The sequence below is a fragment of the Loxodonta africana genome, chromosome X (assembly GCF_030014295.1).
Source record: "Loxodonta africana isolate mLoxAfr1 chromosome X, mLoxAfr1.hap2, whole genome shotgun sequence".
In the NCBI taxonomy this organism is placed as follows: Eukaryota; Metazoa; Chordata; class Mammalia; order Proboscidea; family Elephantidae; genus Loxodonta; species Loxodonta africana.
Genome location: NC_087369.1, coordinates 165,366,536 through 165,654,893, shown reverse-complemented (window position 1 = coordinate 165,654,893; position 288,358 = coordinate 165,366,536).

The following is a 288,358-nucleotide window of genomic DNA, read 5'->3' as shown; positions in this document are numbered from 1 at the left end:
TCTTTGACAAAAATTCAGGTAAATATGTTGTTAATATTTTCCCCATAGTAAAACCCAAGGTTAATTGAGCTTCTGAAAAAATAAAACTCGTATTGTCTATTAATGTCTTCAAGCAGGTCACATTCCCAGAGAACATAAGATCACAGGACTCCAGTTTTTGAAACTTATAAACATCCAATACTTTATCCCTAACACCCCCCTCAACATACATGCACAAACACCAATTTGGGGCTATGGCTTCCACTACCATGCAAAAGGGAAGAATAAGACTGCTTTAGAAATGGTATAAAAGAACTTTACTTGAGATACTAAGATTCATAACCAGTGTCTACTCAATTTGCCGAGAGGTCAACTCTATTTATTGTATGACCTTGAATAAATCTCTTAAATTCTTTGAACTTCAGTTCCCTCATTTAAAAATGAGGATCCTGCTTTCTTTACAGGGGGTTACGAGGGTTAAATGAGATAATGTACATGTGAATAGAAAATTGTAAATACATGTATGAATGCAAAGTATTCTAATTATTAGCCAATAGTTGTCTGCATGTGACATCTTTTTTTTAAGATCTGTGGTCAGTAGTAGTTTCAGTACTGACTCTGATGCAATCGCCAAGTCATATAATGAACTACTTCATTTTGTTCACTGGAATTTGCACAAATCAGCCTAAAATTTGAAATATCCAAAACAACCAAGTAAATTTATCATGAAACAAAGAAACTGGATACTGTGGCGGATACGTGTACAGGTTCTAAATTCAGAATAAAACCAAAACCGAACCCGTTGTCATTGAGTCAATTCTAACTCATAGTGACCTCATAGGACAGAGTAGAACCGCCCCATAGGGTTTCCAAGGCTGTAGTCCTTTACAGAAGCAGACTGCCGCATCTTTCTCCCACAGAGTAGCTTGTGAATTCCAACCGTCCACCTTTTGATTAGCAGCCAAGCTCTTAACTGCTGTGCCCCAGGTCTCCATCAATTCAGAATATCTTGGTTTAAATTCCAGCATCAACAATTACTAGCTGTATGATCTTCAACAAGTTACTTAATCTCTATGTCAAGTGAATATAATAGTCCTCATATCATAGGGTTGCTGTGAGGATTAAATTAGTTGAAATATGTGAAATGCTTAGGACTTAGTCTTTGTTGTTGTTCTTAGGTGCCGTCGAGTCGGTTCCAACTCACAGCGACCCTATGCACAACAGAATGAAACACTGCCCAGTCCTGAGCCATCCTTAAAATCATTGTTATGCATGAGCTCATTGCTGCAGCCACTGTGTCAATCCACCTGGTTGACGGTCTTCCTCTTTTCTGCTGACCCTGTACTCTGCCAAGCATGATGTCCTTCTCCAGGGACTGATCCCTCCTGACAAAATGTCCAAAGGATGTAAGATACAGTCTCGCCATCCTGCTTCTAAGGAGCATTCTGGTTGTACTTCTAAGACAGCTTTGTTCTTTCTTCTGGCAGTCCATGGTATATTCAATATTCTTTGCCAACACCACAATTCAAAGGCGTCAATTCTTCTTCGGTCTTCCTTATTCATTGTCCAGCTTTCACATGCATATGATGTGATTGAAAATACCATGGCTTGGGTCAGGCGCATCTTAGTCTTCAGGGTGACATCTTTGCTTTCAACCCTTTAAAGAGGTCCTTTGAGGCAGATTTGCCCAATGCAACGCATCTTGTGATTTCTCAACTACTGTTTCCATGGCTGTTGATTGTGGATCCAAGTAAAATGAAATCCTTGACAACTTCAATCTTTTCTGTTTATCACGATGTTGCTCACTGGTCCAGTTGTGAGAATTTTTGTTTTCTTTATGTTGAGGTGCAATCCATACTGAAGGCTGTGGTCTTTGATCTTCATTAGTAAGTGCTTCAAGTCCTCTTCACTTTCAGCAATCAAGGTTGTGTCATTTGCATAATGCAGGTTGTTAATGAGTCTTCCTCCAGTCCTAATGCCCCGATCTTCTTCATGTAGTCCAGCTTCTCGAATTATTTGCTCAGCATACAGATTGAATAGGTACAGTGAAAGAATACAACCCTGACGCACACCTTTCCTGACTTTAAACCAATCAGTATCCCCTTGTTCTGTATGAACAACTGCCTCTTGATCTACATAAAGGTTCCTCATGAGCACAATTAAGTGTTCTGGAATTCCCATTCTTTGCAATGTTATCCATAGTTTGTTATGATCCACAGAGTCGAATGCCTTTGTATAGTCAATAAAACACAGGTAAACATCCTTCTGGTATTCTCTGCTTTCAGCCAGAAGCCATCTGACATCAGCAATGATATCCCTGGTTTCCACATCCTCTCCTGAAACCGGCCTGAGTTTCTGGCAGTTCCTTGTCCAAATACTGCTGCAGCTGTTTTTGAATGATCTTCAGCAAAATTTTGCTTGCGTGTGATATTAACGATATTGTTCTATAATTTCTACATTCGGTTGGATCACCTGTCTTGGGAATAGGCGTAAATATGGGTCTCTTCCAGTCAGTTGGCCAGGAAGCTGTCTTCCATATTTCTTGGCATAGACGAGTGAGCACCTCCAGCGCTGCATCTGTTTGTTGAAACATCTCAATTGATATTTCATCAATTCCTGGAGCCTCGTTTTTCTCCAATGCCTTCAGACTAGCTTGGACTTCTTCCTTCAGTACCGACGGTTCCTGATCTTATGCCACCTCCTGAAATGGTTGAACATCAACTAATTCTTTTTGGTATAATAACTTTGTGTATTCCTTCCATTTTCTTTTGATGCTTCCTGCGTCATTAACATTTTCCCCATAGAATCCTTCACTATTGCAACCTGAGGCTTGAATTCTTACTTCAGTTCCTTCAGCTTGAGAAACGCAGAGCATGTTCTTCCCTTTTGGTTTTCCATCTCCAGCTCTTTGCACATGTCATTATAATACTTTTCTTTGTCTTCTCAAACCACCCTTTGAAATCTTCTGTTCAGTTCTTTTACTTCATCAATTCTTCCTTTTGCTTCAGCTCCTCGAAGTTCAAGAACAAGTTTCAGAGTCTCCTCTGACATCCATCTTGGTCGTTTCTCTCTTTCCTATCTTTTCAATGACCCCTTGCTTTCTTCATGTATGATGTCCTTGATGTCATTCCACAACTCATCTGGTCTTCAGTCACTAGTGTTCAGTGTGCCAAATCTATTTTTCAGATGATCTCTAAATTCAGTGGGATATACTCAAGGTCATATTTTGGCTCTTGTGGACTTGCTCTGATTTCCTTCAGTTTCAGCTTGGACTTGCATATGAGCAATTGATGGTCTGTTCCACAGTCGGCCCCTGGCCTTGTTCTGACTGATGATGTTGAGCTTTTCCATCGTCTCTTTTCACAGATGTAGTCAATTTGATTTCTGTGTGTTCCATCTGGTGAAGTACATGTGTATAGCCACCGTTTATGTTGGTGAAAGAAGGTATTTGCAATGAAGAAGCCATTGGTCTTTCAAAATTCTATCATTTGATCTCTGGCATTGTTTCTATCACCAAGGCCTTATTTTCCAACTACTGATCCTTCTTCTTTGTTTCCAACTTTCACATTCCAATCACCAGTAATTATCAATGCGTCTTGATTGCATGTTCGATCAATTTCAGACTGCAGCAGCTGATAAATATCTTCTAATTCTTCATGTTTGGCCCTGGAAGCTCAGCTGAAACCTGTCCTCCCTGGGTGACCCTGCTGGTATCTGAATGCTTGTGGCATAGGTTCCAGCATCACAGCAACACGGAAGCCCCCACAGTACGACGAACTGACAGATGCATTGGGGGGCGGACTTAGTCTAGTATGCATTAAATACACACACACACACACACATTTGTTCTAGGCTCTGAATCGCGGAAACTTTATATGGAGGAATTTCCTTTCTATTCCAGTCTTTAGGGTTTTCATGAAGACAGGGTTTTGGATTTTATCAAATGTTTTTTTCTGCATCCATAGAGATGATCATGTGGTTCTTTTCCTTTGTTCTACTGTGTGGTGTATTATGGCAACTGATTTTCTAAGGTTGAACCATCCCTACATTTCTGCAATAAATCCTACTTGGTCATGGTATATGACTTTTTTAATATGCTGTTGGATTCTGTTCTCTAGTATTTTGTTGAGGATTTTTCATCTATATTCAAAGAACCAACTTCTGGCTTTGTTGATTCTCTCTATTGTTTTTCTGTTTACAATTTTATTTATTTCTGCTCTGATCTTTGTCATTTTCTTTATTCTGGTAGGTTTAGACTTAGTTTACTCTTCTCTTTCTAGTTCCTGGAGTTGTTGAGTTAGGCTGTTATTTTGAGTTCTTTCTTCTTTTTTTTATGTAGGCATGTATTGATATAAGTTTCCCTCTGAGTTCTGCCTTCGCTGCATCCTGTAAGTTTTGGTATGTTCTGCTTTCATTTCCATTTGACTCTAGGAAATTTGTGATTTTTGTTTTGATTTCTTCTTTGACCCATTGGTGGTTTAATAGTGTGTTGTTTAATTGCCATATTTTATGTATTTTTAAGTTTTTTTTTTCTGTTATTGATTTCTATCTTCACTCCGTTGTGGAAAGAGAAAATACTTTGTATGAATCAATCTTTTCAACTTATTAAGACTTGTTTTGTGACCTAAAATATGGTCTGTCCTGGAGAATGATCCATGTGCACTGGAGTAGAATGTATATTGTGCTGTTTTTTGGGTAGAGTGTTCTATATATATCTTTTAAATCTAGTTGGTTTATAGTGTCATTTAGGTCCTCTGTTTCCTTATTGGTCTTCTTTCTAGATGTTCTGTTCAATATTGAAAATGGTGTATTGAAGTCTCCTATTACTGAAGTACTACCTATTTACCCCTTCAGTTCTATCAGTGTTTGCTTTATATATTTAGGTGCCCCGATGTTGGGCTTATGTATATTTATGATTGTTAAATCTTCTTGATTAATTGAGCCTTTTATCACTATATGTCCATCTTTATCTCTTCTGACGGATTTTGTCTGACATTAAGATTGCCACCTTAACTCTCTTTTGATTATTATTTGCATAGAATATTTTTTCCATCCTTTTACTTTCAATTTGTGTCTTTGGGTTTAAGGCGTGTCTCTGGTAAACAGCATCTAATTGGATCTTTTTTTTTTTTAAATCCATTCTGCCACTCTCTCTGCCTTTTGATTGGAGCATTTAGTCCATTTATATTCACTGCAATTTCTGATAAGAAGTGACTTACTTCTGCCATTTTGTTATTTGTTTTTTGTACATCTTAAGCCTTCTTTGTCTTAGTCCTTTAGTACGGCTTGCTTTTGTGTTTTGTTGGCTTATTGTGGTGAGCCTTTTTGGTTCCCTTCTCCTTTCCTTTTGTGTACATTTTTTAATATATTTTCTTAGTGGTTACTGTGAACATTACATTTAAGAGTTTGTCTTTATAACATTCTAGGGTAAGTTGGTACCAACTTAACTGCAGTAACATATAAGAAATTCCGTATCTATACCATCCTCTCCTCTTTTTGTTATCATTAATTATGTCTTTATATTTCAGGTGCCCTGTAACATAATTTTATCCTTGGTTTTTATATATTTGTTATTAAAAAACATGAAGGATAAAACATTTAGAATTACCAAGCATGAGCCTTGTGAGCGTAATGGTTAAGAGTTCAGTGGCTAACCAAAAGGTCAGCAGTTCAAATCCACCAGGCACTCCTTGGAAACTTTGTGGGACAGTTCTACTCTGTCCTATAGGGTCACTATGAGTCAGAATCGACTTGACAGCCATGGGTTTCAATGGGAATACTCGTCCAACCATTTACCTTTATTAAGGATCTTTCTTTTTAAGTATAGCATCAAATTACTTTCTAGTATCTTTTCCCCTACATCTAGAGAACTCCCTTCAGTATTTTTTGGTAGGGCTGGTCTGGTTGATATGAACTCTCTCAGCATATGTTTGTCTTGGAATGTTTTAATTTCACCCTCATTCTTGAAGGACAGTTTTGCTGGGTTTAGTATTCTTGGTTGACACTTTTTTTTTCTTTTCAGCACTTCAAATATATCATTCCATTACCTTCTGGCCTCCAGTGTTTTTCAGGAAAAATCAGTACTTAATGTTATTAGTGGATCCTTTGTATGTGACTGCTTCCCTCTCACTGTTTTCAGGATTCTCTCTTTATCTTTACTTTTCTGAGAGCCTAACTATGATGGAAGAAGGGTCCAGCAGTCTACTTCTAAAAAGAAGTAGCCAGTGAAAACCTTAAGAATAGCAGCAGAACATTGTCTTGATATAGCACTGAAAGATGAGCCCCCCAGGTTGGAAGACACTCAGAAGACAACTGGGGAAGAGCTGCCTCCTCAAAGTAGAGTCAATCTTAATGGTGTGGGTGCAGTAAAGCTTTCAGAACCTTCATTTGCTGATGTGGTACCGTTCAAAATGAGAATAAACAGTGGAAAATATTCATTAATAATTGGAACTTAGAGCGTAGGAAGCATGAATCCAGGAAAATTGGAAATTGTAAAAAACGAAATGGAATGCATAAACATTAATATCCTAGGCATTAGTGAGCTGAAATGGGCTGGTATTTACCATTTTGAATCAGACAATCATATAGTCTGCTACGCAGGGAATGACAACTTGAAGGGGAATGGTGTTACATTCATCATTAAAAAGAACAATTTCAATACCTATCCTGAAGTACAATGCTGTCAGTGATAGGATGATATCCATACGCCTACAAGGAAGACCAGTTAATATGACTATTATTCAAATTTACGCACCAACCACTAAGGCCAAAGATGAAGAAATTGAAGATTTTTATCAGCTTCTGCAATCTGAAATTGATTGAACATGCAATCAGGATCCATTCATAATTATTGATAATTACTGGAATGCGCAAGTTGGAAACAAAGAAGAAGGATCGATAGTTGGAAATACGGCCTTGGTGATAGAAATGATGCTGGAGATCGAATGGTACTTTTATAAGACCAATGACTTCTTGATTGCAAATTCTTTTTTTCACCAACATAAACGGTGACTATACACATGGACCACCCCAGATGGAATACACAGAAATCAAATCGACTACATCTATGGAAAGAGATGATGGAAAAGCTCGGTATCATCAGTCAGAACAAGGCCAGGGGCCGACTGTGAAATAGACCATCAATTGCTCATATGCAAGTTCAAGTTGAAACTGAAGGAAATCAGAGCAAGCCCACAAGAGCCAAAGTATGACCTTGAGTATATCCCACTTGAATTTAGAGACCATCTAAAGAATAGATTTGATGCGTTGAACGCTCATGACTGAAGACCAGATGAGTTGTGGAATGACATCAAGGACATCATACATGAAGAAAACAAGAGGTCATTGAAAAGACAGGAAAAAAAAGACCAAGATGGATGTCGGAGGAGACTCTGATACTTGCTTTCGAATTTTGAGCAGCTAAAGCAAAAGGAAGAAATGATGAAGTAAAAGAACTTAACAGAAGATTTCAAAGAGCAGCTCGAGAAGACAAAGTAGAGTGTTATAATGCCATGTGCAAAGAGCTCGAGATAGAAAACCAAAGGGGAAGAGTATGTTTGGTGCTTCTCAAGCTGAAAAAACTGAAGTAAAAAATTCAAGCCTTGAGTTGCAATAGTGAAGGATTCTATGGGGAAAATATTAAATGATGCAGGAAGCATCAAAAGAAGATGGAAGGAATATGCAGACTCATTATACCAAAAAGAATTAGTCCATGTTCATCCATTTCAAGAGGCAGTACATGATCAGGAACTGATGGTATTAAAGGAAGAAGTCCAGGGTGCACCAAAGGCATTGGAGAAAAACAAGGCTTCAGGAACTGACAGAATATCAGTTGAGATGTTTCAACCAAGAGATGCAGCCCTGGAATTACTCATCTATGCCAAGAAATTTGCAACACAGCTACCTGGCCAATTGACTGAAAGAGATCTATATTTATACCTATTCCCAAGAAAGGTGATCCAACTGAATGAGGAAATTATTGAGCAATATCATTAATATCACATGCAAGGAAAATTGGGCTGAAGATCATTCAAAAATGGCTGCAGCAGTATATTGACAGGGAACTGCCAGAAACTCAGGCCGGATTCAGAAGAGGGTGTGGAACCAGGGATATTACTCCTGATATCAGATGGATTCTGGCTGAAAGCAGAGAATACCAGAAGGATGTTTACCTGTGTTTTATTGACTATACAAAGGCATTCGACTCTGTGGATCATAACAAAGTATGGATAACATTGCAAAGAATGGGAATTCCAGAACACTTAATTGTGCTTATGAAGAACCTTTACATAGATCAAGAGGCAGTTGTTCATACAGAACAAGGGGATACTGATTGGTTTAAAGTCAGGAAAGGTGTGCGTCAGGGTTGTATTCTTTCAGCATACCCTACGGCTGCTAACCAAAGGGTCGGCAGTTCGAATCCGCCAGGTGCTCCTTGGAAACTCTATGTGGCAGTTCTACTCTGTCCTGTAGGGTCGCTATGAGTCGGAATCGACTTGACGGCACTGGGTTTTATTCAATCTGTATGCTGAACAAATAATACAAGAAGCTGGACTATGTGAAGAAGAACAGGGCATCAGGATTGGAGAAAGATTCATTAACAACCTGCGTTATGCAGATGGCACAACCTTGCTTGCTGAAAGCGAAGGGGACTTGAAGCACTTACTGATGAAGATAAAAGACCACAGCCTTCGGTATGGATTGCGCCTCAACGTAAGGAGAACAAAAATCCTCACAACTGGACCAATGATCAAATCATGATAAACGGAGAAAAGATTGAAGTTGTCAAGGATTTCATTTTACTTGGATCCACAATCAACAGCCATGGAAGCAGCAGTCAAGAAATTAAAAGATGTACTGCATTGGGCAAATCTGCTGCAAAGGACCTCTTTAAAATACTGAAAAGCAAAGATGTCACCTTGAAGACTAAGGTGCACCTGACCCAAGCCATGGTATTTTCAATCACATCATATGCATGTGAAAGCTGGACAGTGAATAAGGAAGACTGAAGCAGAATTGACAGCTTTGAATTGTGGTGTTTGGAAGAATGTTGAATATACTATGGCGTGCCAAAAGAAGAAACAAATCTGTCTTGGAAGAAGTAGTACCAGAATGCTCCTTGGAAGCAAGGATGGCAAGAGTGCACCTCACATACTTTGGACATGTTGTTCATAAGGGATCAGTCCCTGGAGAAGAACATCATGCTCGGTAAAGTAGAGGGTCAGTGAAAAAGAGGACGACCCTCAATGAGATGGATTGACACAGTGACTGCAACAATGGGCTTAAGCATAGCAACAATTGTGAGGATGGTGCAGGACAAGGCAATGTGTTGTTCTGTTGTATATAGGTTTGCTATGAGTTGGAATCATCTTGATGGCACCTAAAAACATTTTGTTCTTGCATTGTTTTCCTTATTTCTTTTAGCTCTTTATCTGATTTCCCTTAGTTCTTTAATTATGTTTGAAGTTGTTGTATTATATGCTTCTGTTTTTTTTTTTTTCTTTTTCTTTATTTGGTCATTGTTAGATATGCTTTCACTGCCTTTGTCATGTTCATTTGGAAGGGACCAATGTTGCTGTGTTCTTTGTGTGTTGTTGGGTCATTGGAATTTTCAAGGGTGTTAACTTTATCAGTTTTCCCCAGTATTTGGTGTTCTTACCTGCACTACATTCTGCAAGAAACTCTCAGGTAGACAGAGCCTTTAGTCTTTGTTTCCTGTTTCCTCTCACTCTCTGTGATAGCTTCTTCTCCCTCCCTGGTTTAATTGGGATTTGAAAGTTTCAGATCTCATTTTTCAACTTTCAGTCTCTTCTAACCACACCAGAGAACACACTGTGGTCAGTCTGTCCACCAGTGGACATAGCTACTCAGGCGAGATATCATGTACTGATTAATCTGCCCACCAGAAGGCACAGTCCCCTCTCTTTGGTTATTACTCCCCTCCCTTCTCTGTTTCTGTGATCATGTTTTTAGTGAGAAAATCCACACGCAGTAAGTCCCCTTCAGGGCTGGGTGTTGCCCCCTGGTTTTGCCTGAATTTTTCTACCCTGCTCTGTGAGGGTGCTTATATCTGAGCTGGCATTCAGGCGAAGGACACGCAGAATTTCAGGAGGAGGAGGGGTTGGCACTACGCAGAAGGACCTCTGAGAGATCTATCTTGGTTTTAGAGCCCCAGTGGCCCTGTGGTGTTTGGGGGAGCAGTCTCCACTTAGGTGACCCACCTCCTGAGCCCACTGTAGGGAACCTTCTGTGGGAGTTTGTATCAGTCCAGCAGCCCACAGTTACCAGTAGGGAGCAAGGTTGTAGTCCCTCCAAACAAAACCCTATGGAAGTCTGCCTTGTTGCTATCAGAACCCACCCTGTAGTATGCTGGCTGTGAGAGTATACTCCACTTATGCTTGTTTCTCAACACACAGCAGCCTCAGTCAGCACCAAGTGTAAGGGGGAGCAGATAGACCTAAGCTGATCCCCAGGGAGGTCTGTCCTGTTGGTTTCAGAGGCTTGAGCTATGGGGTGCACAGGAAGGCTGGTATAGTGCTGACTGTGGGAACAGATTCCACTGCAGGAGCCTTTTGTAGCAGTTTGAAACAGCCTGGCAACCAACAGTTACCAGTTGGGGGAGGGAGTGTCATCCTCTCATCAGATCCCCATGGAGGTCTGTCCTGTTGCTATCAAAGTCCCCCTAGTAGATTGTTGACTGTGAGTACAGCCTCCACTCAAGACTCCTGCTTCCTAACACACAGCCACCTCAGTCAGCAGTACTCAGTGCCAACTGGAAGTGGGGGCAGAATAATTCTAATTGACCCCGCAGGGAGGTTTGTCCTGTTGGTTTCAGAGGCCAAAGCTATGGGGTGCACTGGGAGGCAGGTAGATTGCTGACTATTGGAGAAGACTCCACTGCAGGGCCCTTCTGTAGCAACTCACAGCAGGCTTGCAGGTGGCAGTGTCCAAGTAGGGGAGGGGCTCTTATGCTCTAAATGGACCTCCAGGGAAGTCTACCTTGCTACTCTCAGAGCCTTCCCTGTATTATGTTTGCTGTGAGCATAGCCTCCACTAAAGGTACCTGTTTCTTAGAACACAGCAATCAGCAGTCCTCAGCACTGACCAAAAGGGGGAGCAGACAAACCTGAACTGACTCCCCAGGTGGTCTGTCCTGTTGGTTTCAGAGGCCTGAGCTATGGGGTGCACAGAGAGTCAGGTAGAGCGTTAGCTATGAGAGCCAACTCCACTGCAGGTGCCTTCTGTAGCAACTTGCAACAAGCTTGCAACTGATGATGTATGGGTGGGAGAGGTGCTGGCACACTCCAAATGAACCCTCTGCAAGGTCTGCCTTGTTAATTTTGGGGCAGAAGCTTGGGGGTATTGTCTCTTTGTATAGGCAGGGGCTGTGGTGGTTACAGAAGCAGGCTCTTTTTCTGGGGCCACTACCCCAGTTCACAGCAGCTGGCAGCCCGCATGAATGGGGGAAGGGCAGGCATAGTGGGAGAAGTGACTTTCCTACTGTATGGAACTCATTGTTCATTTGTTGATTCTTGCCTGTCTGCAGTTCCCTGCTGTTTCCTTCTGTTCCCCAATTCAAAGTCCCTCAAAGCCGAGCACTATTTCCTTGTTGTATTTGTGAGGGATGGTCAGAATGATGGTTTGTTTATGCTGTCGTCTTCCCAGAATTCTCCCTCATGGCAACTTTATAAGTTTATGTAAAACAGAATGAAACGTTGCCCAGTCCTGTGTCATCTTTATGATCATTGGTATGTTTGAGTCATATATGCATATTCATATCATGCTATATTATGTTATATTTGGGTTGAGTTTACTGTTCCCCATTTATCCTCCAAATTCTAGACCAAAATAGTATTATTGTTGCCGTTGTTATTGTGTGCCATTGAGTTGATTCTGACTCATAATGACCCTATAGGAGAGAGTAGAGCTGCCCAGTAGAGTTTCCTAGGCTGTAATCTTCACAGGAGCAGATTGCCAGGTCTTTTCTCCCACTAAGAAGCTAATGGGTTCAAACTGCTGACCTTTCGGTTGGCAGCTGAGCACTTAACTATTGCACCACCAGGGTCCTTAAAATAGCCTGACATATTACTAAATGCAAAATTTGCTGTACCCTGGTGGTATAGTGGTTAATGCTACGGCTGCTAACCAAAAGGTTAACAGTTCAAATCCACCAGGCATTCCTTGGAAACTCTATGGGGCAGTTCTACTCTGTCCTATAGGGTTGCTATGAGTCAAAATCGACTCAACGGCAACAGGTTTGGTTTGTTTTTTAAATCATAATGTAAGGAGCTCAACCTTACCTTACTATTTAATTTTCAGAATTCAATACAGTCCTTCAAACCATGCCATAATTCTCATTGACCTCCAGAATGCATCCTAATAAATTGAGTTGCCTTCACATTGTGAATGGCTTCTGAAGGATGGCTGCAGTACCCTGTAATATTGCCATTATTAGCATTGACCTCAAGCGCATTTCGGGAAAGTGCTGCTTTCCAGTGTTAACACCTGCTGTCACCTGCAGAGCATTCATGTTTGAGTGAAACAAAACATGTGCTACTGCTGCCTTTGCACCTGGCACACACTGAGCTACTTCCTCTCTCTTTTCAGATGTGTACGTTCAGGTATGTAAGACTACACGGTAGCAAAGGTGGTATAAATACACACATACACATCACTGCATGTTCTTCTTTTAAACACTCTGGAACAATGATCTCTTTCTGCTCTTATAATATAGAAAAATTGACAACATAGAGGTGATTATATTTCTAGCAAGAGGAAAGTAACTAGAGAAATAGGTAGATATTTGAAAAATCATACAGTACACAGACAAAATTTCAAAGAAGGCCATTTTCAATCTGCATTTAGAGGTCTCTTGTAAAATTGATAGGTGTAGTAGACTGAATAACGTCACATACACCCCAAGATGCCCACGTCCTAATCTCTAGAACCTGCTAATGTTACCTTATGTGGCAAAAGAGACTTTGCAGGTGTGAATAAGATAAGAATCTTAAAATTGGGAGATTATCCCAGATTATCTAGGTGGACCCAATGTAATCACAAGGGTCCTTCGCAGAGGGACAAAGGAAAGTTAGACAGAGGAGAAAGCAATGTGATAGAGGAAGCAGAGATTGGAGTGAGGCAGCCACAAGCTAAGGAATGCCACCAGCCTCTAGAAGCTAGAAGAGACAGGGAATGGATTCTCCCCTGGAGCCTCCAGAAGAAACACAGCACTGCCAACACCTTAGTTCTAACCTCCAGAACTGTAAGAGAATAAATATGCATTGTTTTAAGTCACTAAATTTGTGGTAATTTGCTACAACAGCAACAGGAAACTGATACAATATGTGACATCTAAATGAAAGTGTGGTGGGTTGAATTGTGGCTCCTGAAGAGGTATTCCCAAATTCTAACCCCTGGAACCAGTGAATGTGAAGTTATTTGGAAAAAGAGTCTTTGAAGATATAACTAAGAATCTGAAGACAAGATCATCCTGGATTTAGGTTGGGGCCCTAAATACATTGACTGATCCTTATAAGAGAAAGGCAGAGGGACATTTGAGACAGATACAAGGAAGACCATACAAAGATGGAGGCAGAGATAGGAGTTATGCTGTCACCAGCCAAGAAACACCTGAAGCCACCAGAAACTTAAAGAGACAAGGAATGGATTCTCTCCTAGAGCCTTTGGAGGGTGAGTGGCCCTGCCAACATCTCGCTTTCAGACTTTGGCTTCTAGAACTGTGAGAGAATAAATTACTGTTGTTTTAAACTACCAAGTGTGAGGTAATTTGTTGTGGCAGCCACAGAAATCGCATACAGAAAGGAATATACAATGCAAACTTAAAGGAAATTCCAAGATGTGTCTACCTGAAATATTTGTCTTTATTCTTCATTTCTAACTTCTTTGTTGAATCACGCCAGTCAGACTTTACATCCCAACACTCCACCAAACCAGCTCTTATCAAGGTGAGCGATAATTTCCTCCTTTCCTATACCAATGGTCATTGCTTCAGTCTAATCTTATTTGGCTAATTAGCAGTATTTTATATGGTTAATCGCTCCTGCTCAAAACCGTTTGCTTGGTTTCCCAGGACATCACACTCTCTTTGTGTTCCTTCTTTCTCACTCTTGGCTTCTCATTCTTGCTGCTTTCGCCTTATCTCCTGACCTCTATATGTTGGAGTACACCAAGACTCAGTAGTTAGACTTGCTCTTTCTTATGCATACTAATTTTCTAGATTATTTTAATTAATCCCATTTACTTAAATATATATTTGTTTAAGAATTCCTATTTTATATATCTGACCATGCCTCTACTCTTAACTCCAGACTCACGTAGTCAACTACTTATTCAACATCCCTGCTTGAATGTTGTGACTAATTATAGTTCCCCAAAATAGTAACAACAATGTTTCCAAAACCACATACTCTCCTAGAACCTTCCTACACCCCCATCCAGAAGTGGTATCTATTTCCCCTCCCCTTGAACCCAAATAAACCCTAGGCCTTGGTTATTCCTTCCACAATAGAATGTGGCCTTATTGACACTGGAAGACTTCCAAGGTAGGTTATCAGAATCAATGCATGATTTTCCCACCTTTCTCTTGTTATGTTTGCCCATAAAACCAGGCCACCATATTGTGAGAAAACCCAATCCATGTGAAGAGTCCATGTGCAAGCGTTCTGGCCAACAGCCCCAGGTAAGGTCCAGACTGATAGTATAAACTACCAGATGTGTGAGTAAGTGAAACTTCAGATCATTCTACCCCACACATTTTAACAAGTGGAACAGAGATAGGCTGTCCCCACTAAGCAATACCAAATAGCAGACTTGCGAACAAATAAATACTGGTATTGTTTTAAGCCATTGAATTTTGGGGCAATTTTTGCCCACAAGTCGATAACTGGAACAAATGGGTAATAAACCAAAAAAAACCAAACCTGTTGCCATCAAGTCGATTCCGACTCATAGCGACCCTATAGGACAGAGTAGAACTGCCCCATATGGTTTCCAAGGAGTGCCTGGTGGATTTGAACTGCTGACCTTTTGGTTAGCAGCCATGGCTCTTAATCACTATGCTGCCAGGGTTTCCAAATGGGTAACAGGCATCTCAAAATTAACTGGTATCAAACTGAACTCTTGTTTTGTCTTTCATCCCACACACCAAGCCTTCCATAATCTCCCCATTTTAGTGGTAACTCCAACCATACAGTTCCTCAGGCCAAAATCATTGGGGTCAACCTTGACTCCATGTTCTCTCATATCCCATATCCAAGCCGTAAGAAAAACCTATCACCACTCCCTTCTGAGTGTATCCACTAGTCAACCCTTTCTTATCATCTCCACTGACACCACCTTGTCAGAACCACCATCATCTCTCATCTCATCTCGGCTTCCCAGCTGATTTCACCTTTGTCCCTCTATAGTCTCTTCTCAAAATAGCAGACAGAGTGATCATTTAAAAAGTTGAGTTAGATCCTGCCACTGCTCTGCTCAAAACCCACCAATAGCTTCCCACTTCAATAACAATAAAAGTCACAGTCCTTCCTGTAACTGACAAGGCCCAGCCTCATCTACTAGCCCCTCACTCTCATCTCTTTCCCTGATCTGGTATCCCACTACTCTCCCACTTGATCCCTGAGCATCACCACAAAGACCTGGATGATATCTTCAGACACCCTAAGAATGTTCCCTGCTCAGGGCTTTTGCATATGGTCTTTCTCTTGCCTGGAGAACTCTTCACTTACTTCAGATCTCTGGTCAATTATCATTGTATCTGTGACAACCATATCAAAAATAACAATTCTTCATCCCCACCCTATTGTTCGTTGTTGCTGTTGGGTGCCATCGATTTCCAAGTCATAGCCATCCCATGTAACAGAATAGAACTTCCCTATGTAGGGTTTTCTAGTTGTAGTCTTTGCAGGAGCAGATTGCCAGGCCTTCATCCCACAAAGCCACAGGGTGTGTTCAAACTGTCAACCTTTCTGTTAGCAGCCAAGCACTTAACCATTGTGTCACCAGGTCCCCACCCTAGTATTCTCTATATTCACCTTACCCTATCACATTTTTTTCTGGAGTACTTCAGATCAAAATGTAATATGATTTACTTGTTGATTTATTTTGCATCTCCCCTTTCCTACTAGAATATAAAAGCCATATAGCAAGGACTGTAGTATTTAGAACTGAAACACTGTTGTTATTATTATGTGCTGTGGAGTCCATTCCAACTCATCATAACCCTATGTACAACAGAATGAAACACTGCCCGGTCCTGCACCATCCTCAGAATTGTTGCTAAGTTTGAGTTCATTGTTGCAGCCACTGTGTCAACCCATCTTGCTGAGAGTCTTATTCTTTTTCACTACCCCTCTACCTTACCAAGCATGATGTCCTTCTCCAGGGATTGATCCCTCCTGATAACATGTCTAAAGTAAGTGAGACAAAGTCTCGCCATCCTTAGTTTCCAAGGAGCATTCTGGCTGTACTTCTTCCAGGACAGACTCGTTCATTCTTCTGGCAGTCTTTCATATATTCAATATTCTTCACCAGCACCATAATTCAAAGGCATCAATTCTTCTTCAGTCTTCCTTATTCATTGTCCAGCATTCACATGTATATGAGGTGATTAAAAATACCATGGCTTGGGTCAGGTGCACCTTAGTCCTCAAAGTGACATCTTTGCTTTTTAACATTTTAAACAGGCTTTTTAAAAATTGTTTTATTGTGGTAAAAATACATATAACAAAACATTTTCCAATTCAACATTTTTTTTTTACTGTGGTTTAGGTGAGAGTTTACGGCTCAAGTTAATTTTTCATACAAAAATTTATACACATATTGTTTTGTTACATTAGTTACAATCTCTATAATGCGACAGCACGCTTCCCCCTTTCCACCCCAGGTTTCTTATGTCCATTCAACCAGTTCCTGTCCCTTCCTGTCTTCTCACCCTTCCTCCAGACAGAAGGCACCCATTTGGTCTCATGTCTCTGACTGAACTAAGAAGCACAGTCTACAAGTGTATTATTTTTTGTTTTATAATCCTTTCTAATCTTTGTCTGAAGAGTGGGCTTCCGGAATGGTTTCAGTTCTTGGTTAACAGAGCATCTGGGGGCCATAGTTCCGGGAGTTCCTCTAGTCTCTGTCAGACCATTAAGTCTGGTCTTTTTACCTGAATTGGGGTTCTGCTCCACACTTTTCTACCGCTCCATTCGGGACTCTCCGTTGTGTTCACTGCCAGGGTGGTCATTGGTGATAGCGGGGGACCATCTAGTTTTTCTGGTCTCAGGCTGGTAGAGTCTCTGGTTTATGTGGTCCTTTACCCTCTTTGGCTAATATTTGCCTTCTGTCTTTGCTTTTCTTCATTCTCCTTTGCTCCAAGTGGGGTGGGACCAATTGATGCATCTTAGTTGGCCTCTCACAAGCTTTTAAGACACCGGACCCCACTGGCCAAAGTGGGAGGCAGAACATTTTCTTAATAAACTTTATTATGTCAGTTGACTTTGATGTCCCCCCAAAACTGTGGTTCCCAGGCCTCAGCCCCAGCTACTCTGTCCCTCAAAGTGTTGGGTTGTGTCCAGGAAATGTCAGAGCTTTTGCTTTTGTCCAGTTGTGCTGAATTCCCCTGTAATGTGTGTTGTCCTTCCCTTCACTGAAGTTGATCCTTGTCTATACCTAGTTGGTGATTTCCGTCTCCCTCCCTCCCCACCCTTGTAACCATCAAAGAATGCTTTTTTTCTGTGTTTAAACCTTTTCTTGAGTTCTTATGATAGTGGTCTCTTACAATATTTGTCCTTTTGTGACTGACTAATTTCACTCAGCATAATGCTCTCCAGATTTATCCATGTTGTGAGATGTTTCACAGATCCATCATTGTTCTTTATCATTGCATTAAACCAAAACCAAACCAAATCCAGTGCCGTTGAGTCGATTCCGACTCATAGCAACCCTATAGGACAGAATAGAACTGCCCCATAGAATTTCCAAGGAGAGCCTGGCGGATTTGAACTGCTGACCCTTTGGTTAGCAGCCCTAGCACTTAACCACTATACCACCAGGGTTTCCTATCATTGCATAGTATTCCATTAAACAGGTTTTTTGCAGCAGATTTGCCCAATGCATTATGTCGTTTGATGTTTTGAATTCTGTTTCCATGGGTATTAATTGCGAATCCAAGTAAAACAAAATTCTTGAACACTTTAGTATTTTCTCCTCTTATCATGATGTTACTTATTGGTCTAGTTGTGAGGATTTTTCTTTTCTTTATGTTGAGGTGTAATCCATACTGAAGTCTGTATTCTTTGATCTTCATCAGTAAGTGCTTCAAGTTTTTCAGCAAGCAAGGTTGTATCATCTGCATAACAGGGGTTGTTTATGAGTCTTCCCTCAATCCTGATGCCCCCTTCTTCTTCATATAGCCCAGCTTCTGGGATTATTTGTTCAGCATACAAATTGAGTAAGTATGGTGAAAGAATACAACCCCAACACACAACTTTCTTGACTTTGAACCACACAGTATCCCCTTGTTCTGTTCAGACGACTGCCTCTTGATCTCTGTACAGGTTCCTTATGAGCACAATTAAGTGTTCTGGAACTCCCATTCTTCACAATGTTGTTCATAATTTGTTATGATCCACACAGTTGAATACTTTAGCATACTCAGTAAAACACAGGGAAACATCTTTTCTGATATTCTCTGCTTTCAGCCAGAATCCATCTGACATCAGCAATGGCATCCCTCATTCCATATCCACTCCTGAATTCAGCTTCAATTTCAGGCACTTTCTTCTTGATGTACTTACTACTGCAACCATTTCTGAACTATCTTCAGCAAAATTTTACTCATGTGTATGTTAATGTTATTGTTTGATAATTTCCACATTCTTTTATATCACCTTTCTTTGGAGTGAACACAAATATAGATCTCTTCCAGTCGGTTGGTCATGCAGCTTCCTTCCAAATTTCTTGGCATAGACGAGTGAGCACCTCCGGCACTGCATTAGTTTGTTGAAACATCTCAGTTGATATTCCATCAATTCCTGGAGCCTTGTTTTTTGCCAATGCCTTCAGTGCAGCTTGGACTTCTTTCTTTAGTATCATCAGTTCTTGATCATATGCTACCTCCTGAAATGGTTGAATGTCCACCAATTCTTTTTGGTACATTGACTCTGTGTATTCTTTCCATCTTCTTTTGTTGCTTCCTGCATTGTTCAATGTTTTTTTTTTCCATAAAAACCCAAACCCAGTGCCGTCGAGTCTATTCCAACTCATAGCAACCCTATAGGGGTCTTTTCCCATAGAATCCTTCAATATTGCAACTTGAGGCTTGAATTTCTTCTTCAGTTCTTTCAGCTTGAGAAATGCTGAGTGAGTTCTTCCCTTTTGATTTTCTACCTCCTTCTTTGCACATTTCGCTATAATTCTTTGCTTTGTCTTCTCAAGCAGCCCTTTAAAATCCAAATCACTAGTGCTTAAGGACAGTGTTCGGCACTTCTGTAGGTACTCAACAAACAGTTGTGAAATGAAGAAAAAGAAAAATATACTACACGTTTTTGTGTGTGAATCATTTATTTAAGTCTAATAATAACTGTGAAGTAGGTTATTTTATTGCCATTTTAGAGGTGAATACTCAAAAGGGAAAAAATTTAAAAAATTAAAAAAAAAAACAAATGAAGAAAGTGATAGAGTGGAATGAACCTGGAAAAAGCAGTCAGATGACATGAGTGCTAGTCTCCCTCAATCAATCACACCTATGTGAGGTTTGTCAACCTTTTCAAGTCTGTAACCTCTCTAGTAATCCGACCATAAAAGCTTTTCAGAGTACATAGTGTTTCTGAGGAGCAAATGAAATCAAAGATGTCATAACATTTTTCCAATTTGAATTAAAAAAAAAAAGTTGCCATTAAGTGGCCTCTGACTCATGTTGGCTCCGTGTGTGTCAGAGTACAACCGTGCTCCATTATTGTTTTCAAGGGCCGATTTTTCAGAAGTAGATCCCCAAGCGTTGCTTCTGAGGCACCTCTGGGTGGGTTTGAACCACCAACTTTTCAGTTAGCAGCCAAACTCTTAACCCTTTGCATCACCCAGGGATTTGCCAATTTGAATTGTTGTTATTGTGTGCCATCGAGTTGATTCTGACTCACAGTGACCCTATATGACAGAGTAGAACTGCCACATAGGGTTTCCTAGGAGGTAATCTTTATGGAAGCTGATACCCATTGCCAGTGAGTTGGTTCTGACTCATAGAGACCCTATAGGACAGAGTAGAATGGCCCCGCAGAGTTTCCAAGGAGCGCCTGGCGGATTCGAACTGCTGACATTTTAGTTAGCAGCCGTAGCACTTAACCATTATGTCATCAAGTTTTCCATGGAAACAGATAGGTCTTTTCTCCCATAGAGCCGCTGGTGGTTTTAAATCACCAACGTTTTGCTTAGTAGCCAAGCTTAACCATTGTGGTACCAGGGCTCCTTCTAATTTGATATTATTATTCTCAATAGAAAAATTTATCTCCAAGGAAATTAACCCTCTCTTTACCATTTTTTGGGGGACTTCTCCCTCTCCTTTTTTTCCTTTTCTTCCAAGCTGCTCCCATATATGGTACTCACTATCCTTCCCTGCCTACTTGTTTTCTTATCACCAAAGTGCAAAGTCCTCCTCCAAGCACAATTTTTAATGGCGTCCTCCCTGACCATCAATTTGTCCATCCTCTGAATAAAGAGCCAGGGCTCTGCAGGACAAGGGCAATTAAAATAACACCAGGTGCAAAATATATCTCCTCAGTGTCAGTCACCCATCATCTTCTGGTGATTTATATTTTAATTACCATATCTTAGATTGGCAGCCCAATGGGGAGGCATTTTTTGAACTCCTTTCTCTAGGAAAATTCCTAAAAACACTTTGTGTAATTGAGTAAATATTAAATCAGAATGAAGTTAATGGTAGATGAAGGAACCTCCATATACTGATTTGAAAAACACAGAGAAGTATATTATCTCTGCCTTGACAAACTAGCAGGAATACTGTGAAGCTCAAAGGAGCTTATGTAGTTGAAATTAATTTGGAAACATCGTAACCAGTTGTGGTTGAGTTGATTCCAACTCATGATGTGTTGCAGAGTAGAATTGCACTCCACTGGGTTTTCAAGGCTGTGATCTTTTAGAAGTCGATTGACAGGCATTTATTCTAAGGCACCTCCGAGCGGGTTTGTACTGCCAACCTTTCAGTTAGTAGTCAAATGTTTAACTCTTTGCACCACCCAGTCACTACTGAAAATTTCATGGGTTATGTAATAAAAAAGGAGATAATTAATAATAGTAATAATAAGAATACCGAAACATGTTCATCACTATTTCATATTCATGTCTAACCAGGCAAGGATAAGTTATTGTTAAAAAACCAAAACAATTTTGTTTCCTCTTTAGAAAAATGGTTCTTTTGATGTGTCCTGAGACACATCCATGTTTCGGCTGCTAAACCTAAACCCATGAGGACTCTCTTAGAAGCCTCTGTTAGAAGATTATTCATTTTTTTTTTAACTGAGATAGCCAGAGGGATATTATGATGTGTTAATAGGTACACTTTTTTCATTTTTAATGGAATAAAGAGTCGTCTTAATATAAAACTTGAATCACAAAACCTTTAGGCTGGAATGGCCCTCTAGAGACAATTCAGCCCATTACCCCACTTCTCCAGAGAACTTCAGTTCAGGTTGTGACTAAATGAAGAAAAATCAGATGGTCTGGGTCATCAGGAAAACATATTTGAATAATTGTGTGATTAATCCAAATATGTCAATGCAATGGTGGGGAAATGTTCTGGAAAAGTTCACTCAATGCTTAAGTATCAACAGAGCTTAAGCCATCTTGACTGTCTTCGGAATTATCTCACTAATCTCTTTTGAACTGTCACTCTTAGGGAGCTGTCTTTAAAGCTTGGACTCTGAGGCTAGACTTCCTGGGTTAGAATTACAGCTCCTCCACTTAATAGCCTTGACTTTGGGTCGGTTATTTATTTTCTCTGTGCTTCAGTTTCTCCACCTGTGAAATGGGCATATTTATAGTATCGCATAGATGGAAACCCTGGTGGCATAGTGGTTAAGAGCATAGATGCACAGATGTGAGAGTTGAATGAGCTAATACTTTAACGTGCTTGGCGGATATGTAGTAGGCACTCAATAATCATTTGCTGAATAAATGAAAAAAATAATATCTTTTTTTTAACAGCGAATTTTTGTTTGTTGTTGATTTTTATGTTACAAACCATCTGTTATAAGTATTCTTATACTTGCTTCCTGGTATAAGTGTTTCTCTAGGGCATACACGTAGAAGTGGAATTATCGATTCATGTTTTATATTTATCTCTTCCTTTACCAGATAATGCCAAAATATTTTCCAGAGTTTCTGTATCAGTCTAGACCCCTACAAGCAGTGTGTAATTTTGCTTTATTCCACATTCTTGCTAATCCTTGTTCTTGTCATTGATTTTTTATTTTATTTTTACAATTTTATAGGTGTGCAAAGTGTCTTATTGTAATTCAATTTGTGTTTTTTGATGGTTAATATCGCTCTACACAAATAAATCTATAAAATATCTGAGTCTTTTACACCTTTTTATTTACAAAGGAGGAATTTCATTCTTATTTAATATTTATTGAATTTCAAAAGTAGGCTTCTTTTTCTGGTTGATACAGCAGTGAACAAAACAGAAAAAAATTGCCTTATGGAGCTTATTTTAATGTGAAGGAGAAAGACAATAAGCAATATAAGTAAGCAAAAAATAGTTACCTAGTGCTAGATAAATAAATAGCAGCACGTTCACACAATAGGATATCATAGAGCAGTGAAGATACGGCTATATACATCAGTATGAATCTTAAGAATAATATTTAGTGAAAAAATAAATTCCAGGAGCATGTGTACAATTCTATTTCATTTAAATAGCTATAAAAAAATCAGGCAAAATGAATCAGTATATATTTTTGGGAGTAGGTAATAAACGTGTGCTCAAACTGTAAAGAAAGCAAGGGATGCTGAATACAAACTTTAGAGCAGGATTATTTCTGGAAGGAAGAGGATACAATTGAGAAGGGACACCCGGGAGTTTCAAATGCGCTGTTAAGTCTCTATGGCTTAAGTGGGGTCATGGGTACATAGATATCCATGTATTTAGGTTATTTTAGAACTGCATATATGATATAAAAAAAATATATATACCTTTTATTTCTTTGATATACTTCATAAAGCAACCAATTTTAAAAAATCTCCAAAATGTAATGAAGGATGCATCACCAAACTGTGGAAAATACATGATTTGTTTTTAAAAAGTGGTGTTTGGATATTGACTAAATATTAAAACAAAATCAATACGCACTTTTATCTTGTACAATTCATCAAAATAAGTGTCAGATGGGCTAAAAATCAAATCATACAAAGGTTATGACTTTGAAGTTCTTAGATTTAGACTTTTTATTCTCCCAAGGCCCAAATAGTCCAAGAAGGAATCAACAGCTATTGATGCATTTAAGGCCTAGATAAGCAAGCTTGCTATTCTAAAAGATACCATGGTGGATGTTTCAAAGAGCAGACTGGCCAGTTATTTTGTAGAGACAGGAAGTCATGCTTCGTGAAGAGGAAATGTATTAGTACCTAAAGCAGTTCGGTTATATATGCTCACATCAAATGCGTGATATATTTTAAACTTACAAGCATTCTGCTACACTGGAGCCCTCCTTATCACCTAAATAGAGGTAACAAATGAAAGATGGCTATACTGACTGCCTACTGAGATTCACTCACTCTTTACCAGACAAAAATAATAAATAAAACCTCTTTCTGGTTGTTATTAAAATGCTTATCCTTAAGGAATTTTGAGTTTTCATGTAACTGGATGGGATAACCTGTCAATTTAAAGTACCAGAAGGAAGTGTAGATAAGTCTGGATGTAATTATCCCAGCTGGAATATGCAGATGTATTATCCTTTAGATGTAACTTGGAATTATATGTTTTTTTTTTTTTTTTTTTACTGAAACCAATGTATAATTCTACAATTCTATAGCTCTTTTCTATGAGAGGACTATATTATATATTTATACCCTTGCATGACTCAACTTAAAGGCAATATTTTCCTAAACTTAAAGCAAGATGCAGTGCCTAAAAAAAAAAAAAAAAGTGCCTAAGGCAATAGGAAATGTGAGCTCAAGAAAATACAGGTTGATATGACATGTCAAACTGCTCATAACCTTTAAGTTCTATTAAAACAACTATTCTCCAGTCATTCTTACATTTTCTGAAAGCCTTCTGATTAACCTGGAAATGTTAGAATTCTTTTGCAAAGTCAGTATTGGCCTTTATTTATCACACGCAATACAAGTTTGAAATGTTCCCTCATGGGCTCATTAAATTCATCTGCAACTGCTTTCTGAGTCTTTTTGTTGAAATATGTACAACATTTCAAAGTAAAATAGAACTAGCAGAAATAGGAAAGCATAGAGTAGTAGTGAAGTCCAGTTTTCTATCATTCCGTGAAGGTCAAGAAACCTTAGTTTCTTTCAAGAAAGCTTCATGATTTGTAAATGTGGTGACATAATGAAAGAAAAACAATTGTTGCAACATGTCCAGTAGCAAGATTTCCCAGGAATGTACTGGGCAGTTTCCTCAGTAAAATTTCTAGAAAATGGAGCTGCAGGAGATTGCCAACATCAAATGTTGTGCCATTTTGGGCATTGACCACTTGAAGTGGTAAGAACAGTACTCAGTAGTAAGAATGGAGGAAGACTAAGGAAAGTGTTTTATTACTTCCATTTCACACAAGATTATATTCTTTGAAAGTATATGAGAAGTAGTATGGATTAAACTAGAGGTTAAATTTCTTATTTTTCTGGAGAAATCTAGATAGTAAATATGGCTTTGTGAACTATGGGGTTTCTGTTACAATTATTTAACTTTGCCATTGTAGCACAAAAGCAGCCATAGACAATGGACAATATATAAATGGGTAGGTGTGACTGTATTCTAATTAAACTTTATTAAAAAAAAAAGAAAGAAACAGGTGTTGGGCCAGATTTGGCTCATGGGCTATAGTGTGCCAACCCCTGGACTAAACCATAAAAGTGGAAGAAATCCAAACCCAGAGCGTTTAGAGTCACGAGATGGTAGATTGCAATAGAAACGCTAGTCAGCAATAAAATCATTAAGGATAGTGGTCATGTATCATGGTTGGGAAAGAAATGTCTTTACAAATCTACACAGTTCCCACTCTTACAATGCAATTCAAATACCCAGCTCAGTACAATGTTTGAAAATTTATAGTCTATTATTTAGGCTGCACAAGAAAAGAAAAACAGGTTCTAATATCCTGGGTCAAAGATTGGCAGCCATATGAATATGTAGTGTTTTATTACTAAGTGTTCATAATAAAAAGCTGCAGAGATTGAGAGGGCATCCTCCAAAACAAAGAACTGCAAAAGGCTGAGGCTAATTAAATCATAAAGAAAAGTAAAAATTATGCAGACTCATTATGTCCTGGTAAATGTGTCCCACTAAAATTTAGAAAAAGAGTTCCAACAAATGGATGGCTCATACTTTATAATAGGCTCTATTTAGAGAGATAAACCATGATACGTATAATACCCTTTGTTTTTCTGAAAAGATCACATTTCAAAGCATAGAAGGAGACCACAAAAGGTTGTATCATTCAGCCTTTTGTCTCCAGGCAGAATTAATTAAGGTAAGCATGTATAGAGTGTTTACTGTGTGCCAGGCATTTTCTTCATAATATCATCAATTCTTACATTCTTTGAATCACAAATCTGCTACTTACTACCTTTGTAACTCTGGACAATGAACTTAATCTCTCTGGAACACAGTTTCTAATGGGGGTCCTCTTGAGTCAGCCAGTTCCCACACCATGGGAGCCTGGATAAAAAGGTTGGGTAAAAAAAAAAAAAAAAAAGTCATCTCCTTCTGAAAGGTGATTATCAGGGACTTAGAAGCCACACTAACCATCTAAGAATAAAACATGCAGGGAACTATGTTGAAGCTATAAAGCCTGTCAAAGTGCTGAACAAATTTGGATCTCAAATATATGCATTCCTTGGAATATCACTTAATTTAGTTTGGAGAGTTGATTCCTTTTGCCTATAATGAGTTCCTGGGGGTATGGGGAGAAAGAGGAGGAAAAAAAGATTGCATTTTCTTCCTCCTCTGCTTGGCATAACAGGCTGTAGAGTGCAGTGGCCACATCATCTTGCTTAACTTTTAAAATCTTTTCACCATCAGGATGCGCTAATGATACCATCCAAGGACTCAACTGCTTCGATATCTCTTCTCTAAACACCACATGTGTCAACTTTGCTTTGTATTCTTCTCACCCCTCACCTATAATGAGAAGTATGTGAACTGCACCACAGTATCGGGCATGTAATTTTTACAACTAGAGATATTGGCTTCAGCTTCATGCATCGCTAGTTAGGTGTCCCCAATATTATAAGTTCCCACAAGGCAGGGGCCATGACCTCTGCTTCCTATAAGTTCCAGGCACCTAGCTCTTTACTTGGCAAACAGTTGGCAGTGAAGTGAAGATTAATTACATCCTTTGTCTATGGGGCAGTTCTACTCTGCCCTATAGGGTCACTATGAGTCGGAATCGACTCGACGGCAATGGGTTTGTCTACTTTATGCCAGATACTGTATCAGGCACTAGGAATACCAAACCACTGTTGTTGAGTCAATTCCGACTCATAGCAACCCTATAGGACAGAGTAGAACTGCCCCATAGAGTTTCCAAGGAGCGCCTGGTGGATTTGAACTGCAGACTTTTAGTTAGCAGCAGTAGCTCTTGACCACTATGCCATCAGGGTTTCTACTAGGAATACAGTGGGGCAAAAAATAAATGTAATTCTTCCCATTACCGTCCTTACATTCTAGTAGGGAGATGGACATCAACCAAATAATCACACAAATGCATTTGAAATTGCAATTTGATATGTAGTGTGAGGCAGAAGTGTTGAGGATGGCAAATAAATAAGATGTGTTCCCTGGCCTTCATGAGCTTGTTGTCTAAGGCAAGTCAACGTACAAACATGAGGCATAATGCTAAGCATAGGGTTGAAGAAAGCACAAGGCACTGTAGCACCTCAGAGGAAAGATACTAAACTTTCTGGTGGTCAAGAAAGGCTGTCAGAGGAAGTGATGCTTCAGCTGACTTGTGAAAAGATAAGTAGGAACAAACTAGGTGGAGTTGGAGAAAGGCAGTTCAGGCAGAACGGAGAGCATGGGCAAGTGTGGAGGTCAGAAATTCCACAGTAGGTGTGAGGAATTACAACCATTTCAGAGTTGCCAATGAACAATATGAGGATGAAGCTCACAGAAAATGCTTCTGGAGAGGAAGTCAGACACCACATCAGGAAGGGATCACTCGATGCATACGGTCAGCTTTGAAATTTGAGATAAATTGTGATGTCAGTTCTAAGAAAGTTGGATGGAAAGTAAGATATGTTGAAAGTAGAATGATCTGTGAAGGAGCTTCAGTATCCCAGACAAGAAAAGATGATGAAGGATGCCGAAGTGGCAGCTGTAATAGAGATATGGAGGATGGGCAATATGACAATAAGAAATATTACAAGAGGTCAAATTTACGGAATTTGGTGATTGTTGCTTGGTTAGTAGAGACAGATATAACAATGGAGGTGAAAATGGAGAGAGAGAGTGAGAGGGAGGAGAGATAAAGAATGATAGCATGGCTTATGGTGTCCCTGAGAAGGAGATATAGAGTACCAAACAAAAGCTTAGATCTTGGAAAGATGCTGCCTTAGTTCACAAACCAGCTGTGCCAAATACTTTCTGTGTGAACCTGGGTAAGTCATTTAATGCTCTTTTGCCTCAATTTTTTCATCTGTAAGAGGTAGATAAAAATAGTACCTACCTCATAGGTTTACTATTGATATTAAATAGGTTAACATATAAAGTCCTCAGAACTGTGGCCCTCGGTAAGTACTCTATAGATGTTAACTGTTATTATTCTTTTAGTGGAGAAAATGCACTTGTTTAGACTTGGAAATCCTGAGATTTAGATGCCTGTGGAATATACATGTGACATCTGTTTCTGCTCACCACTATATCCCTTCATGTTTAGAAAAAGTACCAGGTTCATAATAGGTACTTAAGATAAGTATTTGTTAGACAAATAGACGAATGAATGAATGAATGAATATGCATCTGAAACCCATGGAGAAGCTAGGGATAGAGGTGATAGATGTGAGGATGTGGGTCATGGGACTGGCTGAGGTTGCCCAGGAAATTCTTGTCAGATGAAGAGAACAAAATACAACAGATAGAACCTTAGGAGACAGTAAACATTTAAGGGTCTGGGTTAGCTGGGAGGAAAGGAGAATGTAAAGAGGACCAACGGAGATCAGATGAGAGCCAGGTGAATGTGAAATTCAGAAACTAAAGGAGAGTTTCTATGATAGAGTTATCCACGATGTCAAGTGCTGCAAAGTCATTCAGTAAGTTAAAAGATTATAAAGGTTCAAGCTGTGCTTTGCCCCCTCCCACAGAGGATTGGATGGCATCCCCCACTGTGCGACCCCTGCACTTCACCCATATGCTCCCTGCTTCCCCTTAAACTGCACTACGTGTCTCACGTGCCCCACTAGATTGCAAATCACTTTAGAGATGGACTCTTGTCTTCTGTGTCTTTCTGGTTTCAAGCACAGTACTTGGGATAGAATAGCAGGCTGCCTGAATGCATCTGAAATGAACTATGTTGATTTTTGTATCAATAGGCTGACACCTCAGGGGCATGAATTTTTAAAGGAAAAATAAATGGCAATGTTACCCATGCATACCCCAACTCCCATAAAACTGAATGGGAAAGGGAGAGTCCAAAACTAAGGCACACATGTCAGGAACCATATTAACTTTTTGTTCTCACTTGCTCATCCCACTGGGCTTTGGGGGAAGCACCATCCAGTTATAATTAGCTTCAGAAGAGTTCAATTTAAAAATCATGAACCTGTCGAAATCTAGTATGCGAACAACTTACTTGAATTTGACAGACATTCTATCAAGAAACATTTAATAAGTACACTCATCAGTGACCTTTCAGACTCAAAGAAGGTAATATTTCCTCCCTTTGTGACAAAAATTATGCCCCCAGAACAGCTTACTCACAGGTGGTTCTGTTCAAATCGCTATTTTTTTCCCCTGCCCACTGTTAAACTGTGCTATTTCTATAATCAGGAGCCACGTCATGTTCATCTTTATATTCCCTTCACCTAACACAGTAACTGACAGCTAGTAAGTTCTCAGTAAATGTGCATTGAATTAATTGCTAGTGTTAATCCACTTATTATATATGTGGCTTCAATGCAAAAGTAAGAAATAGTAGAATTTTTTAAATATCAGCCTCGGTTTAGAATACCCCCCTCTAGGTGTTATAGAAGAGAACAAAACTATGAGATTGTTCACTTCAATTTTATGAAAAAGACATGTTCATTCAACTGCTTGTGTGGGCTCTTAGCAAGATGGAGGGAACAAAAGAACTTTGTAAAGATGTTTTTTTTAAATGTATGTGGTGAAATACCTATGTAACAGCTTTAGAGGGGAATCTATAACTAATCCTTGCTGACCAAAAGGAAGTAGGGCTTCAACTGCATGGTGGAGGTGCGGGGGTTGTTAAAATGACTCAGATGATTTCAAAATGAAGTTTAAACAATTAGTTAATTGTATCAAAAAAATACATCAGAATGAATATATTTGATAAAAATTTCTTTATCCTAGATGAGTTTGACTAATTTTAGCTGAGTTTATAAAAAAATCAAGTCATTCCCATAATAATTGATGTTTATATATATATGACACTAACTGAAGAAGATCACTAACTCACTTTTAACATTTTTTAAATTAGCATACAGTGAAACATTTTTTTTGGTATAAAAAAATGGTATACAGCTCTATTAATTTGAACACATGTATAGAGGTATGCAACCACCACCACAATCAGGATACAGAGAGCAGTTCCCTCATCTCCAAAACTCCCTCCTGCCACTCCTTTGTAGTCATACCCTCCTATCACCCTTAATCCCTGACAAACACTGATCTGTTCTCCACCACTATAGCTTTGACTATTCAAGAATGTTATAAAATTAGTAGTATACCTATGTAACTTTTTGAGACTGTTTTCTTTTACTCAGCATAATTCTTTTGAGATTCATTCACATTGATATGTGTATGAATAGTTCATCATTTTTTTTTTTGCTGCTGTATAGTATTCCATTGTATGGGTGCACTGCAGATTGTATATCCATTCACCTACTGAGAACTTTTGGGATATTTCCAGTATTCATGTACAGGAATTTAAGTGGATGTAACTTTTATTTCTTTAGGTTAAAAACCTTTCAGTGGGTTTTCTGGGTCATATGATAAGTGTAGGTTCAACTTTATATAAGTGTATGTTGTCCTAAATGGCTGTACCATTTTTCATCCCACCAGAAATGAATAAACATTACAGTTTCTCCATATTCTCACTAGCATTTAGTGTTATTACTATTTTTAATTATAGCCATTCTAATAGATGTGTATATCATCATGGTTTTATTTAAATTTCCCTAATGATTAATGCAACCAATTGTCTGTCAGTTTGGCATACTCTGGTGGCTTACATGTTGTTGTGATACTGGAAGCTATGCCACCAGTATTTCAAATACCAGCAGGGTCGTCCATGACGGATAAGTTTCAGTGGAGTTTCCAGACTAAAACAAACTTGGAAAAAGGACATACTTGTGAAAAAATTGGCCAGTAAAAACTCTATGGATAGCAGCAGAACAACGTCTGATATAGTGCAGGAAGATGAGCCACACAGGTTGGAAGGCACTCAAAATAAGACTGGAGAAGAGCTGCTTTCTCAGTGCACAGTCAACCTTATTGACAGATGGAGTAAAGCTTTAGGGACCTTCATTTGCTGATGTGGCACGACTCAAAATGAGAAGAAATAGCTGCAAAAATCCATTAATAATCAGAACATGGAATGTATGAGGTATGAATCAAGGAAAATTGGAAGTTGTCAAAAATGGGATGGAACACTTCAAGGTCCATATCCTAGGCATTAGTGAACTCAAATGAACTGATATTGGCCATTTTGAATCCAACAAGTATATGGTCTACTATGCTGAGAATGACAAATTAAAGAGGAACAGCATCATATTCATCATCAAAAAGAACATTTCAAGATCTATCCTGAGACACAACAGTCAGTGATAGGATAATATCCATACGCCTAAAAGGAAGACAAGTTTATATGACTGTTATTCAAATTTACCCACCAACCACTAATGCCAAAGATGAAGAAACTAAACATTTTTTACCAACTTCTGCAGGCTGAAGTTGATCAAACATGCAATCAACATGCATTTATAACTACTAGTGATTGGAATGAGCAAGTTGGAAACAAAGAAGAAGGCTCTATACTTGGAAAATATGGTCTTGGTGATAGAAACAACACTGGAGATCACATAATACAATTTTGCAAGACCAATTACTTCTGCATTGCAAATACCTTTCTTCAACAACATAAAAGGCAACCATACTCTTGGATCTCGACAGATGGAATACACAGGAACCAAAGCAACTACATCTTGTGGGAAGAGAAAATGGAGAAGCTCAATATCATTAGTCAGAACAAGGCCAGGCCAAGGGATGATGGTGGAACAGGCTGTCAATGGCTCATATGCAAGTTCAAGTTGAAGCTGAAGAAAATTAAAACAAGTCCACGAGTGCCAAAGTACGACCTTGAGCATAGCCCATTTGGATTTAGAGACCATCTCTAGAATAGATTTAATGCATTGAACACTAATAACCAAAGACCAGATGAACTGTGGGATAGCATCAGGAAGAAAGCAAAAGGTCATTGAAAAGAAAGAAAAGACCAAAATGGATGTCAGAAGACTCTGAAACTTGTTCTTGTACCTAGAGTACCTAAAGTGAAAGGAAGAAATGATGAAGTAAAAGACCTGAACAGAAGATTAAAAATGGTGGCTATAGAAGAGAGAGTAAAGTACTATAATGAAATATGCAAAGACCTGAAGTTGGAAAGCTAAAACAGAAGAACACGCTTGGCATTTCTCAACCTGAAAGAACTGAAGAAAAAATTCAAACCTCCCATTGCAATGCTGAATGATTCTATGGGCAAAAAATTGAACGATGCAGGAAGCATAAAGAGAAGATGGAAGGAATACGCAGAATCAATGTACCAAAAATGGCCAACATTCAACCATTTCAGGACGCAGCATATGAGCAAGAACCAGTGGTTCTTATGGAAGAAGTCCAAGCTGTACTGAAGGCATTGGTGAAAAACAAAACTCCAGGAATTGACAGAACACCAATTGAGAAGTTTCATAAATGGATGCAATGCTGAAAGCAATCACTTGTCTACGCCAAGAAATTTGGAAGACAGCTACCTGGCCAACCAACTGGAAAAGATCCATATTCGTGCCCATTCCAAAGACATGGTGATCCAAAGGAATATAGAAATTAACAAACAATATCATTAATATAACATGCAAGTAAAATAATGCTCAAGATAATTAAAAAACGGTTGCAGCAGTACATCAACAGAGAACTGCCAGAAATTCAAGCCAGATTCAGAAGAGGACTTGGAATGAGGGATATTATTGCTGATGTCAGATGGATCTTGGCTGAAAGTGGAGAATACCAGAAAGATGTTTACCTGTATTTTATTGACTATCCAAAGGCATTCGACTGTGTGAATCATAATTAATTATGGATAACATTGCAAAGAATGGGAGTTCCAGAACACTTAATTGTGCTCATGGGGAACCTGTGGTAGACCAAGAGGCAGTCTTTGTTACAGAACAAGGGGATTCTGCCTGATTTATGATCAGGAAAAGTGTGCATCAATGTTGTATACTTTCACCATACTTAATCAATCTGTATGCTGAGTAAATAATCTGAGAAGCTGGGCTAGATGAAGAAGAGTGCGGCATCTGGATTGGCAGAAGACTCGTTAACAACCTGCAATATGCAGATAATGAAACTTGTGCTTGCTGAAAGTGAAGAGGACTTGAAGCTCTTACTGATACAGATCAAAGGCTACAGCTTTCAGTATGGATTACACTTTAACTTAAAACCAAAACCAAACCAAACCCAGTGCCATCGAGTCAATTCCGACTCATAGCGACCCTATAGGACAGAGCAGAACTGCTCCATAGAGTTTCCAAGGAGCACCTGGCAGATTTGAACTCCCAACCCTTTGGTTAGCAGCCGTAGCACTTAACCACTACGCCACCATAACGTAAAGAAGACAAAAATCCTCACAACTGGACCAATAGGCAACATCATTATAAACAGAGAAGGTATTGAAGTTGTCAAGGATTTCGTTTTACTTGGATCCACAATCAACAGCCATGGAAGCAGCAGTCAAGAAATCAAAGGTCATATTGCATTGTGCAAATCTGCTGCAAAAGACCTCTTTAAAGTGTTAAAAAAGCAAAGACGTAACTTTGAGGACTAAGGTGTGCCTGACCCAAGCCATTACATTTTAAATTGCCTCAGATGCATGCAAAAGCTGGACAATGAATAAGGAAGACTGAAGAAAAATTGATGCATTAGAATTAGGTCGTTGGTGAAGAATATTGAATATACCATGGACTGCCAGAACGAATATGTCTGTCTTGGAAGAAGCACAGCCAGAGTGCTCCTTAGAAGCAAGGGTGGAGAGACTTTGCCTGAAATACTTTGGACATGTTGTCAGGAGGGACCAGTCCCTGGAGAAGGACATAATGCTTGGTAAAGTTGAGGGTCAGTGAAAAAGAGGAAGACCCTCAATGAGATGGATTGACACAGTGGCTGCAACAATGGGCTCAAACATAGCAATGATTGTGAGGATGCTGCAGGACCAGGCAGTGTTTTTTCCCATTGTACATAGCATCGCTATGAGTCGAAACCAACTCAACAGCACCTAACAACAACAATTAATGATGTTGAACAAATTTGCATGTACTTATATGCCAGCCATATTTCCTCTTTGGTGAATTGTACTTCACATCCTTTGTTCATTTGCTTGTTTTCTTACTGTTAAGTTTTGAGTTCTTTATATATGCTAGATACAAGTCCTTTTTCAGATACATGATTTGCAAATATTTTCTGTAGATTGCCTTTTCATTTTCTTAACAATGTCTTTTATCAGAGCATTAGTTTTTTTTGTTTGTTTGTTTTTTGTTTTTTTTTTGGTAATGTCCAACTTAGCTGTTTTTTGTTTTTTCCTTTTAAGGAGTGTGTTTGTTGTGTCAGGTGTAAGAGCCACAAGTCATGAGGGTTTTCTCTTATGTTTTCTTCTAATTAATCTTATAGTTTTATGTATTATATTTAGACCTATGAGTTAATATTTATGTAAGGTGTGAGGTTTATTATTTGGATATGCATTTTCAATTTTTCCATGACCATGTGTAAAAACTCTCTCCATTTAACGTTTTTTCAACTTTATAGAAAATTAATTGGCCATATTTCTGGGCACTTTAAACACTGCATTCTATTCTTTTGATCTATGTGTCTTTCCCTTCACTAATACTATACTGTCTGGTTCCTGGATCTTTCTAGTAAGTTTTACAATATGGTAGTGGGCATCCTTCAGCATCATTCATTTTTTAAATTAATTAATTTATTCATTGTGCTTTAAGTGAAAGTTTACAAATCAAGTCAATCTCTCATACAAAAACTTTATACGCTTATATACTATGTACTCCTAGTTGCTCTCCCCCTAATGAGACACCACATTCCTCCTCCCAACCCTGCATTCCCTGTGTCCATTCAACCAGCTCCTGTCCCTCCCTTCATTCTCATTTCACATCCAGACAGGAGTCGCCCACATAGTCTCGTGTCTACTTGAGCCAAGAAGGTCACTCCTCACCAGTATTATTATCTATCTTATAGTCCAATCCAATCCCTGTCTGAACAGTTGGCTTTGGGAATGGTTCCAATCTTGGGTTAAAAAAGGGTCTGGTGACCATGACCTTGGTCAAACAACTAAGCCTAGTCTTTTTATGAGAATTTGAGGTTTGCATCTCACTGTTCTCCTGCTCCATCAGGGATTCTCTGTTGTGTTCCCTGTCAGGGCAGTCATCAGTTGTAGCCAGGCTCCATCTAGTTCTTCTGGTCTCAGGCTGATGTAGTCTCTGGTTTATGTGTCCCTTTCTGTCTCTTGGGCTCATCTTTACCATATGTCTTTGGAGTTCTTGGTTCTCCTTTGCTCCAGGTGGGTTGAGACCAATTGATGCATTTTAGATGGCTGCTTGCTAAAATTTAAGACCCCAGACACCTCTCACCAAAGTGGGATGCAGAACGTTTTCTTAATACATTTTGTTATGCCAATTGTCTTAGTCATCTGGTACTGCTATAACAAATACCACAAGTGGATGGCTTTAACAAAGAGAAGCTTATTTCCTCATAGTAAAGTAGGCTAAAAGTCCAAATTCAGGGTGTTGGCTCCAGGGGAAGGCCTTCTCTCTCTGTTGGCTCTGGAGGAAGGTCTTTGTCCTCAATCTTCCCCTGGTCAAGTAGCTTCTCAGGAGCTGGGACCCTGGGTCCAAAGGACATGCTCTGCTCCCACTGATGCTTTCTTGGTGATATGAGATCCCTAACTCTCTGCTTACTTCTCTTTCATTTTATCTCTTGAGAGATAAAAGGTGGTGCAGGCCAAACCCCAGGGAAACTCCCTTTACATTGGATCAGGGATATGACCTGGGTAAGGGTGGTGTTACAATCCCACACTAATCCTTCTTAACGTAAAATTACAATCACAACATGGAGGACCACCACAGAATACTGGGAATCATGCTAACCAAGTTGATACACACATTTTGGGGGGAACACAATTCAATTCATGACACCAATTGACCTAGATGTCTCCTAAAGCTGTGGTCTCCAAACCCCCGTCCCTGCTACTCTGGCCTTAAAACTGTTCCATTGTATTCAGGAAACTTCTTTGCTTTTGGTTTATTCCCATTGTGCTGACCTCTCCTGTATTGTATATTGTCTTGCCCTTCACCTAAAATAGTTCTAGTCTACTATCTAATTAGTGAATACTCCTCTCCCTCCCTCCCCACCCTCATAACTATCAAAAAATATTTTCTTCTGGGTTTAAACTTTTTCTAGAGTTCTTATAATAGTGGTCTCATACAATATTTGTCCTTTTGCAACTGACTAATTTCACTTGGAAACCCTGATGGCATAGTGGTTAAGTGCTATAGCTGCTAACCAAGAGGACGGCAGTTTGAGTCCACCAAGCACTCCTTGGAAAGTCTATGGGGCAGTTCTACTCTGTCCAGGGTTGCTATGAGTCGGAATTGATGGCAGTGGGTTTGGTTTCCTTGGTAATTTCACTCAGCATAATGCCTTCCTGATTCCTACATGTTATGAAATGTTTCATGGATTCTTCATTGCTCTTTATTGATGCGTAGTATTCCATTGTGTGAATATACCATAATTTATTTATCCATTCATCTCTTGATGGGCACCTTTGTTGCTTCCCTCTTTTTGCTATTGTAAACAGTGCTGCATGAACATGGGTGCGCATATATCTGTTCGTGTGAAGGCTCTTATTTCTCTAGGATATATTCCAAGGAGTGGGATTGCTGGATCATATGGTAGTTCTATTTCTAGCTTTAAAAAAATATATATATATATATATTTATTTATTTTGAAGCACAAAATCAATTTCCAAAGTGGTTGTACCATTTTACATTCCCACCAGCAGTGCATAAGACTTCCAATCTCCCTGCACCCTCTCCAACATGTGTTATTTTCTGTTCTATTGATTTGTGCCAGTACTGCCAGGGTGAGATGGTATCTCACTGCAGTTTTGATTTGCATTTCTCTAATGGCTAATGACTGTGAGCATTTCCTCACGTATCTGTTAGCTACCTGAATGTCTTCTTTGGTGAAGTATCTGTTCATATCCTTCGCCCGTTTTTCAATGGGGTTAATTGTCTTTTTGTTGTTGAGTTTTTGCAGTATCATGTAGATTTTAGAGATCAGACGCTGATCAGAATCGTCATAGCCAAAAACTTTTTCCAAGTCTGTGGGTAATCTTTTTACTCTTTTGGCGAAGTCTTTGAGCATAAATGTTTGAGTTTTAGGAGCTCCCAGTTAAATAGTTTCTCTTCTGGTGTTTGTGCATTGTTAGTAATGTTTCCTATACTGTTTATGCCATATATTAGGGCTCCTAACGTTGTCCCTATTTTTTCTTCCATGATCTTTATCTTTTTAGATTTTATATTTAGGTCTTTTGTCCATTTTGAGTTAGTTTTTGTGCATGGTGTGAAGTATGGGTCTTGTTTCATTTTTTTGCAGATGGATATCCAGTTAAGCCAGCACTGTTTGTTAAAGAGACTGTCTTTTCCTCATTTAACTGACTTTGGGCCTTTGTCAAATATCAACTGCTCATATGTGGATTGATTTACACCTGGATTCTCAATTCTGGTCCATTGCTCTATGTATCTATTGTTGTACCAGTACCAGGCTGTTTTGACTACTGTGGCGGTATAATAGGTTCAAAAATCAGGTACTGTGAGGCCTCCCACTTTGTTCTTCTTTTTCAGTAGTGCTTTACTTCTCCGGGGCCTCTTTCCCTTCCATATGAAGTTGGTGATTTGTTTCTCCATCTCATTAAAAAACTTCATTGGTATTTGGTTTGGGATTGCATTGTATCTATAGATCATTTTGGGTGGAATAGATGTTTTTACAATGCTGAGTCTTTCTATCCACAAACAAGGCATATTTTTCCACTAATGTAGGTCTTTTTCGGTTTCTTGCAGTAGTGTCTTGTAGTTTTCTTTGTATAGGTCTTTTACATCTCTGGTTAAATTTATTCCTAAATATTTTATCTTCTTGGGGACTATTGTAAATGGTATTGATTTGGTGATTTCCTCTCCGAGGTTCTCTTTATTGGTGCAGAGGAATCCAACTGATTTTTGTATGTTTATCTTGTATCCCGATACTCTGATAAACTCTTCTATTAGTTTCAGTAGTGTTCTTGAGGATTCTTTAGGTTTTTCTGTGTATAAGATCATGTCATCTGCAAATAGAGATACTTTTACTTCTTTGTCAATCTGGATGCCCTTTATTTCTTTATCTAGCTTAATTGCTCTGGCTAGGACCTCCAACACAATGTTGTATAAGAGTGGTGATAGAGGGCATCCTTGTCTGGTTCCCATTCTCAAGGGGAATGCTTTCAGACTCTCTACATTTAGGATGGTGTGATTGGATCACAGTGATGGTTAAACGGGGTAGTGTGAGGTAGAATGACCCCAAAAATGCTTTATAAGCAGAGGCAACACAACTTTAAAATAAGTTGAATGCAGGTGGGTAGAGATATGGAGGGAAAGAAGAGAATCAAGACAAATGCTTTATGTGTGGCAAAAGCATCTGGGTGTTGTGTATACTTTAACACAATGAGGAAGACTAGATGAGGAACAGGTTCAGGGAAAACTGAGACCCCCCCCACCAAACATTTAATGTTTAAGATGCATATTAGAGAGCTGTTTGGAGATGCCAAGGAAGTGGTTGGACTTTGAGGCCTGGACATCCAGGGAAAATGTCAGGGACTGAGATACATTTTAGGAAGTCTTTGGTTCATAGAGAATATTTGCAGCTGAAGTTTGGGAAGCCATTGGCTAACATCCAGTATTTAAAGCTTTGGAACTTTAGAGGTCACCTAGGTAGAGGGTCTAGATAGAGACTAAAATGCCTAGGACAGAGCCCTGGGGTCCCCCAACATTTAGATTTCAGGAAAATGAGGAGGAGCCCACAAAGAAGACTGAGAAGAAGTAGCTAGTTAGGCAGGAGGGAAACCTTAACAATGTGGTTTCCCAGAATTCAAAAAGAAATCGTTTTTAAAGGATGATGAGATCAACTGTCAGATGATGCTGAGAAATTGAACATGCTAAGAACATAGATGTAACCATAAAATTTGGCAATATAAAAGCTGACTGCTGGTGACGTGACAAAAGCAGAATCAGTGGAGCAGAAGAAATATAAAACCACATGCAGAGAATCAAAGAAAGAATGAGGTGAAGAAGTGGAGACAAGAGATTACAGACAACTCTCAAAAAGGTTTACTGTGAATTGAAGCAGAAAAATGGGACAATGACTGAAAAGGTTTGTGAGCTCAAAGGAATGTTGTTTGTGTCGTTTTTTTGTAGTGGATGTGGTGATGGTGTTATTGGTGTTTTTAATCAAAGGATAAGAAATAGGGTAGGCATATTTTGCTGATGGTAATGTTTGTTATAAGGGCAAAAATCCATAATGCTGTATTATGAACGTATTAGGAGAGAGGGAGCTGGGAAAGAAAGAAAGAGAAGATCCTTGAGAAATCAAGAGAGGATGGACTCCATGTGTAAGTGGCAAGATTGGACCTTGATGGGAGGGAATAGGGACACCTCCTATGCTGTAACAGACAAGATGCATACAGAGGGCAGAGAGGTAGCTGGATATGTTTCCTGGTGGGATGATGAGATAATTCTCATCTATGGCCTTCTATTTTCTCAATAAAATATGAAGCCAAGTCATTAACTCAGCGAGGTGTTACAAGAGATTTGAGGAAAGGTGTGTCAAAAAGTTGGTTTGGAGAGTAAGAAAATGTATCCACAAAGGAACTACAGTAGGATGGTGAGCCAGTGTTAGGTACCAATTTGAGTTACGTGTATATACTGCTCAACATGTTATATACTTGAGGATATGTTCTTTAAACATACAAATGGGTTCATACTAAGCATACTCTTTTGCAATTTACATTTTTTAGTTAACACATTTTAGACATTTCTTTTCTAAGACATTACATGTAGGTTTACTACAATCTTTTAGTAGCCGCATAGTATTGTGCAGTGTGATATATTACCATTTATTTAACCAATCAGGAGTTTACAAAATTGAAGTTTAATCTTATAGCCGTTTTCTGGAGGTAGGTAAGGTAGAAAAGATTTGAGAATGAAGGTCATTACTCAGGGGATTTGGTTCATTTGGAGATAATAATAATAATTCATTTATTCAATATTTCAGACATTATTCCTTTCAAAAACTGTTTAATGAGTGCATGCTATATGCCACTTGGGCACCAACTAGCTCTTGAATATGAAATAATTGTTTTACATTAAAAAGAATCAGAAGTACATAACGTTTTTGTTGTTGTTAGGTGACGTCAAGTCAGTTCCAATTCATAGTGACCCTGTGTACAACAGAACGAAACACTGCTCGGTCCTGTGCCATCCTCAAAATCATTGCTATGTTTGAGCCCATTGTTGCAGCCACCTGTGTCAATTCACCTTGCCAAGGGTCTTCCCCTTTTTTGCTGATGCTTTACTTTACCAAGCGTGATGTCCTTCTCCAGGGATTGCTCCCTCCTGATAGCAAGTCTAAAGTACATGAGATGAAGTCTCGCCATACTAGCTTTCAAGGAGTATTCTGGCTGTACTTCTTCCAAGACAGACTTGTTCATTCTTCTGGCAGTCCATGGCATATTCAATATTCTTCACCAACGACATAATTCAAAGGCGTCATTTATTCTTCGGTCTTCCTTATTCATTGTCCAGCTTTCACATACATATGAGGTGATTGAAAACACCATGGTTTGGTTCAAGCGCACCTTTGTCCTCAAAGTGACATTTTGCTTTTTAACACTTTAAAGAGGTCTTTTGCAGCAGATTTGCCCAATGTAAAACATAATTCGATTTCTCACCTGCTGCTTCCATGGTCATTGACTGCGGATCCACGTAAAATGAAATCCTTATCAACTTCAATATTTTCTCCGTTTATCATGATGTTGCTTATTGATCCAGTTGTGAGGATTTTTATTTTTTTAATGTTGAGGTGCACATAATACCACCTTGAAATGAGCTCTTGAACTGAAGAGGATTACAATATTTTGTATTATGTAATTGTGTCCAGGTTTGTTCCCTACTGAATAGACCCTGAGATTCTTTTTCCTTTTCAAATGATGTTGCGTCTTTTGAATTTGCTTTTTCTTTTAAGTTCCTGGAGAGGCTCAAGGAACATGCCAGTGGTGATGAGCAAAAAGGCACTTGAGTCAAAGCTGAAATCTCTTATCGGTGCCTTGTTTTATACAGTCCTCCCTTTTTTGCTTAGCCTGATGAGAAACAGCACCTGTGGTATGAGGAGAATTCTGGACTGCTGGCTTGCTTGCTTATCTCCTGGCCTGTGCCTTCTTCTGTTTAGCTGGAGCTTTCCCTCCTTCTTAGTAATGCTTCCAGTTGCCCCTACAAGGAGTGTAACAGGTTGTTCCCTTTTCTGAATAGCTGTCTCTCTGTTATCTCTCACTCTCTCTCTTCCTCTGTCCTTGTCTCTCCTATATCTAATAAACACATCTTCCTCTGAGTGATAGGCAGAATCATACAGCTTACCATTGTTAATAGTACTGCCCTTCTTTCACCAGAAAAGTTTTTTAAAAGTCAGTTCTAAATATGAGTTTTAAATTACAAACCATGTTTTCCAATTCTTGACTCACTCCATCATTTGCTTGCTGTGGGGACCTCAGAGAACTGCTTGACCTCTTGGTTTCCTTTGGTTCAGTGAAGGCAATAATTCTTGCCTTGCCTTCCAGATGTAGGTGAGTAATTAATGATTGTGGAGTGCTGTGAAACTCAAAAAAGAAGCTGCAAAGGCTAACCACTGCAGTATTTACCTAAGTTTTTGAAGCAATTTAAGAGAATAAATATTTTGGGTGTGGAATAGGAGACCATGAAAGTTAACACAAATTCATCCACAAATTCACAGGAAGATTCTGAACTGGAGGCAGGAAACTATTTACTCCTGCCTTTTTACCATTTTCATCTCTTGGACTTTGGTTTGTGCATTCTTTTCTAGATTCCCTCTATGATGCCTTACCTAAGTTATTGATTAGTAATGTAGAGATGAAAAAGAGCAGGCAGGCTTTGGAGCCAGGGAGACTGAGTTACACGCTTGATTCCACCACTTCCTAGCTTTGAGAACTTGGACAAATTATTTGTTAAGATTTTCACCTTTATATGCCTCACTTTCCTTATTTTGTGCAATCAGAATAACCTTAAAACACACAGCTTCCAATTACATGCATGCATGTGTATAAGATGCTAGCATATCAACAAGTTTCAAGGGATATTCCCCCCCTTCCAAACTTTGAAAGGTGGGAGAAGGAGAGGCTATGTGACAAGGTTACAGTATCATCTGTTCTGGTGACTGATTACAGTCCCAATAAGACACTTCACAGCTAGGCATAGTAGGCATTGAAGACAGTCAGGATTCGTGCAGCCCTTGGATGAGTGTTCCCACATGAAAATAAGTATCTGAAACCAGACCAAATTCATTTATTCTACAACGAGAAAAAATGTCAGCTATTCCCTAAGCCAAGGAGGGAACTATGTATCTTCTAAAATGTAGATATGTCCTTTGTTGAGCTCCAGAAAAATAAGACAACAATTATGAGGATCCTTTGTGTGTAGAGCAGGAAGATCATCACAGAAGTACAAAGTTTCTAAGAAGGCAACCTTTTACAGGAAAGAAAAAACAATTTATATATACATACGAATATATATACCCACTCTTCACTTATCAACATGATTAGCTCATTATGCGAAAATCAACGTTATGCAGAAATGGAAGATGACCACATCAGATCACAAAATGGAAGATGACTACATCATTACACAACTGCCAAATTACATCCTTTCACAACTCTGAAATTACATCACTACATAACGTCAAACCACTGAGAATCATAAATCAGCCAAGCTGACACATAACCTTAACCATCACAGCCAGCGTTTCTCTTGCTTCATGCCTCAGTCTTCATTACTGCCAGTACATCATTAATTCACAAAGTAGTCAGATAGTAGATGTGTTACTATTGTCATAAATAGGAAATGTCAGATAATGAGATAGATGATAAATGAGGAATAAGCGTATATACAATGTAAACAATTTCCAAGATACCTGAGCCACAATGATGATGTGCACATCTGTGAGGACTTTTGAAGGTTTTTGTATGCAAGACTTCAGAGTAGTTCCTTAATTAGTAGTTCCTTAATATACAATCTGAATCTTCTCAGAAAAGCGAGTGATTGAACTGAGGCTCTGTAATGCTGTCCTGTGCACAGATTAGGGTTTCACTCAGGAAAGTATTATTGATAATACTACATGTAGCAGAGAAACATTTCATCTTCTAATCGTATTATAAAGAAGGCAAATGCATAGTAGCAACCAAAAAGAAGCACAAATTGGCCAGCCATTTGCAAGGGAACTAATAAATACTCAGCACCTTTTATACATACTTCTTTTATTAAATTCATTCATAGCCATTACACTTACTGTAACAACAATTTATACACTACAAAAAAATGTCCAAAAATGGCCAATCTTGGTTTCCAACGGTAATGCTTATTGCAGTGGGATGTTATAGGTATTTGTGAATGTGGCTTTTTTCTTCACTGTATTTTGGCATGATAACATGTATTATGTATTTCCCTATTCCTTCAGTACCTCTCATCTCTCATGGTGCTGAATATTAGAATGTCCCAAGTTTGAATACAAAATGATGATTTTTTGAGGATATATTTTAAAAATCATAATTAAAGAGGTTTTTAAGAATCACAGATATAAAACTGAATGGTTGATAAATCTTAGTATTTCTTTGAAGGGATACATAAATGACTAGAATAAAATATGGAGTGAGTAAAAATTGAAAAATAACACTCTATTAAATGAATTTTTAAAAGTAATTATCAAAGGACTCAGTAAGCTGGGATATGAACATTTAGGGTTACACTGAAACATTGTGGGGTCAATGTGTCAGACTCAGACAGAAACAAACTCAATGATTGTCCAAAACACTTAATATTTCTTTTTTGTTTATAAGAGTTATATATTATCTGTATAGAAATTATTTATAAATGTGTGTGTGTGGCAAGTTGCTATTGATTTGTTAAAAATTTAAACGATCTTTTGCATGGTATGAGTGCAATTTCTTTTTTTTTTTACTTTTTTTATTGAAACTTAGATGAAGGATTACAGAACAAACTAGTTTCTCATCAAACAATTAGTGCACACATTGTTGTATGACATTGGTTAAAAACCCCCACAATATGTCAACACTCTCCTTCTCAACCCTGGGTTCCCTATTAACAGCTTTCCTGTTCCCCTCTACCTTCCAGTCCCTGCCCCAGGACTGGTGCACCCCTTTAGTCATGTTTTGTTCCATGGGCCTGTTCAAACTTTGGCTGAAGGATGAACTTCAGGAGTGGCCTCATTACTAAACTGAAAGTGTTTCTGAGGGCCATACTGTCAGGGTTTCTTCAGTCTCTGTCAGGCCAGCAAGTCTGGCTTTCCTTTTTGAGTTCGAATTTTCTTCTACATTTTTTCTCCAGCTCTGTCCGGGACCCTCTATTGTGATTCGTGTCAGAGCAGTCAGTGATAATAGCCAGGCACCATGTAGTTGTACTGGACTCAGTCTGGCGGAGGCCGTGGTAGATGCGGTCCATTAGTCCTTTGGACTGATCTTTCCCTTGTGTCTTTAGTTTTCTTCATTCTCCCTTGCTCCCGAAGGGGTGAGACCAGTGGAGTATCCTAGATGGCTGCTCACATACTTTTAAGACCCTAGACGCTATTCACCAAAGTAGAATGTAGAACATTTTCTTTATAAATTCTGTTATGCCAATTGAACTAGATGTTCCCTGAGACCATGGTCCCCATAGCCCTCAGCCCAGCAATTCAGTCCCTCAAGGAGTTTGGATTTGTCTGTGGAGCTACCATGGCCCTGCCTTGTACAGGCTGTGCTGGCTTCCCCAGTATTGTGCACTGTCTTGCCCTTCACCAAAGTTACTGCTTATTTATTGTCTATTAAGTGTTTTTCCATCCCTACCCCTCCCCTCCTTCATAACCATCAAAGATTGTTTCTTTTTGTATGTAAATCTTTTCATGAGTTTTTACAGCAGTGGTCTCATACAATATTTGTCCTTTTGTGACTGACTTATTTCACTCAGAATAATGTCCTCCAGATGCATCCGTGTTATGAGATGCTTCACAGATTCATCCTTGTTCTTTAATGTTGCATAATACTCCATTGTGTGTATGTACCACAATTTGTTTATCCGTTCATCTCTTGATGCACAACTAGGTTGTTTCTGTTTTTTTTTCTATTGTGAACAATGCTGCAATGAACATGGGTGTACATATATCTATTCTTGTGACAACTCTTATTTCTCTAGGATATACTCCTAGGAGTGGGAATGCTGGATCATATGGTATTTCTACTAGCTTTCTAAGGAAGCGCCATATCATTTTCCAAAATTGTTGCATCATTTTGCATTCCCATCAGCAGTGCATAAGAGTTCCAATTTCCCTGCACCCTCTCCAACATTTGTTATTTTCTGTTCTATTGATTTGTGCCAGTAATGCCAGAGTGAGAAGGTATCATATTGTGGTTTTGATTTGCATTTCTCTGATGACTAGAGATAGTATTTCCTCATGCATCCATTGGCCACTTGAATGTCTTCTTCGGTGAAGTGTCTGTTCATTTCCTTTGCTCACTTTTTAATTGGATTGTCCTTTTGTTGTAGAGGTGTTGGATTTTCTTGGAGATTTTGGAGATTAGACCTTTGTCTGATTTGTCATAGCCAAAAATTTTTCCCAGTCTTCTAGGTTCTCTTTTACTCTTTTGGTGAAGTCTTTTGATGTGCACAAGGGTTTAGTTTTTAGAAGATCCCAGTTATCTAGCTTATCCTCTGGAGCTTGTGTGCCGTTGGTTGTGATTTATATCCTGTTAATGCCATGTATTAGGGCCTTTAGCACTGACCCTATTTTGTCTTCTATAAACTTCATAGTTTTTTTGCTTTATATTTAGGTCTTTGATCCATTTTGAGTTAGTTTTGGAATATGGTCTGAGGTATGGGTCCTGTTTCATTTTTTTTGCAGATGGACATCCAGTTTTGCCAGCACCATTTGTTAAAAAGACTGTATTTTCCCCATTTGATGGACTTGGGGCCCTTGTTGTAGATCAGGTGACTATAGGTGGATGGATTTACATCTGGGTTCTCAATTCTGTTTCATTGGCCAATGTATCTGTCGTTGTACCAGTACCAGGCTGTTTTGACTATTGTAGCTGTACAGCACGTTCTGAGGTCGTGTAGTTGGACTCTCCTTCTATTATTGTGGAACTGTCAACTTTTCTTTTCAGTGCTGCTAGAGTTTGTTTAATGTATTTTGGAGGCCTGTCTTTGGGTGCACAGATGTTTATTATGGTTGTCTTCATAATGGATCATCCCTTTAATCATTATGTAGTGACATTGTTTGTCTTTTATGGTGAATTTTGTTTTAAAGTTTATCTTATCTGAGATTAGTATTGCCACTCCTGCTTTTTTTTTTTGGTAGTTATTTGCTTGATAGATTTTTTCCATCTTTTGATTTTTAATTAATTTACATCTTTGTTTCTAAGATGTGTCTCTTGTAGTCAGCATATTGATGGATCCTTTTTTTTAAAAAAAAACCCATTCTGTCACTCTGTGTCTCTTTATGGGTGCATTTAGGCCATTTACATTCAGTGTAATTATTGATAGGTGTGAGTTTATTGCTGTCATTTTGTAGTGCTTTTTTTGTGGTGCTAACATTTTCTTTGTTCCTCTTACTCTCCTGTGCTGAATACCTTTTGTTTGTGGATTTTTCATTTCTTTTGTTTTTGTAGATTTTGTTTTTATTGAGACTTTTTTAATGTTTTTCTCCTTTATTCTGATGATTAGATTTGTTTACTTTGTGGTTACCTTGAAATTTACCCTTATCTTCCTAGGTTTGAACCAGTCCATTATTACTTGGTATTGCCTTGCCTTCCTCTCAATTAGAAAGTTCTATACCTATGCTGTTTATTCCCTCTTTTATTGTTCTGACATTGTTGTCATTTACAGATTAACCTCTCTAGTTCCCTGTTGCAATTATTTTGGTTTTGGATAGTCCTTGAGAGTTCATTTCCTGGTTTTGTGTCTGGCTGGTACAATCTTGCATCCTAGATTCAGGCTGTGGTCTGATGTTGTTTGTTCTCAGACCGAAGGACTCCCTGTAATAATTCTTTTAAGTCTGGTTTGGTTTTTACATATTCTCTTAATTTCTGTTTTTCTGGAAATGTCCTAACTTCACCACAGTATTTGAATGAAAGTTTTGCAGGATATATTATTCTTGGTTGGCATTTTTTTTCTTTCAAGGTTTTATATATGTCATCCCAATGTCTTCTTGACTGCATATTTTCTGCTGAATAATCAGAGCTTAGTCTTACTGTTTCTCCTCTGTACGTGACTTTTTGATTTTCTCTAGCTGCTCACAGGATTTTTTCTTTGTCTTTGGTTTTAGTGAGTGTGATTATGATATGCCTTGGTGTTTTTCTTTTGGGGTCTATCCTAAATGGGGTTTGTTGAGCTTCTTGGATGGTCATTTTTTCATCACTCATGATATCAGGGAATTTTTCTGTCAGCAATTATTCAATGATCTCTGTTTTCCATTTTCTCTCCCTGTTCTGAAACAGAGTTGCATCCAAGTGTTTGTCTTCAATTTCACTGTTTCTGAGTTCCACCATTTCAAACCTGCTCCTCAGCCCTTCTATGACACTGTCCATTTCTGAAATCTTATTGTCTTTTGGATTTCTAATTTTTGTTTTTGAATGATTTCTAGTTGTGAATTCATTTTGGCATTTTGTTCCTGCATTACTTTCCTGAATTGTTCCATTTTTTTGGTCTATGTTTTCCATAACTTTGTCTGCCTTTTCCATAAATGTCTATTTTTTCCTCATTTTTGCCTGCTTTTCGTTTCAACTCTTGGATTTCTCTGAGTATTAGAGATTTGAATTCCCTGTCAGGTAGTTCTAGTGCCTTTTCTTCTACTGGAAAGTCATCTGATGTTTTATTTTAGATGCCTACTGGAACCTTCCTGTCTTTTTTTTATGTTTTGATATTGTCTTCTGTCTTCTGGACATTCGGCAGTTATTTTTGTTTGTTTGTTTCTTGATTGTAGATTTGTTTGTTTCATCCTGATTTTTTGTTTTATTTGGTTATGTCTGAGCAGGCAGGCTGTGCATTCTTTGTTGTTTTCTCATCTGTTGTCATGATACTTCTCACCTACTTGTCCAATGGCTTTGGTGCAGCAGGGCAGGTCCAGTTGAAGGGGAGCAGCTGGGATGGGGTGTTTGTGGCATGTACTAGGGCTGACAGGGTGGCCCAAGAATCAGTGCTGGACAGGTTCTAGTAGGCCATGCCTGTGCTGCTTGGGGATGTGATGTTCAGTGCACAGTGCAGGTAGGCAGGAAGGAGGAGGGAGGTTTTGATGTGTGAAGCTAATAGGTGTATGGGAAAGAAGAAAGAGAGGAGCGAGAAATGGGAGCAAAAAACTAACAAGCAAAGAAGGAAAGAAAAAAAAAACTTTGCTAAGGGAACTTGCTGTTGGAGCGGATAGATGAGAAACTGAGAAATGGAGAAAAGCCAAAAGAAAAAAAAAGGGGGGGGGGAAGAAAGAGGAAAAAATAACTAGATAAAAATTTGGAAAAGAAAAGCCCCCAGGAGTCCTGGCGTCCACCAGTGGGGCTGCTAAGACCAGGGAAGTGGCTCCCAGGCTGCACCATATAGCCTGGCTAGAGGGGGTACAGATATCACACAGCACCAGGTATTTGGGAGACAAGAAAAGAAGATAAGTGTAGAGAGATGAGAACCGAGAAATGAAGACAGACAGAAAGGGAAAAAGAGAGAGAAAAGAAAGAAAAAAGAAATGGCCCCTGGTATCCCACCTATGGGGCTGCACAAATTGGGGGAGTGGTTCCTAAGCCCTGAAGTGCACCCTGGCTAGAAGGGGCTCCCAAGCTGTAAAAAGAAAAACAAACAAACAGAACAAAGCAAAACAAGGGGGAAAAAAAGCCCTAGGGATCCCACAAGCATGGTGTCTCAGGTCAGGGGAGTGGTTCCCAGTCAAGCGTGGCTTTACAGCCTTTCAAGAAGAAGCAAAGAGGCACACAGAGCCAGGTGTTCCAGGGAAAGGAGGGGGAAGTGGTAGGAGGCACAGAAGAAACCAAAAGAGATGGAAAGAACCCACACCAGCTCAGGAGCCAAGCCAGTGTGGGCAGGGTGAATCCAAGAAGCCTGAGGCCAAAGCAGTTGCCTCCCAGTCAAGAGACCATGGCTGGGGGGAAGCAGAAGAGGAAGAAGGGGGAAGGAAGAAGAGAGTTGTTAGGAAAGCATATATCGCTCATTACTGGGTGCTCCATCTCCTGCTGGGAACTTCATGAAGCTGCTTTCCCATACTCCCTGTGTGCCGATCTCCAACATGGGCGCTTCCTGGCTGGCTGAGCCACTGCACCCAGCCGGAAAGCTCAGAGGTAGAGCAGCGGGAAGAGAACGGGGGGTGGGAGAGCGTGTATTGCTGGTTACCGGATGCTCTGACTCTTGCTGGGAGTTCTGCAATGCTGCTTTCCCACGCTCCCTGTCTGCCGGTCCCCGACAGGAGCCCAAGATGGATCCGTGCTGCGTTAGCTGATGGGGGCCTGTGCACATATCTCTCCTTGCTCTTTATCCTCTGTCAAGTTTCTTATTCCATTCGGTGCTTGGTTGAGTTCTCTGTCTCTTCACCTGGCACTTCAGGTTCCAGGAATTATGTGTTTTACTCAGTTTTTTGGGTCTTTGCTGTGGAGGCACGGCGTGGTGCTTCTGTCTATGGCACCACGTTGTCTGGAAGTCACAGTATGAGTGCAATTTTAGCTTTACTTTTACTATTTGGCTTTCTATTTTAATAAGGAAAATGATGTACTTATGTAATTTGCACTTTATTACTATTAGCTTTAAGTATTTGAATATATATTAAACATTTGCATTTCATTTTATGTGAATTGGCTGTTGCTATTCTTCGTTCATTTCCTGTGTTCTCAGTTCTCATTTCTGTTTTTGTGTGTGTGTGTGCTTTAGTGTTTTTCTTAAACACTTGCATGTTTTGATCAATCAAGAATTTCAATGCTTGCAATACATTTGCAAAGATTTTCCCAGTCTCCTCTCTTTATATTGTTTTTATATCTTTATTTTATAAACTTTTCAAAATATTTAAATATATTGATATTCTTTGTCATTTTTATATGAAAAAGATACACATCTATGTATTTTATAACTTCATTTTGTGTATAGAATCTCTTTAAATCTGCTGGCATTTAGTGATGGTAAAAATTGCTGAGTAATATAATTTTTCTATTGTAATTTACTGGAGACGCTGGTGGCGTAGTGGTTAAGAGCTACAGCTGCTAACAAAAAGGCCGGCAGTTTGAATCCACCAGGCATTCCTTGGAAACCGTATGAGGTAGTTCTACTCTGTCCTATAGGGTGGCTATGAGTCAGAATTGACTCAACAGCAACAGGTTTGTTTTTTTGATATTATAATTTACTAATCCTTCCTCTATAAATTAGACCTTGCTACCTTTATCATGTCAAAAATTCAAATGTATACTGTGGTTATTTTTTTATCAATTTAGTATCATCGATCTAACGATTTAAGTATCATTTTGTTAATTTAATTTAATCACTTGATCTCTTCCTCATCATTACTCATTCTTCTCAAATTCGTATTTCCTGTGCGTGTTCATTTATTCTTTATTTTTAAAGTAAATTTTGATTGAATTTTGGTTCAATTGTAGAGTAATTTTACCCACTGGGAAAAATAAAGTGAAAATAGAGAAGAAAGCTATATTTTCAAAAGCAAGGGAATGGCCACATGTCTCCAATGTAAACTGTGGGGACAACCTGCCAAGTAAAGTGAAAGGGAGACCCCGATGAGGCTACATGCAGAGAACCAACCTATATTCAGGTGAAGTACAAAATCTTAAAAAGTAAGTGAGAAAATGCTGAAAGATCCATCCAATGATCCTTTGATTAAAAGGCCATGTTGTAGTGATGAGTGTGGGCTACAGAAAAGGTGAAGGATATCTCTGCAGGAAACATCCCAGAAAGAGAAGAGTATTTCTGAAAAAAAATTTTTTTTTCTGTGATATCAAATATTTTTGAACAATAGGTCAGGCTTCCGGCTTCTTGCAATGTGACACTCTCCCCTCTGGAATGGCAATCAAAATCAAAAGTACAAAATAAAATTAGAATGTACTGGAGAGTGATTATAATCAGGTAGAAACTGGACAAGGAATGACCCTCCAAATAAAGGAATCACACACCAAATGAGAACCACATTCAGTCAGGCTCAACCTAAAAGAACTTGTCAGTGAGGACAGCACATGAGGGGAATAGATCATGTGAAATAAGGCATTTTTATGCCTGCAGTGTAAGAAATCAGAGCTCTGCCAGAGTGGCTAGAAATTAAGGGGTGAAGTCACATAAAGAAAGGATCCACGTTTGAGGGGGCTACAAAATCTGTACATATAAAACCTTCCCTCAAATTCTTAGCTGAAGGATCCAGTTCTGGAATGCTGGCATGAGAGCTCAGCAAACCGGCTCCCCAGTGATAAAACCAGGTTGACATGAGTTGCTGTAGAGGTGGCCCTGACTCCTGGTAACTTTATGTGTAACAGAATGAAAAGTTGTCCAGTCCTGCACCATCCTCTTGATCAGTGGTACGTCTGAGTCCCCTGACTCCTGGTAACTTTATGTGTAACAGAATGAAAAGTTGTCCAGTCCTGCACCATCTTCTTGATCAGTGGTATGTCTGAGTCCATCGTTGCATTATTGAGTCAATCCATCACATTGAGGTTTTCCCTCATTTTTGTTGGCCCTCTATTTTACCAAACATGATGTCCTTTTCTAGCAATTGGTCTTTTCTGATGACATGTCCAAAGTAAGTGAACCAAAGTTTTGCTATCTTTACTTTTAAGGAGCATTATAAGTTGAATAACTTGATATATATTTTTATTCAAAAATTTAGCCAATTTTTCCTGCACCACTAATTAAATGTTCCATCCTTTTTCCCACTGACTTTGAATTCCATCTTTATCATATATCAAACATATATTACTATTTTCAAAATATTTTAATTACTGTCCATGTACAATGAATTTAAAATACTGATAGAGCAAGTACTCTTCAAATATTTATTGGCTATTCACCTTCATTATTTCTCCATGTGAATTTAAGATAATTATGTTGATAACAAAAGAAAGAATAATTCCAATAGGCTTTTAATTTGGATTATATTAACTTTATGAATCAATTCAGAAAGACTTGCTAGCCTTACAATATTGAGTTAAATCCATGAGAAAGCTATTCCCTCAGGTTTTGTGATGGCACTAAACGAAGTTGAAGGGGCAGCCAAGAACCAGAGTATTCAAGAAGTGTTAGGCCGTGATGGGTTTGGATTTTATTTAAAAAAATGTTATGAGAGGTTATTGAAGGGATTTGAGAAGATGAGTGACAATTTTATTTATATTTTAAGAATTTCAACCCAGCTTTTCTGTATATAATGGATTAGGAGTGTGGGTAGTGTTGTGGATTGGGAACAGAAAGACCAGTTAGGAGTCCAAATGGGAGATTATGAAGAAACTCATTCATGCCCATTCATTCAACAAGTATTTATTGAGTAGCTATCATGTGTTATTGTATTGGGCAAATCTGCTGCAAAAGATCTCTTTAAAATGTTAAAATGCAAAGATGTTACCTTGAGGACTAAGGTGTACCTGACCCAAGCCATGGTGTTTTCAATCACCTCATGTGTATGCGAAAGCTGGGCAATGAATAAGGCACACTGAAGAAGAGTTGACACCTTTGAATTATGATGTTGGCAAAGAATATTGAATATACCAAGGACTGCCAAAAGAATGAACAAATCTGTCTTGGAAGAAGCACAGTCGAAATGCTCCTTAGAGGCAAGGATGGTGAGACTTCATCTCACATACTTTGGACAAGTTATCAGGAGGGATCAGTCCCTGGAGAAGGACATCATGCTTGGTAAAGTAGAAGGTCAATGAAAAAGATGAAGACCCTCAACCAGATGGATTGACACAGTGGCTGCAACAATGGGCTCAAGTGTAACAACCATTTTTGTGAGGATGGTGCAGGATAGGGCAGTGTCTCATTCTGTTGCACATAGGGTCGCTATGAGTCTGAACTAATTCGACGGCACCTAACAAGAACGTCGTGTGTGCGTGACTATTTTAAGCACAAGGGAAACACAATCAATATAATATTCCTGATCTAAAGGAGCTTGCACTCTAGTAGGAACAATAGAAAATAAACAGATATCAAGTGACAAGAACTGATAAGAGCTATACAAAACCACCAACACTGAGTAAAAGTATAGAGTGATGTGAGGTGTCCTTTTTAATAGAGTGGTCAACGTAGATACGTCTAAGATGGAAATATTTTAGCAGAGACCTCTGTGAACCGAGGGAACAAATCACGTGACAATTTGGGGAGGACAGGAAACTTTTCAGTGTAAAGGCCTTGAGGTTGGGGATTTTTGCCTTACAGATAAATGACAAATTTGTTGTGGAGCCAGTAGGAAACCATTTGCCCTCAAATTCTGCAGATTCTATTTTAGTGAGTTCTGATAGTGTTGCCTAGGGAAACTTGCAAACCATTTGAAGTAACTTCTTTTTTTTTACCCTTGCTCGCTACCTATAGGATTTTTAAAATACCCTCATTCAAAGAATTTGTCAGTGTGTCTACTGTTAGGATTCTTTGAGTTATATTTACATGGAAAGCATTGAGTTGGTTCATTCTGCGTATTTATTTCTCTTACGAACTTCAGATTGTTTTATTCAGTTTTATTTTTATTAAGTAATTCTGTTACAGCTGCTGTGTTTTCCTTCTCAGGAACACCTATGTGTTGCTTGGATTGCCATTCTCTATCTTAAGTAATTATCAAATTCTCAGTCATAATTTTTATTTTTTCATACTTTGTGCATTTTGTAAAAGTCTTCTCATATCAACTCATTGATTTTTCTATTCTTCTTAACCTCCTCTAATGTGGATTAATCTGCTATTGCAGTTTCAGGTTTAGTGAGGTTTTTTGTAATGCCCATTTCTATTTGCATCTCAGCCATTGCCTTTTTATCTGACCCTTCCTTCTTTCCTCAACCTTTTCTCATCTTGTTAATGATGCCAACTTTACCTTAAGTAGTACTTAGTACTGAACAGGACCTCACTAAACATGGGTTTCATGAATCATTGTTCCAACTTTAGCCTTTTGACCATATCTCTGCTGCTGTATTTTCCATACAAGCTTTATCTCCCATCTAAAATTGTCTTTGTATTTGGATTATTTCTATGATTGCTTCTTACCTGGTATTTGTCCCTTTATACCCTCGTGAGTCCTACCTTGATACAACATTTATGAACAATTATAATTTATGTTGAATCTTTTTGTTATTCCATTAGTGGAGTACCACAGTGCCTGTGGTACTGGAGACAAGATACTTAAGAAAGTCTCTGTCTTCAAAGTGATATATACAAAAACACATAATTTCAGTTGTTAATAAGGGCCATCGTAGAGAAGTGTGTGGGTGAACCTAATTCCCTAGGGTAATCGTGAGTTAAACAGCAGAATAGGGCTCATTTCAAGCAAGTGGAACAGAATATGCAAAGACACTGTGGTATCCTCGGGGAGCAGTTTGAATCTCTGTGTAGGTGGTTTTTAGAGATTATGACAAAAATTAAAGGTAGTAAGTAGATTGGAGCCAGATGAGAAAATCTTTTTAGGCCAATACTGATGAATTTGGATTATACCATATGGGGAATGGAAACCCTGGTGGCATAGTGGTTAAATGCTATGGCTGCTAACCAAAGGGTCAGCAGTCTGAATCCGCCAGGTGCTCCTTGGAAACTCTATGGGGCAGTTCTCCTCTGTCCTATAGGGTCGCTATGAGTCAGAATCGACTCGACGGCACTGGGTATATGGGGAATGGTTTTGGTGATATTGTTGGAGCAGGAGGGAGGGGGTTCAGGTGTTAATTGGATAGTGACACAATCAGATCTGCTTTAGAAAAATGAATTAACAAATGAAAAATAAATGAATATTTTCCAAAAATGGGAAATCCAATCCTTATATCCCTACAGAATTTTCTATAGATTAGGGCATTATCTTCTTTGATTCCTCTTCATTCTTTCCCTACATGTTGCCCAAATCTTGGAATTATGTGGCCATTCAAGGCACTGACAGAGATTGCAGAGCTTAGGTGGAGAATTTCCACATGTGAGGATCCAGCACAAACTGCCAGATGTGACTATTTTGATGTAGAGAATGGGTATTTCACACAGTAAAAGACATTGGGAAAGCAAGTCATGGCAACTTTAAGAAGCTGAATTTCAAGGAAAGTGTCAGAGTCAGATGGTCCTCACTGTGAAGTTCTGTAGAGAAAGGGAAGGGTCTCTGGACTCTTAACAGAAAGATGCGACATATTATTACCAACAACTACTCAGACATTGGCTTGGATGGTCTCTGACTAATGATTCTTTTTAGAAGAAGCTAGGTGGAATCTGGGAATTATAGATTAAGCATCTGACTTTAATATCAGTAAGAGTAGATATTACCAACAACTACTCAGACATTGGCGTGGATGGTCTCTGACTAATGATCCTTTTTAAAAGAAGCTAGGTGGAATCTGGGAATTATAGATTAAGCATCTGACTTTGATATCAGTAAGAGTAGATAAGGAAAATCACTAAAGAACACCTTTACTGTAACTTTCAGGACCCCCATTACCTTTTCTGAGAAAGTAAATCATGTCTAAAGCAAAAGAGCTCTTGAGACAAAGCAAAAAAAAAAAAAGCTACTGTCCAAAGAAATAGTCAACAGTAAAATTTCTGTAAAGCATTATACACAACTTTTGAAAATGCGTTTTAAAAAAAGCTTTCAAAGAAATGTGGCAATTATAGTTTTTTCTTTTTTTTCCCTTGTTATTCACATGGCAAATCACTGTGAGATAAAGTACTGCACTCTATCTTGAAAGAAATAAAATTTAGAAAATGTCCCAAAGTAAGAATATTTTTGTGTTCTTAAAACAATTAATGCTTGCAGGGTTATAAAACCCTTATTTTATAGATAGAGTAATTAAGGCCCAAAGTGGAGAAATGATTTACATACACAATGTCAAATATCACCAGAGACAGTTCTTAATATTAGCTGCCATTTACAATATCCTGACTATTTTCCAGGCATGGGCTGGGATACTTTAAAGTATATTATCTCAGTATTAACCCTGTCGCACATAAGGAAGACTTGAAGGAGGCTTAACTTTCCCATGGTCATACCATTTTAATGATGTACACCTGGGATTCAAGCCTGGGTTTCTGGATATCAGGGCCTCTGTTTTTATCCAAAGGTAGTACAGCAGTTAAAGTGCTCAGCCTCTAACTGAAGGGTAGGTGGTTCCAACCCACCAGCTGCTCCGTGGGAGAAGTGGCAGTCTGCTTCTGTGAAGATTATAGCCTTGGAAACCCTATGGGACAGTTCTACTCTATCCTACAGGGTCTCTATGAGTTGGAATCGACTCGACAGCAAGGGGTTTAGGTTTTGGCTTTTTTCTTGAACAGGTCAGACTAGTATTATTCCCTCTGCCACACTGCCTTTCCATGTTACAATGACTGACTTCAGTCATTTTATATATATATATATATATATATATATATATATGTACATATATATGAGTTGGAATCAACTCGACGGCACTGGGTGTTGGGTTTATATATACACATATACATATACTTTTATCATGGTAAATATATATGTAACAAAACATTCAACATTTCAGTAATCTTCACATGTACAGTTCTATGACATTAATTATGTTTATCATGTTGTTCAACCATCATCCTCATCCATTCCCAAATGATGTCATCACCCTTAACAGAAGCTCAGGGTCCCCTAAGCATTGAATCCCCCTTTTCCCCCCCCCTTTCTTCAGAATAGGCAAAAATTTGGATCTCTTCCAGTCGATTGATCAGGTAGCTGCCTTCCAAATTTCTTGGCATAGACAAGTTAGTACTTTCAGTGGTGTATCCTTTTGTTGAAACATCTCTATTGGTATTCTGTCAATTCCTGGAGCCTTGTTATCGCCAATGCCCTCAGTGCAGCTCGGACTTTTTCCTTCAGTACCATCGGTTCCTGATCATATGCTACCTCTTGAAACGGTTGAACATCGACTAATTCTTTTTGGTATAATGACTCTGCATAGTTCTTCCATCTTCTTTTGATGCTTCCTGTGTTGTTTCATATTTTCCCCATAGAATCCTTCACTATTGCAACTCGAGGCTTGAATTTTTTCTTCAGTTCTTTCAGCTTGAGAAATGCCGAGTGTGTTCTTCACTTTTGGTTTTCCATCTCCAGCTCTTTGCACATGTCATTATAATATTTTACTTTGTCTTCTCAAGCTGCCCTTTGAAATCTTCTGTTCAGTTCTTTACGTCATCATTTCTTCCCTTCATCATTTCTTCCTTTTGTTTTAGCTACTCGACGTTCAAGAGCAAGTTTCCAAGTCTCTTCCGACATCCATTTTGGTCTTTTCTTTCTTTTCTGTCTTTTTAATGACCTCTTGCTTTCTTCATGTATGATGTCCTTGACGTCATTCCACAAATAGTCTGGTCTTCAGTCATTAGTCTTCAACGCGTCAAATCTATTATTGAGATGGTCTCTAAATTCAAGTGAGATACACTCGAGGTCATACTTTGGCTCTTGTGGACTTGTTCTAATTTTCTTTAGTTTCATCTTGAACTTGCATATGAGCAATTGATGGTCTGTTCCACAGTCGGCCCCTGGCCTTGTTCTGACTGATGATATTGAGCTTTTTCATCGTCTCTTTCCACAGATGTAGTCAATTTGATTCCTGTGCATTCCATCCGATGAGTTCCATGTGTATTGTCACCATTTATGTTGGTGAAAAAAGGTATTTGCAATAAACAAGTCATTGGCCTTGCAAAATTCTATCATGTGATCTCTGGCATCCTATCTATCACCAAGGCCATGTTTTCCAACTATAGATCCTTCTTTGTTTCCCACTTTTGCATTCCAGTCACCAGTAATTATCAGTGCATTCTGATTGCATGTTCGATTAATTTTAAACTACAGAAGTTGGTAAAAACCTTCAATTTGTTCATCTTTGGCCTTAGTGGTCGGTGCATAAATTTGAATAATAGTTATATTGACTGGTCTGCCTTGTAGGTGTATGGATAGTATCCTATCACTGACAGCATTGTGCTTCAGGATAGATCTTGAAAAGTTCTTTTTGATGATGAATGCAATGGCATTCCTCTTCAAGTTGTCATTCCAGGCATAGTAGACCATATGGTTGTCCGATTCAAAATGGCCAATACCAGTCCATTTCAGATCACTAATGCCTAGGATATTGATGTTTATATGTTCCGTTTCATTTTTGACGATTTTCAGTTTTCCTAGATTCATACATCATACATTCCAGGTTCTGATTATTAGTGGATGTTTGCAGCCGTTTCTTCTCATTTTGAGTCATGACACATCAGCAAGTGAAGGTCCCGAAAGCTTTACTCCATCCACGTCATTAAGGTCAACTCTCCTTTGAGGAGGCAGCTCTTCCCCAGTCATCTTTTGAGTTCCTTCCAACCTGGGGGGCTTATCTTCCAGCACTATATCAGACAATGTTCCACTGCTATTCATAAGGTTTTCACTGGCTAATGCTTTTCAGAAGTAGACTGCCGGGCCCTTCTTCCTAGTCTGTCTTAGTCTGGAAGCTCAGCTGAAACCTGTCCATCATGAGTGACCCTGCTGGTACCTGAATACTGGTGGCATAGCTTTCAGCATCACAGCAGCACACAAGCCCCCAAGCCATGACAAACTGACAGACAAATGGGAGATATAGTTACCTACGTGGCCTAAAGAGAGGAAAGATGCATCCAGTTTATTAAATGGGCTAAACATATTCCCTCCTACCTCTTGAAAAATTATGGACACATCTAATAATTTTACAGTTATTTGGGGTTATAACTACACGTTAGTCTTATGTAGTAGAATCAAAAGTAAATGATATCAGTAGCTCTACTTCAGGACCTTAATCTCCTGCATGAATTTGCTAATTTCTCTGCCTGATTTCCCCTACAACACTTTCTCTACATTATAACTAGAGTAGTCTTTAAAAAATACAGATTTTATCCTATCCCTCACCTTTTTAAAAACCTTTCAATGATTCCCTCATATTCTTTAGAATATTGTTCAGGCTCCATGTTTTAGTTATTGCCACATTGAAAACCACCCCCAAACTTAGTGATTAAAAAAAAAAAAGCACACACATACATGTTGTTACATCTTGTACCTGGGCGTTGTTTCTGATTGTCTCACCTGGGCTCACTCATGAGGCTGCATTCAAGTGGTAGATCAACTGGGCCTGGACTCAGCTGGAAGGCTGTAATCACTTGACCTTATTCCATGTGGCCTTTCATCCTTAAGAAAGCTAGACCTGCAATTGGTCAGCCTCAGTACCACTGAGACCCAGGGGCAGATTAACCAGTAAGCAAGGTATGAAAAGGCTTAATTGTGTTTACTTATTAATCTGTTATCAGGAGGGACCAGTCCCTGGAGAAGGACATCATGCTTGGTAAAGTAGAGGGTCAGTGAAAAAGAGGAAGACGCTTAAAGAGATGGACCGACACAGTGGCTGCAACAATGGACTCAATCATAACAATGATTGTGAGGATGGTACAGGACTGGGCAATGTTTCATTCTGTAGGGTTACTGTGAGTCAGAACTGACTTGATGGCACCTAACAACAACAACAACTAATCTGTAATGAATAATTTCAGTATTTCACATCAAAGATGTGGTGAAAAACAGGTGAAATTGTGCACTACAGATTAGTAAGCACTAGTAAGCCCATGTGTACCTCGCTTATTTGGTAATCCATCCCTGCACCTGTTGGTGCCCTGGGAAAGGATTGCGAATGAGAACTAAAAGAGATGAGCTGTAACCATTTGGACCCAGGCTATTAAATAAGGTAGTGATATAGTGATTCTCAAAAAAACTTGAGTATGTTTCAGAATCCCCAGGAGGGCTTGATTAAATACAGATTGTTGTACCCTACCTTCCGAGTTTCTTATTCAGTGAGTCTGGGGTGGGGCCAAATTCCCAGTTGAATCTGATGCTGCTGGTTTGGGGACAGCACTTTAAGAACCTCTGAACTAGGACCTGAAGGCCCCACGAGTGAGTGTAATGTTGGTGATTGCATTTTCCTGAAGAACTGCAGCAGAGTGCCTTACTTTGGCACCCATGGTAGCAGCTGGAACAGAGGATTTCAAATCTGATCCTTGGGACCTTTTCTGATATAACTTATTTCTGTGTCACCAACACCTATCCTGACACCTTGTAGTTGATCAGGAAATAATATGAGCTACATATTTTATCTATCCTAATGAGTATTCTAGGGACATTGGTAGTGCAGTTGTAGAATTCTCACCTTCCATGCAGGAGACCCAGGTTCATTCCCAACCAGTGCACTTCATGTCCAAACACCACCCGTCTATAAGTGGAGACTTTTGTGTTGCTAGAATGCTAGACATGTTTCAGCAGAACTTCCAGACTAACAGTAGGAAGGAAGGCCTAGCAATCTACTTCCAAAAATCAGCCAATGAAAACTATACATGGAACACAATGGTCCCACCCACAACAGATCATGGGGATGGCACAGGACCGGACAGCATTTAATTCTGTTGTTCATGGGGTCTTCATGAGTTGAGGGCCAACCCAATGGCAGCTATCAACAACAATGAGTATTCTATTATTACTTATAACTAATACTTTCCACAATAGAGTGAGAGGGCATTAGGAGGAAATAGTGAAAATATGTTAATTAGTGGTAGTAAGGGAAATAATGTGTGTGTGTGCGTGCATGCACGTGCAACATGCACACACACATGCACATGCATATGTGTTGGGTAATTCGGGAGGTTATTATAAGATAGGCACTTCAAGGCACATTGTTTGTTAACTCTAGACACCTTAAATGGAACCACTTTCCTAATACACATGGAAGCCAGGAACTTGCCTGAGAGTGTATCCATCATCTCTTGGAAGCTTCCTCCCTGAGCATGCCCAATGTATTTAAACAATTTATGCCACTACCGGGGTTGGTTAGGGTACATGTTTGCTTATCCCTTTGCCTAACCTCATTCCCTTAAAACGATGGAATGATGGAATCTGTCATTCCCCTGTTTACTTGTTGGACTCATTCTGTTATGAAAGGTCAGAAAGCAAACTAGTTTTGAATGTTTAAAGTGTTTAAAGTATTTCATCTCAGCAAGAATCCCCCCCCCCCTTTGATCTTAGCTATCAAATACTGATCTTTGGAAAAACTAAATTTTTGACTGTGTACCCAAGGCAGGACCACTCCCCTGGGCTCTTGTACTCTTATTGATCAGGGTTTGGTAGATTAAGCTATATAAGAATTAATTAAAAAACTAAGAACTTCTTGCAGGAACAACTGCACTTGACAGATGATACTGTAGGTGTGAATAGACGTTCTTATTGTTGGGTGCTGTCGAAACAATTTCAACCCATAATGACCCCATGTGACAGAGTAGAATTGCCACATAGGGTTTTTTAGGCTATAATCTTTATGGGAGCAGATCACCAGGTCTTTCTCCTGCAGAGCTCCTGGGATTTTTTTTAAAAATAGTTTTTATTGTGCTTTAAGTGAAAGTTTACAAATCAAGTCAGTCTCTCACATATAAACTTATATACACCTTACTACATACTCCCATTTAATCTCCCCCTTAATGAGTCAGCCCGCTCCCTCCTTCCAGTCTCTCCTTTCGTGACCATTTTGCCAGTTTCTAACCCCCTCTACCCTCCCATCTCCCCTCTAGACAGGAGATGCCAACATAGTCTCAAGTGTCCACTTGATACAAGTAGCTCACTCCTCATCAGCATCTCTCTCCAACCCATTGTCCAGTCCAATCCATATCTGATGAGTTGTCTTCTGGAATGGTTTCTGTCCTGGGCCAACAGAAGCTTTGGGGACCATGACCACCGGGATTCTTCTAGTCTTAGTCAGACCATTAAGTCTGGTCTTTTTATGAGAATTTGGGGTCTGCATCCCACTGTTCTCCTGCTCCCTCAAGGGTTTTCTGTTGTGCTCCCTGTCAGGGCAGTCATTGGTTGTGGCGGGGCATCATCTAGTTAGTCTGGTCTCAGGATGATGTAAGTCTCTAGTTCATGTGGCTCTTTCTGTCTCTTGCTCCTGGGATTTTGAACCATGAACCTTTCAGTTGGCAGCCCAGTACTTAACTGTTGCACCACCAGGGTTCCTTGAGCAGATAGGGTTTATTATAGTTCGATGTACAGTTCTGCCAATTATCAGGAGTTAAATACAAGTAGAGACTCTTTTCCCAAGATTCAGAGCCATACATTCCTATACCTTGTTCTTTAATATTCACACCCACACCAATGAATGATAGGTGAGAAAATACATAATGTTTGTCCTTTTTTACCTGCCAAGAACTGTTTCTTCTTTAGTTAAACTTTTTCCCTACAGTTTCACACACACGTGTGTGCACACACACACACCCCATACCCAGTTGAGTTGGAGATAATTATTAATTGGAAATCCTATTTTTGTCATTTGTAACTTAAAACATTTGATCTGAAGAAAAAGTTGAAAAACACGATGTTGTTTCAATTTTCTGTCACTGATTTACAATATACTAAAAAGTAAAGTCCTTTCAATATTTTTATTTTATTTATGACAGTTGATTTTTTTTTTCATTGTTAGTATTCTGGCTAGGTGGTTTCTTTCAGCTGTCTCTTTAAAAATTCATAAGGCTAAATTAAAAGTTATAAAGACTTCGGGGATGATAATTAGGTAATCATCTCTATGAGATGTGATTGAAAACCATAATCATATTTTCATCAGTGTTGTTGCTAGATATGCTATGAACAACATACTTGAATACTATAGTATGTGATATTCAATTTTACTATATTTTTGTCTACAAATAACATTTCACAAACAGATTATGTAGCTAGATGCTTTATACCAAAACTTAGCCCACTGCCATTGAGTCAATTCCGACTCATAACTACCCTGTAGGACAGAGTAGAACTGCCTCAAAGGGTTTCCTAGGCTGTAAATCTTCATGGAAGCAGACTGCCATATCTTTCTCTTACAGAGCAGCTGGTGAGTTTGAACCACCAACCTTTAGGTTAGCACTCAAGCGCTTAACCATTGTGCCACCAGAGCTCCCTGGATGGTATATATGGTGTATTAATTCCTGCTAAATATCAGTGAGTCTTTTTTTTTCCCAAGAATTGGTCCACTTCATATTTTCCAGAAGTCTTTTGGATGCCTGAGAGTTTGGAAGGTGAGTAGGGAGTTATTATAAGCTAAACCAGTTCTTTTAATCTTCTATCTCTCCCTGTCATTTGTTACTATGTTTCAAATAATATTGTGCTTCTTCATTGCTGCTAATGTTGTCATTACCGCTGGGTGATGGTACATTTCCTGACTCTCCACTAGGCTTCCTCTGACAACAACCAAATAAGGAATGGCAGGGTGCCTTGTTACTGCCAGATCGGGGAGTAAGTCCACACTCTCTACCTGGTCTCCACTGACAATACAGAGGCTAGGGCTCATCACCACCCAAAAGAAAGGAAAGTCCTGGATCCTTCTTCAGCTTTTTCTGACACCACCCCTTTTGGTGTGTTGCGGCACCTCTTACAGTCTGGTGAGGCTAGAGGCCTAAGGGATCCCAACTTGAGTAGTTCATTTATAAAAGCTTTCTCTCTTGTTAGGCTGCCGCTTTTCTGGTTCTTCAGCTAGAGAGAACAGGCTCTTTGTGTCTGCACACACTGGCGTTTCTGGGTTGCTGTTTTCTTCAGCTCCAAGTCTGGGATATATAATGCAAGGAACAAAGAAAACCAATGAATTCACCACTGTGTTGTTCTTTGGGTCCCAAGCTCCCTAGCTAGTCTGACTTCTGATCTCCACCTTTCAGAGTTTTCCTGTTTTGTATGTAATGTCTGGGGCTTTTAGTTGTACTTAGCAGGAGAAATGGAGAAACAGAAACAGAAGTCCACTTCCATATATCTTTATAAATTTCATACTTACAACTACTCAAGTTGTTTAGGTGAGAAAGCTGAGAGTCAGGGAGCGTAAATAACTTAATTTCCATAGTTGAACTACTGACCATTACTGTTAGACTTATGCCAAGGCATCTGTTATTTTTGTGTTTTACTGTTTTAACTTCTGCAAAATAATTTACTTTTCCTCAGTTTCATCCCCCCCGTGTCGGTCAGTTTGTCACACTGTGGGAGCTTGTGTGTTGCTGAGATGCTAGAAGCTCTGCCGCCAGTATTCAGACACCAGCAGGTTCACACTCATGGTGGACAGGTTTCAGCTGAGATTCCAGACTAAGACAGACTAGGGAGAAGGACCTGGTAGTCTACTTCTGAAAAGAATTAGCCAGTGAAAACCTTATGAATAACAGCGGAACATTGTCTGATACAGTGATGGAAGAAGAGCTCTTCAGGTTGGAAGGCACTGAAAATACAACTGGGGAAGAGTAGGCTCCTCAAAGTAGAGTCAACCTTAATGGCGTGGAAGGAGTCAAACTTCAGGACCTTCATTTGCTAATGTGGCATGACTCAAAGACAAGAAACAACTGCAAACATCCATTAATAATCAGAACGTGGAATGTACAAAGTATGAATCTAGGAAAATTGGAAGTTGTCAAAAATGAAATGGAACGCATAAACATCGATATCCTAGGCATTAGTGATTTTAAATGGACTGTTACTGGCCATTTTGAATCAGACAAACACATAGTCTACTATGATGGGAATGACAACTTCAAGAGGAATGGTGTTGCATTCATCGTCAAAAAGAACATTTCAAGATCTATCCTGAAGTTCAATGCTGTGATAGGATAATATCCATACTCTTACAAGGAAGACCAGTTAATAAGACTAGTATTCAAATTTATGCACCAACCAATAAGGCCAAAGATGAAGAAACTGAAGATTTTCACCAGCTTCTGCAGCCTGAAATTGATCAAACATGCAATAAGAATGCATTAATAACTACTGGTGATTAGAACGTAAAAATTGGAAACAAAGAAGAAGGATCGGTATTTGGAAAATATGGCCTTGGTGATAGAAATGATGCCGGAGATAGCATGATTGATTTTTGCAAGACCAATGACCTCTTCATTGCAAATACCTTTTTCACCAACATAAATGGCGATGATACACATGGACCTCACTGGATGGAATGCACAGGGATCAAATTGACTACATCTATGGAAAGAGACGATGGAAAAGCTCAATATCATCAGTCAGAACAAGGCCAAGGGCCAACTGCAGAACAGATCATCAATTGCTCATATGCAAGTTCAAGCTGAAACTGAAGAAAATCACAGCAAGTCCAAAACAGCCAAAATACGACCTTGAGTATATCTCACCTGAATTTAGAGACCAACTAAAGAATAGATTTGATGCATTGAACGCTAATGACTGAAGACCAGATGAGTTGTGGAATGACACCAAGGACATCATACATGAAGAAAGCAAGAGGTCATTGAAAAGACAGGAAAGAAAGAAAAGACCAAGATGGATGACAGAGGAGACTCTGAAACTTGCTCTCGAATGTCAAGTAGCTAAAGCAAAAGGAAGAAATGATAAAGTAAAAGAATTGAACAGAAGATTTCGAAGGGCTGCTCAAGAAGACAAAGTAAAGTACTATAAATGACACGGGCAAAGAGGTGGAGATAGAAAACCAAAAGGGAAGAACATACTCGGTGTTTCTCAAGCTGAAAGAACTGGAGAAAAAATTCAAGCCTCGAGTTGCAATAGTGAAGGATTCTATGAGGAAAACATTAAATGACGCAGGAAACATCAAAAGAAGATAGAAGGAATACACAGAGTCATTATATGAAAAAAAAATTCGTTGACATTAAACCCACTTCAAGAGGTAACATATGATAAAGAACCGATGGTACTGAAGGAAGGAGTCCAAGCTGCACTGAAGGCATTGGCAAAAAACAAGACTCCAGGAATTGACCGAATATCAACTGAGATGTTTCAACAAATGGATGTGTCCCTGGAAGTGCTCACTCGTCTATGCTAAGAATTTTGGAGGACAGCTTCTCGTCCAACAGACTGGAAGAGATCCAAATTTATGCCTATTCCCAAGAAAGGTGATCCAACTGAATGCGGAAATAACCAAACAATATTAATATCACATGAAAGCAATATTAACATCACATGAAAGCAAAATTTTGCTGAAGATCATTCAAAAGCTGCTGCAGTAGTATATTGACAGGGAACCACCAGATATTCAGGCTAGATTCAGAAAAGGACGTCGAACCTGGCATATTACTGCTGATGTCAGATGGATCCTAGCTGAAAGCAGAGAATACCAGAAGGATGTTTACCTGTGTTTTATAGACTATGCAAAGGCACTTGACTCTGTGAATCATAACAAATTATGAATGACATTTCAAAGAATGGGAATTCCAGAATGCTTAAAAGTGCTCATGAGGAACCTGTACACAGATGAAGAGGCAGTTGTTCAGAGATAACAAGAGGATACTGAGTGGTTTAAAGTCAGGAAAGGTGTGTGTCAAGGTAGTGTCCTTTCACCATACCTATTCAATCTGTATGCTGAGCAAATAATCTGAGAAGCTGGACTATATGAAGAAGAACAGGGCATCAGGATTGGATGAAGACTCATTAACAACCTGTGCTATGCAGATGACACAACCTTGCTTGCTGAAAGTGAAGAGGACTTGAAGCACTTACTAATAAAGATCAAAGACCACAGCCTTCAGTATGGATTACACCTCAACAAAAAGAATACAAAAATCCTCACAACTGGACCAGTAAACCACATCATGATTAAAGGAGAAAAGATTGAAGTTGTCAAGGATTTCATTTTCCTTGGATCCACAATCAACACCCACGGAAGCAGCAGTCAAGAAATCTAAAGATGCATTGCACTGGGCAAATCTGCTGCAAAGGACCTCTTTAAAGTGTTGAAAAGCAAAGATGTTACCCTGAAGACTAAGGTGCGCCTGACCCAATCCATGGTATTTTCAATCACATCATATGTATGTGAAAGCTGAACAATGAATAAGACCCAAGAATTGATGCCTTTGAATTGTGGTGTTGGTGGAGAATATTCAATGTACCACGGACTGCCAAAAGAATGAACAAATCTGTCCTGGAAGCAGTACAACCAGAATGCTCCTTAGAAGCAAGGATGGCAAGACGGGGTCTTACATACTTTGGAAATGTTGTCAGGAGGGCTCAGTTCCTGGAGAAGGACATTATTCTAGGTAAAGTAAAGGGTCAGCGAAAAAGAAGAAGAACCTCACTGAGATGGATTGACACAGTGGCTGCAACGATGGGCTCAAGCGCAACAGGGATTGTAAGGATGGCGCAGAACTAGGCAGTGTTTCATTATGTGGTACATAGGGTAGCTATGAGTCGGAACCAACTCAAAGGCACCTAACAACAAAAACAACAACAGTTTCTTCAGGGAAAGACCACGCATCGGGGTTCTTGCTATCTCTCATGCATTGCTTACTGGGTCTATCCATGAATCAAGTGTTTAATAAATGCCTGCTAAATAAATACAAGGATAAATGAAATCTTATAGTCTTATTTTTTGCTATTTTTATTAATCATTTTATAGGGATTATTGGTAAGTCTTTACTTTGTATAGTTTGTACATAGCCTGGTACTAACACTTTGTTCAGGAAGCTACATCAAAGCACCCATGGGGCCCCACTGGGGGAAGAACAGATTATTAAAAAACTGGCTGTCTATGCAATTCAGGGTTCCTTTGAAATTTTCTGAATCTGAAAATCAGGGCTGCCCTGAATTTTTTTTTTAAACTAAAGTTTTGTGAGCCTGTTCTCGGTTCAAAGAAACTAGATTCAGCTTCACCCATCACCTTGAAGTCAGCCCTCCAAAAATCACAGGCACTAATAGCATTTTCTTCCTTTCATTGATTTTTCAGACTAAATGCACAGCCTTTCTGTGACTGGCACATGCTATTGTGCCATGCTGAGGTTCTTCCTAGCCCCTTCTATTACCCTGTGTTATTCCGCTCAAATCCCTAATTACCCTGCTGGATAGTGCCATGGCAGCTAATAAAAGGATTTCGCAGCCTTAGGCTGCCACAGTTCTTCAGCAGCTACATATTCTTCCACTGTTATGTCAGTTTCTACATATGTTCACGGCTCCACTTGTTTTCAGCACCAGTACCTTTCGCTTTTCTCTGTTATGCTTTACCAGTGTTTTAGTCGAACTTATTTCAGGATGGGAATTCAATCAATGTGACACATTAACGTGCCTTAAGCTTGAAAACATTTTGATCTTATAGTTAAAAGTGCAACTCAGTTCAGATTGAACAAGTATACTGTATTTTTTTTTAAACTACAGCAAACAGGTTCATTAGGGTTTTTTTTTGTGAGTTTCCACAAACAAACTCTATATAACCATACAATTATGCTGACTGTGGCGGAGGAGGAGACTGTGGGACTTTGACTCATCATGACAGGTGGTCAATATGGCCTAATATTGACATCTTGGATACTCTGCTATTTTGGTTTGGAGGACAAGTTAACCAATTCCCAAAGGCACTCTCTTCTACCACACTGGAATTTTAACCACAATCTTGAGCAATGTTAATTTAGCAGTCAATGTATACAATGGAAAAAAAGTGCAGACTTTGAGGTTAAACAGACTTCTATTCAGTGCTCGATCCCTCATTTATTTGCTACGTGTCTTCAGGTAAGCCACCTAAAATATCTGAGCATAAGGTTTCTTATCTGTGAAACAAAGACAATAATACAAATTAAAAATAATACATATTCAGAGCCTAATAATTGATGTTTAATGCATTGTGTTGTTATTATTGTTAGGTGCCATTGAGTTGCTTCCAACTCAGAGTGACCCTATATACAACAGAACAAAACACTGTCCAGTACTGTGCCATCCTCACAATCATTCTTGTGCTTGAGCCCATTGTTGCAGCCACTTGTGTCAATCCATCTTGTTAAGGGTCTTCCTCTTTTTCACTGACCCTCACTTTGCCAAGCATGATGTCATTCTCCAGGGTCTGGTCCCTCCTGATAGTATGTCCAATTACGTGAGATGAAGTCTTGCCATCCTTACTTCTAAGGAATATTATGGCTGTACTTCTTCTAAGACAGATTTGTTCCTTCTTCTGGCAGTCCATGGTATATTCAATATTCTTCACCAACGTCATAATTCAATTCCTCTTCAGGCTTCCACATTCATTGCTCAACTTTGTCAGGCATATGAGGCGGTTGAAAATACTATGACTTGGGTCAGGTGCACCTTAGTCTTCAAGGTGACATCTTTGCATTTTAACACTTTAAAGAGGTCTTTTGCAGAAGATTTGTCCAATACATCTTTTGATTTCTTGACTGCTGCTTCCGTGGGTGCTGATTGTGGATCCAAGTAAAATGAAATCTTTGACAACTTCAATCTTTTCTCCATTTCTCATGATGTTGCTAACTGATCCAGTTGTGATGATTTTTGTTTTCTTTATGTTGAGGTGTAATCCATACTGAAGTCTGTGGTCTTTGATCTTTATTAGTAAGTGCTTCAAGTCCTCTTCACTTTCAGCAAGTAAGGTTGTATCATCTGGATAGTGCAGGTTGTTAATGAGTCTTCTTCCAATTCTGATGCCCAGTTCTTCATATAGCTCAGCTACTCGGATTTATTTGCTCAGTGTATAGATTGAATAAGTATGGCGAAAGGTTACAACCCTGAGGCACACCTTTCCTGGCTTGAAACCACACAGCATCCCCTTGTTCTTTCCAACAACTGCCCCTTCATCTATGTACAGGTTCCTCATGAGCACAATTAAGTGTTCTGGAATTCCCATTCACCGCAATGTTATCCATAATTTGTTATGATCCACGCAGTCAAATGCCTTTGCCTAGTAAATAAAACACAAGTAAACATCTTTCAGGTAGTCTCTGCTTTCCGCCAGAATCATTATGACATCAGCCATGATAACCCTGGTTCCATGTCGTCTTCTGAATCTGGCCTAAATTTCTGGAAGTTCCGTGTCCACGTACTGTTGCAACAGCTTTTCAATTATCTTCAGCAAAATTTTACTTGCTTGTGATATTAATGATATTGTTTGTTAATTTGCACATTCAGTTGGATCATCTTTCTTGGAAATAGGCATAAATATGGATGTCCTCCAGTTAACTGGCCAGGTAGCTGTCTTTCAAATTTCTTGGAGTAGACAAGTGAGCACTTCCAGTGCCGCATTCATTTGTTGAAACTTCTCAACTGGTATTCCGTCAATTCCTAGAACCTTATTTTTTGCCAGTGTCTTCAGTACAGCTTGGACTTTTTCCTCCAATACTGTCAATTCCTCATCATATGCTACCTCCTGAAATGGTTGAACATCAATCAATTCTTTTTGGTACAGTGACTCTGTGTAGTACTTCCATCTTCTTTTGATGCTTCCTGTGTCATTCAGTATTTTTTCCATAGAATCCTTCACTATTCCAACTCAAGTCTTGAATTTTTTCTTCAGTTCTTCCTGCTCGAAAAAGACTGAGCATGTTCTTCCCTTCTGGTTTCCTAACTCCAGGTCTTTGCACATGTCATTATAATAATTTACTTTATCTTCTCAAGCTACTGTTTTATACCTTCTATTCAGGTTTTTATTTCATCATTTCTTTGATTTGCTTGAACTACCCCACATTCAAGAAACTCCAAAACTTGCCCTTGAACATCGAGCAGCTAAAAGCAAAAGAAAGAAAGTAAAAGAACTGAACAGAAGTTTTCAAAGGGCAGCTCAACAAGACAAAGTAAAGTATTATAATGGCATGTGAAAAGAGCTGGAGAAAGAAAATCAAAAGAGAAGAACACGCTCAGCATTTCTCAAGCTGAAAGAACTGAAGAAAAAAATCAAGTCTTGAGTTGTGGTAGTAAAGGATTCTACAGGGAAAATACTAAACGATGCAGGAAGCATCAAAAGAAGATGGAAGGAATACACACAGTGATTATACCAAAAAGAATTGGTTTACATTCAAACATTTCAAGAGGTACCATATGACCAGGAACCGATGGTACTGAAGGAAGAAGTCCAAGCTACATTGAAGGCATTGGCAAAAAACAAGGTTCCAGGAATTGAGAGAATATCAACTCAGATGTTTCAACAAAAGGATGTGTCCCTGGAAGTGCTCACTTGTCTATGCCAAGAAATTTGGAAGACAGCTACCTGGCCAGCTGACTAGAAGAGATTCGTATTTATGCTTATCCCCAAGAGAGACGACCCAACTGAATGTGGAAATTATCGAACGATATCAACAATATCATACACAAGTAAAATTTTGCTGAGGATCATTGAAAAGCGGCTGCAGCAGTATATCAACAGGGAATTGCCAGATATTCAGGCCAGATTCAGAAGAGGACATGGAACCAGGGACATCATTGCTGATGTCAAATGGATCCTGAATGAAAGCAGAGAATACAAGAAAGATGATTACTTGTGTTTTATTGGTTATGCAAAGGCATTTGACTATGTGGATCACAACAAATTATGGATAATATTTCAAAGAATGGGAAATCCAGAACACTTAATTGTGCTCACGAGGAACCTGTATATAGAACAAGAGGCAGTTGTTCAGACAGAAAAAGGAGATATTGCGTGGTTTAAAGTCAGGAAAGATGTGCATCAGGGTTGTATCCTTTCACCATACCTATTCAATCTTTATGCTGAGCAAATAATCTAAGAAGCTGGACTATATGAAGAAGAACTTGGCATGAGGATTGGAGGAGGACTCATTAACAACCGGTGTTATGCAGATGACACAATCTTGCTTGCTGAAGGTGAAGAGGACTTGAAGCTCTTACTGATGAAGATCAAAGACCATAGCCTTCAGTATGGATTACACCTCAACATAAAACAAAAATCCTCACAACTGGACCAAAAAGCAACATCATGATAAACTGGGAAGTTTGAAGCTGTCAAGGATTTCATTTTACTTGGATACTCAATCAACAGCCATGGAAGCAGCAGTCAAGAAATCAAAAGTCAAATGCAACAAGACCCATACCTCACGCCATGCACAAAAATGAGCTCAAAATGGATCAAAGACCTAAATATAAAATGTAAAATGATAAAGGTCATGGATTAAAAAATAGGGACAGTGTTAGGAGCCCTAATACATAGCATAAACAGTAAACAAAACATTACTAACAATGTAGAGGAAAAAGTAGATAACTGGGAGCTCCTAAATATTAAACGCCCATGGCTTATGCTCATACAAAGACCTCACCAAAAGGATAAAAAGATTACCTACAGAATGGGAAAAAGTTTTTAGCTATGACATTTCCGATCAGCGCCTGATCTCTAAAATCTACATGAAACTTCAAAACTCAACTACAAAAAGACAAATAACCTAATTAAAAAACAGGCAGAAGGTATGAACAGACACTTCGCTAAAGAAGACATTCAGGTAGCTAACAGATACATGAGGAAATGTTCACGATCATTAGCCATTATATAAAGAAAAAAAAACAGTGAGAAACACAAATCAAAACTACAATGAGATTACATCTCACTGCAACAAGGCTGGCATTAATCCAAAAAACACAAAATAATAAATGTTGGAGAGGTTGTGGAGAGATTGGAACACTTATACACTGCTGATGGGAATGTAAAATGGTACAACCACTTTGGAAATCGATTTGGTGCTTCCTTAAAAAGCTAGAAATAGAACTACTATATGATCCAGCAGTCCCACTCCTTGCAATATATTCTAGAGACATAAGAGCCTTTACACGAACAGATATATGCACACGCATGTTCACTGCAGCACTGTTTACAATAGCAAAAAGGCAGAAGATACCAAGGTGCCCATCAACGGATGAATGGATAAATAGGCTGTGGTATGTTCACACAATGGAATACTACGCATCGATAAAGAACAGTGATGAATTCGTGAAACATTTCATAACATGTAGGAATCTGGAAGGCATTATGCTGAGTGAAATTAGTCAGTTGCAAAAGGACAAATATTGTATAAGACCACTATTATAAGAACTCAAGAAATAGTTTAAACAGAGAAGAAAATATTCTTTGATGGTTATGAGAGGGGGGAGGGAGGTATTCACTAATTAGATAGTAAAAAAAATTAGATAGTAGATAAGAACTACTTTAGGTGATGGGAAAGACAACACACAATACACGCGAGGTCAGCACAACTGGTCTAAACCAAAAGCAAAGAAGTTTCTTGAATAAACTGAATGCTTCGAAGGCCAGTGTATCAGGGGTGGGGTTTTGGAGACCATGGTTTCAGGGGACATCTAAGTCTATTGGCATAATAAAATCTATAAAGAAAACATTCTGCATCCCACTTTGGAGAGTCGTGTCTGGGGTCTTAAACGCTAGCAAGTGGCCATCTAAGGTGCATCATTTGGTCTCAACCCACCTGGGGCAAAGGAAAATGAAGAACACCAAAAACACAAGGTAATTATGAGCCCAAGAGACAGAAAGGGCCACATAAACCAGAGACTACATCAGGTTGAGACCAGAAGAACTAGATGGTGCCTGGCTACAACCAATGAGTGCCCTGACAGGGAACACAACAGAGAACCCCTGAGGGAGCAGGAGAGAAATGGGATGCAGACCCCCAAATTCTTCTAAAAAAACCAGACTTAATGGTCTGACTGAGACTAGAAGGACCCTGGTGGTCATGACCCCCAGACCTTCTGTTGGCCCAGGACAAGAACCATTCCCAATGCCAACTCTTCAGACATGGATTAGACTGGACAATGGGATGGAGAGGGATGCTGGTGAGGAATGAGCTTCTTGGATCAGGTGGACACTTAAGACTATATTGGAATCTCCTGTCTGGAGGGGAAATGAGACTGTAGAGGGGGTTAGAAGCTAGTGAAATGGACACGAAAGGATAGAGTGGAGGGAGGGAGTGGGCTGTCTCATTATGGGGAGAGTAATTGGGAGTGTGTAGCAAGGTGTGTATGGGTTTTTGTGTGAGAAACTGACTTGATTAGTAAACTTTCACTTAAAGCACAATAAGAATTAAAAAAAAAAAAAGAAATCAAAAGACACGTTGCATTGGATGAATCTGCTGCAAAAGACCTCTTTAAAGTGTTGGAAAGCAAAGATGTCACCTTGAAGACTAAGGTGCTCCTGACCCGAGTCATGGTATTTTCATTCGCATCATATGCATGCGAAAGCTGGACAATGAGTAAGGAAGTCCGAAGAAGAATTGATACCTTTGAATTGTGGTGTTGGTGAAGAATATTGAATATACCATGGGCTGCCAAAAGGACAAACGATCGTGTCTTAGAGGAAGTACAACCAGAATACTCCTTAGAAGCAAGGATAGCGAGACTGCATCTTACATACTTTGGACATATCGTCAGGAAGGATCAGTCCCTGGAATAGGATGTCATGCTTGGTAAAGTAGAGGGTCAGCAAAAAAGAGGAAGACTCTCAATGAGATGGATTGACACAGTGGCTGCAACAATGGGCTCAAGCATAACGATGATTGGGAGCATGGCACAGGACCGGGCAGTGTTTCGTCCTGTCATACGTAGGGTCACTATGAGTCCAAACCGACTTGAAAGCACCTAAGAACAAAAACAACATTCAAGAGCAAGTTTCAGAGCCTCTTCTGACATCCATTTTGGTCTTTTTTCTTGCCTACCTTTTTAATGACCTTTTTACTATCTTCGTGTATGATGTCTTTGTTGTCATTCCACAACTCTTCTGGTCTTAGGTCATTAGTATATACAATGCATCAAATTTATTCTTGAGATGGTCTCTAAATTCAGTGGGATATACTCAAGCTCATACTTTGGCTCTCGTGGATGTGTTTTAATTTTCTTCAGCTTCAGTTTTAACTTGCATAGGAGCAATTGATGGTCTTTTCCGAAGTACGCCCCTGGCCTTGTTCTGACTGATGATATTGAGGTTTTCATTGTCTCTTTCCACAGACATAGTCAGTTTGATTCCTGTGTATTCCATTCGGTGAAGTCCATGTCTATAATTGCCGTTTATGTTGGTGAAAAAAGGAATTTGAAATAAGAAGTCGTTGGTCTTGCAGAATTCTATCATGAGATCACCAGCATCATTTCTATCACCAAGGTCATATTTTCCAACTACTTTTCCTTCTCCTTTGTTTCCAACTTTTGCATTCCAATTACCTGTGATTACCAATGCATCCTAATTGCATGTTTGATCAATTTCAGACTGCAGAGGTTGGTAAAAATTTTCAATTTCTTCATCTTTGGCGTTCCTGGTTGGTGCATAAATTTGAGTAAGTCATAAAAAAAAAAAATTTTTTTGTAACTGTTTTTTCTTGTAGCAGTATGGATATTATCCTATCACTGACAGTGTTGTACGTCAGGATAGCTCTTGAAGTATTATTTTTATGATGAATGCAACACCATTCCTCTTCAAGTTGTCATTCCCGGCATAATAAACCGTATGATTGTCTGATTCAAAATGGCCAATACTAGTCCATTTCAGCTCACTAATGCCTAGGATACTGATGTTATGCATTTCATTTTTGACAATTTCCTATTTTCCTAGATTTGTACTTTGTGTATCCCATGTTCCAGCTATGAACGGATGTTTGCAGCTGTTTCTTCTCATTTTGAGTCGTGCCACATCAGCAAATGAAGGTCTTGAAAGCTTTACTCCACCCACATCATTAAGGTCTACTCTACTTTGAGGAGGCAGGTCTTCCTCAGTCATGTTTTGAGTGCCTCCCAACCTAAGCGGCTCATATTCCGGCACTGTATCAGACAATGTTCTGCTGCTATTCGTAAGGTTTTCACTGACTTTTTTTTCAGAAATAGACCACCAGGTGCTTCTTCTTAGTTTGTCTAAGTCTTGAAGCTCCGCTAAAAGCCGTCCAGCGTGGGTAACCCTGTCGATATTTGAATACTGGTGGCATAGCTTCCAGCATCATAGCAACAAGCAAGCCACCACATTAAGACAAACTGATAGATGCATGGGGCTAATATATTGCAGAAAATGATAAAAATTCAATTCTATAATTTTGGTTGGTAGCAATATTAAAAATATTCATATCTAACCTTCATTGAACACTGACTATGTGTCATGTACTGTGCAAAATGCTCTACATTGATTTTCTTATTTAAACTATGTAAGAACCCTATGATGTAAATGCTTTCATTATTACCCACCCCACCCCACCCTCATGCCCAGTTAAGGAAACATACTCAGAGAGTAAAAGGTCCCTGGATGACATGAAAAATTTGCACTTGGCTACTAACCTTTGGTTGGTGGTTTGAATCCACCCAGTGGTGCCATGGAAGAAAGGTCTGGCAAACTGCCTCTGTTAAGATTACAGTCACGAAACTGCCTATGGAGCAGTTCTACTCTGTAACTCATGGGTCACCATGAGTCAGAATTGACTTAATGTCAATGGGCTTAGTACTCAGAAACTAAGCGTGATGTAAGAAATCATATAACTAGTAAGAGGCAGAGCCAGTATTCAAATCCAGGTCCATCTAACTTCTAAGTCATGCTACTCAAATACATATTGAACCTCCTCCCAGCAGCCTGAATACATTGTTACTTTGCTTTGTCTCCCTCATGATGTGCTCAGGACTGTGTGAAATCATAGCGACAACCAAATTTAAGTGGTGATCGAGCATAGCAGCTTCTTTTTTCACCTCTTATGAAATAGGTTTTATTAAAGAATTTAAAAAATGGAGTACGGAAATGCATTCTGTAAGTATTCTAAATAATGAATCATTTAGTGGTTAGTAATTTCAACCACTGTACTCAGTGCACTGGTGCTATAATGTGAGGAATTCTCTTACAGCACACTGACAGAGACTAGCCAAGAGATACGAAAGCAGGGGAAGTATGTCTTTGAAAACACACCCTCGTGAACTAAGTACCTCCTTATGCTCTTACATTTAAGACTCCACATAGTCACTATATCTGTTTCCACAAAATTCCTAGCTAGGCTTTGTTGTCTTCTTTCCAACATGACAGCTAACCAATCGAACAGATTACTTGCTTTGTCTGGGTCAACGATATTCATGTCCTAATGGATGAGGGTTGTCCTCTTTGAAACATCATTTTACCAGTTTTGGTTGCTATAGAGGATAATGTGAGAAAACCTTTGGGCTGAACCCAAGAATTACATAGTTTATGTTACTGCCAATCCTTTTTATTCTTTGGGCAGGACCTCTTGACTGTTTGGAACCATTTAGGCAATATTTGAGTTTCTTGTTGGAAAAGAGAGATTCATTTCAGCATTTTGAACAAGGAGAGGTGAATAATGTGGGAACAATCTGGCCAGCAGTCCGTCTCTGGTGCATTTTGACCCTCAGGCATAACATATATGGATCAGCAGAAATACAAGTACTGAATAACTATATATACTACTAATTTTGGATTATTAATGTGAATAGCATCAAGGAACAAAAGGAGCATACATGATTTACAAACCTCCTTTGAAACTTAAGGTTCAATGTTTTCTCTGTCTATCCTTTATTAGGACTATTAAAATTTCCTGAATAGGTAGAACAGACTTTCTGCTCATTTAATTTTACCTTCCCACCCTCTAGTGAATGTATTTGGACCTCTAAGTGGCCAAAAGACAGCCACAGAGAAAGAGGGAGCACACCATCTAAATTATTGGTCTTTGATAATTAAGCATTGACTATGCATTTCTCTTTGATCTTTCAATTAACACTTTTATTTTAGAATTTTCTTTCTTATAATTTTAATTTTTTATATCATCAAATAATCCTCCTGGTGCAATTGTTCTTTATCCCCAATAAGTTCCCATTATGTGTGATGACATTATTAATAAATGTGATACTGTCTTAGTAAATACAGACTTTTAAATTCCACATTTAAAAGAAGTTAGTATTTCGTGTGTGTTTCTTTACCTGTTTTATTTTCCAGGGCATGGGATAAGACAGTATTGACACTTTTGATCTTTCTGTCTGGGGATTTGGAGCAAAGGCAGAGGAGTAAAAGTGTGAAGGAAAATACATAAAACACTAGAGACTCAGAAATTTCAAAAAAGGGAAAATTTATATTCCGTTTTTATAAACAGATATAGAAGTTCACATTTAGGTGTTCTTAAAGACTTTTACTTTTCAGAGCATGTCAAGATAATTCACATTCTTAGTTTTCACCATATATTCTGTTCAGATGAATTAAAGAGCATGGAACTTTGCTATGTATATTAAACAGGCATTTACTGAGAACCTAGTGTATTACAGGTGCTACGGGAATCCAACTGAAGTAGACTACGTGGTTCTTGCTCTAAATAAGCTCAAAAACTATTGACAGAAGGAAATATACTTGTAAAAAGCAATTGAAAATATAAAAACAAGACCAACTATTATATACTCCAGGAAAAATTTTATACAGTCAGTAGTCTTCCACTTCAAGCATGGCAGAACATATTTACTGAAGGTTCCTGCCACTTCAAAGCAACTAATTCTATATGAAATTGTCTTCATGATACATTGTACTTCTTAAATGAAGAGGTTGTCCTAGGTCCTTTACCCACCAAAAAAAACGTGATCTGAGCTCAGTATGTGGAGACCTGAGCAGCAAGTACATACCAGAAGGAAGGTTGTCTTGAATTAAAATGCTGATGCAACACATGGGGAAGCTAAGCCTTGCGTCAGTGTAAAGATGACAGAGTTGAACCTCAAAATCCTATGACATACTGGGAACTTCTGTGGGGCTACTGTGGTCCAAGATCCATAACATCTGTGGGCTCTAAGTAGAAACAAAAACAAACCCCCATGTGGAGAAAAGCATTTCCAATTTATTTCCTGGGGTTCCCACATATTAAGATCTACTGACTATAAGCACACAATCAAAGATTGTCCTACTATGAGAAAACAAGACATATGAGTGAGCAGAGTGATGCTAACACCATATTTAAGCTCCATGGGATTTACATATTAGAATTATCTGATACTGAGTATAAACTAACTTTGAAGGAAATATTAAAGGAAATAAAACAATCAGAAAAGTGAGCAAGCAATGAGAGGCTATGAAAAATGAGCATGAGTGTTTGAAAAGGAATGAAATTAAAATTATAGACATAAAAACTATATAATTGCAGAAATAAAAAATGACTCTGTAAATGGATTAAATAGCAGACTAGACACGGAAGAAAAGAGAATTACTCTTTTGGAAGGTAGTTCTGAAGAAATGACATAGAAAGCAGCACAGAGAGACAAAGAAATTAAAATATGTCAGGTTATGTGATATGGAGGATAGACTATATGTGTAATTAGAGTAACAGAAGAAAAACTCGTTGAAGCTAGCAGATAAGTAATATAAACAGTGGTTTAGACTTTTCCAGTACTGATGAAAGACATAAATCCAAAGAATCAATAAGCACAGAGTATACTCAATGGAGCTAATATAAAGCAATTTACACCTAGACACATATCTGTGAGATAAAAAACAAAAAAACATAAAATCAGCCAGAGATAAAAAGACAGATGTCTTACTAAGGATCTAAAAATGACTGCCAGGAGAATTTTTAAAAGCAGCAATAAATGTCAGAATTACAGTAGGACAATATTGTGAAAGTACTGGGAGAAAATAACTATCAAGTAGGAACATGTCAAGTATTGTGTTGCGATGTGCATGAATTATATAATTTAATACTTGCAATGACCTTATTCTTAGGTGCCGTTGAATTGCTTTCGACTGGTAGCAACCCCATGTACTATAGGAAGAAAATCTGGTCTGTTGGGTCAGTGCGCCATCCTCCCAATGGTTGAGCCATTGTTGTAGCCACTGTGTCAATCCATCTCCTCGATGGTCTTCCTCTTTTTCACTGACTCTCTACCGAGCATGATGTCCTTCTCCAGGGACTGGTCCCTCCTGATAACATGTCCAAAGTATGTAAGTACGTGAGAAGAACTCTTGCAATCCTTGCTTCTAAGGAGCATTCTGGTTATACTTCTTTCAAGACAGATTTGTTCGTTCTTTTGGCAGTACATGGTATATTCAATATTCTTTGCCAACACCACACAATTCAAAGGAGTGAATTCTTCTTTGGTCTCCCTACTAGATAGATAGACAGATAAATAGATATAGGATGTTGTTATTTGTTGTTGATTTTGAGGATGGCACAGGACTGGGCAGTGTTTCCTTCTGTTTTATGTAGGGTCGCTATGAGTTGGAACTGACTCGACCACACCTAACACAAACAGCAACAACAACATACAAGTGGGCCTCACTGGATGGGAAACACAAGAATGAAGTTGATCACATCTGTGGAAAGAGATGAGGGAAAAGCTCAATATCATCAGTCAGAGCAAGGTCAGAAGTGACTGTGAAACACACCATGAATTTCTCGTATACAAATTTAAGTCGAAGCTGAAGAAAATTAAAAGAAGTCCATGAGAGCCAAAGTACGACCTTGAGTATATCCCACCTGAATTTAAAGACCATCTCAAGGATAGATTTGATGCACTGAACACTAATGATCGAAGACCAGACCAGTCATGGGAAGACATCCAGGGCATAGTATATGACGAAAACAAAAGATCACTAAAAAGACAGGAAAGAAAGAAAAGACCAAAACTGATGTCAAAAGAGACTCTGAGACTTGCTTTTGAATGTAGAGCAGCTAAGCAAAAGGAAGAAATGATGAAGTAAAAGAGCGGAACAGAAGATTTCAAAGGATAGCTGGAGCAGACAAAGTAAAGTGTTATAATGACATGTGCAAAGACCTGGAGTTAGAAAACCAAAACGGACGAACATGCTCAGCATTTCTCAAGCTGAAAGAACTGAAGAAAAAATTCAAGCCTTGAGTTGCATTTTGAAGGATTCTATGGTCAAAATATTGAATGAATCAGGAAACATCAAAAGCCAATAGAAAGAACACACAGAGTCACTGTACCAAAAAGAATCAATTGATGTTCAACCATTTGATAAGGTAGCATCTGATCAAGGACCGATGGTATTGAAGAAGCCTGAGCTGCACTAAAGGCATAGGCGAAAAACACATATAGGATACCTGGTATCCAGTGCCGTCGAGTCAATTCCAACTCACAGATATAGGATAAAAGGCATAGGCGAAAAACACATATAGGATACCCGGTATCCAGTGCCGTCGAGTCAATTCCAACTCACAGATATAGGATAGGATATAAAAAAGAGGTACTCAGTTGTGCTACTACAAACTTCAACATAAACCTCTTCTCATCAACAGCCTGACTTAAATCATTTCTTACGGGCCACACATTATGTGACTCTTTGCTGCGAGAGTCATACTGGCTTTCTGCACTTGTTCAGTAGGAAAAACAGATGAGTTACTCTTCTTTCCCAAGAGATTATGGATTAAAAACTGGTGGTGGACACTGAAGGAGATTCTTCTTTCCTTGGGGTCTACGAAAGCCTGTTACTATTATCTTCCTGAACTCCTCCCACCCACAATCAAATGTAATTGGTTCATTTATGGCAAGGAAAGGAATTCATTACAAGGAATTTCTAGAAAGGCAATGAGCAAAAACAGGTTTATTCTAATCAATTTGTATCATGCAACATAATTACAACATCACTAAAGTAAGTACATTTCTAAGAGGAAAAAAAGCTTCTCTTTCCAAATATCAGTTGAAGTCATTATCAGTGGAATGGGGAGATAAATTGTGTCATTGTTAAGGATTAAAAAAGACTATTTTGAAACAATTTTTTAAAAATCAGAAACTTCCAATAATGAAGTAAAATTCTCCAAAGTCAATTGTTTCTTTTATTCTTCTTTATCAATCTTTTGACACATAGGCATCAAAATATAGGAGGGAGTTTAAACAATTATGAGGAACTGGGGATAACTGAAGGTGGCTTCTTTTAGCAGTTGTCCTTACATAAACATAAAAGTTATGGGCAACTTGCACAGATCAATTTTTGTTTAATTCTCTACTAAATCTTTAAATCAACATTTATCTTGAAGACAAGGGAGAACGATTTAGCTCAAGATTGCACAGTCTTATAATTGGACTAGGTTTGAATATAAAATAACAGTTTTATATTCATACAGTTCAACCCTTGCTGTGGAATTTAATAAAACTGTATTTTAGGGGGAAAAAATCTGTGTTGTTTTGTTACTGAAATGAGAAAAAAAATGCAGAAAATTATTTGTCTTATTTGCTTTGGGGGCCAGAAAAAACCTCATCAAATTCTTTAACGTGCAGATAAAAATACAACCCAGTCTTCATTAAAAAAAAAAAAAAACAGCATAAAGAGAATTTATCTCCCAGATGTTGGAGTGGATTTAATATTTTAATATTCTTTGAAAGAAATATTAATTTCCTGGGGATATTTTTATGCACTTACCTTTTCGTTGGTTGAAATCTCCAATGTTTAATTATTTCTTGCTTTTCAACCAAGATAATACTTTTTAAGCTTCTTTTGCTTTGTTTCTAACAATGCAAAATGGAGTTTGTGAATATATTTTCCATTTTATTGAGACTGCTTAGAAAGTTGTGAGAATTGTTATGAAATGGCTTACTTTTGTGGCTGAAATTAAATACTTTCTTTGGGTAAAACCAGGACCCACTAAAATGTGCCCTTCTACATTTTCCCAAAACTTTTACTCCAAAGGTCAACAGAGGGAGATTGAATCCTCTTGACCCTTGTAGGCTGAACATTTTCATTATAGTCATGCCTAGTTACAAAGTCTCTAAAGATATGTTCCCTGGTGGAAGTTTCTGCTTCTTTCTCCCTTTGAACATGCTAAAAATATAACCAGTAAATATCTAGTAAGAGGGCTAGAAGAAAATATTCTGGTCTTATTTTTGCTGAAAGCTCCCTCTGCCCTTCCTTAGAAGATAAGCTTTTTGACAACAGCAACCATGAACTTACCTGCTTTTCCCAAAGGCCTGGCCTAGCACAGACTGGATTTCATTAAATGAACATTAAAGGTATAAATTAATTAATCCTTGTTGTTGAGGCTTTATAGTTACCTCAGAACATTGCAGAAAAGATCAGATCCTTTTATGGCATACATATTCACATTTAATTTGTTATCCACCTAACTGAATTAACCAGTTTGTCAAAAAGATGAATGCCTGTGGTTAATCTACTATCAATCGTGAAGGAAAAAAGATATGCATACATAATGTTAGATATCGCACCGTGCTGAGATGCACCCCATAAATATGGCCTCTAGCCTCTAGTCTCTTCTCTTGACACTATATCCCTTATGAATATCATTTGTTCCCACGTCCTCAATGAACATTTCTAAGTGGATTATTCCAAAGTTTAGACCCAGTCCTTTTTCCCAAGTGTCTAATTGCCTATTTAGCATTTCTACCTGAAGATCCTAACAGAATTTCCTTGGAGCACTCAAACAAGCAAACTCTTTTTTTTTTTTTGTCCTGTTCATTTCAGCTCTTCTTCTTGATTTGCCTATGCTCAATGAGGCCAACACCAGTTTTTAAATTACACAGAATTTTAAAACTAAGACTAATTTCCTCTTTCTCATTTTTTTTTCAATTTTCCACCAAACCTCATTCATTCTTCCTTACAAATATCCAAGACATCTGTCATGTTCTCTGCTTTTCTATTACCAACCCCTCAATTCCGACCCTTCTTACCTTTTGTCTGCATCACTGGAATTGTCTTTTAAATGGCATGCCTGCCTTAGCCTCTTTCCTTTCTAAACCTATAGCAGCATTTTATATGTTGACAGCATCTTTGCTCATGTCATTGTCTTTACCAGAAGTGGTTCCTCACATCGAAACAGTTCTTAAAGACTGATTATTAAATGCAACTTCTTCCTCGTAGCCTTTACTCATCATCCTTGGAAGAATGATATTCCTGCATTCTAAGTTCTTACGGTTCTTGGTCTGTACCACTGATCTATGTGTTTCCTTGTTTTGTAGTTGATTGTATGAATATTTTCTCTTTCTTCCTAGATGACATCTTAATTGAGGTCAGGGGCATAAATGTATTGGTAATAACGAATAATTGTAAATGTATTTTTAAATATGGTTTAATGATCCCTGCTTTATTCTCCAGTATCTAGGGAGGTGTTCTCAACTAATGTTTTGTACCCAACATTAAAGGGACTCGTAGAATATTAAAGCTGTTTTTTTTAAGAGTCATTAAGGATCATGTATTAAAGATTTTTTTCCTTCTTTACAGATGAGAAAACAGAAATCCAAAGAGGTTAAGTAACTTATGCAAGGTCATAAAACAAGTATGAAAAAGTCCTGACTTCTAGTCCTAAGATTTCAATGAATTGCATTCCAGAAAGGCTTACTTCTGATTAAAGGAACAGCAATGCAAAAGTCAAGTGCTATTATTTAGAACTCCAAACATTGATTTCAATATTCTTCATTTAGAATAGATTTATATTAACAGCCTTCACATTTGCAATTGAACATACAAAAAGCCAGAAAACTCAGAATATTTTTCGCTAAAACAAGTGATAAAAAAGTGGTAAGACTGCACCCTGTCAAAGGCAGAAGAAAACTTGTGACACCTGGAAAAACAAGGCAGTCCTGTCAAGTTCTGGCTCTTACAGATTTCACTGTATATTCAAATTGGATCTGTGTTTATGAATAAAGTATATATTGTTTTATCATGAGAAATCTTCTGCTGAATATGAAATGTTAAAAGGTAAATATTAAAAACCCAAAGCCCATTGTGCCATTAATTGGTATACTGTACTTTTCAGGGGCAATATTAAATATAGTGAAGAAAAATTTTTCCCCCAATAAACTTTCATAAACTATTATGCAAATTTACTTTATAGACTTTAAGGAAAAATACAGCTTCAGAAACAATATACTGTCACACAAAAAGTAGTAAAAAAAAATTAAAAATCTACCATTAACCCAAGGACAAGAATCATATGAAATATTTATAAATCACATTTTGTAACCTTTAATAATATCAGACCAAATCTGGTGGTTTTAAATTAGATTTCACTCCGGTGTTTTGCTCTTCAAACAATGCTAGATATAGCCAGCCTTCTCTATCAAGTGTACTTCTAAATAACTCTTCTCCTCGTAAAATGCCTTCTTCAGAGAAGAACCTCGTTTCATGTTGTCTGTAATAAACAGGATGAACTGCAATGCTATTTTCTTCCTCTTAACTACATCATCAAGTTGTTCTGATTTATATTTCTCTCATAAAATATTATTATCAGGCAAAATACAGCACAAAACCCTTGTTCTGATTTTACAAGAAAGAGACAGTCTAGCTTTTAGGCTTCGGTTAGACAGATTTCTTTTTCTACTTTTTTTTTTTTTACTTCCTCTGTATATTAGGAGTATTCTGAAATATTCAGTCTGCCTTTTTCAGGTGGTCTCTATCCCTGACATTCTGAAATAGGCTGTGATCTGTGCTGTGGCTTATGGCAAAACTTCCAAAGAGGCTTTGTCCCAATGGAGACTCCTAAGTACTCTGACTTTTTCTTTCCAACTACAATAAAAATAAAATTTACAGGGTGACCTTGCAAGACAAAATCATTATACATATTCTGAGCTATCTTTTAGATTTGAAATTCAGAGATGCTCCTGAACGCCTTTATACTTAATTTTATTTAAGTACTTGCAATTTTAGATAAATAGATTGGCAATGAAGACAGGCCAACAAAGGAACAGCTTCTTCCCTTAGCGATTAGTAGCAAATTATTAGCTTTTAAGGAAAATTGTCTCCTTTAACCTGCTTTAAAATATGCAGTCTTTGTTTATAGCACATTTTGCCTTACATGCTGTGTAGTGCCATATATGTTTTTGTTTATTTTCCTTCATAGCTACCAAGGCAACATTAAAGGGAATGATGCTCACATTAGAATATTCTCTATTTAGTCATAGACCGAAATTACCTCTCTGCCCCTTAGATAAGTTGCACCGGTGGTATCGAAACTAACTGCTACCGCTATTCTTTTAGCAGAGTCAGTGCTGTGCTTTAGGGGAATCACAATATATAGAAAGCCAAATGTATCTGTATCTGCATATGAATTTTTATTGTCAGAATGGATCATGGCCAGAGGGGAGCAAGTACATAGGGAGTAGACCAGAAATCATACCCTGAGAGAAATAGTTGAAGTGACTGCAGTGGTTTACCCCGAGGGCAAGGAGAATAAGAGATGACAAGATCAGTATCTTTCAAATCTGAAGACCTTGCATGGTGAAGAAAACTCCAAGGGTAAAGGCAGTGAGGTGAATTGGAAAGAGTCTGGGCTTTGGAGTGTGGCCAACCTTACCTGAGTTAAAGTGTGACTATAAGCCAGCTAGGCAAGGAAATCACCTCAGTGTCAATCCTGGGTCGCTCTGAGAGCATGGCTCAAGACATTGACGTGGCTGAGGATGTGCCACAAACATATACTTTGTCTACTTCACATTTTCCCCAAAGTATGAGCCGGGTTTTTTTATGAGCCCCAGACTCTGCAAATATGAGAAAAATATGTGTATTTTCATTTGAATTAAAAAAATAATAGGCTCACCTTCCCTCACCCACCATTTTAACCTGATTCCTCACAATTTCCTTACTTCTGAAATCTCTGCTCCATTCAGGCTAATGTCCAGATGCACTTGGCCAGTTTCTGTCTGTGCTTTTGTTCATACTTTATTACTCTCTCTCAGCCTTAAACCCTACACCAAGTTTCAAGACCCAGCTCAGATCCTGGTTTAGATGCAAATCATCTCTGAACTAGTAGAGAAATTGGCAGCTTAAAGAATTTCTTAATAATATGCCATAATTTGATATCTATAACATCACATTCTTGAAATAATATGTAAGATTTGTCCTGTTTAGGGAACCTGAATCTATTTATTCTAGCTACCACACCCCCACCATGTTATAGCAGCATATGCTATATTCTCAACAAATATTTGTCACACTGAATTTAATCAAATTGCTTCGGTAAATAGGCAGGTCATCTACTTTCTTTCTCATTTTAAAGATCAGAAAAATAAGGCTTCAGGAGGTTTAGTGACATGCCCAAGTCAAAACAAAGTTGGCAAATTGCCTATGGGTGATGCACTTGGCTATAGGCATTTTGGGAGCCAAATAGGGACTTAAAGTTGGTAGTCCAACTCTTTCTAATGCAGACTTTGACTTAATCTCACTGTGCTCTTAGACAGAGCTTAATGGATGGTGGGCTATTAAACCAGGAGCAACATTAATGGCAGAAACAAGGACAGAGTTTGCTTTGGGGCCATTAATTTATTAAGAGTGAACACCCACCTTTTTTCCTTTCATTTTCATTTCCTGCTTAGTGGATATGTGCTTGGCTACTGTGAATATCATAATTTTAGGGTAAGGTATAGGAATATTTGATTGTTCAAGTGACATATTTTATATCAGTTTTCCTTCCAGTCTGCCAACCCTTCTTCTCTGTGGTTCCACTGGATGAGATCTTTATGTGCGTGGGTTTCTCTGCTTTGGCTTCCACTGCCTTGCTTTATAAAACAACACTCTTCAATGCTTTCCCACTGCAATGCAGTTGTTCCTATCTCTTGGCTATTGGTGTGTTTAAATTTTTCACCATCATTTTAATGTGGTCATCAATGTGAACTAGGATAAAGGTCTTTTGTCATTCTGCCATCTTTAACCATCCACAGATTGGTGACCATGAGCCAAAACAGTTTTTAAAACTACTGGGCTACAAGAGACAGAAAGGGCCACATGAACCAGAGACCTACATCATCCTGAGACTAGAAGAACTAGTTGGTGCCCGACCACAATCGATGACTGCCCTGACAGGGAGCACAACTGAGAACCCCTGAGGGAGCAGGAGATTAGTGGGATGCAGACCCCAAATTCTCATAAAAAGACCGGACTTAATGGTCTGACTGTGACTAGAGGAATCCCGGCGGTCATGGTCCCCAAACCTTCTGTTGGCACAGGACAGGAACCATCCCTGAAGACAACTCATCAGACATGAAAGAGACTGGACAGTGGGTAGGAGAGAGATGCTGATGAAGAGTGCGCTAATTATATCAGGTGGACACTTGAGACTGTGTTGGCATCTCCTGTCTGGAGGGGGGATGGGAGGATAGAGAGAGTTGGAAGCTGATAAAATTGCCATGAAAGGAGAGACTGGAAGGGCTGACTCATTAGGGGGAGAGCAAGTGGGAGTAAGGAGTAAGATGTATATAAACTTATATGTGACAGACTGACTTGATTTGTAAACGTTCACTTGAAGCTCAATAAAAGTTAATAATAATAAAAAAAAAACTACTGGGCTAGCTCTAACTTTGTTGAAATTATTCAGCCTGTCTTCAATGCCTTCTCCCTAACTCTTTAAGTGATACTTATTAATTTTTTAAAAAAAAATCATATGAAGAGGTGGAGCCAACATGACACTATAGACAGAAGCACCATGCTGTCCCTCTGCAGCAAAGACTCAAAAACTAAGTAAAACAAAGACAAATGTCAACCCTGGAACCCTAAGCATCAAATAAAGAGATAAACAACTCAGCCAAGCACCAAATGGAATAAGAAACTAACAGAGGACCGAGAGCAAGGAGAGATACGAGTGGAGGTCCCCTATCAGCTAATGCAGCATGGATTTGCCATCTTGGACTCCTGTCGGAGGTTGCTTTTCTACCTCATCCTTCTTCCCACTGCTTGGCCTCCACCATTTCCTAGCTGGCTGCAGTCCCTCAGCCGGCCAGGAAGTGCAGGCTCCACGCTGCTTGGATTCGCCCCAACAACATTGGAGATTGGGGAACAGGAAGTATGGGAAACCAGCTTCATGGAGCTCCCAGCAGGAGGCAGAGTTCTTGGTAACCAGTGATATACACTTTCCCACCCTCCACTCTTCCTCGTTCTGCTCGACCTCCATCACTTCCCACTGACTACAGTCTCTTGACTGGGAGGCACAAGCTCTGTGCTGCTTAGATTCACCCACTCACACTGGCCAGCTCCTGCAGTGCTGTTTCTTCGTTGCTGATGTTGCTTTTTTCAGCTTCTTTTGGTTTCTTTCCTGCCCCTCACCTCCTCCCCATCCTTTCTTTTGAACACCCGGCTCCCTGTGCCATCTTTCCTTCTTCTTCACAGGCTGTGAAGTGCTGCTCAGCTGAGGAATTCCTTCCCCGGTCCACGTCACCATGTTGGTGGGAACCCTGGGGCATTTTTTTGTTTGGATTTGTTTTTTTTTTTCCTGGCTTGGGAGCCCCTTCTAGCCAGGCTGTACTGCAAGGCTTGGGAGCCATTTCCCTGGTCACACAGCTGTAAAGGTGGGATCCCTGGGGGCATTTCTTTTTTTCTTTTTGTCTTTCTTCATTTCTCACTTTCTCGTCTCTCTATATTTACCTTATTTTCTTGACTCCTGAATACCTGGAACTGTGTGACATTTCTTCCCCTTCTCCCCAGGCTGTACCGAGTGGCTTGGGAGCTACTTCCGTGGTCTACACAGTCGTATCTGTAGGATTCCTGGTGGCTTCCGTTTCTTTCTTTTTTTTTTTCTTTTTATTTCTTCTTCTTATTTTTTTCTTTTTTCCTTTGTGTCTTTCTACATTTCTCAGCTTCTTGTCTCTCTCTATTTACCTTCTTTTCCTATCTCCTGAATACCTGGAGCTGTGTGCCATCTCTACCCCTTCTAGCTGGGCTGTACTGCATGGCTTAGGAGCCACTTTCCCTGTCTGTGCAGCCAAGCCAGAGGGATCCCTGGAGGCTTTTCTTTTCTTTTTTTTTTTTTTGCATTATTTTCTATTTCTTTTCTCTTTTCCTTTTTTGCCTTTCATTTTTCTTCATTTCTCAGTTTCTCATCTCTCTCTGCTTTCCTTCCCTTTCTGTCTCCTGAATACCTACCTGATGCTGTGTGCCATCTCAGTCCCTTCTAGATGAGCTGTGCCCTGAGGCCTGGGAGCCACTTCCCCAGGCACCCCTGGGATCCCTGGGGGCTTTAATTTTTTTTTAATTTTTCTTTTTTCATTTCAGTTTTTCTCCATTTCTTGATCTTTCATCTCTCCACTCCAATGGCAAGCTCTTCAGCACTTTTTTTTTTGTTTATTTGTTTTTGGCTCCTATTTCTCCTCTCTCTCTTCTTTCCCATACCCATCTTAGCTCCACACATCACAACTTCCCCCTTCCTTTCTGCCTACTGGCACTGTGCACTGAACATCACACCACTGAGCAGCACAGGCACAGCCTACAAAAGCCTGCCCGGCACTGACTTCTAGCCCACCCTGTCAGCCCTAGTATGTGCCACAAACAACCCATCCCAGTCCCTCCCCATCAGCTGGACCTGCTCTGCTGCACCATAGCTGAGGAACAGGCCCTATGCATTGGACAAGAAGGTGAAAAGTATGCCTACAGATGAGCAGACAACAAAGAATGCAGGGCCCGCTTGCTAGGACAGAACAAAATAAAACAAAACAAAAAAAAATGATGAAACAAACAAATCTACAATTAATAAAGGACAAAAATAACTATTGAATGTCCCCAAAACAGCAGGCAATATCAAAATATAAAAAAAGAAAAGGACAGGATGATTCCAGTAGGCATCCAAAATAAAACGCCAGATGACTTTCCATTAGAAGAAAAGACACTAGAACTATGTGATAGGGAATTCAAATAGCTAATGCTGAGAGCTATGCAAGAGCCGAAGTGAAAAACAAACAAAAACGAGGAAAAAAATAGACAAATTCATGGAAAAGGCAGGCAAAAAAAAAAAAAAAAAGGAAGAATTCAGGAAAATACTACAGTAACAAAATGCCAAAAAAAAAAAAAAAATCCCAACTAGAAATTATACAAAACAACAATTAGTAATCCAAAAGATAAACAACAAGATTTCAGAAATGGACAGTGTCATAGAAGGTCTAAGCAGGTTGGAAACAATAGAAGACAGGGACAGCAAAACCAAAGACAAACTCTTAGATACGACCTTGAGGAAAAATCAGAGAAAAGAATGAAGAAACTCTTAGAATGATGTGGGATACAATCAAAAGCAAAAATCTGAGAGCGATTGGAGTTCCAGAACAGGGGGAGAAAATGGAAAACACAGAAAAGATCATTGAAGAATTGCTGATAGAAAACTTCCCTAATATCATGAAAGATGAAAAGTTGACCACCCAAGAAGCTCAATGAACCCCATATAGAATAGACCCCAAAAGAAAATCACCAAGGCATATCATAATCACACTCACTAAACCAAAGACAAAGAAAGAATCCTAAGAGAAGCTTGAGAAAAATGAAGAGTCATGTACAGAGGGGAAATAATAAGACTAAGCTCTGATTACTCAGCAGAAGCCATGCAGGCAAGAAGACAAAGGAATGACATACATAAAACCTTGAAAGAAAAAAATTGCCAACCAATAATAACGTATCCTGTAAAACTCTGTTCAAATATGATGGTGAAATTAGGGCATTTCCAGATAAACAGAAATTAAGGGAATATGTAAAAACAAAACCAAACTTTCAAGAATTATTAAAAAGAGTCCTTTGGTTTCAGAACAAACAACATCAGTCCACAGCCTGAATCTGGGATGCAAAATCACACCAACCAGATGCCAACACAGGAAATGAACGCTCGGACTATCCAAAATCAAAGGATTTACAATAGGGCACCAGAGAGGTTAATCTGTAAATGACAACAAGGTCAGAATAATAAAAGAGGGAATAAAAGGTATAGGTATAGAACTTTGTAATCAAGAGGACAGCAAGGTGATACCAAGTAATAATAGACTGGTTCAAACCTAGAAAGAGAAGGGTAAATTTCAAGATAACCACAAAGAAAGTTAACGACCCTACTCATCAAAATAAAGAAGAAAAATATAAATTCTCAGCAAAAAACCAAACCTACAAAAACAAAAGATATAAAAAAGTATCCACATACAAAAGTAGTTTAGGACAGGAGAGTCAGAGGAATGAAGAAAATGTCAGCACTACAAAAAAAAGCGCTACAAAATCACAGCAATAAACTCAAACCTATCAATAATTACTCTGAATGTAAATGGCCTAAATTCACCCATAAAGAGAGAGACAGTGACAGAATGGCTTAAAAAAAAAAAAGGATCCATCAATATGCTGGCACAAGAGATACACCTAAGAAACAATGATGTAAATTTATTAAAAATCAAAGGAAGAAACAAATTATATATATATATATATATATCAAGCAAACAACTACCAAAAAATGGCAGGAGTGGCAATACTAATCTCAAATAAAATAGACTTTAAAACAAAACCCACCATAAAAGACAAAGAAGGACACTATGTAATGATTAAACAGATGATTCATTACGAAGACACAACCATAATAAATATCTACACACCCAACGACAGGGCTCCAGAGTACATAAAACAAACTCTAACAGCACTGAAAAGAGAAACTGTCAGTTCCACAATATTTGTAGGAGATTTCAACATACCACTCTCAGTAAAGGACAGAACATCTAGAAAGAAACTAAACAAGGATACAGAACATCTAAAGGGCACAATCAGCCAACTTGACCTCATAGACATACATAGAACACCCCACACAACAGCTGCAAAGTATACATTCTTTTCCCATGTACATGGAACATTCTCCAGAATAGACCACATCTTAGACCATGTAGCAATCCTCAACAAAATCCAAAACATTGAGATAATACAAAGTATCTTCCCTGAACACAATGCCATCAAAGTAGAAGTTAACAACAGGATGAGTAAGGAAAAAAAATCAATTACATGGAAACTGAATAACATCTTGCTTAAAGACCACTAGGTAATAGAAGAAATCAGAGACGGAATCAAAGAATTCCTAGAATCAGATGAGAATGAAAACACATCATACAAAACCTTTGGGACACAGCAAAGGCAGTCTTCAGAGGTCAATTTATAGCAATAGATGCACACATCAAAAAAGAAGAAAGGGACAAAATCAAAACATTAGCTACACTACTCGAACAAATAGAAAGAGAACAGCAAAAGAAGCCCACAACCACCAGAAGAAAGGAAATAATAAGAATCAGAACAGAAATAAATGAAATAGAGAATAGAAAAATAATAGAAAGAATCAACAAAACCAAAAGTTTGTTCTTTAAAAGGATCAACAAAATCAATAAACCATTGCCCAAAATGACAAAAGAAAAACAGGAGAGGATGCAAATAACCTAAATAAGAAATTAAATGGGGAACATTACAACAGACTCAACTGAAACAAAAAGGATTATCACAGTATATTATGAAAAACCATACTCCGAAACATTTGAAAACTTAGAGGAAATGGACAAATGTCTAGAAACACACTACCTACCCAAAGTAACACAAAATGATGTTGAAAATCTGAACAGACCCATAACAAGAGAAGAGATTGAAAAGGTAATTAAAAAAAAAAAACTCCAACAACAACAAAAAAAGCCCTGGCCCAGATGCCTTCACTAGAGAATTCTACCAAACATTCAGAGAAGAGCTTATGCCAGTACTACTCAAACTATTTCAGAACATGGAAAAGGAAGCAATACTTCCACATTCATTCTATGAAGGTAGCATAACGCTGATACCAAAACCAGGTGAAGACACCACAGAGAAGAAAATTACAGACCATTATCTCTCATGAATATAGATGCAAAAATTCTTGCCAAAATTCTAGCCAATAGAATTCAGCATCATAAAAAAAACGACCAATTAGAATTCATACCAGGTATTATGGTTCAACATTAGAAAATAAATCAATGTAATCCACCACATAAATAAAAGGAAAGAAAAGAATCACACAATCATCTCAATCCATGCAGAAAAGGCATTCGACAAAGTCCAACACGCATACCCAATAAAAACTCTCAATAAAATAGGTATAGAAGGGACATTTCTCAACATAATAAAGGGCACGGGGCAGTTCTACTCCGTCCTATAGGGTCGCTATGAGTCAGAATCAACTCGAGGGCACTGGTATACAAAACCAACAGCCAACATCATTTTTAAGGGAGAGAGGCTGAAAACACTCCCTTTGAGAACAGGAACAAGACAAGGATGCCATTTATAACCACTGCTATTTCACATTGTGCTGGAAGTTCTAGCTAGAGTAACATCTTAGTCATCTAGTGCTGCTCTAACAGAAATACCACAGTGGATGGCTTTAACAAACAGAAGTTTATTTTCTTACAGTAAAGTAGGATAAAAGTTCAAATTTGGGGTGTTGGCTCCAGGGGAAGGCTTTCTCTCTCTGTCAGCCTTCTCTGCTCCTGGCACTGTTTTCTTGGTAGTATGCCTCTCAGCTTGCTTCTCTCTTTTATATCTCAAGAGATTGCCTCAAGACACAATCCAATCCTGTAGGTTGAGTCCTGACTCACTAACACAACTGCCACCCATCCTTCCTCGTTAACATCATAGAGGCAGGATTTACAACATATAGGAAAATCACATAATACCAGGAATCATGACCCAGCCCAATTGATACATACATTTTTGGGGGGACATAATTCAATCCATGAAAAGTAATAAGGCAAGAAAAAGAACTAAAGGGCATCCAAATTGGTAAGGAAGAGGTTTAATTGTCCCTAATTGCAGATGGTATGACACTATAACCCAAAAGACTCCATGAGAAAACTGCTGGAACTAATAGAAAGATTCAGCAGAGTAGCAAAATACAAGATAAACATTCAAAAATCAGTTGGATTCCTATACACCAATAAAGAGAACGATGAATAGAAAATCAGGAAGACAATACCATTTATAATAACCCCTAAAAAAATTAAATACTTGGGAATAAATCTAACCAGGGATGTAAAAGACCTATACAAAGAAAACTAAAAAACGCTACTGCAAGAAACCAAAAGAGATCTATATAAATGAGATAATATACCATGCTCATGGATAGGAAGGCTCAACATTGTGAAAATGACAATTCTACCCAAAGCAATTTACAAATACAATGCAATCCCGATCCAAATGCCAACAACATTCTTTAAAGAGATGGAAAAAAATAATCATTAAGTTTATATGGAAAGGGAAGAAACCCAGGATAAGTAAAGCACTATTGAAGAAGAAAAAAAAAGTAGGAGGACTCGCACTACCTAACCTCAGAATCTACTATACAGCTACGGTAGTCAAAACAGCCTGATAAGGGTACAATGGCAGATACATTAACCAATGGAACAGAATTGAGAACCCAGATGTAAATCCATCCACCTATGGCCACCTGATGTTCATCTAGGGCCCAAAGTCCACCAAATGGGGAAAAGACAGTCTTTTTAATAAATGGTGCTGGCTATACTGGATGTCCATCTGCAAAAAAAAATGAAGCAGGATCCATTCCTCACACCATACACAAAAACTAATTCAAAATGGATCAAAGACCTGAAGATAAAGCAACAACTATGAAGTTCATAGAAGAAAAAATAGGATCAATGCTACAGACCCTAATACACTGCATTAACAGGATACAAACCATAACCAACAACACACAAACTCCTGAAGATAAACTAGATAACTGGGACCTTCTAAGAATTAAACTCTTACGCTCATCAAAAGACTTCACCAAAAGAGTAAAAAGAGAACCTACAGGCTGGGAAAAAAATTGGCTATTACAAATTCGACAAAGGTCTAATTTCTAAAATCTACAGGAAAATTCAGCACCTCTACAACAAAAAGACAAATAATCCAATTGAAAAATGGGCAAAGGAAATGAATAGACACTTCACCAGAGAAGACATTCAGGTGGCTAACAGACACATGAGGAAATGCTCGAGATCACTAGCCATTACAGAAATGCAAATCAAAACCACAACGAGATACCATCTCACCCTGACATTACTGGCATGAATCAAAAACACAGAAAATAACAAATGTTGGAGAGGCTGTGGTGAGGTCTAAATTCTTATGCACTGCTGGTGGGAATACAAAATGATACAACCACTTTGGAAAACGATATGGCCCTTAGAGAGCTAGAAATAGAAATTCCATATGATCCCACTCCAGGAATATATCCTAGAGAAATAAGAATAGTCAAAGGAATAGACATATGCTCAACCATATTCAATGCAGCATTGTTCACAATAGAAAAAAGATGCCAACAACCTAGATGCCCATCAAAAAATGAATGGATAAACAAACTATGGTACATACACACAATGGAGTATTACACAATGATAAAGAACAATGATGAACCTGAGAAGCACCTCATAACATGGATGAATCTAGAGGGCATTATGCTGAGTGAAATAAGCCAATCACAAAAGGACAAGTACCGTATGAGACCACTGCTGTAAAAACCCATGAAAAGGCTTACACTCAAAAAGAAACAATCTTTGATGGTTATGAGGGAGGGGAGGGGTGGGGATGGGAAAATACTAAATAAGACCATAGATAAATGGTAACTTTGGTGAAGGTTAAGACAGTACACAATTCTGGGGAATCCAGCACAACTTGTACAAGGCAAGGTCATGAAAGCTCTATAGATACTTCCAAGCTCCCTGAGGGACTGAATTGCTGGGCTGAGGGCTGTGGGGACCATAGTCTCAGGAATATCTATCTCAATTGGCATAACATAGTTTCTAAAGAAAATGTTCTACATTTTACTTTGGTGAGTCGCATCTGGGGTCTTAAAAGCCTGAAAGTGGCCATCTAGGATACTCCACTGGTCTCACCCCTTCCGGAGTAAGGGAGAATGAACAAAACTAAAGATACAAAGGAAAGATTAGTCCACAGGATTAATGGGCCACAACTACCACTGAATCCACCAGACTGACTCCAGTACAATGAGATGGTGCCTGGCTACTACTACTGACTGCTCTGACAGGGGTCATAACAGAAAGTCCCAGACAGAGCTGAAGAAAAATGTAGACCAAAACTTTAACTCAAAAAAAAAAAAAAATGACCAGACTTACTGGCCTGACAGAGACTGGAGAAACCCCGAGAGTATGGCCCCTGGACACCCTTTTATCTCAGTAATGAAGTCACTTCCGAGGTTCACCCTTCACTCAAAGTTTAGAAAGGCCCATAAAACAAAGAAAAACTAAACGGGCACAGCAGCCCAGGGGCAAGGACTAAAAGACAGGAGGGAATATGAAAGCTGGTGATAGGGAACCCAAGGTAGAGAATGGAGTGTTCACTTGTCGTGGGGTTGTTAACTTATGTCATAAAACAATATGTGTACTAACTGTTTAATGAGAAGCTAGTTTGTCCTATAAACCTTCACCTAAACAATAAAAAAATGTTTAAAGTCAAAAAAACAAAAAATAAATAAATTGGAGGAAACTTTAATAAATGAACTTACATATAACTTTTTAAAAATAATTTTTATTGTGCTTTAAGTGAAATTTACAAATCAAGTCAGTCTGTCACATATAAACTTATATACACCTTACTCCATTCTCCCACTTACTCTCACCCTAATGAGTCAGCCCGCTCCCTCCTTCTCGTCTCTCCTCTCCTGACCGTTTTGCCAGTTTCTAACCCTCTCTACCCTCCCATCTCCCCTCCAGACAGGAGATGCCAGCACAGTCTCAAGTGTCCACCTGATACAAGTAGCTCACTCTTCATCAGCATCTCTCTCCAACCCATTGTCCAGTCCCTTCCATGTCTGATGAGTTGTCTTCGGGAATGGTTCCTGTCCTGGGCCAACAGAAGGTTTGGGGACCATGGCCGCTGGGATTCCTCTAGTCTCAGTCAGACCATTAAGTTTGGTCTTTTTATGAGAATTTGGGGTCTGCATCCCACTGATCTCCTGCTCCCTCAGGGGTTCTCTGTTGTGCTCCCTGTCAGGGCAGTCATCAGTTGTGGCCAGGCACCATCTAGTTCTTCTGGTCTCAGAATGATGTAACTCCCTGGTTCATGTGGCCGTTTCTGTCTCTTGGGCTCATAGTTATCGTGTGACCTTGGTGTTCTTCATTCTCCTTTGATCCAGGTGGGTTGAGACCAATTGATGCATCATAGATGGCCGCTTGTTAGCATTTAAGACCCCAACGCCACATTTCAAAGTGGGATGCAGAATGTTTTCATAATAGAATTATTTTGCCAATTATTTTGCCAAGTCCCCTTAAGCCATAGTCCCCAAACCCCTGCGCTTGCTCCGCTGACCTTTGAAGCATTCAGTTTATCCCAGAAACTTCTTTGCTTTTGGTCCAGTCCAGTTGAGCTGACCTTCCATGTATTGAGTATTGTCCTTCCCTTCACCTAAAGTAGTTCTTATCTACTAACTAATCAGTAAATAACCCTCTCCCACCCTCTCTCCCTCCCCCGCTTGTAACCACAAAAGAATGTGTTCTTCTCAGTTTATACTATTTCTCAAGATCTTATAATAGTGGTCTTATACAATATTTGTCCTTTTGCATCTGACTAATTTCACTCAGCATAATGCCTTCCAGATTCCTCCATGTTATGAAATATTTCACAGATTCGTCACTGTTCTTTATCGATACGTAGTATTCCATTGTGTGAATATACCACAATTTATTTACCATTCATCCGTTGATGGACACCTTGGTTGCTTCCAGCTTTTTGCTATTGTAAACAGTGCTGCAATAAACATGGGTGTGCATACATCTGTTCGTGTGAAGGCTCTTATTTTTCTAGCGTATATTTAAGGAGTGGGATTTCTGGGTTGTATGGTAGTTTTATTTCTAACTTTTTAAGAAAATGCCAGATAGATTTCCAAAGTGGTTGTACCATTTGACATTCCCACCAGCAGTGTACAAGAGTTCCAATCTCTCCGCAGCCTCTCCAACATTTATTATTTTGTGTTTTTTGGATTAATGCCAGCCTTGTTGGAGTGAGATGGGATCTCATCGTACTTTTAATTTGCATTTCTCTAATGGCTAATGATCAAGAGCATTTTCTCATGTGTCTGTTAGCTGCCTGAATATCTTCTTCAGTGAAGTGCGTGTTCATATCCTTTGCCCACTTCTTGATTGGGTTGTTTGTCTTTTCGTGGTTGAGTTTTAACAGAATCATATAGATTTTAGAGATCAGGAGCTGGTTGGAGATGTGATAGCTGAAAATTTTTTCCCAGTCTGTAGGTGGTCTTTTTACTCTTTTGGTGAAGTCTTTAGATGAGCATAGGTGTTTGATTTTTAGGAGCTCCCAGTTATCTGGTTTCTCTTCGTCAATTTTGGTAATTTTTGTATTCTGTTTATGCCTTGTATTAGGGCTCCTAAAGTTGTCCCTATTTTTTCTTCCATGATCTTTATCGTTTTAGTCTTTATGTTTAGGTCTTTGGTCCACTTGGAGTTAGTTTTTGTGCATGGTGTGAGGTATGGGTCCTGTTTCATTTTTTTGCAAATGGATATCCAGTTATGCCAGCACCATTTGTTAAAAAGACTATCTTTTCCCCAATTAACTGACACTGGGCCTTTGTCAAATATCAGCTGCTCCTATGTGGATGGATTTATATCTGGGTTCTCAGTTCTGTTCCATGGATCTATGTGCCTGTTGTTGTACCAGTACCAGGCTGTTTTGACTACTGTGGCTGTATAATATGTTCTAAAATCAGGTAGAGTGAGGCCTCCCACTTTGTTCTTCTTTTTCAGTAATGCTTTACTTATCTGGGGCTTCTTGCCCTTCCATATGAAGTTGGTGATTTGTTTCTCCAACACATTAAAAAATGTCTTTGGAATTTGGATTGGAAGTGCATTGTATGTATAGATGGCTTTTGGTAGAATAGACATTTTTACTATGTTAAGTCTTCCTATCCATGAGCAAGGTATGTTTTTCCGCTTATATAGGTCCTTCTTAGTTTCTTGTACTAATACTTTGTAGTTTTCTTTGTATAGGATTTTTACATCTTTGGTAAGATTTATTCCTAACTATTTTATCTTCTTGGGGGCTACTGTGAATGGTATTGATTTGGTGATTTCCTCTTCGATGTTGTTTCTGTTGATGTAGAGGAGTCCAAGTGATTTTTGTATGTTTATCTTATAACCTAAGACTCTGCCAAACTCTTCTATTAGTTTCAGTAGTTTTCTGGAGGATTCTTTAGGGTTTTCTGTGTATAAGATCATGTCATCTGCAAATAGAGATAATTTGACTTCCTCCTTGCCAATCCGGATGCCCTTTATTTCTTTGTCTAGCCTAATTGCTCTGGCTAGGACCTCTAGCACAATGTTGAATAAGAGCGGTGATAAAGGCATCCTTGTCTGGGTCCCGTTCTCAAGGGAAATGCTTTCAGGCTCTCTCCATTTAGAGTGATGTTGGCTGTTGGCTTTGTATAAAAAAAAAAAATGTTTTTTTTTTTTTTTTGCTTTGTATAGATGCCCTTTATTATGTTGAGGAATTTTTCTTCAATTCCTATTTTGCTGAGAGTTTTTATCATGAATGGGTGTTGAACTTTGTCAAATGCCTTTTCTGCATCAATTGATAAGATCATGTAGTTTTTGTCTTTTGTTTTATTTATATGGTGGATTACATTAATGGTTTTTCTAATATTAAACCAGCCTTGCATTAAAAAAAAAAAAAAAAAAAACCTGGTATAAATCCCACTTGGTCATGGTGGATTATTTTTTTGATATGTTGTTGAATTGTATTGGCTACACTTTTGTTGAGGATTTTGCACCTATGTTCATAAGGGATATAGGTCTGTAATTTTCTTTTTTTGTGGTGTCTTTACCTGGTTTTGGTATCAGGGAGATGGTGGCTTCATAGAATGAGTTGGGTAGTATTCCATCATTTTCTATGCTTTGAAATACCTTTAGTAGTAGTGGTGTTAACTCTTCTCTGAATGTTTAGTAGAACTCTGCAGTGAAGCTGTCTGGGCCAGGGCTTTTCTTTGTTGGGAGTTTTTTGATTACTTTTTCAATCTCTTTTTTTGTTATGGGTCTATTTAGTTGTTCTACTTCTGATTGTGTTAGTTTAGGTAGGTAGTGTTTTTTAGGAATTCATCCATTTCTTCTAGGTTTGCAAATTTGTTAGAGTACAATTTTTTGTAATAATCTGATATGATTCTTTTAATTTCACTTGGGTCTGTTTTGATATGGTCCATCTCGTTTCTTATTTGGGTTATTTGTTTCCTTTCCTGTAGTTCTTTAGTCAGTCTAGCCAATGGTTTATCTCTTTTGTTAATTTTTTCAAAGAATCAGCTTTTGGCTTTGTTAATTTTTTCAATTGTTTTTCTGTTCTCTAATTCATTTAGTTCAGCTCTAATTTTATTATTTGTTTTCTTCTGGTGCCTGATGGATTCTTTTGTTGCTCGCTTTCTATTTGTTCAAGTTGTAGGGACAGTTCTCTGATTTTGGCTCTTTCTTCTTTATGTATGTGTGCATTGATCAATATAAATTGACCTCTGAGCACTACTTTTGCTGTGTCCCAGAGGTTTTGATAGGAAGTGTTTTCATTCTCTTTGCATTCTATGAATTTCTTTATTCCCTCCTTAATGTCTTCTACAACCCAGTCTTTTTTGAGCTGGGTATTGTTCAGTTTCCAAGTATTTGATTTCTTTTCCCTGATTTTTCTATTATTGATTTCCACTTTTATGGCCTTGTGGTCTGAGAAGATGCTTTGTAATATTTTGATGTTGTGGATTCTGCAAAGGTTTATTTATGACCTAGTATGTGGTCTATTGTAGAGAATGTTCCATGTGCACTAGAAAAAGAAGTATACTTTGTAGCTGTTGGGTGGAGTGTTCTGTATTAGTCTATGAGGTCAAGTTGGTTGATTGTAGCAATTAGGTCTTCCGTGCCTCTATTGAGCTTCTTACTCGAAGTCCTGTCCTTCTCCGATAGTGGTATGTTGAAGTCTCCTACTATAATTGTGGAGGTGTCTATCTCACTTTTCAGTTCTGTTAAAATTTGTTTTATGTGTCTTGCAGCCCTGTCATTGGGTGCATAAATATTTAATATGGTTATATCTTCCTGGTCAATTGTCCCTTTAATCATTATGTAGTGTCCTTCTTTATCCTTTGTGGTGGACTTAACTTTAAAGTCTATTTTGTCAGAAATTAATATTGCTACTCCTGCTTTTTTTGCTTGTTGTTTGCTTGATATATTTTTTCCATCCTTTGAGTTTTAGTTTGTTTGTGTCTCTAAGTCTAAGGTGTGTCTCTTGTAGGCAGCATATAGACGGATCGTGTTTCTTTATCCAGTCTGAGATTCGCTGTCGCTTTATTGGTGCATTTAGTCCATTTACATTCAGTGTAATTATAGATAAATATGTGTTTAGTGCTGTCATTTTGATGCCTTTTTGTGTGTGTCATTGACAATTTCATTTTTCCACTTACTTTTTTGTGCTGAGACATCTTTCTTTGTAAATTGTGTGTTCCTCATTTTCATAGTATTTGACTTTATGTTTGCTGAGTCGTTATGTTTTTCTTGGTTTTTATTTTGAGTTATGGAATTGTTAGACCTCTTTGTGGTTACCATAATATTTTCCCCTATTTTTCTAAGTAAAAACCTAACTTGTATTGTCTTATATCACCTTGTTTTCCTCTCCATATGGCAGTTCTATGCCACCTGTATTTAGTCCCTCTTTTTGATTATTGTGATCTTTTACATAATGACTTCAATGATTCCCTGTTTTGAGCATTTTTTTCTTTTAAAATTAATCTTAATTTGTTTTTGTGATTCCCTAGTTGAGTTGATATCAGGATGTTCTGTTCTGTGACCTTGTGTTGTGCTGGTATCTGACATTATTGGTTTTCTGACCAATTTCCTTTAGTATTTCTTGTAGCTTTTGTTTGGTTTTTGCAAATTCTCTAAGCTTGTGTTTATCTGTAAATGCTTTAATTTCACCTTCATATTTGAGAGAGAGTTTTGCTGGATATATGATCCTTGGCTGGCAGTTTTTCTCCTTGAGTGCTCTATATATGTCATCCCATTGCCTTCTTGACTGCATGGTTTCTGCTGAGTAGTCTGAACTTATTGATTCTCCTTTGTAGGAGACCTTTCTTTTATCCCTGGCTGCTTTTAAAATTTTCTCTTTATCTTTGGTTTTGGCAAGGTTGATAATAATGTCTTGGTGATTTTCTTTTTGGATCAATCTTATATGGGGTTCGATGAGCATCTTGGATAGATATCCTTTCGTCTTTCATGATGTCAGGGAAGTTTTCTGCCAACAGATCTTCAACTATTCTCTCTGTATTTTCTGTTATCCCTCCCTGTTCTGGAACTCCAATCACACGCAAGTTATTCTTCCTCATAGAGTCCCACACGATTCTTAGGTTTTCTTCATTTTTTAAAATTCTTTTATCTGATTTTTTTCAGCTATATTGGTGTCAATTGCTTTATCCTCCATCTCCCCCACTCTGCATTCCAATTGCTCGAGTGTGCTCCTCTGACTTCCTGTTGAGTTGTCTAATTCTGTAATTTTACTGTTAATCTTTTGGATTTCTGAATGCTGTCTCTGTATGGATTCTTGCAGCTTATTAATTTTTCCACTATGTTCTTGAATAATCTTTTTGAGTTCTTCAACTGCTTTATCAGTGTGTTCCTTGGCTTTTTCTATAGATTGCCTTATTTCTTTTATGAGGTCATCCCTGATGTCTTGAAGCATTCTGTAAATTAATTTTTTTATATTCTGCATCTGGCAATTCCAGGATTGTATGTTCATTTGGGAAAGATTTTGATTCTTTAATTTGGGCGGTTGTAGAAGCAATCATGGTCTGCTTCTTTATGTGTTTTGATATCGACTGCTGTCTCCGAGCCATCTATAAGATATTGTAATGATTTATTTTGTATTTGCTCACTGAGTCTTGTTTTGTTTTCTTTCAATGTACATAAATGGGCTATTAGATTGCGCTGTCTTGATTGCTGTAGCCCTTGAATCACTTATGTCATATTACCAGCTGGTTTGGGCTGTTACCAGATATATAAGCCTAAGAGTCTATTGACTATTCTTGAGTAGAATCTGATTTTGGGTCACCAAGTGTGTGGTGCAGACTGTCACCTATCCACCTAGAGGAGTAGCAGTGATAGTTGTGTGCACCAGATTCTAGTAGCAGCAGGGGTTCACACTCCAGGAGGGGCAGGATGCTGACAGGTTTCCCCCAAGTGCCAGTGAGGTAGGTGTGTCTCTATTCCTAAAGCACTTTGGTGGGTGGGCTCTGCAGTTGTACCTTAGGTACCCAATGCATGTACCTCTACAGATTCGTAGGTGTCACCATCCTCAGACCCCTAAGGCAGGAATCTAGGTGGTCTGGGGGGAGCTTCAGCTCTCAGTTCCCCATTGTGGGTCAGTGAGGGCTCTGTTGAATATGCAGAGATATCAGACCTGGGAAACTTTTCTTTCCAGTAATCTGCTAAAACAATTACAGTCAGTATCCCATCAGAATTGCCTTTGTATTATAATAGCCACCTTGTTCCCTGTAGGGATGAAAGCCCAAGACTGTGGATCTCAAATGCTTGGCTGGAGCTGGTTCTGTATTTTTAGTCCAATTTTGGGAAGTAAGGGAGGATTTTTGGTCCCTCGGTTTTTTGTAGCTGCTTCTCTCAGGCCAGGAGAATGGGTTAGGAAAAGACAAAAAACAAACAAACAAAAAAAAAACACAGAGCACTTCACTCTCTGGCTCAGGAAATTCTAATGTTAATGAAGCCGCCTGGGAAGGGGAGGGGAGGGATCAGATAGATAGGAGAGAGTAAAAAAAAAGCACCCCAGAATATAGACAAAGTTACTTATCTTGCTTGGTGATGACTGTTTTATCTGAGATTCCGGAGGAGTGTGCAGCCTGTATGCATTGGCTGGGTTGAGATGGCCCCCAAGGGTCAGGCCCGCGTCCTGTGCTTGTGCTGTCTCAGAAGCTGTGGTCAGTTCCTCCGCTCCCATTCCAAAGCCCAGCGCCAAGATTCCCCGGCTGGGACGCCGCACTCCAAGCTCCAAAACCAGTCACTGCCTCCCGGTGACTTCTCCTCCTGTCAGCCGCGTCGCTGCACTGCCTGCATGCACTGGCTGGGCTTCCCCCGAGGTCACTTCTGGGGGCTAGGGCTGCATCCCGTGTTTGCTCTGTCACAGTATGCCGTGCTCAGCTTCCCTACACCCAGTCCAAAGCCCGGCGCCAAGGTTTTCTTACTGGGACGCTGGCTGCAGGCTCCAAAAACAGTCGTTGCTTCCCCGTGGTTGCTTGTTCTCAGTCTCTGTCACTCAGGTCAACTTTTTAGATCTATGTTTGATAGTCAGAGCTCATAGATTGTCATGTATGTGACCGATTCACTTGTTTTTCTGAGTCTTTGTTGCAAGAGGGATCCGAGGTAGCTTCTACCTAGTCAGCCATCTTGGCCCCCACACTCTACATACAATTTTTTAAAAATCTAGTTTTAAAAAATATATACATGAAATCCAATGCCCTTCAAGAAGCACAACTTAATTGGCCCTGTGGAGCCCTAATTGCCCCAAATCCCACAGAATATTGTCTGAACCTCTGTTACAGCGTTTACACTTGTTTTCTTTGGAGCCATTTATGTATCTCTGACTCTCCAATTAGACTCTTAGCTCCAGGACATCAAGGGCCATGCCTTTTTAATCTTTATATTCCCATTGGTATTCAGCCCTTAGGTTTCAATACATGTTTGCTCAATTGAATTAATCTACTTTATTTGACTTGATATTCTTTATTTCGTCTATTTATGTCTGATAAGTGATTTAATTAGTTTATGTTTTATGACTAAAAACACTAATGCAAACTTTTCCTGAGGGATCTTGGTTTTTCAAATCTAATGTTCTATGCCTAAACTACTTTGTCTGTTAAATGACATAAATAAGTGAAATCAAATCATACTATGGCAGAAAGGGAAAGAAATGTCATAGTTGAAATATATAGTTCAGCACAGATACTGGCGTCAGATAGATTAGCATTTTAATCTGGCTCCACCTCTTGCTGTGTGACCTAGGTCAAGTCACTAAACTTCTCTGAACTTGGTTTCATTATTGCTAAAATGAGCATAGTAATTTCTCCTCCCTGTCGTTGTTATCAAGATTAAACGTCTTTTTTAATTTACTGTAATTTGTCAAGTGCTAAACACTGCCCTGGTTGCACAGTGGTTAAGAGCTTGGCTGCTAACCAAAAGTTTGGCAGTTCAAATCCACCAGCCACTCCTTGGGAACCCTATGGGGCAGTTCTACTCTGTCCTAGAGTGTCACTATGAGTTAGAATCAACTCAACAGCAACGGGTTAAAAATCATATTTATTATTGTTCCCATGAAACTTCGACATGGTGGACATACTGTGTTAGTCACCTCACTGTTCTCAACCACTGGTACAGTGCCTGCCACATAGCAGGTGTTCACTAGATACCTGCAGAAAAAAGGAAAGCGTGGAAGGAAAAAAGTGGACATAGACAGAGGAGGGAAGGACATAAGTTATATGCTAACTTTGCTCCAGGTCTCCAACAATAATGGAAATTCTACTATTTTATAGTAATGCAAATTCTATGATATTATCATGCTTAGAAGTAATTTTCTCCATAGCATAGTAGAAAGTCTAGGTTTGTTCTGATGCCTGATTCCATATTCAAAAACAAAATAAAAATTTTTAAAATAAGGATCAATTTAACAGTAAATGGGATTAGGATTCCTTATGTTCCCTGAGACATACAGATTCAGACAGGAGTCCCTGAGTGGTGCAAACGGTTAACAAGCTAGGCTGCTGACCAAAGGTTGGAGATTGGGACCACCCAGGGGTGCTTCAACAGAAAGTACTGGAAATCTACTTCCTCCCAAAACAGCCACTGAAAACCTTATGGAGCACTCTGACACATGGGGTTGCCATGAGTTATAATCAACTTAGTGGCAATATATTCTAAGCCTATAAGATAAATGCATATGAAGAAGGAAAATGAAGCTTATTTTTTCTTTCTTTTCCCCAGTGTTAACTGGCTCTGGGGAAAAGTATGTAAGAAAAATGATTTGAATCCAGCTGTATTCTCTATTTTGGTGCTATACTATAACCACTTGTCTGTTTTGAACCTGCACTGAAGCCTGAGGAGAGGGTCAGATGAAGGGAATACCAGTCTGGAAAGGCTGACTTGGTTGATGGAGCCCTGGTGGCAAAGCAGTTAAGAGCTATAGCTGCTAACCAGAAGGTCAGCATTTCGAATCCACAAACTGCTCCTCGGAAACCCTATGGGGGCAGTTCTACTCTGTTCTATAGAGTTGCTATGAGTTGGGGTCTATTGGACAGCAGTGTGTTTAAGGGGACTTGGTGGATGAACAGCAGACAATGGAGATGCATGGTGTAACTGTAATCCCTCTCATTCTGGTTCAGAAGCTTCCAAAGTAACAGAAATTGAGAGTAGAGAAGAAAAACTACTGTCTGGTATTTATAGACATCTTGAAGTAATGGAACAAAACACAGCTTAAAGAGTTGGACAGATTCTACTACTTAATAGTTTGGAGGGGTTACTTCAAAGTTTCAACTGTTTCAGTTTCCTCCTCTGATAAACCTGCTGATAATCCTTACTTTTCATGGAGGTCCCAAGGATGAAGTAATATATGGGAAACATTCCAGTGCACATTTAATGCACATTACTTTTTTTCACCTTCCTTCTTTGGAGTTGAAAGACAGACAGACCCTCATTGTTGTTAGGTGCCCTTGAGTTGATTCTGACTCATGGCGGTCCCAAGTGTTACAGAGCAGAAATGCCATAGAGTTTTTTAAGCTGTAATCATTATGGGAGCAGATCGCCAGGTCAGAAAGACCCTTAAACTTGCTGCCGTCAAATCGATTCTGACTCATGGCAACCCCATAGGACAGAGTAGAACTAGACCCTTACCAGTGAAAACCAAACCTGTTGCCGTCAAGTCAATTTCCATTCTATAGGACAGAGTAGAACTACCCTTTCTAAGGAGTGGATGGTGGATTCAAACTGCCAACCTTTTGGTTAGCAGCCAAGCTCTTAACCACTGTGCCACCAGGCTGTCTGATGTGTAAGCAGATCTTACTTGCAAGACAAATAAGTATATAGCCTCTGGCTATAGAGGAAGACAAGCTGGAGAAATTTATCCTCAATAAAGCAGCAGAAATCATAGGACTTGATCATGCTTCTGGAAGTTCTTTTGACTATAAATTGGGGGATTCAGTGTGTTAGAAAGAAGCCTCCTACTCATGCCTCATAAAATCAGGTTTAATATTGGCTGTAATTCGTTTAGTCATTCAGTAAAACGTGAGGATGTCAAACTCAAGCCTGAATTTAGTATTTGGACCAGGCTTCTGTACTTGAACACAGAAGTGCAAGTTATGATCCATTACCAAGAAGTAGGGATAAAAGTAGGAATCTTGTCATATGTATTCATTCCTTTAAGATATGCTTGAATAGGGCATCATCCTTTGGAATATAGTATTTCTTAGTATATTATGCACAATTGTTAGAAAAAAAGATTTATCACCTTAAAATAATTAAAAAATACAGTTATTAGAAAATTATGCAGTTAACCATACCTGTGGAGCCCTAGTGGCACAGTGGTTAAGAGCTATGTCTGCTAACCAAAAGATCACCAGTTTGAACCCACCATCTGCTCCTTGGAAAGGGCAGTTCTACTCTGTTGTGTAAGAATCGCTAGGAGTCCGAATCAATTCAACGGCAATGGGTTTGTTTTTTGGTTTAGGTTTTGGGTCTGGGTATGGCTGAAAACAGGCTCTATAGGCCGCGAGAACCTGAGCTGACCTAATGCAAGTGTACTGAAAATGCAAGGAAATTGCCTTCATTCCTGAGCTTGCAGTTCAAAACACAAAGTTAAAACCAGTTAGAAACCTCACAAATACCTTCAGTAATTTGAGGAAAACAAACTGGCTGTAGGTGTGAAAAGCCTTAAATGATATATATCATTTGTTCAAATAATTCAATGTCTAGGAAGCTATGCTAAAGAAATAATCAGAAACATACACAATAATTAAACTACCAAAATCCTCACCATGTCATTGTTTATAATAGAAAATTCGAAGTAACTTAAATATTCAACAGTAGAAGAGTGGTTAAGGAACCTGTGATATCCATATGATGGCCTTTTACATAGCCATCAAAATATTATTTAGTTAGAATTCCCAATGACCTGGAAAATACAATATTATGTTAGGTCAAAAACAACGGGCCATGAAACTTTCATAAAATATATACAATGTGTGCTTATAGATATGTGCATGTATGTGTGTGCATCTATGTATACATTATAAAAAGACTTGGAGTAAAAGCTCTAAAACTCTAAAACATTATTGAGCTTAACAACTACATTTTATTTATTATAGCATATTTACGTGTTTTTTTTTTCAATTTCTGCAATAAACATCTATTGCTTTTGTAGTCAGAGAAACACTGCAAAATTATAACAATACTGTTATGAAGATCTTCTACCATATTTTTGTTATTTAAAAATATATGTGAAATATAAACTAGATTAAATTTTGATGAATATTCAAATAGATCATATTGCAAATGCAAAGTTCCTTGTTATTCTAGGCCCACGATGAGGTGACTTATCTTATAGTTATACACAGCTAGTAGGTATAGAGTTGGAGTTCTTGAAAGTTGCCTCATAAATAACCATTTTCCTCTTGATGAATCCTCTCTGGTCTGGTGCAGTTCAATAATTCTTATCATCTGTCCTATTTACCAGCTGCTTCTCTCCCTCATGCCACCTAGATCACTGACATTCATGCTTTGAATGGTTCAGTATAAACAGTAAAGAACCTGGGTCACAATTTTATACAAAACCTAAGAAAAAACGACAAAATAAGACATGCGTCCTACCTTCCAAAGCAATGTTTTTGTTTTTGTTTTAAACAAGGGATATCTGTACTAAATATGATTTTGACTGAGATCACTCTATTACCATTATTTTTTAAAACTAGTCTATAAAGATTGTTAACCTTTTAGACTGAGTTAGGGTAAGCCCAGCATGAATTTGGCAAGGGGGGATTCTACTTATTCTACAGACTAGCTACATTCTCTCAGGCAGTCACTTCTCTTTGGAATTGTTTCCTTATCTGGAAAAAGAGCACTTGAAGGATGGGATCATTACTTACTTGTGAAACTGATGTATTTGTTCTTAGGTATAAGAATATGCATTTTGGAATTAGGCCAAGTTTAATTACTCCTCCTAGAAAACACCCCTTTCATCGCAAATGACAAATTCTCTCCTAAAACAAATAGCTGCATTCACACACCTGCTTATTGCAAATTGTTTCAATATTGCCTCCAGTTTATCATTTACTTTTATGTAAAAATGAAATGCTTTTTATGTTAAGGGGAAAAATACTTAGAAATGAAGACAATATATATTTCTCTTCCCACAGTGAATTAAACTGGGTTATTTTTTAGGGTTTCCCTGGGTGGCACCAACAGTTCGTGCTTGGCTGCTAACTGAAAGGTGGTGGTTTGAATCCATCCAGAAGTGCTGTGAAAGAAATTCCTGGCAATCTACTTCTGTAAGATTATACTCATTGGAAACCCTATGGAGTGCAGTTCTACTCAGAAACACATGGGGTCGCCATGAGTCAGAATTGACTCAGTAACAACGGGTTCGTTCTTTTTTTTCTTGATATTTTAAGGTATTTTCCATCTAGTTTAGGAGACAACTTTAATATCTTTACAAAGCAAAATACTAGTTATTGTGAAATCACAACACATATACCAAGGACAAAGGGCAAAATAGTTTGTGACAATTCCGGGCACCCATAGAGGGCTTGATAACATAGTTAGAGCCGTAACGTATCTTTGAGGAAAATCTGTGGCATAGCAACTTATACAAGGTCCTAGAAGTTATTCATCAAAATTCTACCTTGTAAATGTGCCACTGCTTAGAATTAATTCTTGGACAATTTGTATAGAGAAACACTAAATCATTTTCTACTTTCTAAAATTGCAATTTATTTCTGTTTATTATTGTATGCAAGTAGTAACCAAGACTAGCCAAACTAATTTCTAAAATGCAACTAAAAGTAGCTATAATTAAATTGATCAGACATAAAAACTCCTATGATAGTCTTCTACAAAGAAAATAGAAATGATGCACCAAGTGTACCATCCATACATTCAATATTCATTCACTTACTCACTTCACAAATAATGTATTCAGTGTCTACCATGCTAATTTCTGAGGAAAAACAAGGATAACAAAAACAAAAACAAAAAACAGAAAATATGATGCCCTCATGGAGCTTACTTTCTTCTATTTTATAACCAGCTGTGGGCACATCTATGTTTGCACCTCTACATGTCTATGTATATGTCTGTGGGTATGTACCGGCATATATATGAAGCAGAGAAATTTAGCAGAAACTAGGTAAATCTAAAAGTCATGAGACCCTGGTTTTAAGCTTAACTCTTATGACCTATTGTATTTCCTAAAGAAGGCCTCCGAAATATCTCCCATCCCATGCGATCACCAACAATTTGGTTTTGAAACACTCCAATCAAAACATGGAGTCTACTCTTCTCTCTTTGAAACTGGGTAGGCCATGTGACTTACTTGTAACTAGCAGAAGGTGGAAGAATGGATGTTGTCTGACTTCCAAGGCTAGAATGTGAGACTTTCCATCTGGTTCTCTTGAGATGCTTTCTCAGGGGATATCAGCTACCATATAAGAAGTCTAATTTTCCTGAGGGGAAAAAAAAATTTTTTTTCTACCATGTTGGAGAGGCTACATGCAGAAAATTTGTTCAAAAGTCCCAATTGATCTTAGATTTCTAATACTCTCCACCAAGGTGAGAGACATGTGAGCAGAGTGGTCTTAAATCCTCCACGCTATCCCGTCCACAAGCTGAGTATCACTAAATGACCTTGTTCAATGCCATGAGTAGTAGAAGAATCATCCAACTGAGCCCTGCTCAAATTCCTGAACCACATAATATGTAAGATGTAATAAAATAGCTACAGGTTTTAAGTCACAAGGTTTTAGGGTAGTTTGCTTCACAACATTTGCTACTGGCACAGATATACAACTTCTGTGTGACCATTGAAGAGTTACTCACCTTCTCTGAACTTCATTTTTCTCATCTGTCAAATGAAGATACCAATAGATGCCCTTCTTACCTGTTTTATGCTGGGTTCTCTAGAGAAGCAAAACCAGTAAAGCATATAAATATATATACAGACAGATTTATATTAAGGAAATGGCTAGAACATGGATCAGGATGAAGGTTTCCCCTGATTCACATTGCCACAGGAACTCGTGAACCCGAGATCGGCAAGTCAGACAGCAGGGTTCTGGCTCACAGGCTGTGGTGATAAAAAATACCAAGATTGTCAGGAAAGATAGCAGGTAAGCTGCTTGTTCAAGTCCCAAAAACTGGAGATCAGATGAACAGGAGCCAGCTGCAGGATCCAGTGTGAGCAAAAAGCCCAAGGGTCTTGCCAGAAAGTCCACTTATATTCGATGCAAGCCACATCCCAAAGGAAATTCGCTTTCAACTGACTGGCTACTCACAGCAGATCCCATCATGAAGGTGATCACATTATATCAAATCTTATCATGTAGGTGATTGTATCATTACATGACTGCCAAGCTACATCATAACTGCCAAGCCACTGAGAATGATGGCCCAGCCAGGTTGACACACAACCTTAATGATCACAGTACCCAACATAAAATAACAGAATAGCATATGATAACAGCTGTGGAAGTACTCTGTAAACAGTTCAAAGTGACATAATGGTATTGCCTGTATCTATGCCCATATACACATGAATACAATCTAAAAATCATTCTGGCATTTCTAATATTTAAGATGCTTTAATCCTGTTCATTATTTGGAGAATGGCAGATGATTTTAACGCCTGTACCACATTATCTGAGATACAACCTGAGTCCCACTCAGAGACTACGTTTTCCAAACTCACCCTCCTCAGATAAAAATATATTAATCATCTCTAAAGTTCAGGTGCTTCTGGACAGGCTCTGTGTCACATGAACTCAGCACAGAAATCTCTTTTAGTTGAATCCTTTCTAACAAAGTACAATTAGAGGTACCATTTTATCACCTGTTCTCCTCAAGCCTACATTTCTCTTTCATTCTCATAGCAAATTAAATACCAAGCTCGTCTCATTTCTTCACCCTTCTCCCCCTCAATACTTTTGGGGTCAAGAAAGTCAAGTGTAAACGAGATCAGAGTGTAGTGCAGCCGTGTTTAATTCCCAGAGCTAAGTGGCGGCTCTATTACAGCCTGTCCTGCTCAGGTTTCAATCTGCCAGAGCTTCAGAAATTTTATTATTTTTTTGATAGTTTCTGAAGCGTTCTTTTCACAGAGACTGAAAGGGGCACATTAGACATGTTTTTGAAATGAGTTTACAAACTGAAACCCAAGCAGTTTACTAAGTTCTTCTGCCCAGGTTCTTTTATTATGCAAATGTGTTAAGCAGAAAAGTTTGCTTTTCCTTTACAAGAATGAACTGAGCACATACTACCCCATGTCTGCTAGCCTGTCCCTTCCCTTGCAACTAATATGCATATATGCCCTTTCAGACTGTCCCAGGTCCTAAATATCTCTCTAATGGTAAATAAGGTTTTCCTAGTGGTAGCTAAAGACTGACTCTTTAATCACACATTCATGATTAGAAAGCAAATTCTAGACTGTGAGACTTTGGACTCATGGTGCAAACAGTTTGTGCTCAACTACCAAACTAAAGGTTGGAAGCTTAAACTGTCCAGCGGCGCTATGGAAAAAAGACCTGGCGATCTGGTTCTGTAAAGATTACAGCCAAGAATACCCTATGCAGCAGTTCTACTCTGCAACACACGGAAGCAACTCGATGGCAAAGGGTTTTGTTTGGTGTTTAGTCTCTGAGGTCAAAGTTTGTTTGGATGGCAAGTTTATACATATAGTTTATATACTCCATATTAAGAAAACTTGATGTTTGAAAATCTGGATTTATGAAATGGAGAAAACAGAGGAAGTGGAGTGAAATGTTTTTTCTTTGAATAGTCTTATCTACAATATACCTTTAAAAACTGATCCACAGGAGCACATTTAAAATGCAATATTAGCCACAAAAATGTATTCATACATGGAGATTTTCAGAATTGTATCTATTATGCAGAGCAGGTTATAACTGGATACATTATGGCTTCAGGACAGAAAAAGAATTGGTATTTCCTTAGCCAGTGCCAATTATGTGCAGGAATTATGCTAAGTGCTTCATCTGTGTTCTTTGTGTTAATCCTTACATAATACTGTTATCTCTATTTTAAAGCTAGGGAAACTGAGGCTCAGATAAATGAAATAATTGCCTGAGGTCACTGAGATCCGCTTGGTAAGTGGTAGAAAGTTGATTTAAATCCAGGATTGGATATAAATCATTATTTAAATCATAACCTCTAACTTCCTGTGCACCTTTTATTTTCTATTATTCCATTACCCACTCTTTATGCTCTTACCACATTGAATAGTTCAGGGCATATGTGTTTCTGCCTCACTGCTCTTTCTCACATAGTTCTCTCCTTCTGGAAAGCTGTTACCTTCATTCCTATGCTTCATACAAGGTTCCTATCCAAATAGAAAGTACTCCTTGAAGCTTTCTTCACCGTGCTCACTTATAAATACCACCTCACTTTTCTGTCTTCTCACAGATTTTCTTGAGCCTCTCCAATTCTGCTTTAGGTCTGTTGTCTCTGTTCATGTCTTAGTTTCCTAGCCAGCCTGCAATACTAAGAATCAGATTTGTGTAGTACTTTACAGATATATCACACTTTTCCATTCATTTCCCCTTCTAAGGAGGACTCATCTAATGACTGGCAATTGTGAACTCAGATTCTAATGTAATTTGTAATCTAAAATACTATGATGTATTTCCTTCTAATTGAACTTGTCATGGAGGGTATTCTTTCTTACAGAGTTGTGAATATTCTAAATAATCACAAAAACTCTCTCTCCAAATCTATGTGTACATATCAGTTCATCTAGCTCTCTTCCAGAGTTTCAAATGGATGGGGACTTCTGAAATATTAATTTATATTTGGCCTGAGTATTTAAAAATCTGGCACTATCAGCAGTGAAAAGAGTTACTAATTTTTCTAGAGGGAGAAAGAGATTGCATAGCTTTCATTTATAAAATAGTTTACCAGTACCTCACATCCATAAAGAGCACCATTATTTATTTATTTTATAGGGGGGAAAAAGTAACAGCTTATTGGGTGAGGTAAGTGTAATTTTTTTTTAAATTGTGTTTTAGGTGCATGTTTACAGCTCAAGTTAGTTTCTCATACAAAAATTTAAACACACGTTGTTATGCGACCCTAGTTGCTCTCCCTCTAATGGGACCACACATTCTTCCTTTCCACCTTGGGTTTCCCGTGTCCATTCAACCAGCTTCTGTCATTTCCTGCCTTCTCATATTGCCTCTGGGCAGGAGCTGCCCATTTAGTCTCGTGTATCTGATTGAACTAAGAAGCACACTCCTCACGAGTATCATTTTATGCCTTATAGTCCAGTCTATTCTTTGTCTGAAGAGTTGGCTTTGGGAATAGTTTTAGTTCTGGGTCAGTGTCTTCTGGGGATCCTCCAGTCTCAGTCAGATCATGAAGTCTGGCCTTTATAATAGACTTCGAGTTGTGCATCCCACTATTCTCTTGCTTCTTCAGGGACTCTCTGTTGTGTTCCTTGTCAGGTCGGTCATTGAGTGCACCATTATTTTAAACTCTCCAGAATAGACTCAGGCATTTGTGGATTTTGCATTTAAAGATGTTCTTTGTTGGGAGCACCTAAAAAGTCCATGATATGAGTGGCAATTTAAGTTAATAAGGACTGTGAACTTGGCCAATGAATCTTCCAGTATCTGCATCTCTGCTTGGCTTCACTATTTTCTTCTTGTTGTCTGTATACCTATGCTATAATTCTCATAAACTGATTAAACTGTTATTTCTCTGTGGAAAAAAAAATCTGCTGCAAAGGAAAAAAAAAAACACTGCCCTCCAGTCCATTCTGACTCATAGCAACCCTATAGAAAAGAGCAGAACTGCCCCATAAAGTTTCCAAGGAGAGCCTGGTGGATTTGAACTGCCAACCTTTTGGTTAGCAGCTGTAGCACTTAACTACTATGCCACCAGAGTTTCTGCAAAAGAAAGGCAACTGCTAGTCCTCTTGATGAAAAGACAGAGGGAAGAGTAGGGACTAAAAAACTGTCCTAAAACAGAAAAAGAGTGTTACATTGGGCCTAAGTTAGACTGAGAATGAATTTCATGGTAGCTCAGATACTTGGCATCAATAAGCCATCAACCATACACTCTATAGAAACAGTAAAAATATATTTTATCTAACTGCTTGATTGAATAAAAAGAACTACTCATAACACACAAAGAAAACCATTAAGAGTCCGAAAGAGTTATTTAGTTTTTAAAGGTACCTTGCATTGCATTGGTGGGGAGATGCATATGGTGGTACCGGTCAACTGAGTTTCATGAAGGCTTAAAACTTAGCTCTTATTTCCCAAAATTTGTCAAATAAATCTTTTGTGATTATGCCAGGTCTGTTTACACATCATCAAACTGCATGTGAATAGTGTGAAGTGACTAGATCTGGATTCCATGAGACCCCAATAATTCAGTGCAGAAAAAACTCACTTTGTCTTGGCTTTTCGTGACATATTTTTTTTTCATTTATTTCCACTCTGCATGTTTTACTTGCCTTCTCTAAATCCCTATACCTTATGAATTAACAGTTTTTGCATGCCCTGTTCATTTTTAATTTACATTTTACTCAGAAATCTACAAATTGTTGAGCCCATTTCTTTCAACTAACAAAGAAAACACAATGAATTAAAGCACTTTTCTAGCTTAGCTACCTCATTTTCTCCTTTTAATTCATCTATAATTACCACTAATGGATTTTCTTGAGGATATTTATTGCTTTTAGAAATATTTTCAGCGAAAATCTAAGTAAGAACCTTCTATGTTCTTCATTCTTTAACTTTTAGGCAGTCCCTGCCCAGGACCTACATCCATTTTCCAGGTGAGCAACAAAAATGTCCTTCAGTCTGTATAACTTTAAGAGAAACCACTGATTTCTAATTACATATTGAATTCTGCCACCACGCAAGTGATAGAAAATCAGAAAGAATTATGTTTCCACAAAGACTGTATTGGAAGTAATATTCTTTTATGTTTGCTATAGTGAATTTTTTTATTGATTCTTCAGCACTGTGTGTTTTAACCCTTATAACATGAATTCTTTGATTTGGATAAATCTGAAAGTTTAACTCTGTAATCTGGAAAAAGCCTATAATAATGGCCTAAATAAGATGAGGAAGAAATAGATTCAGGACACTGCACCCTTCTGTTCCAAGGACTATTCTGTGTATATGTGTGTATATATGTGTGTGCGTGTGTCCGTATGTGTTTGTTTATAACAGATAAATGAGGTTAATCCTTCAGTTCATAGTACATTTAGCACTTACTATGCACACATAATTGTAGTATATTCTTAGATACAATGATGACTAAGACATGGTCCCTGTCCAAAAAGAGTTCACAGTCTATTTATTAGCCCAACCCAGATATCTCATCTGAACTCAAGACACATATACTAGACAACACCTAAAATAATGCCTGATAGATAAGAGGTGCTGATTAAATATTTATTTATGAATTTTTTCCTTTTTAGGGTCCTTTAATATTGAAGTTCTTTTGGGCTCTGACTTCCTCCCCTCCATGTGATCTTACCTACTCCCATATGTCAGCTACCAATGTATGCTAACAACCTTCTCAATTTATTTCTCCAGCCCAAACATCTGTTCTGAATTTTATATTCTTATACCCAACACTACGCCTATAAACGGATGCCTCAAGGGATCCTCAAATTCAAGATGTCCATAAAACACATGACCTTTAAACTCAGTTGCAGCATGTAAACTTGGCATATCCTCCTTTGTTACCCATCTTAGTAAATGGCATCACCATTAACTTAGCTGTAATGTCAGTATGGCAGACAGACTCTAAGGTGGTTCCCATGATCCCAGCCTCTTGGCGTCTACACATTTGTATAATCATCTCCCCTTGAGTGTTGTTGGGACCTGTGACTTACTTCTAACCAATAAAACATAGCAAAGATGCTAGGATGTCACTCTCATGAGTACATCACATCATATAAGACTCCATCTTGCTAGCAGGTTCACTCTACAGACTCTCCTTTATGGCCTGATGAAGTAAGTGGCCATATTGGAAAGACCCACATGGCAAGGAACTACAGGCACAGTGTTAAGCCTCCACAGAGGTAAAATGTAATGAAGAATGATCAAGGGTTCACCAGGAAGAATGGGGAACAATTGTAGGCAGATAGAAGACCTAGGTCTAGATGCCTGGGGGAATGTGGTGAATGGTACAGTAAGTAGATTAGAGTGTAAAGAGACTATTTGATTGAGAGATTATTGGAAAACCTGGAAAAGTGAATTAGGGCTAGATTTTGAAGAATATTTTTTACCACGGTAAATTAGTTTATTCATTCAATAAATATTTGCTTACTGCCTATTAAGTGGTAAGCAATTTTCTAGGCACTGGCGATATATCTGTGAACAAAACAAATGAAAATCTCTGCCCTCAGGAACTTACATCTGTACCAGGAAACCAGTTGCACACTACTTACTTAAACTAACACAAAAGGAGGTAGAACAACTAATAAATCTATAACAAAAGAAGAGGTTGAAAAGGTAATCTAAAAACTTCCACCATGCAAAAAGCCCTGGCTCTGATGGCTTCACTGGAGAATTCTACCAAACATTCAGATAAGAGTTAACACCACTACTACTAAAGGTATTTCAGAGCATAGAGAAGGCTGAAATATACCCAAACTCATTCTATGAAGCCAGCATATCCCTGATACCAAAACCAGGTAAAGATACACAAAAAAAAGAAAATTGCACACCTATATCCCTCATGAACTTGGAAGCAAAAATCCTCAACAAAATTCTGGCCAATAGGATTCAACAACATATCAAAAAAAAATTCACCATGACCAAGTGGAATTCATACCAGGTATGCAGGGATGGTTCAACATTAGAAAAACAATTAACATAATCCATCACATAAAAAAAGACCAGAACCACATGATCTTATCAATTGATGCAGAAAAGGCATTTGACAAAGTCCAACACCCATTCATAATAAAAACTCTCAGCAAAATAGGAATAGAAGGAAAATTCCTCAGCCTAATAAAGGGTATTTATATATAGCCAACCACCATCATCCTAAATGGAGAGAGTCTGAAAGCATTCCCCTTGAGAATGGGAACAAGACAAGGATGGCCTTTATCACCACTCTTATTCAACATTGTACTGGAGGTCATAGCCAGAGGAATTATGCTAGAAAAAGAAATAAAGGGCATCAGAATCGGTAAGGAAGAAGTAAAAGTACTCTATTTGCAGATATACACAGAAAACTCCAAGGAATCCACAAGATAACTACTGGAACTAACAGAAGATTTCAGCAAAGTATTAGGGTACAAAATAAACATTCAAAAATGAGTTGGATTCCTCTACGCCAACAAGGAGCACTTCTAAGAGGAAATCACCAAACAATACCATTTACAGTAGCCCCCAAGAAGATAAAATGCTGAGGAATAAATCTTACCAGAGATGTAAAAGACTTATGCAAACAAAACTACAAAACACTTCTGCAAGAAACCAAAAGAGACCTACATAAGTGGAAAAACATACCTTGCTCATGGATAGGAAGACTTAACATTATAAAAATGTCTATTCTACCAAAAGCGATCTATACATTTAATGCAATTCCAATCCAAATCCCAATGACATTCTTTAATGAGATGGAGAAAAAAATCACCAACTTCATATGGAAGGGAAAAAGGCCCCGGATAAATAAGGCATTACTGAAAAAGAAGAACAAAGTGGGAGGCCTCTCACTACCTGATTTTAGAACCTATTATACCGCCACAGTAGTCAAAACAGCCTGGTACTGGTACAACAACAGATACATAGACCAATGGAACAGAATTGAGAATCCAGACATAAATCCATCCACATATGAGCAGCTGATATTTGACAAAGGCCCAAAGTCAGTTAAATGGGGAAAAGGCAGTCTGTTTAACAAATGGTGTTGGCATAACCAGATATCCATCTGCAAAAAAATGAAACAAGACCCATACACCTCACACCATGCATGAAAACTAACTCAAAATGGATCAAAGACCTAAATATAAAATCTAAAATAGTAAAGATCATGGAATCAAAAATAGGAACATTAGGAGCCCAAATACATGGCATAAACAGTATACAAAAAATTACTAACAATGCAGAAGAAAAAACTAGATAACTGGGAGCTCCTAAAAATCAAACACCTATGCTCATCCAAAGACTTCACCAAAAGAGTAAAAAGATTGCCTACAGACTGGGAAAAAGTTTTTAGCTATGGCATTTCTGATCAGCCCCTGATCTCTAAAATCTACGTGATACTGCAAAAGCTCAACTACAAAAAGACAAATAATCCAATTAAAAAATGGGCAAAAGATATGAATAGACACTTCACTAAAGAAGACGTTCATGTAGCTAACAGATACATGAGGAGATGCTCACTATCATTAGCTATTAAAAAAAAATTAGAGAAATGCAAATCAAAACTGCAATGAGATTTCATCTCACCCCAATAAGGTTGACATTAATCCAAAAAAACACAAAATAATAAATGTTGGAGAGGTTGTGGAGAGACTGGAACACTTATACACTACTGGTGGGAATGTAAAATGGTACAACCACTTTGGAAATAGATTTGGCGCTTCCTTAAAAAACTAGAAATAAAACTATGATAAGAAGTGATACAGCCCAGCAATTCCACTCCTTGGAACATATCATAGAGAGATAAGAGCCTTCACATGAAGAGATATATGCACACCCATGTTCATTGCAGCACTGTTTACAGTAGCAAAAAGATGGAAGCAACCAAGGTGCCCATCAACGGATGAATGGATAAATTATGGTATATTCACAGAATAGAATACTACACAATTAAGAACAACAATGAATCTGTGAAATATTTCCTAACATGGAGGAATCTGGAAGGCATTATGCTGACTGAAATTAGTCAGTTGCAAAAGGACAAATATTGTATGAGTCTGCTATTACAAGAACTCCAGATAAAGTTTAAACACAAAAGAAAATATTCTTTGATGGTTATGAGGGCAGGGAGGGTGGGAGAGCGATACTCACTAACTAGATAGTAGACAAAATTTTTTTTAGGTGAAGGGAAGGGCAACAGATAACACAGGGATAGTCACTACAACTGGACTAAACCAAAAGCAAAGAAGTTTCCTGGATACAACGAAATGCTTCAAAGACCATAGTAGCAGGGACCGGGGTCTGGGGACCATGGTTTCAGGTGACATCTAAGTCAATTGACATAACAAAATGTATTAAGGGAATGTTTTGCATTCCACTTTGGTGAGAGGCGTCTCAGGTCTTAAATGCTAGCAAGCGGCCATCTAAGATGCATAAATTGTTCTCAACCCACCTGGAGCTAAGGAGAATGAGAAACACCGAAGACTTAAGGTAAATATGACCCCAATAGACAGAACGGGCCACATAAACCAGAAACTCCATCATCCTGAGACTGGAAGAACTAGAAGTTCCCCAGCTACCACAGGTCACTGCCCTGACAGGGAACACTACAGAGAATCTCTGATGGAGCAGGAGAACAATGGGATGCAGATCTTAAATTCCTGTAAAAAGACAAGGCTTAATGGTTTGAGTGAGACCAAAGGGACCCTGATGGTCATGGTCTCTGGACCCTTTGATAGCCCAAGATTGGAACCGTTCCTGAAACCAACTGTACAGACAGGGATCGGCCTGGACTATAAGATAGACAATGATGCTGGCGAGGAGTGAACTTCGGGGCTCGAGCAGACACATGAGACTATATGGGTGGCTGTTGTCTGAGGGTGAGGTGAGAAGGAAGAGGGGGAGAGGAGCTGGTTGAATGGACACGGAGAACGCAGGGTGGAGAGGAGGGATGTGCTGTCTCATTAAGGGGAGAGCAGCTGGGAGTACGTGGCGGGGTGTGTATGGCTTTTTGTATGAGAGACTGACTTGTTTGTAAACTTTCACCTAAAGCACAATAAACATTTTTTTCTTTTTTTAATTTTTATTGTGTTTTTTAAGTGAAAGCTTGCAAATCAAGTCAGTCTCTCATACAAAAATTTATATACACTTTGCTATATACTCCTAATTGCTCTCCCTGTAATGAGGCAGCACATTCCTTCCCTCCACTCTCTCTTTTCGTGTCCATTCAGCCACCTTCTGAACCCCTTTTGCCCTCTCATGTCCCCTCCAGACAGGAGCTGCCCACATAGTCTCATGTGATCCAAGAAGTTCATTCTTCACCAGTATCATTTTCTATCCCATTGTCCAGTCCAATCCCTGCCTGAAGAGCTGGCTTCGGGAATGGTTCCTGTCTTGGGATAACAGAAAGTCTGGGGACCATGACCACCGGGGTGCTTCTAGTCTCAGTCAGACAATTAAGTCTGGTCTTTTTACAAGAATTTGGGGGCTGCATCCCACTGCTCTCCAGCTCCCTCAGGGGTTCTCTATTGTGTTCCCTGTCAGGGCACTCATTGGTTGTAGCCAGGCACCATCTAGTTCTTCTGGTCTCAGGCTGATGTAGTTTCTGGTTTATGTGGCCCTTTCTGTCTCTTGGGCTCATAATTACCTTGTGTCTTTGGTGTTCTTCATTCTCTTTTGCTCCAGCTGAGTTTAGACCAACTGATGAATCTTAGATGGCTGCTTGCTAGCATTTAAGACCCCAGATGCCACTCTCCGAAGTGGTTTGCAGAATGTTTTCTTAATAGATTTTACTATGCCAATTGACTTAGATTTCCCCTGAAACCATGGTTCCCAAACCCCGCCCCTGCTACGCTGGCCTTTGAAGCATTCAGTTTATTCAGGAAACTTCTTTGCTTTTGGCTTAGTCCATTTGTGCTGACCTCCTCTGTACTGTGTGTTCTCTTTCCCTTCACCTAAAATAGTTCTTATGTACTATCTAATTAGTGAATACCCTCTCCCTCCCCTTTCTCAAAACCATCAAAGAATATCCTCTGTTTAAACTATTTCTCCAGTTCTTATAATAGCGGTCTTATACAATATTTGTCCTTTTGCAATTGACTAATTTCACTCAGCATAATGCCTTCCAGGTTCCTCCATGTTATGAAATGTTTCACAGATTCATCACTGTTCTTTATTGATGTGTAGTATTCCACTGTGTGAATATACCATAATTTATTTATCCCTCCATGCATTGATGGGCACCTTCGCTGCTTCCATCTTTTTGCTATTGTAAATAGCGCTGCAATGAACATGGGTGTGCATATATCTGTTCCTGTGAAAGTTCTTATTCCTCTAGGATATATTTCAAGGGGTGGGATTACTGGATCGTATGGTAGTTCTATTTCTAGCTTTTTAAGGAAGTGCCAAATAGATTCCAAAGTGGTTGTACCACAATAAATTAAAAAATATATTTATGCACTCAAAGACAGAGTTCCAAAATAAATAAAACAAGCACTAACAATATTAAAAAGAGAAATAGACAATTACAGAATAATAGTAGGAGACTTTAACACACTTTTTTTGAGGAAGGACAGAAAAACTAGAAAGAAACTCAACAAAGATACAGAAGATCTAAACATCACAATGAAGCAACTTGACCTCATAAACATATGCAGAACACTCCACCCAATAGCAGCACAGTACACTTTCTCCTCCAATGCACATGGATCACTCTCCAAAATAGACCACATTCTAGGCCACAAAGGAAGCCTAAATAAATTTAAAAAATATCAAATTAATAAAAAGCTTCTCAGATCACAATGAAAAGAAAAAAAAATTTTTTCTCTTTTCAGATCACAGTGCTTGTGGTGTGTCAAGTTACCTGAGCCATGATTCTCAGTGTTATGGAAGTTATTTAATGATGCAATCACCTCCTTGATGAAATCTGATATAACATAATCACCTCCATTATGAGACTGGCTATGAGCAACCAATCAGTTGAAATGGAGTTTCCTTGGGAGTGTGGCCTGCATTCAATATACATGGACTTTCTGGCAAAGTTCACTGGCTTCTGCTCTGTTCTGGATCCTGCATTTGTTCATTATCATCTGACCTCTGGTTCTTAGGACATGAGCCAGCAGTCTGCAGGTTTACCTGCCAATCTTGGGTTTGTCAGCCCCTCCAGCTACGTGACTCAGGAGAAAGCTCCAGCCTGATATCTGACCGATAAACTTGAGACTTTCCAGCCTCTCCAACTGTGTGAGCCATTTCCTTGATATAAATCTCTCTCTTGCTCTCTCCCTATGTCATAATTTAGTCTGCAGGCACCCTGATCACCTTTCATTTCCACAAGATGTCACACTGGTCCACTACATTTATGATATTATGCTGATTGGATCTAGTAAGGAAGAAGTATCAATGACTCTGGACTTATTGGTAAAACATTTGTGTGCTAACCCAGTACTCAGTGCCATCGATTAATCCAACAAAAATTCAGGCACATTCCACCTCACTAAGTTTCTAGGGGTCCAGTGGTGTTGAGCATGTCAAGATATTCCTTCTAAAGTGAAGGATAAAATTTTTGCATCTGGTCCCTTCTACAACCAAAAAGAGGCACAACATGTGGTGGGCCACTCTGGAGTTTGGAGGCAACATATCCCTCTAATTTTGAGTGGGGCCCAGATCAAGAGAAGGCTCTGCAACAGGTTCAGGCTCCCGTGCAAGCCACTCTGCCACTTTGGCCATATGATCCAGCTGATTCAATGGTGTTTGAAGCATCAGTGGCAGACAGAGATTCTGTTTGGAGTCTTTGACATGCCCCTAGTGGTGAATCACAGTAGGGATCCTTAGAATTTTGGAGCAAAGCCCTGATATCCTCTACAGATAACTACTCGCCTTTTGAGAAACAGCTTTTGGCTTGTTACTGGGCCTTGGTAGGGACTGAACATTTAACCATGGGACACCAAGTCACCATGCAGTGTGAGCTGCCTATGATGAACTGGGTGTTGTCTGATCCGCAAAGCCATCAAGTCAGATGTGCACAGCAGCAATCCATCATTAAACGGAAGTGGTGTATACAAGACTGGGCTTGACCAGGACCTGAAGGCACAAGTAAGTTGCAAGAGGAAGTGGTCCAAATGCCCACGGTCTCCACTCCTGTCACACTACCTTCCATCTCTCAGTCTTCACTTATGGCCTCATGGGGAGTTCCTTATGATCGGTTGACTGAGGAAGAGAAAATTCATGCCTGGTTTACATATGGCTCTGCACTTTATGCAGGCACCACTCAAAAGTGGATGGCACCAGCATGACAGCTCCTTTCTGGGACCTCCCTGAAGGATAGTGGTGAAGGGAAATCTTCCCAATAGGCAGAACTTTGAGCAGCGCACCTGGTTGATCACTCTGCTTGGAAGGAGAAATGGCTAGATGTGTGACTATACACTAATTCATGGGCTGTGGCCAATGGTTTGGCTGGATGGTCAGGGACTTGGAAGGAACATGATTGGAAAATTGGAGACAAGGAAGTATGGGGAAGAGGTATGTGAATAGACTTCTCCGAATGGGCCAAAAAGGTGGAGATATTTGTGTCTCATGTGAATCCTCACCAGAGGGTAACCTTAAAAGTGGAGGATTTTAACCATAAAGTGGGTAGGATGACGCATTCTGTGGAAACCAGCCATCTTCTTTCCCCATCCACTTATGTCTTTGCCCAATGGTTTCATGAACAAAGTGGCCATGGTGGCAGGAATGGAGCTTATGCATGGGCTCCACAACATGGATGTCCACTCACCAAGTCTGACTTGGTTAAAGCCATTGCTGAGTGGCCAATCCACCAAAAGCAGAGACCTACAGTGAGTAACCTGCCACCTGTCCTGCTGATCTTGGGTTTGTCAGCCCATACACCTGTGTGAGTCAGGAGAAGCCTCCAGACTAATGCATGACCCATGGACTTTGGACTTTTCAGGCTGTACAACTGTGTGAGCCATTTCTTTCATATAAATCTCTCTCTCCCTCTCTCTATTTCTATACATATATATATGTAAAACCCTATTGCCTTTGAGTCGATTTTGACTCACAGTGATCCTACAGGACAGAGTAGAACTGCCCCATAGAGTTACTAAGGAGTGCCTGGTGGATTTGAACTGCCAACCTTCTGGTTAGTTGTCATAGTTCTTAGCCACTACGCCATCAGGGTTTCCTCTCTCTCTCTCTCTCTCTCTATATATATATATATAAATGTGTGTGTGTGTGCATGCGTATATATATTTTGCTTGTCTAGAGAACCCAGCCTAAGACAATGCTATAAAATTAGAAATGAAAAACAGGAAGAACAAGAAAAAAAAAATCAAATACATGGAAACTGAATAGCACTTTGCTTACAAACCACTGAAATAAAAAAAAATTTAGAATCAAATGAGAATGAAAACACAACATACTAAAACCTTTGGGACACAGCAAAAGCATAGCTCAGAGGTCAATAAATGCACATATCAAAAAAGAAGAAAGGGCGAACATCAATACCTTAACCCTACAACACAAAAAAATTGAAAAAGAATAGCAAAAGAAGCCCACAGTTGCCAGAAGAAAGGAAATAATAAAGATTAAAGCAGAAATAAATCAGAAAAATAAAAGGATCAACAAGACTGGAAGTCAGCTCTTTGAAAAGATTAATAAAAATAATAAACCAATGGCCAAATTTACAAAAGTGAAGAAGGAGTAGATGCATATAACCCAAATAAGAAATGAGATGGGTGACATTACAAGAGAACAAACTGAAATAAAAATCATAACAGAATTTTATGAGAAATTATACTCCCCCCAAAATTGAAAACCTAGAAGAAAAGGACAAATTTCTAGAAACACACTACCTACCCAAACTAACACAAACTGAGGTAGAAAATCTGAATAGACCTATATAAAAAGGAGAAATTTAAGAGGTCATTAAAAAAAAAAAAAAAACTCCCAACAACAAAAAGCCCTGGCCCAAACAGCTTCACTGGAGAAATCTAACAAATATTCAGAGAAGAGTTGACAGCAGTACTGCTCAAACTATACCAGAACATCGAAAAGGAAGAAATATTCCTGAATTCATTCTATGAATCCAGCACAACTCTGACACCAAAACCATGCAAAGACACCACTAAAAAATAAAACTATAAAGATGGCGGACTAGGCAGACGTTACCTCGGATCCCTCTTACAACAAAGACACGGAAAAACAAGTGAATCGATCACATACATAACAATCTACGAACCCTGAACAACAAACACAGATTTAGAGACGGAGAACGAACTAATACGGGGAAGCAGCGATAGTTTCCAGAGCCTGGAGCCAGCGTACCAGTCAGGTACGGCACAAGCACAGAGACCTGCTCCACCCCCCTGAACTAACCCCGGGAGGGGGACCAGCCGGTTCCACGGGCAGCGTGGGACGCAGCTGGTAGGAGAAGTCCCCGGGAGGCAGTGACTGATCTTGGAGCAGAAAGAGCAGCATCCGAGCCGGGGAACCGTCCCGCAGGGATTTGGACTGCACGCAGGTACGCCATAAACACGGAGAGTTGCTCCACCCCCTGAACTAACCCCGGGAAGGGGACCAGCCGGGTCGCGCGGGCGGCGTGGGACGCAGCCGGTAGGAGAAGTCCCCGGGAGGCAGCAACTGGTATTGGAGTGGGGAGAACAGCGTTCCAGCCGGGACACTCGGTCGCGGCACAAGCACGGGGAGCTACTCCACCCATCTGAACTAACCCCGGGAGGGGGCCCACCTGGTTCACGGGGGCGGCACGGCCACGCAGCTGGAGGGACGAGAAGTCCCCGGGAGGCAGCGACTGATTTTGGAGTTGAGAGTGCACCGTCCCAGTAGGGGAACCTTGACGCTGGGCGTGGGGCTGGAAGCGGAGGATCTGACCGTGACTCCAGCGGGCCAGACCCCCTGGGGGCAATCTCCACACAGCCAGCACACATAGGCGACGCGCCCGCGGGAATCTCAGATATAACAGTCATTCCAAGCAAGACAAGCAACTCTGGCTATATTCTGAGGTGCTACTCTCCTATCTCTCTGTTCCCTCCCCCACCCTCCCCAGGCGGCTTCATTAACATCTGAATAGCCTGAGCCAGAGGGAGAACTCTGATAGGGATCTGACTGCAGTTTTTTTTTAGCGGATTTTCTGGAAAAACTAGTTTCCCAGTGATGGCTCGGAGACAACAATCCATATCAAACCACTTAAAGAAGCAGACCGTGACAGCTTCTCCAACCCCCCAAACAAAAGAATCAAAATCTTTCCCAAATGAAGATACAATTTTGGAATTATCAGATACAGAATATAAAAAACTAATTTACAGAATGCTTAATGATATCACAAATGAAATTAGGATATCTGCAGAAAAAGCCAAGGAACACACTGATAAAACTGTTGAAGAACTCAAAAAGATTATTCAAGAACATAGTGGAAAAATTAATAAGTTGCAAGAATCCATAGAGAGACAACATGTAGAAATCCAAAAGATTAACAATAAAATAACAGAATTAGACAACACACTAGGAAGTCAGAGGAGCAGACTCGAGCAATTAGAATGCAGACTGGGACATCTGGAGGACCAGGGAATCAACACCAACATAGCTGAAAAAAAATCAGATAAAAGAATTAAAAAAAATGAAGAAACCCTAAGAATTATGTGGGACTTTATCAAGAAGGATAACCTGCGGGTGATTGGAGTCCCAGAACAGGGAGGGGGGACAGAAAACACAGAGAAAATAGTTGAAGAACTTCTGACAGAAAACTTCCCTGACATCATGAAAGACGAAAGGATATCTATCCAAGATGCTCATCGAACCCCATTTAAGATTGATACAAAAAGAAAAACACCAAGACATATTATCATCAAACTCACCAAAACCAAAGATAAACAGAAAATTTTAAAAGCAGCCAGGGAGAAAAGAAAGGTTTCCTTCAAGGGAGAATCAATAAGAATATGTTCTGACTACTCAGCAGAAACCATGCAGGCAAGAAGGGAATGGGACGACATATACAGAGCACTGAAGGAGAAAAACTGCCAACCAAGGATCATATATCCGGCAAAACTCTCTCTGAAATATGAAGGCGAAATTAAGATATTTACAGACAAACACAAATTTAGAGAATTTGCAAAAACCAAACCAAAGCTACAAGAAATACTAAAGGATATTGTTTGGTCACAGAACCAATAATATCAGATATCAGCACAACAAAAGGTCACAAAACAGAACGTCCTGATATCAACTCAAATAGGGAAATCACAAAAACAAACAAATTAAGATTAATTAAAAAAAAAAAATACACATAACAGGGAATCATGGAAGTCAATAGGTAAAAGATCACAATAATCAAAAAGAGGGACTAAATACAGGAGGCATTGAACTGCCATATGGAGAGTGATACAAGGCGATATAGAACAATACAAGTTAGGTTTTTACTTAGAAAAATAGGGGTATATAATGAGGTAACCACAAAAAGGTATAACAACTCTATAACTCAAGACAAAAACCAAGAAAAACGTAACAACTCAACTAACATAAAGTCAAACACTATGAAAATGAGGATCTCACAATTTACTAAGAAAAACGCCTCAGCACAAAAAAGTATGTGGAAAAATGGAATTGTCAACAACACACATAAAAAGGCATCAAAATGACAGCACTAAAAACTTATTTATCTATAATTACCCTGAATGTAAATGGACTAAATGCACCAATAAAGAGACAGAGAGTCACAGACTGGATAAAGAAACACGATCCATCTATATGCTGCCTACAAGAGACACACCTTAGACTTAGAGACACAAACAAACTAAAACTCAAAGGATGGAAAAAAGTATATCAAGCAAACAATAAGCAAAAAAGAAGAGGAGTAGCAATATTAATTTCTGACAAAATAGACTTTAGCCTTAAATCCACCACAAAGGATAAAGAAGGACACTATATAATGATAAAAGGGACAATTGATCAGGAAGACATAACCATATTAAATATTTACGCACCCAATGACAGGGCTGCAAGATACATAAATCAAATTTTAACAGAACTGAAAAGCGAGATAGATACCTCCACAATTATAGTAGGAGACTTCAACACACCACTTTCGGAGAAGGACAGGACATCCAGTAAGAAGCTCAACAGAGACACGGAAGATCTAATTACAACAATCAACCAACTTGACCTCATTGACTTATACAGAACTCTCCACCCAACTGCTGCAAAATATACTTTTTTTTCCAGCGCACATGGAACATTCTCTAGAATAGACCACATATTAGGTCATAAAACAAACCTTTGCAGAGTCCAAAACATCGAAATATTACAAAGCATCTTCTCAGACCACAAGGCAATAAAACTAGAGATCAATAACAGAAAAACTAGGGAAAAGAAATCAAATACTTGGAAAATGAACAATACCCTCCTGAAAAAAGACTGGGTTATAGAAGACATCAAGGAGGGAATAAGGAAATTCATAGAAAGCAACGAGAATGAAAATACTTCCTATCAAAACCTCTGGGACACAGCAAAAGCAGTGCTCAGAGGCCAATTTATATCAATAAATGCACACATACAAAAAGAAGAAAGAGCCAAAATCAGAGAACTGTCCCTACAACTTGAACAAATAGAAAGTGAGCAACAAAAGAATCCATCAGGCACCAGAAGAAAACAAATAATAAAAATTAGAGCTGAACTAAATGAATTAGAGAACAGAAAAACAATCGAAAGAATTAACAAAGCCAAAAGCTGGTTCTTTGAAAAAATTAACAAAATTGATAAACCATTGGCTAGACTGACTAAAGAAATACAGGAAAGGAAACAAATAACCCGAATAAGAAATGAGAAGGACCACATCACAACAGAACCAAATGAAATTAAAAGAATCATTTCAGATTATTATGAAAAATTGTACTCTAACAAATTTGAAAACCTAGAAGAAATGGATGAATTCCTGGAAAAACACTACCTACCTAAACTAACACATTCAGAAGTAGAACAACTAAATAGACCCATAACAAAAAAAGAGATTGAAACGGTAATCAAAAAACTCCCAACAAAAAAAAGTCCTGGCCCAGACGGCTTCACTGCAGAGTTCTACCAAATTTTCAGAGAAGAGTTAACACCACTACTACTAAAGGTATTCCAAAGCATAGAAAATGACGGAATACTACCCAACTCATTCTATGAAACCACCATCTCCCTGATACCAAAACCAGGTAAAGACATTACAAAAAAAGAAAATTATAGACCTATATCCCTCATGAACATTGATGCAAAAATCCTCAACAAAATTCTAGCCAATAGAATCCAACGACACATCAAAAAAATAATTCACCATGATCAAGTGGGATTTATACCAGGTATGCAAGGCTGGTTTAATATCAGAAAAACCATTCATGTAATCCATCACATAAATAAAACAAAAGACAAAAACCACATGATCTTATCAATTGATGCAGAAAAGGCATTTGACAAAGTCCAACACCCATTCATGATAAAAACTCTTACCAAAATAGGAATTGAAGGAAAATTCCTCAACATAATAAAGGGCATCTATGCAAAGCCAACAGCCAATATCACTCTAAATGGAGAGAACCTGAAAGCATTTCCCTTGAGAACGGGAACCAGACAAGGATGCCCTTTATCACCGCTCTTATTCAACATCGTGTTGGAAGTCTTAGCCAGGGCAATCAGGCTAGACAAAGAAATAAAAGGTATCCGGATTGGCAAGGAAGAAGTAAAGTTATCACTATTTGCAGATGACATGATTATATACACAGAAAACCCTAAGGAATCCTCCAGAAAACTACTGAAACTAATAGAAGAGTTTGGCAGAGTCTCAGGTTATAAAATAAACATACATAAATCACTTGGATTCCTCTACATCAACAAAAAGAACACCGAAGAGGAAATAACCAAATCAATACCATTCACAGTAGCCCCCAAGAAGATAAGATACTTAGGAATAAATCTTACCAAGGATGTAAAAGACCTATACAAAGAAAACTACAAAGCTCTACTACAAGAAATTCAAAAGGACATACTGAAGTGGAAAAACATACCTTGCTCATGGATAGGAAGACTTAACATAGTAAAAATGTCTATTCTACCAAAAGCCATCTATACATTTAACGCACTTCCGATCCAAATTCCAATGTCATATTTTAAGGGGATAGAGAAACAAATCACCAATTTCATATGGAACGGAAAGAAGCCCCGGATAAGCAAAGCACTACTGAAAAAGAAGAAGAAAGTGGGAGGCCTCACCTTACCTGACTTCAGAACCTATTATACAGCCACAGTAGTCAAAACAGCCTGGTACTGGTACAACAACAGACACATAGACCAATGGAACAGAATTGAGAACCCAGACATAGATCCATCCACGTATGAGCAGCTGATATTTGACAAAGGACCAGTGTCAATTAACTGGGGAAAAGATAGCCTTTTTAACAAATGGTGCTGGCATAACTGGATATCCATTTGCAAAAAAATGAAACAGGACCCATACCTCACACCATGCACAAAAACTAACTCCAAGTGGATCAAAGACCTAAACATAAAGACTAAAACGATAAAAATCATGGAAGAAAAAATTGGGACAACCCTAGGAGCCCTAATACAAGGTATAAACAGAATACAAAACATTACCAAAAATGATGAAGAGAAACCCGATAACTGGGAGCTCCTAAAAATCAAACACCTATGCTCATCTAAAGACTTCACCAAAAGAGTAAAAAGACCACCTACAGATTGGGAAAGAATTTTCAGCTATGACATCTCTGACCAGCGCCTGATCTCTAAAATCTACATGATTCTGTCAAAACTCAACCACAAAAAGACAAACAACCCAATCAAGAAGTGGGCAAAGGATATGAACACACATTTCTCTAAAGAAGATATTCAGACAGCCAACAGATACATGAGAAAATGCTCTCGATCATTAGCCATTAGAGAAATGCAAATTAAAACTACGATGAGATTCCATCTCACACCAGCAAGGCTGGCATTAATCCAAAAAACACAAAATAATAAATGTTGGAGAGGCTGCGGAGAGATTGGAACTCTCATACACTGCTGGTGGGAATGTAAAATGGTACAACCACTTTGGAAATCTATCTGGCGTTATCTTAAACAGTTAGAAATAGAACTACCATACAACCCAGAAATCCCACTCCTGGGAATATACCCTAGAGATGCAAGAGCCTTCATACAAACAGATATATGCACACCCATGTTTATTGCAGCTCTGTTTACAATAGCAAAAAGTTGGAAGCAACCAAGGTGTCCATCAACGGATGAATGGGTAAATAAATTGTGGTATATTCACACAATGGAATACTACGCATCGATAAAGAACAGTGACGAATCTCTGAAACATTTCATAACATGGAGGAACCTGGAAGGCATTATGCTAAGCGAAATTAGTCAGAGGCAAAAGGACAAATATTGTATAAGACCACTATTATAAGATCTTGAGAAATAGTAAACCTGAGAAGAACACATACTTTTGTGGTTACGAGGGGGGGAGGGAGGGAGGGTGGGAGAGGGTTTTTTTTATTGATTAATCAGTAGATAAGAACTGCTTTGTGTGAAGGGAAAGACAACACTCAATACATGGAAGGTCAGCTCAATTGGACTGGACCAAAAGCAAAGAAGTTTCCGGGATAAAATGAATGCTTCAAAGGTCAGCGGAGCAAGGGCGGGGGTCTGGGGAACATGGTTTGCGGGGACTTCTAAGTCAATTGGCAAAATAATTCTATTATGAAATCATTCTGCATCCCACTTTGAAATGTGGCGTCTGGGGTCTTAAATGCTAACAAGCAGCCATCTAAGATGCAGCAATTGGTCTCAACCCACCTGGAGCAAAGGAAAATGAAGAACACCAAGCCCACATGACAACTAAGAGCCCAAGAGACAGAAAGGGCCACATGAACCAGAGACCTACATCATCCTGAGACCAGAAGAACTAGTTGGTGCCCGGCCACAATCGATGACTGCCCTGACAGGGAGCTCAGCAGAGGACCCCTGAGGGAGCAGGAGATCAGTGGGATGCAGACCCCAAATTCTCATAAGAAGACCAAACTTAATGGTCTGACTGAGACTGGAGGAATCCCGGCGGCCATGCTCCCCAGACCTTCAGTTGACACAGCACAGGAACCATCCCCGAAGACAACTCATCAGAAATGAAAGGGACTGGTCAGCGGGTGGGAGAGAGATGCTGATGAAGAGTGAGCTAATTATATCAGGTGGACACTTGAGATTGTGTTGGCAACTCTTGTCTGGAGGGGGGATGGGAGGATAGAGAGAGAGGGAAGCCGGCAAAATTGTCAAGAAAGGAGAGACTGAAAGGGCTGACTCAAGACGGGGAGAGTAAGTGGGAGTAGGGAGTGAGATGTATGTAAACTTATATGTGACAGACTGATTGGATTTGCAAACGTTCACTTGAAGCTTAATAAAAAAGAAAAAAAATAAATAAAACTATAGACCAATATCCCTAATGAATATAGATGCATAAATTCTCAACAAAATTCTAGCCAATAGAATGCAGCAGCTATCAATAATAATAATAACACATCAGAATTAAGTGGCATTCATACCAGGTATGCAAAGATGGTTCAACATTAGAAAATCAATCAGTGTGATCCACCACATAAATGAAACAAAGACCAAGAATCACATGATGATCTCAATCAATACAGAAAAGGCATTTGATAAAGCCTAACACCAATTCTTCATTAAAACTCTCAGCAAAGCAGGAATAGAACGGCAATTCCTCAACATAATTAAGGGCGTATATACGAAACGAACAGCCAACATTACTCTCAATGGAGAGAGACTTAAAGCATTCCCCTGGACTACAGGAACTGGACAACGATGCCCTTTATCACCACTCTTATTCAATAATGTACTAGAAGTCCTAGCTAGAGCAATAATGCAAGAAAGGGAAATAAAGGGCATACAAATTGGTAAAAAAGAAGTAAAATCATCCCTATTTGCAGACAATAGAATCACATACATAGAAAATCCCAGAGATGCCACAAGAAAGCTACAAAAACTAATAAAAAAAATTCAGCAAATTGGCAGGGTACAAGATCAACACACAAAAATCAAGTGTATTTCTCTGTACTAACAAAGAGAACTCTGAAAAGGAAATCAAGAAACAATACTATTAACAATAGTCCTCAAAAAGATAAAATATTTAGGAATAAATCTACCTAGAGACATAAAGTACTTATACAAAGAAAACTACAAAACTCTAGTGCAAGAAACCAGAAGAGATCTACATAAGCGGGAAAACGTACTGTACTCACAGGAAGACGTAACGTTGTGAAAATGTCAATACTATCAAAAGCAATCTACAAATATAATGCAATCCCTATCCAAACTCCAACATCATTCTTTAATGAGATGGAAAAACTAGTCACCAACTTCATATGGAAAGGAAAAAGGCCCTGGAGATGCAAAGCATTACTGAAGAAGGACAAAATAGGAGGCTTCACACTCTCCAATCTCAGAACCTACTATACGGTCATGATAGTCAAAACAGCCTGGTACTGGTGCAAAGACAGACACATAGGTTAATGGAACAGATTTGAGAACCCAAAAGTAAATCCATTCACCTATGGACAGCTGCTCTTCCACAAAAAGTTGAAGTTCATTAAATGGGGAAGACATAGACTCTTTAACAAATGGTGCTGGAAAAACTGGATATCCATTTTGAGAAAAATGAAACAAGATCCATACCTCATGCCATACACATGAACTAATGCAAAATGGATCAAAGATCTAAATGTAAAACCTAAAACTATAAAGACCATGGAAGAAAAAATAGAAACAATGCTGTCATTGTTAGGCACTGTCCAGTTGGTTCTGACTCATAGTGACCCTAAGCACAACAGAATGAAACACTATCCGATCCTGCACCATCCTTGCAATCGTTGTTATTCTTGAGCCCATTCTTGCAGCCACTGTGTCAATCCATGTCTTTGAGCGTCTTCCTCTTTTTTGTGTACCCTCTGCTTTACCAAGCATGATGTTCTTCTCCAGGGACTGATACCTCCTGATAACGTGTCCAAAGTATGTGAGACATAGTCTTGGCATTCTTGCTTCTAAGGAGCATTCTGGGTGTACTTCCAAAATGGATTTGTTCGTTCTTCTGGGAGTCCATGGTATATTCAATATTCTTTGCCAACACCACAATTCAAATGCATCATTTATTCTTCAATCTTCCTTATTCATCGCCCAGCTTTCACATGCATGTGAGGCCACTGAAAACACCATGGCTTGGGTCAGACACACCTCAGTCTTCAAGATGGCTTCTTTGATTTTTAATATTTTCAATCGGTCTTTTGCAGCAGGTTTGCCCAATGCAATGTGTCTTTTGATTTCTTGACTGCTGCTTCCATGGGTGTTGATTGTGGATCCATGTAAAATGAAATCCTTGACAACATCAATATTTTCTCCATTTATCATGATGTTGCTTATTGGTCCAGTTGTGAGGATTTTTGTTTGCTTATGTTGATGTATAACCCATACTGAAGGCTGTGGTCTTTGATCTTCATCAGTAAGTGCTTCGAGTTCTCTCCACTTTCAGCAAGCAAGGTTGTGTCATCTGCATAATGCAGGTTGTTAATGAATCTTCCTCCAATCCCGATGCCCCGTTCTTGGTCATATAGCCCAGCTTCTCAGATTATTTGCTCAGCATACAGATTGAATAGGTATGGTGAAAGGATACAACCCTGACACACACCTGTCCTGACTTTAAACCATTTAGTATCACCTTGTTCTGTTCTAATGAGTGCGTCTTGATCCACGTACAGTTTCCTCACGAGCACAATTAAGCGTTCTGGAATTCCCATTCTTCGCAATATTATCCATGATTTGTTATGATCTACACAGCCGAATGCTTTTGCACTCGCCGAATGCTTTTGCACAGTCAATAAAAAACAGGTAAACATCTTTCTGGCATTCTCTGTATTCAGCCAGGATCCATCTGACATCAGCAATGATATCCCTGGTTCCATGTCCTTTTCTGAATATGGGTTGAATTTCTGGCAGTTTCCTGGCAATGTACTGCTGCAGCTGCTTTTTAATAATCTTCAGCAAGTTTTTTCCTTGCATGTGATGTTAATGATATTGTTTGATAATTTCCACACTCAGTTGGATCACGTTTCTTTGGAATGGGCATAAATATGGATCTCTTCCAGTCAGTTGGCCAAACAGCTGTCTTCCAGATGTCTTGGCATAGACAAGTGAGCACTTCTAGCACTGCATCCATTTGTTGAAACATCTCAGTTGGTATTCCATCAATTCCTGGAGCCTTGTTTTTCACCAGTGCATTCAGTGTAGCTTGGACTTCTTCTTTCAGTACCATCGGTTCCTGATCACATGCTACCTCCTGAAATGTTAGAATGTTGATCAATTCTTTTTGGTATAGTGACTCTGTGTATTTCTTCCATCTTCTTTTGATGCTTCCTGTGTCATTTAATATTTTCCCCCATGGAATCCAATATTGCAACTCGAGGCTTGAATTTTCCCTTCAGTTCTTGCAGTTTGAGAAATGCCGAGTGTGTTCTTCACTTTTGGTTTTCTAACTCCAGGTCTTTGCATATTTCATTATAATACTTTACTTTGTCTTTTCAAGCCACCCTTTGAAATCTTCTGTTCAGCTCTTTTACTTCATCATTTCTTCCTTTCACTTTAGCTACTCGACGTTCAAGAGCAACTGTCAGAGTCTCTTCTGACATCCATTTTGGTCTTTACTTTCTTTCCTGTTTTTTTAAATGACTTTTTGCTTTCTTCATGTATGGTGTCCTTGATGTCATTCCACGACCCATCTGGTCTTCAGTCATTAGTGTTCAATGTGTCAAATCTAGGAACAATGCCGGGGGCCCTAATTAAAAAAAAAAAACCTGTTGCCATCGAGTCGATTCGGACTCATAGCGACCCTATAGGACAGAGTAGAACTGCCCCATAGAGTTTCCAAGGGGCGCCTGGTGGATTTGAACTGCCAACCTTTAGGTTTGCAGCTGTAGCTCTTAACCACTAAGCCATGAGCGTTTCCAGGGGGCCCTAATATATGGCATAAATAGAATAGTAAACAAAACTAAAAACGCAGAAACAGCAGAAGATAAACTAGATAACTGGTATCTCCAAAAAATTAAACACTTGTACTCATCAAAAGACTTCAACAAAAGAGTAAAAAGAGAACCTGTAGACTGGGAAAAAATCTTTAGCTATGACATATCTGACAAGGGTCTAATCTCTAAAAATGTATAGAAAACTTCAACACCTCAACAAAAAAAAGTCAAACAACTCAATGGAAAAATGGGCAAAGGCATGAACACTTTACCAAAGAAGACATTCATGCTGCTAACAAACACACGAAGATATGTTTGTGATCATTAGCCATTAGAAAGATGTAAATCAAAGCTACAATGAGATACCATCTCACCCCCACAATAATGACATTGATTAAAAAAAACAACAGCAAATAACAAATACTGACAAGGTTGTGAGGAGACTGGAACTCTTATCCACTGCTGTGAGAATGTAAAACTGTACAACTACTATGGAAAATGGTATGGCACTGCCTTAAAAAGCTAGAAATACGATATGATCCAGTAATTCCACTCCTAGGTATATATTCTAGAGAAATAAGAGCCATGATAAGAATGGACATATGCACGTCCATGTTCGTTGCAGCATTATTCACAATAGCAAAAAGACAGAAACAACCCAAGTGCCCATCAACGGATGAACGGACAAACTGTGGTACATGCACACAATGGAATAATATGCAATGATAAAGAATAATGATGAATCTACAAAACATCTCACAACAGGGATGAATCTGGAGGATATTATGTTGAGTGATATAAGTCAATGACAAAAGGACATATATTCTGTGAGACAACTACTATAGTCAAGAAAAGATTTATGTACAGAAAGAAATATTTTTTGACGGTTACCAGAGTTGGGAGTGTGAGGGAGGGAAAAATCACTAACTAGAGAGTAGACACATGTTAAGTTTGGTAAAGGGAAAGGCAGTACACAACACGGGGGAGTCACCACAACATAACCAAGGCAAGGGAAGACACTGAGAGGCAAGCAAAAATAAAAAAGCAGTGAAGGTAAATACTCTAACATAATCCTTCAACAACAGTAAGAACAAACAAGAATTTGAGTGAATGCACAGGTAGCTATGTATGCTGAATAGTTGTGGGAGGGCATATGGGAGTACATCCACATGCATATATATGTTTGGCTGTGGATATTTCTACATACATATTTGTATGTGCTGCATGTATATTAACATATAATAGAGCACACAGGAGACATAGTCATGGAAACAGCCTAGACATCCAAACAGGTAGAGGGACTGAGTCACTGAGCTTGAAGTCTAAGGACCATAGTCTTGGGCGACATCTAGGTCAACTGGCATAAAGAAAACATTCTACATCCTACTTTGGTGAGTACCAACTGGGGTCTTAAAAGCTTTCAAGTGGCCATCTAAGCTACAACTATCTGTCTCTTTCTGTCTGGAGGAAAAGAGAGTGAAGAAAAATGAAAGACTCAAGGAAACAATTAGTCTAAAGGACTAATAGACCATAGGACCATAGGAACCACAGCCTCCAGCAGCCTGAGATCAGAACTAGATGGTGCCTGGCTGCCATTAGTGACTTCTTTGACCAGGACCATAATAGAAGTTCTCGGTTTGAGTGGTAAAAATAAATATGTAGAACAAAATTCAAATTCATAAAAAAGACCAGAGTTACTTGTCTGAGAGAGATTGGAGGAACCCCTGAGTCTATAGCCCTTAGACACCCTTCTTACTTGGAACTGAAGCCATTCCTGGAAATCACCTTTAAAGCCAAGTAATAGACAGGCCTAGAAATAAAGAATAACACACATGAGGAAAATGCTTCATAGAACAATCATCTACATGAGACCAAAAGGACAACATATGCCCAAAAGCAAAGTTGAGATGGCAGGAAAACCGGACGAATGAAACGAGGATCTCGGGAAGGTAATGGGGAGAGTGTTGACACATTGCAGGGATTGCAGCCAATGTCACTGAACAATTTGTGTATAAACTATTGAACGGGAAACTAATTTGCTCTGTAAACCTTCACCTAAAGCACACACACACAGAAAAAGAAGACGTATAGCTGCTTACCTCAAGTAAGCACACCACTAGGCATGTGGTAGGCACTGAATAATTTTTGACTTGAATTCAGCTCTTGGTTTCATTCTGCCTTCTTCCTGCTTACAGCTAGTTGGAGCTAAGCTACATGGGCCTGGGTTCATTCATGCATATGTGTTCTGTCATTGGTCTTTTCAAACAGGCCCAAGTTTTACTGGTCCTTGAATTTGACAGCACCATCTCTGAAGTAATAGTTTCTATTTGAGGATCTGTAGGCCATGTTTTCCCATTATTAGAACAGTAAGCCTTCTGCCAATTGGAAATACAATCTCTTCCTGAGAGCAGCTACTTGTCTCCATTGAAAAAAGAAATGCTGTACCTGAATCTTACAATCTTCCTACTTAACTCTGGGTTTTCATTCTCTATCGGCTGGTGATGACCTTACCATATTTGAAGGTCTCTTTTAAATTTTTTTCAGGATCATATTTAAGGTGGAGTAACATTTTTCAAAGCAAGTTACATATATTTCAATGTGCTTTTCAGAATGTACTGTAGGAACAAAAATTGAGTATGATTTCAAGGGTAAAAGTAGTTTGCTATTTTTCTCTTACTCGGATATGTCATTCATGTTCCAAAATTTAGGTAAGGTTTGGGCGGTGAAAAAGGGACAAGTGAGAGTGCTCTAATGGAGGAGATTAGCATATTTGCAAGTAATTAACTCCATATAAGGAGTTATGTCATGCTGATGTAGTTAGCTTAATCTGCATCCAGCTACCTTAAAATTCGGAGCCCACAGTAAAATTTAATTTGGGTTACTTCTCAGCATGGGCACTGACAGGTTCCTTTTTTATGCTGCCTTAATCTAAAGTGGTATTGTGGATTGAATTTAAATGCTGCTACTAGGCTGATAATGCACAATACCTTTTAAAACACGAGTTCTCTATTGTCTGTTAACATTCAAGTTTCACTTGTAAGAGAGATAGAGTATTTGCATTAGCACTAGACTTATTTCCGGTTCTGAAGGCCAGCAAGCACCACAGATGATAAAATTCAGTTTGTCACAGTAGGGATCACACAGGCAAGTTTCTCTTTTGAATCTTACTTTGCCAAATGAATTGGACCCATCATTCAAGTTTTCCTTTTCTCTTGTTCTCCCTGTTAATAGGAGGCAATCATTCAAAAATAGTCTTCTGCACGAAGGTGCTGTTATCTTATTCCTAGATTATTGTCCCTTAAACTAGTATCTTCCACAAGTTGAAGGACCCATAGTCATATATTACTATATCTTTTAGCAGTGAAAGACGTTTAAAAAAAAATTTTCATATATGAGAGCAAGATCCATCTTTCTTCAGACCAGCAATATCCCTGCCACTGTGGAATTTAAATCTGGGGGAGAAAGGGGAGTGCAATACAAAGTAAAAACAAAGAAATAAATTATATGTTTGGTGGTAATAAGTCCAAAGGGGAGAAAACTGGGTAGGTGTAAGAGTGGGCCTCATTGACAAGGCAACTTTTGGCAAAGTCTTGGAAAGAAGTGAGTGAGCCATGCACATATCTGAAGGACGTGTACTGCAGCCGGTGCAAAGGCTCTGAGGCAGGAGCAAGTCAAGTGGGCTGGAAGCACTGAAGTACAATGAGACCAATGAGCCTAGAGAAGCATGTGCAAGTAGAAAACCACAGCAATCACAGAGGTACGTGCAGACATAAAAACTGAGGAAGAGACGGAAATACCTGTGTCAAGGCCAGGACTTGCTTTCCATGCATATACACAACCATGGCCAATTTACACAGGTAACGGAATTAGCTAATTCGGCTGTCAACATTGAGCCAAGTAACCTGTTATTCAATGTTGGATTCTATAGACATAGCTAACTTCAGGTTAGTAAAAAAAAAAAAAAAAAATTCAGGTTAGTACTGGTACAATAATTCAGAGACTTAAGGCTTGGCATAATTTTGGTTTCAGAATAAGCAAAGAACGACACTCTGTTAGGGAATATGCAGAAGGGGAGCTTCTTGTTTTTATTTTATTTTTTAATTACCACTGGAAAAGATTACAGGCATTGCAGCAAGACATCAAAATGACTTGTTGAACAATGAAGAAACTTTGCCCAACATTCATATCTCTTCATGTAGATGAAACACATGTCTTGGCTTTGAATTCAATATTTTTAAAACTGAATTCTGTCAAGTGATAGAAGATAGTTAGATGATAAATATATTTGTAGATAATTAAGCATTGCCAATGTCAGTCTCAAGAAATTAGAGCCACCTTTATCTTTCCTTTTACTTCTAGGTCCAATAATTAATTCTTGTACACTAATGAAGATTTTGGCTTGTTATGTAACTGTGAAAACGAACCAAAATATTGTTAACTTATTTCACTCATTTGTGCTCTCGTTTATACTATGTCTCAAATTTAATAGTATGAAAACTTCATTTCTTTAAAAGTCTTTTAAAATTAAAACATTTAACTTAACCAAATCTGCCTTTCCTTGATGTTACCTAATACTGAGGTTTTACCCTACTCTTTGGGTTTCCTAAACCCTTATAGAAAAAGAGAAGAGACGCCTGGGAAAGCTGTGTTCCAAGCTTACAAAATGAGGTGTTTAAAGTAATTTGTCTAAAAAACCAAGAACAAAGAAATTATGCATTAACTACGTATTTTTCAGCAATTTATTAAAGGATAGCTTGAGCCATGGGGGCAGAATAGTATCTTCTAATTGCCTGAGTTACATTTTTGAAATATAAAGCACCTAGCACCTTGAAGTTAGCAAACTTGTATTTGGGGACAGGTCACTTACTCATTAGCTCTGAGCCACTATCTCCCAATTGTAAAATAAGAAGTTGTATGAGATCAGTGATTGGAAAACTTTTTTTTTTTTTTGAGAACCAAAGAAGATAGTTGAGGGGCTGGTGCTGGGGTTAGAGCAGGGCGGGGTGAAAATGGGGTGTACAGCTGCTCTAAGAATGTCTACTTTATATATTGGGATTCCTTATAAGATTCCATTTGAAAGAAGACTTCTGCTGTGAAAATCAGTTGAAAATCATTGCATTGGAGCAGTATTCATCAATTTTTTCCTTTCATAAACCATAAAACAATTTTTAATATACTTACTTCCTCACACACTTTTAAGTTAAAAAGCTCAAAATTTTCACTATACATTTAAATGGTCACAAAGGGTATATTTGAAAAAGGATGTTACAAATACTGAATTTTAAAAATAAAAATATTTCATCCATCTTTTAAATATATCCAGTACTAGCTATATATTAAAATAACTATATAATACCATTATCCATAAAAAAGTACATGCAGAATCTTTACTGTAACTGTCAGAAATTTAATATTGTTCCTTCTTATCTTATAACTCAGAAATCCATTCCCATAGAATTTTATACTAATGTAATATAGTTTATGCTTCAGCCTTTTTGGACATCAGATCATATGTCTTTGACACAAAAATACGTACACATATACATCAAATTTTCATTTAAAAATTTCCTATGACCACACATCCCTATGAGTTAAAAATTTATCATTACACTTATTGAGTATGTTAGGTGCTGTCGAGTTGGTTCAGACTCATGGCGACCCAATGTACAACAGAACGAAACACTGCTCAGTCCTGTGCCATCCTCACAATTTTTGCTATGTTTGACCCCATCATTGCAGCCACCGTGTCAATCCACTTCATTGAGTGTCTTCCTCTTTTTCTCTGACCCTCTACTTTACCAAGCAGGATGTGTTTCTCCAGGTCCTTCCTGATAACATGTCCAAAGTATGTGAGACGAGGTCTCACCATCCTTGTTTCTAAGGAGCGTTCTGGCTGTACTTCTAAGACAGATTTGTTTGTTTTTCTGGCAGTTCATGGTATATTCAGTATTCTTTGCCAACACCATAATTCAAAGGCATCAATTCTTCTTCCATCTTCCTTATTCATTGTTCAGCTTTCACATGCATCTGGAGTGATTGAAAACACCATGGCTTGGGTCAGGAACATCTTAGTCCTTATAGCGACATCTTTGCTTTTTAATACTTTAAAGAAGTCTTATGCAGCAGATTTGCCTAATGTATTATGTCATTTGATTTCTTGACTGCTGCTTCCATGGGCGTTGATTGTGGATCCAAATAAAATGAAATCCTTGACAACTTTAATATTTCCTGTGTTTACCATGATGCTGCTTATTGGTCCAGTTGTGAGGATGTTTCTTTATGTTAAAGTGTAATCCATATTGAAGGCTGTGGTCTTTGATCTTCAACAGTAAGTGCTTCAAGTCCTCTTCACTTTCAGCAAGCAAGGTTGTGTCATCTGCATATTGCAGGTTGTTAATGAGTCTTCCTCCAATCCTAATGCCCTTCTTCTTCATATAGTCCAGCTTCTCAGATTATTTGCTCAGCATACAGCTTGAATAGGTATGGCGAAAGAATACAACCCTGACACACACCTTTCCTGACTTTAAACCACTCAGTATCTCCTTGTTCTGTCCGAACAACTGCCTCTTGATCTATGTAAAGGTTCTACATGAGCACAATTGTTTCGGAACTCCCATTCTTTGTAATATTACCCATAATTTGTTATGAACGACACAGTCAAGTACCTTTGCATAGTAAAACACACACACACACACACACACACACACACACAGGTAAACATCTTTCTGGTATTCTCTGCTTTCAGTCAAGATCCATCTGACATCAGGAATGATATCTCTCGTTCCATGTCCTGTTCAGAATCTGGCTTGAATTTCTGGAACTTCCCTGTCTATGTACATTACACTAATTAATAGTACACAATTGATCAAAATATAAAAATATTACACATTTGGATGAAAATATATACATAAAAGTAATTTTATTAATAATATTTTTCTTAAATGAGTTGATGAAATTTTTTTTTTCCAAGGAGTTTATATGTCCACGGATAAGAAATTCTTTGTGCTGGAACAGAGCCCAGCATTTGAGTACTGTTTGTGTTTGGAGCCCTATTGGTGCAGTGGTTAAGAGCTCAGTTGCTAACCAAAGGTGGGCAGTTCGAATCCACCAGCCACTCACTGGAAGCACGATGGGGCAATTCTACTCTATCCGGTAGGGTTGCTATGAGTCAGAATTGACTTGAAGGCAAAGGGTTTTTGTTTGTGTTTTATTTTTGAATTTTAATTTTTGTGAAAAATATACACTGCAGAATGTGCAGACATTCATCAATTTTGACAGGTACGATTAAATAACATTGGTGACATTCTTCATGTTGTGTCACCATTCTTGCTATTCCTACCCATATTTTTTCACCATCATTGACTTAGACTCACCACCCCTAAACTTTGTGTTTTTGTTTACAAAGATGATAGGTACTAGAAACTTATTCGTGTCAATTAGAAGATGGTAAAGGAGTTTTATTATAATAATTTCTGTCACGCCTTCAAACTCCACTGATTTATATACCAATGACTTATCAGCTGACAACTGGATTAGGTCCTTCTTCAAGGTGGTTTAAAGGAAAGAATGGAAACCACATGATTTCTAAAGAATGTGTAGCCCAGTTGTGGTTTCAGTCACAGTTGCAACAGTTACACAAGTATTTCAAATTGAACCTGTGCTTGGTGCCTTGGAAGTTTTTCTCCCCCATGGCAATGCCCCATCATGTAATGTTAGGGACAAAGTGAGAATATTGCCTTTCTTTCGTCAAGTGGGAAAAGGGTGATTGTGATAGGATAGGTGAGCAAGATGAGCCTATTTGAAGCCTAGACCCACAGTGCTTCCAGACAGATTGATTTTAGAAAGATGACATTGAAACGGGAAGTCTAAAAATTGATTCTCTGAGAAATAGTCCCATCCAAATAAGTACCCCTTGGGAGTGTCTTTATGGGTGTTTGTACCAGGATGTCTGCTTTCCAGTTTAAAACCCACTGCACTAGAAAATCTGTTCACATTTCAGAATTCTGAAATTACTTATACCAAGAAAAAAAAAAAAAAAAACCTGTTGCCATCAAGTCGATTATGACTCATGGCAACCCCATGTGTTACAGAGTAGAACTGTGCTGCATAGGGTTTTCTTGGCTATAATCTTTACAGAAGCAGATTGCCAAGCCTTTATTCCACATTGCCATTGGGTGGGTTCAGACAGATTAATAGTAGAGCACAGAGTTTGCGCTAGCTACCCAGGGACCTTTTTAATCATGTGTAGGCCATCGTATTATAGATTAAAACCCTGAAGCCTCTTTGTAATGGACAAACAAGAAGGAAACATATATATTTTGCAATTGTAAAATATGTACCACCTTTACTGTTTAATATTTTTGTTTTATATTTACATCAGATTAATCCTCTGTAAAATAATTAAAAAAAGTAAATAATGGTATCCCCTAAATCAGTTATTGTTCTCCTCATGTGTTTTTTCATGTGTATCTGATAGAAAACCAAACTTGAAAATTGAGTTTTCCAGTTTACTTGTTAGTAGATCCAGAACAAATCAGTCCTGCTTCATGCCTCTTGCCTACTGATAAATTGAATTGACTTGAGCAGAAACACATTAAAATGTAACATGAGAAAAATACAGGAAGAGAGGAGAAGTGGCGTGATAATTACCAGAGAGACATTATATCGACCCTGCTATTAGTTTTTCATGTCACCAGCAAAACTGAGAAACAAGCTCATTAGAGTAAATGCAAAGACTTATTTTCATGTGTTACAATTATATTGTTCTAGTTGGAAGAGAAGCAGGACACAGCTACATGGATTCTGTGCAGTGCTGTTTAAGTAATTAACTCCAGCAGTGACATGCCATTTCCCGATAACAAGGAACAAAGAATTTTCACCTAAGGGTTCCAGAAATTTGGCTTCCTAGTGATGGGGACTACTTAATCCATGAATGCAGCGTGGCACACTTAGATCTCCTTACCAAATTTCCTTGAGCAGCATGAGGAGTCTTTTGCCGTCTATATAAATATATAATAGCATCACCAGGAACTGTGGTGGCTGGATTCCACTGTCAAACTGGGATGCTTGCTGGCATAACATATGCAGGCAGAGCGACTGCCTAATGTTCTCGGCTACTAATAAGTGATCCATGAAGGTCTGGTGAATATTTGTGGAACGAAGGAAAGAAAGAAGGAAGGGCTGAAGGAAGGAAAGATTATATACATTTTTATACATAATGCATGTAGATATAAATATAGAGCATATAGATATAAATAAGTGGTATCATTCATACTAGTCAGAATGTACTCTTAAAGATCTTTGTGAGTCATGTTTTTGCGTTTATATTTATGTACATATGTATGTGTACATACAAAAAAAAGAGCAAACCATTTGCCATCCTGTCAATTCCAACTCATGGTGACCCCGTATGTTGCAGAGTAGAGCTGCTCCATAGAGTTTTCAAAGCTGAAACCTTTTGGAAGTAGATCTCCATCATCAGGCCGTTTTCTGAGGCACTTCTGGGTGGGTTCAAACCACCAACCCTTTGGTTAGTAGTCAAGTGCTTAACTTTTTGAGCCACCCAGGAACTCCTGTATGTGTGTATATATGTATATGTGTATAGAGAGAGAGAGAGAGAGAGAGAGAAGGGAGATGCATTTAGAGTGAATGAGGGTCTTGGGAAAATAATTCATTTGGTTTTAAATCCACAGGACCATGAGCAACCCAAGACCAACTTACTCAACTTTTTATAGTTAAGTCTAATGCTGTGCCCGACTCAGTAAAAACTAAAAGTAAACTAAAATAAAATAGCTGTGGAATTGCAATGAGAACATGTATGTGGGTGCAATTTGAAGCTGCTGTAAAATGTGGGCTGTGCTTTTCTGGGAGCACATACCAGTGCTTCATTATTTCTTGAGACAGACACTCAGGAATACAACCACCCCCAGGAATTAGTCAAAAGAAATAGAACCTTGTGGTCAAAAGTGTGGTTTCTGGAGTCAGACAGACCTGGATTGGAATCCCAGCTTCATTACTTACTAACTATGAGACCTTGGGCAAGATACTTAACCTCTCCGTGCCTCAGTTGTCTAATCTGCAAAAAATATGACCAGAGATCCTAAGGCATTGGGTTGCTGTGAGATTAAATGAGACGATGCATGTACAATGTTCCTTACTACAGTTTTATGGATGCAACAATACAAATCAATGTTCATTCAATTGATCTTCAATAGAGATATCAAGAAAACGAAAGGTGTTATCCCCTTTTTTAGGTTGTAGAGCTCTCCGATAATAAAGACAGCACCAGTTTTGTAGGAAGATAAATCCTATTGGAGTCCTAAATCTGCTACTTAAAAATCTTTGTGGCCCTGAGCAAGTTCTTTAAGCCTTATGATTCTTAGATTCCTCTCTAACACAGGATAATAATATAATAAAAAAAATAGCCAACGTATATTTAGTAGTGACAATGTGCCAGAATTATTCCAAAATTTTTACATGAGTTTGTTCATTTAATACATACAACAACCCAATGGAATAAATGCAGTGTAGTTTATTCCTCTGAGCTACTCATTGAAGTTGGAGTCATTATCCTAATTTTACAACTGAGAGAATAGATTCACGGATTACTTGGATGGCACTAAATTTTCAAATTCTTCAGGACTTTTATCCCATCCAAGGCATCAAAAGTCCCCAGCACCTATGAAGTAGTAAATAAGTCCCTGGTGAATTGAATGAGGAAGATGGCTATTAGCAATGAAAAATGGACAGTGGTTTGGGAAGTACGGCCTAAATACTGTAAACAACTCTTCTGAAAACCCAGAGCTCCTAAAAATTAAAATGGGGCATGTTGGGGAGTCAGGTTCAGATTATCCAATAGACAAGGTAATCACGGTGCATACCTTGCTTACTGGATAATCTGTAGTGAAAAATTACACACAGGTTTCACCTATAATGTGAAATTTGTGGGTGAAATTCATGTACACTACAGATTAGTAAGTAAGCACAAGTGAGCACATGCTTACCTTCCTTAGTGGGTCATCCACTCTTGTCAGGGACTGTCAGTTTGAAAAGAGGCTTTGATTCTGTAGTAAGGTTCTGTGCCAGCCACACCTAGAAGTAGAATCTTTGATGTGGTGAAAAAATGAGAAATTGTTCACTACGGATGATCTGGTAAGTTAGGTAAGCACCATGCTTACCTTACCTATTGGATAACCCACCCCTGTGGGGAGCAGACTCCTCAATTTAGAAGTTGATAAATACACAAGTATTTTTAAAGAGACTGAGTGATTCCACATGTAGCCTTTTGTCAGGAGGATAAATCGAGCAATTTGAAATCCATGGAAAGTATGCTGAAAAGTGTCCAGGAAATTTGACTGCTAGAATTTCAGGTCTTAGACACTTTTTCACAGAAAGCTTAGTAAACCTATTGACATTCACCTATTCAACTCAAGAGGAAAAAAGCAACCTGAAAGCTGCCAATATTTTTATGTTTGATTGACTTTCTCTTATCAGGAAAAGGGAAGGAAAGGGATTTAAAAGTTTCAGAACAAAAATAAATGAAGAATCTGTGTGATACAGGGGAACCTTGAACTGACCTTTTTATTATTTGCCACCAATGCACCAGGGAAAGTAACACATTTTTCTGGGATGAATGTCAGAAACAGATATATCATCTTTTAATACCCACTGCCATCAAGTCAATTCTGACTCATAGCAAACCTATAGGACAAAGTAGAACTGCCCAATAGGGTTCCAAGGCTGAAAATCTTTACAGAAGCAGACTGCCACATCTTTCTTCCGCAGAGGGCTGGTGGGCTCAAACCACCGTCCTTTCAGTTAGCAGCCGAGGACTTACCACTGCAACAGCAGGACTCCTTTCTTTTGATATAGGTTTTTTTTTTTTTTCTTATGAGTCACATAATACTATGGTAACATGCTTTACAATTTGACATATATTTTCAAGAATTGCCTGAGTGGTCCAAGCATAGTATTTTTATGGTTATGTTGCTGTTATTGTAGCTGTTTTTGTTGCATTCATTCCAGATTTTGAAAGAAAAAAATGAGTATATAGAGAGAAGAACTGACTTTGTCACAGAGATATAATCCATTCAGACAAGAGACCTACATGCGTATGAAAGTGATATAAGTTCCACTTTCAAATGCATCTAAGTTCAATGGCCAAAGGTCATGATGCCAGTAATCCAGTATTGTGTTAAATTAAACATAAATTGATTAAGTCAGTATTGAGTAGGGCCATTTCTAAATGGCACCATTGGATCTGTCAAGACATGGTTTATCCAGAAGTTTTTGAGAATGTCATAATCAACCATATATCACTAAAATCAATACACACTGATCATTCAGACGACACAAAAATAAATAAATAAACCCATTGCCGTCAATTCCAACTCATGGTGACCCCCTGTGTTAGAGACTAAAACTGCTCCATAGGGTTTTCTTGGCTGTAATCTTTAAGGAAGAAGAATGCCAGGTCTTTCTTCTGAGGTGTTGCTGGATGGGTTCGAACCTCAAACCTTTAGGTTACTTGTTATTGGGTGCCATCAAGTTGATTCTGACTCATAGTGACCCCGTATGACAAAGTAGAATGGACAGTAGAAAAACCACAGGGTTTTCTTCATGGAAGCAGATTTCCAGATCTTTCTCCTGTAGAGCCACTGGGTGAGTCTGAACTGCTAACCTCTCAGTTAGCAGCTAAGCATTTAATCTTTGCACCATGGGGGCTCCTTTAACCCACTGCCATTGAGTGGGTTAAAGGATCCTGACTCATATTTACCCTGTAGTATGGAGTAGAACTGCCCCATAGGGTTTCCAAGGAGTGGCTGGTGGATTTGAACTGCCAATCTTTTGGTTAGTAGCCAGTTTCTTAAACACTGCTCCACCAGGGCTCCCGGGATCCTTTAGTCAGTGTAATCCATTTTCCCCACCCAGGGACTTCCTTCAGATGACCAAAATGATTACGTTAGTTATGAAAAGGCCCAGTTTTCATGTGACCTGTTAGGCCTAGTTATGTAGAAGCCAGCTGCTTTCTCCTTGCTCTCACTGCCTCTTCCTTACTTAATGTAGTTAGAGTTTTCCAGTCAATCACATATTCAACATATATTTATTCAGTGTTTACTTTATGCCAGGTACTGTTCTAGGTGCTGTCCCCGCCGAGCACAAAGTCTAGTGGGGGAGGCAGATAATTTGTAGGTAGAGCTGAATGGACTTGCTGATGGACTGGATGTCGGGGCTAAGGAAGAGTGAGAAATCAAGCATGATCCCTAGGTTTTTGACTTGGGCAACTGGGTGGCTGGTGGTACCATGCTCTGAAAGAGAGAGTATTCTAGAGGAAAAGCAAAATTTTTGTTGTTGTTGCTTTGGTGTTCCTCTTGCTTGTTAACAGAAAAACAATAGATCCCATTTTAGGTGTGTTAAGCTTTAGGGGCTTGCAGGGCATCAAAAGGGAAATGCTTATTCAGTAGTAGAATATACAGCCCTGTAACTGTTCAGAGTCTCTAGATCCCATTCCTCCATCCTCTAGGGAACTTTATTGTTTATCCCCTCTATTGTATTTTAAGTTCATTCTCTATATTTGTTCTTTCTTTTTAGTGAAAACAAAGAAGTGCCCATCTTTTGTCCGAGTATCTTTCTCCATATGCTATCTGCATTCAATCATTAAGACATTCATTTAATTAATATTTATGAAGCACATATCAAGCAGTTTGCAAGTTACTGGAGATAAATTAAAATACTAAATAAAAACAAAAATCAAGGCCTTATGCTGCGTCCTATGGAGAGTGAACAAATAACAACAAGTATGTCAAGTGTTGTAAGGAGAAGTACCTGGTATTAAAGAAAAAATATAATATGGAGACATAATCTAGACTTAGAAGTCATGAAAAGCCTGGAGGAAATGATATTTAGGTGAGACCTAAAAGATGAGTAAGATTTAGCCAAGAGAAGGGCATGAAGTTTGTGGGAGAATGGAGGAGATTTGAAGGCTGTGGGAAGATTGATTTGTCAAGACCTTTTTTTTTTTTACGGGGTAGGAAAGAATATAGGCCTTTGGAGGAACTAAGTCTATATTTCAGTTGGATGGGATATATTAAGTTCAACCATATGAAACTGCCACTGTTTTTCATATGATTTAATCCTACAGAAGCAATGAGAAGATAAGAAATTAATTCAGTTATTCAGCAGGTATTTACTGAATACCTACCCTACGCTAAACACTGTTCTAAGCAATGGAGATTCATCAGTGAATAAGACAGATAAAGAACTCTGCCCTCAGGAAGTTTAAGTTATAGTGAGGAGAAAAATAAGTTTAACGGGTGGTGGGGAATCCTTCTTAGATCATATAGAACCTTGTATTTTTGTAATTTAATAGCAATGACAAGCAGGGAAGTTACCTGGTCAGGTGTGTATTTTGAAAATATCAGAATGGCTAAAGTCCAATGAAGACAAACGGATTGGAGGGAGTCAAAAGTAAAAGTAAGGAGACAAGTTATATCATCCAGATGACAGATGATAGTATCCTGGACTACACTGGAGTAATAATGGGGAGAAGTAGACAATTTGTTATTTATTTCTAAGGTTGAATAAGCAAGGCTTTATAACTCTTGGGATGTGGGAAGGGGAGGTGAAGTAATGTGAAAATCTGGGGTCACTTCCCAGACTTTTGGCTTGAGAACCTGAGTGGATGGTGGAACCATTTACTAAGATCAAGAACACATGAGGAGGAATAGGTTTGGGGCATGGCTATGATCAGTTACAAACATTTTAAATATGAAATATCTGTGAAACAATCTAGCAAAAATTTCAGTAGACAATTGCACTTGGCAAAAGTAGGACAATGGGAGTAGTCTTCCCTGAGCATAGGCAATAAATGGAGAATTTGTAACCAATAATAAAATAGACTAAAAGTGGGATTTATCAGCACATGTGTGATAATAAAAGCCATGATGCAGAAGGGACCGTCCAGGGAGACTGGATTCTGAGAAGAGCATAGCAAAGTGAGGAGCCTTGAGAACAATGATATTTACAGAGCTGGTACAGAAAGAAGGATTATGCAGAGGAGACTGGGAAGTAATGGCCAGAGTGGTGGGGGATAAATTAACACAATCCACCACCAAATGATGGGAGACAGGTCTTCTTAAGTCTCTTGTTTCTGGAAGTCTTCTAAGCAAGTGGCATTGACAGCTTTGTCCCACATTATCTTTTCAAGGATAAAAAAAAAAGATATATAATATAATATATTTCAAGGATATTTGTATAATAAGAGGCCTTATGACCAGGATGATAAGGATAATGTCTTTCTCCGTGGTAAATATTGGACAGATTTGCCAGCAGTCTCCTTACAAGGTGGGAAGTTTCCTAAGCTCAGGGTTCCTAAGCTGTGACCCAGACCCACTGTTTGCACACCATCACCTGGTCCACTCTGTATCACCCCCATGGAACTTGGGGGGCAAGAGGAACTAATGTAAACATGAAACTCATGCTGCCTACTATGCTATTTGTAACAACATCATTTATCTCTGTCCCAGAAGTCTTATGTCTTCTCTCAGCATCTATGAAACTGTGGCAGGCTAATTTTTTTTTTAACTTTTTAGCTTTGCATGCATGAAATAACTTCAGGTACTTCATAGTTCTTGGAACCATGGTTAGTGAAACAGCTCAAGGCTGTGTTCTAGTAACAGTTAAAACCCATTGCCTTCCAGTTGATTCTGACTCAGAGCAACCCTATAGGACAGAGTAGAACTGCCCCACAGGGTTCCCAAGAAGCACCTGGTGGATTCAAACTGCCGGCATTTTGATTAGCAGCTGAACTCTTAATCACTATGCCACCACTAGTAGCAGTAGTGTATACAAATTAAAATTCTGTGCAAGTCAACAAACCAGGATACTGGTAGCTGAAGAGTCAGTTGAAACATTAACAACATCTTGAATGCCTCTGAGCACAGTTTTATTAGAGTTAGACTAATTACCAAACCCCTGTATCTTCATGAACAATAAAGGTCAAGAGTGTGAGCCTCGGAAAATATACAAATAAATGTAAATTTAACTTATAATATAGGATCATGGCATTTCATTAGGCACTGAGCTACTTGGGCTTCCATTCCATGAAGGACAGACCTTAAGAAATAATCATTGACTTGACTCTGTCTACATAATGCCAGGTAAATAACTAGCTAAAAGTTGAAATGCTTTTAAACAAATAATTTGATATCATGTCAATAACACATAGTGGTATAATCGAAAGCAGTCTCTAAAAAAGGAAGAAATTTCGGATAAAAAATTTTTTATGTGTAAAAAAACCAAACCCGTTGCCACTGAGTTGATTCCGACTCACAGCAACCCTATAGGACAGAGTAGAACTTCCCTAGAGAGTTTCTAAGGAGGGGCTGGTGGATTTGAACTGCTAAAATTTCGGTTAGCAGCCAAACTTTTAACCACTGTGCCAAAAGGGCTCCTAACTTTATGTACAGGCCAATAAATTTGAGTTCTATGAGAAATCCCAGAGAATTAATTTACTACTGAATATGCTAAGATAATTTGTGGAAGCTCGTAATGGCTGATATTTATTGGAGGTATGATTATTGTCTTAGGCTGGGTTCTATAGAGAAGGAAAACTAGTAAAGTGTAAAGAATATATATACACATATATAGAGAGAGATTTATATCAAGGAAACAGTTCATGAGATTGTAGAGGCCAGAACATCCTAAATCCCCGGATTAGGGTAGAGGTTTCTCCTGATTCACATACCTGCAGGAGCTGGCGAACCCAAGGTCGGCAGGTCAGAGAGTAGGGCTCTTGCTCACAGGCTGTAAAGATCAGTGAATCCCGGGGGCGGAGCCAAGATGGCGGACTAGGCAGACGCTACCTCGGATCCCTCTTACAACAAAGACACGGAAAAACAAGTGAATCGATCACATACATAACAATCTACGAACCCTGAACAACAAACACGGATTTAGAGACGGAGAACGAACTAATACGGGGAAGCAGCGATAGTTTCCAGAGCCTGGAGCCAGCGTACCAGTCAGGTACGGCACAAGCACAGAGACCTGCTCCACCCCCCTGAACTAACCCCGGGAGGGGGACCAGCCGGTTCCACGGGCGGCGTGGGACGCAGCCGGTAGGAGAAATCCCCGGGAGGCAGTGACTGATCTTGGAGCAGAAAGAGCAGCATCCGAGCCGGGGAACCGTCCCGCAGGGATTTGGACTGCTCGCAGGTACGCCATAAACACGGAGAGTTGCTCCACCCCCTGAACTAACCCCGGGAAGGGGACCAGCCGGGTCGCGCGGGCGGCGTGGGACGCAGCCGGTAGGAGAAGTCCCCGGGAGGCAGCGACTGGTATTGGAGTGGGGAGAACAGCGTTCCAGCCGGGACACTTGGTCGCGGCACAAGCATGGGGAGCTACTCCACCCATCTGAACTAACCCCGGGAGGGGGCCTACCTGGTTCACGGGGGCGGCACGGCCACGCAGCTGGAGGGACGAGAAGTCCCCGGGAGGCAGCGACTGATTTTGGAGTTGAGAGTGCACCGTCCCAGTAGGGGAGCCTTGACGCTGGGCGTGGGGCTGGAAGCGGAGGATCTGACCGTGACTCCAGCGGGCCAGACCCCCTGGGGGCAATCTCCACACAGCCAGCACACATAGGCGACGCGCCCGCGGGAATCTCAGATATAACAGTCATTCCAAGCAAGACAAGCAACTCTGGCTATATTCTGAGGTGCTACTCTCCTATCTCTCTGTTCCCTCCCCCACCCTCCCCAGGCGGCTTCATTAACATCTGAATAGCCTGAGCCAGAGGGAGAACTCTGATAGGGATCTGACTGCAGTTTTTTTTAGCGGATTTTCTGGAAAAACTAGTTTCCCAGTGATGGCTCGGAGACAACAATCCATATCAAACCACTTAAAGAAGCAGACCGTGACAGCTTCTCCAACCCCCCAAACAAAAGAATCAAAATCTTTCCCAAATGAAGATACAATTTTGGAATTATCAGATACAGAATATAAAAAACTAATTTACAGAATGCTTAATGATATCACAAATGAAATTAGGATATCTGCAGAAAAAGCCAAGGAACACACTGATAAAACTGTTGAAGAACTCAAAAAGATTATTCAAGAACATAGTGGAAAAATTAATAAGTTGCAAGAATCCATAGAGAGACAACATGTAGAAATCCAAAGATTAACAATAAAATAACAGAATTAGACAACACACTAGGAAGTCAGAGGAGCAGACTCGAGCAATTAGAATGCAGACTGGGACATCTGGAGGACCAGGGAATCAACACCAACATAGCTGAAAAAAAATCAGATAAAAGAATTAAAAAAAATGAAGAAACCCTAAGAATTATGTGGGACTCTATCAAGAAGGATAACCTGCGGGTGATTGGAGTCCCAGAACAGGGAGGGGGGACAGAAAACACAGAGAAAATAGTTGAAGAACTCCTGACAGAAAACTTCCCTGTCATCATGAAAGACGAAAGGATAGCTATCCAAGATGCTCATCGAACCCCATTTAAGATTGATACAAAAAGAAAAACACCAAGACATATTATCATCAAACTCACCAAAACCAAAGATAAACAGAAAATTTTAAAAGCAGCCAGGGAGAAAAGAAAGGTTTCCTTCAAGGGAGAATCAATAAGAATATGTTCTGACTACTCAGCAGAAACCATGCAGGCAAGAAGGGAATGGGACGACATATACAGAACACTGAAGGAGAAAAACTGCCAACCAAGGATCATATATCCAGCAAAACTCTCTCTGAAATATGAAGGCGAAATTAAGATATTTACAGACAAACACAAGTTTAGAGAATTTGCAAAAACCAAACCAAAGCTACAAGAAATACTAAAGGATATTGTTTGGTCACAGAACCAATAATATCAGATATCAGCACAACACAAGGTCACAAAACAGAACGTCCTGATATCAACTCAAATAGGGAAATCACAAAAACAAACAAATTAAGATGAATTAAAAAAAAAAATACACATAACAGGGAATTATGGAAGTCAATAGGTAAAAGATCACAATAATCAAAAAGAGGGACTAAATACAGGAGGCATTGAACTGCCATATGGAGAGTGATACAAGGCGATATAGAACAATACAAGTTAGGTTTTTACTTAGAAAAATAGGGGTATATAATGAGGTAACCACAAAAAGGCATAACAACTCTATAACTCAAGACAAAAACCAAGAAAAACGTAACGACTCAACTAACAAAGTCAAACACTATGAAAATGAGGATCTCACAATTTACTAAGAAAAACGCCTCAGCACAAAAAAGTATGTGGAAAAATGAAATTGTCAACAACACACATAAAAAGGCATCAAAATGACAGCACTAAAAACTTATTTATCTATAATTACCCTGAATGTAAATGGACTAAATGCACCAATAAAGAGACAGAGAGTCACAGACTGGATAAAGAAACACGATCCATCTATATGCTGCCTACAAGAGACACACCTTAGACTTAGAGACACAAACAAACTAAAACTCAAAGGATGGAAAAAAGTATATCAAGCAAACAATAAGCAAAAAAGAAGAGGAGTAGCAATATTAATTTCTGACAAAATAGACTTTAGACTTAAATCCACCACAAAGGATAAAGAAGGACACTATATAATGATAAAAGGGACAATTGATCAGGAAGACATAACCATATTAAATATTTACGCACCCAATGACAGGGCTGCAAGATACATAAATCAAATTTTAACAGAACTGAAAAGCGAGATAGATACCTCCACAATTATAGTAGGAGACTTCAACACACCACTTTCGGAGAAGGACAGGACATCCAGTAAGAAGCTAAACAGAGACACGGAAGATCTAATTACAACAATCAACCAACTTGACCTCATTGACTTATACAGAACTCTCCACCCAACTGCTGCAAAATATACTTTTTTTTCTAGCGCACATGGGACATTCTCTAGAATAGACCACATATTAGGTCATAAAACAAACCTTTGCAGAGTCCAAAACATCGAAATATTACAAAGCATCTTCTCAGACCACAAGGCAATAAAACTAGAGATCAATAACAGAAAAACGAGGGAAAAGAAATCAAATACTTGGAAAATGAACAATACCCTCCTGAAAAAAGACTGGGTTATAGAAGACATCAAGGAGGGAATAAGGAAATTCATAGAAAGCAACGAGAATGAAAATACTTCCTATCAAAACCTCTGGGACACAGCAAAAGCAGTGCTCAGAGGCCAATTTATATCAATAAATGCACACATACAAAAAGAAGAAAGAGCCAAAATCAGAGAACTGTCCCTACAACTTGAACAAATAGAAAGTGAGCAACAAAAGAATCCATCAGGCTCCAGAAGAAAACAAATAATAAAAATTAGAGCTGAACTAAATGAATTAGAGAACAGAAAAACAATCGAAAGAATTAACAAAGCCAAAAGCTGGTTCTTTGAAAAAATTAACAAAATTGATAAACCATTGGCTAGACTGACTAAAGAAAAACAGGAAAGGAAACAAATAACCCGAATAAGAAATGAGAAGGACCACATCACAACAGAACCAAATGAAATTAAAAGAATCATTTCAGATTATTATGAAAAATTGTACTCTAACAAATTTGAAAACCTAGAAGAAATGGATGAATTCCTGGAAAAACACTACCTACCTAAACTAACACATTCAGAAGTAGAACAACTAAATAGACCCATAACAAAAAAAGAGATTGAAACGGTAATCAAAAAACTCCCAACAAAAAAAAGTCCTGGCCCGGACGGCTTCACTGCAGAGTTCTACCAAATTTTCAGAGAAGAGTTAACACCACTACTACTAAAGGTATTCCAAAGCATAGAAAATGACGGAATACTACCCAACTCATTCTATGAAGCCACCATCTCCCTGATACCAAAACCAGGTAAAGACATTACAAAAAAAGAAAATTATAGACCTATATCCCTCATGAACATTGATGCAAAAATCCTCAACAAAATTCTAGCCAATAGAATCCAACGACACATCAAAAAAATAATTCACCCTGATCAAGTGGGATTTATACCAGGTATGCAAGGCTGGTTTAATATCAGAAAAACCATTCATGTAATCCATCACATAAATAAAACAAAAGACAAAAACCACATGATCTTATCAATTGATGCAGAAAAGGCATTTGACAAAGTCCAACACCCATTCATGATAAAAACTCTTACCAAAATAGGAATTGAAGGAAAATTCCTCAACATAATAAAGGGCATCTATGCAAAGCCAACAGCCAATATCACTCTAAATGGAGAGAACCTGAAAGCATTTCCCTTGAGAACGGGAACCAGACAAGGATGCCCTTTATCACCGCTCTTATTCAACATCGTGTTGGAAGTCTTAGCCAGGGCAATCAGGCTAGACAAAGAAATAAAAGGTATCCGGATTGGCAAGGAAGAAGTAAAGTTATCACTATTTGCAGATGACATGATTATATACACAGAAAACCCTAAGGAATCCTCCAGAAAACTACTGAAACTAATAGAAGAGTTTGGCAGAGTCTCAGGGTATAAAATAAACATACAAAAATCACTTGGATTCCTCTACATCAACAAAAAGAACACCGAAGAGGAAATAACCAAATCAATACCATTCACAGTAGCCCCCAAGAAGATAAGATACTTAGGAATAAATCTTACCAAGGATGTAAAAGACCTATACAAAGAAAACTACAAAGCTCTACTACAAGAAATTCAAAAGGACATACTTAAGTGGAAAAACATACCTTGCTCATGGATAGGAAGACTTAACATAGTAAAAATGTCTATTCTACCAAAAGCCATCTATACATTTAACGCACTTCCGATCCAAATTCCAATGTCATATTTTAAGGGGATAGAGAAACAAATCACCAATTTCATATGGAAGGGAAAGAAGCCCCGGATAAGCAAAGCACTACTGAAAAAGAAGAAGAAAGTGGGAGGCCTCACCTTACCTGACTTCAGAACCTATTATACAGCCACAGTAGTCAAAACAGCCTGGTATTGGTACAACAACAGACACATAGACCAATGGAACAGAATTGAGAACCCAGACATAGATCCATCCACGTATGAGCAGCTGATATTTGACAAAGGACCAGTGTCAATTAACTGGGGAAAAGACAGCCTTTTTAACAAATGGTGCTGGCATAACTGGATATCCATTTGCAAAAAAATGAAACAGGACCCATACCTCACACCATGCACAAAAACTAACTCCAAGTGGATCAAAGACCTAAACATAAAGACTAAAACGATAAAGATCATGGAAGAAAAAATTGGGACAACCCTAGGAGCCCTAATACAAGGTATAAACAGAATACAAAACATTACCAAAAATGACGAAGAGAAACCCGATAACTGGGAGCTCCTAAAAATCAAACACCTATGCTCATCTAAAGACTTCACCAAAAGAGTAAAAAGACCACCTACAGATTGGGAAAGAATTTTCAGCTATGACATCTCCGACCAGCGCCTGATCTCTAAAATCTACATGATTCTGTCAAAACTCAACCACAAAAAGACAAACAACCCAATCAAGAAGTGGGCAAAGGATATGAACACACATTTCTCTAAAGAAGATATTCAGGCAGCCAACAGATACATGAGAAAATGCTCTCGATCATTAGCCATTAGAGAAATGCAAATTAAAACTACGATGAGATTCCATCTCACACCAGCAAGGCTGGCATTAATCCAAAAAACACAAAATAATAAATGTTGGAGAGGCTGCGGAGAGATTGGAACTCTCATACACTGCTGGTGGGAATGTAAAATGGTACAACCACTTTGGAAATCTATCTGGCGTTATCTTAAACAGTTAGAAATAGAACTACCATACAACCCAGAAATCCCACTCCTAGGAATATACCCTAGAGATACAAGAGCCTTCATACAAACAGATATATGCACACCCATGTTTATTGCAGCTCTGTTTACAATAGCAAAAAGCTGGAAACAACCAAGGTGTCCATCAACGGATGAATGGTTAAATAAATTGTGGTATATTCACACAATGGAATACTACGCATCGATAAAGAACAGTGACGAATCTCTGAAACATTTCATAACATGGAGGAACCTGGAAGGCATTATGCTGAGCGAAATGAGTCAGAGGCAAAAGGACAAATATTGTATAAGACCACTATTATAAGATCTTGAGAAATAGTAAACCTGAGAAGAACACATACTTTTGTGGTTACGAGGGGGGGAGGGAGGGAGGGTGGGAGAGGGTTTTTTTATTGATTAATCAGTAGATAAGAACTGCTTTAGGTGAAGGGAAAGACAACACTCAATACATGGAAGGTCAGCTCAATTGGACTGGACCAAAAGCAAAGAAGTTTCCGGGATAAAATGAATGCTTCAAAGGTCAGCGGAGCAAGCGCGGGGGTCTGGGGAGCATGGTTTGCGGGGACTTCTAAGTCAATTGGCAAAATAAAAAAAAAAAAAAAAAGATCAGTGAATCCCCAGATTGGCAAGTAAGCTGCTAGCTCAAGTCCCAAGTACTGGAGGTCAGACAATAAGAGGCAGCTGCAGGATCCAGAGCAAGCAAAAACCTTGGCAAGGTGAGCAGAAAGGAGGTAGGTGGAGAAGGGTAAGGAGATGAAGGCTGAGGGGGTGGTGAGCTACCACAGGGTCCACCGCCACCAGTACCACTCAGCAGCTTCCATTATGTGGGTGATCACATATCAAATTTTAACAGGGAAGAGATCATAACATTATACAACTGCCAAAACACTGAGAATCATGGCCCAGTCAAGTTGACCCACAATCTTAACCATCACAATTATCAATAGTTCTTTTCTCACTCTTGCTTAAATTTGACGTTAATACATTTCTTCTGGATGACGTCATGTTTAGCTAGTTAATATAACATTAAACTCCTATGTTTCTGGTGGTCATTCAGGAATTATGGCAGAGGCTCTGTATTCTTTATCTTTTTCATTCCTTGGAAATTCAGTATTCCACACATATAGGGGCTCAACAAGGTGACAAGATGATGATGCAATTTTTTTTTAACTTCCATTGCTTCTACAAAAAGATGATTAACTTTCTTTTTAAAAAAACATAGCAACAACATATTTCTCAGTATAGGTGCTTCTGTGATACTGCTTTATACCACCTCTATTAAATTCAATAGCTGTTTATATAAGAGTTAGAACACTACTCTACTTTTATGTTGATGGTGTCACTTTTTCTGAGTAGAGTTTGACTATTTAAAAAAAATCAATATTCCAAAAGTAACTGCCTGATGGCTTTATTAACCTTTTGTTCAACTCTTCCCCCTCTAATTAAAACGTGTTCTAAATGATGATCTGTTCTATTCTAACTGTAATTTGGAGGAAAAAAAATCTTATGATCCATCTTTTGTGTTGTAAATAGTAAGAGGCCACAATTAGCATATAAATATATAGTTTACAAAATAGAAATATTCATCTTCAGCATTTTAATGATTTTTGATATTTGAATTAATTTAGAATGCATCTTAGCACATTTATTGCTCTGAGGGCTGTCACCACCAAATGTATTTATACAACTTGATTGATCTGATATAGACAACACATTATTTTGCGATGAACTGAGGACCTAATGATGACAAGAATTAATGGAACCAATGACAAGGAATGGCACTTCCACTAGAATACAAGTCCCATGATAGCAGGGACCTCTTGTTTATTTCTCTATCCTCATTGCCCAGAATAGTGCAAAGGAGGAGGTGTTGAATAGATAGTTGTTGAATTAAATAATTAATTAATTAATCTTGTCAAGAGCTTGTTATGTCTGTGAAGAAAGGAGGTTATTTTATGGAGGCGTTGGTCTGTGAGGCAGGCATTTGTATTTGTCACACTCAATCACATACTCTGTTTTATTATATACATGCGTCTTATCACTCTCACTAATTATCTTCTTATTTATTCACTTACTTGTTTATTGTCTGTCTTCTCCAAAAACTAGTGAACCACTTGCTGTCAAGTTGACTCCGACTCATGGCAACCTCATGTGGGTCAGAGTAGAACTGTACTACATAGAGTTTTCAATGGCTGTGAACTTTTAGAAGTAGATTGCTAGGCCTTTCTTCTAAGGTTCTTATAGGTGGGTTTGAACTACCAAGCTTTTGGTTAGAAGCTGAGTGCTTAACCATTTGCACCACCCACTAGGTTATAAATTCCATGAGAAAAGGCACTTTGTCTGTCTCGTACAAAGGTGTATCCTGAGCACATTAAGCAGTGCCCAACACATAGTTGACACTCATTATGTATCTGTTGTATGAAATAATAAAATTTAGTATAAGTTTAGTACATCTATCAAGTATAGGATGGAAAACTGTAAAGTAAGCAAAATCCAATTTTTGGAATGTTGAGACTACATGATGACACATACCCCCTAGAGGTACATTTGTATCTGTCTAGTGTTTGAGGCCAGGCTATGAAAATCATTTTCTATAATGGGCTGACACCTGTTTATAAATCTTGAATTTCTGTGGGGATTGAAGATTTCTGGAGGATGCTGATAAATCTTGGTTTTGATAGAAGTTAATTTAAGGATTTCAAGAGCCTTTAAGGCATAGGGGGTGACTTCATGGAAATAATATGTTCCGACTCTGAAACAATTGGAATAGATTGAGGTATAATTTACTTGTTATTATTACGGTTATTTAAATTGTTATTTTATATACTAGTAATATACTAGGACTAGTAGTTTATAGTAGTAACAGTACTTGTTAGTAGTGGTAGTAGTAGTAGTAGCAGTAGTAGTAGTAGTAGTTAGTAGCGATGTTGCCTGGCACTTGATGGGACCTAAAATATTTGTCAGATAAATTAATGGACTGCCATATTTGGATTTGCTGTCCCTCTTTTTATTCTGAGATGTCTTTCCAGTCCTCCCCAAATTCCAGAGTTAGATATACAGTAATTGAAACACCAGCATAGCCTCTGAGTGGAGTCGTGGAGCTAATCTGTTCTAACTCATTTCTAACTCAATCATTTATACATAGACTTGACTTCAGAGACTGAACACTCACAAACATTTCTACTCGCACACCACTCAGTTGCTGTTTCAATTAAAAAGAGACATCAAAGAGAAGAGCCAGGTGTCTACTTCAGGCTGAGTCTCATGAGGGAATAGTAAGTTGGAGGGATGATTACAGTCCAGGAAATCAATAGCATTCATTTTTACAGAATAGTTCAAGTTATATGGGACTGGAAAACGTGAGTCCACTTAAACATCTGGCAATAAGATAGAACGCTAGTTTACAAACTTGCAATAGAAGTATATACTTGACTTAAGAATTGGGTCCAGTTGTCACCACAGTGGCCTTGCTGCTGATTCACAAGGAGCTAAATTTGTATATATGATCACAAGGTGGCTTGAGAGTAGAACAAGTTGTGACAACAATTATATCCTTTGGTTTGTTCCTGTCTTCTCCCCAGTTGCTCACCAAGACCTATCAATCCCACCTCTGAACTGTATCTTGAATTGTTTTCTTCCTTTCTTGTCCCATTTCAGCTTCCTTAGTTCATCGTGTTTTTACCTTAACTGTAGTAATGTTATTCTAGCTCCTTTCTCTATTTAGTCTCTTTCCTATCTTCAGTCTCATCCTTCTCAAATCCACTTTCTACACTATGGCTTAAAGAATCTCTCCAGTACTCAAGCCTGATTATGCAATGCCACATATTGTGAAAAACCTTCTATGACTCTTCACTTCTTTCCCAGAAGAAACAAAACAACAAAACACACACACACACACACATGCATGCACACACACACGCATGCATGCACCAACATACATACATATACACACACACACTTTTAAGCAAGATAGCCAATCAGCCTTTGTAATCAGCCCTGATCCACATTTCCATCTTCTAAAAATAATGTTCCACCCTATGCTTCAATAATGCTTACTCTAATATTTGCCAGTTTTCAAACATGCCAAGCCCTCATGTCATATGTTTATGTTGTTCCTGAATCCTGAAATGCCCTTCCATACTCTATCTGCCTATAAAAACTGTTTTGCATCAAGACCAAAGCCAAATGGCACCTCCTCTGGGAAACATTTTGATCTATGTAGTTGAAATGATTCGGTCTCTTTCCCACAGCATATATCTTTTAATACTATTTTGTGCTTCTCTACTTTCTTTCTTGTGTTATTTGGCTATATATACTTTCACCATTATACCATTACATTGTTAGCACTTTTAGGTCATGACCTGTATCTTTCTTACCTGCTTATTCTACCCATGTGTCCCTACCCCATTTAATTTTTAGCACAGCTTTGGCTATGTTAATAGTCCTGGAGGCCATGGAAATCCACTTCCCAGATATCCAACTACTCTCGGATGTCTGGTTCTGGTTGACTGACAACCCCAGCTGCTATACTCTGAATCTACCATCACATTCATGCAGAGGCCATCCTTCATACAAGGCTGCTTTCAGCCAATGACAAAGTAAGGCGGGCATACTAAGGTAGAGCAGTTCCTGGGAGATTCAAGACTCCTCTAATGGCTGACTTTGGCTCGAGGACTCCCCATCAGCCTTGTTGAACTCTCTTATAACTGCCCAGCAGTGTAAGACACTTCCGTGAAAACTCCCTTTCTTACCTTTCTCCTTCATAAGAGTCAGACCTGCATTGTGGTCTGGTGCCTCTTCCTGCCCTCTCTCCCCAGTTTCTCTCTTAAGTGTTGACCCTAAAATGTCCTCCCCCGTGGCTAATTTTATCCCAGTGTCTGCTTGTTAGAGGACCTGTACTAACACAATAAGTACGAATGAATCAATGCCCCAATGAATGGGGCAAAAGTCATCAACACGATCTTCAGCCCAGGGCTTCATTCCTTTTTAGTGCATTCTTATGTGTTGACCTGGAATCCTATGTCATGCTTGATCCTTTATTAGTGACTAGTTACTCAGTCTTGTGCTTTGTTCGAAAGGAGATAAGGAAATGAGATTCATATTGACCTATTATCAAAAATTGCAAACTTGCTTTACGTTTAAACAAAACTTCTCTGAAAACATTTAGTATCTGTCCTGACTTGGTACTTGTTTTCAGTTACACTTTTTAAAGAGAGAACTTAAAAGACATAAAAATAACATCAGAGGAAGGGTGTCATAGTGGCTGGAGCATTGAGTTTGCCTCTACATTTCTGTTATTACCTGTCAGTTGAACACTGACAGTATGACGAACAAAAGAGAGTTCCAGGCAATGTCCTGAATGTAGTTATACATCAGACACATATATGAAAGAAGAGGAACGTTGTAATAATCATAGAAGTGTTATTAAACTCTCCAACCTGTCAGCGGCAAGACAGGTGACAAGATCGACTCAGCTTCTGATTTATACTAAGCTGAGCCCAGGGCTGCTACCTTATTCTCCTTATTCTTTTATTTATTTTTTGGACCTCAGATGTCTAGCTGTGCGTTAATCACATAATCCTCAGGACGTGGCACCCTTTCAATTATTGATTTGCAAGTTTTCCTGTCTTGTCTTATGCATTCATTTTGTCCTAATTCCTGCCCCACCTTCATAATGTTTGTAACATATATCCTTAGATATGGACGTGCCCATGCAAAAATATATAATGTATAGCATAGTGGCTAAGGGTGATGGCTCTGGAGTCATATTGTTTTCGTTTATATCACGGTTCTCCCCCTAAATATCTATGAAACCTTGGAAAAATTGCTTAAATTCTGCTATTCATTTTTTTAGGATTATTTTAAGGATTTGATGAGTTGATAAATACAATGCCCTTAGGAAAGCATCAGTCACATGGTAAATCCTCAGTAAATGCTGGCTACTTTTCTATGTCTATATTTTTAATTTACAGGAATGATAATCCTATAGATATCATTGTATTTTTTTTTTCACTTAAAACTCTTTGTCAAATCTAGCCATGATATTGTATGCCCATCTAGATCACTGTTTTGACCTCTTCAGAGTATTCCATTGTATGCAGCCATTATCTGTTATGTTTGTAATAGACACCTAGGCTGCCTCTAACTCTCAGCTACCACAAGCAATAAAATTTCTAATGTATCCATTGGGATTGGGTTCTGCTGCAAGTAAGAGAAACCAAATAGTGGTTCATTTTTCACATATAATGGAAAGTCCCTAGGTAGATTAGATGGGTTCGTTCTTTGTAATAATTGTGTTAAAATATACTTTGTCAATTGTTAATAGAGCTATATGTACCAGCTTTCTGTTGGCTTATTTAGAGTTTTCTAGTTGGCTTTTATACACATGCGGGATTCCCTGGGTGGCACAAACGTTTAAGCACTGGGCTACTAACCCAAAGGCTGGTAGTTCAAACCCACCCAGAGGTACTTTGGAAAAAAACCTAATGATCTGCTTCTGGAAGGTCACAGCCTTGAAAATGCTACTGAGCAGTTCTACTATACACACATCAGGTCACCGACTTAAGGCAACCGTTTTATTATTGTTGTTTGGTTTACACACAAGTGAGTGCGTGTGCACATGCACAGACACACACACACTCTCTACATATAGCAGGTTTATAGGTATGCATGTAGGAATACGTATATGTGCATATATATGTGTATGCTTGTGTGTGTGCGCAAGGAGCCCTGGCGGTGCAGTGGTTAAATCACTCGGCTGTTAACCGAAAGGACAGCAGCTCAAACCCACCACCCTCTGTGGGAGAAAGATGAGGCACTCTGCTTCCGTAAGGATTTACAACCTTGGAAACCCTGTGGGGCAGTCCTCCTATGTCATTACAGGGTCACTACAAGTCAGAATCGACTCAGTGAAAATGAGTTTGGTTTGTGTGTGTTTTTGTGTGTGTGTGTGTAAATATATATTCATTATTGTTAATCTTATAGTTTATGTGTCTTTTATAAACAGCTTATAGTTGAATTATTTTTAATGCAATGTGAAAATGTTTGTCTTTTATCTGGGAAATGTAGTATATTAACACTTATTCTGATTGCTGGTTTATTGAAATTATTTCTATCTTATTGTATGCTATCTCTTCATAGTTTAATGCATTTTACTATTTATCTTTCCTTCTTTTTTATTTTGCTGGCTTAATAACTTTATTTTTTTCTCTGCTGTCTTAGTAGTTATAGTCTACTTAAATGCTTCTAATGATTGTTCTTAACATCTTAATCTGAATACTTAAATTCTAAAATTGATCATTACCACTATACTCTGAAAAATAAAAAGATCTTTAGAATATGCTAACTGCAAGCTTCCCTTCCTGTCTTTTTTGGTTTATGTTGTTTTCAATGCTTTATTTTTTATTTCATTTCTTTTTTATACTTTAATTATGTATTCTTAATTCTTCAAGACTCTGAGACTCTGAAACTTGTTCTTGAATGTCGAATAGCTAAAGCAAAAGGAAAAATGATGAAGTAAAAGAGCTGAAAAGAAGGTTTCAAAAGGCAGCTGTAGAAAACAAAGCAAAGTATTATAATGAAATGTGCAAACACTTGGAGTTAGAAAACCAAAAGGGAAGAACATGCTCAGCGTTTCTCAAGCTGAAAGAACTGAAGAAAAAATTCAAGCTTTGAGTTGCAATAGTGAAGGATTCTATGGGGAAAATATTAAATGACACAGGAAGTATCAAAAGAAGATGGAAGGGATATGCAGAGTCATTATACCAGAAAGAATTTGTCGATGTTCAACCATTTCAGGAAGTAACATATGATCAGGAACTGATGGTACTGAAAGAAGTCCAAGCTGCACTGAAGGCATTGGTGAAAAACCAGGCTCCGGGAATTGATGGAATACCAAGTGAGATGATTCAACAAACAGATGCAGCCCTGGAGGAGTCCTCACTCATCTTTGCTGAGAAATTTAGAAGACAGCTACCTGGCCAACCAACTGGAAGAGATCCATTGTTATGCCTATTCCCAAGAAAGGTGATCCAACTAAACAATACGATTAATATCACATGCAAGCAAAATTTTGCTGAAGATCATTCAAATGCAGCTGCAGCAGTATATCAACAGGAAACTGCCAGAAATTCAAGCTGGATTTAGAACAGGACTTGGAACCAGGGATATCATTGCTGATGTCAGATGGATCCTGGCTGAAAGCAGAGAATGCCAGAAGGATACTTACCTGTGTTTTATTGACTATGCAAAGGTATTCAGCTGTGTGGATCATACCCAATTATGGATAACTTTGCGGCGAATGGAAGTTCTGGAGCATTTAATTGTGCTCATGAGAAATCTGTACATGGATCAAGAGGCAGCTGTTTGAATAGAACAAGGGGCTACAGAGTGGTTTAAAGTTAGGAAGGGTGTGAGTCAGGGCTGTATCCTTTCACCGTATGTAGTCAGTCTGTATGCTGAATAAATAATCCAAGTAGCTGGACTATATGAAGAAGAATGGGGCATTAGGATTGGAGGAAGACTCATTAACAACCTGCATCATGCAGATGACACAACCTTGATTGCTGAAAGTGAAGAAGACTTGAAGCGCCTACTGATGAAGATCAAAGACCACAGCCTTCGGTATGGATTACACCTCAACATAAAGAGAAAACAAATCCTCACAACTGGATCAGTCAGCAACATCATGATAAATGGAGAAAAGATTGAGGTTGTTAAGGATTTCATTTTATTTGGATCCACAATCAACAATCATGGAAGCAGCAGTCAAGAAATCAAAGGACGCATTGCATTGGGCAAATCTGCTGCAAAAGACCTCTTTAAAGTTTTGAAAAGCAAAGATGTCACCTTGAAGACTAAGGTGCGCCTGACCCAAACCATGGTATTTTCAATCGCATCATATGCATGTGAAAGCTGGACGATGAATAAGGAAGAGAGAAGAAGAACTGATGCCTTTGAATTGTGGTGTTGGCAAAGAATATTGAATATACCATGGACTGCCAGAAGAACGAACAAATCTGTCTTGGAGGAAGTACAACCAGAATGCTCCTTGGAAGCAAGGATGGCAAGACTTCGGTCCACATATGTTGGACATGTTGTCAGGAGGGTTCAGTCCCTGGAAAAGAACATCATGCTTGGTAAAGTAGAGGGTCAGCAAAAAAGAGGAAGGCCCTCAATGAGATGAATTGACACAGTGGCTGCCACAGTTGGTCCAGTTGTGAGGATTTTTGTTTCTTTATGTTGAGGTGCAATCCATACTGAAGGCTAGGGTCTCTGATCTTCATTAGTAAATTCTTCAAGTCCTCTTCACTTTCAGCAAGCAAGGTTCTGTCATTTGCATAACGCAGGTTGTTAATGAGTCTTCCTCCAATCCTGATGCCCCGTTCTTCTTCATATAGTCCGGCTTCTCAGATTATTTTCTCAACATACAGACTGAATAGGCATGGTCCTTCTCTCTGGGCTGGTCCTTCCTGATAACATGTCCAAAGTACACGAGATGAAGTCTTCCTTGCTTCTAAGGAGCATTCTGGCTGTAATTCTTCCAAGATGGATTTGTTCATTCTTCTGGCAGTCCATGGTGTAATCAATACTCTTCGCCAACACCACAATTCAAAGGCATCAATTCTTTTTCAGTCTTCCTTATTCATTGTCCAGCTTTCACATGCATATGAGGCAATTGAAAACACCATGGTTTGGGTCAGGTGCACCTTAGTCTTCAAGGTAACATCTTTGCTCTTCAACACTTTAAAGAAGTCTTTTGCAGCAGATTTGCCCAATGCAATGGGTCTTTTGATTTCTTGACTGCTGCTTCCATAGGAGAAACCCTGGTGGTGCAGTGGTTAAGAGTTACACCTGCTAACCAAAAGGTCAGCAGTTCAAATCCACCATGCACTCCTTGGAAACCCTATGGGGCAGTTCTACTCCATCCTATATGGTTGCTATGAGTCAGAATTGATTCGACAGCAAAGGGCTTGGGCTTGGCTTCCATAGGTGCATTGATTGTGGATCCAAGTAAAATGAAATCCTTGACAACGTCAATCTTTTCTCTGTGTATCAGGGACCAGTAGGGGCTCTGTATTTGTTGAAATCACATTGCAAATGTAGAGCTAGTATCTGTATAATATATTTGATAATGTCTGAAAAGTGTTTGGCACATTAACTTAGTAAAGTTCAGAATGAGACATTGCAATGAAAAGGTAGAATCTGTCAAACACATTAGGAATTCTAGCATCCTTGGATCCCAGTTCAGGTATCTTGGTGACTGTGTAATCCAAAGACATCTAAAGTAACATTTACTCACTGACCCTATCCACATGGCACAGTTGTTAGCATTTTGACTGTACTGAATTGGATACCAAATGGCCAAAGTAGCCACAAGGTGTAAGCACATCATGGTTATAGACACAGGTACGTTCTAACATGGCAGGGGGAAAAAAGCACTTTCTGGGGAGCTTAATCAGTGTGCTTTGCTCAAGTAATGAAATCCAGCTGAATAGTTCTTTGAAATTTTCTAAAAAGCCTGAGTTAAATAGTATCAGTAAAGAATGCAAAAGCTCCCCCATGAGAAGATCTCAGTCTGAAGTGAAAAGAAATGGGGAAAGATAGCCTATTGAATGCTCAGGAATCCGGGCTGAGATCCAAGGATATAGGATTCATTCTCTCTCTCTTTTTTTTTTTTTTAGCTCCCTGGGATTTTGCATTTGCAGTTTTTAATAGGGAATCAATAATGTTTGCCTCTTATCCATGCAACAGACAGATTAAGATAAATAAGTCATATTTAGGTACAAAAAGTGCTTTCTGAGCCCTAGAGGATAGATTCTTACCCCTCCGCCCTCCCATAGTTCTTTGCTCAGTGCAGCCCTTTGCGTGGTCTGAATGAAGACACTCATTCCCTGCATCCTAGCATTAAGGGACTGCCAAGGCAGCAAACTCCTTTGTCATGGCACCGCATAACCCTCTGACTCAAGGGGTATTTAAATGCCCTTGCCAAGCCTTTCTCCCATGCCCATCTGTCAGTTTGTCATACTGTGGTGGCTTGCATGTTGCTGTGATGCTGGAAGCTATGCCACTAGCATTTTAAATACCAGCGGGGTTACCCATAGTCGACAGGTTTCAATGGCATTTCCAGACTAAACAGACTAGGAAGAAGAACCTCTTGATCTAATTCTGAAAACTGTCAATGAAAGCCCTATGGATCACAACAGAACATTGCTCAATATAGCGATGGAAGATGAGTCCCCTAGGTGGAAGATATTCAAAATACACAGTGGCTGCAACTGTGGACCCAAGCATACCAACAATTATGAAGATAGCATGGAACCATGCAACATTTTGTTCTGTTGTATACATGGTGTTGCCATGAATTGGAGCCAACTCAAAGGCAACTAACAAGAGTTTGAACTCTCTCTTCCATAAATCATTCCTATAATACTTTATACACACCAATATTATAGCATATATTGTACCATTGTTATTTGTTTATGCATCTGTCTTTCTCATTGGACTATAATCTATTTGAGAATAGGGGATGTGAATTACCCATTTCTGTTCTTCAGAGTCAAAGTCATTCCTGTAACAGAATTGGTAATCAGGAAGGGTTTGTTGGGTGAAAGCTGCACATTATATTGGCTCAAACTGTATAGCAACATATATTATAACAGGATGAGGCTACAGAATATATACATATCCTATAAAAAAATATACCTTATACATACATATATCAAAACTCCTATAAAAAAACCATGTGTTTTTACATAGAATAAATGTAACTCAAAATATTCCAAAGTATAGGATATATCTTCCAATGTAGCTCAGAATTCATGTTTATTATTGATTTCATGTGAACTATCTAGTCTTTCTTATGTCATATCCTATACACAAAGTGCCATTTCAGAAAGGCAACTATGTAACGTGTACTATGCACCAGGCACAATCCTAAGCACAGTGGATATAATGGCAAAGCCTTGCAGGAAATTCATATGCTAATTAAATAATCACATTAATATGACGAACGCTATGAATAAGGCAGTCCCTGCCACCACAGAATATACAGTGTTTTAATGGATGTTATTGTTGTTGTTAGGTGCTGTCCAGTCAGTTCTGACTCATAACGACCCCATGTACAACAGAATGAAACACTGCCTGGTCTTGTGCCATGCTCACAATCGTTGCAATGTTTAAGCCCATTGTTGCAGCCACCGTATCAATTCATTTTGTTGAGGGTCTTCCTCTTTTTTTCTGACCCTCTACTTTTACAGGATAATGTCAAGTAAAAACAGCAGCATGATAAATTAACATTGGCTACTTTAATGATGAAAATTATAAAAATACCTTCCTTTAATGAGGGTAAGTTTTGTCTTTCATTAATTAATATGTAGGCACTGCATGCTTCCCTGGAAGTCCTATATGCTCTAAAATCCCTTTCCCAATTAAAACTCCCATTCCATCTGTTTACAGAACTCAAGTAGCTGTTTGATAGAAAACAATTTAATCAGATTAATTTAAACCATGGTATAAACAAATCAATTGTCAACTTTTCCAGAGATAATTATATTTTAAAAGGAGTAACTTATCCTTTTAAATTAATATACATATCTCTAATGCGTTTAATGGTGCTAAAGGAACACTTTGTGAGCCGGGAGACTCCCTAAGAACCCCTAAACCATGCCCAGGAGACAATCACTTTACTGCTTGCACAAGTGGCCAGTATTTTAGGATAAAGGGGGAAAACAACACAAAAGAAATCCACATTATACATTTAACTTTTAAAAACTATTTCCAGGGTGTCCTGGGTTCACCCAACAGTCCGTCATGATTTTGCACAATCAGAATGTATGCTCAGAATAACGACCTTGAAGCATTGCAAGATCCAGAGAGAAAGACACAATTATGTTCCCTAGGCACTATTCTACCACTTTGGAAAGATTTTCAACAATGAATGAGATACTATTGAGCTTTAGAGTAACTCTCAGCTAACTAAAAAAAAAAATAAATAAATAAGCAAAACACCTGATTCCCTAAGCAGCCTAGATAATTGGGGTTTTATGGTGCATTAACATAAACGTTAGACAATTATTTCACCCATCTGTTTCCCTCTTTTAAAAGCCCAACAAAAGTCTTTGTAGTGGCTCTTAAAAATGATCCTTGAATTTTAGCCTATCTCCGTAGCTCTTACCTAAGTTGTCTTTGCTGATGTTGTTGTCTTAAATGGTGATATTTCAGGCCAAGCATTTTTCTATTTGCATCGGTTGTGTGCTACATTCTCTTCTTTAACTTATTCAGTTTTTTAAAAACATGTGACTCTCCACATTATCTTAAAACTGAAAATTCCAAGTTAGCAATAAAAATGTTCATATTATTTAATATTAAATATGATTAATCATATTTGGACTATTTTAAAATCTCAATACAGTATGAGTGATTCTTGCATAGATGCTACAGAGCAGCGCCCAGTAAATTACTGACTCCGAGTGCCTCACACTTTATCAGTAAATCCAGTCAGCTGTGTGTCTGCCGAGGAGACGCTCGGTTATGGAGTCAGCAGCAACAGCAGCAGCTGCAGCAGTAGCCCTTTTTTATTCTCTCTTTCTAGCAAGTAGTGAAGAGCTGTTTTTACCTTCAAAGGCAAAATTTGGGCAAAAGAAATTTTATAAGTACCTAGTGAGAAACTTTCTTTAATTTTAGCACAACCTGAGCATTCTTGCCCTGGAGAATGAAAATGTTGGTTTTCTAGTTGACACCCATCAATTCCATCTTAGCGTGCTTTCTTAATATTTAATAATGAGGACATAATTGTGGCTATTATTAATGCCGCTACCTAACCTTCTTGATTGTCTTTCTTTCTTATGGCTTAAAGAAGTTGAGTATTTTAGACAGCTCTTATTATCCATTTGAGTGCCTGGAAGCCTGTGACATGAATTTTTTTTTCTATGTCAAGGCAAATTATTTTAAGGGCTTTAAAATATTTTATGTATACTCTTTAGCTATTGTTATGCTAATAAAAGGAAATTAATGGTCTATCTTTTGAACTTTTGTATATTTTGTGACACTTGTAACATTTTTGAAAGCTAGAACCAGTTATGAGTATGAAAGTTATAAATACTATTATTACTATTAGCCAAAGAATACTCTTAAGTGAGATAGCCTTTCTCAGCTTGATATCTTTTTAATCCTGAAAGTAATATTTATTTCTTGTTGCTCTCTGACCTACATGCATATAGTTAACCAAAAAAAAAAGTTGAATATCTATTCTTTGCAAGCTATTGGAGGTAAAACAGAGATTAATCAGACATAGGCCCTGCCCTCAGGAAGCTCACAGGAAAGGAGCATAGTGCAGGGAATCCAAACTGATCTGGAATTTGAATCTGGAAACCATGAATTGTTAGATGAAGGGCTTTGGATAATCAAGATCTAGGATGAGACTGTCTGCTCCTCCGTGAAATGTTGTCAGGTGCCATTGAGTCGATTTTCGACTCATAGTGAGCCTACAGGACAGAGTAGAACTGCCCTAACAGAATTTTCTAGGCTATAATTTTTATGGGAGCAAATTGCCATGTGTTTCTCCAGTGGGGCCGCTGGGTGAGTTCAAACTGCCAACATTTTCGTTCTGCCCCAGGGTGTTCTTGTGAAAATGAAATTAGGTAGTAGGTATGAAGCACACACTTTCCTACACAGTAAAAAAAAAAAAAAAAGTAAGCACTCAATAAATGAGAACTATTTGCTGTTGTTATTTTTATTTCTTTTATTATTATTACAGTACAATAGGAGGGGAAAACATGGATCCCAGAGAAGAGGAAATGCGGGAACAGGGATAAACTTTCTGAGGATGTGGTTTATCAAAGTTGTGCAGAATTTGAACATATGAACATGGTAGGAAAGAAAGGACACTCTGGATGGAAGGAATGGTGCAAAAATTCCAAGAATCGCTGACTCAGATTTTGCTGAGGAATTCAGTACGAGTTCCATCTGTCTGAAAACCAAATACCTTTACAGTGACAAGGATTCTTCTGGGTGTTTTAGAGGAGGTAGAGGAAACATGATGAAGCCCTGATTTTTTTTTTTAAGAGCTCAGCTGCTAACCAAAGGGTCTGCAGATCAAATCCACCAGCCACTCCATGGGAGAAAGATGTGACAATCGCTTCCATAAAGATTTACAGCCTTGGAAACCCTGTGGGGCAATTCTACTTTGCCCTAAAGGGTCACCATGAGCAGGAATCATCTCAATGGCAATGGGTAGAGGGAATATTGCTGCAAATATTTTTGATTTCTTTTCACTTTTTTTTTTTTTTTTTACTTTAAGTTGAGCTCAGGAGAGCATAACCAGTTGCTTAAGCAAAAAAACTGTATTTCCACACTCATCAATTTGATTTCTGGAAAGAGGGTCTCTATATCTGCCACGAACTGAAACCAGAGCAAGGGGAAGGATCAATACGATATTACAGTTCTCTACTTTTAGGAAAATGTATAGGTTTTACCAAACACCAATCACTGGTGCCATTTTGTGCCTTTATACAAATTCTAGAATTAATAGTATTTTGCTGTATCTCTAAGCTGTTGTTGTTGTGTTGTTAGCTGACATCAAGTCGCTTCTGACTCATAGCAACCCTGTGTACAACAGAACAAAACACTGCCTGGTCCTGCCCCATCCTCACAGTTGTTGCTATGCTTGAGCTCATTGTTGCAGTCACTGTGTCAGTCCACTTAGTTGAGGGTCTTCCTCTTTTCTGCTGACCCTCTATTTTACCAAGCATGATGTCCTTCTCCAGGGACTAATCCCTCCTGATAACATGTCCAAAGTATGTGAGGCATAGTCTCGCCACCCTTGCTTCTAAGGAACATTCTGGTTGTACTTCTTCCAGGACAGATTTATTCTTTCTTTTGGCAGTCCATGGTATATTCAATATTCTTCACCAACACAACAACTCAAAGGTGTCAATTCTTCTTCGGTCTTCCTTATTCCTTGTCCAGCTTTCACAAGCATATGAGGCAATTAAAAACACCATAGCTTGGGTCAGGCACACTTTAATCCTCACAGTGACATCATTGCTTTTTAACACTTTAAAGAGGTCTTTTGCAGCAGATTGGCCCAATGCAATATGTCATGTGATTTCTTGACTGCTGCTTCCGTGGGTGTTGATTACGGATCCAAGTGAAATGAAATCCTTGATGACTTCAATTTTTTCCCTGTTTATCATGATGTTGCCTATTGGTCCTTTTGTAAGGATTCTTGTTTTCTTTACCTTGAGGTATAATCCATACTGAAGGCTGTGGTCTTTGATCTTCATTAGTAAGTGCTTCAAGTCCTCTTCACTTTCAGCAAGCAAGGTTGTGTCATCTGCATAACGCAGGTTGTTAATGAGTCTTCCTCCAATCCGGATGCCTGGTTCTTCTTCATACAGTCCAGCTTCTCGGATTATTTGCTCAGCATACAAATTGAACAGGTATGGTGAAAAAACACAACCCTGACACACACCTTTCCTGACTTTAAACCACGCAGTATGCCCTCATTTTGTTCAAACGACTGTCTCTTGATCTATGTACAGATTCCTCATGAGCACAATTAAGTGTTCTGGAATTCCCATTCTTTTCTAAGTATCAGTACTAAAGTGGACATTTTCATCATTCCACTCCTGCTGTAATCTTCAGAACTCTAAAAACGGATTTTATCGTTGACATGACTATTTTTTTTGAAGAATGAAATTCACTTGGCCCTAGGCCTTGCCAACATAAAAGAACTTGGTCCAAATGTCTACTTCAGCATGACCATAATATAATCATTTGTTTTTACCTTCCTTCCTCCAGATTTTCCCCAATTGCTGAAATGGGATGTACATGTTCCTTCATAAATTCATGAGCTTTCTTTTTAATATGTTCTATCAGCAGGCACTAGTTAAGCTATTAGCTTCAAAGGTCCATAGAAGGGCGAGAAATACAACATAAAATATTTAATAATGGGAATAAACTGCCCAGCCTTCTGAGTGATTGCAAAAATGAGGCCATGCATCTAAGAAGGAGAATATTATGACAGTGATACTCAAAATAATGCAGGTTATTTATAAAAACGAGTAATCAAATGAGGTGCTAAGGTGGAAAAATATCCAACTAATTAGAAGATGAAACAAATATAACCAACTACCTGGCTACATCAAAAATATACTTTCTTTCTCCTCAAGCCACAAACCCTTTGTCCTTAGGTGGATATTTTCCTCCTCAACTTTGAACACCACATACACACTTCTGCATTTGGATGTTTTCCCAACCTTCATAAAATTTTTAACAAAATAGAAATATTTCAATTGTCATTTCCCACTGATGTCTGGGAATAAACTTCTCCAAAGTCATGTAAGAAAGATATTCTTTACTTCAGGGCCCTCGATGGAGCTAAAATCTTATTTTTCTTTTCTTTTTCCCTTTGACTATATTGCTAGGTTTAAAAAATTTGAATCCAATGCCAATTTCTACACCAACAGATAATGTTTCATCTGGCCCTTTTGCTAGTCTGCTTCAGATTGCTTTGTGCCTCAAATGGCTTCTGGAACCCTAGGAAGAACTTTGAACCGAGCTGAACTCCACATTAAAAAGTGGGTATTTGATAATTCTGGTCATTCTACTATTTAAATACAACCTTAAAGTTATTTCCCCTTATAAGTTATAAATTTGCAGATTGATTAACTTTGTTCTTTTTCGAAGTTCTAACATCTTTCAAACATGCAGAAAAGTGAAGTGGAATGTTACAAACACCCATTTAATTATCATGTAAATGTAAAGATTTTCTCAAATTTGAATCAGAACCTTTCCTAATGAAATGCAACATTGGCAGAGAGAGATTAAGTCTAATTATGCTCATTTTGACCTTTCTATATTAAATGATGTATTTCAAATTTATGAGAATATAATAAGTAACAAATGGCATTAGCATTTACATAAGGCTTACGTATTACACCACCTCTTGAAATGGTTGAACATCGACTAATTCTTTTTCATACAGTGACTCTGTGCATCCCTTCCATGTTCTTTTGATGCTTCCTGCGTCATTTAATATTTTCCCCATGTAATCCTTCACTATTGCAACTCGAGGCTTGAAATTTTTCTTCAGTTCTTTCAACTTGAGAAATGCTTAGCGTGTTCTTCCCTTTTGGTTTTCCATCTCCAGCTCTTTGCACATGTCATTATAATACTTTGTCTTCTGGAGCCGCCCTTTGAAACCTTCTGTTCAGTTCTTTTACTCCATCAATTCTTCCTTTTGCTTTAGCTGCTTGACGTTTCAGAGCAAGTTTCAGACTCTCCTCTGATGGTAATGAAGGAAGAAGTCCAAGCTGGTCTGAAGGCATTGGCAAAAAACAAGGCTCCAGGAATTGATGGAATATCAATTGAGATGTTTCAACAAACAGATGGCAGTGCTGGAGGTGCTCACTCGTCTATGCCAAGAAATATGGAAGACAGCTTCCTGGCCAACTGACTGGAAGAGATCCATATTTATGCCTATTCCCAAGAAAGGCGATCCAACCGAATGTGGAAATTATAGAACAATATCATTAATATCACACACAAGCAAAATTTTACTGAAGATCATTCAAAAATGGCTGCAGCAATGTATTGGCAGGGAACAGCCAGAAATTCAGGCTGGTTTCAGGAGAGGACGTGGAACCAGGGATATCATTGCTGATGTCATAAGCACCCTGGCTGAAAGCAGAGAATACAAGAAGGATGTTTACCTGTGTTTTATTGACTATGCAAAGGCATTCGACTGTGTGGATCATAACAAATTATATATAACATTGCAAAGAATGGGAATTCCAGAACACTTAATTGTGCTCATAGGAACCTTTACATAGATCAAGAGGCCGTTGTTCAGACAGAACAAGGGGATACTGTTTGGTTTAAAGTCAGGAAAGGTGTGCGTCAGGGTTGTATTCTTTCACCACACCTATTCAATCTGTACGCTGAACAAATAATCGGAGAAGGTGGACTATATGAAGAAGAACAGGGCATCAGGATTGGAGGAAGACTCACTAACGACCTGCGTTATGCAGATGACACAACCTTGCTTGCTGAAAGTGAAGAGGACTTGAAGCACTTACTGATGAAGATCAAAGACCACAGCCTTCAGCATGGATTGCACCTCAGCATAAAGAAAACAAAAATCCTCACAACTGGACCGATGAGCAACATCATGATAAACGGAGAAAAGACTGAAGTTGTCAAGGATTTCATTTTACTTGGATCCACAATCAACAGCCATGGAAGCAGCAGTTAAGAAATCAAAAGATGCATTGCATTGGATAAATCTGCTGCAAAGGACCTCTTTCAAGTGTCGAAGAGCAAAGATGTCACCCTGAAGACTAAGGTGCGCCTGACCCAAGCCATGGTATTTTCAATGGCACCATATGCATGTGAAAGTTGCACAGTGAATAAGGAAAACCAAAGAAGAATTGACGCCTTTGAGTTGTGGTGTTGGCAAAGAATATTGAATATACCATGGACTCCCAAAAGAACGAACAAATCTGTCTTAGAAGAAGTACAGCCAGAATGTTCCTTAGAGGCAAGAATGGCAAGACTGCATCTTACATATTTTGGACATGTTGTCAGGAGGGATCAGTTCCTGGAGAAGGACATCATGCTTGGCAGAGTACAGGGTCAGCGGAAAAGAGGAAGACCCTCAACGAGGTGGATTGATATAGAGGCTGCCGCGATAAGCTCAAGCATAACAACGATTGTAAGGATGGTGCAGGACGGGCAGCATTTCGTTCTGTTGTGCATAGGGTTGCTATGAGTCGGAACTGACTCGACAGCACCTAACAACAACAACTATGTGTCACACACTATGCTAAGTGCTTTACATGTATTAACTTATTTAATCCTCAAGCTCCCGTGTGAGAAAGGTACTATTATACCCATTTTATAAATGTGGATTCTGAGGCACAAAGAGGACACGTTAACTTTAACCAAGATGCCCTTGACTCATGGCAACCCCATGCACAACTGAATGAAATACTTCCCAGTCCTGCACCATCCCCAGGATCTTTTGAGGTTCCCAGTATTGTGATTCATAGGCTCTTTATTGGCTGATTTTCAGAAGTAAATCACCAGGCCTTTCTTCCTAGTCCATCTTAGTCTGGAAGCTCCACTGAAACCTGTTCAGCATCACAGCAACACGCAAACCTCCACTGACAGGTGGATGGTGGCAGTGCTTGAACTGCATTGATGGAGAATCAAACCCAGGTCTCTCTCATGGAGTCCCCGGGCGCTGCAAACGGTTAACGGTTCACAGGCATAGTTGCTAACCAAAAGGTTGGCGGTTTGAGTTCACCAAGAGGCAACTCAGAAGAAAGGCTTGATGATCTACTTCCAAAAATCCAGCCACTGATATTTCACTATGGTGCACAATTCTACTCTGACACCCATGGGGTCACCATGAGTTAAGGACAACTTGAGAACAACTGAATTAGCCAACTTTATTAAAGGAGCAAATGCCAGAACTAGGATTTTTACAGAGCTCTCAGCATTAATCTTCTTGCCTCTCAGAATTAATTTCCTTTTTCCTCTATCCATCTACGAGTATTTAGGTTTTTTCTATTTTTTCAACATTACAAAATTCCTGGTATGTATTTCTATGTGCACATGTGATATATGTTTTAACACAAGATTTTTTTTGTTTGTTTTTTAGTGAAATTGCTGGTTTGCAGGGAATACGCTTCAATATTATTAGCTATTGACAAATTGCTCTCCAAATGGGTTGTATCAATTTGTATGCTCAGTGGCCGTATAAGAGAGTCTATGTCTGTCTACGTTTTCCCCCAAACCTGGCATTGTCAGACTTTTTAACTTTTGCCACATTGATGGGTATGAGATAATCTCATTTTTTAATTTTTCAGTTCTTAGTCTATGACTATATTTCTATCAGATTATTTTCCTTTTTTTATTGCTTCATATGAATTCACTATATACTATAGATATAGATCATTTTCAGTTACACACATTGCAAATATTTTCTCCAATCAGTGCTTATAATTGAGATTAGTTTATGATGTCTTTTATATAACAGAAAATTTCAATTTTGGTATCAAATTATCAGTCTTTCCTTTTTTGTTTCTTGTTTAAAAACCTTTCTCTGCTTGGATATAATAAAGATATTATCCTGTGTTTCTTATACACTGTGTTTTTTTTTTTTCCACTTCAAATTTAACTATAGCGGGCGGGATATGGGATGATAACAAAACCTAGTTTTATATTTCCATATTGATAATAAATTATTTCACCATAATTTGTTGTATTCTTTCACAGCTGATTTCTAATTCCACTTCTGTCATATACCAAGTTCCCATATAATAGCTAACAACCACTGTGCATATAGCATGTGCTTGAAACCCGGGTGGCATAGTGGTTAAGTGCTATGGCTGCTAACCAAAAGGTCAGCAGTTTGAATCCACCAGGTGCTCCTTGGAAACTCTATGGGGCAGTTCTACTCTGCCCTATAGGGTCGCTATGAGTTGGAATCAACTGGACGGCAGCGTATCACAATAGTCATCCTCACAAAACTGGTATGAAGCAGGTATTCATTATTTCCATTCTATAATGAGAGGAAATGAGGTAGTAAAAGGTCAAATATTTTGTCGAAGAGGACATAACCAATAGGACCCAGGATATAAAGCCAAGCAAATTGTTTACAGAAATTATATTGTTACAGCTACTCAATGATACCTCTTGTACACAAGCATGAGACAGTTTCTGGAGTCTCTATTCTGTCCATTGGTTCATTTGATTATCCTTGTGACAAATCACACACTTTAAAAGTTTTTAGTGTCTTGATATTTAATATTGACTTTTTAGTGTCTTGATATTAGTGTATTGACTTTTTAGTGTCTTGATATTTAATAGGGTAAGCTACCCCACCTTATGTATTTTTTTCACAATTGTTTCCATTATTCTTAGAACTTTCTTTGTATTTTAAACTCAGCTTCTCAAGTTCCATGAAAAATCCTGTCAGAAATTTTGTTGAAAGAACACTGTATCAATTTTGAAAGAATTGTCATCAGCACGATATGGAGACTTTTTATGCAGGCAAATGCTAAAATCCTTATTTTTAAAGTCAATTTTTATGTCCTTCCAAAAGGTTGTACAATTTTTTCCATCAAGGTATTGCCTTTATTTTCTATATTTAATCCTAAGCAGCATATTTTTGTTTTTGCTGCTGCTGTGATGGGATTTTTTTTTAATACAATTCCTAACCGGCAATTGAAGTATACAGAAATACTATGGATTTTATGATGGTCTTCTTGCATCCAACAGATTTAATGAATTCCTTATAAATTCTAATAGTTTGTTTAGATATAGTATTGGATATTCTTATGTAGATAAACAAGTCATCTCTAAATTACCATTATTTTCTTACTTTCTTTATAATCTATATATTATTTATTTCTTTTTCATGTCTCATTGCATGGAATAGGACGTCCACACTACAATGAATTGTAGAGATGTTCCTTGTTCCTAACTTATAAATGACAGCTTTAAAGTTGTATAGTAAATATGATGGTTGCTACAGGTTTCTTTGGAAACCCTGGTGGCATAGTGGATAAGTGCTACGGTTGTTGCTAACCAAAACGTGGGGAGTTCAAATCCAACAGGTGCTTCTTGGAAACTCTGTGGGGCAGTTCTACTCTGTCCTGTAGAGTCACTATGAGTCAGAATTGACTCGACAGCAATGAGTTTTTTGGTTTATAGGTTTCTTTTAGACACATTTTATTAATCAAAGAAAAGCTTTTATATTCCTAGTTCTCTAATAGCTTTATCATGACTGGGCATTGAATTTTGAATTATAGTAATTGATTTTCTAATATGAAACCATCCTCACAATGCTTGATGAAACATTACTTTGTTATGATTCATCATATATTTTATGTCTTGATGGATTCATTTTATTGATATTTATTGAGGATTATTGTTTCTATTTGAAGCCCTGGTGGCACAGTGTTTAAGAGCATGGATTCTAACCAAAAGGTTGGCAGTTGGAATCCACCAGCTGCTCCTTGGAAATCCAGCAGAGTAGTTAGTTCTACTCTATTCTATAGGGTCACTATGAATCAGAATCAACTCGATGGCAACAGGATTAGTTTTTATTGGTTTTGGACTACATCTATTTAACTAAAGATATTGGTTCATAATTTTTTTTCTTGTATTGTCCTAATCAAGTATTGGTGTCAAGGTTATTCCAGTCTCATAAAATGTATCAAGCAGCTTTTCTTCTTTTGGTTCTCTGAAAGAGTTTAAGATAGGAATTTTCTGTTCCTTGGCATTTGTAAAAACAGACCTTTAAAACTCCCTGGGTCTTCATAACAAGAGAAGATATTGAAAAGGTTAAAAAAAAAAAACCCAACAACAACAAAAAGGCCTGGCACAGATAGCTCCACTGGAGAATACTACCTAACATTCAGAGAAGAGCTTACATTAGTACGACTCAAACTATTTCAGAAGATGGAAAAGGAAGTGATACTTCTGAAATGATTCTATGAAACCAGAATAACCCTGATAACAAAACCAAGACACTGCAAAAAAAGAAAATTATAGACCAATACCTCTCATGAATATAGATGCAAAAATTCTCAACAAAATTCTAACCAATAGAATTCAGCATCATATTAAAAAAAATACACCATAACCAAGTGGGATTCATACCAGGTATGCAAGAATGGTTCAACATTAGAAAATCAATCAACATAATCCACCACATATAAAAAAAAAAAAAACTGGAGTGTTACACAACGATAAAGAACAATGATGAATCTGCAAAGCATCTCACAACATGGATGAATCTGGAGGGCATTATGCTAAGTAAAATAAGTCAATCACAAAAGGGCAAATATTGTATGAGACAACTACTATAAAAATTCATCAAATGATTTACACACAAAAAGAAACAAGCTTTGATGATTACAAGGGAGGGGAAGAAAGGGGAGAGAAAAACACTAAATAGAAAATAGATACAAGTGGTAACTTAGGTGAAGGGTGAGATAGCACACAATATTGGGAAAACCAGCACAACTTGTCCAAGGCAAGGTCATGGAAGCCCCATAGACACATCCAAACTCTCTGAGGGATCAGATTACTGGGCTGAGGGCTGTGGGGACCATGGTCTCAGGGAACATCTAGGTCAATTGGCATAACATAGTTTATAAAGAAAATATACTGCATTCTGCTCTGGTGAGTAGCATCTGGGGTCTTAAAAGCGTGTGAGTGGCCATCTAAGATACTCCACTGGTCTCGCCCCATCTGGAGTGAGGGAGAATGGAGAAAACCAAAGACACAAGGGGAAGATTAGTCCAAAGGACTAATGGACCACAACTACCACAGCCTCCACCAGTCTGAGTCCAGAACAACTAGATGGTGCCCGGATACCACGACAAACTGTTCTGACAGGGATCACAACAGAGGGTCCTGGACAGAGCTGGAACAAAATGTAGAACAAAATTTTAACTCACAAAAAAAGACCAGACTCACTGGTCTGACACAGACTGGAGAAACCCTGAGAGTATGGCCACCAGACACCCTTTTAGCTCAGTAATGAAGTTACTCCTGAGATTCACTTTCAGCCAAAGATTAGACAGGCACGTATAACAAAATGAGACTAAATGGGCACACCAGCCCAGGGGCAAGGACTAGAAGGGCAGGAGGGGACAGGAAAGCTGGTAATGGGAAACCTAGTCGTGAAGGGGGAGAGAGCTGGTATGTCAGGGGGTTGGCAAACAATGTCACAAAACAATAAGTATATTAATTGTTTAATGAGAACCTAGCTCTGTAAACCTTCATCTAAAGTACGATAAAAAACTCAAAAAAAAGAAAAAAAGATAAAATTGAAAATAAAATAAAACTCCCTGGGTCTTGTAAAAGCAAGGAGATATGAGTCAGGGAGGTGGGGGATTTTGACTACAGTTTAAATATGTATCACAGTTACTGGTTTACTCCATTTTTCTACTTTATTTTAAATTTAGTTATTTATATTTCATCTAGAAATGTGTCTTTTGTATACGTTTTCAAATTTATTGCTGAGAACTTCCAGCCAACATGGCTCCACAGACAGATGCACCACACCGTCCCTCCACAGCAAAGACATGAAAAACTAAGTAAAAAAGAGACAAACGTCATTCCTGGAACCTGAAGTGTCAAATGAGGAGATAGAGAACTCAGCCAAGCACGGAATGGAATAAGAAACTGACAGCGGACAGAAAGCAAAGGGCCCCATCGCTAATGCAGCACAGATCCACCATCTTGGGCTCCAGTCCAGCGGACAGAGAGCAGAGGGCCCCATCGCTAATGCAGCACAGATCCACCATCTTGGGCTCCAGTCGGGGATTGGCACACAAGGGAGCACGGGATAGCAGCCTCACGGAACTCCCAGCATGAGACCAGTGATACACGCTTCCCCACCCCCCATTCTCTCCCCGGCTCTGCCTCAGAGCTTCTTGGCTGGCTGTGGTGGCTTGGCCAGCCGGGAAGTGCAGTATACAGGCAGCTTGGATTTTCCCCACCCACATCTGAGATCAGCGGACAGGGAGTATGAGAAAGCAGCTTCACGAAGTTCCCAGCAGGACACACAGCACCCCGGTAATGAGCGATATAGGCTTTCCTAATTCCTCCCTTCTCCCCACCTCCCCGTCTCCTCTGCTTCCTGGCAGCCACAGCCTTTTGGCCGGGAGGCAACTGTTTTGGCCTCAGGCTGTTTGGATTTGCCCTGCCCACACTGGCTGGGCCCCTGAGCTGGTGTTGGCTCTTTCCATCTCTCTTGGTTTCTTCTGTGCCTCCTACCACCTCCCCCTCCGTTCTCTGGAACACCTGGCTCCATGTGCCATCTTTGCTTCTTCTTGAAAGGCTATGAAGCCACGCTCGACTGGGGAACAACTCCCCCAGCCTGCGACACCACACTGGTGGTATCCCTGGGGGCTTTTATTCCTTGTTTTGTTCTGTTTTGTTTTGCTTTATTTGTTTTCACAGCTTGGGAGCCCCTTTTAGCCAGGCTACACTGCACGGCTTAGGAGTCACTCCCACAATCTGCCCAGTCGCTTAGGTGGCATCCCCAGGGGCATTTCTTTCTTCCCCCCCCCTTTCTTTTTTTCTCTATCTTTTTCCCTTACTGTCTTTCTTCATTTATCAGTTCTTGTCTCTCTACACTTATCCTCTTTTCCTGTCTCTTGAATACCTGGTGAAACCCTGGTGGCGTAGTAGTGAAGTGCTACAGCAGCTAACCAAAAGGTCAGAAGTTAAAATCCACCAGGCCCTCCTTGGAAACTCTATGGGGCAGTTCTACTCTGTCCTATAGGGTCGCTATGAGTCAGAATCGACTGGATGGCAACAGGTTTGTTTTTTTCTTTTTTGGAATACCTGGTGCTGTGTAACATCTATACCCCCACTAGCCAGGCTGTACTGCGCAGCCTGGGGGCCACTTCTCCAGTCTTAGCAGCCCCACTGGTGGGACTCTGAGACTACTGAGGGCTTTTCTTTCCAAATTTTTATCTGGTTATTTTTTCTTTCTTTTTCACTTTTTCTTCCCCCCCTCCCGCCCCTTTTGCTTTTCTCCATTTCTCGGTTTCTCATCTATCCACTCCAATGGCAAGCTCCCTTAGCCCTCTTTCTTTTTTTCTTTATTTGCTTGCTTGTTTGTTTTTGGCTCCTGTTTCTCTCTTCTTTCCCATACCCCTATTTGCTCAACATACACAACCTCTTCCCTGTTTCCTGCCTACATGCACCATGCACTGAGCATCACACCCCCAAGTAGCACAGGCATGGCCTAGTGGAACCTGCCCAACATTGATTCCTGGCCCACCCTGTCGGCCCTAGTGCGTGGCACAAACAACCCATCCCAGCCCCTCCCCTTCAGCTGGATCTGCCCTGCTGTACAATAGCTGAATGACTGGCCTTGCCCATTGGACAAGTAGGTGAAAAGTACCAGGACTACAGATGAGCAAACAACAAACAATGCACAACCTGCCTGCTCAGAAATAACCAAATAAAACAAAAAAGCAGGATGAAACAAACAAATGAAGAAAATAACTACTGAATGTCTAAAGACAGCAGACAATACCAAAACATATTGAAAAACTGGACAGGATGGGTCCAGTAGGCATCCAAAGTAAAACACCAGATGACTTTCCAGTAGAAGAAAAGGCACTAGAACTACCTGATAGGGAATTCAAGTCTCTAATATTCAGAGCAATCGAAGAGTTAAAGTAAAAATCAGACAAAAATGAGGAAAAAAGAGACAAATTTATGGAAAAGGCAGTCAAATTGTTGGAAAATACAGACAAAAAATGGAACAATTCAGGAAAATAATACAGGAACAAAACACCAAAATAAATTCATAAGTAGAAATCATTCAGAAACAACAATTAGAAATCCAAAAGATAAACAAGATTTCAGAAATGGACAGCGTCATAGGACTGAGGAGTAGGTTTGAAATGATGGAAGACAGAATCGGCAAAATTGAAGACAAATACTTGGATACAGTTCCATTTGAGGAAAAATCAGAAAAAAAGAATGAAGAACAATGAAGAAACCCTGAGGATTATGTGGGACATTATCAAAAGCAATAATTTGCGAGTGATCGGAGTTCCAGAACAAGGAGAGAAAACAAAACACAGAGAGGATCATTGAAGAATTGCTGACAGAAGACTTCCCTAATATCATGAATGATGAAAAGCTGACCATCCAAGAAGCTCAACGAACATCATATGGATAGACCCCAAAAGAAAAACACCAAGGCATATCATAATCACACTCGCTAAAACCGAAGACAAAGAAAAAATCCTGCAAGCAGTTTGAGACAAGCAAAAAGTCACATACACAGCAGAAGTAATATGACTAAGCACTGATAATTTGGCATAAACCATGCAAGCAAGAAGTCAATGGGATGGCATATATAAAACCTTGAAAGAAAAAAAAATTGCCAACCAAGAATAATATATCCTGCAAAACTTTTGTTCAAATATAATGGTGAAAATAGGACATTTCCAGATAAACAGAAATTAAGAGAATATGTAAAAACCAAACCAAACTTACAAGAATTATTAAAGGGAGCCCTTCATTCTGAGAACAAATAACATCAGACCACAGCCTGAATCTAGGATGCAAGATTGTACCAGCCAGATACCAACCAAGGAAATGAACTCTCAAGCACTATCCAAAACCAAAACAATTGCAACAGGGAACCAGAGAGTTTAATCTGTAAATGAAAACGTCAGAACAATAAAAGAGGGAATAAACGGCATAGGTATAGAACTTTCTAATGGAGGGGAAGGCAAGGTGATACCAAGTAATGATAGACCGGTTCAAACCTAGGAAGATAAGGGTAAATTTCAAGGTAACCACAAAGAAATTTAACAAACCTACTCATCCAAATAAAGAAGAAAAACTCAGCGTAGTAGAGTAATAGGAACAAAGAAAATGTTATCATTACAAAAACAAAGCACTACAAAATGACAGCAATAAACTCACACCTATCAACAATTACACTGAATGTAAATAGCCTAAATGCACCCATAAAGAGACACAGAGTGACAGAATGGTTAAAAAAGCAGGACCCGTCAATATGCTGTCTACAAGGGACACACCTTAGAAAAAAAGATGTAAATTTATTAAAAATCAAAGGATGGAAAAAAAATATATCAAGCTATCAGCTAACAAAAAAGAGCAGGAGTGTCAATACTAATCTGAGATAAGGTAGACTTTAAAACAAAACCCACCATAAAAGACAAACAAAGGCACTATATAATGATTAAAGGGACGATCCATCATGAAGACTTAACCAGAGTAAACATCTACACACCCAAGGACAGGGCTCCAAAATACATAAAACAAGCTCTAACAGCACTGAAAGGAGAAATTGACAGTTCCACAATAACAGTAGGAGACTTCAACATGCCACTCTTGGTAAAGGACAAAACATCTAGAAAGAAACCAACAAAGATACAGAAGAGCTAAAGAGCACAGTCAGCCAACTTGATCTCATAGACATATATAGAATACTCCACCCAACAGCTGCAAAGAACACACATGGAATGTTCTCCAGAATAGATCATATCTTAGGCCACAGAAAAATCCTCAACAAAATCCAAAACATTAAGATAATACAAAGTATCTTCTCTGACCAGAATGCCATCAAAGTAGAAATTAACAGGATGAGTAAGGAAAAAAAATCAATTACATGGAAACTGAATAACACCCTGCTTAAAAACTACTGGGTGATAGAAAAAATCAAAGATGAAATCAAAAAGTTCCTAGAATCAAACAAAAATGAAAACACATCATACCAAAACCTTTGGGACACAGTAAAGGCAGTCCTCAGAGGTCAATTTATAGCAATAGATGCACACATCAAAAAAGAAAGGGGCAAAATCAAAACATTAGTTACATAACTTGAACAAATAGAGAAGAGCAAAAGAAGCCCACAGCTACCAGAAGAAAGGAAATAATAAAGATCAGAGCAGAAATAAATGAAATAGAGAATAGAAAATTGAAAGGATCAACAAAATCAACAAATCACTGGCCATACTGACAATAGAAAAACAGGAGAGAATGCAAAATAACCCAAATAAGGAGTGAAATGGGGGGCATTACAACAGACCCAACTGAAATAAAAAGGGTCATAACAGAGTATTATGAAAAACTATACTTAAACAAATTTGAAAACCTAGGGGAAATGGACAAATTTCTACACAAACTTTGTGTAGGTTCTACACAACCTACACAAACTAACATAAAATGATGTTGAAAATCTGAACAGACCCATAACAAGAGAAGAGACTGAAAAGGTAATTAAAAAACTCCCAACAACAACAACAAAAAGTCCTGACCCCGATGGCTTTACTGGAGAATTCTACCGAACATTCAGAGAAGAACTTACACCAGTACTACTGAAACTATTTCGGAACATAAAAAAGGAAGCAATACTTCCAAATCCATTCCACAAAACCAGCATAACCCTGATACCAAAACCAGGCAAAGACACCACAAAAAAGAAAATTATGGACCAATATCTCTCATGAATATAGATGCAAAAAAATCTCAACAAAATTCTAGCCAATAGAATTCCTGTTATATATATTTATTCCTTCATTCCACTTTATATATGGCTAGTCTGGGGCAATTGTTCTAACTTTTTGAAAGGAGCGCTTTGCTCAAAAATTTTCTTTCCAATGGAAAAATTTCTCCTCAGTGAACTTGTGCTGCATCTCACACATTTTGATATCCAGTGATTTCATTGTCATTAAGTTCTAAGTGTTTTGTAATTCCCATTATTTTCCTGCTCTCTTTATTATTCACATCAAACATTATCACATATCGATAAAATATGTGGTGTATGATATAAATTCTCTGGAAATAATTGATCTTCCTTTGCAGCCTGGTATATGCTCAGTGTGTGCCAGTGCCCCAGGTGTGCTTGACAAGAAGCATACTCTCTGTTTAGGAGCAAGTTTCTCTCTCACTCGATCTCTCTTTAGCTACCAACTTTGATAAATTGAGCGGCTAATTCATAATTCATAAAAGTTAATTTTTCTCCTGCTGTTTTACATATTTTCCTTCCTCACACACTTCTTGCAATTTCTGATTCTGCACTGAGATACTAATCATAAAACTATCATTGTTTGTATTGCCATGAAAACCACTGTGAGGCTGGGAGGTCGTCTGTTCTCTACATTGATATGAAAATAGGTTTCTAGCTTCCTAGAAGGATTATTAATTAGGTACTACCCATTTTTAAATTATTTGGGCAGCAATTGGATCACCCACTTCTCATCTGGGTGGGGTGGGAACGTTATGTGACAATTACAAGAAACAGAAAACAGCTTATCTCTTGAAGTGCTAGTTCGCTCAGTTAAAAAAGAAAGAAAAGTTGAAGCCCCCTCCTCCAGCCATGTATCAAACTCTGCTAGGTACAGAGATTAAAGCTCTCAAATGGCTCATCGTATAACAGGTGGACAGACAAGTGGCAGCTGTGCCTGAGCTGCATTGGCCAGGAATGAAGCCTGCGTCTCCTACGTGGAAGGCAAGAGCTCTACCACTTAATCTCCAATGCGTCCACAATATTTTTGTTGGAGGGGTATATTAGATGCTAAGGGAAAATAGAAAAGACAAAAGACAAAAAATAATGAGCCCCTTGTCATGGATTGAACTGTGTCCCCCCAAAAATGTGTGTATCAGTTTGGCTGGGTCATGATTCCCAGTATTGTGTGGACATCCTGCATGTCGTGATTGTAATTTTATATTAGAGAGGATTAGGGTGGGATTGTAACAACCTTACTAAGGTCACAGCTCTCATCCAATGTAAAGGGAGAATCCCTGGGGTGTGGCCTGCACCACTTTTTATCTTACAAAAGATAAAAGGAAAGGGAAGCAAACAGAAAGTTGGGGATCTCATACCACTAAGAAAGCAGCGCCGGGAGCAGAGAGCATCCTTTGGACCCAGGGTCCCTGCGCCTGAGAAGCTCCTCGGCCAGGGGAAGATTGAGGACAAGGACCTTCCTCCAGAGCCAATAGAGAGAGAAAGCCTTCCCCTGGAGCTTACACCTTGGATTTGGACTTTCAGCCTACTTTACTGTGAGGAAATAAACTTTTCTTTGTTGAAGCCATCCATGTGTGGCATATCTGTTACAGCAGCAGTAGGTGACTAAGACATCTCTACTTTCACAAACTTACAATTTAGTTGAGAAAATAAGGTGGATATATATCCATTAGGACACTGTAATCTGCCTCTGAAAACCTAGGCCATAGAATAATGGCAGGAAAAAGTAGTCTGTGAAAAAAGTTTAAAAATGAACGGTCAAACTACCAAAAAAGCCCTTTTCAAATTCCCAGAGTTGAGGCATGTTCAAAAAGCAGATGAGTGTGTGATCAGGAAAACTGTCAATGCTCTCTCCAACATTACACCATGTTGCTAGATCGGCAACACATTATTATTGATTTCTCACGATAGTGTCAAGGTAAACTAACATTACAACATGGAATTGAATTGAAATTGATGTACCTGAATAATTCAAGCTCTTATTATTGTAAGCCATTCATTTCTTGGCAAGCATAAGCATTTTTTAAATCAAGCTTCTTTAAAAAATATATGGGCTTCCAGAAATCTCAGCAAGCCCTGGATTTTAAAGCTAGTAATTTATATAAATACTAAAGTCCAGTTATGGTCAAAACACTGGGATGATAGTTGAGAGATGTGAAAATTGTCACCGAGGTTTGGGAATATTATATAAACAACACCTCCCATTGCCTGACTTCATCTTCAAATGACCAATTGATGCAATGAAAGCCCTGAGCATTTTGTAAATATGTTCCCTCAGAAAGTGTACAGAAGGAATGAGTAAACTTGCAAGAGCCAGAATGAGAAAATGATTCATTTCGTGAGAGGAGAAAAAAACGTTGTCATCTAGCTTTAAAAAATATATTGCAGATATATCAAAAGCAGTTAATGCTCTGAGAAGAAAAACCAGAATACCTGGACTTCAAGAAAAATAATCTATTTTCACTTCAAAGAAGGAAGAGAGTAGGCCAGAACTATCCTTGATGCAACAATAATGACTCTGAGCAAAGCCAATAAGCAGTTTTCTGAACAAACACTCACTGCCACAACTCCCTGACAGTCTGTTCTCATCCTCACTCAGCTCCCACTCACCCATCTTGCACCAGGTTAGTCATTCTGTCCTTCTTCCATAGTATTAGACTTGCAGGTGAAAACATGGTTAGGGACTACGTTTCCCAAATCCCCTTGCAGCTAAGTGTGGTCATGTGACTAAGTTCTCTTGAATGCTACCTGAGTGGAAGTAAACAGCATGCTTTTTCCAGGACTGGGCCTTGAAACATAGCATGTGAATTTCTCTACATTCATTTCCCTTCCTATGAACTAGGATAAAGACATGCCTATAACCCAACTGTGTGACAAGGACAGTGTCCACTGAGAATGATAGAGAAGAAACAAGAAGAAAGTAAACTCTCTATGCAGAAGAGCTATCCCCCTGGACTGTTTACATAAGAGAGAAGCTAAAGGTTTTGGTTTTTAAGCCCCTATCAAGTTGGCTCTTTCTGTCACAGAGTATAGCCTTTTGCCCTACCTAACATATGGATTGGAAACCCTGGTGACATAGTAGTTAATTGCTACGGCTGCTAACCAAGAGGTCAGCAGTTCGAGTCTGCCAGGCGCTTCTTGGAAACTCTGTGGGGCAGTTCTACTCTGTCCTATAGGGTGGCTATGAGTCGGAAATCGACTCGACAGTAGCGGGTTTGTTTTTTTTTTTTTAACATATGGATTACAGTGGTTAAAAGCTCAGCTGGTAACCAAAAGTTCAACAGTTCAAATCCACCAGCTCCTCCTTGGAACCCGATGAGGCTGTTCTACTCTGCCCTATAGGGTCACTATGAGTCGAAATTGATTTGACAGCGATGGGTTTGTTGTTTTTGGTTTAACATATGCATGGAACCCTGGTGGTGAAGTGGTTAAGAGCTTGGCTGCTAGCCAAAAAGTTGGCAGTTCAAATCCACCAGCCGCTCCTTGGAAACCCTACAGGGCAGTTCTATTCTGTCCTACAGTGTCGCTATGAGTTGGAATCAACTCAACAGCAACAGGTTTTTTTTGTTTTGTTTTGTTTTTTAACTGACAGATTCCACCTCAATATAAAGAAAACAAAGATCCTCTCAACTGGACCAATAAGCAACGTCATAATAAACAGAGGAAAGATTGAAGTTGTCAAAGATTTTATTTTACTTGGGTACACAATCAACACCCATGGCAGCATTAGTCAAGAAATCAAACGATTTATTGGATTAGGTAAATCTGCTGCAAAAGACCTCTTAGAAGTGTTAAAAAGCAAAGATGTCACTTTGAGGACTAAGACGAGCCTGAAGAAGCCATGGCATTTTCAATCACCTCATATGCATGCAAAAGCTGGACAATGAATAAGGAAGACCAAAGAAAAATCGATGCCTTTGAATTATGGTGTCAGCAAAGAATAATGAATATGGACTGCCAGAAGAACAAACAAATCTGTCTTGGAAGAAGTACAACCAGAATGCTCCTTAGAAGCAAGGATGTTGAGACTTTGTCTCAAGTACTTAGGACATGTCATCTGGAGGGACCAGTCCCTGGAGAAGGACATTGCGCTTGGTAAAATAGAGGGTCAGTGAAAAAGAGGAAGACCCTCAATGAGATAGATTGACACAGTGTCTGCAAGGATGGGCTCAAGCATAGCAACAATTGTGCGAACGGTGGAGGACCGGAAAGTGCTTTCCTCTGTTGTACATAGGGTGGCTATGAGTCAGAACTGACTCCCGGGTAACTAACAACACAACAACAACATAGTATTATATGTGAGAAGTGTTTTCATCTATCTTATGACATTCTAGCCATTCATCAACAATGGTCTTGGGTGAGAAGGAATCAGAATTAGCTACATTTTTTTAAAGATGGGAAATTGAGGCAAGAGAAGTAACTTTGTTATCATAAAAAAAAACCTGAGTCAATAGAATAAAAGTCTAAAAATCCATTTCATAACTCACAGTTTTGTTCTTACGTAGAAATTATGTTCTATGTAAAATGTTTCATATACAATTACTGATTCATCATAAAATTGCTGGGTTAGTTTGAGAGAGAAACAACCCTGGACAAGAGAGCAAAAGCACCCTGCCTCCTCTAGAACATTGAACGAATATGTGATTCATATTGCTCCCACTCACAGAGATCTTACAAATAGACCCTTTACAATTGAATACTTACTGTTTCCCATTAAATAAGATTGCAATTTCCAAATACAATAATCCCTCTCCAACAGTGAGGCTTAGGTGCCTGAAAAGCTCCAACATAGGAAATTTGAGGCTAAAGAATTTAGAATTGTGTAGAAAACATTCATCCAAAGGGACCATGATTATAAGTAAAGCTGTGAAAGCCATTATGAGATCTCTTTGTTCAATAAAATCAATAAAGGTATCATACTATGTAAAGAGAATATAAAATCTATTTACATAACCAAGTAGAAATAGTGACATTAATTTCCATTTGTCATCACTTGCAGTTTTAAGAAGTGAATTCCATTTTCTTTATTGAATATTGTAAGGAATACCAAGAGGCATTCTATCCTGTTAATTTCACCATTCAATGGTTTAATGTCTTCCTAATTTTGCAGTTTGGAGTTGACTTTTGCCTCCTGGGATCATCTTGACTTCCACAGATACAGAGTAAATTGAATGCCTAAGAAGGAAACAAACAACAACAAAAACAAATATTTTGGGTTACTTTTTTAAAGTGATTTGGCAATTTGAGTAGCTGTTTCTCAAGCTTCCTGTCTATTCTGAAAGGTTTGTATCTTGGTTCTACCATTATTGTTTTTAGTTGCTGTTGAGTATGCTCCGACTCATGGTGACCCCATGTACAACTGAACGAAACTTTGCCTAGTCCTGCACCATCTCCTCTGTTGTTGGTATGCTTGAGTCCATCATTGTGGCTGCTGTATCAGACATTATTCTGTTGTGATCCATAGGGTTTCCAGCAGCTAATTTTTGGAAGTAGATCCTCAGCTCTGTTTTCCTAGTCTGTCTGAGTTTGGAAGCACCACTGAAACCTGTCCGCCATGGGTGACTCTACTGGTCTGTGAAATACTGATGGCGTAGCTTCCAGCAGCACAGCGACACACAGGCCAGCAGAGTACAGCAAACTGCCAGATGGGTGGTAGCTAGCCATCATTATTCCTTCATGCTAAAGAGCACACCTTCACTCTTAGAAAAATCTTACTCACTCTTTCCTGATAGACACGAGTGCAATTTGAAGATTCTGCTCTACTTTTCCCCAGTTTCCTTTTTCTCTCCAAATCAGCACTGCAAAATCTCTGGTTCTCCTCTGCCATCTTCTTTCATTTTCAACCTCCATTCCCTCTTTTGACAGAGATCCTCAACAGAAGGGCTTTGCAATTTGTCTACTCTTTAACAAACGATAATGGCTTCTGTAAAAGTCTTATCGGCAAGCGAGAAGAATGTGTAATTTCTAGTTGTAAGGTACAAAGTACACACACACAGAGACACAGAGTTGATTATTGATAATAAAAGTTCTTTTTTTAATCTATTCGATTTGACAGTGTTTTAAAGAGATTTATTAAAGCCTTTTGCGGTAATTGTGACTATGTGTGTTTCTTCTTGCTTTTCTGATAGTTTTTACATTATATATTTTATTACTCTGTTACAGTTAACAGCAGAAAAATGAAATGAAATATGAATATATGTACTTTCTCACTAGGAGTCAGGGAAATGAAAATTATAGTGAAGAAACAAAAAAAATTAAAGACAAGATTTTCATTGATAAGGGTTGGGGAAGGAACAGGGACGTTTATACACTGCTGTTAGTACATTAGCCCGGTTTTGTTGGAAAATACCTAAGAAGCATTTATTAAAATCAATGTGCATCCCATTTTGTCCAGTAATACTACCTTAGGTAATCTAGTAATAGAAACAAAGGTACCAGTGGGAAAAGAATAAACAGGGTGTTTATAGATGCATTGTTTTGTAGTATCAAAAAAGAAAAAAAAAGAAGCAACCTTGAAATAGGCTAAATGCAAATCAATAGTGTAACGGTTGAATAAAGTGAAGCTACTACTTTAATTGGTTCCCTGGGTGGTGCAAATAGTTAAGCAAAAGTTAGCAGTTCAAACCCATCAGAGATGCCTCAGAAGAAAGGCCTGGCTCTCTTCTTCCAAAAGGTTACAGCCACTGAAAAACCAATGAAGCACATTTCTACTCTGCAACACACGGGATCGCCTTAAGTCGGAATCGACACAACATCTTATTTGGTTTTGTGATTTTATGCAGGTTATTAATAAAAAAAAGATGGGGAAGATATAGATGCATTTTTTAGAATGATTCTTATATTAAGTGGAAAGATCAAGTTATGATTATACATACGTACATTTTGTCTTAGTTATCTAGTGCTGCCATAACAGAAATACCACAAGTGGATGCCTTTAACTAAAAAGAAATTTATTCTCTCACAGCCTAGTAGGCTACAAGTCCAAATTCAGGGCATCAGCTCCAGGGAAAGATTTTCTTTCTCTGTCAGCTCTGGAAGAAGGTCCTTCTCATTAATCTTCCCCTGGACTAAGAGCTTCTCTGAGCAGGAACCCTGGGCCCAAAGGATGCACTCTGCTCCCAGTGCTTCTTGGTAGTATGAGGTCCGTCCCCCCCGCACCCCGTCTCTGCTCACTTCCCTTTCCTTTTATCTCTTGTAAAGATAAAAGGTGGCGCAGGCCACACTCCAGGGAAACTCCCTTTACAATAGATCATGGATGTGACCTTAGTAAGGGTGTTAAAACCCCACCCTAATCCTCTTAAACATAAAATTAGAACCACAAAATCAAGGACAACCACTAATACTGAGAATCATGGCCAAACCAATTTGACACATATTTTGGAGGGACACAATTTAATCCATGATGGATATAGATAGAGATAGAAATGATAGAGATAGAGATAGAGAACCGGGAAACCCTTATAGATGTAGATATATATAAACCCAAAACCAAACCCACTGCTGTCGAGTCAATTCCGACTCACAGCAACCCTATAGGACAGAGTAGAACTGCCCGATAGAGTTGCCATGGAGCGCCTGGCAGATACGAACTGCTGACCTCTTGGTTAGCAGCCGTAGCACTTAACCACTACGCCACCAGGGTTTCCATATATATATATATATATATAGACATATATACAGACACACACATACATATATACTTATATACATATATACGTACATACACATATATACATGTATATGTATATATAGTAGATGTGTGTATGTCTATATATATGCATATATATCTTATATGCCTGTGTATACACACACATATAAATACATGTGTATATAAAGAAATACAACCACCCACTGACCCACACTTACATATATTTTTATATATATATACATATATATGCAGTAGTAGAGGCAGTACACACATACACAGATACACACAGATAAATTTTTCAGCTTTGCAGAATGAAAAGTATGGAGGTCTGTATAACAAGTAACAAAGGCGTTGCATCAGGTGGATAAGATTGAAGGTGTAGGAGATTTCTGAGTTTAAATGAGTCTATATTTTTGGAATTATTACAATAATGCTACATTTTTACAAATTAAATTATTGAAATAAAATAACTCAGAAGTGAAAGAAAACAAAAGAATACATACTAGTTTTTTAAAAGGTAGTGATAAGTGTTATTCATTATTGGAAGATTTCCTGAAAACTTAAAATCATTCCTCTAAACTAGTTGTTTACACATTTTTTTGAGGAAAAGCAAAAATAAAAGGAAATCACCCTCTGTTTTGAAATTAAATCATATGTGGGACCCCAATATGTACAACAAATAAAAGCAGAGTTCCTCTCATTGAAGTGGGGGTGGAAGTTCAGACACCACCCACTCTCCTTCCCTCTTACCTCCAGAGGAGCCATGGAACTCAGCAGAAGGGAGTTTGCTGTTTGAAAGTAACTGCTCCAGCTATTCTGAAGTCATCCTCTGAATCAAACCAGCCGTCACAGAGCTAGAAAGTTAAGCACAATTATTTTCACCTCTATCAAATTGCTTTTCTTGGTGCCACACACTTGTAATACTTTGAAGGTTGGCATGCAACGTAGTTGTATGGAACTCACCACAGCATCTACCATAGGGATGATGCTGTAAACGGCTGTATCCATCACAACATACAATGACCTTTTCATGTGGATCCATAAAGATTCCTCTCAGACCTCTCAGTGCCAGGAGAAACTGTGGTTGACCTGAGCAAGTACTATATGTTATGTAAACCTTATTTTTTCCTCTTCGCTCTGGATACTGGGGTGGTCTGGAAAATATGTAACTTATATTTAGAATTTTAGAGAATTTTCTTACTTTCTCACTGTTAAGTTTGTCCCCAAATATATTTTTCTTTTCTGTTCTTACTATTGCTATGTGCTGATCTATCTATTTTCATAGTTTCATAAGTTTATAGACTTCAATTAAAAAAAAAATTTTTTTTTAGCTGGCTAAAATTCTTACATAAATTAACCTTTGCCCTACCACACCCTGGTATATTGAAATCTTAGAATAGATGAAAGGGACTTAATTCCCTAGAACATTTTGAGACAATGCATATATTGGAGCTCACTATTTGAATTTCTCCTTCAGGTTGCTCTTGATAGTGCATATCCTAGAGACACCTCCTCTGTAGGTTTTTGCGGTTCTATAGGGAATGTCTGGTCTGTCTATCATATACATAATTTCTCCAGATTAGGACACTTTGAGGGTCTTGAGTACAAAGGGAGTTAGGTAAGAGTTTTGTTCTCATGTTAGTGTTCTTTTTAAAATAATGGCAAAGAAGCTTTTCAAGGTGCTATGACAAAATGTTATTCTGGTATATTATATTGTTTTAAAATCTGTGGTGATTAAACTAAGTAGAAGTTTCCTTCTAGGGGAAAGTGGGTGTCTGAACACCTCTTATTCACCTCTTTGGTGAAGGAGGGCTTCCTCACCCTAAATAGTATGAGATGGCTGAACACTCAAAGCCCAGCACTGGATAAATGAGATTGAGAGCAATTTATTAGTCACAGCCTGGGCCAAAAGGGCACTGCATGTCAGGTAGGCACAATCTAATCACATGGGTTTTTACAAGAGGGAGGCAAGAGTGTCAGAGAAGAAAATGTGACAAGGGAAGCAGAGGTCAGAGAGGGAAACTTGAAGATGCTACATTGCTGGCTTTGAGGATGAAGGAAAGGGGCTGTGGGGTAGAGTGTGTGTGGCCTCTAAAAGCTGGAAAGGGCAAGGGAGTAAATTCTCCCCTAGGTCCTTCAGAAAGGAGGGCAGTACTTCCAACACCTTAATTTTAGCCCCGTGAAACCTGTGTTGAGTTTTTGACCTCCGGAACTGTGAGGTAATAAAATTGTACTGTTTGAGCCAACAAGTTTTTGGTAATTTGTTATGACAGCAATAGGAATCTGGTCCAGGCAGTATTTAGTGCCGCTGATAATGGCCCTGCGGCATCAGGAAAAATGTTAATGGTGTTTAACATACTTTTCCCAATATGGCAGGAAAAATATAGATGCACTTCAGCTTAAGTAGAGCTTAAAATTATGAACCAAATAATCTTGAACTTTGTAAAATTCAAGTACCCAGAAAAGCCATTTCTTTTTCTTTTCCGAGAGGGAGGAATACCTATCAGTATACAGCTAGCACTGTCGACTGGACAGGTGCTTCTGCCTTGCCTCTAACTTTTATATTTTCCTGAGCGGCAGAGAAAGAAAATGTTTAAACAATCAATCGATGCACTTTAGACTATGTGAACATCTTTCCATTGTCTTGTAACTGGCCAAGCAAAGTAGTCTACTTTCTAGAGTGCCAGCTTCTTCCAGGCAGATGAAGTTATCGAGCATCTACTTTGGAGACAGAGCAACATGACAGATAGTATTCTGTGACATTGAGGATCTGCTGTACAGCGTTTACAATAAATCTGGGGAGAAGTCAGACTTTAAGGACTCTACGGAACAACATGTCAACAAATTTGATTTAATATAGGGGAAAAAAGCTGCATACCTAAGTGCTGAGTGGACGCTCTAGCTAAACTCATATTCCCCTATAAAAAGCTTTTTACATTATATATTAAAGTGTTTAGCCTACTAGTAATGCTGGCAGGGACTGCCATATCAGGTGACCTCTAAAAATGGCAACAGGAGGAAATGGATGCTGCATCGCAGCTTGCTAAAAGTAATGTAGCTGCCTTGTTCATAAATACTGAGTTTTAGAACATCACTTGAAAGATGTTTATGTTAATGTACCAGATGTTTATCTTTCGGTGACTGCTTCATTAGAAGTGAAAAATACTAAATGATTCCAAGAAAAACCTCAGGGTTACAGTATTGTGTTTAGCTGCCTGGAAGCAGGATGTAATATTCAGTCTGTATGGAAAGCAGTCTGCAAAAATAGAGACAAATGTTTTTAGTAGAAAGAGTTCACTCTCTGAATTACATCCTTTCAGTGACATTTTGTGGCCTCCAGGGAACCGTCCAAAGGTCTCAGCAAGACATATATAGTGCTCTTTGAGCTAGTTATTGCTTTACAGTCCATCCTCAGAAGACTGGGCAAAACATAGAAGCGCAAATGTGGGTGAAAAAAATAAAGCTAGATGTAGGGCCTCACCCCTGTCTTAACTCAGAGAAAGCGTAGGTCTTCTTGCTTTCTCCTTGATGTCTCTCCCCTCCTGTCCTCTGCCATATTTGTCACTCTAACCTCTATTCCTAGAACCCAGTGTTCTAGAAGTAGCTCCTATTCCTAGAACCCATCCTCACTGACCTTCAGCTTTCAACTGAACCTGCATTTTGGCCTCTCTTTTCTAGCTTTGTCCCTGCCTCTTCAAAAACTCATTAGTATCAAAGCAATCCATTAATTCACCCCCACTTTTTTTTTCATGGCTAGCTTACTTCTACACAGGTACAAACCTTCCCTTGGCCTCCTATCCCCACAGATGTCATTCCTAGCCTTTGATTTGGGGCTCTGCAGGCCCCTGGCCTCTATGTCTTGGCTCAGACTTGATAAAGAACATTTATAAAATTACACGGTGGCATTAATGAAATTGGGCAGCATAACCTAGGAATCCAAGAAATGTTTATAAGATTGCTTCTAGGGAAATAGTTTTTATGTTTCCAGATCACCAATTATGTCTGGGGAAATGGGTCTTCTGTTTCCAGTGAACCAATTAAGACACAATGAACTTTTAGAATACAAAGTTTTTCAGTAATTGGGGAATGTCTGTGATGATAATGTTGCTGATGATGATGACGATGGTGATAAGTAATAATTATCGAGTGCTTGCCCTATGCCAGGCACTGTGCTAAGTATTTTAGGTGCATTATCACGTTTAGTGCCCACAACAACTTTATAAGATAAAAACTATTATTTCCATTTCGAGGTTATGTGACTTTTACAAGGTCACACAAATGGGAAGTTTTGAAGCTGTAATTCGAATTCAGATGTATCTTGTCCCAGAACTATGAAATTACAATCATCCTTGAGTATTGCAGATTATCTGGGCAAACTCTAGTTTGATTTACAGATTTTTATTGAATTGAAAGAATTAATGAATGTATGGAAGGATAGGGTTGCTGTGAGTCGGAATCGACTCAACGACACTGGGTTTGGTTTTTTTTGGTATGGAAGGATTGATACAAGAAGAGATGGATAAAATAACCTGAACATTCTAGAACATCTTTGAAGAATACAAAGTTTTGTTGATTTCTGGGGCTTATAGTAACTCCCTTTACTTCCCCAGCTTACATCAAGTCCTGCCTACAATATAGCAGCCATTACAATAGGAAGGACTAGTCTTATACCATTTCACCAGCTAAAGTAACTGGCTGGCTGCTTACAATAGAGCTATTCTTTCCCATGTGCAATGACTGCTTCTAAAGTACTTGAGGCAGTATATTTTTAATAGTGTTTCATAAATGAGAGCAAATAGTTTTGGAGTTAATGAGACTTGAGGAAGACTCTAAACTCTAGCCCTTCCTGGCTGTGACCACAGACATGTTAATTAACTCTTCTGTGACTCAGTTGCCTCATCTGTAGAATAGTACTTACTTCATAGCCGTGTGTATGATTTTTAAAAATTATTTCCTTAGTGATTTTGTTACCTAACATACAAAATTATTTGGCACAGTGCCTGGCATATTAAAATTGCTAGATATTTATATTAATAGTGGTAACTAACACAAATAGCTGCTTTCATTTATCTTGTGACTTACAGTTTTCAAGATGTTTTCCCTGAAATTATCTCAATTGATCATCTAAGAAGCCTGGGTAGAAGACTTAAACATAGCACATTTAATCTTCTAGAAAAAATAATGATAGGTACTAGACTCTGCATTGCATCTTTCAATTCTTACCACACACTTAGGAGGTAGGTACTAGTAAACAGATGAGGAAATAAGGTTGACAAATATTACACAACTTGCCCAAAGATATTCAGTAGCAGAACTCAGGATCAACTGTACTTTGAGTTGTTTTTCCAATTTCAATCACAATGCGTTCCCAACTTGGACAGTGTGATTATTTAGCTTCCTCTTGAGAAAGTGGTTAAGTATGTGCTCTAGAGCCAGAGTACATGGGTCCCAAACCTGGATCATTTACTTCCTAGCAGTGTGACTTGGACCTCAGTTTCCTCTATAAAATGTCCATATTATTAGCACTTTATAGAGAAAGGATGAGGATTAAATGTGATAATGTATACAAAACATTTAGAATACTACCAGCAATATATGTATGCCTATTTCAAAGAAAGATGATCCAACAGTATGCAGAAATTATCAAACAGCATCATTAATATCACATGCAAGCAAAATTTTGCTGGAGGTAGCTCAAAAGCAGTTGCAGCAGTACATCAAAAGGAAACTGCTAAAAATTCAAGCCAGATTCAGAAGAGGAAGTGGATGTCAGATGGATCTTCGCCAAAAGCGAAGAATACCAGATAGATATTTACCTGCATTTTATTGACTATGCAAAGGCATTTGACTATGTGGATCATAACAAATTATGAATAACATTAAAAAGAATGGAAATTCCAGAACACTTAATTGTGCTCTTGAGGAACCTGTACATAGATCAAGAGGCAGTCATTCGAACAGAACAAGGAAATACTGTGTGCTTTAAGGTCAGAAAAGATGTATGTCACAGTTGTTTCCTTTCACCATACCTATTCTATCTGTATGCAGAGCAAATAATCCAAGAAGCTGGGCTAAATGAAGAAGAATATGGCATCAGGATTGGAGGAAGACTCATTAACAACCTGCGTTATGCAGATGATACAACCTTGCTTGCTGAAAGTGATGAAGACTTGAAATACTGATGAAAATCAAAGACTACAGCCTTCACTACGTATTACACCTCAACATAAAGAAAACAAAAATCCTTACAACTGGACCAATAAGCAACTTCATGATAAATGGAGAAAAGACTGAAGTTGTCAAGGATTTCATTTTACTTGGATCCACAATCAACAGCCATGGAAGCAGCAGTCAAGAAATCAAAGGACGCATTGCACTGGGCAAATCTGTTGCAAAAGACGTCTTTAAAGTGTTGAAAAGCAAAGATGTCACCTTGAAGACTAAGGTGCACCTGACCCAAGCCATGGTGTTTTCAATTGCCTCATATGCATGTGAAAGCTGGACAATGAATAAGGAAGACAGAAGAAGAACTGATGCCTTTGGATTATGATGTTGGAGAAGAATATTGAATATACCATGGACTGCCAGAAGAACGAACAAATCTGTCTTGGAAGAAGTACAGCCAGAATGTTCTCGCAAGGATGGCGAGACTTCAACTTCCATACTTTGAACATGTTATCAGGAGGGATCAGTCCCTGTGGAGGACATGATGTTTGGTAAAGTAGAAGGTCAGAGAAAAAGAAGACCCTTAACAAGACGAATTGACATAGTGGCTGTAACAATGGGCTCAAGCATGACAACAATTGTGAGGATGGTGCAGGACCAAGCAATGAGGAGTATTTCCTTCTGGTGTATGTAGGGTTGCTATGAGTGGGAACTGATTCGATGGCACCTGACAACTAATACTAGTAATTATTTTCTTTGGAAGATGGTTAGGCATATCCAATGTAATTACTTAATAGCTGCAATTCATTGTTTATTTACTATTTACTCTGTTCTGAGACTGAATGGAAGAAAATAATTTAAAAATCTCAATCCTTTAGATTTGAGGGTTGGTCTCAGCAGTGCCATCTACTTCCAAATGACATTTTGGTGAGAGGAATAAGATCCCATTTTCTGGATAGTGAGAGTGAGATACACAAAGATCAATTGCCGTTCTGAAAATAGGTATTAGAAGATTAACAGTAGGCCAGACTTCCTGGGTAGTGCAAACTGTTAGCACACTAACCAAAATTTTGGAAGCCCAATCCACTCAGAGGTGCCTTGGAAAAAAGGCTTGAGGACTCACTTCTCAAAAATCATCGATTGAAAACCCTATGGAGCACAGTTCTACTCTGACACACACAGGGGCACTGTGAGTTGGGGTCATCTCGACAACAACTGGAACTGGAAGCAGTGAGCTTTTTAGCACAGGAGCACGATTACTTAATAAACAGTTAATTCTGAAAACACATCAATCAGTTCTTCCCTATCACTCCAACATGAATAGAGACGCTTGGTTCTAATGGAGTTTATGTTCTTTATAGAGTTAGAAATTATTTCTATGCGGTGTTCTAAATATGTATTAGCATGGTGAAATAATTACAATAATAACAATAATAACAGCCACTGTTTATTAATGGAGCTCTAGTGGCACAATAGTTAAGTGCTCAGCTACTAATCGAAAAGTTGGTAGTTTGAACCCACCCAGCAACTCAGCAGGAGAAAGATATGACAAACTGCTCCTGTAAAGATTAAGGGCCTAGAAAACCCTATGGGGCAGTTCTACTCTGACACATGGGGTTGCTATGAGTCAAAATAGACTCAATACCACCTAACGACAACAATTATTATGCAAGCCCAAGTGTGGAAGAAATAGAAATTCCTTTGTCTTTCCGTGACTTGACCTTATTTCCTTTTGTAGCCCATACTTACCATGGTGGCAGGAACTAAAATCTCTGTCTTTGAAGGGTTTCCTACTGCTTATTTCCTCAGTCTTGTGCCCGAGTTCCTCAGAGCTTACGAAATGGCAAGGAGTTGGCTGAGGATGGGACAGGCAAGTGGGATGCCAGCACATCTGTTTCCCAGTGCCATCTATGCACTTAGACAATTTGATCCATGCAGGCAACCACTGAGGCATCCCTCCTTTCTCTGCATAGGTATATCAAGCCACTCTTGCCACTACTTCTACACCATACTCAGGTATTTGGGAATCCTTCTGCAGTTGCCATGCCCCTCTGGGGTCAGTTGATTACTGGATTGTTCATGATCCCTCTGTTGAGACACACAGAATCATTCCCTCTCTGGGGTCTTGCTGTCTTCTTGAGTCTCACATATAATAATCAAAGCACAGATCCCCTTGATGTCTTAGCACTTGCACCCCCAATTATTGAACCTTGAGATGAGACCACAGCTAGCACCTCGACTAGAGTTTCCTTAGAAACTCTGAGCCAGATTCCTGACCCACAGAAACTGTGGAAAAAAACTGTAAAAACTGTTGTTTTAAGCTGCAAAGTTTTGGGGGTGATTTTTTATGCAGCAAGAGATAACCAATACAATGGAGATAAGTAAAAACCTCTGCTTGCTTTCTCAGTATTTCTATCTTTTCCCAGAGTTCTTGCTTTACCTGGAGTGGGAAAAGAGGCATGGGGGCTTAAAAAATGGTTAGCATTTAAAAATGGGAGCCCTGGCGGCACAGTAGTTAAGAGCTACATCTGCTGACCAAAAGGTCAGCAGTCCAAATCCACCAGCCACTCCTCGGAAACCCTATGGGGCCGTTCTACTCTGTCCCATACAGTTGCTATGGATTGGAATTGGCTAGATGGTACTGTTTTTTTTTTTTTTCAATTTAAAAAATATAATTCCATTTTGTACTACCATTCTAGGGAGTAGTTGCTATTATACCCATTTTTCAGGTGAGAAAATTAAAGCTTCACGGACATTGAGTAACTCATTAAAGGTCATACAATCAGGTCTCAAACATTAGTCTTCATTCCTTCGTTACATTTTATTACCACTAAGAAAAAATCTGGGCCAATATTAGAAAAGAAAGAAAAAAATCAAGCCTGCTATTTAAATCTGACATGAAAGTTTCTGTATATGAGGAAGTGTATACTAAATGAGAAAGGTAGATTTAGTGTAGCTTGAAACAGAAATATAACAAGGGTACAATCTGACCTTGGACTTACTTGACACTGCTTCCTTATGAAGAGCTAAAACAGAGCACAGTAATTTCCACAAATTATTATGAAGAACCTAGGAAAAATTCAGATACTAGACTAACATTTTACCTTCTTAAGTTGTCATACTTATTCAATTCCTATTCTATGTAGTCCTTTGGAAAGACATGATTTAATATTGCTTTTACCTATGAAACCATTCATAACATTTGATTCTCATCACATTTTTCTTCTCATTTGTAATGAGTATTCATGATGGCACCTCTCTTCATTGAGCCTACAGGATTGAAATCAAAGCCAAGAAAATGAATTCTGCTCTCTCCACATCGATATGTTGAATCTACGAACCATCTTGGCAATGCAACAAAAATTAGTACACTCTGCACATAAATATATATTTCTTCATACAGCTATTCTGTATTAAATATAAATTGTCCGTGTTCCTTATTTATTCCAAACATGTGGAGAATTTATTCAGTTGTAACTTTCTTGTCTACAGTCTTGAGTCCAGACTGCTCCAAGATATTTACCTAATGGAAACTCCATTTTTAAGTACAGAGGAAGAGAAGGGTGAGGTTCATGTTTCGATACTTCTGGGTTCTCTAGCAATGGAGACCCTCAAAGGCCTTAAAAACGTTTGTTACTGTATTTATTTAACAAACGTATAACATTTATTTGGTACCAGGCACTATTCTACAGGTTTGGCAAGTATTAACAAGTTTAATCCTCATGACAACCCAATAAAGTAGGTACTCTTTTTATATTCATTGTATAGTTGAGGAAACCAAGGCACAGAAAGGTTAAATAATGCCTAGGATTCAAAATCTGGCCTTCTGGCCAGAGGATCCATGCCCTCAGCCACTATACTACACCATGTAGAGAAAATGAATGATTTTAAAAATGTTTGAGAAATCACATTAACTCCTTTGGTAATGTATTTGTAAAAATGCATACATATTTGATATCAATGTATATTATACATGTACCATGTACATGTGGCTGATTCTACTGAATGGTCCCAAATATGACCTCTCTTAAGTAAGAAAGCATAGATGTATAATACCTATCTATCTATCTGTCTATCTATCAGCCTATCTATCTAAGGAGTCCTGGTGATGCAGGGGTGGTTCACAGGAGAAGGATGTGGCAGTCTGTTTACTTAAAGATTACAGCCTTGGAAACCATATAGGGCAGTTCTATTCTGTCCTATAAGGTCTCTATGAGTCGGAATTGACTGGACAGCAAAGGGTATCTATCATCTATCAGATAAAAGCATTGCTTTATTATCGGAAGACATGATCTTGAGTCTTGACTCTGACCTTTATTAAATATGGCTTTTCAGGAAAGCAGACTAACATACATCAGCCTTAGTTTATTTCTTGCTCACTGTTGTATCCTCAGCTCCTTGCACATTGTGCTTAACAAACAGTAAGCACTCAATAAGTGTTCTTTGTTTAATTGAATTGATAATGGGTACTGCTTGATTATGTGGGATTATCTCTTATCACCTAATGAGCTATGTAACCAATGATGCGTGTCTCTCTGTATTTAATGCAGAGTGCTTTTTACTTGCTTAGTGTCCAGTATCAAAAAGGATATATTGTGTAGAGGAACCAGTAAGAAACAAATCTTATGGGAAAGTCAAATGCACACCGAGTCACAGATTACATTCTACATATCTTATTCTTAGGTTTTGGAATATTAGACTAACTCATTCTGTGCTAGAGATAAAGTATCTTATGACTATCCAGGACACTGAAATGGTGAAAGGTACAACAACCAACTGGGTCAAATTATTAACTTGAAAATTTGAAGATTGGGCCTACAGTCCCAAAATACTATCCTGAAAGAATTTCAGTACCTTCTTTTTCATCAAAAAATCAAGAAGGAAAAAAAAAATTGCTCTTTTCCCTTCCCTTTTAAGATATTTGTTTTTCTTCTGCTATCTGACCTTACTTTCATTTCCAGATTTTTTATCTACACTGTAGATTTCCTGTTGTCATTAAGCAATATTTAAAAAAATATTTATATTGTCATTGTATTTTCTGTTCAAACCCAGACCCAAAACATCAAAGGGATGATATGATGGAAGTAGTGTTGTTTCTTTTCTTTTCTCTTATTTCCTGTCTTTTCTTTTTTTGGAAATAAGGATGCAAAACGACAAAGTCAATAATGCCAACCACACAAAAATAGATGCAAGGCCCTTCAGATGTCTAGAGAAAGAAATAGAAATATTTAGAAAATATAACCCCCAAAATCACAAAAAAATATCTTGGAAGCTTTAATATTGATGAAGGTTTTTGGTCTTGAGTTCAGATAGACAGTAAAATCTACTTTAACTTGGACTTTATTAATTAAGGAATATTTAACAATTTGGACACAGGCACAGTTGAAGTTTGTTTAGCTTTGCATACACTTGCCAATAAGAAAATTAATAGCACAAGCAAATTGTTTTCAAGCATTTTAAATTCACTCATTCTCAGAGAAACCATTGGAATGCTCATTGCCAGTCATTAAAGCTCTTCCTCTCCTTATCCTAATTTTGTAATCCTAGATTTTATTTGTCTTTAACAAGAGAATTGTGTTTTTTCCAAGTTCTCAAAAACTTTGATTCCCTCTCCCGCTCCAACTAATTTTTATGTGGTTTAGAAAGGTAAGCTAATTTGCATTTTTTTCTTTTGGTCATTCATTAAAGTAATGGAGAAGATGCCCTCAAACTTATTTTTCCTCTACAATTTAGAGTTCTATTCAAAAATTCAAGCTTGTTAAAGCCTCTATATATATTGTCAGTGGAGATGATAAAGTTTCCAATGTTCTAAAATATTTCTGTATAAATAAACATCTACTCTATAAGAAATACAGCTTATATAAGAAAATTGAAAAAAGAAAATCCTATGGGGTTTTCCATATTTCCCAAAAGTTTTATGTGACTTTTCATGATCTCATTTATTATTCATATAAATATTTCAACTATAGAGAATACATCCTTTCTCTTTAGATGGGAAGAGAATTGGGAAGGAAGTCTATAAATTGCTTAGGTGCAGTTTTTATCACAGTTCATTCATGTATGGATTAAATGAGACTATTGGAACAAAGATTGTCTCATTGCCAGGGTTTTTCCTATAGTAAATCTAAGCAAACATGAATTAGATTTCCCTATGGTAGAGTGCAGAGACATGATTTTGCCTGAGCCTTTTCTTTTGTGCTTAAGTAAATGTTCAGAATGTACCTGGGTTTTTCTATTTAATAAACTCATCATAATGGCTCAATGGAAAAGTTAATGTAATTTATTTTCTCTTGTTTTATTATTGGTGTCAGTGCTACTGACAATGCATTTAATAGTCGTATATATATGCTACTGACATTAGACTGTGGACCCAAAAAGCTGATGTTATAAAATATTTGGCACCTTCATAAGATGATCTTTGATTCTTAAGGAAAAAATGGAAAGTCAACAAATAAAAATGTTAATTAACAACATTCTTTTGTATTTCCTAAGATTGCTAAATGATACAAATGATCCTAATTTGTTTCCTCCTGACCTTTTCAAAGGTCCGAAATTTTGGATTATTTTAGCAGTGTTAGACATGCCCTATGTATGAACCAGCAGAGTTTTGTGCACTGTGAAGTCATGTTAAACGACTATGACCAAAATACTGAATGTTTATTGAAAAGCATTATATTTGATGTCAACAAAAGGAGTAATATATATTACATGTATTGCATTATAGATTAGAAATTCATATTTGAGATTAGATAAGGGTCAACATTTTTAACTGCTGAATATAAAAAGAAAGATTCCATCGTCATTAAAAAAAATAAAGGGGGAAAAAAGCAACTAAATTTTTTTAACCTGTTGCTGTTGAGTTGATTCTGACTCATAGGACCCTATAGGACAGGGTAGAACTTCCCCATAGGGTTTCCAAGGAGTGCCTGGTGAATTTGAACCACTGATTTTTTGGTTAGCAGCTGTAGCACTTAACCACTATGCCACAAGGGTTTATATATAGACAATCAAAAAAATCAGTTGTATGTGTTGCAGACTGGAGCTGCTCCATAGGGTTTTGATGCCTGTGACATTTCAGAAGCATATCTCCAGGCCTTCTGAGGTGCCTCTGGGTGGATTTGAACTGCCAAGCTTTTGGTTAGTAGCCCAGCACTTAACTACACCACACACGGACTCCTATATATAAGCAAAGCCCCACCTAAAATACTTTTGAGAACCAGAGTCAAGATGGTGGACTAGTCAAATGCACCATGCTGCCCATCTACAATAAAGACCTGAGAAACAAACGAAATAGACTCAGATGACAATATGGAATCCTGAGAATCAAATGGAAGGATAAAGAATTAGATTGAACACCAATTGGAAAAAGAAACCAAATGAAAACAGCAAATGAGGAGAGATATGGAGCAGAGGTGCTAGGTAGCTGGCCTGGCACGGCACAGTCATCTTGAGACAAACAACAGTGATCCTGAGAGAGAAACACAGGAGGGCAACTTCATGGATTCCCCACTATGAGACAGAGATGCTGTAGATATGCCTGGAGTGAACCAAGGTGAGCAGAACATAAACCGAATCTAAGAAGGAGGACAAGAGCTCCAGAGTTCCTGGAGTCCACAGAGCAGGGAGGGTGCCAAGACTTAGAAGTGGACTACTCACCAGCAGTGATTCTCAACCATTAGGGCAGGTGGTGCACGTGGGGTGATAGATCCAGAGTGTCAGCAAGAGAGTACCCACGCGACTGGACTCTGGGAAGCAACCCCTCTCCTTGCACTTAATTGGGGTTGGGACCAGTTGCTGGCTACAGCCAGTGGACGATACCCTGGAATCCTTGACCGGTGGCCAGTGGAGCATGTTCCCAACCTTCCACCTCCCTGATGAGTAGCAGCATGAGGCCCCCCCCAACCCCTGTCTCCACACCCATTGGGTTGTGAGCCCTCTCCAGTCCAGCCTCACCTGCAACCCCTCCCCACCTCACCCACCCAGCCTGAGCTGAGGGGAGCAACCCACTCGTGCACTTGGTCACCCACCAGCCCCAGCCCACCCAGCTGAGCTGCAGAGAATGCCCTGCACATGAGTCTGGTGGCCTCCCAACCCCCACCCAGCCAGCCCAGTCCATGGGGATGACCTTCATGTGTACCTGGTCAGCTGCTGGCCCCCATACACTCAGCCCTAGTGACAGGGACCTCATCACACAAGCACCCAGTCACCCGCCTTGCCCTGCCCTTCCACTAGGATCCAGAGTCAGGTATACTCATAAGAGGCAGTCCGTGCCCATCCTGCTCTCACGCATTCCACTCTGCCAATGAACAGAAACCTGAACTCACACTACCAGCAGCTGCTCCATTCACCCAAAGAAGGAGGCGAACACTCCAGTACTGTCAGACCACAGATTAGCATAGCGTGCACTTTACCAACCCAGATATAGCAAAATAAAACAAAACAAAAAATCAGAATAAAGCAAATGCATATACAATCAATCAATAAATAATACTTTAATGCCTCAAGAAGAACAACAGACAATATCAAATCTATAAAGAAACAGGACAAGTGACAAAAATAAAGGACCAGAAAACCTTCTTGAGGAAGAACTGGTAATCGAGATACCTGATAAGGAATTCAAAGACTTATATGTAGGTTCCTCAAAGAGATCAAAAAAGAGACGAAGGAAAACACACATACCAAGGAAAACACAGACAAAACTCTAGAAAAATTCAAGAAAACAATACAAAGCCAAAATGACAAAATAAATAGAAAACTAGAAGCCATACAAAAACAGCAACTAAAAATCCAGAAGATCAATACTAAAATTTCAGAAAAAGATAACTCAATGGAAGGGCAAAGATGTAGAATGGAATCAATGGAAGACAGAATCGGTACAATAGAGGATAAATCCCTTCATATGAAGTTGTTAGAGAAATAATAAGAAAAAAGAGTGAAAAAAATGAAGAAACCCTAAGAGTTATGTAGGACACAATCAAAAATAATTTACCCATGATAAGAATTACAGACTATGAAGAGACCAAAAAAGCACAGAAACTTTTTCAAATATTTGTAGGCAGAAAACTTCCTTAATATCATGAAAGGTGAGAATATATCCATCCAAGAAGCTCGACGAACCCCATATAGGTTAGACCCCAAAAGAAAATCATCAAGACATGTCATAATCACACTTTCCAAAACCAAAGGCAAAGAATCCTGAAAGCAGCTAGGGAAAAGTGAAATGTTACCTATAAAGCAGACCCAGTAAGACTAAGTTCTGATTTCTTGGCAGAAACAATGTAGGAAAGAAGGCAATGGGATGACATATATAAAACCCTGAAAGAAAAAAAAATGCTAACCAAAAATTATATATCCAACCAAATTCTCTCTCAACTATGATGGTGAACCTAGGACATATAAAGACAAACAGAAGTTAAGGGAATTTGTAAAAACCAGACCAACCTTACAAGAAATACTAAAAGTAGTCCTGCAGACAGAGAACCAGCAACAGCAGATGACAAACTGAGATTAAGACACATGACAATATCACCCAGATACCAACCCAGATAAAGAATTTTCAAAAAATAAAATAAAGGTAAAAGACTGAAAACAAGAAACCAGAGACATCGATCTTGAAAAGACAACTACCACAAAATAAAAAGGAGGAAAAGATGGCGCAGTTATTGAACTTCCATATAGAGAGGAAGTCAAGGTGATTTCAAGATAAAACAAACTGTTTTCAACTTAGGAAGATAAAAGTAAATTTCAGAGTAACCACAAGGAAATTAATAAACATACTCACCAAAACAAAAAAGAAGAAAATCATAAAGACTCAGTAAACACAAAATCAACAGCAATGGAGGAAATGAAAAAAAAAACATAAACAATAAGAACTCAGCACAGAAAAGTATACACAACAAAGAAACCATCAACACCACAAAAAAGTACAACAAAATGACAGCACCAAATTCATACCTATCGATAATTACACTGAACATAAATGGATTAAATATACCAGTCAAGACACAAAGAATAGCAAAGTGGATAATATAATATGACCCATAAACATGCTGCCTATAACTGACACACTTTAGATGCAAAGATTAAAAATAAGCTAAAAATCACAGGATGGAAAAAATATATACATCGAGCAAACAGTAACCAAAAAAGAATAGGGGTGGCAATATTAATCTCTGATTAAAAAAAAAGACTTTAAGGGAAAAATCAGCATAAAAGACAAAGAAGGGCATTATATAATGACTAAAGGGTCAATCTACCAAGAGGACATAACCATAATAAATACACACCCAATGACAGAGCTCCAAAATACATAAAACAAACTCTAACTGAAAAAGAGAAATAGACAATTCCACAATAATAGAAGTTAAAAACCCACTATCGATGATACACAGAACTGAAAACAAACTCAACAAAGATAAAGAAGATTTAAAAAAACAATCAACCAACATGATCTCATAGACATATATAGAATACTCCACCCAACAACAGCACTATACACATTCTTTCAGCACACATGGATCATTCTCCAAAATAGACCATATGCTAGAATACAAAGCAAATTTCAATAAATGCAAGAACATCAAAATAATACAAAGTAAGTTCTCTGATCACAATACTATAAAATTAGAAACCAATAACAGGGAGAACAAAGAAAAAAATCAAATACATGGAAACTAAATAACACTTTGCTTAAAAAACACTGAACAACCTGGTGGCATAGTGGTTAAGAGCTATGGCTGCTAACCAAAAGGTTGGCAGTTCAAATCCACCAGGTGCCCTTGGAAACCATATGAGGCAGTTCTACTCTGTCCTATAGGATCACTATGAATTGGAATTGACTTGATGGCAACAGGTTATTTTTTTTAAAAAACACCGGGTAATAGAAGAATTTAAAAATGAAATTAAAAAAATTCCTAGAATCAAACAAGGATGAAAACACAACATACCAAAACCTTTGGGGCACAGCAAATGCAGTGGTCAGAGGTCAATTCATAGCAATTGAATGCACATATCAAAAAAGGCAAAAGAGCCAAAATCAATATGTTAACGCTAAAACTCCAACAAATAGAAAAAGAGCAGCCAAAGAAGCCCACAGTCACCAGAAGAAAGAAAATAATAAAGATTAGAGCAGAAACAAATGAAACAGAAAAACAATAGAAAGAATCAACAAGACTAGAAGTTGGTTTTTTGAATGCATCAATAAAATTGACACACCACTAGCCAAATTGACAAAGGAAAAGGAGAAAATGTAAATAACACAAATGAGAAATGAGATAGGTGATGTTACAACAGAAGCAACTGAAATTAAAAGAATCATAACAAAATACTATGAAGAACTGTACTCTAACAAATATGAAAACTTAGAAGAAATGGGAAAATTTGTAGAAACAAACTACCTACCTAAACTAACACAAACTGAGGTCGAAAATTTGAACAGGCCCATATGAGTCGGAATCGACTCAATGACAACTTTTTTTTTATATATATAACAAAAGAAATTGAAGAGGTCACAAAAAAAACTCCCAACAAAAAAAGCCCTGGCCAAGATGGCTTCACTGGAGAACTCTACCAAACATTCAGAGAAGAGCTAACACAAACTCTCCTCAAACTATTATGGAACATAGAAAAAGATGCATTACTACCAAATTCATTCAATCAAGCCAGCATAACCCTGATGACAAAACCAGGCAAAGACACCACTAAAAAAGAAAAGTATATACTGATATCTCATGAACACAGATGCAAAAATTCTCAACAAAATTCTAGCCACTAGAATCCAACAGCATATCAAATAATAATAATACATCATGACCAAGTGGAATTCATACCAGGTATGCACGGATGCTTTAACATTTGAAAATCAATAAACATAATACACCACATAAATAAAACAAAGGAAAAGAACCACATGATCATATTAATCAATGCAGAAAGGGCATTTGATAAAATCCAACACCCATTCCTGATAAAAACTCTCAGCAAAATAGGAATAGAAGGGAAATTCCTCAACATAATTAAGGGTGTACAACAGCCAACATTGTTCTCATTGGAGAGACTGAAAGTATTCCCCTTGTGATCTGGACCCAGGCAAGGAAGCCCTTTGTCACCACTCTTATTCAATATTGTACTGGAAGTTCTAGCTTTAGCAATAATGCAAGAAAGGGAAATAAAATGCATCCAAATTGACAAGGAAGAAGTAAAACTATCCCTATTTGCAGATGATATCCTATAAACAGAAAACCACAGAGATTCTACAAGAAAGCTATGGGAACTAATAGAAGGATTCAGCAAAGAGGCAGGGTACAAGATCAACATGCAAAAATCAGCTAGATTCCTCTAGACTAACAATGAGAACTATGAAAATGATATTGAGAAAACAATACCATTTACAGTAGCCCCCCAAAAGATAAAATGCTTAGGAATAAATCTAACCAAGGACATAAAAGATTTATACAAAGAAAACTACAAAACATCACTGCAAGAAACCAAAAGAGGCCTAAAAATGGAAAAATATACCATGTTCATGGATAGAAAGACTTAACTTCATAAAAATATCAATACCACCCACCCAACATGATCTGTAGATATAACGCAATCTTGATCCAAGTTCCAAAAACATTTTTAACAACATGGAAAAATTAATCACCAACTTTATATAGATAGAAAAGAGGCTGAAGATAAGCAAAGCATTACTGAGGAAGAACAAAGTAGAAGGTCTCACACTTCCTGACCTCAGAACCTACCATACAGCCACAGTAGTCAAAACAGCCTGGTGCTGGTACAATGACAGACACATACACCAATAGAACAGAATTGAGAACCCAGAAGTAAATCCATCCATGGACAGTTGATCTTTGACAAAATGTAAAAATCCATTCAATGGGGAAAAGATAGCCTCTTTAACAAATAGTGCTGGAGAAACTGGATATCCATTTCCTGAAAAATGAAACTGAGTCTTTACCTCACACCATACACAAAAACTAATGCAAGATGGATCAAAGACCTAACTGTAAAACCTAAAACTACAAAGATCATGAAAAAAAAAAAAAAAAAAAAACAGAAGTATGCCTAGTGGTCCTAATATACAGCATAGACTATCAAGCATAACTAAAAATGTACAAACAGAAGAAGATAAACTAGACAACTGGACCTCCTGAAAATTAAACACTTTATGCATCAAAAGACTTGGTCAAATGAGTAAAAAGAGAACCCACAAAATGGGGAAAAATTTGGCAAGGACACATCCAATAAGGACCAATCTCTAAAATTCATAGAAAACTTCAACATCTCAACAACAAAAGACAAACAATCCACTTAAAAAATGGGCAAAGGACATGAACAGACACTTCACCAAAGAAAACATTCAGGAGGCCAGCAAATACATGTGGAGAAGCTCATGATCATTAACCATTAGAGAGATGCAAATTAAAACTACAAATGAGATACCATCTCACCCCAGTAATAATAACACTGATCAGAAAAAAAAAAAAAACAGAAAACAAAAAATGCTGGTGAGGTTGTGGGGAGATTGGAACTCTCATACACTACTGGTGGGAATGTAAAATGAGACAACCACTGTGGAAAATGGTGTGGCACTTCCTTAAAAAGCTAGAAATAGAAATATCATATAATTTAGCAATCCCACTCCTAGGTATCTATCCTAGACAAATAAAAGCCATGACACAAACAGACATATGCACACACACGTTCATTGCAGCATTATTCTGAATAACAAAAACATGGAAACAACCTAACTGCCCAGCAGCGAATGAATGGATAAACAACCTGTGGTACTTATACACACTGGAATACTAAGCAATGTTAACGAATAATGATGAATCCATAAAACATCTCAATACATGAATGAATCTGGAGGCCATTACGCTGAGTGAAATAAGTCAGTCACAAAAGGACAAATATTGCATGTGACCACTGTTATAAAAAGTCAGAAAAGAAACATTGTTTGATGGTTACCAAGGATGGGAGGGGGAGGGAGAGAAAACCACTAACTGGACAGTAGACACATATTAACTTTGGTGAAGGGAAAGACAATACACAATATGCAGACGTCAGCACAACATGACCACAGCAAAGGAAGACACTGAGAGTTACACAAGAGTAATAGGCAACAATGATAAACACCATTACATGTACAATCCTACAAGGACAGTAATAACAGATGATAATTTATGATTAGATACATAGCCAGATGTGTAAGCTGAACAGGTGTGGGATGCTGCGTGTGAGTACACCCACGAGCATATATGTATTTGTTGTTGTTTTTAGGTGCTGTCCAGTCAGTTCAGACCCATATAGCAACTCTGTGTACAACAGAACAAAACACAGGCTGGTACTGCACCATGTTCACAATCGTTGTTATGCTTGAGCCCATTATTGCAGCCACTGTGTTAATCCACCTCATTGGGTCATCCTCTTATTCACTGACCCTGTATTTTACCAAGCATGAAGTCCTTCTCCAGGGACTGAACTCTCCTGACAAAATGTGCAAAGTATGTAAGACATAGTCTCGATATCCTGGCTTCTAAAGTGAGTTCTGGTTATGCTTCTTCCAAGACAGATTTATTCGTTCTTTTAGCTGTCCGTGGTATATTCAATATTCTATGACAACACCACAATTCAAAGGCGTCAATTCTTCTTCAGTCTCCCTTATTCATTGTCCAACTTTCGCATGCATATGATGCAATTGAAAACACCATGGCTTGGGTCAGGCACACTGTAGACTTCAAGGTGACATACATGCTTTTCAACATTTTAAAGAGGTCTTTTGCAGCAGATTTGCCCGATGCAATGTGTCTTTTGATTATTTTTTTTAATTTTTATTGTTCTTTAAGTGAAAGTTTACAAATCTAGTTGGTCTCTCATACAAAAATTTATATTCACCTTGCTATATACTCCTAGGAAAACCTGGTGGCGTAGTGGTTAAGTGCTATGGCTGCTAAGCAAGAGGTCGGCACTTCGAATCTGACAGGTGCTCCTTGGAAACTCTATCGGGCAGTTCTACTCTGTCCTATAGGGTCGCTATGAGCCGGAATCGACTCGACAGCAGTGGGTTTTGGGTTATATACTCTTAACTGCTTTCTCCCTAATGAGACGGCACACTCCTTCCCTTCACTCTCTTTTCGTGTCCATTCTGACCTGCTCTGCCCTCTCATCTCCCCTCCAGACAGGAGATGCCAACAGCCTCGTGTGTCTACTTGATCCAGGAAGCTCACCCCTCACCAGTATCATTTACTATCCCATAGTCCAGTCCAATCCCTCTCTGAAGAGTTGGCTTTGGGAATGGTTCCTGTCTTGGGCTAACAGGAGGTCTGGGGGCCATGACCCCTGGGGTCCTGCTAGTCTCAGTCAGACCATTAAGTCTGGTCTTTTCATGAGAATTTGGGGTCTGCATCCCACTGCTCTCCTGCTCCCTCAGGGGTTCACTGCTGTGTTCCCTGTCAGGGCAGTCATCAGTTGTAACCATGGACCATCTAGTTCTTCTAGTATCAGGTTGATGTCATCTCGAGTTTATGTGGCACTTTCTGTCTCTTGGGCTCTTAATTGTCTTGTGTCCTTGGTGTTCTTCATTCTCCTTTACTCCAGGTGAGATGAGACCAATTGATGCACCTTAGATGGCTGCTTGCTAGCATTTAGGACACTAGACGCCACTCTCCAAGGTGCGATGCAGAATGTTTTCTTAATAGATTTTATTATGCCAATTCACTTAGATGTCCCCTGAAACCATGGTCCCCAAAATCCCCCCCGCCCCCGCTATGCAGTCATTCAAAGCATTCAGTTTATTCAGGAAACTTTTTTGCTTTTGATTTAGTCCAGTTGTGCTGACCTCTCCTGTATTGTGTGTTGTCTTTCCCTTCACCTAAAGTAGTTCTTATTTACTATCTGATTAGTGAATACCCATTTCTCACCCTCCCTCCTTCCCACCTCTCGAAACCATCAAAGAATATTTTCTTATTTAAACTATTTCTTCAGTTCTTATAATAGTGGCCTTATACAATATTTGTCCTTTTGCAACTGACAAATTTCACTCAGTATAATGCCTTCCAGATTCCTCCATGTTATGAAATGTTTCACAAATTCATTACTCTTCTTTATCGATGCATAGTATTCCATTGTGTGAATATACCATAATTTATTTATCCATTCATCCGTTGATGGGCACCTTGGTCTCTTCCATCTTTTTACTATTGTCAACAGTGCTGCAATGAACATGGGTGTACATATATCTGTTCGTGTAAAGGCTCTTATTTCTCTAGGATATATTCCAAGGACTGGGATTGTTGGATCCAATGGTAGTTCTATTTTTAGCTTTTTAAGGAAGCCCAAAATAGGTTTCCAAAGTAGTTGTACCATTTTATATTCCCACCAGCAGTGTATAAGTGTTCCAATCTCTCTACAACCTCTCTAACATTTATTATTTTGCATTTTTTAGATTAATGCCAGGCTTGTTGGAGTGAGATGGAATCTCACTGTAGTTTTTATTTGCATTTCTCTGCTGGCTAATGATTGAGTCAGAATCGACTTGACAGCAGTGTTTTTTTTTTTTTGTACTAGCTAACGATAGTGATCATTTCCTCATGTATCTGTTAGGTACCTGAATGTCTTCTTTAGTGAAGTGCCTGTTCATATCTTTTGCCCATTTTTTAATTGGGTTATTTGTCTTTTTGTAGATGAGTTTTGGCTGTATCACGATCTTTATAGCTTTAGTTTTATATTTAGGTCTTTGATCCATTTTGAGTTGGTTTTTGGGTATGGTGTGAGGTATGGGTCTTGTTTATTTTTTTTGCAGATGGATATCCAATTATGCCAGCACCATTTTTTAAAAAAGACTTTTTTCCCCCTATTTAACTGACTTTGGACCTTTGTCAAATATCAACTGCTCATATGTGGATGGATTTACATCTAGATTCTCAATTCTGTTCCATTGGTCTATGTATCTGTTGTTGTACCAGTACCAGGCTCTTTTGACTACTGTGCCTGTATAATAGGTTCTAAAATCAGGTAGAGTGAGGCCTCCCACATTGTTCTTCTTTTTCAGTAATGCTTTATTTATCTGGGCCTCTTTTCCTTCCATATGAATTAGGTGATTTGTTTCTCCATCTCATTACAAAATGTTGTTGGAATTTGGATTGGAATTGCATTGTATCTATAGATTGGTTTTGGTAGATAGATATTTTTACAATGTTAAGTCTTCTTATCCATGAGGAAGGTATGCTTTTCCACTTATGTAGCTCTCTTTTGGTTTCTTGCAGTAGTGTCTTGTAGTTTTCTTTGTATAGATCTTTTATGCCTCTGGTAAGATTTATTCCTAAGTATTTTATTTTCTTGGAGGCTACTATAAATGGTATTGATTTGGTGATTTCCTCTTCGATGTTCTTTTTTTTGGTGTAGAGGAATCCAACTGATTTTTGTATGTTTATCTTGTATCCCAATACTCTGCTGAACTCTTGTATTAGTTTCAGTAGTTTTCTTGAGGATTCCTTATGGTTTTCTGTTTCTAAGATCATATCATCTGCAAATAGAGATACTTTTACTGCTTCCTTGCCAATCTGGGTGCCCGTCATTTCTTTATCTAGCCTAATTGCTCTGGCTAGGATCTCCAGCACAATGTTGAATAAGAGTGGTGATAAAGGGCATCCTTGTCTGGTTCCCAATCTCAAGGGGAATGCTTTCAGGCTCTCTCCATTTAGGATGATGTTGGCTATTGGCTTTGTATAGATGTCCTTTATGATGTTGAGGAATTTTCCTTCTATTCCTATTTTGCTGAGAGTTTTTTTGTGAATGGGTGTTGGACTTTGTCGAATGCCTTTTCTGCATTAATTGATGAGAGCATGTGTTTCTTGTCTTTTGTTTATTTATATGATGGATTACATTAATTGTTTTTCTAATGCTGAACCATCCCTGCATAACTGGTATGTATCCCGCCTGGTCATGGTGAAACAGTTTTTTGATATGTTGTTGAATTGTATTGGCTACAATTTTGTTGAGGATTTTGGCATCTACATTCATGAGGGATATAGGTCTGTAATTTCCTTTTTTTCTTTTTTTTTGTGATGTCTTTACCTGGTTTTGGTATCAGGGATATGCTGGCTTCAGAGAATGAGTTTGGGAGTATTCCATCCTTTTCTATGCTCTGAAATACCTTTAGTAGTAGTGGTGTTAACCCTCTTCTGAAAGTTTGGTAGAACTCTGCAGTGAAGGCGTCTGGGCCAGGGCTTTTTGTTGTTGTTGTTGGGAGTATTTTGATTACCTTTTAAATCTCTTCTTTTCTGATGGGTCTTTTTAGTTGTTCTACCTCTGTTTCCATTAGTTTAGGTAGGTAATGTGTTTCTAGAAATTCATCCATTTCTTCTAGGTTTTAAAATTTGTTAGAGTACAATTTTTTGTAGTAGTATGATATGATTCTTTTAATTTCGGTTGGGTCTGTTGTAATATCTGCCATCTTACTTTTTATTTGGGTTATTTGCTTCCTCTCCTGTTTCTCTTTTGTCAGTTTGGCCAATGGTTTATCAATTTTGTTAATTTTTTCAAAGAACCAGCTTTTGGTCTTATAAATCTTTCAATTATTTTTCTGTTTTCTATTTCATTTAAATCTGCCCTAGTTTTTATTATATGCTTTCTTATGGTGTCTGAGGGTTTCTTTTACTGCTCTCTTTCTATTTGTTCAAGTTGTAGGGATAATTCTTTGATTTTGACCCTTTCTTCTTTTTGGATGTGTGCATTTACTGATATAAACTGACCTCTGAGCACTGCTTTTGCTGTGTCCCAAAGGTTCTGATACAAAGTGTTTTCATTCTCATTGGATTCTGTGAATTTCTTTATTCCATCCTTAATGTCTTTTATAACCAAGTCTTTTTGGAGCAGGGTATTATTCAATTTCCAAGTGTTTGATTTGTTTTCCCTGCTTTTTCTGTTACCGATTTCTACTTTTATGGCCTTATGGTCAGAGAAGATGCTTTGTAATATGTCAATGTCTTGGATTCTGCTAAGCCTTGCTTTATGACCTAATATATGGTCTATTCTAGACAATGTTCCATGTGCACTAGAAAAGAAAGTATACTTGACTGCTGTTGAATGGAGTGTTCTGTATATGTCTATAAGGTCAATTTAGTTGATTGCGGCATTTAGATCTTCTGTGACTTTTTTGAGCTTCTTTCTGGATGTCCTGTCCTTCACCGAAAGTGGTGTGTTGAAGTCGCCTACTATAATTGTGAAGCTGTCTATCTCACATTTCACTGCTGCCTGAATTTGTTTTATGTATCTTGCAGCCCTGTCATTGGGTGCATAAATATTTAATATGGTTATGCCCTCCTGGTATATTGTCCCTTTAATCATTATATAGTGTCCTTCTTTATCCTTTGTGGTGGATTTAACTTTAAAAACTATATTGTCAGAAATTAATATTGCCAATCCTGCTCTTTTTTGATTGTTTTTTTGCTTGATATGTTTTTTCCCATCCTTTGAGTTTTAGTTTGTTTGTGTCTCTAATTCTGTGTGTCTCTTACAGACAGCATATAGATGGGTCGTGTTTTTAATCCATTTTGCCACTCTCTGTCTCTTTATTAGTGCATTTAGTCCATTTACATTCAGGGTAATTATGAATAGGTAAGAATTTAGTGCTGTCATTTTGATGTCTTTTTTTTAAGACTATAGGACAGAGCCTGTACCACACACTTGATGATCAGCTACCTGGACACCTGAGCTGAATTCATACAAGAAAAGTTAATGGAATCCTAGACTAATATACATGATAACAGCTCTAGCCATCTGGGGACAGGATGTCAGAGCTCCAAAGGCAAAAATAATCAAGCTAGCTCACTCAAGCAACCCATTTGGGCATATCAAAACAAAACAAAGCAGGAAGCAATGACACAATAAACAAACATAATATTAGCTAATACAATAACTTATAGATGGCTCAGAGACAAGAATAGATATCAAGTCACATAAAGAAAAAGACCATGATCGCCTCAACAAACTCTCAAAACAAAGAATACAGGGATCTTCTAGATGAAAGTGCCTTCCTGGAATTACCAGAGGCAGAATACAAAAGATTAATATACAGAACCATTCCAGACATCAGGCAGGAAATGAGGCAATACTCAGAACAAGCCAAGGAACACACAGATGAAGAAATTGAAAAGATTATTCAGGAGCCTAGTGAAAAATTGAATGAGTTGGAAAAATCTGTAGACAGGCAGCAATCAGAAATTCAGAAGATTAACAATAAAATTACAGAAGTAGACAACTCAGTAGAAACTCAGAGGAGCAGAATTGAATGAGTGTAAGGCAGAATTTTTTAACTTGAAGACAAAGCACTCGGCACTAATTTATTTGAAGAAAAATCAGATTAAAAAATTAAAAAAATGAAGAACACTTAAGAATCATGTGGGACTCTATCAAGAGAAATAACCTACGAGAGATTGGATTACCAGAACAGGGAAGGAAAACAGAAAACACAGAGAGAATTTTTGAAGATTTATTGGCAGAAAACTTCCCTAATATCATGAAAGATGAGAAGATATCTATTCAAGATGCTCATCAAACTCCACGCAAGGTATATGTAAAAAGAAAGTCACCAAGACATATCATAATGAAACTTGTCAAAACCAAAGATAAAGAGAGAATTTTAAGAGCAGCTAGGGATAACCAAAAAGTCACCTACAAAGGAGAGACGATAAGAATAAGCTCGGACCATTCAGCAGAAAACAAGGCAATGTAATAACTTATTTAAAAAAAAATTGAAGGAAAAAAATTGCCAGCCAAGAATCAAATATCCAGCAAAACTGTCTCTCAGATATGAATGTGAAATTAGGATATTTCCAGATAAACAGAAGTTTAGGGAATTTGTAAAAACCAAACCAAAACTACAAGAAATATTAAAGGGAGTTCTTTGGTTAGAAAATCCATAGTGCCAGGTATCAACCCAATACTAGAACACTGGGCAGAGCAATCAGAAGTCAACCTAGACAGGGAAATAAAAAAAACAAATCGAGATTAAAAAAAAAAAGCTCATAATAGGGTAACAGTAATGTTATTATGTAAATGAAGACAACATTAAAACAATAAGGAGGGAAGAAGAAATGTTGTCACAGATCTTTCTTAAAAAGAGCAAGACAAGGTGATACAAAGAAATAAAAGTTAGGTTTAAATTTAGAAAAATAGGGGTAAATAATAAGGTAGCCACAAAGGATGCAAACTACCCTATACATCAAAATAAAATACAAGAAAAACAGAGACTCAGTAGAAACAAAATCAACAAAAAATAATATGACGGAAGGAAAATATATAATCTACTCAGCACATAAAATTAAGTGGGAAAAAGAAACTGTCAACCACACACAAAATTCATACCTATCCGTAATTATGCTGAATGTAAATGGACTAAATGCACCAATAAAGAGGCAGAAAGTGGCAGAATGGATTAAAAAACACAATCTGTCTAAATGCTGCCTACAAGAGACACACCTTAGACTTAGATACACATACAAACTAAAACTGAAAGGATGGAAAAAATATAGCAAGCAAACAACAATCAAAAATGAGCAGGAGTGGCAATATTACTTACTTTCTGGCAAAATAGACTTTAAAGTTAAATCCATCATAAAGAATAAGGAAGGACAATATATAATGACTAAAGGGACAATATACCAAGAAAATATACCCATAAGAAAACTTTATGCACCCCATGACAGGGCTTCGAGATACAAAAAACAAACTCTACCAGCATTGAAAAGTGAGAAGACAGCTCCACTATAATAGTAGGAGACTTCAACACACCACTTTTGGTGAAGGACAGGACATCCAGAAAGAAGCTCAATAAAGACACAGAAGACCTAAATACCACAATAAACCAACGTGATCTCGTAGATATATATAGAACACGCCACCCAAGTGTATTTTCATTTCTAGTGCACATGGAACATTCTCTAGAATAGACCACATATTAGGTCATAAAGCAAGCCTTTGCAGCATCCAAAACATTGAAATATTGAAAGCATCTTCTCTCACCACAAGGCCATAATAGTGGAAATCGATAACAGAAAAAGTAGGGAAAAGAAATCAAACATTTGGGAACTGAATAATACCCTGCTCAAAAAAGACTGGATTATAGAAGTCATTAAGGATGGAATAAAGAAATTCATAGAACCCACTGAGAATGAAAACACTTTCTTTCAGAACCTTTGGAACACAGCAAAAGCATTTCTCAGAGGTCAATTTATATCAATAAATGTAGACATACAAAAAAAGAAAGGGCCAAAATCAAAGAACTACCCCTACAACTCGAACAAATAGAAAGAGAGCAGTAAAAGAAACCCTCAGACACCAGAAGAAAATAATAAAAAATAGAGCAGAACAAAATGAAATAGAAAACAAAAATAGTTGAAAGAATTAACAAGACCAAAAGCTGGTTCTTTGAAAACAACAACAAAATTGATAAACCATTGGTCAAACTGTCGAAAGAAAACCAGGAAAGGAAGCAAATAACCTGAATAAGAAATGAGATGGGTGATATTACAACAGACTCAACTGAAATTAAAATAATCATATCAGATTACTATGAAAAATTGTACTGTAACAAACTTGAAAACCTAGAAGAAATGGATGAATTCGTAGAAACACATTACCTACCTAAACTAAGACAAACAGAGGGAGAACAACTAAATAGGCCCATAACAAAAGAAGAGATTGAAAAGGTAATCAAAAAACTCTCAACAAAAAAAAAAGCCCTAGCCCTGACGGCTTCACTGCAGAGTTCTACCAAACTTTCAGAGAAGAGTTAACACCACTACTAAAGGTATTTCAGAGCATAGAAAAGGATGGAATACTCCCAAACTCATTCTCTGAAGCCAGCATATCCCTGATACCAAAACCAGGTAAAGACACCACAAAAAAAAGAAAATTGTAGACCTATATCCCTCATGAACACAGATGCCAAAATCCTCAACAAAATTCTAGCCAATAGAATTCAACAACATATCAAAAAAATAATTCACCATGACCATGTGGGATTCATACCTGGTATGCAGGGATGGTTCAACATTAGAAAAACAATTAATGTAATCCATCATATAAATAAAAGACAAGAAACACACGATCTTATCAATTGATGCAGAAAAGGCATTTGACAAAGTCCGACACCCATTCATAAAAAAACTCTCAGCAAAATAGGAATAGAAGGAAAATTCCTCAACATCATAAAGGACATCTATACAAAGCCAATAGCCAGCATCATCCTAAATGGAGAGAGCCTGAAAGCATTCCCCTTGAGATTGGGAACCAGACAAGGATGCCCTTTATCACCACTCTTATTCAACATTGTGCTGGAGGTCCTAGCCAGAGCAATTAGGCTAGATAAGGAAATGACGGGCATCCATATTAGCAAGGAAGAAGTCAAAGTATCTCTATTTGCAGACGACATGATCTTATACACAGAAAACCCTAAGGAATCCCCAAGAAAACTACTGAAACTAATAGAAGAGTTCAGCAGAGTATTGGGATACAAGATAAACATACAAAAGTCAGTTGGATTCCTCTACACCAACAAAAAGAACATCAAAGAGGAAATCACCAAATCAATGCCATTTACAGTAGCCACCAAGAAGATAAAATACTTAGGAATAAATCTTACCAGAGATGTAAAAGACTTATACAAAGAAAACTACATTTATCGTGATGCTGTGTATTGGTTCAGTTGTGAGGGTTTTTGTTTTCTTTATGTCAGATCTTAGGTAGATTCTGCCTAATCTCAACTCTAGAGTAAGCCAAGCATCTGCTTTCCTAATGCCTCTGTCTAAACAGCTGCACATTAACATAGAAAGTCACACAACAGGTAAGGACAGATTGGAATCACTAAAAATTCATGATCCCATCAGCTTAAAATGGTCCCTCCACATTGACCAGAAATCCCACTGTGTTTCTCTGGTCAACATGCTCACCTATTTCCCACAAAGACTCATTAAGCCTATTTATTTCTCCTTGTCCTATCTTCCCAACTACCACTTCAGTTTCAAGATTGCCTTGCCTTCAACTTCTATAGGAAAAAAAAAAAAGAAACTATCTAAAGAGTCATGGTGACCCCATATGTTGGAGAGTAAAACTGCTCCATAGGATTTTCTTGGCTTTAATTTTCATGAAGCAGTTCCCCAGGACAACAGGTTTGTTTGGTTTTTTTTGTTTGTTTTTTAATCTACAAGAATTGCTACAGATCTCTGCTACTAAGTCTTTAGGCTTAATTCTGTTTAAGGAGAGAGTGGTCTAACAGTGGATGGTGACACCCAGCACGTTAAAATCTCTGAGGTGCCTCTGTGACTGGTGTGTTTGAAGAATAGCATGGAGGTCAGTGTGTCTAGAGCGGAGTGGGTGAGAGAAAGAATAGCAAAAGATGAGGTCAGAAAGGCAATTGATGGCCAAATCATGTAGGGACTTGTAGGCCATTGCAAGAACTTCTGAAATATGGTTTTTAATGGCAGCATAGTATTTCATTATATGACCACATAATTGTTAGACCAATGGTAGCTTCCAGTTTTTTGCTATTATAGACAACTCTGACATAAACATTGTCATAATTTCTGCCATGTTTCTGTGAACATGTGGAATGATCAAGCAATGTGGGTAGGGTGTAAAAATATAGAGATGCTCAGGACATTTTCAGAGATATACAGAGTAACAATGCCTAGCGTTATCTGGAATTATCAAGAAAGGTATTCTGGAGTTGGTAGTGGCTAAACCCTGTTTTAAATAGCACAAAAGTTATACCAGGGAGCATGGTAACAGAAATGCATGGGGAGAGGAATATTGTTGCCCACATTTTGCTCCCTTCCGTATGACACCCTTTCCTATCCCTAGGTATGATACTCCAGACACACACTAGGTGCTCAAAAATGGTTGATTCAAGCTGAATCAATGCAACTAGACTCCTGGCAGGGAACCAGAACAATTTTAAGACATTCAAACAATTGTTTTGGGAGTTGATATTCTGCTGCAGTTTATGTCGTTATTCTTACTCCTATAGTTCTTCTATTTTATTTCATTTCATTTCATTTTATCTGAATTGGTTAGATGTCTGTACTAACTTTCTTGGAGGAAATGGTTATTTGTATATGACTAAAATATCCACATCATTTTTCCACTATTAGCCTTTAGGCTTAAATTACCTAAGTAATTGTCTTAAATATTAACATCATGGCATATAGATGCTTTTAATAAAAGGGCATAAGGGCGCAAGAATTTCTATTTGCTTTTTTTATCCCAAAGTACTATTTGCTGTAAAAAAAAAAAAAAGACATTTAGTGTTATGTAGCAAATTTATATCCTTATGAGAATGTAGCTTTCCCATCTCAAACTCTGAAATCATTGAGTTTATATTGGTTTTGAGCAACTCAGGGTGCAGAAAAAGGTGATAAAATTATTTCAAACAATAATCCCACTTTATTTGTAAAATTGGAATATTTCATGGATGACAGATAAATGGGAGTCAGAATTGCTGTTCATTCACATACGATAGAGAGGCAGAGCCAACATAGTGCTACAAACAGAAGCACCACCTTGTCCTTCCACAGCAAAGACCTGCAAAACTAAGTAAAACAGAGACAAACACCAATCCTGGAACCCTAAGTGTCAAATGAATATGTAAAAACCAAACAAACTTACAAGAATTATTAATGAGAGTCCTTTGGCTTCAAAACAAACAACATAAGACTACAGTCTGAATCTAGGACTCAGGATCACACAAGCCAGATACAAACCTAGGAAATGAACTCACGAGGGCTATTCAAAACCAAAATATTTACAACAGGGAACCAGAGAGGTTAATCTGTAAATGACAACAATGTCAAAACAATAAAAAAGGGAATAAATGGCTTAGGTGTAGAACTTTCTAATAGAGAGGAAGTCAAGGTGATACCAAGAAATAATAGATTGGTTCAAACCTAGGAAGATAGGGATAAATTTCAAGGCAACCACAAAAAAAGTTAACAAACCTACTCATCAAAATAAAGAAAGACATAAAGTCTCAGTAAAAACAAAATCTACAAAAACAAAAGAAACTTTTAAAAAATCCACACACACAAAAAAGAATTCAGCATAGGAAAGTAAGAAGAACAAAGAAAATGTCAGCACCAGAAAAAAAGCACTGCAAAATGACAGCAATAAACTCACACTTAATCAATAATTACACTGAACTTAATTTTTTTTTAATGACCTGAATGCGCCCAAAAGAGACACAGAGTAACAGAATGAATAAAAACACAGGACCCGTCAATATGCTGTGTACAAGAGACACACCTTAGAAACAAAGACATAAATTTATTAAAAATCAAAGGATGAAAAAAATCTATCAAACAAACAGCTACTAAAAGAGAGCAGGAGTGGCACTACTAATCTCAGATAAAATAGACTTTAAAATAAAATCCAACATAAAAGACAAAGAAGGGCACTATATAATGATTAAAGGGATGCTCCACTGTGATGACAGAACTATAATAAATATCTACACATCAAATGACAGGGCTACAAGGTACATAAAACAAACCCTAACAGCACTGAAAAGAGAAATCGACAGCTCCACCATAATAATAGGAGACTTCAACACACCACACTTGGTAAAGGACAGAGCATCTAGAAAGAAACTCAATAAACATACAGAAGAGCTAAAGAGCGCAATCAGCCAACTTGACTTCATAGACATTATAGAACACTCCACCCAACAGCTGCAAAGTACACATTTTTTTTCCAGGTCACAAGGAACATTCTCCAGAATATATCACATCTTAGGCCACAAAGCAACTCTCAACAAAATGCAAAACATTGCTATAATACAAAGTATCTTCTCTAACCACAATGCCATCAAAGCAGAAATTAACAAGAAGAGTAAGGGGGAAAAAAAATCAGTTACATGGAAACTGAATAGCACCCTTCTTAAAAACCACTTGGTAACAGAGTAAATCAGAGATGGAATAAAAAATTCCTAGAATCAAATGAGAATGAAAACACATCATACCAAAACCTTTGGGACACAGAAAAGGCAGTACTCAGAGGTCAATTTATAGCAATAAATGCACACATTGAAAAAGAATAAAGAGACAAAATCAAAACATTAGCTACACAACTGGAACAAATAGAAAGAGAACACCAAAAGAAGCCCACAGCCACCAGAAGAAAGGAATTAATAAAGATCAGAGCATAAATAAATGAAATAGAGAATAGAAAAACGTTAGAAAGGATCAACACTAAAAGTTGGTTCTTTGAAAGGATCAACAAAATCGACAAACCACTGGCCAAACTGACAAAAGGAAGGTATACTTCTGAATTCATTCTATGAAGCCAGCATAACCCTGATACCAAAACCAAGCAAAGACACCACAAAAAAAGAAAATTACAGACCAAAACCTCTCATGAATATAGATGCAAAAATTAGCAACAAAATTCTAGCCAATAGAATTCAGCATCATATCAAAACAAAACAAAACACTATGACCAAGTAAGATTCATACCAGTTATGCAAGCATGGTTCAACTTTAGAAAATCAATCAGCATAATCCACCACATAAATAAAAGAATCACATGATCATCTCAACCAACACAGAAAAGGCATTCAACAAAGTCCAACACCCATTCCTGATAAAAATTCTCAATAAAATAGGTATACAAGGGAAATTTCTCAACATAATAAAGGGCATCTATACAAAACCAACAGCCAACATCATTCTTAATGGAGAGAGGTTGAAAAAATTCCCCTTGAGAACAGGAATAAGACAAAGATGCCATTTATCACTGCTCCTATTTAACGTTGTGCTGAAAATCCTAGCTAGAGTAATAAGGCAAGAAAAAGAAATAAAGGGCATCCAAATTGGTAATGAAGAAGTAAAACTGTCCCTATTTGCAGGTGATATGATACTATACATAGAAAGCCCGAGAGACTCCACTAGAAAACTGCTGGAACTAATACAACTATTCAAAAGTATAGCAGAGTACAAGATAAACTTACAAAAATCAGTTTGATTCCTGCACACCAATAAAGAGAAGTACGAAAAGGAAATCAGGGAAATGATACCATTTATAATACCAAAAACCAAACCAAACCCACTGACGTTGAGTCGATTCCGATTCATAACGACCCTAAAGGACAGAGTAGAGCAGCCCAATAGAGTTTCCAAGGAGTGCCTGGTGGATTCGAACTGCCGACCTATTGGTCAGCAGCTGTAGCACTTAACTACTACACCACCCAGGTTTCCTGTACCATTTATAATAACCCCTAAAAAAAATAAAATACTTGGGAATAAATCTAACCAGGGATGTAAAAGACCTATACAAAGAAAACTACAAAACACTACTGCAAGAAACCAAAAAAGATATCTACATAAATGCAAAAACATACCATGCTCATGAATATGTAGACGCAACATTGTGAAAATGACAATTCTACCCAGAGCAATTTACAAATACAGTGCAATCTCAATCCAAATACCAACAGCATTCTTTAAAGAGATGGAAAAACAAATTACTAACTTTGTATGGACAGGGAAGAGGCCCAGGTAAGGAAAGCACTATTGAAGAAGAAGAATAAAGTAGGAGGACTCGCATTACCTGGCTATACAGCCATAGAGGTCAAAACAGCCTGGTACTAGACCAATGGAACAGAATTGAGAACCCAGATGTAAATCCCTGCACTTATGGTCACTTGATCTTCGACAAGGTCCCAAAGTCCATCAAATCGGGAAAAGACAGTCTTTTAACAAATGATGCTGGCAAAACTGGATGTCCATCTGCAAAAAAATGAAACAGGACTTACACCTCACAATACACACATAAACAAATTCAAAATGGATCAAAGACCTAAATATAAAACCAAAAACTGTAAAGATCATAGAAGAAAAACTAGGGTCAACCCTAGAGGCCCTAATACATGCCATTAACAGGATACAAACCATAACTAACAACACACAAATTCCAGAAGATAAGCTAGATAACTGGGATCTTCTAAAAATTAAACACTTATGCTCATTAAAAGAATTCACCAAAAGAGTAAAAAGAGAACTTACAGACTGGGAAAAAAAATTTGGCTGTTACAAATCTGACAAAGATCTATCTCTAAAATCTCTTAGAAAAACCAACACCTCTGCAACAAAAGGACAAATAATCCAATTAAAAAATGGACAAAGGAAATGAACAGACACTTCATCAAAGAATATATTCAAGGGGCTAACAGACACATGAGGAAATGCTCACAATTACTAGCCATTAAAAAAAAAAAGCCACTAGAGAAATGCAAATCAAAACCACAATGGGATATCATCTCACCCCTGCATTACTGGCACGAACCAAAAAAACAGGAGATAACAATTGTGGAGAGGCTGTGGGGAGGTTGGAACTCATATGCACTGCTGGTGAGAATGCAAAATGGTACAACCATTTTGGAAAAGGACATGGCACTTCCTTAGAAAGCTAGAAATAGAAATACCATATGATCCAGTGATCCCACTCCTAGAGAAGTAAGAGCTGTTACATGAATAAACATATGCATACCTATGTTCATTGCAGAATTGTCCACAGTAGAAAAAGATGGAAACAACCTGAATGCCCATCAACACATGAATGGATAAACAAACTATGGTACATATACCCAATGGAGTACTATACAATGATAAAAAACATTGTTGTATCTGCAGCCATCTCACAACATGTATGAATCTGGAGGGCATTATGGTGAGTGAAATAAGTCAGTCACAAAAGGACAAATATTGGATGAGACCACTAGTATAAAAACTCCTGAAAAGGTTTACAGACAAAAAGAAACAATCTTTGATGGTTACAAGGGAGGACAGTGGTGGGGATGGAAAAACATTAGACAATAGATAAGTGGTAACTTTGGTGAAGGGTAAGACAGTACACAATACTGGGGAAGCCAGCACAACTTGTGCAAGGCAAGGTCATGGAATCTCCATAGACGCATCAAAACTCCCTGAGGGACCAAACTGCTGGGCCGAGGACGGTGGAGACCATGGTCTCGGGGAACACCTAGGTTAATTGGCATAGCATAGTTTATAAAGAAAATATTCTACATTCTACTTAGGTGAGTAGCATCTGGGGTCTTAAAAGCTTGTGAGTGGCTGTCTAAGATACTCCGTTGGTCTCACCCCGTCTGGAGTGAGGGAGAATGAAGAAAACAAAGACACAAGGGAGAGATTAGTCCAAAGGGCTAATGGACCGCAACCACCACAGTCTCCACCAGACTGAGTCCAGCAAAACTAGATGGTGCCCGTCTACCACCACTGACTACTCTGACAGGGATCACAATAGAGGGTCCTGGACAGAGCTGGAGAAAAATGTAGAACAAAATTTTAACTCACAAAAAAAGGCCAGACTGGGACGTGGAGCCAAGATAGTGGAATAGACAGGTGCTTCCATCGAGCCCTCTTTACAACAAAGACCCGAAAAAACAAGTGAAATGAGTATATTTGTGACAAGCTGGGAGCCCTGAGCATCAAAGGCAAGCTTAGACAATGAACTGAGGGGCAGGGGAAGGAAGAGACTGTTCAGAAGCGGGGAGGAGTTGCCAGACCTGAATCGCAGAAAGCCCTCAGGCACCATTCCCGGAGCAGCAGCGGCAGCGGCAGCGGTGGGCTGGTCCTAGCGTTCGGCCACAGTTTCCTCAGGGAGAAGCAGCCAGTCACACAGCCCACTCACACCTCCAGAACCTGAGCAGATGGGCGCTCTAGGTAAAAGCTAAGTACTTGCAGATATATTACCGCAGCATCCCCACCCCCAAGCCAGCGTCAGTGGCTGAATCCCTGGGGCTGAGACAGACCCTGGTGCGCATGTACAGCCATCCTCCTGGCCTTGGGGAAGGAAAAAATTTCCAACTGGGGGGAAAAGATAATTTGCTAGCTCCATTAACTGGGGGAGCTCAGGACAGAAGTGGCTACTGTCCAGGCATAAACCGTCTGTGGACCTTGAGCACCTTTCCCTTTTGCGTGGACCTGTGTGGGCCTATTTTGGGAGAATAGGTCCTTGTTGGCAAACTCCAACCATTTCAGCGGTGCGGTGGAGAGGTGGGTGTTTGACGTTTTACATTGCTTTGCCTATTAAATAAGGTCCTCATCTACCCACAACAGGGACCTAAGGACTGGTGTCTACACTTAGGTCTCCCAGCCACCCGTGACAGGGGCCCAGGGATAACTGGTACCTCCCAGTCCTTACAACAAAATCTTTGGGTGCCCATGGTCCCTCTGCAGAACCCACCCACCAGCACGCTCCTAGGGAAGAGAGACACATTTTCCTCAGAGACACTTGGGGGTTGGTTCTCAGCCCCCTGCCTTGTTCAGAGCGTAACCCCTGCTGCAATCAGATACCGGTATATACGCCAATCACCCCTGCCCCTCTAAGACTGTAGCACAAAGCCTGTACCACACATTTGATATCAGCTACCTGGAAACCTGAGCTGAATTCATACAAGAAAACTGAACGGACTCCTAAACTGATATACCTGATAACAGCTCTAGCCAGCTGGGGACAGGACACCAGAGCTCCAAAGGTGAAAATAATCAAGCTAGCTCACTCAAGCAACCCATAGGGGTATACCAAAACAAAACAAAGCAAGCAGCTACGACACAGTAAGCAAGTATAAACTAATACAATAACTTATAGATGGCTCGGAGACAACAGTCAATATCAAGTCACATAAAGAAACAGGCCATGATCACCTCAACAGGCTCTCAAAATAAAGAATCCAGGGATCTTCTAGATGAAAGTGCATTCCTGGAATTACCAGATGCAGAATACAAAAGTTTAATATACAGAACCCTTCATCAGGAAGGCAATGAGGCAATATGCAGAACAAGCCGAGGAACACACAGATAAAGCAACAGAAGAACTCAGAAAGATTATTCAGGAACATAATGAAAAGTTTAAAAAGCTAGAAAAATCCATAGACAGCAATCAGAAATTCAGAAGATTGACAATAAAATTACAGAATTAGATAACTCAATAGAAAGTCAGAGGAGCAGAATTGAGCAAGTAGAAGCTAGAATTTCTGAACTCGAAGATGTCACTTTGCACTAATATATTTGAAGAAAAATCAGAAAAAGAATTTTAAAAAATGAAGAAATCTTAAGAATCATGTGGGACTCTATCAAGAGAAATAACCTACGAGTGATTGGAGTACCAGAACAGGGAGGGATAACAGAAAATACAGAGAAAATTGTTGAGGATTTGTTGGCAGAAAACTTCCCTGATATTGTGAAAGATGAGAAGATATCTATCCAAGATGCTCATCAAACTCCACATAAGGTAGAACTTAAAAGAAAGTCACCAAGACATATTATAATCAAGCTTGCCAAAACCAAAGATAAGGAGACAATTATAAGAGCAGCAAGGGATAAAACAAAAGTCACCTACAAGGGAGAGCCAATAAGAATAAGCTCGGACTACTTGGCAGAAACCATGCAGGCAAGAAGGCAATGGGATGATATATTTTAAAAAATTGAAGGAAAAAAATGGCCTGCCAAGAATCATATATCCATCAAAACTGCCTCTTAAATATGAAGGTGAAATTAAGGCATTTCCAGATAAACACAAGTTGAGGGAATTTGTAAAAACCAAACCAAAACTACAAGAAATACTAAAGGGAGTTCTTTGGTTAGAAAATCTATAATATCAGGTATCGACCCAAGACTAGAACACTGGGCAGAGCAACCAGAAGTCAACCCAGACAGGGAAATCCAAAAAAAAAAAAAAAAAAAGATTAAAAAAAAAGCCCAACACAGGGTAATGGCGATGTTATTATATAAAAGAAGACAACATTAAAATAATAAAGAGGGACTAAGAAATGTAATCATACATCTTCCATATGGAGAGGAAGATACGGCGATACAAAGAAATAAAAGTTAGTTATAAATTTAGAAAAATAAGGGTAAATAATAAGGTAACCACAAAGGAGACAAGCTATCCTACTCATCAAAATAAAATACAAGGGAAAAATACAGACTCAGCAGAAACAAAATCAACAACAACAAATATAAGGAAAGGACACTATATAAAGAAAATCTACTCAGTACATAAAATCAAGTGGGAAAAGGAAACTGTCAACACACACAAAAAAAGATATCAAAATGATAGCACTAAATTCACACCTATCCATAATTACCCTGAATGTAAATGGACTAAATACACCAATAAAGAGACAGAGAGTGGCAGAATGGATTAAAAAACAAGATCTGTCTATATGCTGCCTACAAGAGACACACCTTAGACTTAGAAACACAAACAAACTAAAACTCAAAGGATGGAAAAAAATATATCAAGCAAACAACAATCAAAAGAGCAGGAGTGGCAATATTAATTTCTGACAAAATAGACTTTAAAGCTAAATCCATCAGAAAGGATAAGGAAGGACACTATATAATGATTAAAGGGACAATACACCAAGGAGATATAAGCATATTAAATATTTATGCACCCAATGACAGGGCTGTAAGATACATAAAACAAACTGTCAGCATTGAAAAGTGAGATAGACAGCTCCACAATAATAGTAGGAGACTTCAACCCACCACTTTTGGTGAAGGACAGGACATCCAGAAAGAAGCTCAATAAAGACACAGAAGATCTAAATGCCACAATCAACCAACTTGACCTCTTAGACATACACAGAACACTCCACCCAACAGCAACCAAGTACACTTTCTTTTCTCTTGCACATGGAACATTCTCTAGAATGTTAGGTCATAAAGCAAGCCTTAGCAGAATCCAGAACATTGAAATATTGAAAGCATCTTCTCTGACCATAAGGCCATAAAAGTGGAAATCAATAACAGGAAAAGCAGGGAAAAGAAATCAAACACTTGGAAACTGAATGATACCCTGCTCAAAAAAGACTGGATTATAGAAGACATTAAGGAGGGAATAAAGAAATTCATAGAATCCGATGAGAATGAAAACACTTCCTATCAGAACCTTTGGGACACAGCAAAAGCAATGCTCAGAGGCCAATTGATATCAATAAATGCACACATCCAAAAAGAAGAAAGCGCCAAAATCAAAGAATTATCCCTACAACTTGAACAAATAGAAAGAGAGCAATAAAAGAAGCCCACAGGCACCAGAATAAAACAAATAATAAAAATTAGAGCTGAACTAAATGAAATAGAAAACAGAAAAACAATTGAAAGAATTAACAAGACCAAAAGCTGTTTTTTTGAAAAACTCAACAAAATTGATAGACCATTGGCCAAACTGACAAAAGAAAAACAGGAGAGGAAGCAAAAAACCCCAATAAGAAAAGAGATAGGCGGTATGACAACAGACCCAACTGAAATAAAAAAAATCATATCAGATTACTATGAAAAACTATACTCAAACAAATTAGAAAACCTAGAAGAAATGAATTCCTAGAAACACACTACCTACCTAAACTAACACAAACAGAGGTAGAACAACTAAATAGACCCATAAAAAAAGAAGAGATTGAAAAGATAATCAAAAAACTCCCAACAAAAAAAGCCCTGGTCTGGACAGCTTCACTGCAGAGTTCTACCAAACTTTCAGAGAAGAGTTAACACCACTACTACTAAAGGTATTTCAGAGCATAGAAAAGGATGGAATACTACCAAATTCACTGCATGAAGCCACCATATCCCTGATACCAAAACCAGGTAAAGACACCACAAGAAAAGAAAATTATAGACCTATATCCCTCATGAACACAGATGCCAAAATCCTCAACAAAATTCTAGCCAATAGAATTCAACAACATATCAAAAAAATAATTCACCATGACCAAGTGGGATTCATACCAGGAATGCAGGGATGGTTCAACATTAGAAAAACAATTAATGTAATCCACCACATAAATAAAACAAAAGACAAGAATCACATGATTTTATCAATTGATGCAGAAAAGGCATTTGACAAAGTACAACACCCATTTATGATAAAAACTCAGCAAAATAGGAATAGAAGGAAAATTTCTCAACATAATAAAGGGCATTTATACAAAGCCAACAGCCAACATTACCCTAAATGGAGAGAGCCTGAAAACATTCCCATTGAGATCGGGAACCAGACAAGGATGCCGTTTATCACCACTCTTATTCAACATTGTGCTGGAAATCCTAGCCAGAGCAATTAGGCTAGATAAAGAAATGACGGACATCCATATTGGCAAGGAAGAAGTAACAGTATCTCTATTTGCAGATGACATGATCTTATACACAGAAAACCCTAAGGAATCCTCCAGAAAACTACTGAAACTAATAGAAGAGTTCAGCAGAGTATCGGGATACAAGATAAACACACAAAAATCAGTTGCATTCCTCTACACCAACAAAAAGAACACCGAAGAGGAAATCACCAAATAAATGCCATTTACAGTAGCCTCGAAGAAGATACAATATTTAGGAATAAATCTTTCCAGAGATGCAAAAGACTTACACAAAGAAAACTACAATACACTTCTGCAAGAAATCAAAAGAGACTTACATAAGTGGAAGAACATACCTTGCTCATGGACAGGAAGACTTAACATTATAAAAATGTCTATTCTACCAAAAGCGATCTATACATTTAATGCAATTCCGATCCAAATCCCAAGGACATTCTTTAATGAGATGGAGAAACAAATCACTAATTTCATGTGGAAGGGAAAGAGACCATGGATAAATAAGGCACTACTGAAAAAGAAGAACAAAGTGGGAGACCTTATTTTACCTGATTTTAGAACCTATTATACCTCCACAGTAGTCAGAACAGCCTGGTACTGGTACAACAACAGATACATGGACCAATGGAACAGAATTGAGAATCCAGACATAAATCCATCCACATATGAGCAGCTGATATTTGACAAAGGCCCCTGAACAGTTAAATGGGGAAAAGACAGTCTTTTCAACAAATGGTGCTGGCATAACTGGATATCCATCTGCAAAAAAATGAAACAAGACCCATACCTCACTCCATGCAGAAAAACTAACTCAAAATGGAACAAAGACCTAAATATAAAATCTAAAATGATAAAGATCATGGAAGAAAAAATAGGGACAACGTTAGGAGCCCTAATACATGCCATAAACAGTATAGAAAACATTATAAAGAACATAGAAGAAAAACTAGATAACTGGGAGTTCCTAAAAATCAAACACTTATGCTCATCGAAAGACTTCACCAAAAAAGTAAAAAGACTACCTACAGACTGGGAAAAAGTTTTTAGCTCTGACATTTCTGATCAGTGCCTGATCTCTAAAATCTACATGATACTGCAAAAACTCAACTGCAAAAAGGCAAATAACCCAATTAAAAAATGGGCAAAAGATATGAATAGACACTTCACTAAAGAAGACATTCAGGTAGTTAACAGATATATGAGGAAATGTTCACGATCATTAGCCATTAGAGAAATGCAAATCAAAACTACAATGAGATTTCATCTCATTCCAACAAGGCTGGCATTAATCCAAAAAACACAAAATAATAAATGTTGGAGAGGCTGTGGAGAGATTGGAACACTTCTGCACTGCTGGTAGGAATGTCAAATGGTACAACCACTTTGGAAATTGACTTGGCACTTCCTTAAAAAGCTAGAAATAGAACTACCATACGATCCAGCCATCCCACTCCTTGGAATATATCCTAGAGAAATAAGAGCCTTTACATGGACAGATATATGCACACCCATATTTATTGCAGCACTATTTATGATAGCAACAAGATGGAAGCAAACAAGGTGCCCATCAACGGATGAATGGATAAATAAATTATGGTATATTCACGCAATGGAATACTACACATCGATAAAGAACAGTGACGAAGCTGTGAAACATTTCATAACATGGAAGAACCTGGAAGGCATTATGCTGAGTGAAATTAGTCAGTTGCAAAAGGACAAATACTGTATAAAACCACTATTATAAGAACTTGAGAAATAGTTTAAACTGAGAAGAAAATATTCTTTTGTCGTTGGGGGGGGAGGGAGGGAGGGTGAGAGATGGGTATTCACTAATTAGATAGTAGATAAGAACTACTTTAGGTGAAGTGACAGACAGCACACAGTACAGGGGAGGTCAGCACCATGGGACTAAACCAAAAGTAAAGAAGTTTCCTGAATAAAGTGAATGCTTCGAAGGCCAGCGTAGCAGGGGCAGGGGTCCGGGGACCATGGTTTCAGGGGACATCTAAGTCAATTGGCATAATAAAATCTATTAACAAAGCATTCTGCATCCCACTTTGAAGATGGTTTCTGGGGTCTTAAACACTAGCAAGCAGCCATCTAAAATGCATTAATTGGTCTCAACCCACTTGGATCAAAGGAGAATGAAGAACACCGAGGATACAAGGTGATTACGAGCCCAGGAGACAGAAAGGGCCACATGAACCAGCGACTACATCATCTTGAGACCAGAAGAACTAGATGGTGCCTGGCTACACCTGATGACTGCCCTGACAGGGAACACAACAGAGAACCCCTGAGGGAGCAGGAGAGCAGTGGGATGCAGACACCAAATTCTCATAAGACCAGACTTAATGGTCTTGCCCCCAGGCCTTCTGTTGGCCCATGACAGGAACCATTCCCGAAGCCAACTCTTCAGACATGGATTGGAGTGGACAATGTGTTGGAGAGGGATGCTGGTGAGGAGTGAGCTTCTTGGATCAGGTGGACACTTGAGTCTATGTTGGCATCTCCTGCCTGGAGGGGAGATAAGAGGGTGGAGGGGGTTAGAAGCTCGCAAAAAGGACACGAAAAGAGAGAGTGAGGGAGAGAGCAGGCTGTCTCATTAGGGGGAGAGTAATTGGGAGTGTGTAGCAAGGTGTATATGGGTTTTTGTGTGAGAGACTGACTTGATTTGTAAACTTTCCCTTAAAGCACAATAAAAATTATTAAAAAAAAAAAAGCCAGACTTATTGTTCTTACAGAGACTGGAGAAGCCTCGAGCCATGGCCCCGGACGCCCTTTCAGCTCAGTAATGAGGTCACTCCTGAGGTTCGCCTTTCAGCCAAAGATTGGACAGGTCCATAAAACAAAATGAGGATAAAGGGGCACACCAGCCCACGGGCAAGGACTAGAAGGCAAAAGGGGACAGGAAAGCTGGTAATAGGGAATCCAAGGTCGAGAAGGGAATGTGTTGACATCTCATGGGGTTGTTAACTAATGTCATAAATCAATGTGTCATTGAACAGTTAGTACCCAACCAGTTTTGGGGTCTGGTTGGGTACTAACTGTTCATTGAGAAGCTAGTTTGTTCCGTACAATAAAAAAAGGAAGAAAGTAGAAAAGAAAAAGAAAGTAATTTTTCTTTAAGCGGAAAATTAAAATCCTGAAAAAACTGATCAGGGGTTTCAGCTTCATTATCCTCTGAGCTTGTGAGGTCTCTGTCAAGACAACGGATTAGAAAAAACATGTTTTTAGTGACTTATGCCCCATTTTATACTGAACTTGGGCCTGAAGGCAGCTGGGCAAGCATGGGCGTGCCTGTCATTCACTATTGAGCTTCAGGTTGTGTCTCAAATGTCTAATACTTGACTAGCCTTTTATTCATTCATTAATTCATTCTTCATTCATTCAAGACACATCTGGTGAGCATCTACTATGAGTTAAGCATCAGAGACAATGTAATCAAAAATAAAAGGATATAAAGAACACTAGGAAAGTCTCTTGGTAGAGCAAACAGTTAAGCGCTCAACTACTAACCGAAAGGTTGGTGGTCAAACTCACTCAGGAGTACTTCAGAAGAAAGGCCTGCTGTCTGCTTCTGAAAGGTCACAGCCTTGAAAACTCTACCTAGCACAGTTCTACTCTGCATACACAGCGTCACCATGGCTCGGAATCGACTCAATGGCAACTGGTTTATTTTGGTTTGGAAGGAAGACAGCACCCATCCTATATCAAGCCACACCCATTGGTGGCCTGGGCATTTTCAGTACAAAGCTCTTGGTTATTTCACAGCTCTCTTAAGTCTGTATGTCGCCATATCGCTGCACACCCAGAAGCAGATACTTCTGACTCTCTGCAAGTCCTCTTCCTCATTTGTTCGCTTTCTTGGCCACATGCCTTCATGCAGAAAAGAAAAATCTATAAATATGAACTCACTATCAAGCAGCTGAGAAAATCTACAATTGAGATGATGGTGCTAATAATGATAAATGTTCTTTTCCTTCTAACTCATAAAATAATTTTATTTAAAAGATTTGTGTTTCTTTTAACACTGAATAGGTTATGGGTCACAGATGCCAGTTATCCACTGAAGGTGCAAGTCTTTCACCTTATTAGTGACTGCGGTTATGCAAAAATCGCAGTAACATCAGTGGAGTTTTTTATAAGGAAGATAATCCATCTCGAATTTTTCCACAAAAGAGATGTCACATATGATGTATTCACACGCTTTTTTTTCCTTCTAAATAGGTGTATTTATAACATTACATATGTTTATAATTATTTGGAAAAACATAGGTCCCCGGGTGGCGTAAGTGGTTTGTGCTCAGTGCTAACCTAAATGTTGGTGCTGTAGTAGAAAGGCCTGGCAACCTGCTTCCATCGAGATTACAGCCAACGGGGCTCATTTAGGTCAGTCGGCATAACAAAGTTCATAAAGAAAATGTTCTACATCTAACTTTGATGAGTAGCGTCTGGGGTCTTAAAAGCTTTCGAGTGGCCATCTACTATACATCTACTGCTCCCATCCTGTCTGAACCAAAGGAGAATGAAGAAAACTAAAGACACAAGAAAAATATTAGTCCAAAGGACTAATGGACCACATGAACCACAGCCTCCACCAGCCTAAGCCCAGAAAAACTACATGGTGCCCAGCTACCATCACCAACTGCTCTGACAGGGATCACAATAGAGGATTCTGGACAAGGCAGGAGGAAAATGTAGAACAAAATTCAAATTCCGGTCCTCCTCAAAACAAACAAACAAAAAGACCAGACCTACTGGTCAGACAGAGACTGGAAGAACTCCTGAGATTATGGTCCCTGGGTACCCTTTTAAGCCAGAACTGAAGCCACTCCCAAAGTTTACCCTTCAGCCAAAGATTAGACAGACAGGCCTATAAAACAAACAATAACACATATGTGGAACATGCTTCTTATTTCAATCATGCATACAAGACCAAAAGGGCAACCTGCCAAAAAGCAATGTGGAGAAGGCAGGAAGAGACAGGAAAATGGACAGATGGAAAATGGAAACAGGGAACCGAGGTGTGGAAGAGGAGAGCGTTAACACATGATAGGAATTGCAACCAAAGTCACAAAACAATTTGGATATAAATTTTAGAATAAGAAACTAAAAACAAACAAAAAAAATTAGAACAAAATTTAAACTTAAAAAAAAGACGAGAATTACTGGTCTGAAAGAGACTGGAGGGACCCCTGAGACTATTGCCCTAAGGCAACCTTCTAATTTGAAACTGAAGACACTCTTGGGGGCCACCTTTCAGCCAAATAATAGACGGGGCTATAAAATAAACAATAATATCCATGGGGAATGTACTCCTTAGAACGATCAACTATATGAGGCTAGAAGAGCAACATTTTCCCAAAACTAAAGATAAGAAGGCAGAGAGGGTCAGGGATGCCCGAGGACTGGAAACAGGGAACCCAGGGAGGGTACAGGGAGAGTGCTGACACATAGCAGGGATTGCAGCCAATGGCGCAGAACAATTTGTGTATGTATTGATTGAGAAATTAATTTGCTATGGAAGCTTTCACTTAAAGCACAATAAAGTGCAAAAGAAGAAGAAAAAAGATTACAGCCAAGAAAAATCTACGGAATATAGTTCACTAATAGACTAATAAGATAAAATCGTTGTATGAGATTAGCCAAGGTTTCCATGTGCAACTGGAACTAAGTTTTTTTTCTTCTTGCCTGCTAGATTGCTGATAAAGACAGATAAATATACGTAATGGTTCCACTGTGTGCCTATAAGGAATTAAATAGTATTGACTCTTTTCTAAGCCAACTTCTGCAACATTGGAATACTTACAAATATGTACGTCTAGTATGTAAAAGATACAGAGAGAAGTTTTGTCTTCAATTTAAGAAATGTCTAATACAGCAATCCAAATATAGGATGGCCTACCCCAGATAGCACTTTTTTTTTTTTACCCCAGATAGCACACTAACTCATGATATACTCTTGGATGAAATGAAGGCATGGAATATTTAATAAATATCATCTTGAGTATGGGAAGAGAAATGCTTCATTTGTATTAAGCAGGTTCAAGGATCAGCAAATATTTGGAAATATATTTAGGGAAAATAGTTTTTTTTTCTCTTGAAATTACATTACAATGAATAAGGAAGACTGAAGAAGGATCGATGCCTTTGAATTATGGTGTCAGCAAAGAACATTGAATATACTATGGACTGCCAGAAGAACAAACAAATCTGTCTTTAAAAAAGTACAGCCAGAATGCTCCTTAGAATCAAGGATGGCAAGACTTTGTCTTACATACCTTGGACATGTTATCAGGAAAGATCAGTTCCTGGAGAAGGACATCATGCTTGATAAAGTAGAGGGTCAGCAACAAAAAGGAAGACCCTCAATGAGATGGGTTGACATAGTGGCTGCAACAATGGGCTCAAGCATAGCAACAATTGTGAGGATGGCACATAACTGGTCAGTGTTTTGTTCTTTTGTACATAGGGTCATTGTGGGTCAGAACTGACCTGAAGGCACCTAACAACGACAACAATATCAGTTACTTCCTTTACTGTTAGATAGATGTAACCCCGATCTTGTTAATCCTGCCTTTGTGAAGTTGAGCCTATGCAAAGCGTTAGCGAGGATAATTCTACCCTTATGAATACTCCAAAATATTCCTAGCGAAAGACACATATGGCCTGTTTTTTTTTTTATAAAAATCATATATAAAGGATTCTCAAAATCAAGATTAAGAAAACAACCAAATTTTTAAAAATGGACAAAAAATCTGAATAGTCTCTTCACCAAAGAAGATATTAGATGATAAATAAGTTAAAATACTCAACTTCATTAGTATTTATGGGAATGCTAACTAAATCACAATGAAGATACACTACAAATTTCTTAGAATGAATTTTTTTAAAATGACAATACCAAGTACTGACAAGAATGTACAGCAACTGGAACTTTCATACATTGCTGGTAGGAATGCAAAATGTACAGCCAGTGTGGAAAACAGCTTGGCAGTTTCTTAACATGTTAAACATACATCTAACATGTGACTCAGCAATTCTACTGCTCGGTGTCTACCCAAGAGAAAGGAAAACTTACGGTCATGCAAAAACTTGTACAAGAATGTTTATAGTAGCTTTTCTTGTAATAGCTAAACTAGGAAAAAATCTCAAGATGTCCTTCATCAGGTAAATGGATGAACAAAGTGTAGTATATCTAAATAATTGAATGATACTTAGCAATAAAAGAACAAACTATTGATTTATGCAACAACATAGATAAACATTGAATGCATTTTGCTAAGTAAAGAAATCAGAGCCAAAAGGCAATACATATTGTATGATTCCCTATAGATGACATTCTGGAAAGAAGGGGGGGGTGGGGAAACAAAGCATGGAGACAGAGAATAAATCAGTGATTTCCAGGGGAAAGGTATTGGGGGAGGTGTTGATTACAAAGAGACCAAAAAACCCATTGCCATCAAGTTGATTCTGATTCATACCAACCCTACAGGGCAGAGTAGAACTGTCCCATAGAGTTTCCAAGGATCATCTGGTGGATTTGAACTGCTGACCTTTTGGTTAGCAGCTGTAGCACTTAACCACCGCTCCACCAGGGTTTCCTACAAAGGGACAGTGAATTACAAAACAACAACAACAACAAAAAACCCATTGCGTTCAAGTTGATTACAACTCATAGCAACCCTATAGGACAGAGTAGAATTGCCTGTAGGGTTTCCAAGGAGGAGCTGGTGGATTTGAACTGCAGACCAAAAGGTAGCTCTTAACCACTGAGCCACCAGAGCTCCAGTGAAGTACAAAGGACAAGTATATTTTGGAGCTGATGGAACTGTCCTCAATCCTGATTTCGATGGTAGATATAAGATTCCATGCCTTTGTCAAAGCTGACAGAACTGTACCATGCAAAATAAAAATTTCATTGTATGTAAATTTTAAAAATAAATCAGGATGTGTGGAGAAAACAAAATGGAATACAAATAGTAACAAATAAACGTGACTATATTACAAATGAATAATATAATCACACTGAAGGGAGTGGGAAAGAAAAGAACTGACCTTAGTTAGTATGGAAAACAATATTTTGATACTGTAAGGGTAAAGGCAAAAAGAACTCTACACAACTACTGTAGTTAATAAGTTTGTTTCTTATGGGGTATGGGATAATAATTCTGAAACTACTGTATGTGTGCATACAGTCGAAGAAATAAGTAAATATGACATAGCTAATGAGAGCCAGGTTTATCATTGCTGGAGAAAGAGGTTACAAACAAGGAAAGGTGGACAGCTAGAATGAACTACATGGTATTGTATTGAAATTGGAAGTATTAGTACGAACTTCTGTTTTTTAATAGGTAGGTAGACAGGTAGGTAGGTAGGTAGAAAGATAATCTGTATCAACAGATATATAGATAAATAAATACAGATGTGTATGTGTGCATGGGTTTTTGTGTACACTTGTGTATCTAAGCTCTATCCACTGAGAGAGCCTATAAGCAGTGACATGTCAGTAGCGTGAGCACACCTAGCATACAGATACTGGTTTCTAAAGACCATTCTTCGATGAAAAGAACCAGAGTTGCTTGAAGAGGTGATTTATTCTAGGGCTGGTGTGTTGTTGTTAGGTACCATCGAGTCGGATACGACTTATAGCCACCCTATGTACAACAGAACCAAACACTGCTTGGTCTTGCAGCATCATCACAAACATTGCTATGTTTGAGCCCATTGTTGCAAATACTGTGTCAGTCCATCTTGTTGAGGGTCTTCCTTTTTTTTCACTCACCCTTTACTTTACCAAGCATGATGTCCTTCTCCAAGGAGAGGTCCCTCCTGATAACATGTCCAAAGTATGTAAGAAGAAGTTTTGCCATCCTCACTTCTAAGGAGCATTCTGGCTGCACTTCTTCCAAGACAGAATTGTTCATTCTTCTGGCAGTCCATGGTGTATTCAATATTCTTTGACAACAACATAATTCAAACACACCAATTCTTCTTTGGTCTTCCTTATTCCTTGTTCAGCTTTCCCACGCATACGAGGCAATTGAAAATACCATGTCTTGGGTCAGGCACACCTTAGCCCTCAAAGTGACATCTTTGCTTTTGAACACTTTAAAGAGGTCTTTTGCAGCAGATTTGCCCAAGGCACTACGTCATTTGATTTCTTGGCTGCTGTTCCCATGGATGGAAACCCTGGTGGCGTAGTGGTTAAGTGTTACCTACGGCTGCTAATCAAGAGGTCAGCAGTTCATATCCACCAGGCGCTCCTTGGAAACTCTATGGGGGCAGTTCTACTCTGTCCTATAGGGTCACTATGAGTTGGAATTGACTCAACAGCAGAGGGTTTGTTTTTTTTTTTGGTTTGGTTTCCATGGATGTTGATTGTGGATCTAAGTAAAATGAAATCTTTGACAACTTTGATCTTTTCTCTGTTTATCATGTTGTTACTTATGGGTACAGTTGTGAGGGTTTTTGTTTTACTTATGTTGAGGTGTAATCCATACTGAAGGTAGGGCTGGTGTAGAGAGAATATAAAATGAGTCTGGACAATTCTTTGATATCAAAAATTAAGGACATTATCAAAGAAGAATGAGGCACATTGAAAGTGCAGAGACTTCAACCTGAAAGAATTCCCCATGGACAAACCTAGAAGAATATAAAAAAATAAATAAATAATGACAGTATTTGATTAAAACTCATAGCATAAAATAAATACCCATGAGGATTCCTTATTGATATAAATAAAAATTGAATAAATAAGTAAATGCTGGGGGAAGAACAGCTCTGTCTTACTGAAGATTTCTAATTGCTAAATATAGAAGGATGGAGATGAATAGAAAATCTCCATTAGAAAACCAAGTAATATTTGCCCCAAAGCAAGATTCAACAATGACGCTAAAATTAGTGAGCAGATTTGGAGAGGAAACAGGATATACAGGACTGCATAGTCTCAAAATATCACCCCTGAGATATTTATAAATTACAAAGGGAAAAAGACAAACTTTGCAGTGGAAAAACTCATTAAACAATACCTTAATCAAGTGATCGAGGTTAACATCAAGAGAAATAAGACATAATTATCATGTATCCTCTGTTATGAAATATTTGAGAAGGGCACCTTACATTTATAGTATTCTTCCCAAAAGCCATAACCCCGGTCTAATTATGAGAAAATATCAGGCACGCTCAAGTTGAAAGAAATTTTCAAAGTAATCAACCTGTAATTTTAAAAACTGTCAAGGTCATAAAGACAAGGAATCACTGAGAAATTGTGAAATTGAGGAGACTAAGAAGATATGATCACTGAATTAAATGTGGTATCCTGGATTGGATCTTGGACTGAAAAGAGTACTTTAGGGTAAAGCTGTAATTTAGTCAATAGTAATGGGCCAATGTTAATTTCTTGGTTTAAATGACTAAACTCTGGTTAGGTAATATGTTAACGTCAGGGAGAACTGGGTGATGAACCAGTATAAGGGGAGAGTTTGTACTATTTTCACAACTTTTATGTGATTTTAAAATTATTTCAAAATAAAAAGTCATAAAAATAAGCACAAGCAAAATAGAGTCAACACAGCAACAGTTTTGGCCTGGAATTTTACAAATGATAATTTTAAGCAACCTCTTCATTTCATTATTCCTGTTGTTTCTTTGTTTTTTCTCTTAGATAGCATTTGTTTATGCTTTATTTTTCAAGTACATAGGAAAAGAATTTTTCACTTCTTAAAAAACATTCAGCACAAGAAACTTTTTTTTAAAATGGGGAGGTTGACCTTTCTTCGATCTATATGGCATATAATATCTCAGAATTATTTTAGTTCTTAACCTGATTATCAGAGTATGTTGGAGATGATTAGACATCCATTACCCAAGTTCACCTTTAGAAAGGTAAGGTGTTTATTCTAGTCTATATTTTAAGCACAGCAATAGATTTATCTCTGAATCAAACACTTTAAAAATTGGCTGCCGCAGAGGGCTTACATTTGGTAATGTTACCACATGAGGCAATCATGAACTATATAGTTTAAATAATAATGATAATAACATAATAATAACAGTAAACATTTATTGTGCAAGTTGTGTTGATATACAATCCACATGTATTATCTCATTATCTAATAATCATATTATGAATTGCTAATGTGTACTGAGTGCACTCTATGTGTCAAACTCTGCTGAATACAAAAATTATTTAATTTGATCCTAATCACAAATCAGAGTTAGGCCATTCTTATACAGATGAGAAAATTAAGCTTAGTGAGATTAAATACTTTGAGGAAAGTGACACAGAGTAGACTGGAAGCTCCAACTAAGACAGTCAAAATTCACAGCCTGTAATATTTTTTTAATTGTGGTAGAAATATATATAATGTAACATTTGCCAATTTAACAGTTTTTACATGAATACATTAATCATGTTGCACAACCTCTTAAAGCTCGGGTATCAAAGTATATATTCATCAAGCAAGGCTGATCCTTGGACTCCTTCTAAGGTCTACACTCTCTAATGACCTTCAGGTATATATGTTGGGGTCCAGTCTGCTCCACTGATCAGAACCCAAGGGCACGTTTGCATGGCAACAACGGATGCTGCATGCTGGGCCATTCCTCTCTTGATGGCTTTCAACACCCCACTCTCCTTTATAGATCATGGTAAATGTTAGGAGCATGTTACTGGTTCTAAGTATACTTTTAATAAATATTTTGGCAAGGAAGAAAGTCCTGGCAATCTACTTTCAAAATGTAGCTGATAAAAACCCTATGGATCACAAGAGAATATTGTCCAATATAGTGATGGAAGATGAGCCCACTAGGTTGGAAGGCACTCAAAATACTCAGGGGACACAACAGTCGACTCCAGCATAAGAACGATCAGAAAGATGGCACAGGATCAGAGCTGATTTGGCAGCAACTAACAACAACACTCTTTTTTTATATAATTTTTTTATTAACTTTTATTAAGCTTCAAGTGAACATTTACAAATCCAATCAGTCTGTCACATATAAGTTTACATACATCTTACTCTGTACTCCCACTTGCTCTCCCCCTAATGAGTCAGCCCTTCCAGTCTCTCCTTTCCTGACAATTTTGCCAGCTTCCCTCTCTCTCTATCCTCCCATCCCCCCTCCAGATAAGAGTTGCCAACACACTCTCAAGTGTCCGCCTGATATAATTAGCTCACTCTTCATCAGCGTCTCTCTCCCACCCGCTGACCAGTCCTTTTCATGTCTGATGAGTTGTCTTCGGGGATGGTTCCTGTCCTGTGCCAACAGAAGGTCTGGGGAGCATGGCCGCCGGGATTCCTCTAGTCTCAGTCAGACCATTAAGTATGGTCTTTTTATGAGAATTTGGGGTCTGCATCCCACTGATCTCCTGCTCCCTCAGGAGTTCTCTGTTGTGCTCCCTGTCAGGGAAGTCATCGATTGTGGCCGGGCACCAACTAGTTCTTCTGGTCTCAGGATGATGTAGGTCTCTGGTTCATGTGGCCCTTTCTGTCTCTTGGGCTCTTAGTTGTCGTGTGACCTTGGTGTTCTTCATTTGCCTTTGCTCCAGGTGGGTTGAGACCAATTGATGCATCTTAGATGGCCGCTTGTTCGCATTTAAGACCCCAGACGCCACATTTCAAAGTGAGATGCAGAATGTTTTCATAATGGAATTATTTTGCCAATTGACTTAGAAGTCCCCTCAAACCGTGGTCCCCAGACCCCCGCCCTTGCTCCGCTGACCTTTGAAGCATTCATTTTATCCCGGAAACTTCTTAGCTTTTGGTCCAGTCCAATTGAGCTGACCTTCCGTGTATTGAGTGTTGTCCTTCCCTTCACCTAAAGCAGTTCTTATCTACTAATTAATCAATAAAAAACCCTCTCTCTCCCTCCCTCCCTCCCTGCCTTGTAACCACAAAAGTATGTGTTCTTCTCAGTTTTTACTATTTCTCAAGATCTTATAATAGTGGTCTTATACAATATTTGTCCTTTTGCCTCTGACTAATTTCGCTCAGCATAATGCCTTCCAGGTTCCTCCATGTTATGAAATGTTTCAGAGATTCGTCACTGTTCTTTATCGATGCGTAGTATTCCATTGTGTGAATATACCACAATTTATTTAACCATTCATCCATTGATGGACACCTTGGTTGTTTCCAGCTTTTTGCTATTGTAAACAGAGCTGCAATAAACATGGGTGTGCATATATCTGTTTGTGTGAAGGCTCTTGTTTCTCTAGGGTATATTCCGAGGAGTGGGATTTCTGGGTTGTATGGTAGTTCTATTTCTAATTGTTTAAGATAACGCTAGATAGATTTCCAAAGTGGTTGTACCATTTCACATTCCCACCAGCAGTGTATAAGAGTTTCAATCTCTCCGCAGCCTCTCCAACATTTATTATTTTGTGTTTTTTGGATTAATGCCAGCCTTGTTGGTGTGAGATGGAATCTCATCGTAGTTTTAATTTGCATTTCTCTAATGGCTAATGATCGAGAGCGTTTTCTCATGTATCTGTTGGCTGCCTGAATATCTTCTTTAGTGAAGTGTGTGTTCATATCCTTTGCCCACTTCTTGATTGGGTTGTTTGTCTTTTTGTGGTTGAGTTTTGACAGAATCATGTAGATTTTAGAGATCAGGCGCTGGTCGGAGATGTCATAGCTGAAAATTCTTTCCCAGTCTGTAGGTGGTCTTTTTACTCTTTTGGTGAAGTCTTTAGATGAGCATAGGTGTTTGATTTTTAGGAGCTCCCAGTTATCTGGTTTCTCTTCGTCATTTTTGGTAATGTTTTGTATTCTGTTTATGCCCTGTATTAGGGCTCCTAGGGTTGTCCCTGTTTTTTCTTCCACGATCCTTATCGTTTTAGTCTTTATGTTTAGGTCTTTGATCCACTTGGAGTTAGTTTTTGTGCATGGTGTGAGGTATGGGTCCTGTTTCATTCTTTTGCAAATGGATATCCAGTTATGCCAGCACCATTTGTTAAATAGACTATCTTTTCCCCAATTAACTGACACTGGTCTTTTGTCGAATATCAGCTGCTCATACGTGGATGGATTTATATCTGGGTTCTCATTTCTGTTCCATTGGTCTATGTGCCTGTTGTTGTACCAATACCAGGCTGTTTTGACTACTGTGGCTGTATAATAGGTTCTGAAATCAGGTAGAGTGAGGCCTCCCACTTTCTACTTTTTCAGTAATGCTTTGCTTATCCGGGGGTTCTTTCCCTTCCATATGAAATTGGTGATTTGTTTCTCTATCCCCTTAAAATATGACATTGGAATTTGGATCGGAAGTGCGTTATATGTATAGATGGCTTTTGGCAGAATAGACATTTTTACTATGTTAAGTCTTCCTATCCATGAGCAAGGTATGTTTTTTCACTTAAGTATGTCCTTTTGAATTTCTTGTAGTAGAGCTTTGTAGTTTTCTTTGTATAGGTCTTTTACATCCTTGGTAAGATTTATTCCTAAGTATTTTATCTTCTTGGGGGCTACTGTGAATGGTATTGATTTGGTTATTTCCTCTTCGGTGTTCTTTTTGTTGATGTAGAGGAATCCAAGTGATTTTTGTATGTTTATTTTATAGCCTGAGACTCTGTCAAACTCTTCTATTAGTTTCAGTAGTTTTCTGGAGGATTCCTTAGGGTTTTCTGTGTGTAAGATCATGTCATCTGCAAATAGTGATAACTTTACTTCCTCCTTGCCAATCCGGATACCTTTTATTTCTTTGTCTAGCCTAATTGCCCTGGCTAGGACTTCAAGCACGATGTTGAATAAGAGTGGTAATAAAGGGCATCCTTGTCTGGTTCCCGTTCTCAAGGGAAATGCTTTCAGGTTCTCTCCATTTAGAGTGATGTTGGCTGTTGGCTTTGCATAGATGCCCTTTATTATGTTGAGGAATTTTCCTTCAATTCCTATTTTGGTAAGAGTTTTTATCATAAATGGGTGTTGGGCTTTGTCAAATGTCTTTTCTGCATCAATTGATAAGATCATGTGGTTTTTGTCTTTTGTTTTATTTATGTGATGAATTACATTAATGGTTTTTCTGATATTAAACCAGCCTTGCATACCTGGTATAAATCCCACTTGATCAGGGTGAATTATTTTTTTGATGTGTTGTTGGATTCTATTGGCTAGAATTTTGTTGAGGATTTTTGCATCTATGTTCATGAGGGATATAGGTCTATAATTTTCTTTTTTTGTAATGTCTTTACCTGGTTTTGGTATCAGGGAGATGGTAGCTTCATAGAATGAGTTGGGTAGTATTCCGTCATTTTCTATGCTTTGAAATACCTTCAGAAGTAGTGGTGTTAACTCTTCTCTGAAAGTTTGGTAGAACTCTGCAGTGAAGCCGTCCGGGCCAGGGCATTTTTTTTTGTTGGGAGTTTTTTGATTACCGTTTCAATCTCTTTTTTTGTTATGGGTCTATTTAGTTGTTCTACTTCTGAATGTGTTAGTTTAGGTAGGTAGTGTTTTTCCAGGAATTTATCCATTTCTTCTAGGTTTTCTAATTTGTTAGAGTACAATTTTTCATAATAATCTGAAATGATTCTTTTAATTTCATTTGGTTCTGTTGTGATGTGGTCCTTCTCGTTTCTTATTTGGGTTATTTGTTTCCTTTCCTGTATTTCTTTAGTCAGTCTAGCCAATGGTTTATCAATTTTGTTAATTTTTTCAAAGAACCAGCTTTTGGCTTTGTTAATTCTTTCAATTGTTTTTCTGTTCTCTAATTCATTTCGTCCAGCTCTAATTTTTATTATTTGTTTTCTTCTGGTGCCTGATGGATTCGTTTGTTGCTCACTTTCTATTTGTTCAAGTTGTAGGGACAGTTCTCTGATTTTGGCTCTTTCTTCTTTTTGTATGTGTGCATTTATCGATATAAATTGGCCTCTGAGCACTGCTTTTGCTGTGTCCCAGAGATTTTGATAGGAAGTATTTGCATTCTCGTTGCAGTCTATGAATTTCCTTATTCCCTCCTTGATGTCTTCTATAACCCAGTCTTTTTTCAGGAGGGTATTGTTCATTTTCCAAGTATTTAATTTCTTTTCCCTAGTTTTTCTATTATTGATTTCTAGTTTTATTGCCTTGTGGTCTGAGAAGATGCTTTGTAATATTTCGATGTTTTGGACTCTGCAAAGGTTTGTTTTATGACCTAATATGTGATCTATTCTAGAGAATGTTCCATGTGCTCTAGAAAAAAAAGTATATTTTGTAGCAGTTGGGTGGAGAGTTCTGTAGAAGTCAATGAGGTCAAGTTGGTTGATTGTTTTAAGTAGGTCTTCCGTGTCTCTATTGAGCTTCTTACTGGATGTCCTGTCCTTCTCCGAAAGTGGTGTGTTGAAGTCTCCTACTATAATTGTGGAGGTGTCTATCTCACTTTTCAATTCTGTTAAAATTTGATTTATGTATCTTGCAGCCCTGTCATTGGGTGCATAAATATTTAATATGGTTATGTCTTCCTGATCAATTGTCCCTTTTATCATTATATAGTGTCCTTCTTTATCCTTTGTGGTGGATTTAAGTCTAAAGTCTATTTTGTCAGAAATTAATATTGCTACTCCTCTTCTTTTTTGCTTATTGTTTGCTTGATATATTTTTTCCATCCTTTGAGTTTTAGTTTGTTTGTGTCTCTAAGTCTAAGGTGTGTCTCTTGTAGGCAGCATATAGATGGATCGTGTTTCTTTATCCAGTCCGTGACTCTCTGTCTCTTTATTGGTGCATTTAGTCCATTTACATTCAGCGTAATTATAGATAAATAAGTTTTTAGTGCTGTCATTTTGATGCCTTTTTATGTGTGTTGTTGACAATTTCATTTTTCCACATACTTTTTTGTGCTGAGACGTTTTTCTTAGTAAATTGTGAGATCCTCATATTTGTAGTGTTTGACTTTATGTTTGTTGAGTCGTTATGTTTTTCTTGGTTTTATCTTGAGTTATGGAGTTGTTATACCTTTTTGTGCTTACCTTATTATTTACCCCTATTTTTCTAAGTAAAAACCTAACTTGTATCGTTCTATATCACCTTGTATCCCTCTCCATATGGCAGTTCAATGCCTCCTGTATTTCGTCCGACTTTTTGATTTTTTTTTTTGATTATTGTGATCTTTTACCTATTGACTTCCATGATTCCCTGTTATGTGTATTTTTTTTAATTAATCTTAATTTGTTTGTTTTTGTGATTTCCTTATTTGAGTTGATATCAGGACGTTCTGTTTTGTGACCTTATGTTGTGCTGGTATCTGATATTATTGGTTTTCTGACCAAACAATACCCTTTAGTATTTCTTGTAGCTTTGGTTTGGTTTTTGCAAATTCTCTAAACTTGTGTTTGTCTGTAAATATCTTAGTTTCGCCTTCATATTTCAGAGAGAGTTTTGCTGGATACATGATCCTTGGCTGGCAGTTTTTCTCCTTCAGTGCTCTGTATATGTCGTCCCATTCCCTTCTTGCCTGCATGGTTTCTGCTGAGTAGTCTGAACTTATTCTTACTGATTCTCCCTTGAAGGAAACCTTTCTTTTCTCCCTGGCTGCTTTTAAAATTTTCTGTTTATCTTTGGTTTTGGTGAGTTTGATGATAATATGTCTTGGTGTTTTTCTTTTTGGATCAATCTTAAATGGGGTTCGATGAGCATCTTGGATAGATATCCTTTCGTCTTTCATGATGTCAGGGAAGTTTTGTGTCAGGAGTTCTTCAACTATTTTTTCTGTGTTTTCTGTCCCCCCTCCCTGTTCTGGGACTCCAATCACTCGCACGTTATCCTTCTTGATAGAGTCCCACATGATTCTTAGGGTTTCTTCATTTTTTTTAATTGTTTTATCTGATTTTTTTTTTCAGCTATGTTGGTGTTGATTCCCTGGTCCTCCAGATGTCCCAGTCTGCATTCTAATTGCTCGAGTCTGCTCCTCTGACTTCCTATTGCGTTGTCTAATTCTGTAATTTTATTGTTAATCTTTTGGATTTCTACATGTTGTCTCTCTATGGATTCTTGCAACTTATTAATTTTTCCACTATGTTCTTGAATAATCTTTTTGAGTTCTTCAACAGTTTTATCAGTGTGTTCCTTGGCTTTTTCTGCAGTTTGCCTTATTTCGTTTCTGATGTCTTGAAGCGTTCTGTAAATTAGTTTTTTATATTCTGTATCTGATAATTCCAGGATTGTATCTTCATTTGGGAAAGATTTTGATCCTTTTGTTTGGGGGGTTGGAGAAGCTGTCATGGTCTGCTTCTTTATGTGGTTTGATATGGACTGCTGTCTCCGAGCCATCACTGGGAAACTAGTTTTTCCAGAAAATCCGCTAAAAAAAAATGCAGTCAGATCCCTATCAGAATTGCCTTTGGATTATAACTGCCACCTTGTTCCCTGTAAGGATGAAAGTCTGAGGTTTGGATCGTATATGCTTGGCTGTAGCTGATTCTGTGTTTTTAGTCCAATTAGGGGTGGATTTTTGGTCCCTGAGTTTTTTTTTTTTTAATTGTTGTTGTTGTTCCTTCTCTCAGACTGAAAGAGTGGATTAGGAAAAGACCAAAAGAAAAAAAAAAAAAAGGAGTGGGGGAAGCAAAGCCGCCGTGGAGCCAGAGGAGCCGTTCTCCCTCTGGCTCAGGCAATTCGGATGTTAATGAAGCCGCCTGGGGAGGGTGGGGGAGGGATCAGAGATAGGAGAGTAGCACCTCAGAATATAGCCAGAGTTGCTTGTCTTGCTTGGAATGACTATTATATCTGAGATTCCCGTGGGGCGTGTCGCCTATGTGTGCTGGCTGTGTGGAGATTGCCCCCAGGGGGTCTGGCCCGCTGAAGTCACGGTCAGATCCTCCGCTGCCAGCCCCACGCCCAACGTCAAGGTTCCCCTACTGGGACGGTGCACTCTCGACTCCAAAATCAGTCGCTGCCTCAGGGGACTTCTCGTCCTGCCAGCCGCATCACCGTGCCACCCCTGAGAATGGCTGGGCCCCCTCCCGGGGTTAGTTCAGGTGAGTGGAGCTGCTCCTCGTGCTTGTGCCGTGACCGTGTGTCCCGGCTGGGACGCTGCTCTCCCCGCTCCAGGACCAGTCACTGCCTCCCGGGGACTTCTCCCACCGGCTGCGTTGCCACGCCACCTGCGCGAACCGGCTGGGCCCCCTCCCGGGGTGAGTTCGGGTGGTAGGGCTGGGCCCCTTGTTTGTGCCGTCTGCTCCCCTGGGCTCTGCCCTAAATCGGGCGTGAAAGGTTACCTGACTGGTACGCTGGCTCCAGGCTCTGAAAACAATCGCTGCTTCCCCGTATTTGTTCGTTCTCCATCTCTAAATCTGTGTTTGTTGTTCAGGGTTCGTAGATTGTTATGTACGTGATCGATTCACTTGTTTTTCCGAGTCTTTGTTGCAAGAGGATCCGAGGTAGCGTCTACCTAGTCCACCATCTTGGCCCCCAGCTCTCTTTTTAATAATTTTTATTGTGCTTTAAGGGAAAGTTTACAAATCAAGTCAGTCTCTCACACAAAAACCCATATACACCTTGCTACACACTCCCAATTACTCTCCCCCTAATGAGACAGCCTGCTCTCTCCCTCACTCTCTCTTTTCGTGTCCTTTTTGCCAGCTTCTAACCCCCTCCACCCTCTTATCTCCCCTCCAGGCAGGAGATGCCAACATAGTCTCAAGTGTCCACCTGATCCAAGAAGCTCACTCCTCACCAGCATCCCTCTCCAACACATTGTCCACTCCAATCCATGTCTGAAGAGTTGGCTTCGGGAATGGTTCCTGTCATGGGCCAACAGAAGGCCTGGGGGCCATGACCACTGGGGTCCTTCTAGTCTCAGCCAGACCATTAAGTCTGGTCTTATGAGAATTGGTGTCTGCATCCCACTGCTCTCCTGCTCCCTCAGGGGTTCTCTGTTGTGTTCCCTGTCAAGGCGGTCATGAGTTGTAGCTGGGCACCATCTAGTTCTTCTGATCTCAGGATGATGTAGTCTCTGGTTCATGTGTCCCTTTCTGTCTCTTGGGCTCATAATTACATTGTATCCTTGGTGTTCTCCATTTCTCCTTTGATCCAGGTGGGTTGAGACTCATTGATGCATCTTAGATGGCTGCTTGTTAGCATTTAAGACCCCAGACACCGCTCTTCAAAGTGGGATGCAGAATATTTTCTTAATTGATCTAGCTATCCCCTGAAACCATGGTCCCCAAAACCCCTTCCCCTGCTACACTGACCTTTGAAGCATTCGGTTTATTCAGGAAACTTCTTTGCTTTTGGTTTAGTCCAGTTGTGCTGACCTCCCCTGTATTGTAACAACACTCTTAAACTTTATAACGTATGGCCTTCATACAGTTAATAAGGCTTATCACGTGAAGGGGCTCGTAATCTAAGAAATCTTCTAACTTTAAAATAGTTGTTCTCAAACTTGGCTGCACATTAGAATCACCTGGGGAAGCTTTGAAGCTTCCAACGCCTAGGTTATGCTTCATACCAATTAAATCTCTAGGTGTGAAACCCAGGCATCAGTAGGTTTTAGAGCTTCCCCAGGTGATTACAATTTGCCACCAAGTTTGAGTACCATTGCTTTGATTATGGCATGATTTTACAAAATGCTGGTGGGAAAGGATATGGCTAGGCATGTATACAACATAAACCAAAAACAAACAAACCCACTGACATAGAGTCAATTCCGACTCATAGCTATCCTATAGGACTGAGGAGAACTGCCCTGCCGCACAGGTTTTCCAGGGCTGTAAAATCTTTATGGAAGGAGACTGCCACAGCTTTCTCCCATAGAGTGGCTTTGAATCTGCGACTTTTCTAGCAGCCAATCTCTTTAACCACTGTACCACCGAGGCTCCTCATACAATATAGAGGCCAGAAATTAATGATACTCTACCATTGAAAAGAGATTTGAATTATTTATCTGAAAGATTTTTTGCTTATCTCAATATTGCAATAAGCATATATTCCTCTGATGAAGAAATACATTGAAGATGCCATTCTGACAATATTTTCTATAGCCTTTTAAAAGTGAAAAACATTCCTAACTTAATAATAATTAAGAAGAATGACTGAGGCTGCTAATTATGCAAAGAACTGTTTAGTCCCCTCAAAAAAAAAAAAAAAACTCAGTGCCGTCGAGTCCCTAGTGTCTTCCATATCCTGTTTATACACTGCTTGATAGTTAATAAACGGAATTGCATTGTTGTTCTCTTTTACATTTGTTTTCCACTTAAGTGTCTAAATATCATTAAATCAACTCTAGATATTTTCTCTCCTGGCTTATTTTTAATATGCTTTTATTATTTGTCTATGTTCGTTATTATTATTATTAAGTGTAAGCACTCAATTTCTGTGCAGTTTAGTGAGAAGTTGAGGCAATTATCGAAATAATGCAAGGAATAGAAAAAGGAATATTAACCAAAATTAACTGTATAGAACCTGGGTATACATTTGAATTCTGAAAATAAACTCCCTCAAATTGCCCATTAATATATTTAGAGACAGTATACATCCATTCTGCAAATGCCTATGGTAAGTATGCCCTTTATGGTTTTTACTCAAAAGGATACATGTTGATAGATATAGAAAATGCAAATATTAACTGCTCTTGTTTGCTTGCATACGTTGTGATAAATAAGTATGAGACAATGGAAGGGATAACCTTCCTGAGAACACCTGTGAAACCCTGGACTGGAACCATGTCACTTCAGGGCCAGCGTGACAAAAGGAGCCAGCAAACCAAGGCAGGGGCCAATCTTCCCAGTTCTGCAGGGAATTCAGCACTACTCAGGCTTCCTGGGGACACAGGGAGAAAGTACTCTTCTTGGGACAGATGATTGCAGTCTGTAGAAAGGCCCTTTGACAGTGGCAGTAGTGAGCTTCCTTTTAGGGGGCATCTTGACCTGTGGCCACTGGCCAGGAGGCATCTGAGCAGGAAAGGAAGAGCACAGCAGATAAGTTATCAGCCTGAGAATTCTTTGTAGTTCACCAGAAACAATTGGGAGTACTTTGACTGAGGAATTCCTACATCCAAATCAGTGGAGGCTTGAGCTCTTGTAAATCGGGCATTAAAATTTAATATGGAAAGAAAGGCAGTGTGACCTCATTTTATACTCACAGCCTAGTGAGGCCTGGATGTGTACATTACAGACATAAAACAAATCTGATGAATGCATATGGAGGTATGTGTTGACTGAAACCTCAGGACCTCTAACTTCCACCCACTAAGCCACCACCAAATGAAGCAAGAGCTGCCTAGTCCATCATGGCATTTTATTTCATTTTGCATTTCAGAGACTGAACTAATTCAAATCTGTTCATCAAATATTTGTGGAAGAGCAGCTGTGTATAAGGCATTACTCTAGCAAGGTGTTACAGAACGAAGGTTAAGACGCCGTCCAGTCTGCAAGAAGTTCATGAAAATAATCTAAAAGTGCAACCTTGAAAATGTTGCTTCTGATCTAACCAAGCAATACACCTCTTATTAAACTCCTACTGTGTGTTGGACATTCTGCATGAGAATGGAAGCTGGTGCCAGAGACAGAATACTCAAATTGCAGCTAGCAATGACATCTGTCATGATAGCAGAGGAATGCACAATCTCCCCCCCCGCCCCATCCACACACTATCTAGTAATTTTATGTCACACCGAGGAAGATAGACCAGGGGTGGGGGTGGGGGGGGGAGGCAGAAACCATTAAGGGCTAAGGATTTATTCAAAATGATTAATTAAGCTTTGAACTAGATGGTGACAGAGATTATATTACTTGATTTTGGCTTAAAATTACTGGATTTTACTGAATATGCTAGAAAGCACTAGATCCGTCAGTTTGGTGTATGCAGAAGTGACATTTGAGAGCCATGTTGAATTGCATTATATGAAATAAATTCATATTTTTACATCTCCCAGTTTGTGACTATTGAATGTATTGTTAGCTGCATTACTTTCAATGGAATTCTTTCAAAGTAATCAGTTATTTGACCAAATTAATCAATCTCTTTCTGACTGGATATTTCTAAATTATTTGTATTATTCAAATCGGACATATACAAGTACAATTTGCCCAACTGCCATATTACCGTGAATATCTAGACATTAGAATTGATGTGGGGGTCTCTGCAACCACTCTGCTGCCTCCTAGTTTCCCTACCACTACTTCTGCCCCTTTCCCATTTGTTTTCCACAACTGTTGTCAGTTTAAAAAAAAATTCTTTGCATGTCATCCACCTGCTTAAAACTCATGCAGAGCTTCCCATTGTTCTTCCTATAAAATAACAAAAATCTTATCATAACTTTATCTCCTCATAAGGCTATGTGAGCAGAGAGATGGCCTTTATCCAACTCTCCTACCTTATGTTACACCCACCCCTCTCCATTGTTCTCTTGCTCCAGCTGTGCCAGTTTTATTTCATTTCTTCAATTGGGTTATGTTCCTTCCAGTCTCAAAGCTTTCCTACAAATTGTTACTTCTGCTCACAACACTCTCCAACAGCCTTCCACCCACAAACATGCCACACTTTGGCCTATTTAATTACTATCCATTCTTCAGGTTAGATGAGGTTCTCCTGCATGGACTTTCCCTACACAGCATTTATCACAGTTTTTAATTATATGCTTGAGTGAGTCTGTCTCAGCAAGTGTGTCTCTATCTATGTGGCTCACCATCATATCCGTAATGGCCACCCTACTGCTTGCACACATAACATCCTCGATAAATATTTGTTGAATTAATAAATGAATGACAGTATGAAGAATAACATAGACAAAGGGATGGGCCAATCCAGGGAGGGACATTCATGGAAAATAGGCAGATTACCAATAATAAAAGCTGAAAGAGATTACCAGCAATGAAAGAGATCTTGGTGGTTCGGTGCACGACCTTTGGCTCAAAACTCAGCTTCATCACCTACTAGCTGTGTTACCTTGAATGAGTTATTTTCCATTTCTCTGCCTTGGTCTCCTCATGTATAAAAATAGGGACAATAGTTTCCTACCTTATCAGGTTATGGATAAAATAAAATATGATATAAAAAGTGCTTAGTATAGTGCTTTTTGCATAGCGAGTGCTCCTTAATAAAAGTGGCTGTCATCCTTATTGTTAAGTTTTATTATCAAGTTTCTTTAAGAGATGGCTTGAGATAGAGACTTATGCCTCAGCAGGGTTATTTAACCAGAAGCCAGCAGTCTAGAGATGAGGACATTCTGCCACAGGCTAAAACTTACATACCAAAGGGAGGTCTGAATATAGCACCTAGGAAAGAAGCAGCAAATAATGAGTCCATTTTCTCTAATTTCTCCCATCTGTAGTAGAAATGGACTACCTTGTGCTTGTGCCACCATTGTACTTTGGAAACAGCTAACTTATAGCCTAGATTTCACAGATGTAGCCTAGGTTCACAGATGAAGAGGATTTTTGCTCCAGGATGGAATACGCCTGAAGTCTCACCTGTATTTGATTTAGAAAGACATTTTGGACTAGGAGTCGATTTAAGACTTTTGGGATGATATGATGAGGTGAATGTGTTTTACATGTGGAAAAGACATGAATTTGGGGGAGTCAAAGGGTGGAATGTTATGGATGGAATTGCATTCCTCAAAAATATGTGTTGTAAATTCTAACCTCTGCCTGTGGTTATAGGGCCATTTGTGAATGGGCTGTGTTTGTTATGTTAATATCACCGGATTAGGTTATGTCAATAAGGATTAGATTATGTTTATTATTTTAATGAGGCAGGATTAGAGTGTATTTTGAGTCAATCTCTTTTGAGAAATAAAAGAGATTAAACAAGCAAACAAGAGGAGAGATGGGATAAGATAGATACCAAGACACATGGAGATCTCCAAGGAACTAGGAAGCAGAAGCTGAAAAGGACCTTCCTCCAGACCCAACAGAGAGAGAAAGCCCTCCCCTAGAGCCAGCACCCTGAATTCGGACTTCCAGCCTCCTAAACTGTGAGAAGATAAATTTCTATTTGTTAAAGCCACCCACTTGTAGCATTTCTGTTACTAGATAACTAAGACATCACCCAATCTTGAAACTGTATAATTTTTAAAGTCAGCGAAAACACTGTGAAGTTTATATTTTCCTGAACATCCTCCCTCTAGAATGAAACTCTCCCCTCAACGCTGGAGTTACAGAACCAGAAGCAAGAGAAAAGTGAGGATTCCTTTGTCACCTCCGCATGGTACTCTGATTAAATATATGGAAATCAGATGTTTTCTAGTTATAAAGCTTAACACCAACGTTAAAGCTGGATTTTCCTTCCCTTACTGAATGTCATTATGTACTGTAAATAAGATTGCTGCAGAAACTGGGCTTGAAAGTGGTATGGCTGTGAATATCTTAATAGATCCACAGATTGCTCCCAAATACAAGGCTTCCTGTAATGTCTGCTTCTATAGAATGCCCATAAACTATTACCTGAGAAATAAATAACAAAAATGTTGTAGTATTTCACATCATTGTAATGGTCCAAGTCCATCTATCTCACCACTGCTTCTTTGAATTGATGGCTCGTGCAATCTTTTAACAGGCTTATTTGTCTCCTAAATGCAATGGTGGGTAGGATTCAGCCTAAGGCAACAGTGCAGTGAGGTCTGATGGATTCACTACCTAGTGCCGTGGAGTCGAGATGGGTTCACTAGAGGATTCTGTAACATGGATCTCTCACGAGAATGTGTGGAGTCCTACCTTCTCACCATGCAACTTGCCTAGCTAAGCACTGCCAGAAGAGTTGCCAAGATTTTGTACTGAAACTGGACAGCCTAGAATTTTTGCTTCTTATCCAGGAAAATTAAAACACGCACACACACACACACACACACAGAAGTTGTACTTGTTATCCTGTTCAGTTGCTCTGAGCTAAAATAATTCTTTCTTCAAAATAAAAATGATTATAAAACCTGCAAGCCAAGTCACCCGTAAAAATTATTTTTCAGAATATATGAATCTTTTAAAAATTAAAATTTTCACCCATCCCTCTATGAACACTGTGGAGAACTTATGTTGTTAGGTGCCATCCAGTTAGTTCCAACTCATAACGACCCTATGTACCACAGACTGAAACTCTGCCTGGTCCTGAGCCATGCTCACAATGGTCGTTATGCTTGAGCCCATTGTTGCAGCCACTGTGTCAATCCATCTCATTGAAGGCCTTCCTCTTTTCTGCTTACCCTGTATTTTACCAAAGATGATATTCTTCTCCAGGGACTGATGCCTCCTGACACCATGTCCAAAGTATGTAAGACCCAGTCTCGCCATCCTTGCTTCTAAGGAACATTCTGGTTGTACTTCTTCCAAGACAGATTTGTTTGTTATTCTGGCAGTCCATGGTATATTCAATATTCTTCACCAACACCACAATTCAAAGGCATCGAATCTTCTTGGTCTTCCTTATTTATTGTCCAGGTTTCACATGCATATGATGTGATTGAAAATACCATGGCTTGGGTCAGGCGCACCTTATTCTTCAAGGTGACATCTTTGCTCTTCAACACTTTGAAGAGGTCCTTTGCAGCAGATTTGCCCAATGCAATGCATCTTGTGATTTCTTGACTACTGTTTCCATGGCTGTTGATTGTGGATCCAAGTAAAATGAAATCCTTGACAACTTCAATCTTTTCTGTTTATCACGATGTTGCTCATTGGTCCAGTTGTCAGGATTTTTGTTTTCTTTATGTTGAGGAGTAATCCGTACTAAAGTCCATGGTCTTTGATCTTCATCAGTGAATGCTTCAAGTCCTCTTCACTTTCAGCAAGCAAGGTTGTTTCATCTGCATAATGCAGGTTGTTAATGAGTCTTCCTCCAATCCTGATGCCCTGTTCTTCATATGGTCCAGCTTCCTGGATTATTTGCTCAGCATACAGATTTAATAGGATACAACCCTGACGCACACCTTTCCTGACTTTAAACCACACAGTAACTCCTTGTTATGTACAAACAACTGCCTCTTGATCTATGTACAGGTTCCTCATGAGCACAATTAAGAGAACATGTAACATATAACAATAACAATAAGCAAAAACAAGAGCATATAACAATTCTAAAAACACGGCATATCTTCCAAGTTCTTTAATGGGTTAGGCAGTCCTACTCTGCTCAATGGTGTGTTGGTAGCTCGGCAACAGTGATCAAGGGAGAAAAGAAGGGATCCAGGACTCCAGAGTAGAGTAGAGGTAAAAAATAAAATTGAGGGTTGGGGCTAAATAGAACATCCCAGCAATAGACCTTGTAGTCTAGGTTCGAAGTCCAAAGGGGTTTGGTGAACTCAGAAATGATATGGGCTGGTACAGGGAGACAAGGGGTTCTAGGCCATTGATAAGGGGTGAAATCAGGCATTTCTAGAGAGTGCCAGTGTGTCAGGTCCAAACTCCTCGGCTTCTGCTTACCTCTGCAATCATTCCTGCAATTTGCTCCCAGTATTCTAGGTTCCAGTCATAGGGAGCAATTTACAATTCCCCAACTTTCCTGCTTGGGGTTTGTGCATGCACAGTTTCATCTGAAATGTCCTTCACCTTCTCTTTAGCAAAATAAGCTATATTTAGTTTTAAAACTCAGTACAAGCGTCACCTTCTCTGGGAAAACACCTCTGCCACTACTCCTGGCTACCTACTGAGTTGCCTCAATTCCCTAATTCCCAACACATAAGCAGACAATTGATAGGGGTGCTGCTCCCTTCAAGTCACTAGATTGTGAGATCCTACATATGTCTGCATCCCTGGTCCTAGCAGAGTATCTCCAATATAGTAGACAATCATATATGTGTCTGTTAAAATGAATGAATAGATTAATATAGTCAGGTAGGTGACACCTTTGTGATTGTGGGTGATCAGCCTATTTGGAGCAGAACTTCCAGTGTCTGAGTTATCTAGTGCTATTATAACAGAAATACCACAAGTGGATGGCTTTAACTAACAGGAATTTATTCCCTCACAGGTCAGGAGGCTAGAAGTCCAAATTCAGGGTTCCAGGCGTTTTTTTTTTTTTTTTTTAATCCAGGGGAAAGCTTTCTCTCTCTGTTGGCTCTGGGGGAAGGTCCTTGTCATCAATCCTCCCCTGGTCTAGGAGCTTCATAGTGCAGGGACCGCGGGTCCAAAGGACACACTCTGCTCCTGGCTCTGCTTTCTTGGTGATGGGAGGTCCCTCTCCTCTTTGATTGATTCTCTCTTTTATATTTCAAAAGAGACTGACTCAAAATACAGTGGAATCCTGTAGATTCAGTCCTACCTCTTTAAGTTAACTGCCTCTAATCCTGCCTCATTAACATCATAGAGGTTAGGTTAAGATAAGATAATCACATTAGATCACAAAATGGTGGACAACAATGGCTTAGCCAAGTTGACACACATTTATTAGGGACATGATTCAATGCATCATACCCAGAAAGCAACTAATGACATGGGGAGAAGGCCTAATCTCCAGGAAAAAGTGGTTGACAAGAGCCAGCTAGGACTCCAGCAAAGCAGGCTTACTTTCAAACTAGTACTCAAGGTAAAAGGCCAGCTTATCAAACTAGGCCAACATAATGAAAGTCTCAGAGAAAGCTGCAGCTTGGTGGGACTGTGAGTGACTAGGACATTTGCCAGGGTCATATGAAAGCACAAACAATTGCAGACACTCCTTGCTGTTGGGGTTCAGGTACCTAATGATTCTGACAAGTTCAAGGAGGACATCTGAGAACTGGTAGAGCTAAACTCATAGGCTGAGGCTTTGTGACTACAGATGATTCAAGAAGGTGAGCGACAACAGAAGTCAGTTCAGCACCAAGCAAATCTCAGGCAGAGTCCAAGAGAGATACTCAGATTGAAAAGCACTGTCAATTATTTGAGCTTTACTTTCTTCATTTGCAAAAATGAGACTGTAGTCAATACTAGACAATATATATAAAAGTGGTTAGCATATTTCCAAGCACCCAGTGGATAGTCAATAAATGGTATTTTCCTTTATTTTTCTTCTTTTTATAAAAATCAAATCCACCTGCATTAAGTCCTGAGTTTACCCAATATTTGACATTTTCAATGTTCAAAACATGGGCTCTTTCATAGGCTTTAAAAAGCAAATGACATACTTTGTGGAGCATCAATATTAAGATTTCAGTCAATGATACTGACCATGTGAATATTGGTCTCTTATTTCAATACAGTGAAAGCTTAAACTGAATAATATTTTTAAAGAAAAATTATACTTAGATTTATTTTGTATGGGCCCAGAAGGAAGAACTAGGGCTAGTGTGTAGGAGCCACAGAGCAGTAAATTTGGGTTTAATACAAGAATTTTTTTTTCTAACAGATAGCTGTCCAAGGATGGAACGAGCTGTTTGAAGGGTTAGCAAGTTCCCAGTCACAAGTGGACAAGAAGTGCCTGTCAATACTCCTCAGGATTATTGCAGAAGGGCACCCTTCTTATTCTGACATGCTACAAATATACTCAAAAAAACCCATTGCCATCGAGCCAATTCCAACTCACAGTGATCATATAGGACAGAGTAGAACTGCCCCATAGGGTTTCCAAGGACAGTTTGGAACTGTAGACCTTTTGGATAACAGCCAAGCTCTTAACCACTGTGCCACCAGGGCTTCTCAAATGTACTAGTGTCATTATTATATATTTTTTCAGGAACCCCTGAGTTCTATATATTTCAAATCAAATATTTCACTTATTAGCTCTTTCAAAGTAAATATCATGTCATATTTATTTTGCCTGACACTGAAAGATGCTCAATAAATGACTATTCAAATTATAGACCTCCTACTACATGTACAGCATTATTTTTACTCTTTTAAGAGCCTATTTCCTACTATGTTTCAAGTATCATACTCAGATCAAAGATGAGTTGGTTCCACCAAACTGCATTATTTTAGCTAAAAACTACTGAAAATATCTTATGCCCAATAATCTCTAACTATAGAAACCCAAAGTGCACTAAATAATAAGAATTCTTAAAAAACAAATAAACTAAGTTTGGATATAATTTCTTAAAGATATTTGTGTGCACACGCACATGCACGCACACGCACACACAAACACAAATGACAAACATTCAGAAGAGGAGCAGACCATATGTGGAAAAATTTATACTAAGTAACTGGATGAAGTAAGGTATGCTATTAAGTATTCCCTGCTTTATTTTGATAGATTTTCAGAAGGCTTATAAGAAATTGTGAGGCTTCAAATGAAAAAGGTACAAAATACACAGTGATATCAACAAACTGAAGGTTAGTCACAATACACACGTTCATCATTTTTTTTCAGGTCTTGTTACTTAGAATGCATCACTCCTTTTATTTCCTTCAGTAAGCTTTCCGAATATTTAAACCAGGAGGACACATGCAGAAAGCAATGACTGAAGTTGATTGACAGTCACTGTCATTCTTCCAGCGTGGAGAGAAATAAAAAAACTAGACAGAATAAAAATAATTTTACAGCTAGCATACTGGCAGCAAAAGCTTGCTGTTATTTGCTTTCTGGAAAATTTATACCCAGTATGAAAAAAGGATTATTAGTGAGTCTGAAGGGACGAGTAGGGTGCCCATATCCTTGCTGTTAATGCATATGCTTGATAAGTATCGTGCATCTCTTACTAAAGAATTTCTAGGCGTCTCTCCAAGCATATGTTCTCTAAATAATCAAAAGAGTCTGCTGAGACAGTTTCAAATAAATATGGCATGTTCTGGGCACTTCACTAAGCAGGAACTTGGAAAATCTTTGTTTTTTTTAATTAATTTTTTAATTTAGAAATGGTGAAATGAGCCCTCTTCTAAGAAGTTCAAATAAGAAACTAAACCCCCAAAGCACAAGACCCATTTTCACTTTCCTCAGCTGTAGAATAGAGGTAAAACTCCTATTATGAATAGGGGCTACAGAGCTAATTCACCGTGCAAACCATTGACGACTGCCTCTGGTGTTAGGAAATAGCCTTTGAGTTACACACGACTGCAGCACTTCATTTTTCAATGCAATCTAATTTGATATTATAAAAGAGTATTCACACATGAAAAAAATATATATATATATATTTATATCTCAGGGCATAGCTGTTCCAACATTTTTTTTTAATGCACCAGCTGTTAAAAAAGGATAGGTAAGGAAAGGATGAATGGCTTCCCTTCAGAAGCTGGAAAATTCTTTTAGTTAATTTGAAAACAATGAAATGAAAAGACTGTTTTTCGTGTCTTTTATATGTAACCCTTAATTTTTATAAAATATTTACTTAATATAAAATGAATCCATTTTAAGTGTACATTTCAGTGTTTTGACAACTGAAGATATCACTTTGAGGACTAAGGTGTGCCTGGCCCAAGCCATGATGTTTTCAATCACCTCATATGCATGTGAAAGCTGGATAATGAATAAGGAAGACTGAAGAAGAATTGTGGTGCTGGTGAAGAATATTGGATATACCATGGACTCCCAGAAGAATGAACAATTCTGTTTTGGAAGCAGTACAGCCAGAATGTTCCTCAGAAGCGAAGACGGCGAGGCTTCCTCTCCCATACTTCAGCTATGTTATCAGAAAGGACCAGTCCCTGGAAAAGGACATCATGCTTGGTAGAGAGCAAAAAAGAGGAGGACCCTCAATGAGATGGGTTGACACAGTGGTTGCAACAATGGGCTCGAACACAGCAACAATTGTGAGAATAATGCAGGACTGGAGAGTGTTTTGTTCTGTTGTACATTGGGTTGCTATGAGTTGGAATCGACTCGACAGCCTTTTTTTTTTTAGTAGTCATATTTTAAAAAGTGAAAAGAAACAGGTGAAATAAATTTATATTTATTGAATGTTTTATTTAAAGCAGTAAATCACTTTCACATATAACCAATATAAGAATTCCTTTTTTAAAAAAAATTGTTCTTTAGGTGAAAGCTTACAGCTCAAATTAATTTCTCATACAAAAATTTATATACATATGGTTATGTGACATTAGTTGCAATCCCTATAATGTGACAGCACACTCCCCCTTTCCACCTCAGGTTTCCATGTCCATCCAACCAGCTCCTGTCCCTTCTGCCTTCTCATCTTGCCTCTGGACAGGAGTCACTCATTTGGTCTCCTGCGTCTGCTTGAACTGAGAAGCACACTCTTCACAAGTATTATTTTATGTTTTACAGTCCAGTCTAATCTTTGAAGAGGGGGTGGGGCCAAGATGGCAGAATAGTGGACAGCACTTAACAACAACAACAGTGACACCACGGCCGAAGTATAGAAAATTTCCATCACCACAGGAAGTTCTGTCATGTTCCATTGCATTCAATCTCTGATACCCTCAGCCCTAGGCAACCACTAATCTTCTTTATGATACCACGTATTTGTTTTATCTCTTCTAGAATTTCATATAAATGGAATCATATAGTGTTTACTCTTCAGTGGCTGGCTTATTTTGCTCAGCATAATGTTTCTGAGATTCATCAATGTATTTGTTTGTATCAATAGCTTACTCCCTTTTCCTGCTAACGCTGCAGCACTGTATAGATACACCAAAATGTGTTAATTTTATTCACCTATATAAAAAAAAATAGTTTTTTTTTATTGATGAACATTTGGGTTGTTTCCAGGTTCAGCTGTTACAAATAATTGATTTGTAATATTCCAAACATCTATTAACAAGCTTTTGTATAGATATATATTTCCTTTTATCTTGGGTAAATACTTTGGGAATAGCTAGATCATATGAAGGGATTATGCTTAATTTCTTAAAGGTGATGAATTGTTTTCCAAAGTGGTTGTACCATTTTACATTCCCACCAGCAGTGTATGAGGGCTTGAGTTGCTCCTCACCAATATTTGGTATTTTCACTCATTTTAATTTTAGTCATTCTAGGATGTGATTTTAATTTGCAGTTACCTGATGAGTAGTGATGAGCTCTTTGGACATTTATTTATCTCCATTTGTAAAATTTCTGTTCATGTCTTTGCCAATATTTGGGGATATTTTTCTTACTCTTAATATGTGAGAATCATTTTATTATTCTGGATACAAGTCTTTCATCAGATATAAGTATTGCAAATATTTTCTCCCAGTCAGTGCCTGCCTTTTCTTTTACTTAACTGTGTGTTTTTTTTTTTAAGAGAAAAAGTTTTAATTTTTATGAAGTCCAACTTACCTTTTCTTTTTTTATATTGTGTGTTTTTGTCCTAGGAAATTTTTGCCTAACTCAAGTTTGTGAGGATTTCCCCTTAGTTTTCTCTACAAATTGTATTTATTTTGATGTTTTTAGATGTATGAGCCTATTGAAGTTAATTTTCTTGTGGATAGTCAGCTGTTCTAGCAGCACTTGTTGAAAAAGACTATTCTTTCTCCATTGAATGACATTGGCACCTGTATATAAAATAATTAATCATTTGCCATATCTGCATGGGTCTATTTATTGACTTCTGTTCTGCTCTATTTATGTCTATGTCAGCATTTTCCAAATACTACCTTATCTTAATTGCTATAACTTTATAAGAAGTCTTGAAATTATGTAGGATATGACCTCCCCCACCAAATGTGCTTATCTTTTTCAGAAATGTTTTGGATATTCTAGATCCTTTGTATTTCAACATAAATATTATTTATTTAAATAATATTTTGTGTTTTTGGTGAAAGTTTACATAGCAGATTAGGTTTCCATTCAACAATTTCTACACAAATTGTTCAGTGACATTGGCTACATTCTTCCCAGTACGTGAACATTCTCATTGTTTCCCTTCTGATTGTTCTGTTTCCAGTAATCTAGTTTCCCTGCCTCCTTACCTTCTTATCTTTCTTTTAAAGTAATTATCCACTGTTTGGTCTCATATAGGTGATTTTTTTTTAAGGAGCATGGTACTCACAGGTGATATTCTCCATTTTGAGCCAATCTGTTATTTAGCTAAAAGGTAACCTCAGGGGATAGCTTCAGCTCAAGGTTTAAAGAGTATCTCAGGGCACAAGTCTCTGGGAATCCTCTAGTCTCAACCAGTCCAGTAAGTCTGAATTTTTTAAGAGTTTAGGTTGAACATGAATTTTAGAATGAATAACTCTACAAAGAAGCCTGCTGGATTTTTACTAGGATTCTATTAAATCTATAGATTAATATGGAGAGAATTGACATTTTAACACTAATGAGTCTTTCAGCTCATCAGCATGGTTTGGTACAGCTGTCTGTTTATATAGGTTTTCTTTAATTTTCCTTAGCAATATTTTGTGGTTTGCAATGTCAAGGTATTGAATATACTTTATAAAATATATCCCTATATATTTCTTGTTTGTTGCTACTATAAAAAGTATTCTTAAAATTTGTGTTTTACAATTTTTATTGCTAGTATATAGAAATATAATTGATCTTTGTGTCTTGATTATGTGTCCTTCAACCTTGCTAAGTTCACTTATTTCTAGCAGTTTTCTTTTTTTTGGTAGATTTCCTGGACTTTTATATGTATATAATAAAAATATCATTGAACAAAGGTGGTATTATGTCTTCCTTTCTAATTTGTAAGCCTTTTACATTTTTTTCTTGGCTTATTGTACTGGCTAGAACATCCAGTACAATGTTGAATACACGTGGTGAGAGCAAATATCCTCATTTTTTCCTTTATTTGGGAGAAAGCATTGAGTCTTTCATTATTAACTATGATGATAACTGTAGATTTTTCATAGATTGTCCTTTAGCAAATTGAAGAAATTCTATTCTTAGTTTGATGAAAGTTTTTATCATGTATGGTTGTTACAGTTTTTCAAATGATTTCTCTGCATCAATTTAGATGATTGAATGCCTTTTTTCTTTATTTTGTTAATATGGTAAATTATATTTGCTCATTTTAGAATGTTAACCCAACCTTGTATTCCTAAGATAAATCTTATTTGGTCATAATACGTGTTATCCTTTTAAATATTGATAGAATCAAAATGATAACATTTTGTTATGGATGGTTGTGTTGAGCTCATAAGGAGTATCAGTCAGTAGTTCTCTTTTATTGTAATGTCTTTGTATGGTTTTGATATTAGCCAACTGCTTCATTTAAATGTGTGGCTTCATTAAATGTGTTGGCAACTGTGTCAGTCAGTTCCTCTAAAAAGCAGATGCCAAGACAAGATTAACTATCAAGGGAATTATTGGGAGAAATGTCTGTGAAGGATGAAGAAGGAGAGAATAGGTGTAGCCAGGGAAATCCTTCAGACCATGATGCAGGTCTGGCACGTTTGCAAAGAGTGAGAAGGCAAAGGATTAGGTAGGAAAAGCCTCAGACCACACCACAGTTCTGGAACAGACTCTGCCAAGCTGATGAGAATCCTTGGAGCCAGTGTTAGAGGAATCTCATGGTGAGCATGAATAATCCAGGTTCTGGCTAGGAGCACTCCATGAGAAACACGTCCTGTTATAAATGCTTCAGAAGATCCAAACTAGTAGGTGCTGGAGACTGCCAATAAGCAGTGCTCCCCATAGCAGGTACTTTTGAAGAGAGATCTTAGTAGAATACCTCTATCACTACCACAGCAAGGGATTCCTTCTCTATTTTTTGAGTCTGTTTAGGATTGGTATGATTCCATTCTTTAGTTCTTGATAGAATTAACAAGTGAGACTATCTGGGATTGGGGGTACTTTTACTCAAATTCAAATATCTTTAATAGATGAAAGGATATTCAGAATTTCTCTTATTTTTGGACAGTTTTTTAATTTTTTTGTTGCACAGAATTTGTCCATGACATGTATGTTGCCAAATTTAGTGGTATAAACTTATTCACATTGTTTATTTTCATTTTAATGTATGTAGACTCTCTAGTGATGCCCCATGTTGTTGTTACTGTTATTACGTGCCATGGAGTCGGTTCTGACTCATAGCAACCCTACGTACAACAGAATGATCTTGTGCCATTCTCACAGTCATTGTTATAATTGGTAATTTTTATTTCCTTTGAATTTTTAAATCAGTTTTTCAATTACATAGAGATATCTGTGGATAATAAAAATAGCCATGATTAATTAATGGAAAATGACAGTATAAAAGGCATTTTCATGCAATTTAATGAAAATAAAACAAAAGAAAAACTGGATTAATGATGTATTAGTAAGGGTTCTGACAAGTCCAAAACCTGTAGGTTAGGTGAAGGGATGGAGACTCCTGAAGGCTTGTGTCAAGAGAAGAGAAGTGTAAAGGTAAGAGTGTTCTGGAAAATGTCTATTTATTGTCTGGATCGGAACACACCCTAGGAAAATTCTCTTTTTGCTCATAAGGCCTTCAACTGGTTGGATGAGGCTAACCCACATTACAGAGTGTAATCTGCTTTACTTAAGGCCAACTCATTTCATCACATATAGTTAATTCATAACAGCAACTAGACTAGCATTTGACAAAACACCTTGGCACCATGTTGTTGTTGCTGTTATTAGGTGCCATGGAGTCGGTTCTGACTCATAGCAACCCTACGTACAACAGAATGATCTTGTGCCATTCTCACAGTCATTGCTATTTTGAGCCCATTGTTGCAGCCACTGTGTCGATCCATCTCATTGAGGGTCTTCCTCTTTTTCGCTGACTCTCTACTTTACCAAGCATGAAATCCTTCTCCAGGGACTGGTCTCTCCTGATAAGATGTCCAAAGTATGTGAGACGAAGTCTTACCATCCTTGCTTCTAAGGAACATTCTGGCTGTACTTCCAAGACAGATTTGTTTGTTCTTCTGGCAGTCTGTGCTATATTCAATATTCTTCACCAACACCATAATTCAAAAGTGTCAGTTCTTCTTCCGTCTTCCTTATTCATTGTCCAGCTTTGGCACGCATATGAGGCTACTGAAAACACCATGGATTGGGTCAGGCACAGCTTAGACTTCAAGGTGACATCTTTGTTTTTTTTTTACATGTTAAAGAGGTCTTTTGCAGAAGATTTGCCCAATGCAATGTGTCTTTTGAGTTCTCAACTACTGCTTCCATGGGCGTTGATTATGGATCCAAATAAAATAAAATCCTTGCCAAACTTCAGTCTTTTCTCCATTTATCATGATGCTGCTTTTTGGTCCAGTTGTGAAGATTTTTGTTTTCTTTACATTGAGGTGTAATCCATACTGAAGGGTGTATTCTTTGATCTTCATCAGTAATTGCTTCCAGTCCTCTTCACTTTCATCAAGGAAGGTTGTGTCATCTGCATATTGTAGATTGTTAATAAGTCTTCCTCCTATCCTGATGCTGTATTCTTCTTGGTATAATCTGGCTTCTCGGATTATTTGCTCATCATACAGATTGAATAAACGTGGTGAAAGGATACAGCCCTGACACATACCTTTTCTGATTTTAAACCACTCCATTTTCCCTTGTTCTGTTTAAACGACTGATACCTGATCTATGTATATTGCGCATTGGGCACCATAGCTAGCCAAGATGACACATAAAATTAACCATCACAAATAGCTTCCAAATATTTCTGATCATAAAAATCACCTGAATATTCCCAAGCATCTTCTCTATAAATTCTGAATGAGAGGTCTGAAGTGGAGCTTTGGATTTGCTTTTTCAGACAATGATTCTTGTAAACAAGTAAGTTTTAGAAACACTGTGCTAAATGATAATAATGATCATGGTACTTCTTTACCTTTTTTAGCATTTCCTAGCCTCTATTTTACTTTTCAATTGCCTCATATACATGCAAAAGTGGACAACGAAAAAAGAAGACTGAAGAAGTATTGATTCACTTGAATTAAGGTGTTGGTGAAGAATATCGAATATACCATGGACTGCCAGAAGAACGAATCAATCTGTCTTGGAAGACGTACAGCCAGAATGCTCATTAGAAGCAAGGATGGTGAGACTTGGTCTCACCTACTCTTCACATGTTATCAGGAGTCAGTAGTCCCTGGAGAAGGACATCAAGGTTGGTAAAGTAGAGGGTCAGCTAATAAAGAACATAATCCATCAACAAAATGGGTTGACATAGTGGCTGCAATGGTGGGCTCAAACATAGCAATGAGAATGAGGATGGTGCAGGACTGGGCAGTGTTTTACTCTGTTATACACAGGGTCACTATAAGTTGGAACCAACGCAATGGCACATAACACCAGCAACATTTTACTGGATCCTCACAGCAACCTGATGAGTAGTCAAACTGGTATTCTTTCCATGGAGACAGGTGAGTTTCTGGGAGTCTAAATAGATTATCCAAGATTAAAAAGCTTCCCCAAACTTAATCGGCTCATCTTTTTCTGATATGTAATGGCATAAGATCCTATATAAACTCACTAGCTATAACAACGCTCACTCTAGAGGTGGCAAAAAAAGCCACACTACATATACACCAGAAAGTCTAAAATGAAGAAGACAGATAATACCAAGAGTTGGCTTGAATGTAGAGCAAACAAAAGTCTTACACACAGTTGGTGGAGATATAGATTGATACAAGCACTCTAGAAAACACTGTTTGGCAGTATCTAATAAACTTGAACTAAATTCAATTTCTAATATATATCAAAGAGAAATGAGTGCTTATGATCACCAAAAAGCCTGTAAAAGAATGGCCGTAGCAGCACCATTTGTAATTCTCCCCAAGCTTGAAATCCAGAGTAGAATGGATATATGTATTCTGGCACGTTCACACAATGTAATGCTACAAAGCAATGAGAATAAACTACTTATAATTACATGCAACAATATGGATGGATCTCACTAACATAATGTTGAGCAAAAGAAACCAAATGCAAGAGTACATGCTATACTATTTCGTTTCCCAAAAAAGATGCAAAGTAAACCTATGATGTTAGGAATCAGGATACTAGTTTCCCTTTGGGAGATGGTGGGTAGTGCCTGAAAGAAGGCACAAAGGGGACTTCTGGGATGCTGGTATTTACATGTTTCTTGATCTGGGTGCTGGTTACATAGGTGTTGTAATTTTTTTTTGAAGTTTTATTGATTTTTACAGTTGTGATTTGTGTACTTTTTAAAATATACGTTATAGTTTACTACAAAGTTAAAAAAAGAATATAGTCTATCTTATGTTACTTTGCTGTTGGGGGGCAAAGAATGAACATAGGATAAATGGGGGAGAATGCTGTATTACCACAACTTGACCTTAGGAGTGTGGACAGAATATGTATTGAGCTACCACATACATGCGGTGCAATTTCTCACTTAAATACACCATTTCTCTCCCATATAGTATTTAAATTCAAGCTTATCCAGAAAGCGGTTCTACTGATTTCCAGTCTAATATTTTAAACTTTGTTTTGCTACCACGCTGGCCTTACTTTCTCATTTTAAATAGATTTTGGAGTTTCATTCATTTTCCAATTTGAGTGGAAATATTTGTTTGATTTTATAGTGTGAATTATTGCCATAATGGGGTACATGCTGGTGTTTCATAGAGTGGGCACATAATGATCCATTTCTTCAAAGAAAAATTGATATTGATAAATCGTACAGAGAAATCTTTTCAAAGAGAAACATTTCAATGTTAATTTTGCCCAAGTGAGAGAACAATCTGCAATTGTTGACCAATTAAAGATCCTGTTAAATTTCATGCAATCAAAAGAGCAATCATTTTTTAAACAGAACTTTTCTACTAAAATATACTTGTTTACCATATCCAATGAGATCAAGGCAAGATTTAAGGTAGGAGTCCAGATCACTAACATTTGGGATGTATTCAGTATTCCTGTCAAAGCACCTCATTATCATTCCTTAAACTGTAAGACCCATTAACCAAATCTGCTGCAGTTGAGTAGATTCTGACGCATAGTGACACTATAAAAACCCAGTGCCATCGAGTCGATTCCGACTCATAGCGACCCTATAGGACAGAGTAGAACTGAACCATAGAGTTTCCAAGGAGCGCCTGGCAGATTTGTACTATAAAAACAGAGTAAAACTGCCCCATAGGGTTTCCAAGGAGCAGCTGGTGGATTCCTACTGCCGACCTTCGGTTTGCAGCCCAGCATTTAACCACTGGGCCACCAGGGCTCCTCCTTAATCTGTAGAGTATTGATATATGCTATGCACTTATTTTCCTTATTTTGTGGTAAAGAAATTGAAGTAACAGAGGCAGTAACATCAATGCAGTGTAATGTGCTGGAAATAATATGGGCTTAATTTTTTTTAATAGCTGTTTGGCCTTCCACAAGTCATTGAACTTTCCCTGATTCTTAAATTCCTCAGGTATAAAATAGAGATAATAATACTTCATAGGGTTATTGTGAACAGTTAATCAGCAAACATATCTAATGCACCGTGTACAGTGCCGGGTACATAGAAAATGGCCAACACTAGTGATTTCTTTTCCATCCTTTAGGAATAATTTGAATGGTGAGTGTCTTGTAGGCTAAAGAGAGAAAAGAGCTGAATTTGTAGTCTCTAAATGCTGAATTTTCTACCCCTAAATTATGGGTCGCTAAGAGCCGGAATCAACACGACGGTACTGGGTTTTTTTTTTTTTTTTTAAATCATGGCTGATCCCAACCTAGAAATTAAACGTCAGACTTAACTGATTCTCCCATCCTACTCTTGCTTTTCTGATGGGAGGCTGGCATGGCACTTTATTGTTTTACAGTAGCAGATATTACCGTGTATTAATTAATTAATGTCTAGGAAGAACCCCTCAGGAGAAAGATGTGGCAGTCTGCTTCCATAAAGATTACAGCCTTGGAAACCCTATGGGACAGTTCTTCTCTGTCCTATGCAGTGGCTGTGAGTCAGAATCAACTCAGTGGCAACTGATAGGTAGGTAGGAGAATCCATTACTGAGAAAAGATGGGGAATGATTTCATTTGTGAGTCATTTGAATTCGGTCAATGGCATTCTTTTTTCACACTTAATGTAGGGTATTTTCAGATTTTGGTCAACAGATTAAATCAATGGTTTTTATTGTCTATGGTACCAACTGTTTGTGAAAAAAAGATAAGAAAAAATGATCTTGGGGTCTTGAAAAATTTAATCTCTAAAATGGACTTACTAAACTGATTATTAATGATGTAGCCACAAAATGTTTTGGAAAAAAAAGATAAAATTTTATATATTTGTTTGAAAGTTAGTATACAGGCAAAGCAGCTAGTTCCATCCTTTCTAGTTTCCACTGCTGTTCAAATTAATTCACTTATTCATTATTAATAACTATATCCATCATTTATTACTTGGCCTCTCTAGACCAGGCACTCTACTAGTAACTTTATTAACTTTTTCTTTTAATATAATTTAAACTTACAGAAAAGATGCAAAAACTTCACAAAGAACTCCTGTTATATCCTATAGCCAGACTTACCAATTCTTCACATTTCTGTCCCAAGCCGTTTCACCTTCCTCGCTCCTTCTCTGTCCCCTGTCCTGATGTCCTCTTCTTTCTCTGTGAATCGGTCGACATGGAGTTGCGGATATTGTGCCCAATCACCCGTAAATACTTCAGATTTAATTTCATCTTTGCTTTGTTTCTGATTCAAGGGAGCATTTTCAATCTTTCACCATTAAGAATGATTTCAGCTGCTTTTTTTGTAGATTTATTTATGCTATTTATTATTTAACCCTTTTATTACTAGTTTGTTGAAAGTTCTTGTCATGAACAGATTGCAACTTAGTCAAAATCTAATAGTGTCTTTTTTTTCTTTTTTCGCATCTAAGAACAAAGGAAAAAAAATTGTCATCTATGTGGATAACAAAATTTTTTTTTCCCCTTTGTTCTTCTCATATGGTGACATTAACAACCACACAGCTTGACTTTCTAAAGTTAAACCAACTGTGTATTCCTGGGATAAACCATACCTGATTATAATGTACAATCATATTAATATATTGATGAATTTGATTTGCTTGTTTTTTCTTTTTTTTGGCATCTGTATTCAAGTGATATTGTTTGGTAATTTTCTTTTGTTGTAATTTTTTTTAGTCAGATTTTGGCAAATATGCCCTTCTCCTCTATTTTCTGAATGTGCTTGTGTACGCTTGGTATTATTTCTCCTTTTCGCTTTGGAATTCCATCTGGACCTGTAGGGTTCTTTGTGGGAAGGTTTTGAATACATTATTTCATTTACTAGTAGATATATGAGTATTTGAATTTTCTATGTCATCTTTTATCAGCTTTGGTAATTTTCTCTTTCAAGAAATTTTTTTCAATTCTAAGTTGTTAAAATAATTGGCATAAACTTGTTTATGATTATTTTATCTTACTTTTAATATTTGTAGGATCTGTAGTGAAATTCCCTCTTTAACTCTAAATATTGAAAATTTTTTCTTTTTTTTCCATTAATCAGTCTTGCTATAGATTTGCCACTTTAATCGATCTTTTCAAAGAAACAAATTTTGGTTTATTTTTTTTTCTATTTTATTACTTCTCATTTCCTCATTATATCTTTCTTTTTACTTGAAATTTATTTGCTCTATTTTATTTAGATTCTTCAGAAGAAAATCTAGATATCTGATTTGCTTTTAAAAAACCAAAAAGCAAACCAACCATTGCCGCCTCATAGCCACCCTATCGGACAGAGTAGAACTGCCGCATAGAGTTTCCAAGGAGCTCCTGGTGGACTCAAACTGCTGACCTTAGTCACTTACGCCACCAGGATTTCCACTTTTAATATAGGTATTTAGATTTATAAATTTCTCTCCAAGCATTGTCTTATCCACAACCCCCAAATTTTGATATGTTGTGTTTTCTTTGTCATTCACTTAAAAATATTTTCTGATATACCTGTGATTTCTTTTTTTACCTAAGAGATATTTAGAAGTGTGTGTTTTTTAATGTGTAATTGTTTGAGGATTTTCTAGCTGTGTTATAATTATCAGTTTCTAATTTTACATCTCACATACTTTGGACATGGTATCAGGAGGGACCCGTCCCTGGAGAAGGACATCATGCTTGGTAAAGTAGAGGGTCAGCGAAAAAGAGGAGGACCCTCAACGAGACAAGTTGACCCAGTGGCTGCTCTAGCATAACAATGATTGTGAGGACAGCGCAGTACCGGGCAGTGTTTCGTTGTGTTGTACACAGGGTCGCTATGAGTCAGAATCGACTCGACGGCACCTGACAACAAGAACAATTTTATTTTATTATGGTCAGAGTACATAATCCATACTTGTGGAATCTTTTGAAATTTATTGACATGAGTATTATGACTCAGCATGTGATCTATCTTGGGGAATATTCCATGCACACTTGAAATGAGCACTTCCAGATGTTGTTTGGCATAGAGTTCTATAGAGGTCCATTTGTTCAAGGTACAGCAAAATGATTTTTGGATCCACTGTGTCCTCACTTAATTTTCGTTACTAAAAGATAATTATGAATTTAATTCTGTCAGTTTTCACTTCATGCATTTCAAAATTCTGTAATTAGGTGATATAAACTTAGGATTGCTATGTCTTCCAATGGAGTATACGTTTAACATGAGGAATTTCCTGTTTTGTTCTTTTATGGTAGTACACCTTGTCTTGAAGTCTTTTTTGTCTTATCTGATTACAGTCACTCCAACTTTCTTATTCTTATTTTTTGAGTAGTACATCTTTTCAATCCTTTTACTTATGACCTGTGTTTTTATATTTGAAGTTCATCTCTTGTACACAAAATAGAGTTGGATGTTGCTCTTTTATTCAGTCAGCAGCCTCTGAATTTTAATTGACATGTTTAATCCACTTACATTTAATGTATATTTGGATATGATTGGACTTACATCTACCACTTTACGTTTTATGTTTGTCACATGTGATTATCGTTCTTCTGTTCTCCCTGGCCTGTCTCCTTTTGGGTTACATATGTATATTTAATTTTTAATGTCTTCAGAGTTATGATAATGTAATTATAGTACAACAAATTCCCATGTACACAACACCTGGATTCCACAATGTTAACACCTTGCAAAACCACAGTACAGTTATCAAAATCAGAAAACTATCATTGTTACAATACTATAATCTAATCTACAGACATTATTCAAAGTTCACCAGTTGTCCTACTAATATATTTTTCTAGCCCAGGATTCAGTCTAGTATCAGACATTGTATTTAGTTTTCATGTCTCCTTAGTTTCTTTAAATCTTAAGGAGGTCCTCAGTCTTTATTGATCTTTAATGACCTTGGCACATTTGAAGACTGCTGTTGGTTGTCATCAAGTTGATTCCAACTCATGGAGATCCATATGCTAGCCAGCTATTTTGTAGAATGTTCTACAATTTGAGTTTGCCTGAATTTTCCTCATGATTCCATTAATCTTATGCATTCTTGGCAGGAGTGCCACATAAGTGATGTCATGTCCCTGTAAGTACAACAAATGAGGAAGCACATGATATTGATTTGTCCCTTTAGTGGTGATGTTAATTTTGGTTATTTGGTTAAGGCAGTGTCTGCTGGGTTTCTCCACTGTAAAGTTTCTATTTTTAACTTTATAGTTAGCCGGTGTCTTAGGACACATACTCTGAGCCTATATAGTTATTCCTGTTTCCCAGCATACTCTGCCCACTAATTTTAGCATTCCGTGATGATACTTGCATGAAAAATTAGCACTGTGGTGCTTGCAAATGGTTATTTTTCTATTTCTATCATTCCTTCTATATTTATTAGTTGGAGTTATAAAGAATAATTTTTCCTTCTCCTCCATTTATTTATTATTTATATCAGTAGGAACTTATGGATTTTTGTTTTATTTTCTGGGTTATAATTTCCTACTGTCATTATTTATTTTGTTGCTCAAATTCTCCCAGATTTGGGCATTGAGAGACCGTTCAAGTTGGCTCCCGTGTTCTTTTGACAAGTTATTATCTTTTTTTTTTTTTTTTTTTAGCATTTCCGTATTTTCAGGACTTACAACGTATTTCAGACTCATGTTTTATTTTTCCTGCCCCAGCCCTGGGGTCAACCATTTTTCCAAGCATCCCTGATTGTTTTTACTGGTTAATGGTAATTAGAACCCAAGATCTAGACATTAAGTGTATAAAATGACACATGGGTGTCTCAGTGGTCACAGTTAAGATATATATGTATTTATGTACACATATGTTTATCAATTTCTATACCTGCACATTTATTGAAAAATATGTGGTCATATTGAAACCCCCCAATTCCAGTCAAATACCCCTGAGTTACTTCTAGTTGTCCCTTATTTACATCTCCTTTCTTTGACAGTGAGAAACCTGTCACTCTTTATACACAACATATTTACTTATTTGCTCAATTCTAGATTACTTTTAAAGCAGTTTCAAAATTATAACACATACCCCTATGAACCACCTCTCATCTGTCAGTTTGTTGCACTGTGGTAGTTAGTGTGTTGCTGTGATGCTGGGAGATATGCCACTGGTATTTCAAATACCAGCAGGGTCACCCACAGTGGATAGACTTCAGTGGAACTTCCAAAGACTAAGACAGACTAGGAAGAAGGACCTGGCGATCTACTTCTAAAAAACTGAATAGCAGTGGAACATTGTCTGATACAGTGCTGAAGGATGAGCCCCTCAGGTTGGAATGCACTCAGTGAAAAAGAGGAAGACCCTCAAAGAGATGGATTGACATAGAGTTTGCAATAATAGGCTCAAACATAGCAATGATTGTGAAGATGGAAAGAGGAAGACCTTCAAAGAGCAACGGTTGTGACGAACCATCATCACCTGGTCCTGGTCACAGGACCAGGCAGTGTTTCCTTCTGTTGTACATAGGGTTGTTATGAGTCAGAACTAACTTGACAGCACCTAACAACTACAACCCCTATGAAAAATAAACCTATTAACTAGTATACAGCATCTGTATATGTTTGTTTTTATCTTTCCTCTTAGAGATCTAGTCATAGGAATTTTTTTCAAAGGTTATGTGGGTTGGTTCTCATCTGCCCTCAGTATGTTTGTTATTCATTTATAAAACAACTGTGTTCTTTTGACTCTGTTTATATACCATTCTGGGTCTCCCTCCCCATCTTAGTGAATTTTTTTATTAATGTTATTATCATTGGGTATAATAAAAAGTCATCAAGTTCTAAGTCAGAACTATACAAAAAGTTATATCCAGGGAAATTATACTCCCCAGTTTCTTTTACCACATTCTAATTGTCACATCCCTTTCAATACATTCTGATCCCCTCCCTATATATGAATGATCTCATTAGCTCTCTCTAGTTTTGGTTTGTTCTCCCTGTATTCTTTTTGTTAAATGATCATGTGTATATATATATATATATATATATATATATATATACACACGTATATATATATATACGTATATATATATTTTTTCCCCCTTATTCTCCCTTCTTTGTTATTTTTTTTTCTAACATAACATCTGGCACATTATACATAATATTTTGCACTTTTTAATTTTTTATTTAAGAAGATATATTGGAAAATCACCCTTGGTCTTTTTTACAACTGCACAGTATTACAATGTATAAATTGTTATAATTTATCTAATCATTCCTCTACATATAACCAGATTGTTTTCTACATATTATAATTACAAACTATGCTGTAATAAACAATCTTACTGATTGATAGATTGCTGGAGATGTACCTTCAGGGTAAATTCTCTGAATTGAGATTGATAATCTCAAAGGGAAAGCGCATCCGTCCTTTTGTTAGGCATTGCCAAATATTCCCCTGGAGAAATTTTACCAGTTTGCATGCTCACAGGCAATGTTTGAGGACCCCTGTTTTCCTACAGCTCCATCAGCATCATGTGTTATCATTTTTTTCCTTTAATTTTGCTGCTTTCGTATGTGAGAAATAGCTTCTTAGTGTAGTTTTAATTTGCCCTTCTCCAAATATAAGTTTGGTTGAACATCCTTTCACGTGTTTAAGGGACACTTGTACTTCTGTTTTTGTGAATCGTTTGCTCATAACTTTGCTCCATTTTTTCTGTCAAGCTTTTGGTCTTTTTTCCCCTCCATTTTTAAGAATTCTTATGAATTAGAGACCTTAGATCCTTATATGTAATATATGTTGCAAAGATTTATTCCCAGTCTAGCCGTTACCTTTTGATTTTAGTTTTTTTTTCCATGTAAATTTTTTTTTAAATTTTTATAGCAAATTAACCCTTTTTTTTTTTTTCCTAATTGCTTCTGGCTTTTAAGCCATTGTCAGAAGGCCTTTACTACACCTAGATTAAACAGGAATTTGCCTATGTTTCCTTCTGGCAGTGACATCATTTCATGTTTTACATTTAGATTCCTGATCCATCTTGATTACGTTGTCCCATATGGATCTATTTTTATGTGTTTCAAAAACATTAGCCAGTTGTCCCAGTCCTCCTTGGCTTTAGCTATTTGAGGTGCCATATTAATCAAATATTAAATTTTCATGTATATTTGGATTAATTTCTGGAAATTTGTATTCTATCACACTGGCCTGCCTTTCTATTCATATGTTAGTACTATCCTATTTTATTTATGGAGACTATAGTATATTTTACTGTCTATTTCCTCTGTAGTCTTCCTTTTTAAGTTTTTTTCCCTGGCTATACTTGCATGGGAAACCCCGGTGGCACAGTGGTTAAGTGCTACAGCTGCTAACCAAAGGGTCAGCAGTTTGAATCCACCAGGTGCTCCTTGGAAACTCTATGGGGCAGTTCTACTCTGTCCTATAGGGTCGCTATGAGTTGGAATCAACTCGACGGCACTGGGTTTGGTTTTTTGTTTTTATATTTGCGTGACTGGTTTCTATCTAAATTTTATTAACTTGTCCAGCTCCATAAAAAAAAGTGTAAATATTCTTATTGAGATCCCATTAAATTTATAAATTAACATAGAGATAATAGACATCTTTTTGATGTTGATCCTGCCTATCCAAAAACGAGACGTCTTTCCGTTTATTCAGGCCTATTTTTTTTTTTTACCTTTGTATCTTTCGGGAGTATTTTAACATTTTACTCATTTCTTTTGCACATATCTTGTTATGTTATTCCTACAAAATTTATCTTCTCAGAGGACATCGTAAATGGAGTTTTCTATGCTATTATGAAGGAATGCTGGTGGCACAGTGGTTAACCTAAATGTTGCTGGTTCGAACCAGCAAGGGAGAAAGATATGGCAGCCTGCTTCCATAAATATTACAACATTGGAAACCCTATGGGGCAGTTCTACTCTGTCCTATTGGGTCACTATGAATAGGAATTGACTGGACAGCAATGGGTTATATTGTTATATCCCCTAACCAGTTATTGTTTTCATATATGAGGGCTAATGATTTCTTTACATTAATTTTGTGCCCTGCTATTTTACTGAACACTTTTAATTGCTTGAATTAAATTTATCATTGAATCTCTAATTTTTCAGGTATGCTATCATAGCATTTGCAAATAAAGATAGATTCACTTGTTTATCAGTTCTTATGCCTCAAATTGGAAACCCTGGTGGCGTAGTGGTTAAGTGCTGCAGCTGCTAAGCAAAAGGTCAGCAGTTCGAATCCACTAGGTGCTCCTTGGAAACCCTATGGGGCAGTTCTACTCTGTCCTATAGGGTTGCTACGAGTTGGGATCGACTCGATGGCAATAGGTCTGGGTTTTTTGTTTGTTTTTTTTTTATGCCTCAAATTAATTTCTCTTGTCTAATTTATTTGGCTAATACCCCTAGCACATTGTTAAATAGTAGTGAAGACAGTGGACATCTTTGTTTTGTTCCTAATCTTTTCAGAAATGTTTTTAGTGTTTGCACAATAGGTAAGCTGTTGCTTTTAGGATTAATGTATCTATATCTATCGCATATAAAGAAAGTATTCATCAATTCCTATATTCTTGAGGGTTTTTATCAGGACTGAGTGTTGAAT